This window comes from Heteronotia binoei, chromosome 14 (assembly GCF_032191835.1).
Source record: "Heteronotia binoei isolate CCM8104 ecotype False Entrance Well chromosome 14, APGP_CSIRO_Hbin_v1, whole genome shotgun sequence".
In the NCBI taxonomy this organism is placed as follows: Eukaryota; Metazoa; Chordata; class Lepidosauria; order Squamata; family Gekkonidae; genus Heteronotia; species Heteronotia binoei.
Window position 1 is genome coordinate 33,402,167 of NC_083236.1, and position 288,358 is coordinate 33,690,524.

At 44.5% G+C, this 288,358-nt stretch overlaps 1 protein-coding gene across 2 annotated transcripts; it reads right to left on the minus strand.

Moving 5' to 3' along the window:
• Nucleotides 1-3,090: 3,090 nt before the first annotated feature.
• Nucleotides 3,091-242,535, minus strand: GNAO1 (G protein subunit alpha o1). Of its 2 annotated transcripts, none has more exons than XM_060253987.1 (8): nucleotides 242,310-242,535; nucleotides 241,445-241,487; nucleotides 146,256-146,397; nucleotides 67,675-67,835; nucleotides 38,254-38,382; nucleotides 36,375-36,504; nucleotides 5,499-5,652; nucleotides 3,091-3,376 (listed from the first exon to the last, which is right to left on the minus strand). In XM_060253987.1, the coding sequence occupies exons 1-8, from the start codon at nucleotides 242,425-242,427 to the stop codon at nucleotides 3,189-3,191; spliced, it is 1,065 nt and encodes a 354-aa protein (XP_060109970.1). In that variant the 5' UTR covers nucleotides 242,428-242,535; the 3' UTR covers nucleotides 3,091-3,188. The 2 variants fall into 2 exon arrangements, with proteins under 2 accessions (XP_060109970.1, XP_060109971.1); XM_060253988.1 differs by lacking the exons at nucleotides 3,091-3,376; nucleotides 5,499-5,652 and adding exons at nucleotides 26,076-26,305; nucleotides 27,534-27,687.
• Between the last annotated feature and the right edge of the window lie 45,823 nt (nucleotides 242,536-288,358).

A 288,358-nucleotide genomic window follows, 5' to 3' on the forward strand; every position in this document is an offset into this window, starting at 1 on the left:
AAAGTGAACATTAAAGAGGAACTTATGACACTAAAATAATGGTCATCTTGAATCAGAAGGTGAGAGGCGTGGTGGTACAGACAAACATTCTCTTTATTAAGCTACACATGAATTTTCCATTAGTCAGAGAAAGAAATTGGCAGTGTCTAATAGATCACAGAAATCTCACTGATTGGTAATAGAAAGGCTTAGAAAGACCTGGCGCTTTTTAGATATATATATTATATATAATCTTTAGGTTTTTCCCCTCTTTAATCTGTTTTTTCCTTTAAATTTGAAACAGGTGTAACTGGCTTTCTCCAGCAGAGATACCCCTTAAAAGTGAAACTGTGAAGACATCTGATTACTAACCCAAGTAGAAATGTCAAAGGATTGGGTTGGTCATGAAAACTGTGGCTTTTTAAATAATGTAAACACTACATTTGATTTTGTTTTTTAAATTTTTTGGGCTTTTTTGTGTGTTTTAATTTTTTTTAAGATGGTTTTCTTTTTTTTTTCTTGTTTTTTGTTAATTTTTATTTATTTTTTTGTTTTCGCAGCACAAACATCCCCACATGAGAAAGGAGAGACAGAGAGAGAGAGAGAGAAACACCATTCACTAAAAGGACGGATAAGAGGGGGGGGGGGGGGAAGAAGCCACACAAAGAAAAGCATTCACTGGGAAGTGTGGAAAATATTTTTTTTAAAAAAAATTCAGAACAGAACAACAACAAAAAAAAATCCTGCCCTCCCAACCCAAACTAACCCATATTCCTTTTTTAAAAAATGAGACAGAAAAACAAAGCAAGCAAGCGAAAAACAAAAACAAAACCAGAAATGGGTCAGTGTTAAGAACAGAAACGGGTCTGTGATACACAGTGTCTTTCAGAGCAAAAAACCCCAAACAAGGGAATTTGGGAAATTTTGGCCACTTGGGACCAGTGACATCTGTGCTTTTTTGTTTTTTTAAAATACAAATCCAGAGAGTGAATGAGACTATTCAGACAATGAATCATTATTAAATTGGGGGTGGAGGGGGGGAAGAAGCATCCCTTTCTGGACACCTGGCCCAATCTGAAGGCAGGTTTGCTGGATTATCATTTCCACAAAGAGGTTTATGAGTGGAAAACATCTCTGGACATTCTTGGATGCTAATCTGCTAGTAGGCTATGACAGATAGGAACAACTAAAAAGTGTGTGTAGGGGAATCCACTGAAGTTTCCCACTGAGATTCCAGAACTGACCATGTTTTCCTAGCTAAACGTATGTCCCTTTTAGGTCATGGCTGAGGTGGGGTGGGATGCAAGGACAACGGAAGAATCTCACCTCCCTTCTCCCACCCCCATGGACTAAAAACAGCACCTGTAAGAGGGAAGGGGAAAACAGGGAGGCAGGACAGAGAACCCCACAAATTCCCATGTTCTGTATTCCCCATGGATGAAGGTTGTTCTGGATATTCGGCAAAGGCAAACAATCCCTCAAATTTCTTAAGTCGATTCTGGATACCTGGAAACCCTATTTGGTGGGACTTCAGGGCCCCACATTGTAATGGCCATTTGGATATTAAAGACTAACGATGGCCATTTTGTTTGCACTGAGGCCAGTTTCCCCTGCTAAGACCAAGGCATTACCCGCACCTTTGACAACTTGCTATCACAGCTGACTCGGATGGAGAAAGCCTCTCTTAGAATGGTTGCAAGCTGTTCTTGTGTGTGTGTGTGTGTGTTCGTATATATGTACTTATATGTGTGTGTTTTAAACAAAGCAGAAAGCAAATGTGAGAGATTTTTTTTAATTTGTAAGCATGAAGTATGTGTGTGGGGGAAATCTTTCAATTCCCCCACCTTTCTTAACCTCCTTTTTCATTTGTTTAGAGTCTAAACTTGGCTAAAACCAGGTTTTACAGTATTCTACAGAAATTCTCAGCCCCCATTCCAATGATTCAGGACATCATACACTGAGATGATAAGGAAGGCCATGTCTTTATACAAAGGCCCAAAGGGCATGCTATTTAGCAAAGAGAAGGCTGCCAGAAAGGTCCATGTAGAGTTGGCTAGACAGACAGACAAACAGACAGAGGAGGAAGTCTGGGTACACATATTAGGAGGAGAAAGAAAACCCCCAAATCAAGCACATTCAAGAGGAGGAAATCCCCAGACGAGAGCCAAATATTTGATCTGAGTTGTAGTTTTGTGGTGAGAGGGAAAACATTCTCCCCACCATCTCTTCTAGGAAAGAGCTTGGCACTGACAATTTTTATGGGCAAATGCCACCTTCTGGCCTCCAGGGGCACTATTGCAACTTTCAAGCCTTCTCTTTTGTGCAGTCTCCTGGGCTGGTTTAAAGACAGAACAGACAGAAGCATCCTGATTTCTGCCCTTTCACTGGGGATGCAAAACAGTTTTATTTTACATATTCAGGACAGATACCACCCCATAATCTCTTTATGGGGGGAGGGAGGGGAAAGCCCGAACCTTTTTTCTGAATTTTCATTTCCCCACAACATTTTGTTTGAGTGGTTTTCAAGCACGCAAGAGCTGAACAGAACTGAGAGGTCCTGAAAGGCCAGCTGCCATGGCGAAAGACGCAGCCTAGCTACAACTTGGATGGAAGTTTTCACAAATGGTGGTACCTTTAAAAATAATCCACAGGAATTAGGAAAAAAAAAAGATAAGATTTTTTTCCCCCTACCCTATCCCCAAAAGCACCCTATACACAAAGGATCCTTAAAAAAATAACAATACCACTTTTTTTTTTTTAAGAAAGTTGCTTCTTTTTTAAAATTCACAGGCTATCTTATGCTTCACATATGTTGGTGGAGAGTTTAAAAAATTCAGTGGTTGATTGTTCTTTTTTTCTTTTGGCATGTTCTTAAAGCCAAACATTTAAAATTAATTGTTTGTCATTAAGTGACTTTTGAAAGCACGAAGGGCTGAAAACTCGTCAGGGGGCATCAGTTCTTTCCATAGCTCTTTGAGGCAAACTTAAAAAAAAAGTGTTCTCATATATATATATATAATTTATCATTATGCCTTTTTATTTACCAACTTGCATGATTCATTAAATATTGTGTTTGTGTGTGTGTGTGTGTGTGTGTGTGAGAGACTCATATTTTGTTTTTGCCTTTTTTCAAATATTTTATTTTCCTCTCGGTGTGATTGTTTCCAAATAAGTTGCTTGCTATACAGAATGGGGAGGGGGAGGGGAGGTCAGTATAAGCCGCAGCCTCGAAGGTTGTTGGCAATGATGATGTCAGTGACGGCGTCGAATACCACCTGGATGTTGTTCGTGTCCGTCGCACAAGTCATGTGACAGTAAATCTCCTTGTTTGGCGAACGGTTTTTACTCTCAAATTGTGCTTGGATGTAGGCTGCAGCGTCTTCATATGTGTTGGGACCTATGAGTAGACAGCACCGGGGGGGGGGGGGGGGAGAGAATGGTTCCTTTCAGTGGCTGCTAATGAACACTCAACATCAACAAAGACGTAAAGGAAATTCTGGCCCCGATTCTGCACGTGTATTGCAGATGAAGTACAAAATCTGTCCAATAAATACCTCTTACAGAAATACATTCTCCTTCCAATGCAAGAGCCACTTACACTAGAGGAAGTATCCTTAGATTGAAGAAAGGCTTCAAACATGAGCCAAATCTAAAAATCATAATCTGCCCTGAGCTCATTTGGGAAAGAGCGGAATATAAATCCGCTAAATAAATAAAAAAATAAAAAAGAGTATAAATAGTTTAATTAATAAATAAACCTTACTCAGTAGAGTGGTAGTATAGGGGTAGGATCAGCCCCGCTGAAACATGTACAGAATCTTATAAGCAAAAACTATATACAATAAAACATGACCTGACACGAATTTGGGACTGTATACTGGTTTTGAATTTTCTTCAGATCAATACAAAATTCATTTTTGCAGGAAACGAAATGCTACAGGGGGTAACTGGATCTTAGTTTAGGTCCAAGATCTGAATGAATTAGAGTTGCCAGGTCCCGTAGTCACTCTGGTGGTGGTGGGATTTCAGGGGTGTTCCAGGGGTGGGTGGGGACATTTCATGACTGATGCAATGATGTCATCTGGAAGTGATGTCATCATGTCAGCAATGCCAGGGGCAACGCTCTGGTTTTGGGGTGAAACTCTATAGTAAATTTGCCCTCAAACCATAAGTTTTGCCCCCAAACCAGAGCATCCCCATGTGACATCTGCAACGTGATGACATCACTTTCATTCCCACAACTCTCAGTGTCTTGGGAATGGGTGGGATAAACATAAAAGTATGCACACACCAACTAGTATCTGTAACGTAATAGTATGAAATAGTCTGCAGTGTGAAAAAGCTGTGAAGGTTCCACCATGTGAGAAGTAGAGCTGATAAAACTGAGCCTGCTTTGGCAGGGAGGGTGGGATATAAATCGAATAAACGAAACTAAACTAAACCTTACAGCGTGCAAATTTCTACTGAAATTGAAAATGTGGTAGGCAAATCATGTCATGGCAGGTTTTCAGGGCTGTGTGGATGCTTGTCACTGAATGTGTATGTGCTCTACCACCAAGCTAAAGAAGAAGCCATAGTTCAATGGCAGAGCAGATGCTCTGAATGCAGGCGGTTCCAGGTTTCCTTTCTACTGTCTTTGGTTAAGAGAGCCTAAGGTAGGCAGAAAGGCCTGGGAAGGCCCTGCCTCTACCGGAGACATTGGGGAACCGCTTTCAATCCGAACAGCACTAGTTAGCCCAATGGTCTGACTCAATAAAAGAACTTCCTTTGTGGCACCTTAACAATAACCACTGGTCCTTCATTGCCTCCATATTTAGAGAGAGAGGTGATCAGTATTTGGGAACCGGGGCTTTTTTTGTAGCAGGAACTCATTTGCATATTAGGCCACACCCCCTGATGTAGCCAATCCTCCTGGAGCTTACATTAGGCCCTGTACTAACAGCCCTGTAAGCCCTTGGAGGATTGGCTACATCAGGGGTGTGTGGCCTAATATGCAAAGGATTTCCTGCTACAAAAAAAAAAAGCCCTGGTGGGAACTGACTTCTATGCACTGATCTCACCAGGAAGAAAGCTGGACAAGAGCTCTTTCCCTTGAGATAGTGGCTTTGTATGTCATGAATTTTTAAAAATATGGCGGAAGTGTTTCCTGCACCTGCAACCTGGAACAGAACAGCCCAATAGAAACTGTATCAAGAGACTGGTCTGATTTTTGTGTGTGCATGCTTCTCATCAACATTTCATGACCAAATATTCCTTCTCTGTGATTAGAACCCGTGAACATTCCATGATATCACAGCTGCTTGGCCAATGGCTGTGGGCACACCAGATGACAGGTAAGCAGTCAACCAGATTTTTTTCTAATTTTCAAGGGAAGATACCTCTAGAGCAGTGCTGGATAAACCTTATGCTGAACCATATCTTGGGCCTCAACATACTCTGATCCATCTGTCACTGATCCTCTTTTCTTAGGTTGCTGTGCTTCTAGGTTCTTGTTCAGTGAAGGCGAAGACATCACATACCTGTATATTCAGGGAAGCAGATAGTCAGAGGTGATTTCTTGATCTTCTCACCGAACAGGTCTTTCTTGTTGAGGAAGAGAATGATGGAGGTATCGATGAAGAATTTGTTGTTACAGATGGAGTCGAAGAGCATTAGAGACTCATGCATGCGGTTCTATGGCAGAGCACATATTGGAAAAGAAAAAAGACAGAGACAGACAAAGGACAAAAGAAAGAGGGACGGCAAGAGACAGAAAGAGAGGGAGAGAGAGAGGGAGGGAGAGAGAGAGAGAGAGAAAGAATTAGGTTTAGGGAAAGAGAATTGTTACCAAATGAGCAACTGGGAAATGGTTGAAGAACCATGGCAGCAAAAAACCCAGAATAGTTGCAGATCAATAAGGCAGATAAGATAAAAAGGTGGGTAATTTATGTTTTTCTTTAGCACAGGTCTTCACCTTTTTTCTCAAAATCACTTTATGACAATGGTTATGGGCTGCCCGTGAATATCCCTTTCCCTCAGCAGTTTGAATGTTTGTAACCATTCTGTGCCATCATAGCAGCTCAGCCACAGTTCTCTGCCCCACCTCATTCTGTAGCACATCTAGACCAGGCCTGAGGTTCTCCTAGATCCTAGCAGGCTGCCTTTCTGTTGCCCCCTAGGAAATGGATACCTTCATTGTTTGGTAGCTAGTTACCACACCATTTCTTCCCCAAAAGGTAAGGAAAGACAGACCTTTGCCACTTAAAATAGTACTGAAAATCTTTTGTTGCACGGAAGAAAACAACTGCTTTCCACTTACTCATCTTACAACTGTCCTAAAGTCAAGTCTTTTCCGTCTTTCAGGGGGATGTGGTTGTCATAAAAGGCATGTGTCTAAGTCAGGGCTGGACCCAAGAAATGGATTTGGCCTCCTGATTCTTTGCCTGGCAACTTCTTTCCTATGTCTCAATTAAACATCCCTCCATTCACTTGAAGAGCTCATTGCAGCTTCTGGTTTTTTTTCCTTTCAAATTCACTCCATTGAACACGTTGCCAAACCAGGGGGTGGGTGAAGGGGAGGGAAATGAGATTCAGTTGCTGGGAACTGGCTGCCAAGAAACTATATAACACCATTAAATGGGGCCCTTCCACTTTACTGCTTCATTTGAGTTTCATCACATTAAATGGCTGGTGATATTATGTATGAACAGTTTTACGCAAAAGCCATTAGAGGAAAACGGAACAGGGAAAGCAGTCAGGGAAAAGACACCGTACTCTGGAACCTTTCCAGCAAAAGGGACATCTCCTTTAGAAGAAGTGCATATCGTGCAGAGGATGAATGACAAATCCTAAGGGGAGTTTGCATGACCCACATTGGGGTCACTGCTGGATTAAGGCCATAAAACCATACTGTTTACCATTTGCAAGAAGGGTGTGCAGCAACACCTTTGTGATTGTCCCCAGAAGCTGGAATAACCACTGGATATGGATAGGGCTGGCCCTGCCGCTAGGCAATTGCCTAGGGCACTGGCCTTCTGAGGCCCCAAGCTGGGCGTCCCTATGTGACTTGGTGATGTTATCAATGGGGGGAGGGGCAGAAGTTAGCTTTGACTAGGGTGCCAGACAGTCTAGGGCTGGCCCTGGATATGGAGGTTCAGTTTTTGCTTGTGCCATCAAGCTTCTTCTTCTTGTTATTCATGCCAATAACTGTTGTCAAGCCTGAAAATGAACTATATGTTGTTTGGAAAATAACCTTTTTTAACAGGGCCGTACCCCCTCTGATGTAGCCAATCCTCCTGGAGCTTACAGTAGGCCCTGTATTAAGAGCCCTGTAAGCTCTTGGAGGATTGGCTACATCAGGGCTGTGGGGCCTAATATGCAAAGGAGTTCCTGCTACAAAACAAGCCTTGAATTTACTGCTTGAACAGTAAATTGTACCTGTTGCTGCCTAGGACCATTGTAAGAGCGGAGTCTTAAGAAATAAAGATAGTGGCTGTCTAGCACCCTTCCCTGGAAGTCAACTCAACGGAAATCAACAAAAGTGACTCTTATAGGGTGATAATGTTAGCATCTAAAAAGGAAGAACCCCAGGGGTTTTTTAAATTTATCGTACAGGTAAAAGCTGCTTTCCAGTAGGAAATAAGATTCCTGCAATATCTCCCTATTTGGAAAAGGAAATCCCATCTTCAAGGGTGCATGCAGGGCACCCTTTGCACAAGATTCCAATATTCAAGGGTCCGAGTTCTAATGTCACCACCTATCACTTCTTTGGCATTTTCTGATTGATGTAACCCAATTCTTCCTCTTCAAAGTACAGTTCTCCCCCTTGCTACATATTGTTCAATCACACTTCCTAAATGCTTGCAACAATCAAAAGCAGTTTTCCAAAGAAAGCATGGAACATTCATGCAAAATAAAAACACAGGCATACATTTTATGAAGTGGAATCAACTTGTTTTAGGGATGACATTTGAAGATAACAGCAAAGGTTTTGTGGTCTTGGGTTTCTTTCCCAAAGGCATCCTGCCTTCCTTCCCATGGGACCCAAAACAGTTTACATTGTTCTCCTTTCCACCCACCCATTTATCCATGGAACAACCCTGTAAGGTAGGCTACATTGAGCAAGTCTGATTGATGTAAGGTCACCTAGTAAGCTTTCATAGGAGAGTGAGGATTCAAACCTGGGTGCCCCAGCTCCTAGTATGATGCGTTAGCAGTACTGGCTGTACTAGCTCTCTGTCACCTATAGACCTGTTTTATGAATATAATGTATTTTATTGGGGGGGCGGGGCAGGGAGGAATCTATAATAATGTCCCATAGATTTGCCTTTCTTTTTTTTTTTGGCATTTGGACCAAAAAGTTTGCCTTCCCCTGCTATAAGGTAAGCCATTATCATTCTCTCCATATTTTAGGCAGGAGGCAGACAGATTCTGGCTTGCCAAGAGCCATCCTATTGAATACTGCCAGACATTCCAAAGGGTGGGAATGACAATGCACCATATTTAGAGCAACTTTCATCCGAGAGAGAAAGCAGCTCTCCAAAATGGAATTTTGTTGTTTTCTCTTGCTTCAAGGAGTCTCAAATGCATTTTGTGACATCAGCACCATTAGTCCAACCCCCATCCTCATCCCAGACTTATTTGCCTTCCTAGCAACTAATGCACCTTATGCTTTAAAAAGAAGGGAAATGCTGCCAGAGTCCACAGGCCTAGAAGAAAGGAATGAATAAGGGCACAAAGATATACATGACAACCAACGCAGCAATACATATTCCCCCCACTGGCTGAGATTTCATTTTAAAAACAGATTTGAAGGGTAATAGCCTCCACAGTGCCTAAATAATTGGTCAAACCACAAGCATAAATAAACAGATGTACAAATACCATGGATTTACAGAAATAATTCCTTTGGCGGCACCATAACTTAAAAAAAATCCATTTTGTAAGGGTCCAGATTGCACTTTCAAGCATTACAAAGCTGATGAAGCAGTAGAAAAAAAAATAATATTGACTGGGTTATTTCCCAGTGTAGTAATCCCAGAGTGTGGACAGAAGGAAGTCAACTGTCCTTTAGCGGGCATACATCTACAATGAACTCTTAATTTGGCTTCCTGCCAGTTTTGATACTAGACTCCACTATGGGAAACTGTAGTTATGTGATGGTGACTATTCTTCCAAAGCCTCTGGCACAACTCATTCCCAAACTGATTGGGAGGAATGTGTGTTTGAGAATAACACTGGTTTGGTGCTTGTAAGGCAGACATGCTCCATTATGTCTCTGTGCCAGTCACCTTTCAAAAGCCAGAAATCTAGTTTTGTATCCATCCATTTGTCTTTGCAGTGCAATAAGACTCCTTTTTGCTTTAGCTGATAAAGACAGCTGCCACTTCAAAAATTTGCAAGTTTGTGGGAAAGGAAGGCGGCAGGAAGACTGGACAAATATCCTGCTTATTTTTCTGTCTCTGACCCCAGCGTTTCTTTGACCAGCACTAATGCAGTGTATTTGGATGAACGTTCTGAGCCAGGAACAATAATTGCACAAAGTGGATTTTATGGAATACCTACCTGTACCAGCATATCAGTTGCTGCAGACATTATGCATCGAGGGCTGGTTTCAGAATTTGGGGGGCCCCAGGCAAAAATTCCCAGGTGCCTCCCGCTGCCCACACCCATGGCCATCTGCAATGCCCACTGCCCTTTCCCTGATGGCACTCGGCAGTGAGCGGTTAGGTACCTGGGAAACAGAGCGCTCACAAGTGAGCATGCAGGGAAAGGGCATTTTATGGGGGCAACAGCAGTCAGCCCTGCCCGACGACTTGGGCCTTGGAAGCTGTTGCACCTGTGAGTATGTTGATGCCAGCCCTGCACGTTGCTCTGTTTCAGTGTGCCTACGCACACCCTCTTCACATGTTCATTTGCATAGAAATGAACCCATGGAAGGAGGGGCAGGATCAGAAGTGTCCTTAAACCTGTGATCAGTAGACGTGAATGTGTTCCAATTAACACGCGGCCAAGAGGCAGATCAGCAGGAACCATCAGGTCTCCTCTGAGTTCAATTTCAACATGGGCCCATGTGCGAAAAGAGCTACTTTATTTCCTATCCATGCACACATGCAATACACACTCAAAGGCTAATTCTATCTGCTCCTGTTTTCTTTACTCTCTAACAAGTACACTTTTTTATACCAGCCACCAAATGTCTTGGCTTGAATTGAGACACGTTCTTGTGAAATCACAGCTGCGAAAAGAGAGGGCACATGTGAATATTTCTTGAACTGGCCGGTGAGCTGTCCTTCCTGTCTCTACCATATATCCATACGGATTATCCAGGAAGAAGGCCTGCTTGTTAAGACCAATAATTTAGTGTTCGCTTTAGAAGATGTCCTGGGAGAGGAAGGCCCCACAAAATTTCTCACACACTAGAAAAGAGCTGGCACTTTATTAACATTTGGTAACTAATAAATACATTACTGACAGCCAATAAATTATTACAATAAGAATTAAAAGACCTATTAAATCGACTGACAATCGTTCATACTCCATACGAAATGACAGTTAATACAGTTCAGACCCATTGGACATGCAAGGGGGAAAGTGACAAACTCCACCAGGCAGTGGCAAGGAAAAAGGAGATTTTAAAAAATGAAATTACAGTCTGTGCGTGTGTGTGCATGACTAGAGCGTGAGAAAAGAAAGGGCAGAAAGAGTGGGAGATCAATGGAAAGCAAGAGAAGGAGACAGAGGGTGTACAGTTCTGGAGAATGTGGTGCATCGTTAAACTGAGGAAAATGGATCAAGGTATATAAATGGATCAAGCTGGTGGGAGGGAGGGTATATACTTGTGCAAAAGTAGACTTCCGTGTGCATAGATCAAACTGGATAATGAGCGGGGCATGCAACAGACACTGTACATGTGGTTCCTCCTCTGATCCAGCTTTATGTATGTAGCCAGTAGACCTTTTCAGACATTACAATTGTATGAACAGGGAGACATCCAATGGCATGTATCAGAAGCATATGCCTGCCCATGATCCTCCTGGTATACACTGCCACAATGTTGTGTGAACAGGGGCAATACCTTGATACAGCCTGGGTACATGGAAATGTGACTCCTGAAAAATCGAGTAGTCATTTCACATGTGCTGGAGCTATACGCATATGGTAAATACGCCCGCTGCATCCATTCAGATATGGTGACAGCCCATAGTGGGAGGATCTATGTGTGACTGTTAGGCTCATGGTATCTGCAATTGTAATATCTGAACAGGACTAGGGTCGGAGGCAATCGAGGCCATCAGCTCTTCAGGAAAGGGAAGAAGAGGAGGCAATGAGGGCAGATTTATCCCTCTTCCTGGCTCCTTTCTCCCCACCAAATGACTGATTGGCATAACATTGACTTTCTCAGAAGGCTGCCCTGGTGTACAATTAGAACCAGGCTGTTAAGATTTAATTCTTCTCCAAAGAGCATCTCCAAGGGGTTATACCTAAAAGAGGACTGGGGAATGTGTGCTTTTTCACAAGGAACTAGTGATATATTAGTGCTAAAAATTCAGCCACTACAAACACTCTATTTGAATTATCCTGGTTCAGAGGGTTGTAGGCTGCAACCCAGGGGGCCAAAATTGAATTCTGGGTCTGGAAGGGCTGAAGACCACAAGCAGAAGAGCTGCCTGAACACAATAAACACTGCTCTGGCACACTTCACACGTAGGACCTCATGCTTCATATTGCTAATCCTCACAGTAACTGCACAAAAAGTCAATTTCTTATTCCGACTCTTGCAAGAGGGATGTGAGAGAAGGAATACTTGCTTTTCTAAGGCCACCATGGCCCTACTTTTGGGAAGTGCAGGATAGAAATCTAACAACAACAACAAAATCATAGCTGAGTTATTTGAAATGGGGACTTCACTGTTCACATTGCGCTGCTTTGTACGCAGCATCAACCTTTCAGAGGATTCTCATGATTTTTATTATATCCCATTTTCATGTTCTTTTGTCTCTGGCTCAGTAGCTTTTTGTGCTGCTTTTTTGAAAGATTTTAATGACACCATATTTGAATACCCTGGACCAGAGCCCATTGAGCCACTCTGAGCCCACTATTCTCTCCAGCAGAAGGAGACTTCCCTGATCCAAAAGTCTCAAAGGCTTCCCTCCCAACTTCTTTTGGAAGCAACAGAACAAGATCATTCCTGATGGTTCACGTGAATCAGCTCAGCGTGAAAAGGATGACGTTTATTCAGGGACTGCATCAAATCCCTGTGGTGGGAAGCGCTGTCAAGTCACAGCCAACTTATGGGAATCTGCAAAACAAGAGACATGGAGGTAGGTTGCCATGACCCACCTCTATGTAGCAACCCTGGCCTTCCTTGGGGGTCTCCCACTCAAGCACAAACCAAGGCTGACCCAACTTGGCGTCTGAGATTGGGCTAGCCTGGGTCATCTAGGTCAGGGCAGAGAATCCCTGTAAGCAGGGCTTTTTTTTGTAGCAGGAACTCCTTTGTATAATAGGCCACACACCCCTGATGTAGCTAATCCATCCAGAGCTTACAGCTGGCTCTGTACTAAGAGTCCTATAAGCTCTTGAAGGATTGGCTATATCAGGGGTGTGTGGCCTAATATGCAAAGGAGTTCCTGTTACAAATAAGCCCTGCCTGTAAGTGCCCTATTATTAGGACTGTGCCAAAATTTCTCCAATGAACTTTCCCAGGTTGAAACAGGAGGTAGTGCGTGTGACAGGGTAGACAAAAGCCTTCTTCTCTGCCCACCGATTTCAACTTTTGCACCACCTTTTTCATGGTCTGGATAGCAGTGACTCTGCTCTCTGTGGCTGTAGGGTGTCCCCCTCCCTCCCCCATTTCCTTTGATGAAAAGATGTCAGACTACAGGGAAGCAACAGGAGCTGCAATGTAGTCTGAAGTGAGATCCCCTCTGCTAGCACAAGGGGCGTGTTCTTTGGCCATCAAAAGAAAATCCCTGCTCTTATTTGTAAGCTGCAAATGGGGCAATGAGAAGGGAGGAAGATGGAGTTTGGGTCCAGCCCTAGTTATCACAGCTTGCCATTGCAAGGGATAAGCAAAACAACAATTTGGGGGGCTTCCATTCTAGAAACATGATTTGCAATACATCTCGAGTGGGCATTTTTTTAAAAAATATGTGATTTGGGACTCTTTGGAGTCAATGGTAGGGTTTCGATAAAGGCAGCAATGAATGGGATCAGAGGGCTAAACTAAACTTAAAATGGAACTAGCCATCTTTTTTTCCCTCCGAGCATGCCTGCTCCGGGTACCAGACCTACCATCCCCTTCCCCTGGACCAGAATTTTTAAATACTTCATCATCCCTTCCTTCGGAGACTTTCTGAACAACTCAGAAGCTTTTTGTGTGTATAGGTGTAAAACCTGTGGGGCTTTGGGAGTATAGAGGACAGCTTCAGGAACAGCAAACAGCAGTTAAGCCTAGAAGGGTAGGAGTCAGTCAGGGTACTGAACATAACCTTCTAACTGCCAATCTAAACCTTCCTGGCTAAAGATCTTCTCTGAATAACAATAAAGCTTTTTTGGGGGAGGCAGGAGGAGAGGGTGATGGCAGAGGAAAACAGATATTCCCAGCATATCCTCTTACTGGAGTAGTCCAAGCAGTCATGTCACCCTTTCTGCAGGAGGAGACTGGGCTGTTAGCCGTTGCCTGGCAACCCAGGGAGACTGGTGGAAACTCAACTTATGCAAATGGCAATCTTATGACACTGTGACATCACTTCCGCTGACACAGCTGGACATGACATCATGACATTGGAAGACAGCCCTTCCTCACCCCTCTTTCCCCACCGCTGCTGCCCCACTGAGTACTGACAGGGGAAAGAGGAGTACCGGGGGGGGGGGGGGATTTCTACAGTGGTGGTGGGTAAACACCAACCCCAGCTGTGAGCATGTTGGGACACACACAGGAAAATGTTCCAGTTGAGATCCCCGGATCCTTTTCCTGTGTGACTCTGCTCCACCATGGCCAGTTTCTGCTGTTCAAACACTCCTCTTGCGTGAAATATGACTTGGGCCCAGTATCCAGGTATTTCTCAAGTCAAGGTTATGCTATTAAAACATCAGCTCAGCAGAGGAAGCTAGCATAATACATTTGGCACAAGAATAAATGACCACAACACTGCTTTTTGCAGATATGGAAAAGACTTAGAATAGGCCAGCAGTCCCCAACCAGATTGAGCCTGTGGGCACCTTTGGAATTCTGACACTGCATACGTAGTAGGCGCAGCCACAAAATGCCTGTCACAGTGAAGATCCTTGTGCCAAAGGAATGTTTTTGAAATTCTGCTCAGCATTCAAATCTCCAGTGGCCTATCAGAACGCTTGCTGGGCAAAAGGCCCACCTGGCCACACACACTTTCTAAAAACACTTGGTGGGCACCAGGAAAGGAACCCCTGGCATAGGCCATGCTTCTATAAGCAGAACTTAACAAAAGAGATTGAATTTAGTTTTCTTTCTTTCTTTCTTTCTTTCTTTCTTTCTTTCTTTCTTTCTTTCTTTCTTTCTTTCTTTCTTTCTTTCTTTCTTTCTTTCTTTCTTTCTTTCTTTCTTTCTTTCTTTCTTTCTTTCTTTCCATATGATTGTGAAATACTTGAAAGCAGGGCTTTCTTTGTAGCAGGAATTCCTTTGCATATTAGACCACACACCCCTGATGTAGCCAATCCTCCTGGAGCTTACAGTAGGCTCTGTAAGAAGTGCCCTGTAAGCACTTGGAGGATTGGCTACATCAGGGGTGTGAGCCCTAATATGCAAAAGAGTTCCTGCTACAAAAAAAGCCTTGCTTGAAAGTACGTAGCCAATCCCTGTTGAACTCTCAGAAGCCAAGGAAGAGGAAGAAGAAGAATTGAATTCTTACTCTGCCATTCACTCAGAGTCTCAGAGCAGCTTACAATCTACTTCCCTTCCTTTCCCCACAACAGACACCTTGTGTGAGGTAGGTGGGGATGAGGGTTTTGAGAGAACTGTGACCGGCCCAAGGTCAGGAGTGGGGAATCAGACTTGGTTCTCTAGATAAGAGTCTGTTGCTCTTAACCACTACACCAAACAGGCTTTCTCAAAAAAGATACTGAGGTGGACCCTACCCCATGATTAGCAAAACTGGAATAAATCATGCCAAACAGTAAACAAAAAGATGTTATGCAAAATTAGATAAAGCTTGCCAATTTGTCAATCCGATAAAAAGAAACAGATGACAGAATGTTTTTTTCTTGGTACAGAATCTGCATTGTCTTGGCACATATGCATAGCCCCTGCATGGGTATCACAGGGTAGAGAAGGCCAAACATCCCATCTCAATGGTAGAGAAGGCCAAACATCCCATAACGCTATTCTTGCATAGGGACCCTGTGGACATTATTTTGGCACCGAATTGTGATTTATGGCTGCAAAAGTGAAGGAATGAGCACAGCGAAGTGAGTGATAGGTCTGCTCCTATTTCTTGTCTCACAGACTGGCAATGAAAAAAATGACTTTTGGTTGATGATTTGGCACTATATGTAGAGTCTGAAATGCACCCTTCCCGGTACAAGTGTAATAAGGTCACTTTTCTTTGCAAAAAGAACAATACACTGCTAAATTGTCATAAAGGGCAGCAGATGGAAGAAGAGAACCCTATAACTTTGCAGCTCTTTCTACACCACCTATAGAAGATAATGTAGAAGATTTACTAGGGCCTGCTGGTTCATATTGAGTTCAAGAAGATAATATTGACTTGGATCCCATCATAAGTATGCTCTGAAGAGGCAGGGAAATATCCACTCACTACTCTTGGACTCTCCAGATTACTGACATAAAAACTGCGGAGGTTCAAGATCGTCTTGTCTGTGTAAGGTACACGATTCTGTGTCATACACACAGTCAGACTTATTTGCCACTTTCACATGCATTATCTCAGTTCTCTTTAGATCATCCCTGTAAGGTCGACTGCTGTCCAGGGGAAAGTGCGGTGAGGCTGAGAGGCTTGCCAAAGGCCAGCTCACGAGTTCATTGAAGAGGTAAGATCTGAACAGAGAAATTCTGGATCTCTCAATCATTATTCTATACGCTGCACATACCCTTAGATCACTCTGCACCCTGCCCTTCTTGCAAGGTTCAGGCTGGCACACATCATTCTCCATTCCCCATTTTTTATCCTCACAACAACCCTGTGGGGTAGGTGAGGCTAAGGGAGAGGGAGTGGCCCAAGATCACCCCATGATCAGCAGCATTTGAATCCAGATCTCCCAGATCCTGATCTGATACTCTAACCACTGCACCACACTGTCTCTCTGTAATAACCACTGACCTTCCCTTCCATACAATTCACCTCAACCCGTCTCCTTCCCTGGAATGTTGACTTTTATCTCTCACACTTGCACCCACCTTCAACATGCCTCTCTTTTCCTCCTTCAATAGCTCTTTACAGCTTTCTGCACAAGAAATGCACTTTGACCTCCTATTTTTTGCACAAAGACCTAACTCCTCATATCTTTCCTCAAGGTTGCTTTTGCCATGGAGCTGTCAAATTTCCCAAGGATCCCTAACATGAGGGTCCATACTTGAGAAAATAGGACATTTCCTAAAAAGCCCATGCATTACCTTAGTCTTGGGAATGTTCATTGTTTGAAAAAAAAAGGGGTGTGTGTCTTTAAACAGGTGTTTCCAATGTTATTGATCCTCTTTCCAATTGACTACTTGACAATGGAATATCATCTTCCTGTCTATTGTGACAGCAACTTGCATTGTTCACAGATATCCTATCTAAGACTACAACGTGCAATGTTCATAGAAATGTACAGGGCTTTCCCATACCCAGTTTTTGCTGCAGCTTGGCTTCTTATCTGCATCGTTCCCCACCCCTCATAGCATTGTTGGCCAATTGTTGCTCTCCCATTTCTTCCCATTTTTCTAGTGTTTTTTTCAGACCACACAGGAAAAAAAATTGAATGAAAAGCTGAAGAGCAATGACCACCCACCAAATGATACTATGCATAAGGGAGTGGGGAAAAGAAGCAGTTTGGAAGCCAACCTGGAACAGAAACTCAAGGTGGAAAAGCCCACAAAGGTCTCCAAGTCCACCCTCTGCAAGGTGCCTGATCTAAGGCTTTGGGCAAGCGATCAAGAGGCAACATCTGCTTCCACTCAAGGACGGCTCTCTCTATGCACTTACAGCTGCTGGAAATGGACAGGCGTTCAGAGTGGCAATGCAGGATCCACACAGGAATCCCCTTGTGCCTGCCATTTCTGTCCCCTTGGTTGCTAGAGTACTTTTTTGCTGGCTTTACAAAAACCAGTAGTAGGCAGATCATTATAGTGTTATGGCAGTGGTACAATAGAGCTACTACTGATTTCTTTTTTAAAAAATATGCCAGCAAAAGTCCACCAGTGGCAGGGAGGAAATTCCAGGTGTGGAGGGAAAATGGTGCCAGATATGTGGAGAGGTCCAAAAATTTGCACATTCCCACCCACACTATGGGCATGGCTACACTGTGATGTGACATCACCCCAGAGTCGGAAACGACTGGTGCTTGCACATGGGACCACCTTTACCTTTTTACCCTGACCCTGATCTTTCCAGAAAGATTGGGCCCAAGGGAACAAAAGATCTGAATGTGCTCCCAGTGTTCTTCTTTGTAAGATTTTATATTCTCTAAATATTCAGGTTAGGACCTGGAATTGAGGACCAGGATCCAAACCCCAGTGCCCAACATCAGCACCTGATAATAGCGGACAACAAATGCTGTAGCATTTTGCTTTTTGAAAAGATGTCATACATCACAAATTCATTTAACTACATCAGGAAACAGGTGAAAAATCCATCACTAGCTGCACTGTCTAAAGCTAGATTTCAAATGCATCTCAAATGTTATATTTCAGAATAAATGTCAGAATCATGATCTAAACAGAACATGTATCGTTTCCCTCCCACAAATTTGTTTTTTTTTTTAAAGAAAACCTCCGGAATTGTTTGTAAAGTGCTACCAAGTCTGCAGCCTGCTTATGGCGACCCCCTGAGGGTTCTCAAGGCAGGAGATGATTTGCCCTTGCCTGCCTCTGCACAGCAACCCTGAACTTCCTGGGTGGTCCCCCATTCAAGTACTAACTGGAGCCAACCCCGCTTAGCTTCTGAGATTTTAGGAGCTCCATGTAGCCTGGGCCATCCAGGTCAGGGTAACCTTTGCATTAGTATACATGAAAAGTTAACACAGAATGTCACTGCACAAGTCTAAAACTAAAAAGAGCCAAATCTGAAAACTCTGCTGGATTGGAGAAAGGGTGAAGCCCTTTTTCTTTCAGGTTCTTCTCCCAAGGTCTCTAGGTTCAAGGCACCAAATAAAAAATCTCAACAATAGTTGGAACCTGAAAACCTGGGAGGTTTGGCAACAAAGTTGGGATGCTCGCACCCTACAATCAAGACTCCAAGCTTGCACAAGCTCTACTAATTTCATTATACAATATTCTAGTTTTATATCTTCTGAACGTCTGAATCTGCCTCTTGGTAGTAAAAATTCCAGATAGTTGTCAGATTTTGTGATCTCATCTTAAAACTTCAGACCTGTATACTGAAATCCACATTTTGCAATGCTGATTAGCTTTGTTTCAGGTCTTGATCCTGTCTAAAGTTCCACTCCTTTACTTCATTCTGAATTCTGTTTATTTTCTCCTCTCTTCATTTCTTACCCTTCACTCTCCCCTTCATCATTTGGATCTGTTTTGTTTATGGAGAGGAAAACAAAGCTCAAATCCCCCCCCCCCCCCCCCAGATATCTGTATAACATTGCAGTAGCGATCTGTGGATGCCTCATCTATGTATTGGCATTAAAAAAATACTGATTAATCTCAAGGTGATGAAAAACTAATCCAACTCCTACAAAACACAAATGAAAGATCTTCGTCCATGGTATAGTAACGTACCAAGGACGCACACAATTCAGAACATAACTATATTGAAAGTTACTGTAGGGACCCACCAAAGAATTGAGGGAATTGTAGTTTGCAACGGGTACTGAGAATTCTCTATTCCAGAGCCCAACTCCACAGAATTACAGCATTCACTGGGAGGAGGGACAGTTTAAATCTATAAAATGAAATTCAAGTCTAGCAGCATCTTAGAGACAACAAAATGTTTGCGTATATAGGCTTTTGTGGGCTTTCACTAATGAAGTAAGCAAATGCTTGTACCCAGGAAAACTGTGTTGGTCTATATGTGCCACTGGATTCGAATTTTGCTTTGCTGCTACAGCCACCCACATGAAATTTCAAATCTGCAGTGCAGCAAGACATGGTGAAGTCTTGTTGATTTGGGGAGCACTTCTGCTTTGATGGAACCTCCTATGTGCCTAAGTCATGTGCTATTGCCAACAAGCTACTGCAGCCTCAGCAACAGCAAGATTCCCCACTCAGCCCCCTGTGGAATGTCCTTGTGGTAAGGCATGCCAACAACCAGGACTTTTTTGCAGAAAAACCCAGTAGGGACTTATTTGCATATTAGGCCATACCCAATGACATCACCATTGTTTCACTCAGAGCTTTTTGGTAGAAAAAGCCCAGCAGGAACTCATCTGAATATTAGGCCACACCCCTGACACCAAGCCAGCCGGAACTGCATTCCTGCTCAAAAAACAACTACGTTTTGGAGCCCTAATCTCATCGACTGTCCAAACTCCCAGAAACCACTGCAAAAAGCAGTGCTGAATAAAGCTGTTTATAGTCCTGTCTAGGAGCAACCTGACTATGGCTCAGCATTTCTCCTCTATTTACCTGCCTGCCCTTGGACCTTCACCTCTCCTTAGCTGGGTTGCCTGTCCTTTGTACTTATTCTCAAGTTTTCCTGCCTTTTTCCTTCCTGGATCCAACTTTGTCTCTGCCTGGGATCAAGCCCTGCTCTGCTTCCCACTTGGATCCAATTCCATCCTAGCTTTGAACCTATCAAACCTTTTCCAGATTCGGATCTTACAGTCTCATCCTAAGCAAAGTTGTTGTTGTTGGAAAGCCCTGTCAAGCTGCAGCTAACTTATGGTGATCCCATAGGGTTTTCAAGGCAAGAGACAAACAGATGGTTTGCCTTGCCTTGTTCTGTGTAATGACCCTGGACTTCCATGGTAGTTTCCTGCCCAAGTACAAACAAGGGCTGACCTCCTTTGCTGACGAGATCATGTTAGCCTGGGCTATCCAGATCTGAGTAAGCAGAGTTATACCTTCTAACTCCACTGAAAGCTTAGATGGGTGGAACTCTGCTTAAGATGGCACAATTAAAGATGTACCATCTTGCCCATAAACTGGACTTGGTGTCACCAACATTACTGAGCAGACAAATGATGTTGGTTGTCAATAACTGCTGTTCCAAACCCAGCCATTTCCTGTTTAATTGCACACACTCCTATTCTTCTTTAAGTAACAAAACAAAACAAAAACCCAGCAACAAAGCCACACTTCAGGCACAGCCAAGTGTTGAAACACCTTTCCAAAATGTAGACCTAGCTATTTAAAAAAGGCCCTGCTATTTTGCAGAACACTGTAGTTTTTTTTTTAAGAAAAGCTACTTTCAGACAAATTTTGCCCAGTCATTTCTCTTCAAAGGCAGCAGCTGACAATCAGTGGTCTATAGAAGGCCAATGATTGCCTCACATCTCCCATAAAACATCCTTCAGAACTTGGAAGTGAACGAAATAGTTCAGCGCCTTAAGGTTCCCAACCTTCAGGTGATAGCTAGAGATCTCCCACTATTGCAACTTCATCTCCAGGTCCCAGAGATCCATTCCCCTAGAGGAAATGGCTACTTTGCAAGATAGACTCTATGGCATTATACCCCACTGAAGTCCCTCCCCTCCCCAAGCCCCATCCTCCTCAGGTTTCACCCCCAAAATCTCCATGCATTTCCCAACCTAAAGCTGGCAACCCTACAACTTTTGTTTTGGAAGCTCAATGTCTGTTCTGGGAAAAGGAGAGAGGGAAACTTTCTGGATATCTTTCTGCAAGGCAACATAGAAATTTCCTATAGTTTTTCATCCTTTCTCAAGCTGTTTATGAGGAAGTCTGTCTCCTCTGGTTTGCTTTCTGGTTTCACTTGTTTCAACTGTCTTGTTTCACTACTTGAAAACCCATGGGAGGGGAACAAGATCACCTGGTCCCCTCCCCTCCCCCCACACCGCAAGCCCAATAAGGACGGGGCCCTAGCAGCATGGTCAATTTTTTCCCTAAAATGGTGGTGGTCACAGGTCAAATATTTGACAGCAGAAACATCTTGTCTGGCCATTATACAGACTTTTATGAGGTAACATTAGATTTGTCACCAGGGTAATGAAATAGAAAACTGCAGTACTTAATGCAGTATATGAGGACAGAAGATGAATGTGGGTTTATTTTGTAAATGCATTTAAGACACATTCCAGACAACCTGCATGCATGTTATGAGTGCTTCATAATCCTTTCCAGACTTAATGTTCATGTGTTTTGGGAGCACCATGTTCCATCTGCCAATATGCAAAACCAAATTGGTGAACCATAAATCATGCATGGTAACACAATCATCTTGCAGGCTTTGTCAGTAGTTCACTTTTCTGTTTGACAAATTGAACGTGTTTGAACCAAGATAGGTTGGACTGAAATATGACCCCTGGATATCTAAATTCATTAGTTGCTTCCGAGATTCTGTAAATAGCATGATTTTAGATTTCTCGTAATTAATCTCTGAGTTCACTGCTGCAGTAAGTCATGAAAGCTTTTATTGCTCACTTTAGACCAATCTGTACGAGTGGTTTAATTTGACACATACTGAGTTGTCAGAGATTTATAATTAGTTTTAGCGGTATAGTGGGCAAACGTGTGGCATAAAGTTTGTTCCATAAACAAGCCTAGAACACAGTCCCTGTTTCAGTCCAACCTACCTTTGTTCAAATGCATTTGTCAAATGGAAAATGGAACCAACTTTGTTAGCACCAAGGAAATCTTTCACCCAACATACTCAGTATATACCAGCACTTCTGAGAGCTTACAAGATGTTTGTGTTACCATGTGTGCTTTATGGTTCACCAATTTGGTTTTCAGGTCCAGTGAAACTACACTAGAAGCTTCATACAACTTTTCCCCATAAATCCTTGCTCAATCCCAGTGTTACAGCATTTTCAGTTGTACAGCTTGAAACTGGCTTTCCAAATATCTCAACTTTATATGGAAAGCCATTGGCTCCTTTCACATTATCGTTCTAAACTGGATGTTATCCATTGTTGGTGTGATTCTGAGTAAAGCAACACAGGGATGGGAGTTTCATACAGCAAATTTCATTCCCTTAATGAGCCGTCTCTAAAGCGCTCTGGCAATTTCGAACAGTGCTGCTTCCTCCTCCTGTGCTGCAGTCTTTCTTGTGGGTTTTCAAAAGTTGTTCTAAGTTGAGCACTATAGAACTAGTCCAAAATGGCAGCTATTTTTTTAAAAAATGCAACAAAGAAAGGCTGCATAGTGGAAAAGGGTGTGGAGGGAAGTGGCACTATTAGAAGTGCTGCAGACATTTTAAGCAGCAGATTACAGAGACTCAGAAGCGCAAAGAAGAGGGGAAAACAGACGAAAGCAGTTTACTCAAAAATGGCTCAACCCCACTTTGTCAACTGGTGACTGTCCTTGGTTGGTGGTTAATTCAGTATCACATGCATTTTTCTACTGTCCAAAGTATGTTGCAACCAGGGAAAAATTCTTCATAAAGTAGCTTTCAAAATATTCAACCACTTCAGATACTCATAAATTAAGATTATTTTTAAGTAATTACAGCAAAACTTGCAGAATTGATGTAGGTAAATTCTGCTTTGTTATTTCCAGTCCCTAAATGTTCTTTGGTGTATGGCCTATCCACCTATGGTTATTAAGCCTGAATAAAGTACAAGTAATTGCAATGCACACAGCTGCAATACACACAGTTGTCTGAACAGACAACTGCATGTATTTTGCATGTGTATACAGCTTTGGTCTAAACCAGAATCATGGAAAATCCAGCAGTTAACTCTCATGCATCAAAGCTGTATATGCATGCAGTACACATTCTCCTGTTTGGACAACATGGTGACTGTATGGATCAGGCACATTGTGGGGAGTGTGCACTCCTGATATGTGGGGTTGCCAGCTCCTGGTATTATGTATATAAAGTCTGAAAAGAGCTAAAGTGAACATGCCATGGGAAATCAAAAGCTCTAGGGTCCATGATTGTACACACACAGCATACAGACTGAACACACCTTTGCCCTTTCAGAAGTTATGCCAGTGGGCCACAGCATGGCCAATGAGCACAATCCAGCTCTTCCTATATATTCATTCTCTGTATATACATGCCACATGTGTCCAGTTCAAGTGAATGCATAGTCTTCTAGGGCCCAGTTCATAAATCTTTTCCATTTGTATGTGGAGAAGCAAGAGTGTTTCTTTTCCATGCACCTAATTTGCGAATCAATCCTATTTATGTAATTCTTTGACAGGGGTTGCCTGCAAGGGCCTTAGGGCTCCCATTCCCCAGGCGGGGGATCCCCCAAATTTTGGGGCTTCTGCCCCACCCCAAACAGCGATGTCCCTGATGTGATGATGTCACATGCTTGAAGGCAATTTTACCACAGTGTTTTGCCCTCAAACCAGAGTGTCACTGCATGACATCCCTGATGTGATGATGTCACTTCCGTATAATATTGCATAAGGGACATCACAAGAGGATGTTGATGTTTGCCGGTGGAGCCCTGCCGCACTCCTGGAATGCTCCTTCCCATCCCCCACTGGCGAGTCCTGGGGACCTGGGAACCCGAATAGGCCTCTATGTAGAAGGCTTACACGTAATTTTAGCTGCATGACAGAATGCATCTTCACCATGTGACCGGACTGATGCCTGGGTAGAGGCTGAACTGGGCCTACGTACTGTATCAAGTACACAACGTGCAAATGGAGTACACATACACGCAAATGCTCCAGACAAATGAGAATTCCACATTCACCCTTTGAATAATCCAATGTGGAAATATGACATAACTTAAAACAGTACAATTTCTACCAGATCAGGAGACAAGCACTGTTGACAACAGGCAACCAAGAAAAAGAACCCCAAAAGAACTATCAGCTAACATCACTATGGAAAAGTGTGCAAAGAGTTAAAAGACAAATATGCTACATAAATCTCTCAAATAGTGATTAAACCTGTTTAAAGCTTGAGGTAAAAACTGTTATCAGTAACATAAAATGCACTGGGACAACTGTGTTTCAAACTTTTGGCCTTCATTTCTCTGAAGAGAACACAGGGAATCTCTGTGCATCAGAGAGGATTCTGGGATACATTCTAAGGCACATGGTCTGACTAGGCCTCATTATCACTGCTTGTGAACTGAGCATTCTTTAGAAAGCAGCTTTCTTTCTCCTTTACCACCCTTTCACATCTCTGTCTATGAGGGAGGGCCATTTATCCACCATTCTTGATCTTCTCATTGAGGAGCTGCTGAAAAGCTTCTAAAGAACCCAAGGGTTCCCCAGAACACAGTCTGAAAACCACTGCATCCAGTGATTCCAGAATACTTAGTAATGTCTCCTATAACCAGGCCTGACTTATTATGAGACACTGACAAGCATTAATATGACTGCTTCAGGCCTTCAGTTACTGGCCTTTAATTTTTTAAAAGTCCTCAGACCTCAAAACAAGCCATACCATTGTCAAGTATACTACCCAGTTGGCTTTGGGGTAGAAAGTAGAATGTGTCTCCAGGCTAAACATCCTTCTTGAGAAACTGAATAAAGAGGTGAGAAAAACTGAAAGCTCACCATACAGTAGAGTTGCCAGTCCCCTGCTGGGGGTGGGTGGGTGGAATTCCCCAGTCTCTCTTTCTTTTTTCTTGCCACCTCTCCAAGTGTGTAGAAGGAGAAAATGTTTTTTAAATAGACATTATGTACTTCCAAGAAAAACCTGTCATACCTCTTTAGGGATTGCTGGAATATGGTAAAACCACAGTGATTCCTAGAGATGACTGACATCATTTCTGGGGGAAAGTTGGAAATGACATCAGTCCTTGCAGGGAGCCACCCAAATGCTATGAGTTTACTATAGAGTTTCCAGAGATTCCTAGAGAGGCACTCTATGATTTCTGGTTTTTTTCTGGAAGTGATGCCACATCATTGCTAATAGCTGCCCCTATGCCCACACCAATCTTTTGCTGATTGTTGGGCTTGGTCTGGCAACCCTATCATACTCTCATCTGAGGTTTTAAAAACATAAGATTTAATAATATTGAATCATTAATTTTGGGCATCAAAATAACATCATCTTGATACTAAAAACCTTAATTAATCTAGATTTTTTAATACATATATATCTGGGGTTCAGGTTCTTTTGTGTTAGCTTCAATACAGAAATGGGATTGTAGGAAAATCATAAAAGAATTTTAGAAGCAAGGAAAAGAGAATGTGAAAATGGAGTTGAACTTTCTGTTGACAGCTAGGCAGAAAGTAATTTTGCTACTTCTTCATTTTGCCAGAACTGATAGGCAACCTACCCTCAATATATGGAGAGGTCCCCAACCCTACCAAACCCCTGGGCACTTTTGGAATGTTGAGAAAGGGTAGTGGCTACCATCACAAAATGGCTGCTGCTACAGGAAGTATGAACAACCACAGAACAGTTGTCATGGGACCAATCAGATAACATCTGCAAGTTCCAAGCCTAGTCTCCTCCTATGATGGGGCAACTATTTCTCAATGGGCACCCCCTCCACACTCAAAGGTGCTACCTCCTCAGGTCATCTGAAGTACCTCCTACTCCAATGAAGTAAAGGAAAGCCAAAACTGACTCTTTGGTCTAGGGAAGAAGCGTGTTTGGGAAGAAGTAATTGGGCATCAGGAAACACATCAGTGGGCACCCTGGTGCCCATGCTGGGAATCACAATGGTAAAACTGTCTCATGAACGCAAATCTCATGTAATAATCAATTTGCCCCCACAACACTAATTTTACCACATTAATACTGAAATTGGAACTGTAAAGCATGGCAACTTTTCTGTTTCAGCTAAAGTTGTATGAATGGGTCTAAATTTAGGAGATGGGAAATATGTCAGAGAAATAAAATAAACCCATCAACCTAAAAGTGAGGTTGCATTCCAGGAAGATGAGGAAAAGAAGAAAGGAAGAGAGGGGCTTAGTACAGTCCACATCCACGCAAATTGTTGGCAATGATAACATCAGTTACGGCATCAAAGACAAACTGAATGTTGTTGGTGTCAGTGGCGCAGGTGATGTGCGTATAGATCTCCTTGTTGGATGACTTGTTCTTGCTCTCATACTGAGACTGGATGTAAGTCACAGCTTCAGTGAAAGAACTAGGGCCTGCAAGAGAGAAACATGAAGTCAGGGAAAAGCCTGTTTTGGCACACAAAAGAAGTCCCATCCATCCAAACAGACTCCCCACAGATTTGCACCCAATCTGTAAAAGAAGATAATCAGAGTGCAGCGCTTGCAGAACCAGAGTTATGGTTTCTTCAAATTATCTGCATTGTGAGATCTCAAGCCAGCTGTGCCATGAAAAAATCCTACACTAAGACTCCTCAAAAATTTACCCACAAGGCACTTGATGGTTGTCTATATGGTCAATAATACAATGCATTTCTGGATGAATCAGTCAATAATACCAGAATTTATACAGTATAAAACAGCTGTACACACAGGGTTGGATCCAGGCAGCTCTCGCACTCAGTCTTGCCCAATTCCTCTCCTTACTACAACCTGCTTTCCACATGACTTTTGCCTGTTAGTGTCCCACAATTCCCAGCACAGTCTTTCTGGAATTGTCTAAAGGGGACCCCTCTTTCCTTTTATCACCAGCAGAAAAACTGGCTGCATTAAAACCATATTATCTCTGTAAATACTACAAAAAAGCTGTAAAAATACTAACATGCATGGATAGGAGCCTGAAGATGAGAGAGACTCACTTGCCTAGTGCTATTAGCTGAGTTTATGACTCAGGTGAGTGCTATCCTTAGCAGACTCACATCCTTCTAAGACTATTGCATCCCAGTGACCTGGGAGAATGTAATTCTGTTTAGGATTATATTGTAAGGCTTACATAGGTGAGACAATGACAGGGGACCACAGGCATCTCTTGTGAAACCTTGGTTTGCCTTAGGGATGTGCAGGCAAGGGAGGGCAGCTTAATATCTGAAACTCCACAGGGTTTTGTTATTTGCAATAAGCTCCTCTGTTCCATAATTAGCATTTTAAAAGAGAAATTATGGATTTATAAAGGACACATCTTTTCTCCTTTAAAATGCTAATACTAAGAAGAGAGGTGAGTTTCTAATAGTGAAAATGAATGAAGGCTGAAGGGTTAACTGAGGCTGCACAAAACTTAAATTTACTCGCCGTCGGTATGTTATGTATAAGAATGTCTTTTCTCTTTGGAGCACACAGCTAACTATATCAATACTTCTCCTTTGGATTAGACGAGCGTAGAAAATACATCAGTTTAGAATCAAACAGAACTCTTTAAAAATGTACACAACTTTTGAATCGTATGAAAATCTTGTAACTTTTGTATTTTAAGGATTCTCTTTTTTACCTGTGTACTCTGGAAAGCAGATTGCTAATGGTGATTTCTTTATTTTCTCCTCAAAGATATCCTTCTTGTTGAGAAAGAGGATGATAGATGTACCAGTGAACCACTTGTTGTTACAAATGCTATCAAAGAGCTTCAGTGATTCGTGCATGCGATTCTGCAACAGAAAGGAGATGGTGCATCAGGCAAGAGACAGCAACAACGTACATTTTGAACATGTAGGGATTTGTCTAAATTAACAGAACAAAAAGGAAATTGATAACAGTGAACATAATAAAAACTCAACGTGTACATACTGAAAATGTGTACGTAAAGAGATGCAGTCCTCACAGATTTGAAGTACAATTAGTAGCACTGTAAGGGTTTTTAAAAAATGATTTAACAGAGCTTTACATTTTTGCATAGCACATATTTTCTTCCCCTCCAGCTCAAGTAAATCATCATGCACCATGCATGTATGGGGGGAAACTACAGTTGCCCTTAAAGGTCAAAAATCTAAACAGAAGTGTAGATCATGCAGATTTTTCTAGAACATTCTTGTTAAAATGTCCATCATCTCACTCATTGGTGCATGTGTGTATAGGACATATATTTATTTGGATACATTAACCAAGGACTGAGAAGATCCTTGAATTAATCGAGAGTTGAAAGCAGACCAGGAGGTAACGCCTTCTTGGCAATGACCTTGCCATGACCTTTGGCTGCAGTAGTTTGTTATTTTGTTTAGTGTTGGCAGTTCAGTTGACTTCATTTAGTGCAAGTCCTTTTTGGAAGACGGTTGGATTGAAAGCAAGCATCTTGCCCAAAAATAAAATAAAAGAATTAAAAGGAGAAGAAAAAGTGAGCAATGGTAAAAGAAAACCACAGCAGAGAAGAACTGAAGCACCTATCAGGAAATTGTCTTGCTGACGTTATATTGTGCTTCAATATTAGATTTGGGTGTGCGCGTGCATAATGTCTTTTCTTTGCAAATGCCACTAGATCAGAAACAAAAATGAAGGCGAAGCAGCTTTTTTTTTTTTTGTAGGATTTCATGCAATAAATGATAAAGAAGAAAGTAAAAGAGGTCAAACCCAAAGAACCACAGTGCATTGGTTAGATGGTGGCAAGGTCTGGCATACGAAAGGAGGAAAGAGCTCGCAGCAAAATCAGCCAGTTAACGTTATGTTCCCCGGCTGCTTTCAACTCTTGGGGTATTGTTTTTTCTCAGTTCAAGAGAAGCTTCATACCTGCCAAATTTGTTGGGTCTCTCAAAATCTCATTATTTTGGCCTTTGTTTGGTAAGGTAAGGTCAGACGGCCGAGGAAAAGTGGCGGTGGAGCAGAGGCCTGGTGAAGTTTGGAGCGAGAGGGTGAAGCTGGAGCACATGGCCGGTCACGTGGCCGCCTCTCCCAGCAGGAAACGGAATAGCAGAGAGAAGCAGCCATAACGGAGATCCGAGCATACCCAAAGAACCAAAGGGGGAGTGATCAAAAGGCAAAGCAGGTTACAGACCAGAGAGATTTCTTCTTTCTCATCAGTACTGAGAGCGAGATGCCGGAGTTCCCGCCATACAAGAGCAACAGAAATTGTCATCAACAAGTTAAATAGACGAGACAGAGAACTTTGAGTTATCAGAAGTCGCTTCAGAGCAGGTAAGATGGAAAATCCCCCCAACCTGTTCTTGCAATGATCACATCATAGGACAATGCTATGGCTTCTTAAGGGCCGCCATGGCTGCTCAAACTGTGTTCCAGGGAAACACAGGAATTCTCTGTGGCTTATCAGAGATTTTTTCATGAGAAATTCAGCCACTGGCAGACAAAAGTCCCTGCAAGACAGCATAATCACCACTGTCCCTATGCAATGGATAGCTTTGGGAGATTGCCGAGGGCATTCTAGTTTCCAAGAGTAACAGTGAGTGTCAATAGGCATGGTCATTGCCATCTAAATTTGTGTACCCAACAATGTGCCCCATCATCTGTTGCAACAAGTGCTCTCTTTTCTAGCTGTTCAAGGGTTCTTAGATGGACTTCCAGGGTTCCTTGAAGAGAGAAAGTTTGAAAAGTGTTATACGCAAGGCATTTCTTTACCCTGCTGGCTCTCATGGGGTATGACTTGTTCTGTAGCCAGATCAGGGCCCACCAGACAAATTCTGCAGCAGCAGCTGAAGGTCTACTTCAGAACCACTGAACGAGACAGTGCACATATCTTAAGTGTACCCCTCTAGTGTTCCTTTTGGTCCACACATCTGCCTTTATCCAAAGACACAGTTCCCAAAGTCTTAAGGGAACTTCCGTCTTTGGAAGAGGGGGAGGAGATTTCTGCCAACTTCCCCTCCAAATGTAACGCCCCCCCTCCCACTTTCTCTTTGTTCATTAAGGTCTGTTTGACCTTCAGGAATAAAACTGGAGACGGCTTAGTGAACTTCAAAGAGAGGGAGAAATGAGAAAGTCTTCTGAAAGTGTAAGAAGCCTGTGTGTTGTAATGGCTACAACGTCAGACTGACAGACCCAGGTACAAATCTTCATACTGACACAAAGTTCACTAAGGTGACCTAAGGCCAGTCATAGTAGCCCAGTACAGATGAGCCCCTACACTAGGGTTCCCAGGTCTGTGTTGGAAAACACCTGGAGACTTTGGGGATGGATCTGGGAGAGGGCAGGGTTTGAGGAGGAGAGGGGCCTCTGCATGGGACAATGTCATAGAGTCCACCCTTCAAAGCAGCCATTTTCTCTACGGGAGCTGATCTCTGCCAGCTGGAGATCAGTTGTAAAAGCAGGAGATCTCCAGGCCCCACCTGGAGGCTGGCAACCCTACATGACTGAACACATGGGGAGGGGAAATGACCAGAAGTATGCTGGCCCTGCCCCTGCTTCTGTCCAATTGCCTTGTCATCTGCAGGGTATGACAAAGCAGAGAAAATGGCAGCATGGACACACCTGTGATCAGCAGTGTTTGGAAAGCAGCATTTCTGATCACTGTGTGTGTGTGTGTGTGCACACAGTAAACTTCTTGATACAGCATAACCCACTTCATAGGGCTGTTGTGAGGATGAAACGGAGAAGGGAAGAATGTTGTAAGCTGCTTTGGGTCCCATTAGGGAGGAAAATGGAGTATATATATATAAAGGAGGCAGAGATATTTCTTTTATTATGTATACCACACTTATTACTTGATACCTGTAAAGAAGACAACCCTGAATGTAAGACAACCTCCTTTTAAAAAGTTATACAGAAAGGTTTTTTGTTATGTCATACAACTGTGACTTGTATATGAATCAAAGGCAATCCCCTTTTCTTCTTGTTGGTGCACCTGGAAAAAAACTCTTATGCTTCCTATTTGGGTAAACACAGTATCTTCCACCTTCATGGCCCAGGACAGTTATGGGGTGTTCAGAGGCGAAATTGTCTTAAGGTCTTCAAATTGCTGCAGCTAGCCCAGAAGGCAACAGTTAATATACATTAGGAAACTGTAAATCCTTTGGCTTTGGAAGTAATCAAATGGTGCTATGTTTGCTTGTAACAAGGCATGGCAGAATCTACCTGTCTTATATGGCTCGTCCCACTTGTCACCAATTACAGAAATTCTACCTGTGCTGAAATACCAATTGTCAGTGTATTGTACACAATGTGCTAGAACTTTTGCCAGGTTCAGAAAAGTTAAATTAGAAGAAAATGGCTAAACTGGCTAATCCAACTGGCCCTTTAGAAAGGAAGGAAATGTTGGAGGGCGCACCAAAGGGAAGTTATTTATGCAATCAACATCCCTCTGAAAAGAAATATTTACTATGTCCTTATTGGGGATCAAACGTACGATTCATTGAGGTAGAGCAAGACATCTAGAACAGTTCAACCTCTTCAGACTTGCTAAATGTGGAACTCAATAGAGCTGCAAACACAGGACCATAAGTCATATGACATCACAGTCATGTGACAGGAAGAGGAAACAAAGAGCTAACTCACTGGCGTCAAGACCAGAGCTATGAGCAGCAGACCAAGAGGGGAAGGGACAGGAAACACAAGCCAAGCACCAGGACATGTACTGTAGAGAGGAACGAGCCAAGGATCACAGCCATGGCAGAAACCTCTCCACACTGAGCGACCTTGTCTTACCATTCTGCTATAGTTCTGAGAGAGTCAGGGAGTGTTGCACACATGTTCTCTATGCAGGCATACTAGCAAATTGGACCGCCCAAAGGCAGCAAAATATGGAAGCCTTATAGGATTTGCAACCCACCAAGGGTGGGGCTCTAAGACCACCTGAGGATCTCAACTGGTGGTTTAAAGACCACTGATTACTGATTTGGAACTCAAAAGCCATACATGGCTCAGGTCTCTCTGTTAATTTGGCAATGCAAATATGAAAGAAAGGGCAGAAAATGAGTGTCATAGTCTCCCATTCCACCATATTGCAAAAACATAAATACTGGGTCTATATTTACACTGATTCTGCATTTGTTCTAATCAGAAAGTATAAAGCTTTGGAAAGATCATGAGACTTACTTTTTCCCAGTTCTCATAGCTACAATTGAATAATGAAAAAGCAACCGGAATAGGTTAAATGGAGATATGAGTATGGATTATGAATATGGATTATTAGTTGTAGTATCACAGTCTGAACACATAGTTAACATAAGATGGGAATTTTGCTTTCACTCTTGAAGCCTTTTCTACTGCTTAATTTATTATAAAGCATCCCAGAACAACTGCCCAGCACCTCTGCCCTCCCTTTGGGTGCCATTTTAGAATCCCTTCCGGTTTTTAAAATTAAGAATATATTCCTGTGGCAAAATAGCCTCATTCATGCCATGGAAGCTCCCTGGGTGACCTTAGCCTAGTCACACTCTCCCAGCCTAACCCACCTTAAGGATAATATAGAGAAGAGAATGATGTAAACTGCTAAATAAACAGATCTTTAGACTACAGAGATCTGTTCCTCTGGAATCACTGACAGTGTTTGAAGGTGAACTCTATGGTACATCATAGAGTTTAGGAGCAACAAAACTCCTAGAGTGACATATATCCCTGCTGAGCTCACTCTCCTCCCCAAACTTTGCTCTGTCCAGGTACTGACTCCCAAATCTCAAGGAAAAGCCGAAGGAACTGGCAACCCTAGAGGTGGTTCCAGGTTGGGCATTTCAGTTATTCTCCTTTTCCCAGTTTCTTTTGCCTCCTTTCTTCTGCCAGCTTTTCATTATATTAAACCTCTGAGTATGCAATGCTAATAAAACTTTTGTGAAGGCCCAATTTAAGGACAAATCCCACCCTATTCTTCATCAGTGGTAACAGGCTAGGAGATGTTAGCAAGATACTGTAAACCATGGTGGTGGTGATAAATGCTGTCAGGTCACAGCAGGCCTATGGCAACCCCATAGGGTTTTCAAGGCAAGAGATGTTCAGAGGTGGTTTGCCATTGCCGGCCTCTGCGTAGCAACCCCGGTCTTCTCTTTGGTGGTCTCCCATCCAAATACTAACCATGGCCAACCCTGTTTGCTTCTTAGATCTGATATTAGGCTAGCCTAGGCCATCCAGGTCAGCGGCTGTAAACTATAATTTATTTAAAAGAAAGCAACAGGACTGATTCAGTAAATCCAAGTTTACACTTCTCTGGCTCACAATTTTAGAGGAATTAATCTTAGTGGATTTATACTTCTATATATCTGATGAAGTGAAAGTGTATGCTGGAATAAATTTTCTTATTCTTTAAGGTACCATACAACCCCTGCTTTATTTTGCTATTACAGACTAAACTGAAACAATTAACTGAGCTTGACGCACCAACATTTTCTGCTTTATTGTATCTTTTAACCATAAAATTCTTTTCCTTTGCCATTCCCCTATTCCCAGTCTTAGCCAATCACTCTCCCTTCCCTCTGTCATTTTCTCAACTCCCAATTTTGGCTTCTTCTTCTCCAATATTTTTTTTAAAAAAGCTGCCACAGTGTATAAGGTTATGAGTTCCATTGATCACACACCAGCTCTTTTAAACCAGTAAAATGTCAGGTTATAATTCAAACAAATAGAACTGATCACTTGTGGAAAGGTAGAAAGAAATCATACAAAGCCAAAAGTCAGCACTTTTTACAGCTAAAGAGTCAATGCCTCATCAAAATACAGATTAAGACCAACAAAGAGCAAGTATAAGAAAGCCAGCTGGCATAACCAAAAATACACATAGCTTAACATTGCGGGCAATGAGAATGTTGAGTAATAACCCACAATGTTTCTGCAGCCCAAATACTGATAGTTGTGGGATCTTTATTAGGAACTGGCATACATGAGGTTTCACAATAAGTTATACACACACATATACGCAATCCTGTACAATAGTGTTAATACACTGATTTAAATCAGCACATGGTTTGCACTTGTATTACTGGTCATCCATATCATTTCCCTTTCTGTAAAGGATCTCCAAGAAGTTCTTTAGATCCATTAAAAATCACTGCCTGCCGTTCCCTTCACATACTGGTTATTCTATCCTCTCATGTACTCCTCCAACAGACCTTAACTTCAAGAATTCATATTTGGTTCTGCATATTTAGCTCTGTAGCCAGAAACTGCAGGCCCCAAGACCAGTTCTGCATTAGCCTTTGTCCTGGTCTCATTCTCAGCTCTTGAGTTTGCAGGGGGCAGGGAGCAAGCAGAGAACACGCAGCCCTGCTCCAGAGATGCCAATGCAGAATCCAGGAAAAAGAGCCTCTGTGAGACGCCCCACACAAAATGGAGGCAGGTGCTAAATGCGGAATCAGTAAAAGTCATAATCCTACTGATACCAACAGGACGCATCATGGTTCAAAGTGGAAGTTACTGGAATCTTTCTGGCAACCGATCCAGTGTCCAACTGCCATTGATAGGCACACATACATAAATCCAGTTAAAAGGACCTCTATCTGAGGCCCAGAAGAGCTGCTGCCAGAGCAGACGATATTGAGCTTGGCGGAGCAATGGTTTGACCCTCTGTGAGACAGTTTCCAGGTTCCTGTCTAACTCTGACTGCCTCTCCTCCCCCACCCCAGTTGGGGGACAGCAGTTCTGAATTCTGAATTTGGCAGCTCATCCAATTAGTTTATATTATATTACTTAGAAATGAGAACAAAAGTCTTTAAAAGCTACAAATGTATTTATCTCCCCTCCCTATGTGTGTTTGTGAATGCACATCCCTTCAAGTCGCATTAGCTACTGTTTAAACAGAAACATGCGCAGAGCAATAATTCTGGGGGAATCAAAACCTCTACTTCTAGAATGCTTCTAAAAGGTACTGGAGAACTGGTCTTGGTAAATGAGAAATTCATAAAAGTGCTGCCCCCTTGACTCTTTGTAAGCAGAACACTGGAGAACTATCATTTGTTGCAAACACTGGTAGGAAATCCCCCCTCCCCGCCCAATGCATTCATTCCCAATAACCGCAGTCCACAAATAAACCATCCTATTATACAACAGAACAAAAACCTATACTATCTGCCCTCTTCTACCCAGTTTCTAAAGAGCAGCCTCAGCTGCGTACTCACTTGAATTTGAAATAAAATAGACTGGAGCTTTTGAAATGGGCTGCTATCAACCCGCAGCATCCACCGCTGGCTAAGTACAAGTTTCTGAAGCTAATTACGAGCAGGGTCAAGAACGCAAAAGCCACAACTGCCTTACCAGTGTCCACAACCCAAAGGCAAGCCGATGATTTCTCCAAATCATCAGTAAGATCCAACTGTCAGATCCAGCTGCTCCTTTAACCTTCTCCCACCTCTAGCCTTCAGGAAGGCTTTCTTCTTTTTAGATGCTGTATATCAAAATGGTTATAGCTACGAGATGAGATAATTACCCTTGTACTGCCTGAATTCCAACAAGCTCTCTACATTTGCTTTCCCAATCCCATAGTCTGCTTTTAAAAAATCCTTCTATTGCTGTAGTAATATTGCACCCTGTCCCCCACCCCCTATGGCTGGTCAAAGTGAACTTCCTCGTTGTAGACTACAGTCATGTGAATGTGTTCCCTGTTATATGAATCCATTTAGTAGAGAGTTGGTTGGTAGAAGACAGCAGAAATGTGGAAACGGATAGCTGAGCAAGCACCATTCAGTGAACAGGGTTAAGAAAGCAGATTGTGAACAGCCCGGCAAAGAATATGAGGTCGTCATTTTTGCAACAAGGAACAGCGATGCATGATTAGTAGGGCTAGAATCCCACTAAGCCAGAAATCTAGTACAACTGCCTGAACTCTGCAACCCCTGAGGAATATTAATATCTAATAACATCTCCAAAGATCTCTTGTTCAGAATTCAGCTTACGAAACAAACAAATAAAAAATGTTCTTATGAGTCTCCCCAACCTCCATATGCTGTTCATTGTAAATAAAGAGACCACAAATCCCCAGTCATCGCTTCAGCAGAGACAACCCCCCCCCCCACACACACACATGTAGGCTTTCTTAAACTTACTGCCCACTTGGGGAAGGAGGGATATGAATCTATATTACTTTTTATCAGAGCAAACAGGTGTTAATCTTATTCAACGAAATTTGGTGAAAACATGGTGAAAACAGCCTCTTCAGTACTGGGGACCTCTGGTTTAAGTTAACCAGTGAGAACAGGACACAGATTTGCAGCCAAATTCTTGAAGAACTTAATAAGAGAGCAAGGAACAGTGGTTACCTGTGCTAATGTCGAATGGAAGACTTAACATCCAACAGTTGCCTGTAGAATGGAATCTCTGTAGTATTTAAGAGTCAAAGGAAGACATGTTAAAGTAAGAAAAGGTGTAGCATCCTTTCGAGCTAAGAGCCAACGATAGATTAAGATGTGACCTCCAATTGGTACACAGAAAAACATTGACTTCTCAGGGCCTAATTTGCCCAGAGAATACTCACCGTGGTTTCATCTTCATGAAGCACCTGGTCGTACCCACTCAGTGCGACACAGAAAATAATCGCTGTGACATCCTCAAAACAGTGGATCCATTTCTTACGTTCTGACCTCTGACCTCCGACGTCAAACAGCCTGTAAAAGAAAGGGGGATAGTTCTTCATTATGGGTTGAATCCAGAGAACCTCCTGTTATAGTAGACAGTCAAGAAGAATCTTCTTCTTGTGTTGTACTCTTCCTTGCTGAGATTGGATCCACACATGGTTGTGTACTGCACACTGGTTCACTACAGCTGTAATTTGCTGCTAGATTATCTTGTCCATACAGGAAAATCCAGTTGTCAATGATGGCTGTAGTAGAATAGTACAGTACTATCTAATCATGTGTGGATACAGTCTGAGCTAGTTGCTGAGGGAAAAATAATAAATAACTTCATAAATATTATCACTAATAAAATATTAATATTAGCAAAATATCAATAAGGACTTAAGTAGTAGTAGTACTTTATTCACGGTCATCCGACCAGCTTAATACAAACAAATAAGGACTTAAACTTATTAAACTTATTATTTTTGTTCATTATATGGTAGAAAAAAGTTTCAGGGCAGCTAATGACAATAATCATAAAATAAAAATAAAATGACAATAATCATAACATCATAAATAAAATGTATTATTTTTTAAAAAATTGAATATAGTTATTGGAAATTCATAATGGCAGCACATTCCACTAAAGTCATTTGTTTGGAATATAAATATTATTTATTCAAGTGGAAGCTAGAAAAATATTGCATTCAGATCTTTTAAAGCCAAAACTGGGCAATTCTGCCCATTTTCTTGAGGGAGAAAGCTCCATGATAGCTGCCGCCACTAAAAAGGCCCTGCACCTTGAGCCAGACAACCTAACCCAACAAGTTAAAAACATAGCTCCGCCTGATGACCCAAGCATATAGGTGGTTTATCTGAAGATGATGATATTGGATTTATACCCCACCCTTCACTCGGAGTCTCAGAATGATTTAAAATCTCCTTCCCTTCTTCTCCCTACAACAGACACCCTGTGTGGCAAGTGGGGCTGAGAGCGCTCTCTCAAGAACTGCTTTTTCGAGAACAGCTCTGAGAGAACTGTGGCTTGCTCAAGGTCACTCAGCAGCTGCATGAGGAGGAGTGACTCAAATCCATTTCTCCAGATTAGAGTCCACCATGTGTGGATGGATACAGATTAAACTCTTAGCCACTACACCCAGCTGGCTCTCTGAGATCTGAAAGGAGGTGCTCTCTGAGATTTGCTAAACCCACGCCATTCAGGGCTTTAAAGGGCTTCAAACATAGTATTTTGAGATGGGTCTGGAAACAAACCTGTAGTCGAAATAGATTTACCAGTATAATGTTTTCTCCAAAGCTAATTCTTGTCAAGTAGGTGGTTGCTGCATTCTGTATCAGTTGCTGTTTCCAGACATTCTGCAAAAGCAGCTTCACATAGAGCACATTTCAGTACTTTTACACTGAATGTGCTATTTCAGGATTGTTGCCTACATGAAAACCTGGGTCCAAATCCCTCCTCAGTCCTGAAAACACACTGAATAATTCTGCCCACTCACTGGGTGCATTCACACTATACTAACTAATGCGTTTTACAGCCGGATTTTTACTGTGTAGGAATAGATGTAAAATGCATTAGTTAGTGTAGTGTGAATGCACCCACTGTCTCTCGGCCTAAGCTATCTCACAGGGTTGTTGATGAGAAAAAAGAATGTTATGCACATTGCCTCAAGTTTCTGGGAGGAAGAGCAGGATAAACAATTGATTATACAAAGAGAAAGACTGTGGTTACAAAAGACTGCACTACCTTGGCAATCAATGGTGTTTTTGCATCGTACTAACCTGAAGTGGAGATTTTTGAACGTGAAATGGGTTTCTACAATGCCAGTTGTTTTAACCCTGGTTCGAAGGATATCTTGCTCTGTGGGCTGGTAGTCCGAAGCTCCAATTCGATCTAAGCTGTCTAAGTAGCTGTGAAAATAGAAATGTTAAGAAGAACCATGAGGCACAAAGTAGATACATACTTTTCAGGGCTATTGATGCTTCAAAGAAAAACACAAACACAATTTCTTTGGATTTTCAAAAAAAAAATCAGAAGTAAACAAACACATGGAGCATGTACTACTACTGTTACAATTTAGGTTTGGCGGACTTGGGAGAATGGGATTTCCCATTCCCAACAAGTTCTCATGGTTCTCCCTTTTGTCCTATTCTATTTTTAAAACTGGAATGCAACAAGAAATGGAATTCACTTTTGCCCGGCCTTTCTCCCCACTGGGGGCCCAAAGCAGTTTACGTCATTCTCCTCTCCTCCATTTTAGCCTCACAAGAACCCTGTGAGGTAGGTTAGGCTGAGAGAAGTGACTGGCCCAGGTCCCCCAGAAAACCTTCACGGCAGAACAGGGATTTGATTATGGGTCTCCCAGATCCTAGTCTGACACTCGAACCACCACACTGGCTCATCCGCTGCTGGTGGATGGTAAAGACCTCAAAAGGACAAGAGGCCCAGTTCCCGCCACTCAAATGTCTAAAAAGCTGTGATCCCACAGAACAGGAAGCTTCACTGAAGTCAGTGGTACTGAAGCATTCTGGGTGCAGTATTGCAGATGGCTCTCTTTAATTCAGAACCCTGCACCCATTCCCACAAACTGTTGTGCTACTGAACCTCCCTATTTAATTTTTCAGAGCTGTCCCTTCCGCAGAAAAAAACCCAGCAAGCATGAACACTAAAGCAACATGTGGCACACAGCCTGCTGCTCCACATGCTATACAGGGCTGCCAGCACAAGGGGGGGGGGGGAGGAGGAGAAGGATTTATATCTCGCCCTTCACTCAGAGTGGCTTATAATCTCCTTCTCCTCCCCACAACAGACACCCTATGAGGTAGGTAGGGCTGAGAGACCTCTTTCGAGAATTTCTCTTGAGAGAACTATGACTGACCCAAGGTCACCCAGCAGCTGCATGTGGAGGAGTGGGAAATCAAACCTGGTTCTCCGGATTAGAGTCTGTTGTTCTTAACCACTTCACCAAATTGAGGAGGGAAACACCTGGAGATTTTGGGAATAGAGCCTGGGGAGGGTGGCGTTTGAGGAGAGGAGGGATTCCAGCAGAGTATAATGCCACTAAGCCCACCCTCTCAAGCAGCCATATTCTCCAGGGGAACTGATCTCTGTATCTAGAGACCAGCTGTAATTCCAGGAGATCTCCAGGCCCCACCTGAAGGTTGGCAACCCTACATGCTACAGCTAAAGTGATGTTCATTCTGCACTACAGATAGAATATGCACAGCCCTCTTTAATTTATGCAGGGCAAGCTGCTGCAAAGAAAATGAATACAGTGGGCAGAAGAAAGCCTCCAGCACAGCACAATTGTCTGTGTGTGCTTATGTGTGGGAGCATGGCTCAGTGTGTGTGACCCTTGGTGGGAGAAGAAGAGCGCTGTCGTCTGTGAAATGTTAGAGGGTACAAGGTTATATCCCAGGAAGCTTATTTTAGTCCCTTCCAATTTAAGCAGTATTTGTTGCTGGCAAGAGGAGAGGAGAAATGACAGGAAAAATTCCCTGTGGAATCCACACTGTGACTTCTCAAGATGGCAAGCAGTCCGCAATTACTCTCAAGTTTTCCGATCTCAGTTGGCAAATCCTAGTGCAGGGTGGGGGAGTTCACATCTCCAGACTCCAGTGCCTTGGGAAAAGACAGCTGAGAGGGAAAGTTGTAACTTCTGCTTGCACCCTGAATGGCCATGAATGATCCCTTGGACGGCAAGCCTAGATGTACAAAACACTTTGATCATCTGATCCCTTCATTTCCATGCAACTGTGCCCTCCTGAATCCAAATAACAAGCTCTAGGTTAGGCTAAAAACATGTTTCTTGGCTTGGTCAGAGACAGTTTTCCTCCACTTTGTTTTCATCAATTGTTTCTGGAGGCGAATTGTAAGAATGCCATCACCTGAGGAAATGAGCAAGGTCCAGGTAGACTTGTTTCTTTCATGCCCCTTGCTGAGCATTTTAAAATGCGTTGTGATGACGGAGGCTCTCTCATAGTGGTCAGGGCATCTGTGACTGGGGCTCGAAGAGTTTATTTTGGTAATCAGATTCCTTGCAGACATAACCATTCATTTCTCATTCACAAATGGCTGTTGTCTTTTATTACTGATGAGGGGAGGAGGATCTTTTTGAAAGAAGCTAAGACCCTGGCTTTTAGGGTCGCTAGTCCCCCTTGGTCACAGGCAAGGAATGGGGTGGGGGGTAGGATTGCCGGATCCAGGTTAGGAAACTCCTGGAGATTTGGGGGTGAAGCTTGGGGAGGACAGGGACTTCAGTGGGGTAGTGTGTCACACTCTCCAAAACAGTCTCCAGGGACCTGATCTCTGTGGCCAGGAGATGAGCTGTAACTCCTCAGCTCCACCTGGAGAATGGCATCCCTACCAGCCACGGTTGTGCTTCTAGACACTGCAGGGGCAGCTCCAGGGGGAAAAAACCCTCCCATTAGGCCTTTGCTAGTTGAGAATGATAGCTAAGCAGCCAAACTCCAAGGTATGCAGGAAAGGTGGATTTCCTGGAGGGTCTTGATGGAAAGGTAATACCAGGTAGCTCTTCTGGGGGAAAGGCTCCTGACATAAAAGGCAGCAGGGAAGAAAGGGTGGAATTCTAGCAGGAGCTCCTCTGCATATTAGGCCACACACCCCTGATGTAGCCAATCCTCCAAGAGCTTACAGAAAAGAGCCTTGTAAGGTCTCGGGAGGATTGGCTACATCAGGGGTGTACGGCCTAATATGCAAAGGAGCTCCTGCTAGAATTCCACCCCTGGGTGGAGCCATAAGGCTGCCAAATCCATCTGAGGAAATGCCTAGAGATTTGGGGTGGGGTGGAGGTTGAGGAGGGAAGAGAGCTCAGTACAGACAGTTTCACTCTCTGAAGCGTCCATTTCCTTGAGGGGTACTGATCTCTGGAGATCAGTTGTAGTCGCAAGAGAACTCTAGGCCCCACCTGGAGATGGGTTACTCTCTGGAGTCATGATAGAAAGCCTTTAGGGTTTCTGGGGAACTGAGAGGGTTAGAGTAGGGATGGTTCAAGGTCACAAGCAGGGTCATGGCCTCGGTTACCAGTTTCATCAATAGAAAGGAAATGTTATTTATGTATTTATTACCATATTTATAGCTCACCTTTCTCCATGGTTCAAAGACAGCTTACACATTCAAAAATAAAACAATTACCGCAAAACCTAACTAGCCCCTCTTCCCCTTAAATATTTGTGTGTGTGGCCTAAACCTCATAAAAGCCCTAGCACATAAAATGGCTTTGCAGCACCTTTGGTGGGACTTGGGGAGCCCCTGAATTACAGCTCATCTACAGACTACAAAGATCAGTTATACTGGAGAAAATGGATGCTTTGGAGGGTGGACTTTATGGCATAGTGCCCCACTGAGGTCTCTGCCCTCCCCAGGCTCCATCCCCAAATCTCCAGGATTTTCCTGACCTGGATCTGGCAACCCTTTCCCTCATCTCACACCAGGGGGATCTAAAGTATCTCCTAAACATCTTTGGGGATGGCACTCTCCTTCAACTCCTCATGAAGCCCATTCCAAAGAGAGAAGCCTATGAGGAAAAAGGAATAGGCTCTAACTGAAGCCAGGTGGGCTACCCTAAGGGGGGAACAGCCACCAGGCTGGAACCTGAGGACGGCAGTTGGTGAACAGGGGCATAAGGGGAGGGATGTACCAGAAACAGAGTGGATTGATCACCCCGCTCATGCATTTCCATGGTGTACCAGGGTGATCAGACAGCCTGAAACCCTCCACGGAAGCGCTTTGCTGGGGAAGCCACCCAAATTTGCTGGTGGCTATTTAATTTGTATGGGAGTTGTTTTAGCACAAGGTAAGGGTGAGTGGGGCATGGAAGCCAGATGTGTGATTACGTCCATTTAATCTGGTGGGAGGGATGGCTCTGGCAGGCTGAACTGCTCATCTGATTGCACCCCAGTGTGTCTCAGCCTAGCCTGGATTGTTGCGAGGTAAAAAGGAGTAAGCTGCTCTTTGGGATGCACATGAATGTAGCATAATAACAGAAAGAAGGTGAAATTTAGAAGTTGGAATGGGACCTATACAGAACCCTAATCTGTGGTATTATGTCTTTCAAGACACCCTGAAGATAAATAAAATTCCAGAGATTTGAGGTATGGGGAACCCAGACATAGTTCATTGCTAAAGGGAAAATGCTATCTCTTGGGGTATGGGAAGGAGACACATTGGTTGTAATGCAGAAGAAGATAAACCTATAAGGAACATTCTTACTGGAAATCTTGAAAAACTCCTTCTATTTCCTCCAGGTTTTTTTAAAAGGCAACAACAGCTGAAAAAGTGGCTCAAAGTAGAATAACAGAAGCGTAATAGAAAGTGGCAAATCGATACATTTCCCCCACCTTACTTTGGTGACAGAGATTAATTCACCTGGAGAAAATGGTTGCTTTGGAAGATGGACTCCATGGTGTTATAACCCACTTAAGTCCCTCCTCTCCCCTAATCCCACCCTCCTCAGGCTCCACCCCCAAAATCTTGAAGTATTTCCCAACCCAGAGCTGGCAAGCCTAACTTTACTCTCTCCTCTGATCAAACAGATTCTTGAATTACCTTTTTACATGAAGTGATCATAGGATAAGAAAATATATCAAGGACAATGAAGTCCCTCCAGCTGTTTAAAAATGTATGTTATTTGTGTCTAGCCTGCACTTCTCAATGCATGAAAGCGTGTTTGTATAACTTTATACTTATAACTTCTAGTATAATTATGCTATGAATGTATGTTCCATGCATCTGATAAAGTGAGCTCCAATTCACAAAAGCTTAGACTTGAATAAACATTGTTAGTCTTAAAAGCACCACTGGTCTGATTAATTTTGTTTGTCAGGTGCAAATTTGCCCCAATGCCAACGCAATGATCCCAGTATGAGAAAATTATGTAATATAACAATCAAATGTTCTTGACCTTCTCTTGATGGAGCTCATCCCATGACCTTGGAAAGCCAGCTGACCACCAGTCATGGCAGTGCAATTGAATCGGCAAGTGAAGAGATTTGCATTAAAGTCAGAATTTCACATCTCACTCAGGTATTTTTGGAACAGGTTGCTGGTCTTTATGACATATGAAGCTGCCTTATACTGAATCAGACCCTCGGTCCATCAAAGTCAGTACTGTCTACTCAGACTGGCAGCAGCTCTCCAGGGTCTCAAGCTGAGGTTTTTCATGCCTACTTGCTTGGACCCTTTTTAGTTGGAGATGCTGGGGATTGAACCTGGGACCTTCTGCTTACCAAGCAGATGCTCCACCACTGAGCCACCTTCCCTCCCCTTCCAAATGATGGTGAAGATTATCCTGGAAGTTATGCTGGGAAAGCACAATGAGCAAATCTGAAAAGCTGTGGGACAGATTTCCAGTAGTGGAGCCTCTCCTGGGTGCTCTCAGAATCAGGGGTGGCTCTAACTATGAAACTAACGAAGCTTAAACTTCAGGGCCCCTAATCCTGGAGGGACCTTAAAGCATTTTTTTAATGAGTGCATTTTTCAACAAAATTGGGAGTTTTAAAAAAGTGTTTGTTATTAAAATAAGGCTATTTTAGTGAGAGAATCATAAACAAATGGGCTGAAGTACTTAATATACCCGTTTTTATATGACCTCATAATGTTTTTGTAATTGGTCAAATTCCAAAAATTTCTCAGGGGCTTGCAGCACCCAAGCTCCCAGCTGTATGGGCTTGCTTAGCTTACCAAGCCCTTGTTAGATGCTGCCCTACTGTTGCTGGTTGAGAAAGGGCCCCATAACAGTTCAAGCTTCGAGGTACCAAAAATGTAGGTCCACTACTGCTCAGAATCCTCTGTGTTTCCCCAGCAGGAGTCTCTAGCAGGACTAAAAACTGGAGGAAAAAGGATTGCTTCACTTGATTCCTTCACTTTCTTGTCAGCAGATCTCAGCAGCTTAGAGGGATCTGACTTCCATCCTTCCTGGCCTGGGTTTGAGTTTCCTTTTATTACTCTCTATTCTACCTCCATGGGTGGTCCCAGAGTTGCCCACCCATGGAATCTTGAGAGTTTGTCTCACCTCTCCCACTCCTGGGACTCAGCCTCATAAGAACATAAGAGAAGCCATGTTGGATCAGGCCAATGCCCATCCAGTCCAACACTCTGTGTCACACAGTGGCCAAAAAAATTATATATATATATATATATACACACTGCGGCTAATAGCCACTGATGGACCTCTGCTCCATATTTTTATCTAACCCCCTCTTGAAGCTGGCTATGCTTGTAGCCACCACCACCTCCTGTGGCAGTGAATTCCACATGTTAATCACCCTTTGGGTGAAGAAGTACTTCCTTTTATCTGTTTTAACCTGACTGCTCAGCAATTTCATTGAATGCCCACGAGTTCTTGTATTGTGACAAAGGGAGAAAAGGACTTCTTTCTCTACTTTCTCCATCCCATGCATTATTTTGTAAACCTCTATCATGTCACCCCGCAGTCAACGTTTCTCCAAGCTAAAGAGCCCCAAGCGTTTTAACCTTTCTTCATAGGGAAAGTGTTCCAACCCTTTAATCATTCTAGTTGCCCCTTTCTGGACTTTTTCCAATGCTACAATATCCTTTTTGAGTTGTGGTGACCAGAATTGCACACAGTATTCCGAATGAGACCGCACCATCGATTTATACAGGGGCATTATGATACTGGCTGATTTGTTTTCAATTCCCTTCCTAATAATTACCAGCATGGCGTTGGTCTTTTTTATTGCAATCGCACACTGTCTTGACATTTTCAGTGAGTTATCTACCACAACCCCAAGATCTCTCTCTTGGTCAATCTCTGCTAGTTCACACCCCATCAACTTGTATTTGTAGCTGGGATTCTTGGCCCCAATGTGCATTACTTTGCACTTGGCCACATTGAACCTCATCTGCCACGTTGACGCCCACTCACCCAGCCTCAACAGATCCCTTTGAAGTGCCTCACAATCCGCTCTGGTTCTCACCACCCTGAACAATTTAGTGTCATCTGCAAACTTGGACACTTCACTGCTCACTCCCAACTCCAAATCATTTATGGACAAGTTAAAGAGCATGGGACCCAGTACTGAGCCCTGCGGCACCCCACTGCTTACCGTCCTCCACTGCGAAGACTGCCCATTTATACTCACTCTCTGCTTCCTATTAATTAGCCAGTTTTTGATGCACAAGAGGACCTGTCCTTTTACTCCATGACTCTCGAGCTTTCTAAGGAGCCGGAAGATTCTAAGGATCCCGAAAGATTCTACAAACCCTAATTTCTAAGGAGCCTTTGATGAGGAACTTTATCAAAAGCTTTCTGGAAGTCAAGGTAAACAATATCTATTGGGTCTCCTTTGTCCACATGTTTGTTCACCCCCTCAAAGAACTGTAACAGTTTAGTGAGGCAAGATCTTCCCTTACAGAACCCATGCTGAGTCTTCCGCAATAGCCTCCCTATTCTTTTCCACGCTCAAGACTTTGCAGAAGGTTCTTCTGACACTCCATCTTGTCCTTGGACTGGCAGTTGGTCAGCAGGATATACTATGGCTCCCTACTCTGATGTTCGCCATCCAACGGCTACATGGAAGACCTGTGGCCTCTGCCACACCGCGCCCCCCCCCCCCAATTGGCTCGGTCAGCCTGAGGGGCCTGCCTATTCCATCAGCTGTTGGGGCAGGCAGTAGTGGCCCAGATGTCAGCAAAGTTCTGGGTGGTCCACAGAAGGGTGGGGCCTCCAGGCCCAGCTTGGAAGTCAGCGTAGACAGTGGCAGGGGGGAAATCAAGTCCAGTGTGTCTAGACTGGAACACTGGTGAACAGACCTCATGCTAAACTGGTGTTATATTACCAAAACACCTGCTCATCAGATCAGGAAAGGAAAGACAGTTTAGGCATGATTTTGGCAACATCTCCAGGCATTTCTCACTTCCCAGCTAGTCGCTGAGGGAGAAATTTGTCCTTTCCACCTCCATCGGCAACACCTGAGATGCCATTAGAAACAAGCTTCATTGCTTACATTCTGGGACTATGCAAAACTCTCAGAAGTGATGGACCAAATTATGTTATACGAGACTATTGGGAGAGCTTAAGCCTAGTGAGAAACTCAGTCATGGTCTCAAATTAAAAAAAATATTATTGCTTCAGTGGAACCAAATGGACTTGCCATCGTTCGAAGTGGAACATTTATTTATTGCAGCTCTGCTTCACTTTTCAGTGCCCCAATGGCACTTGAAGCAGCCTACCGCAATTAAAAACAAATACAAATATTAATCAAGCTATAATTTCTGTGAACTGTGGGTCCTGGAATGATGACAGGATGCCTGGCAACCAAACTCTTTTAGCCAGGGCTTTTCTTGCAGAAAAAGCCCAGCAAGGACTCATTTTCATATTAGGCCACACCCTCTCATGCCAAGCCAGCCGGAACTGCATTCCTCTGCATTCTTGCTCAAAAAAAGCCCTGCTTTTAGCCCTGATAGCCTCACTAAAGTGCAGCTGGTAACTGGGGAGAGAGGAGCTCTCAGGCTGAACCAAATCCAGGCAGACTTCTTTTTCACCCACCACCATCAACCATCTAACTGCCGCCTGCCTAAAAACCACCAACTCTTCCTTCTTAACTCCTCACTCCATCAGACCTGTTTAAACTATACACAGGCCAATTCCCAAACTCTTGTGAAATTCCTTATCTCAAGAGTCCAGCCACCATTTTCTGGTTGCCAGGGCAACTCAAAATGGCAACCAAACTCTTGAGAATAATTACTCCTCCTTTACTACACATTACAAACCATAATGTGTATCTTTATCTTTAATTTATATGTATATCTTACTTTATTTTGTTATTTGAATATGTGCTGATAACACTAGGGTACAAATATTTCCTACCTGATAACTTCTGTATAATTTTCATACTCTATTGGTACCTTTGTATTCCCTCAGTAATTTAATTTTAAACCTATTTTGTCTTTATGTATATGTTGAAACATCTTATGAATAAACCGTTTAATTTTTTAAAAAAGAATTAGTCCTCCAGGAGTTCAGAAAAGCATAAATGGTACACGTCCTGACACACTATTTTTAAACAAAACAGGGATAGTGAAGAGATAAAGAGAGTTATCTGCTTCTACTCTTGGGTGGGAGTTCTGGCCATAGCACTAAGCACTGGGGTTGTCAACCACTAGATGGGGCCTGGAGATCTCTCAGAATTACAAGGTGACTCCATATGCCAGAGATCAGTTCCCCTGGGGAAAATGGTAGCTAGGGAGGGTGGACTATAATGTACCCCACTAAAGTTCCTCCACTCCCCAAATCCCACCCTCCCTAGGCTCCACTTCCAAATTTGCCAGCATTTCCCATCTCAGAGTTGGCAATTGTAACTAGTGATGCTGGCAAACACTTTGCATCCTCACTGCTCACATCACATTTTTATTACTAGAAATTACCAGTAAGATGTATCCAGTTAGGCCTTTTCATTCCGTTTGTGGGATGGAGCTGAAAATACAGTTTTCAGATTTAAAACTTAGTTACAAAGTTTCAGATTCGTAAACTAAAACTTCTGAAAACTTGCAATATATATATTTTTAAAAATCCAACATGTTCCATTTAGCAGAAACATTTTTGTGTGTGCAGAAAAGGGTAAACTGCGTTATGACAATGAGGAATGCTATAAGAACGTTTGCATAAAGTGGAATGCAGACAGCTTGCAGCTTTCAGCTGGACACAAGCCAGAAATTAATTTGCAAGAAGTCATAATATTCTGGCAGGAAGTCAGCGCTGCTCAGAGCTGGCCAGTGCCACCACCAGTTCATGCCCAGTGAGATCTTATGCGGTTAACCTTTCAAGTGAACCAAGATAAAAATGCTGCATGAGAGAGAATGGGGGGAGACAAGGTAAAAGGATCTTTACTAGCAGGACTGAGCTAGTAGAACTGAAGGAAAGAAGAGAGCAGTGCATTATGGCAAGTTTGGCCCACAGTGCAGCAACTGAGAGCCTGAATGAGGTGGGAAAGTGCCACAAGATGGTGGCGGCGGCAGCTTTTAGACTTTAAAAAGAATTTAATAAATGTGTAGAAGACACAGCTACTGAGGGCAATTAGCCACCATCTCAGCTTCACCATCCTGAGGCAATGCACCTCTGAGTACGGAATGCTAGAGGCAGACAGCAGGAATTGGCCCTGCTATTGGATTTCCTTAACCTTTTCGGAAACAGAGAGCCCTGGACTAGGTCGATGTGGGTCTGATTCAGCAACGCAAAATCATTATGTTCTTTGTACTCTGTGATTTACAAAGCTACAGGTAGGCTCTGCCTTTTGATAGGGAGGCCCAGCTGGCTGGCTGTCACCTCTTGCTGCTGTTTGCAATTATCCTAATCAGAACCCTGTTGTTCAGTAATGTGTTTTCTAGCAGTTGGAGGAGACTTTTCAGGTGCGTGGGGGAAAAAATTAGTGGAAATCTGATACTCCAGTCACAATGCTGGATTTGTGAGAAAGGAAATGTGAGCAGAGAATGAACTGTGGAGTGCAGGATTTTTGAGCAGGAACGCACAGGAACGCAGTTCTGGCTGGCTTGGCCAGTGCTACAGCTCAAAAATAGCCCTGGAAGGCAGCCACAGGCTCCTCCCTTTCCTGGCCCCTTTGCTTAGAGCAGCCATGAAGTGCTGTCAAGGGAGGGAAGGAGGAAGGGAAAAAATGGCTGCGTGGGTGAGCAGTGAGGATGGAGGGGAAGGTTTGCCACTTGGGGAGCTGTTGCTGGGAGCAGGTGGGGAGGCAGCAGCCACCAGAAGTTGCCACCTGCAAACGGGATCCTCCTTCTCCTCCTGCTGTAACACCAGTCCCCTACCAATGCCACTGCTCCAGCCTTGCCACCTCCTCTCATAGCTGGGCTCATGGGGCCAAGCTGCATTGCGGCGACATCTTCCTACAGGCTGGCTCACCGCTGGAGGCACTGCCAGCTCTCTGTTCCCTGGCTTCCTGTTGGGGCTGCACAGTCCCAGAACTACAGGCTGGACTGGACTGCCTGACTTGCACTGTGTGCCATGGAGGAGTTTGCCTGTGGGATGGAGCTGGAACAGCACTTTACTGCCAGGTAAGTATGGTTAATTCTGATTTCCTCCACTCTTGGCTTTAATCTTGAAAGGCTATTTACATTTCTAAAGGAAAGCACAATGCTTTTTGGGTGCTTTTCAGCTCTGGCAAGAGGCAATATCATTTTTGTATGAATGAGGCACACTACAGGGATTGCAGCGGTCCGGCAGGGAAGAACTGTATTTCTGAAGGTGACGTTTCCTACGGAATCCCTGGCAAAACACTTGCTCGCTTCTCTGTCTCCTAGCAACAGCTTGAGGATTCTTCAAGCCTGAGATGGGGTTAACCATGAGCTTTGGCAAAATGTGTCCATCTGCTGCGTAGACCTGCCCACAAGGGCTAACAGGCAAAAGAGTGCCAGTTCCCTTGCAGGCTGTTGAATGAGGGAGGGAAACCATGCTAGGCCAGGATGGTGGCCCCTCACTGACCATTGCCCAGATTGTGTAGAGGCTGAAGGCCTTGGGGCTCCATTCCCAACTGGAGCGACAGGCCCAAATGAGTTGGCTTGGGCTACTTTTTAGGGCACCCCTTCCCTTCTATTAAAGGAAGCTCCTGCTTCACCTCTGTCTTATCTTGTATCCTCTTCTGCTACCCAAAACCTTTCCTCTTGTCTTCTCTCTCTTTAGTTCCTTCTTTGTTTGCTGTCCTGTGCCTTGCATCTCTGCCTTGTATTCCCACTCTTTGTACTTCTCCTGAGCTTTTGTATGATAATAATGATAATATCTCAAGAAAGTGTAGTTGTCCAATGCCACTGTAAGGAATTGACTTACTGCATGTAAATTACCTCTGAGCATTGGTTCCAGATTATCGTATATTGATCAGAAGAAGTTATTAATCGAAACACAAAATTTTACCTGGGAATCGTGGTATCAATAGTACTCTTCAATATCTGAATCCTTCTACAGAACATTCATAGCATTATTGAATATTCTATCTATTTTTGCAAGGAGAAGTCTGCGTGTCAACACAAAACTACTTTTGAGTAGTGCATTCTTATGGACTCTTATGTGATGGACTTTTCTACCTTATACTGAATTCTTTATTGTTGTTTTGTTTATGTAAATATATTTGTTTTGTGAATATTGAAGGAATGGTTTAGTTCTCGAAGTAATTTTCACTTTATAAATAAGATTAGTGAATTTGAAAGTCTCCTTTAAGTGTTGTGATTAATTTTCAAAGAACACATTTTTCTTGGTTTGCAACTTCCTGTGTTCTTCCCTTGTGGTTTACACACCCACCTGGGGATTGGCAACTCTAAGCAGGAGGATTCTGATTCCTTCATGCTCTTCTTAGGGGGTCCCTTGTACCCCAGAGGTACATTTTGAGGGATATTTTGGCTACACCTGGAAAGGGGGAGGAAGCAAGGGCAAAACTAATTTACATTTCTTTGGGGGCATGAAGCAGAAGATGGGAGACACCACTTTGGCCTCTTTTTTTTTTTAAACCACAGTACTCAAATGGCTGAAAAGTTTTGCTGTGTTCACAGAAATCCTTTCCATTGGCAGAGATTTTTGTGTAGGATCCAACCCATTGTTTAGAACTTCACTGCACTCCAGGCCTTTTTTTGTAGCAGGAACTCTTTTGCATATTAGGCTACACTCCCCTGTAAGAAGAGCTCTGTAAGCTCTTGAAGGATTGACTACATCAGGGGGGGTGTTCCCTCTAAGCTGCAGAGTTTTGTGAGCAAAAATTCTACTTTGTGAGCTACCAGCATTAAAGTTGTGAGCTACTGGCATTAAAGTTGTGAGCTACTGCATAAGTTACTGCGCTTTGAGGTCATTCTTCCTGAGCTAAGACAAAAATGTGTGAGCTGGAGACTAAAAATCTGTGAGCTAGCTCACGCTAAACTCAGCTTAGTAGGAACACTGGGTGTAGCCTAATATGCAAAGGAGTTCCTGCTACAATAAAAGCCCCACTGCACTCTAATATATTAACAGATTCCCTCCTCCCATCCTCTATCCAGAATCAGCAAGATGAATTAGGAAGGTTGGTTGTTAATGCAGAGTTTATTTCTTTTATCTGGTTATAACACTGAAAACAATTACTGGAAATTAACACACCTGTTAATGTACAAAGATAAAATTAGTAAACACTTTGTTTGGGTTCTTAAACTGATAAGATATTTGAGGATCTCTCAGATCAATAAAGCACAGAGTTTGTTCAAAGTTAATTATATTACCTTCATAAATACAATGAAGGAGGATATTAAAAGATGGGGAATTCTTCCTGGATGGGTAGAAGTAATTAACATTAATAGTGTTCCTACACTGTTGTTGATCTTCAAACTTGCTGTTGTTTAAATTGCATCTTTGCTGCTGAATAGTTGGCAGAAACAGTAAATAAACTTTTATAGGATATATATATCCTTTAGAAGTGACTTTAGAAGTTCTACCAAAACCTTTATGATAAAGAAGATTGGAAACATCCCAGGATTGATTTTGTTCTCTGTTTTTAGTTGTCTGGAGTGTGCAACACTGGTCAGTATGAATAGAATCATAGAGTTGGAAGGGATCTCCAGAGTCATCTAGTCCAACCCCCTGCACAATGCAGGAAACTCACAAATACCTCCCCCTAAATTCACAGGATCTTCATTGCTATCAGATGGCCATCTAGCCTCTGTTTAAAGAACTCCAAGGAAGGAGAGCCCACCACCTCCCTATGCTAGGATCAAACTACACAATATATGGCTCGCTTTACCAGAAGCCACACAGGGAAGTTCAGGACTGCAATGCAGGAGAAGGAGGGGATCCTACCTCCCCCCCACACACCATGCTGTTTGCCACAAGCAGCCCCAAAGTTATACAAATGCCTCCTTGCCCCAGGGCTGTTTCAGCTGGGGGGGGGATTGTGAGAGAGGAAGGCAAGGACATCTCCTACTGCAGTTCCAGGATGAACTGGGCTCCCAGCAGTTTAAAAAATGATGTTCTCTGCAGCTGCTGTGTGACTGGGGGGAAAGAAGGTTGGGTCTGGAGAACCCTAACACCAGGGCTTTTTTTGTAGCAGGAACTCATTTGCATATTAGGCCACACACCCCTGATGTAGCCAATCCTCCAAGAGCTTAGAAGGCTCTTATTACAGGGCCTACTGTAAGCTCCACGAGGATTGACTACATCAAAGGTGTGTGTGGCCTAATATGCAAAGGAGCTCCTACTACAAAAAAAAGCCCTGCCTAACCCTAAGCCAGACCTGACTTAACAAAAAGAAAAAAATATTGTGTAATACTGCTCAGAACCTTTAAAGTTGAAATATCGAAAGTCAGGAATAAACTAGACCACAGCTGTCACCTTTCTATATCTGTCTAGATTTTATTTATTTGGAACTCACACTTTTACTATTTCTGAAATTTTACACAAAATAGATCAAATATATAATAGCAGTTAGTGAAATTCTATGCTGAGTTCAGCCTGTTGAAATCAATGGGTTTAAACCACATAGGATTGCACTGTTTTTGGTGTAATAAATTCTGATCTCTATATGCTGAGAACAAAAATCAGATAAATGAGGGGAACATAAATCCAAAATGGTTTCTCTATTTTAAAATGAAATGCTACATTGATAGAATAAACAAGATAATTCAAGCTTGGAAAAGACTAAATTTGAGATCTTGCTTACTACTCTTTGAACCTGAAAGGTATAACTTCAAACATTTATCTTATTTTGTATGAAATGGAAGATTTCCTTGGGAATATATGTAACGCAAACTAGCACATGATGTTTAAAACTCATTAAAATTTCACTTGGAAATTATATTTATACATAGCCTTGCATCTTACTGATTAAGTAAAATTTATCACCTCTTGGTATTCTGGGGATGTTCAACAGCTGATTTAATTCACGTTGGGAATGTCCTTCTATCCATAAATTCTGGAATACAGTTCTGCATGTAGCTAGAGTGATGGCCAGTTATATAATGTATGTAGATCCATTCCACATTTTACTTGCACCACTGCCCAGATAAACAGAGTGACACTCTTCTAAATCCACTGAAATCAATGGGTTTGGAGTCAAATAGGATAGATTATGGATTAATTTGGAAAGCATTAACTGCTGCAAATATGTTAATTGCTGGTGATGTTCAGAACCACTTTTGGTTTTCACTTGGGATGTCAAGGGCATGGTACCATTGTGGAGAGGCTGATCATTAAGGATCTGGTTTAGAAGCAGCATGGCATTTCTTATAAAGAACCATACTTAATTGTGTGAATACCTTTTGTTGAATTTGTAACAGTTTATTATAATACAAACAGGCAAATCTTCAGATGCTGTTATCCAAAGGTTTGAACATGGCAATATGATTGTGATTTTAATACAGGAACCCACAGCCTTGTTGAACTTTCAGATTTAAAAAACATGTAGTGGATGCCACCACAAATTGGCGGCCAGTGGAAGGTCCTCAGTCTGACTAATTACAAAATGGCTGCCATGGATGCTGGGACCAACCATACAGCTTTAGGAGGTTCCAAGCCAAATATGAGCCTAAGATGGAGGTAGCTGTTTCTGAACAGCAGGGCCTTGAAAATGCAAAGGCAATGTCTCTTAGATTCTTTTGAAGAACCTCCTTCTGCTTCAGTGAGGAGGAAGAAATCCAGGATTAACTCTTTGCTTTGAGGAAAAGATTCTTTGGGGAAGAAAGAAACATGACATGGGAAACACAATGGCAGGCACCATGCTGCCCATGGACACCATGATGGAGAATCACTGTTTCTATATGTACATTAAAAAAGAGGAAGATTGGTGTGTTCAACAGTCAAAATGTGATTGTAAAATACCTTGGGCAGGAAGTTCTGACAACTGGTATGCTTTTGACATTGATAGCATGATAGAGATAAATGAGTAATGTAGACCAGTGGTTCCCAAACTTTTTGGCACCAGGGACTGGTCTCATGGAAGACATTTTTTCCACGGACAGGTGTTTGTGTGTGGGGGGTTCTGGGGTTTTTGCCCAGTCCCTGGCCCCCTATAAATGAGGGGTAGGCGAAGGTCACTGCTGCGCTGCCCCTACTGCCCACCCAGGACCTGGGCAGATGAAAAAGGTCGCGTTTCTGAGTGAGGCTGCGCTGCCTCTTTCATTTGCCCGTGTCCTGGGCAGCTGGAAGAGGTGGTAGGGCTGATCTGCCGTGGAACGAGGCCATGCTGCCTCTTTTGTCCGCCCGGATCCCGAGTGGGTGAAAGGGGCAGTGCAGTGCCTCTGCCTAGCTCCGCGGCCCAGTTGCTAACAGATCACGGACCGGTACTGGTCCGCGACCCGGGGATTGGGGACTCCTGATGTAGACATACAACATGCTGTGCAGTTCCTATCTTATCTTTAGCAAGTGTGTGAGTTTAGTATTTCCTCTCTTTTCATCTTGCAAGATAGTGACTTGAGAGGAATGACCCCAAGTCAAGCACAGATGGCTCTTTGCTAGGCTGCACCATATTCTTTTTCCTAGCCTAATACTCTGGAAGCTTCCTTTCCTTCCAATGCATCACTTTCCGTGTCAATCCCATGTTGCTGGTGATGTCAGGGTGTGTGTGCTTTTTTCATCATTTCCATCTTCGTCTGTAGGAGCAAACTCCCCTAGCAACCAACTACCTGAAAATGACATTTGTTTCCCTTACAGCAGGCTTGGGCTCGTTAGTTGGTCTCCACTGAACAGAGTGCTTTAATAGGCCTCTGGAAATGCGAGTCAGAGGAAGGGGAAAAGACGATCAGCGAAAGAAATGGCCTCATAAGGTATTTTTGAGGTTGTAATGGTATCAGTGAGAAAACCTTGTGCAATTAATGCCAAGCAGAAGAGGCATTCTGATGTTTTGGTTTGGGAGCAGTGCAGTTTGGGAGCAGTTTATCGGAGACTAGTAGATGGCCTCGTTTAGGGAATGGCTCAGGACAGAGCATCTGCTTTGCTTGCACAAGGTCCCAGGTTCAGTTCCCAGCAGCTGCAGCTAAAAAGGACCACATAGTAAGTGATATGAAAGATCTCTCCCTGAGACTCTGGAGAGCTATGGCCAGTCAGACTCAATATAAGGCTGCATTCATGCGCTCATTGATGGGATTGAATTAGGGTTGCCAAGTCCAATTCAAGAAATATCTGGGGACTTTGGGGGGTGGATCCAGGAGACATTTGGGGCGGAGCCAGGAGCAAGGTTGTGACAAGCATAATGGAACTCCAAAGGGAGTTCCGGCTGTAACATTTAAAGGGAGCGCACAGCTCTTCCCTCCATTGGAAATAATGAAGGATAGGGGCACCTTCTTTGGGGACTCATAGAATTGGACCCCCTGGTCCTATCTTTTTAAAAATTGGAGGGTATTTTGGGGAGAGGCACTGGATGCTATGCTGAAAATTTGGTGTCACTACCTCAAGAAACAGCCCCCCCCCCAGAGCCCCAGATAGCTGCAGGTCAATTCTCCATTATACCCTATTGGAATTAGTCTTCATAGGGAATAATGAAGTGCCCAGCAGACATTTCCTCCCTCCCCCCCCCCACTTTCTGATGACCCTGAAGCGAGGGGAGAGCCTCCAAACTGGGGATCCCCTGCCTCCACCTGGGGATTGGCAACCTTAGATTGAATGAACCACTCTTCCTTAAGTACTACTGGAAGAAAAGGCTTCCATTACCAGTGAGCATTGATGAGTAGGGTCAGGAGATGGGGAAAGGTGGGAGTGCATGAGGCTGGCACAGACCTTGAAGAGGGGGTAGAAACATCCAAGAGGGGCATGGGCTGATGTTATTGGTCCACAATGGAAAAAGGCAGCATTGAAAAGGAAGTGGGTGAGCCAATGCTCCAACTCCGATTTAATTATTTTAGATGACTATTGCAGTTCAGGGTTCTGCCCAGAGGAAAGTTTCCAGGCTGAGCTGGAAAACTCTGAGAGCAGAGTTTTGCAAGAGAACTGCTCATGAACAGCAGAGCTTATTAGTGCAGAAGCAGACCATTGAAATAAATAAGGTATGCCTTATGTGTATTGATTTCCCACTTGGCATCTGGCACAGACTAAGTGCACCATTTAGAAAGACCTATGCTCTTTTATGTCAGGTCGTTCCTTTCTGTGTGTGCAGCCAGCAGCGATAAGAGGAGATGGTCTGTTCTTGCTAATTCATTCCAGTCCTGATGCTGCATCTGTGAGCACCTTGTAAACATCTGGGAATGTTCTCTTCTGACTGGTAGACTGCCAACTGGAGGCAGCCAGACAGCAGGGGCACATTATAAATCTTCAGCTGGTTCACCCCTTCTTTACTTCCCCTTCTCATTCCTTTATACTGTCCATCTGGGAGGGCCCAGGCTCTGAATCTCAGAAGGAATATCTTGATTACAATCTCCTTTATTTGCTCTTGTGGCCAAAATTGCTATCATTTTTAGAGGCATTCTCTCCCACCCAGCTGTCATGGAGGGAACAAAGTTGGCCCTTGGTGGTGGTAGTGAGGGTTTGAATTTAAGAGCAGCAGATTTTGGAGTTCAGCAACACCAGCTCCCCAACAAAGGATCCATTCATGTGAAGCATCTTCAAAACAGCATTGAGCATGGTACGTAATATGCATTGCTTGGACAAAAAATGTTTGGCCAAGAAAGCTCATGGGGAGGAATTGTAGCTCTGTGGGAGAGCACATACTTATTATGCAAAAAGGTCCAGGTTCAGGTCATGGGCTTTGCAGCTCACAGGATGCAAGCAAGGCAGTCTTTGGAAAGCTGTTGCTAGTTGCAGTAGACAGTACTGGGCAATGCAAACCAGTGTAACACCTTGGTGGATGGGATCCAGTGAGCTGCAAATGCAAGGGCCTGTCTTATGTTTCCTTCCTCACAGCAGTCCTTTTCAACCCCAGAATAATTGGTTCCTTGAGGTTGCAAGACTCACCTGGATTATTTAAAAGAAAGGGGCTAAATCTGGGGAGCCAGTTTGGTGTAGTGGTTAAGTGTGCGGACTCTTATCTGGGAGAACCAGGTTTGATTCCCCACTCCTGCACTTGCAGCTGCTGGAATGGCCTTGGGTCAGCCATAGCTTTCATAGGAGTTGTCCTTGAAAGAGCAGCTGCTGTGAGAGCCCTCTCAGCCCTGCCCATCTCACAGGATGTCTGTTGTGGGGGAGGAAGATAAAGGAGATTGTGAGCTGCTCTGAGACTCTGAAATTCGTAGTGGAGGGCAGGATATAAATCCAATATCTTCTTCTTCTGTGGTGACAGAAGAGGACTAGGTTGGTGGCAACCTGAGACAGGGCATTCTTGGCCATGACACCAAAACTATGAACTCTTTCCCAGGGACATTTGTCTGTCCCTTTCTGTCACTGTCTTCCACCGGTGAGTAAAGACTTCTTTGTTTGGTCTAGTGTTATGCCAATAAAGGTGGTTGTTGTTGTTTGGTCTAGCGTTCCATCAATGATCCCTTGGTCATTCCCTCTGTTTTAATTATTGTGCTTTACATATGTATTTCAATATTGATTTTCATTGGGTTTGTGATTTGTTTGTGTAACTTAACTGTTAGCTACCTTGGTGGCTGAGATGGGACTGAAAGCTGGGGTATAAATTCCGTAAATAAAAAACAATAACCATAAGGGGTGATTTTGACCCCTTCTTACTCCCCACTGCAGCCTCTGGACCTATATGGATATTAGTCCATGTAGGTACCATGACGCCTCAAATAAATTTTCTTGTGATTGGAAAGGTCTGCTGGTGGATGGGGAAAGCAAGACAAATCTGTCACCATCGGCATCTTCTGCTGATGGATAGCTGGACCCAACCCACTATATTGACTGCAGCTCTGACTCGCCATCATACTTTCTCCATTGCTTCTGGGCTCAGAGATGTGCATGTTAGCCCAGTTCTTCTTGCTTGGGTGGTGAACCTTGAGGAGGGACTTCCCAAACATCCTTTGCAAAGCCCCATTCCAGAGACTTAGCTCATTGCCTGAGCTCCCCTGGAGAGGAAGATGCTCACCAACACTCTCTGCAATGAACTCACCATTTGGAATCAGAAAACCATAAAGATGGAAGAAGCCATTTGGTCCCATCCTCTGCTGAAAGGCAGGCTAAACCACATCAATCTCACACATACCAACATATCCCATCTGGACCACAAGCAGCATGCAAGTGCACTGTGGAAAGCTTATCGGGGAACGAATAGCTCTGTTGGGTTCATTCACATTTCCCGTTTTCCTGCTTCTGGGGTGCAACAGCCAAGAGCCAAAGAATGCCAGAAGAAAGTACTTGATTAGAAACTGTAGCATCTGGAGGGGATTATCAAACATGTTGGTGATAGCTCAGCACCCCCTGAAGCTGAAATTGCTCACTAGATATTACAGGACCATGAAAATTGCACCCGTGGTTTCATTTGGATATCGGACTTCAGCTATTTACTAGAATTCCTCTGCTAACGGCTTGGTAGTAAACTGTTCATACCCTAGGATAATAAAGCAGCAGCCAGTACACAAACAGTGAATCAGAGCTAATGGTCTAAATGGGATTAAATAGATACTGACTGACCCATATCAGCATCTGATGTAGCGTCCCCTACAGATACTTCATTACTTTCATGCCAGTGTTAGGACTCATTATCTTTGCTCTGTTGATGCTATCTATGTACTACATAAGATTAACAAAGGAAAAAAGGAAGACCTAGCAGTCAAGAATGGTTTTTAAATTACATTGGGCAATAGCCATTGGCTATGGGGGGATTGTGCCCCGCACAACAAGGCAATCTGTAGTCTGTACCTTAACTATGCTTTAAGGACTGACTCATTACTAAGTACAAAGGCAGGGTCTAGGGTCCCTAATATGTGCAAAAGTCAGATATAAGTTGCAGGATTCCCTCAGTTCCTGCATGTGGAGTGTCAAATTTGGACTGGAATCACGGTGAGCATGGCAACAGGGCTTTAGATTTTCCCACTGCATTTGTTTCCTAGCCTGAAATGGTCCCAGGAAGGTACGATTTGTATCAATGGAGAAACCTGCATTTTCCTTGGGATATAGATGGGTTTTTCCAATAGGTCCGACGGTGGCCCTCTGTAGCCATTTCAGGTTGTGAAAACAGCATGGGGTGGACATGGATCTAGATCCTTGACCCAGATCAGGCACCCCTGTGCACAAGAATTAAGGAGAACCTGTAACACATGGCTGACTTTTATGGTTCAGAATAATGCTTTGATAAAGGATGAGGAACTGTGGGGGTGTATTACTGTGTATAACATGTAGTGTTACTTGCTGTATGTATGACCCTACTATGTAATTTCTGCATTGTTTAACCAAGCCATCCAACAGCCAAAGAGGGCAGACGGCGACAATGCTGCACCTCAAGAAGCTGCTGACCTTCCCGCCCTCTGACCCTCTCTCCTAGACAGCCAATAGGGCCAGCATTGAACTGGGGCAGGCCCCTGCTTCCCGTGCATGGTCCTGGCCTGCCCCTTCCCCCCAGGAAAAGGCTGCCCTCATTTTTACCCCTCCTTGAGGCCCTGCAAGATGGGCTCCGGTTGAATCCGGATCCTTGCTTGTTTAACACACTGTGCTAATACTCACACTTTGTTTCAGCTGTTTTCAGATGCCTGATTGGTTTCAGATGTCTGCAATCCTAATTCTATTGTGGGATGTGGAATGGTATAGTATATCCTGACCTCATCAGCTCTCGGAAGCTAAACAGGGTCAGTACTTATACAAGAGACCACCTAGGGAGACCCTGTGGAGGAAGGCAGTGGCAAACCACTTCTACTTAATCACCTGCCTTGAAAACCCTGTGGAGTTGCCAGAAATCAGCTGCGACTTGACAGCACTTTCACCACACACAATTGTAGTGTGATGCTTATTGGATGTTCCATCCTATTGACTGTACTGATTTACATTGTCTCTGTGAGAAAAGCAGACTATAAATAACGTAAGTCAATTTTAAAAATAAAATAAAAATCTAGTGTTCTCCATAATGTTTGAACGGGTTCTATATGGTTCTATATATAAATTAGAGGGAGCAATCCCAGAGTCTGCAGGGATCCAGAAAGGCATGTTAGGAGAAAAACCTGTCCTCATTGCTGGCCTGGCCATCTGCTCCAAGCTCTAACCTGCTGGCGCTAACCTGAAACTGAAGAGCTATCCGCCATGTTCCATCAAGAGAAGGGAGGTCCTATGAGAAGCTCCTTCACGGCAGCAAAAAGAGAGGCAGTGGCAGCAGAGGGATTTGCCTTTTCGTTATCCCTAAGGAGACCTTCCCTGTCTTTACTGGCTTTACTGACAGCTCTGCCTCATTTTCTCCACACAGCACATTTGGTCTAATGAGAACCTGACACAAGTTAATTTGTGTGACTCTATGATCCAGATGCTTGTGGTTTAAGAGAGGATTTACTGCTATTACAAATGCATTTATGCAATAACGAGAACAACATGAACCACAAATAATGGACAGCTTCACATCTTAGGTTCACTGACCATTTTTGCTTGATGCTCTGTCACTCATTCTTCTAGTTGCTGAAAGCTCACCACTCTAGGGTTGCCAACTCTGGGCTGGAAAATACTTGGAGATTTTTGGGGGCTGTGAGTCTGAGGAAGATGGGGTTTGGGGAAGGACGGGACCCCAGGGGGATATAATACCACAGTGTTCACCTTCTCGTGGCCATTTTCTCCAGATGAACTGATCTCTGTCACTTGGAGATCAGTTGTAATAGCAGGAAATCTCCAGCCACCACCTGGAGGTTGGCAACCCTGCCCACTCCCAACCCGGTCATGCTATAGAAGCCTAGAGCAAGATAAGATCTGGCATGAAGATTTTGTCAGACCAGTGGCAAAGGCAAGGGCAGCAATCAATTTCTCCTCCTCTTCCTCCCTTTCCTGCCCTCCCCAGTGCTATGTGATGACCCCAAGGGGGATCAGCCTTCCTTCCCTCTCCGCCTGGCCCTTTCTTGCCTCATTCCATAACAAAGCCTGCGACCATGGTGGGGTCTGGGCTGCTCGTGGGGAGGAGAGGGGACAACAGGAGTTTCGGGGTGGAAAAGGTAGAGGAGAAAGCAAAACAGATGCTAATTTGCAACCCATGCTGGCAACGGGTATGGGACTAACTGGACAGAAATGACACTTGAGGAACTTGTAAGTGCAGACACAGAAAACACTGTGCCTGGCTATCATAATCACTTTTTAAATCCAGTTCCTCTGGAAAGTGGACTATTTGTACTCCTGATTATTTAGCTCCTTCAGTGACTTTGTCTGGTTAGATTTAGAGCTTTTTTATTTTTGCCATTTAAAATATGGAATGAAATCAAAGCTTTTGGAAGAGTTTCTTTCACTAATCATTTCACTGCATTATCTTAAATGGCTGTATGACTAGTAAGGCTGACAAGCTCCCGCTGGGTTTAGGGATCCCCTGCCCTGGAGGGCCCCAACCAGCCAGCAGGGAGCAGGCTGCTGGGCAGATCCCCGCCCCTGAAGAGCCTTGTCAGCATGCGCTGTCCCCAGCACAATGACGTCACCTGGAAGTGACGTCATCTCACTGGGGATGCTCTAGGACTTGCACTAAAATCTCTATGGTACAGCAGAGTTTTACTGAGAATCCTAGAGCATTTCCAGTGCCATAGAGTTTTATCACGAGTCCTAGAGTGTTCTTGGTGCGATGTCCCCGGCATGATGACATCACTTCCAGGTGATATCATTGTGCCACATGTGCTCTGCATGTGTGAGGAACAATTCCCCTGCTGCAGCACTGGAGGGACTTGGAAACCCTAATAACTAGTTGGTTTGGGGGGTTTTTTGCCACTATTATCTTCACTGATATCAGGTGCTATGAGAAGTTTAAGGAATTTGCAAATTAATTGTTCTCATTGAAACTGGGGTGGGTCCTTTCACTCAACTAAGACATGTCTGAAACCATCCATCCACCATCTTAAGGAACCTTTGTCTAATTTTTCTTCTGCTGGAAGAAGAACCACTTAAGTTTGGTGGAAGGCTTCTTAAGTGACAGGAAGGCCTACTTGGAAGATGGTTGGATCTAACCCACTCAGTGGAAATATTATATTATGGTTTCCAAAAAGGCCTGTATATAATGATTGAAAGGGCATGGTTCAATAGGATACTGGTTAGGTCTTTTTTTCCTTTGAATTGTGTATATACCCTGATCTGGATAGCCCAAGCTTGCCCAGTCTCATTGGCTCTCAGAAACTAAGCAGGGTCAGCCCTGGTTAGTACATTGATAGGAGACCACCAAGGAAGTCCAGGGTTGCTACATAGAGTCAGGCAAGGGCAAATCATCTCTGAACAACTCTTGCCTTGGAAATCCTACTGGGTTGCCGTAAGTTGGCTGCAACTTGATGGCAAAGAATAAATTTTTAAAAACTGTGCATGTGTGTGTGCATATGTGGGTGGACGCTGCATTTTGGGGTTACAGTCCCCCTAAAATGTGTTTGATCTGTTATGGGTTCTTATGCAAATGCTTTATTAGTCATGAACATTTTGCTTCTTTATCGAAGGGTATGATTTTCTCATCCCCCCTACCTATCTTTTTAGTTCAGATTCGATCTGCTTCTCAACCTTCTTGGACTTCTCAAACAAGAAGACCTTTCTTATCAAATTTCAAGAGAAAACAAATTGTGTTACTGGTTTTAGGAATAGAACATTTCAGATAGAATACGTTTTTTAAAAAAGTTCTGTCTTAAACACAAAACTGCTTTAGAGCACACTGTCTAAATTTTGGGATGGTGATTTTGAAACCATCCTTCTCTCTTCTTTGCAAGAGTTGTCCTCATTAGCTGGAGAGTTACATCCTCTTGTTTTTCAGAGTTGTGGGAGGGAGAGGAAGAGAAGGGAAGTGGTCAAGGGCTAAAATAAATAGCAAGTGGGTCATAAGCAGCCTGGAGTGAACTGTCACTTGTGTTCTTGCCCTGCACAACTAATGCACCATGACCCATGGTGGGGGAAACCAGGAAATGCTCACAACCTTGATTTGTGACCTGCCTTCTGCTCAGGGTGTTAAAAAGCACCAGAGGAGATGCGGCAATCACAGATCTCAACATGTTATGATCAGATGATGTTTAAGCAGAATCACAGCACTTGGGAGTCGCATGACAATTCTGTGGCCATGAAGATGCCTGTGGGCAGGGGAGGGGAATGATGGTGGAGGGCTTGGCTGGGCATCAACAGTGGCAAATGTAGCAAGGCTTTATTAGTCAACAGATTGGGGTGGGAAATGTGGCATTCCAAAATGTCGTTCCCCAGCTGTAATCTGTAAACTAGTTTAAATCCAGGTTGGATTGATTTTGCTGAATGGGGAGATAAGCCCTAAGGCAAAAATGCCCAAATGTGCATGCAGACCTGCCATGTAGGGGCTACAGGCTGTTCTCTTAACAAATGCCAAGGGTTTCCAGCCCGCTAACTGGCTTGTTCTGACTTGGATAGCCCAGGCTTTCCTGAGCTCGGCAGATCTCAGAGGCTATGCAGGGTCAGCCACTGCCAGTCCTTAACAGGGCACTAAATTCAGATTTACTCCTGGGGAAGCAAAAAGTTGTGCGTGAAGTTTTACAAACTTCAGTTATTGAAGAATACTGATGCGGAGGTTTGCACTTGTATGGATATGGTCAAGGTTTCGTCAAACTGTGCTCCCTCTAGATGGTTTCCAGTTGGAAAAGTAGAGCAAGGGGGAAGGCTGAAGCCTCTTCTCAATGGTCCTCATACAAACCAGGCATCGTTCACATAGGAACTGAAGAGAACCCTATACTTAACATCTGATTGTTAGGTCCAAGATAGGATAGGGACTAGGGTTGGTATTTGGACTAAGGGGTGGTATTTGGGCAAAAACACTATGGTAGAATTGGCTTCTACCATAGAGTTTCCCCCCAAATACCAGAGCATTGCCTGGACGTTGTCAATGTGATGATATAACTTCTGGTGCATGCTGGAAGTGACATTGGCAGCAATGTAGCCTGGCCCTCCCTCTCTCTCCTGGTAAGTCCTTCTGCCATCCAGCTGCTCAGTGGTGGGGACGGGGCCTGGTGGCAGGGGACCCTGCCTCCACAGGGAGGGCTGGCAACCCTATTAGAGATCCCTGACTGAGCCTGTGTACTCCTTAATATGTTATATCTGGTACACATTACAGAGTCCTTGCGTTTGTTGGGGAACAACAGGAGGACTTTGTATCGCACATGTGATGAGAGTTTGTGCCTACCAAATGCAAGCCAGGGAGAACTGACTTTAGCTCTCCCCCACCATGCTGTTTTTGTATCCTCAAACAGTTCCAAGCAGTCACTAATGGCTCTGTAGTGAAATGTATGGGTAGCCACATAAGTAATTTTTTACAGTGGAGTCCACAGGGCAGTTTGAGAATGTGAAAACAGCAGTGGGGGTGAGGGGAGGGGAGGCTACCGCCACTTCCCTCTGCCTGCTTTGGTCCCAAACAGAGAAAAGCCAGTGTGCATGTGGGAGACACAAAACTTCCCCACCCACATCTGATGCAAAGACCTCATGATGTTCCCCTAAGAAACATGAGGACTTTGTAATATGTAGGTGGAGCCAGAACTGGGTTCCATCAAGAACTCAGATGTATTATTATTTATGGCAATCTACATGGATACATGCGGATTACATTCGCTGATCTGAAATAGGAATGATGTTAGGGGAAGAATCTCTGCCTGTCATTCCCTGGAAGGACATATGATCGACATCATTAGTAATTACCTGAGGGCATGTAATCCTGCCACTGCAACACTGATGGGTTTCTGTCCTGCTGTGATGTAGATAATAATGCCAGGAACCCTGCTGGGCTTCCTAGGAGCTTTGTTTTCATTGTACCAGAAAGACTGATGAAAATGCCATCTCTTGCAAGGAGGCAATGCTGGTCATGCCACAGACCATGAGAAGACTGACTGGGGCAGCTAAGCAGTGCAGGTACCCCCCCCCCCTCCCCAATCTCCTGTCCCAATTGCAAGGGTTAGAAGTTTGTGGGTGATTCTGGATGCCTTTGTCTTTATGGACAAGCAGTGGCCAGATCTGCTTTTTATCATCTTCTATAGGTCTGGCAGCTAGCCCTGTACCTCTCTGCGCAGGACCTTGCTACAGTCACCCAAGAAATGGTCACTTCCAGACTAGACTACTGTAACTTGCTCTACATGGGCTTACCCTTGAACGTGACCCAGAAACTCCAGCTGGTGCAGAATGCAGTAGCTCACTTACTGACTGCAGCGCCTATGTGGGCTCGCATGCAGCCACTGCTCTGCCAGCTTCACTGGCTATCAATTGAGTACCGGATCCAGTTCAAGGTTCTGGTACTGACCTTTAAAACCTTGAGTGGCCTGGGACCAGCATATATATGGGACCTCTTCTCTCTATTTACCCCCTGGAGAGTCTTGTGCTCCAGTGACCAATATCTACTTGTTATCCTTGGCCCAAAAGAGGTCCACTTAGCCTCGACCAGGGCCAGGACCTTTTCTGTCTTGGCCCCCATTTGGTGGAAAAAGCTCCCAATGGAGATCAGGGCCCTGGCAAAGGCAGCGGATAAAACATCATATGACTTCCCTGCTTCAAATGGCCCTAGCTCAGAGGTGGCCAAACTGTGGCTCAGGAGCCACATGTGGCTCTTTCACACATATTGTGAGGCTCTCGAAGCCCCCACTGCACATCAGCCAGCTTGGAAAAGGTATTTCTCTCTTTAAATCACTTCTCCAAGCCAAGTCAGCCAGCAGCTTGGAGAATACATTTAAAGCTGTTTTCTTTCCACCTCCTCTGCCCCCTCCCTCCGTCCCATCTATTTCCCTCCCTCCCTGTCTTGCGGCTCTCAAACATCTGATGTTTGTTTGATGCGGCTCTTACATTAAGCAAATTTGGCCACCCCTGCCCTAGCTTTTGGCCCGCAGAATTATTATCATGTCTTAGCCCAGTTATGGGGCCACATATAAGATGCTTTTATGTCACCATCCTGGTATTTGAATTAATTTATCAGATGTTTTGATTTATAATGATTTATGACATGTTTTTGATGTTAATTTTATATGTTGTTACCTGCCCTGAGCCCATTCTTGGGGAGGGTGGGTTATATATCAAAAATAATAAATAAATATTGTCATGTTCACTGTAAGACAACAGGGTAGGGACATGATTTGGTGACAGAGCATCTGCTTTGCTTGCAGAAGGTTGGGGCAAGCAGACTATTTTGCCATGATGTACCTATACATTTCTCTCGTATTATTATTTATTAAATTGGATTTTTAAACCACCCTCCTCTGCAAAACAGGGCTCAGGGGGATGCATAACTGTGGGATACATTCATATAATAAATACACAATTAAAACAGTTACAATTCAGTAAAAAAAAAAAAAAGCACAACCATCAGCCTAATAGATGATGCTGGAAACTTCCAGTTGTGCCACTGCCTCGTGGGGGAAGGCACAGAGTAGAATTGCCAGCCAGATAGAACTGTCAGTCCTCAACCAAACGCCTTGGGGAACATCTCTGCTTTACAGGCCCTGCAGAACTGCATTAGGTCCCACAGGGGCATGGATATTGCTCAGCAGAGTGTTCCACCAAGTTGGACCCAGGGCAGAAAATGCCCTGGCTAAGGTCAAGGACAGCTGGATATCTCTCAGGCTGGGGACCACCAATAAGTTCTTCTTTGCTGAGTGCAATGCTCTTCTGGGGTTATACTAGGAGAGAAGGTCCTGGAGATATAGACCAACACTCAGAGGCTAAGCTAAGGTACCCTACATTGTGGATCCTGCAATCTGTATATATTATTCAAGCCCAGCATCAATCTCTATTTGCATAATTTATTTTGTTTCTATGAAGCCCAGAGGAACAAGGAACTCCCTAGGACAGTGAAGCTCTTTTCTTCTCAATTGGCTTAATTCCTAGGTCTTTCTCCGTCTTGCTGATAACTGCCCAGCAAGCATTTGCCAAATGATAACGATTACTCCCTGAAAGGTACAATCTCTTACACTTTATTCCACAATGTTTTCAATATGTTATGGAAGAAGGTAAGCACATCTAGACCCACTAGTTCTGCCTGGGCTGCATCCGCACATCATTGGCTACGGCACTATCACTGTGCTACTGCAATCGTTTGCAATCAGATTTTCCTGTGCAGGGAATCCCAGAAGTGAAGGATTGCTGCAGTGCAGCAGCAAACTACAACAACTGCCTGAGAACATTTCCCACCTCTTCTGCTTCGGAATTCTTTAATGGCAAATGCCTAAAGTTGGGGACTTCAGATGCAGAATCCCACCAAGATACTCACTACTGAGCAGAGTCATTGAGTTGATATTCTCGGGACCGGTTGAAGCATTCTTGGATGCCAGAGTCTGCCCAAAGTCTCATCATTGCCGAAAGCAGTTCTGGAGAGAAGGGCTCCGTGTCCTCCATCCGACTGACGACATCGCAGACCATCTTCGCATCAGCCTAGAGAGGGACAGAAGCAGCAGAAGATCATGTTGGTGTACTCCTGGAAGCATCCTTCAAGGCCAATGTTCTCCTGGCACCTATTTATGAATGCAGATTGTGAAGACAAACCCCACTACAGCTTGGCCCCTTCTGTGACCATCTGGCAACACAGCCACATTTTGTGATCAGCTAAATCAAATTCACTATATGGGCCAAATCATGCAGGATTACTGCGTTGAATTTATTCTGCTTTCATGCTTCAAGCTACTTTAAGACTCATTCCGCAGTAGCAGTTGCTCTGCCTCTGAGCTTCTGCTTTCCCCAGATCAAGAGATCGATTCCCCACCAGCTTGACCCATGGCTCCTTCCAGTTCTCCCCGTGTCTTCCTGATCACTGAAAAAACAAGATCAGGAAGACGTGGCGGGAATTGGAGGGAGCTGTGGGTCAAAATGTGGCTATGCAGGAACTGGTGGGGAATTGATCACTTGATATGGGGAAAGGAGGAGCCTGGAGGTGGAGCAACTGCTATTGTGGAATGGGTCTGAATGGGTTGCTTGAGGCCAACAACAAACCAGCTAATATTTTCTAGTGGGCTTGGGAGATCCTTTCCCTTTTCTTCCCTGGTCACCACTGGTCCCAGTCCTCTGTCTCCTGCCAAGCATCCCAGGCCATGTTTCCTGAAGAAATTCTAGGAATTTCCTATTACTGTTGGCAGAACGCTGGTGTCATAATCCTGGGCCTAGAAAGGGATTGAGTGGTGTGCATTATGATGCACCATACAGGCCCCAAATCAATCTACTTGGAAGCACTGTATGATTTGGTGAGTCTGGGAAAGAAAATACAGTAACACCCTCCAATACAGTCTAGAATCCTTGATGCCAGCTAGCAACACTGTGCATTACACTCATTTATAAATATACACCAATGTCACATTTTTGTGTATTTTGCACCCACACCTAAATATAGTATTTTCCCAATTTTCTTTGTGCTCCTTCTCTGTTTTAACATTAATTTCCCCTCTCTTTTTCTTAATACTGTGCATTTGCAGTATCATTAAAAGGGGTAACTGGGATTTGGTAGCTGCTACATCTCTATGGGGAAAAAACTTCCAGGCAAGTAGATCAAAGGCTAGCATGGTGACTGTACATATTGGGAAGAACTCTATATTCATATTTGCCATGAACTGCAATATCTGAAAAAGGGAAGAGGGTAATTCTTTCTAGGCTATTGTAGCAAGTCCTCTTGTTCATCTGTAGCAGTAGCATATCCATACTGCAGCATCTTTCCCTCCCTCCCTCCCTCCCTCTCTCATCTTCTCTCTTTCCTTTCCTTACTGCAATCACCACCTCCCTGGTAAGAGCCAGCGCCATTCTCATTAGAATGCATGCTTTCATTTCTTAGAACTGGAGAAACACAAGAGTCAGAAGGGACTGGCCATGGTCCACTCACAGCCAGCTGGATTCACATACCTCCCTGGCCAAGCAGGGACAGTCGTATATAATTTCTTGTGGCATTACTATAATTGAGGGAAATGGCACACGGAAGAAAACACAATAAAATTGATCACACAGATGCTGCATAATGACTCTGTGGTCAGTGGCTGGCAAGCGAAAGCTTGGATCCTGCCCGTGGAGGCTTTTACCATGGAAAGATTTGCTTGTGGTGAGTCACCACGAATGGCTGTGTGGGCCAAGCCAATGCCTCAGAGATCTGGGTGGGCTGCTGATGAGTCTAAACATGCTTCAAAGGGGTCCTCTATAGATCAAAGTGCACCACCTAGAGCCCAGTATGCAAAAGAAGGGGTTTTCTTGATTTTTCATCTTCCGTTATGATGACCAGTTTTCTTTGGGCTCTGTAGACACTGCTGTGACCTGGATGGCTCAAGTTTAGGGTTGCCAGCCCTGGGTTAGGAAATACCTGGAGATTGCGCAGTTGTGGAAGCAAGAAAAAATACCAGAGAAATCGGATTGGATTGTAAAAGTTATTACATGGAGTGAAATGGACAAGCTAACAAGAACCTTAAGAGACTATGATTTAGAAGTATTTAAGATGGAGTGGAAGAAGTTCAGACGATATGTAGAAAAAGAGTGGAAAATAAAAGGATATTGGACAATTTTTGATAATGACTAAGTAAAAGAGGGAGTAGGATATGAATTTTGGTTCTTATTAATTAAGGGCACCTTTAATAGTAATGTTTTAAGTATAGTACACCGGCGGGGGTCAAGTAACGGGGGCAGGGGTAGGTAGAAAGTAACATATGGGATAGAGGAAAAAAGTAGTTATTAATGATGTAAGAAACAGAATATACTACCATATGTTACTAATAAAAATTTTTTGAAACCGGAAATACCTGGAGATTTTGGGAGTGGAGCCTGGAGAAGGTGAGGTTTTGGGGAAGCAAGGGAACTCAGCAGGATATAATGCCACAGAGAGTCTACCCTCTGAAGCGGAGGGGGAATGATCTCTGTTGCCTGGAAATCAAAAGGTGCCAGCTGGAGATCTGCAAGTGGCACCTGGAGGTTGGGAGGTTGGGCCCTCTGCCTAGGTGTCACACAGCAAAGACCAGGGAGGGACTCTACTGGCTGCCACCACTTTGGTTAGGGTCTATGTGGGAAGACCGAGAGCACCAGTCTACCCCATCTTCCTTATTAGCAAGTACCGTTTAACTGTGACCAAAGGGACATGAGGATCCAGGCAGTTTAACAATAACAACAGGTTTATTATAAGTGCTCAAAAACAATAAGTGGTTTGTAAAAATTTTAGTGCAACAGGGAATACAGAAAAACAGTAAAGGTGAGTACAAAGAAATAAAAACCCCAACACAACTATCTAAATGTTCCCTTCTCTAATCCCAAGAGACTCACTCACCCTCCTTGGATAAGGGATTCCCTCCTGCAACCTTCTCTCCAGACTGCAACCTGTCCAGAGCTTGGCCTTTTTATGCTTTCCCTCCTAGGTCCCACTCCTCTGGGCAAGTTTCCACTCCAAAACTGCTTTCACCCAATCAGAGGGACAAAAGGAATCTTGGGAGCAGGATTGGATCTAGGTGGGAACAGGGGGCAGCCACCCAGGGCACCAGAACAAGGGGGGGCACCACCAGCACCCCTTTTCCCTCCAAAAATTGGTAGATCTTCATGGTGGGGGGCACCATTTTTTAACTTTGCTCTCTCTCCAAATATAGGTACCTCTGACCATGCCTGGGAAATGTAGGCTCACCAGCAACTCCTTGGTAGGCTTCTCCAGGCCACACTAGGCCTAAGATCATGACACCAGGCTAGTCTAATCTTATCAGATATCAGAAGCTAAGCAGGTTTAGCTCTGGAAGTTCAGCCACCTGGTAAGTTCTGAATTGCTCTGCAGAAGCAGGTAATGGCAAAACACCTGTTTGGCTCTTACCTGGAAAACTCCGCTGCAACTTGATGGCCCTTTGCACACACAGCGACTGCTGGTTGTGAGGAGGCTCAAAAACATTTGAAATCAATAAAAAAATACATACAGGGCCTACAACAATACTGAATATTTTTGAAAGTATTGTACTGGTTGCTTCCCTCCCCCTTGCTTCTTATTTTAGGCTTTGTTCAAAACAAACAAACAGAAAAACCCCCCAAAGCAAAAACATCCCTTGTTACTATGTTATTGAATGTTATGGTTGGTTTATTTGATTTTATGGTAGTTTTATGCAGATTTTTATTTAGATCCTGCTTATCTCCCTCATCAGGACCCAAATTGGCTTTGTGTTTTGTTCTCTCCTCCTCTATTTTATCCTCATAAAAACAGTCCTGTGAGGTAGGCTGGGTAGAAGACTGTGATAGGCCCCGGGTCACCTAATAGGCTTTCATGGCACCCTAACCACCCCTCCATGCCAGCCCTCAATTTTATAAGGGTTCTTACAAGTCTGTGTTTTATGGTGTTTAAGTGCTGATTTTATCTTGTGCTGTTTATTACTGTTATATTGGATGCAACTTTGAAAGCCTCTGTTGATTGAGAATGCAGGGTAGACATTTATTTAATCAAATAATTGCAGCAAATGTATAAATGCTATAAACTTAATCATATAATTGCTATAAATGGTAAAAAATGGCTGGTGCCCAGAACAATCATGAAACAGCAAATCCCAGTCACCCAGAACAGGGTAGGGATTTCTAGGTACTCTGGAGACATCCTTGGCAAGCAGAAGAACAAATATGATTCTGTAAATGAATGAAAAGGGGGAAAGGACAATAAAACCAGATGGATGAGGAGGACTGAGTTATGCTCCAGGAGACATGGAATGTTAAAAGCAATTGGAAGTTACTTAAAAGGAAAAAAGACGGGGAAGAGAAATCAGTCTCTTCAAGCCCCTGAGAATTTATAAGAACACAAGAGAAGCCATGTTGGATCAGGCCAATGGCCCAACCAGTCCAGCACTCTGTCACACAGTGGCCAAAACTCAGGTTCCATCAGGATGTCCACCAGCAGGGCCTGAGGGGGCGATCTTGAGGGTGGTATCTCAACTGTACTACATCAGTTGAGTAATTCATGCTTATTAATCAAAGGGCTGTGCAACACAATCACATTTTCAAAAAAGAATTGCTGACATAGAAAATAAAGTGCCCAACCAGTGAATGGTTGCCAGGTACCGCCCGGCAACCAGTAGGACCACCATGCAACACCACCATGATACCATGTCACTTCTGGTACAAAAACTGAAAGTGACATAGGTGGCTCTAGGAATAGTTGGAAACTCTATGGTAATCATGGAGTTTCTGGTGATTCCTACAGCTACCCTATGTCACTTTTTTTTTTTTACTGCAAGTGACATAGCATGCAATGCTACGGTTTTTTTTAATTAAAAAAAATCCCACCATTGCTTATAGCAACAGGGCAATGGGACCCCCAGCTGTATGCTAGGAAGGATATTCCATAGATGGGCATGAGCACAGAAAAGCCCCATTCACAACTGGATAGTTGCCTAACCTGTGAAAGCTACAGGCAGGCATCCAGAGGTGGGTTGCCACAAAGGTCAACATAAAAATGGTGCTTTGGGTGCTCTGGTCCTAGACCATTTAGTAAATCTTAGAATCAGAACCAACACTATGAAACACAGCAGAAGTCAAATGTGGTTTAGTGAGACCGTTTGCTCAGGGAGAAATCAAGAGAAGCAGTGAGATTTTCAGCAAGGACAGCACGGTGTTAACCCCCATGGCATTAAGGACACATGTCTTGGATTCCCAGCCTTCTGCTTAATGACATCAGACCAGAAGTTCAAATAAGTGAAATTATCACTGTTTACACTTTTTTTTTTAAAAAAAAGAAACCTCTCTTTAATCGCTCTAGGGAAGGTGGCACTGCCACACAGTTATGTGTGTGATACACTTCAAATAATGCATGAAGTAAACCTCTGAGTTGCTGTTCCCCCACCAGCCATTTGGTATGTAACATTATTGCTGTTTGCATCAGTATTACTATGTGCTGTTAAATTCTACTGCTTCTCCCCCTGGGAACACAATGCCTTCCAGTATCGTCACATCATTTCTTTAGCTGCCTGTCGCTTGCATCTGATTCACACATACACAGACAGTGATAGTTTTCTCTGCCCTTGATGACGAACAGCTGAAAACTGGTCCCATTTGAGAGAATTCCACTTGAGAGGTTGGGAGGTGGGAAGACAGTTCTACCTGCCCTGTCACCTCTGGGATGGCTCGCTCATACATGCAAACTTCCGTACTTAACCCACATCAATTTGGCTTTCGTCCAGGTCATGGGACGGAGGCGGTTCTGGTTGCCCTCACAGATGACCTCCAGAGGCACCTGGATAGAGGTGGCTTGGCGATGTTGATGTTATTGAGCCTGTCGGCGGCGTTTGACACAGTTGATCATTAGCTGCTGACCCGTCGCCTCGCTGATGCTGGGATTCAGGGGTTGACCTTGAAGTGGCTCTCCTCCTTCCTCCAGGATTGGGGACAGAGGGTGGCGGTTGGGGACAAACTATCCCAACGACACCCACTCATGTGTGGTGTGCCGCAGGGAGCGGTTCTTTCCCCGATGTTGTTTAACATCTTCATGCGCTCACTCGCCCGAGTTGCTCAGAGGCATGGGCTGGGTTGTCACCACTATGCAGATGACACCCAGCTCTACCTGTTGATGGGTGGCCAGTCCGACTCCACCCCAGATGATCTGTCCACAGAGTTAGAAGCTGTGGCGGGGTGGCTCAAGCTGAGTGCACTGTAATTAAATCTGACGAAGACGGAGGTCCTGTATCTAAGCCATCGCAGTCCGGGACCAGAGGTCCGTTTACCAACCCTTGACGGAGCGCCCAAAGTTAAAAGTCTAGGGGTGTTCTTGGATCCCTCCCTAATAATGGAGGCCCAAGTAGCTGCCACTGCCAAGTCAGCTTTCTAACATCTACGGATGGTGAGGCAGTTGGTCCCCTTTCTCAAACTCGATGACTTGGCCAGGGTCCTGCATACCTTAGGGACTGCCTTTCCCTGTATATGCCCCAGCGAGCACTTCAGTCCAGGTCTCAAAACCTGTTGACAGTCCCCAGCATCAAGGAAATTAGGCTTCAGTCAACCAGAGCCAGGGCCTTTTCCGTGGCTGCACCTAGCTGGTGGAATGAGTTGCCAGAGGATGTTAGGGCCCTGTGAGAGCTTCCACAGTTCCACAGGGCCTGTAAAATGGCACTCTTCCATCTTGCTTTTCCATAAGGACAACTTACAGCAATGGATTAGGCCCATAAACCAGAATTTAACATCATTCTGGACTTCCTACCACACTATGGCGATATGGGGTCCATTGGAACATCTAAGATTGACTATACTGCTACCATCGAAACTTAATCACATCATGAATTATTGTACCAGCATCTACTGTTATATTGTTTTTATGTTTTATGTATTATGGATGTTTTCATCTTGTTTGGTCATTTTTTTACCCTAACCTGTGAGCCGCCCTGAGCCTGCCTTCGGTGGGGAGGGTGGGATACAAATAAAATAAAATAAACTATCATCTAGCTTAAGTGCGAATGTCTGAACCAGAGGTTTAGGAGTATCGAGCAATGAGAGGCAATGTGGTAGAGAGGACGGGGTATCTGGATCCAGCATCTAATACATCCAGTGGAAGAGCCTCTGCTTTGCATGCAGAAGGTCCAGTCCCAGGTTCGATTCCTGGAATGTCCAAGTTAAAAAGGACCAGGTGGTCAGTGATGTCAAAGACCTCTGTCTGAGACTCTGAAGAGCCAATGCCAGTTCTGATTCAACAGTACTGACCTTGTTGGATTGATGGTCTGATTCAGTATAAGGTGTGTGCACTGAGACCCAACTTTCCCCATGAAAGCTTGTTAAGTGACCTTGGGCCAAACACATTGTCTCTCAGCCTAACCTACTTCACAGAGTTGTTGTGAGGATTTTAAAAAAAGGAGGAGAGAATGATGGACACTGTCCTCAGCTCCTTCAAGGAGGATTAAGATAAAAATGTACCAAATAAATGCATGTACGTAAGCCCTAAATGAAGACCATTAACAGAAATAATGGATACCTTAGTCTGGAATTTGCCCCCAGTCCCATATAATAATAATAATACTTAGGGATGATCAAACATCCACCAGTTTAGATCATGTCCTGTTTGCCAGTTGCGAATAGAGACCTGATTTTTCAACTATCATTTCAACATTTTGTCGATCTGTTCACGTGTGTTCAGCAGGTTGTTTCACTGTTTTCCAACGCAGTATAGAGTAACTGAGGTTTTGCACATGTGCTTTTTCACACAGCCTGATGGAGTTCTACTACCACCCCCCCCCCCATCCTTGTCGTGAAACTCCTCTGCTCAGACTATCGTTTAAATGGAAAATCAGATTGTTAGGCTGAGAAACAGAGACTGGCAGGGATCTTTGCAAGAAAGGTTGATATGATAACTCCCATATTGCAAAGGGAAGGTAAGGATGTAGCTACAAGACAGATTGCCTTGAAGCCCCTACCTAGATAGGACAGGCAAGCCCAATCTTGTCAGATCTCGGAAGCTGAGCCGTGTTGACTCTGGCAAGTACATGGATGGGACTCCTTGGAATACCAGCAGTTGGGAGGCAGAGGCAGGCTTTATTCAGCCACCTCTCTGAATATCATCCAGGTCCCCAGTAGGGGTAGTCACCAGAGGTGGCCATGACTTCCAGATGCACATATACACACTCACACATGCACACACACACTTGCATATATAAATATAAAATAAATTTTTAAAAGACAGATTGCCTTGGCTATGGACTTATAGAAGTTCTTGTGTTGGTTGGTGGACATCATGAGGATTTTTATATCAGATGTGCAAAGGGAGCGTTGGGCCTCTCAAAAACACACTGGTCCCTTTCTCCTTGCAACTGTGGCATATGGAGAGAAGAAGCTTCATCTCTCCCTTATGCACCATTTTTGTATCCTCAAACTGCCCCTATGGAGCCATTATAGGCTCCCTTGCAGAATCACGCTACTTACATGGCTGCATGTCATTTTAGTTTATTTTTTTTGCAATACAGTCAACAGTATCTCTGTTGGGCAGTTTGAGAACACAAAATCAGCATACAGACTGTGGGGAGGATACATGTGATGCCACTTCTCCCCGCATACTGCAATCATGAGCAGAAATGAACTGGCATGCCCCAAATCCCGTTGCCAGTGTTCCTTCTAAGTTGAGTTAGTGTGAGCTAGCTCACAGATTTTTAGCTTCCACCTCTCACTTTTTTTTGTCTTAGCTCAGGAAGGATGACCCCAGAGCACACTAATTTATGCAGTAGCTCACAAATTTAATGCCAGTAGCTCACAAAGTAGTCTGATACAAAGCCCTCTTGTCTTCCACCAACAGAGATGAGGACTGTTGTGTCTTGCATTTCAGTCCCGAAATTACAACACAGCGGACGCTACGGAGGTGACCAGTGGAAGTCCACTGGTCCCCGGATGTAGCTCCGCAAATACGCTCTGCCAATCAAGATCTGTGGCGGGAAGTTTAACTGGCCAGGATTGGACCTTGCCAGCCTGAGGGTTGTTTCGGTGTATGTATATAATCAGGACCCGGCCCGCGTTGCCTTGCCTTGTGATGTACTCGCTAATAAAGCATGTTGCCTTCCACACGTCTTGTCACTCAGTACATTACAAGGACACTGTGAGATGTAGTGAGGCCCTTATGAAGGCTACTTATTGAGTTCATAAAAGAGGCAGGATTTGAACCAGGGACTTTCTGATGAGTCATATAGCCACAGTTCCTTCATGCTAATTGAAAGACCAGTCTGGTTCAGCTGCAATCATTAACTATTTGAGCCCTAAACTGAAAGTCATTTGTGCTGCTATCTTGCAGGGGTGGCCAATGGTAGCTCTCCAGATGTTTTTGCCTACAACTCCCATCAGCCCCAGCCAGCATGGCCAATGGCTGGGGCTGATGGGAGTTGTAGGCAAAAAAAACCATCTGGAGAGCTACCGTTGGCCACCCCTGTTATATAGTATCCCATTCTTGTCTGTCTCTCTCTCTCTCCCTCTCCTTTTCTTGTAGAATATTCTCTTTATGGCGGTTTCTTTATTGGCCAGACTGCAACATGCTCAGTAAGCAGTGCTGTACCTCCAAAGTAATGAAAGCAATCTTTTTTATTTCCTGGCTGCCTGCCGCCTGCAATCACATTGCCAAGCCCAAGAACCACCACGGCTGGCCCTCCCGGTAGGCAGATTAAGCAGCCGCACAGGACTGTATTTCTGCCACAGCAGCAGCAAAGGGGGGGAAACTTTCTCCTTCTGACGTCACTTCATTCGATGCGCTTCTTCTGCTCTGCAACAGCAAGAACGGAGAAAGGACAAACACCCTGAATCAATGCTGGAAGGAGGCCAGGGGTAAGAGACAGAGGAGGCAAAGGGAGAGAGCAGGGGAAGATTTTTAGCAGGCAAAAAGGGAGCAGTTAAAGCAGCTTTGGGGGCTTGTGAAGCCAAAAAATATTGAATGATGTAGGAGGGAATGGGTAAATCTGCACAGCCAGTCAGCTCACCAGGACCAATCAGAGGCCCTGTGGGTCAAGAGGCCCAACCACTTTCTAAAAACCCCCCCAAAAACTTGGTGGGTGCCAGGAAAGGTGTTGGCAAGTGCCATGGCACATTGGGGACCCCAGCCTAACACTATCACTGTGCATGGTGCTTAATAAAGTACAGAAGAAAAGTCCCAAGGCAGTGTCAAAAACAGCTTTCTGTCAGACTTTACCTCAGGGAAGCATTTTCTGTCAGTAATGGTTACCAAAAACAGCCTCCTGTCAGCTGTTGCTACAAAACATGCTCTCCTGTAACTGAGCATCCTGAGATAAAATCTGATTGAAGGCTTTCTTTGACACTATACTGGGCTGAGAAGTTTACGACCTAAAATGTGGCAGAGGGAAGACAAGGGGTTTATGTGGGTTAAAGACAGGGGCAAACGAATCTGTGTTCAGTTTCAAGTACTAAGGCTTACTACAAGGGTAGGAGAACAAGGTGCTCCTTAGGTAGCAGAGACCTGAAAGGCTAGAATGGATTGAACCAATACTCCCTCTAAGCTGTGCAGAGTGACTTGTGAGCAAAAATTCATCTTTATGAGCTACTGGCATTAATGTTGTGAGGAAACAACTAGGCTACTGCATAACTTAGTTTGTTCTTTAGCCATTTTTCTTGAGCTAAGACAAAAATGACCAAAGGCTAAAAAACTGAGCTAGCTCATACTAATGCAGCTTATAGGGAACACTAGATTGAACCATGGTACATGGTGTTGCGTAGGAGGGCTGGTGGGGTGCAGGGCTTTTTTTGTAGCAGGAACTCCTTTGCATATTAGGCCACACAACCTGATGTAGCCAGTCCTCCTGGAGCTTACAGTAGGTCCTGTACTAAGAGCCCTGTAAGCTTTTGGAGAATTGGCTACATCGGGGGGGGTGTGTGTGTGGCCTAGTATGCAAAGGAGTTCTTGCTACAAAAAAGCCCTGGTGGGGTGTAAAGGTTAGAGTGTTAGACCAGGACAAGGAACCAATCCCTTGCTCAACTATGGAAGCCCACCAGGTGACCTTGAGCCCCACACAATCTCTTAGCCTAACCTACCTTCACAAGGTTGTTGTGAGGATTGAGTGGAAGAAGGGGAGAAACCATGTGAAAAGCTAGATATGAATTAAAAACAGGTTTAGCAAGCATAAGCATTTGGAAAAGGAGGGATAACATTTTTCCAGGTTCCCCAACATTAATTATCCTTTGTAGATGGAGAAACAAGCGCAGCAAGAGAAGGGCTAAGTTGGAACTATTTTCCCTGAGGTGCTAACTGTTTATATGCAGGGAGGTGTGTGCCTAAGCTGCCATTGTTTTGAAGAAGGAACTGGAAGGATGGGAGACAGGTGGCATCATCCATGTGTCATGGGAGGTTGCGCCGCACAAAGGGGGCATCACAATAAAAAGGGAGCGATGTGAATGCATGTACAACCATGTAAAGCGCACACTTTTCTTTGTATGTGTGCTGAGGAATTCTCACGTTAAATTCAATGACTATTTAAATCCCACATTTCATTTATAAAGCGAATGCATTTGTAAAGTGGCTCTTTCTTTCCAACTATCTGATCCTGAGCTGGGGAGTGAACTGGTATGGTGTTGTGTTAAGAGTGGCGGACTCTGATCTGGAGAAGCTGGTTTGATTCCTCACTTCTCCTCCACATGAAGCCAGCTAGGTGACCTTGGGCTGATCCCAGTTCTCTCAGAACTCTCTCAGCCCCATCGACCTCACAAGTGACTGTTACAGGAAGAGGAAGAGAAGGAGATTGTAAGCTGCTTTGATTCCTTAAGGTAGAGAAAAATGGGGCATAAAAACCTACTCTTCCTTTTCTTCTTCCTTCCGCATGCCAAGCAGCTGCTGTACCACAGTGCCACACCCTTTTCTCAGGTCTGTCTAGTTCAGGGGTGTCGAACTCATGTGTTATGAGAGCCGGATCTGACATAAATGAGACCTTGTTGGGCCGAGCTATGTGTACCTATTTAATAGCCCCTGCTCTGTGGAATGCCCTCCCCCAAAACATCAGGGCCCTGTGGGACTTGCCGCAGTTCCACCGGGCCTGTAAGACCAAACTGTGGGACTTGCCACAGTTAGTTCTTGTGGCCCTTTCTTACATGCTTTTTTTTTTTTAAATTATTATTATTTAGCTTTAATTGTATTTCCAAACATACACGTAATATGTACATAAAAGAAAAGCAAAAAACAAAAACAGAACATTTCGATACAGAAAGTAAAGCAAAAGGATTAACATCATCCTGCACCACTCAATTGTTTACAAAAGGAGGTGAATTGTGGTTTAACACCCACCACCAAAAGTTTAATATCCATCAATTATCTAAAAGAATGTAACACAAACTTTAAATCATAATAAATAAAGTTCACTTTTTATCCAACCAATTATATACTTTCTCCCATTTCTGCTTCGCTTCACTTTTTGGTGTTCCTTTAACCATACTGGCTAAGATGTCCATTTCGGCTACTTGAAGAATTTTTTGAATTACCTCTTCGTTTTGTGGGACAACCTTTAACCTCCAAACTTTAGCATATAAGATTCTTGCCGCGGTCAAAATGTATACAGAAATATTTTCATCTTCACGAGGAACAATCCCTCTAACAAATGAAAGTAACATAGTTTCTGGCTTAAAAATAATATTTACTGTAAGTATTTCTTTTAACATTCTGTGAATTACTATCCAGTAACTCTTTGCTACATGACACGTCCACCATATATGATAAAAGGATCCTGTCATCCTTTCACATTTCCAACATTTGGGAGATATAGACTGACTAATCTTATTTAACTGCACCGGGGTAATATACCATCTGTGGCATAATTTGAAAAAATTCTCTCTGAAGTTGACAGGCTTTATAAACTTATAATTATTTTTCCATAGTAATTCCCATTGTTCCAACGTTATATTTCTTTTCAAATTTTTAGACCATTTAACATAGTTTCCTTTACCACTTCCTCCTCAAGCTCAATTTGCATTATATAATTATAAATCTTCTTAATATCTTTTTCCTGTCTTGTGGCTAAAATTAAATCAAAATCAAAATTCTCCTTAGTGAAGTGTTATCAAAATATAATAAAGATAGAGTATTAGGCCCTTTCTTACATGCTGATTGCTATGTAAGTTTGGCAAGGGATCCTGGAGGGTTTTGTCATCTTCTGGGCATGGAGCAAGGGTCACTGGGGACGTGTGAGTGTAGGGGGGAGAGGTACTGGTGAATTTCCTGCCTTGTGCAAGGGGGTTGGACTAGATGACCCTGGTGGTCCCTTCCAACTCTGTGATTCTATAAAATCTAGGAAGTTCTATAAACTATTTAAACTTCCCTTCAACGGTTACGGGGAGGTAGCTAATGCCCCATAGCACTGACAATCTCATTGGACGAATACAGATAATCAGATGTGCATCTTGGATTTTTATGGTTGGAAAATGTATGGAATTGTTTTTATTGTATATTCTATTTTTTAATATTCTATGTGGTTTTTAACTGTTGTTAGCTGCCCTGAGCCCGTTAGGGGAGGGTGGGATATAAATTTGATACAATAAATAAATAAAATAAAACAAATAAATTAGATAGCAGAGATATAAACTTTATAAAGGACACAAACGTAAAGATTTTTTTAAAAAAAACTTAAAATAAAGCATGCTTAAAACATTAGCACTTGCTGGTCTTAAGGGTGCTTTCTTTGTATCTCTCCCATGGGATCCAGGGAACCAGGCAAAGAAAGCTGTAACTCTTTCCTTCCTTCCCCAGGGGACCAGGAGGGGGAGGAGCCTTAGCCAATAGAAGGAAGAGAGGCTTGGCTCAGTAGCTCTGCTGTGCAATTGAGAGAGCCTGGCAACGCAAGCTCTCCCTCCCCCCTTTCCTCCCCAAGGAAGGAGCCTCAGCCAATGGAGGAAACTGAGGTTTTGCTCTGTAGTTCCTGTGTGATTGAGCAAGCCTGGCAAAGCAAGCTGTTATGCAGAAGAAGCAAGAAAGTGGGAGAAGGAAGCAGATAACAGCAGTTGCTCGGAGGCCTGATAGGAGCCCTCCGAGGGCCTGATTCGGCCTCTGGGCTGCATGTTTGACACCGCAGTCTAGTTCAACTGTTTTATGTTTCTGGCTGTCCTGTGTTCTGCCAGAAATGATCTTGTTTTTGGATTTTTCTTTCCACTCTGTGGGAAGACCTTGCTGTTTGCTTCCTTAATAAAAGGCACCTTATTCAAGAAATGCAACGTGTCACATATCTGATTTATGACACTAGGCAGGAGGAGACAAAGGAAGGACATCAATGGATGGTGATGATACAGCAGAAACTGGACCTAAATAGAGAAAACAAGGAGGGCATCTCTAGTGACAACCAGCTTCTTAGTATGGGACAGATGTTGAGTTAATGTGTCACGACAGAGAAGTAATTTGGGACCCTCTGCATCAGCAGAAACTGTGCCTCCCCTCTGCCAATTCCTCCCCCCCCCCCCAAAAAAAGTGGTGATTTGGACTTTGCTTGCTGGAAAAGTCCTTGTGCAGGAGACAGGGCCTATTACCAATTGAAGCAAATTTATTTCTGCTGTAGGCTTGGTTGCAGAATGCAGAGGCCAAATATTATGGGATGGGGAGAATGGATACCCTTCATCAGAGATCAGGCATAGCCAACCTGGGCTTCAAGGTCATGGTAAGTTGTATTTACATTCCAACAAACATTACAAATTTCTAGCCAGCCCACATAAATGAACTTGATTAGCCAGGTTTCTATCCCACTCTTGCTCCCAAGGACCTCAAGATGGCTGATATGGTTTGCCCTTCCTCAGTTTGATCCTCAACAACATCCCTGCGAGAAGGCCTATTTTTGTAGCAGGAACTCCTTTGCATATTAGGACACGCCTCCTGATGTAGCCAATCCAACATCTAGTACAGTATTAGTACAGTAGGCTCTGTACTAACAGCCCTGTAAGCTCTTGGGGGATTGGCTACATCAAGGGTATGTGGCCTAATATTCAAAGAGTTCCTGCTGCAAAAAAGGCCCTGCACTGTGAGGGAGATGAGGCTGTGGAACAGTGACTAGGCAAGGTCACCTGGTGAGCTTCATGGCAGAGTGGAGATCTGAACCTGGGTCTCATCATTCTGACACTCTTAACTACAGATGTCTTGAAGAATCAAAGGTTATATTCCATTTGCCTGGAGAGACAACTCTTCCTTTAAACCAAATATGTATTTTTAAAAAGATTTAAATAACAATAATAACATTTTCAAATGAAACCTCCGCATGGCACAAGCAACTCCAAAAGGGCACTCAGCCCAGCCTTTCAATATGTGCTTTCGTTAGCTGACTTAACAAGCAATTAGCAGTCCAAGCGGAGACGATGTCCCCCTCTCTTCTTGCACTCCAGGACACGTCTCAAACTGTGCATGACCTTCACAACTTCGTCCCCCCTCTGGGCCCAGCAGGTCAGATTTTGAAATACGGCCGGACTATTTTTCTCTTCTCTTTTCCCTCCTGGCCTGCTTCTGTCTCCTTCCTCCCCCAAAGCAGTGGGGTTCGAAATTCCTGCTGTGCTTTGCCATCTGTACTGAACTGCGCAATTAAATAAAACAAAACAGGAAAACACACATGCACACACACACATACCCTGTCCCTAGCAGTTCCCATCCTACTGGGGTTTTGTTTAATGAATACCACAGTGATATTTCAGGCAGGGGGGAGCTAAAAATACACAAGTGGGCACTCCAGGGATGGTTGGACAGAGAGGCAGAAAGAGACTGCACAATAGACCTTTCCATCTTCTCTTTTTTCCTTTTCCTTTTTTTAATTTTGCCTGCTTTTCAGCTGCTACTATCTCATGGCTCTCCAGGACTGATGAACACAAAAAAGAGCATCACGTTTATAATTATGATTTATTACTAGCAAAAGGCTCACCTGATAGCAGGAAATGCTCAGGGAGCAACAAGGCTGGCTGCTGGTTGCCTCTGTGTGCCCACATTCATTCCTATACCATGGCTTCCAGACCTGCTAAGCCTAGAAGTCAGCGCTCCCTTCAAAGTGAAAAGCTTGGTTGCTGGGCATGCACATTGGTTGGAGATGAAAGCAGGGATTGGCTGTTGATATCAGAAAGGAATGGCTGACTCCTGGAAAGTATGACTGTTGGTTCTGGACAGTCATGTTAGTCCCAAGGCAAAAGCCACATTATACCTTTTTATTAAGAGAAATTCTAATGACACAAGTTAAGTGTGTGAGCCTTTGAATTGTACAAAACTCTTCATCTGGCTGGATGTTAAAAAAAGGTAGTGGGGCAAGAGAGGAGGGAAAGATGTTTGAGGCTATGGGGTTGAGGTCTTTCATCTGTTCCTGTTCAAAGAGTCTAAGAGACTACCAGTGCAATCTTAAAGCGAGTTAAGCCCTTCAAAGAAACTGCAGTCAATGGGCTATCTGAAATATTTATTTATACCCCACTTTTCCTTTCCTTTTGCACCCTTAGAAGTTCATTGATTCATAAAACTTGAGCAGCAGAAAACACTTATTTCTTATTTTTTGATGCAAAGGCTAAAAGGACAGACAAATTTTGGGATTGCTAGAGTGATCTTAGGATCCTTATCACTAAGCAAAAGAGCCAGGGTTTCCAGACTATGGGGGGATGGTTGGTTGAATAAAGCCTTACTATAGTAATCCTTTATAATCTCAAAAAAAATCTGCATTCTAGCAGAGCATGAAAGGATGGATCAATCTTGTTAAGGCCACAAGGACAGATTCTATCAGTGTAGGGTCTATTCAAAAATCTCCCTTGCAAAACCATTGTAGGTATAATGTTCAGTCTTGCAAACAAAAAAGCTCTGCAGTAACGCTGGATGGTATATGGGGTAAAGATTTTGAGTAAGAAAGACCAAAAAATAGGAGTGAGTATACTTTGCAGGCTCTCGGGTTCAAACTACCATGGTTGATTACCCAGACTCAGTTTTTGATCAGAGAAAATGCTCTGGTTTTGCCCATCTCAAAAATCATCAATTGGCATTCCAACTTTTATCAGTTTCTCATCTAGGTTGATCTGTGGGTATCCTGATTTAAAGCAGCTAACAAACTATTTTCAGCAAAGAGCTGTTTTAATCTCATTTTGAAGGCAAAAAGTCATGCTCTTGCTTCCATGGATATCTGTCCAAATTCTGCTCATAATACTTCCCCCCCCCTCCCCTTTATAGATCTGAGCAGCAGTCAATCCCCTCTCTCTCTAGATCCCAATTACGGCAGGTTTCATTGAAGGAAAAACACTCATGGAAGCTCATTTTGAGTACAGGAACAGCAGGGAAGATAGTCAGCTGAGCTTGAAGATTTAGATCCAGAAGTTAGTTAAAAGGCGGGTGATCACAGCTTGGCTGCTAATAGCGTCCATGCGGCTCACACTTTGGAGCAACTTCAAGACCCCGTGCCAGGCCGCCACCTGTCTCTGGAGCTTAGCAGAAAGCTCCCCATTTGCGAAGACCCCTCCCTGGGGGGTCTTCCAAGGCTCCAAACTAGCTGGAGCCGCAAAAAAGCCACATGAATCAGATCATCCTGGGAAGCTCCTCGGGACGTGTCTGATGGTGCTGCACTGGAACCTGAAAGAGCCACAATGTTTGACACACAGCAGGGCATATTCAATATTTTCCTTAAGAATTGGGCTAGTGGTTGGTCAATATTATCAGAGATAGCTTTAATCTAAATAGCTGAACCATAACGAACAATGGGAACCACTTTCAAATTAAAGGCTTGTACTGCTCCAGGAATATACTCCACCCCCTTATTGTTGAAAAATCTATGGCATTTGCACAAGGTTTTGCTTTATTAAGTGCTGTTCTAAATTGGGAGTGAGGGGATCCAAGATATGCTTGCTGAGAACAGAATCCCCAAATACAAGGCTTGCTCAATATTTGAACCATTGATAGATAATAAAGATTGAAAAGCCCTTTTTAGTCCGACTCTAGTTTGGGACAAAATCACGGTATCTTCCGCATAAAGTAAAATAGGTACACCAATCGCAGCTAATTTTGGTGGATGGCAATAATAATCAAATATTGATGCTATGTCTTTTAAATATAAATTAAACAAAAAAGGTGTCAACAAGAATCACTGACAAATCCCCTTTTCCAAATTAAACGGATTTGTCAAATTCCCATAGTACCCACATCGTCCTTGGGCAGTCAGGCCCAAATATAAGCATTGAATAAGTCCTAGGAGCCTTTTGTCCATGGTAGTTTAAGTTTGTTCCACAGTCTAGGGCAATTTATTGAGTCAAGGGCCCCTTTGCGGTAAATAAAAGCCACATATAACTTCCCTCCCCTCTTAAAAGATGAATATTTCTCAGCCAAGTGACAGAGAACTAGACAATGGTCATATGTTGAGGAACCTCATCTAAATCTGTTCATGCTCTAGTATGGCTTCTGATTTCATCCAGTCCAGGAGCTTCTTTAGTAAGTAAGCAGAATATTGTTTCCCCAGAGTAGAGGGAAGGCTGATTGGTTGATAACAGGATGGGTCACTTCTGGATCCCTTTTAAAATATCAGGACAATAATAGAATGTTTTCATGAAACAGGTATTTGTCCACTAATGTTAATCTGAGTGAAACTAGGGCCAGGACTGTGGCCCACCATAATGGACCAGCCTTGAATAGCTCACTGAAGATTAGATCAGAGTCTGCAGCTTTTCTTATTTTAATCCCTTGATAAGGCAAATGACGTCCTTAATCAATATCTCAGACCAGAATGCTGTTGCATCAAGAATAATAGCAGATGTACTAGGCCCATTAGCATCAGAGAATAACCTCCTGAAATAGACTTCCCATGTCAAAGGCGCAATACAGCATGGGATTTTAGATGCTGGTTTTATAGTAGTATTGACAATAGATCAAAAGGCCTTATTTTCATTATTATTGATAGCTGATATGAGATATCCCCATTCCTTGTTAAGAGCCATCCATCTCCCTGTCTTAATCAGTTCTCTGGACATTTTCTTCAGTTCCATCAACTCTCGAAGGGCTGTTATTGTACAGTTACTTTTAAACTCATGATGCTTCTGTTGAATGTGCCTTTTCATTCTTTTACAGTCACTGCAAAACCTTGTTAACAAGGGTGTTACAAGATATGGAGCCCATTATAGTTCGAGCCTTATCATGAGTTAGAGCTCTGGCATACTCGACAGACTTTATTTTGATTTTGTGAGAGAGGAAAACTTTGTGTTGGAATAAGACAGTGTTCTAAGGATATGGCTATAGCTACGAAGACTGGGAGGTGATCAGTTCCCATGAAGTCACCAACTTTTAAGAACTTAAAATGGGGCATATATTTAGATGGGGCCAGGATATAATGTATTACACTGGCTTCTTTGGAACTCATGTAAGTAAAGTCACTGCCTCTATTAGAATAGTCATTCAGAGGGATAAAGTTTCTCTGAATCGCAAATTTAGTCAGTTCCAAATCACCTCTGTTTATTACATTATCCTTAGATTTTCTATTATGCCAAGCAGAGCTGAGAAATTCATCACTATCAAAGCCTAATACTTCAGAGAAAAGCATATAATCATCCCTGCCAATCCTTGCATTAAAGTCCCCTGCTAGTACTAAAGGGGTCTCTGGAAAATGAGCTTGCAAATCATCAACAGTTTTACCCAGGCGATCCTGTCTCTGGACCAATATACTAGGAGTGGAAGAGGAATGCAAACAGAGGAAAGGATGACTGTCACGTCATCTAACTTTAATAGGAAGGCAATAATCAAATCATCTGCCACCAAAAGATCGCAAGGTCCAATATTCAGTCTAGTTGAGATTAAACAGGCTAAACCCCCTCGTGGCCTGCCCTCCCCTACCTTGGGCCTATGGTAGCTCTCTGAAAGAAAGCAGAGTAACCAGGAAAGACAGGTTCATCCATTAGTCAAGTCCCCTGAAGGATTAGGATATCGAAGGAGGCCATAAATGCTTTAGTGTCCTTAGAACAAATTCTCAAGGCCCAGCCAGCAATATTCCAACTCAAAATTTCCACTTTTCTCCTCAGTGGGGACTCAAAATGGTTTATGATTGTTCTCCCCTCCTCTATTTTACCCTCACAACACTAACCCTATGAAAGATACATTAAGCTGAGAGAGAGAGAGAGAGAGAGAGAGAGAGAGAGAGAGAGAGAGAGAGAGAGAGAGAGACTGACTGACTGACTGGACTAGGGTCACTCAGCAAGCTTCCATGGCAGAGTAGGGGCTTGAATCCAGATCCTAGTTCAACTCTCTAGCCACTCTACTACTAGGGCTGCCAGCTCTGGAGATTTGGGGCATAAAGCCAAGGGAGGGTGGGGTTTGATGAAGGGAGGGACTTTGGCTATAATGCCACAAAGTCCACTTGCCAAAGCAGCCATTTTCTCCAGGGGAAGTGATCTTGGTAGTCTGAAGGTCAGTGGTAATATCAGGACATCTCCAGGCCCCACCTTGAGGCTGGCAGCTGGCAACCTTACGTACCACACTGGCTCAAACTTGGGAAACAATCAAGGGAAAGAAAACGCAAGGGAGAGGAAAGGGGAAAAGAAACTCTAAGCAAACAAAGCAACCCGACCTCTCCCCGCCCCCCCCCAAAAGCAAAATATATTGGATGTACTGATCTATGTGTATTTAACAGAGTAGAATTATTGTGGAATTTTAAAAAATGTAGGGGGAAGGGGGTGGGGCGGAGGAGCTGAGTGTTCTGGGAATGACAGTCTCGCCTCCCCATAGGCAGTCCAGCGCAGCCTCCAGACCGTGTCCAGGGCCTGCTGGGAGTTGACAGATCCAGTGCCTTAATTACAGAGAGGGTATTAAGTCCCCTCCTCCCAGCTCTGAGCTCTGAACAGCCAGCTAATTACTGGGTTCCAGCCACTATGTGGCATCCCAGCATGAAGAAGGAGAGTGCCCTATAAATCATCCACCCTGAGCTGTACTTAACAACAGATGCGTGAGCCTGGTTATATTTAAAGACGGGGCAGACACCACCGCTGTCCTTGCCTCCGTTGGCACTTTCTCTGGCTTACAGATACTGCCTCACTCACAAGTGCAACCCTATGCAAAGCTACATGGGTTCAAATGATCATATTATCTCAGCATCGCATTAAATAGCTTTTCTCTCTGTGTGCTGCTGGTGGTGGAAAGTACTGACAAGTCACAGCTGATTTATGGTGACCCCAATAGGGTTTTCAAGGCAAGACACTAACAGGGGTAGTTGGCATTGCTTCCTTGGTGGTCTCCCATGTACAAACCAATGGTGCATAGTTGTCTTCTGTTGCCCCAGAAGGGTGGACCAGAATCAAAAGAGTTTTCGGCTAAACATTAGGAAGGACTTCCTGATGGTTAGAGTGGTTCTTCAGTGGGACAGACTTCCATAGAGGTGGTGAGCTCTCCTTCTTTGGAGAATTTTAGACAGGCTAGATGGCCACCTGGCAGCCATGCTGATTCTTTGAATTTAGGCAGATCATGAAAGGGAAGGTAGGAAGGGTCGCATCAGTGCTTAGTTCTTGTGGCCCTTTCTTACACACCCAGGGAAATGCTAGTTGCCAATTTGGTGTTAGGCAGCAATTTTTCTCCAGGCCAGTTTGGCCAGGGATCCTGAAGGGTTTTTTTTTTGGGGGGGGGGTTGCCATCTTCTGGGTATGGAGCAGGGGCCACTGGGGGTGTGGGGGGAGGTATTTGTGAATTTCCTGCCTTGTGCAGGGGATTGGACTAGATAACCCCAGAGGTCCCTTCCAATTCTATGATTCTGTGATCCTGACCCTGTCATTAGATATGGTCGGCACTGTACTTCAAGGATAATGCTATAGTACAGACTCCCATAACCAAAATGATGCTGAATCGATTGAAAACAGAAAGCCACTGTGATGTAGGGGTTAGAATTTGGGACCAGGATTTACAGAGTTGTATTCAAATGTAAGTTTGGGAGCCAGCCATTCTCTCAGCTGAATCCATTTCAGAAGAAGTATGTGAAGATAAAATGGGGGAAGAAAAATATACACCAATTTGAGCCCCTTGAAATAAAGGTGGGAGGGAGTATAACAGATATATCCAGACTGTCCCATTTAATGAAAACTTCTATTGCTCAAAGGCCTGCACATCTGCTTCTAAAATTAAATTATATATAGTCCAGTCAGACCTTTAACATTTCAACAGCTGATTAACGCTTCAACGGTATTCTGTTCCAAGTGACAATTTTTTTCTGAGGACAAAATAACGGAATGTTGTGATTGGAAATATTGACAGAACAGTGGCCAGTAATGATTCTTTCTTTCTTTCTTTCTTCCATCTCTTAGTAAAAGAGGCTTTGATTATGTACAATTAAAGTTTCAACAGGAGATATGTTATATGCCACCCAATATTATCTGTATTTATATCTTCCAGAATAATAAACTGATTTAACAGCAATAACTTGTTTAAAGATTTTCTGTGATGTCAGAACAGCAGACTCACAAGGCTGAGTAATTTCTGAGGCATTCATTTATCCCAGTGCCACAAAACAGGTTTTAAAAGTACCTTAGAATATAACTGTGCACATTCATACTTGTATCTGCCTCTTTTACATTTTACTTATTTTTACGTCTGTTTTTCTCTCTAATAGGGATCAAAAGTGAGTTACATCAGTGTCCTCCCCTCCATTTTATCCCCACAACACTGTGAGGTACATTAGGATGAAAGCATATGACTGTTCACTCACCAAGCTTCGGTGACAGAGCTGGGATTCAAAAATGAGTGTCCTAGCTCTAGGGTTACCAGTTCTGGGTTGTGAAATCCCTGGAGAATTTGGGCTGGAGCCTGGGGGAGAACAGGGTCTGGAGAGGTGAGTGACCTCAGAGGGGTATAATTCCATACAGTCTACCTTCCAAAGTAGCCATTTACAGAGTTGTATTCAACTGTATTCAGGGGAACTGATCTTTTTTACCTGGAGACAGATGTAATTTTGGGAAATCTCCAGCCACCACCTGGAGACTGGCAACCCTATTTTGTGCAACACTAGCCCTGTTTTCAAGTTATAGTGAACACCTCTGCGTGTATGTGCCAACATCACTGAGTAAGAAAAAGCCAACGTGCATTCACTTTACAAATGAAACTGGGGACCAGTACCAGGATAAATAGGTAGTTTCAATCACACACTCAGTTGTACATGCTCTGAATGTAACATGAGAATTATTCAACACATATAGAAAAATCAAGAGTACAATGTTCATAGATTGTAGGTGTACTTACCATAACTTGTGAACAGGGCTACTCTAACCACTATAAATATAAAATAGCTGCTAGTTTTGAGGCATGGCAAGGTAGCCTTGCCCTGATCTGGATGGCCCAGGGAAGACTGATCTTGTAGAAGATATTGGATTTATATCCCGTCCTCCACTCCAAAGAGTCTCAGAGCAGCTCACAATCCTCTTTACCTTCCTTCCCCACAACAGACACCCTGTGAGGTGGGTGGGGCTGGAGAGGGCTCTCACAGCAGCTGCCCTTTCAAGGACAACCTCTGCCAGAGCTATGGCTAACCCAAGGCCATGTTAGCAGATGCAAGTGGAGGAGTGGGGAATCAAACCCAGTTCTCCCAGATAAGAGTCCGCAAACTTAACCACTACACCAAACTGGCTCTTGTGAGGCCTCGGAAGCTAAGCCGGGTTGGCCCTGGTTAGTACTTGGATGGGAGACCACCAAGAAAGTCCAGGGTTCCCATGCAGGGGGAAGGCAATGGCAAACCATCTCTGAATGTCTCTTGACTTGAAAACCCTGTGGGGGGGTTGGCTGTGACTTGACAGCACTTTCCATCACCTGTGTGGCCTTGCCCTGATCTGGATGGCCCAGGATAGCCCGAGCTCTCAGAAGCTAAATAGAGTCAGACCTGGTAGCAGGGCTTTTTTCAGTAGGAACACAAAGGAACACAGTTCCAGCTAGCTTGGTGCCAGGGGTGTGGCCTAATATGCAAATGAGTTCCTGCTGGGTTTTTCTTCAAAAAATCCCTGTGTAAAATAATGATGACATCAGGGTGTGTGGCCTAATATGCAAACAAGTTCCTGCTGGACTTTTCCTACAAAAAAGCCCTGTGTAAAACAATGGTGACATCAGGGGGTGTGGCCTAACGTACAAATGAATTCCCGCTGAGGTTTTTCTTGCCTTGAAAACCCTACAGGGTTGGCACAGGTCAGCTGCAACTTGAAAGGACTTTCCACAACCAATATGGTCTTAATATTTCATACTGCCACACCACTCTCAGCTTTTAATTAAAACGATTTTGCTTCAGGCATGCATGCTTAGTACACAAATCCATTGGAGTGATCTTCTCAGTGTATGGAACCAGTAGGTTGGACAGTCAGTACAGCTGCAGACAGCAAGGGGATAGAATTAAGAATTAATATCAGTTAAGCACAGAGTAGTTCTGTTTTGAGGAAGTAAAATACTCCAATTTTATTTCTATCTGGGATACCCAATATATGGGGTTCCAAGTCTAACTTCCATGAGGGCAGACTATGTCCTTTAAATCTGGCAGCATGAATATCTGTTCCAGCTGCTTGTAAAATGAATAGGACCAGGGCTTTTTTTTGTAGCAAAAACTCCTTTGCATATTAGGCCATAGACCCCTGATGTAGCCAATCCTCCAAGAGCTTACAGAAGGTCCTGGAATAAGAGCCCTGTAATCTTATGAAGGATTGGCTACATCAGGAGTGTATGGCCTAATATGCAAAGGAGTTCTTGCTACAAAAAAACCCTGAGTAGGACTGAGGGCGGCTGTTCTATGAAAATCTTCAGCACAATAAAAAGAACCCACCCCCTTTTGCTTGGGAGGCTCACTACAAAAGAGTTACAAAAGTATTTACTTTGGAATTCCTTGTAAACTGTGGTTCCTGATTGGCCATGATGGTCCACATGAACTGTATAGGTAGGAGATACACTGCCCTCACATGAATGGGCTTTATCTGACTTTACTGAAATGAGTAAATAGAGTAATTGGCTATATATGACATTGTGATACACTCTACTGTAGTCACTGATTAGCTGGGATCACTTCAGAGCAAATGGGGAGGGGGCAAATGCTGCCAAGGAAACCAGCAAAATCTATGAAGTGCCACAAAAGAAGGGTAAGATGAAGGAGCTTTTCAGTGGGTTTCAGTCCTCTTTTTTTCCAGCTGAAAAGCAAACACAAAAAGCAACCTTTCAACTCAGCCATAATGGTGAAAAGTGGGCTAGGATGAACAGTAGAGAAGACAGAAATAAGCCTCAGAGTTTGAAAAGTACTCCATCCAATGCTACCTGTATTTAGTTCATTGAGTGTTATTCCTGTTTTGCCATACTTTGACAATCTATTCAGTGGAATATATGTTCCCTGTTCTCTAAATGAAAATAAATAAATGGAACCAGAAGCTATGTTAGCTAAACAGAGCATCCATTTTCAGAGGCAGCTTTTTGATTGACAAAGATATTAAGAGGTAGCTCTCTGAATGTCAAATAGTCAAAAGCAGCAACAATGCCATGGTGTATTCTAATTTCTTACATGCCACTACTACTTCTAAACAGGTGTTGCAGGTTTTGGAAACACAAGAAAAATCTGCAAAACTTGTTCCACTAGATTCCTGGTAATTGGCCTAAATTGTCCATGCAAAACAAACTGTATAGGTTGGCTAAGCACTTTCATTTATGCTTTGTGGCCCCATGCAGTTCTAACATTTTGGCTGATAGTATTGTCCAGCACTGATAACCAACAGAAGACTCTTTGTGTGCGTATGTGTGTGTAGGGGACAGATATATGTAAATTACCATCACTCCCAATGGTGTGGTATCAATTCTGGCATGAAATCACATCACCATATCAGGGTGAAGCTCTAAAATTCCACTGGAACTCTATGGTTTTCTATAGCTCTCTAGTGGGAAAACCTCCTGCCTCCAGTAACTCTAAATCAAAATATTTTAAAACTAAAACCATGGCCTTCCAAATTAATCCATCAGGGGAACATTTTCAGAAAAACCACAGTTTGGAAGTTTGAACTGCTGGCCTCATTTCAGTTGCCCTCATGCTTGCACAGAACCATTAGACAAGTGCCAACAGAGGCATCCCAAGCAAATAGGACCAATTTATTCTAGCATCCTAACCAAGTCTTTCTGGTTGCAGAAGATATTTATCACAGGAGAAACTTAAAATAGGAGCAATGATAACAGTAATCTGAGGCAGGCAGCAAAAGAAAAATCCAAGAGGGGGCCCATGCCTCCTCCACCCCCACCCCTCCGTGCTACCTTTCCAACCTGAAACAGCCCTGAAGAACCAATACTTGTCCCAATGGGGAACCTGTGGCCTTGGTGGGGAAACTGTACATGTAAGTTTCCTCTATTTTTTAAAAAAATCAGATAACAGATGATGTAGAAGATTCAAACCTGAGATCCTGTAGAGTTGCTACCAACCAAATTAGACAGCAACGACCTTGATAGACCAAAATTCACAGTGGCTTACAGGAGCCATGGTTCAGTGGCAGAACATCTGCTTTGGAGGAAGAAGGCCCCATTGCTATTTCCCACCATCTTCACTTTAAAAAGATTCAGGGAGAGGGTGATGAGAAAGACTTTGATCTGAGACCCTGGAAAGTTGCTATCAGTCAGACTAGATAGGACTGATCTTGATAGACCAAAGGTCTAACATAGCAGAAGAAGGCAAGATCATGCATTGAACAGGCTCCACACAGGATCAGTTGTTGATTGCTCGTTACTATCATTACTCAGTGTGCAAAGCCAGTCAGTTCTGGGATAGAACCAAAGAGTCCTGGGAATAATTGCATGGGGTCGGGAATGCAGGCGATTGTCCCCTTCTGCCAGCCCTAAATGGCAGTCAGACTTAATAATCTCTCTCTCCCTCCCCCCCCTCTGTGTGTGTGTGTGTGTGTGTGTGTGAGAGAGAGAGAGAGAGAGAGAGAGAGAACATTCTAGGGAGTTGCAATTTCCCCTCAGACATTCTGCCAGCAATGCACAGTCAAAGGGGAGGGGGAGCACTCAACAGTCTTGATGGAGTGAATTGTGCCAGCAAAATACAGACTTGTCCCTTCCATCTCCCATGGCTACTTTCTCCATTAGTAGCAAGCCTACAGGATCTTTGTCTGGTTAATAAAAATAACATTAACAAAAAAAAGTACTCAAGGCCGGGTGCAGTGATCCCAGAGCCTGGAACCATCTACGGGGGCTTTGTTGCCAAGGCAACATCTTGTCTCCTAGCTGCAAAAGGCCACGAGAATGAAGGCAGCCTATGGAAGATTAATAGGGTGACAGCACAACAACAACAACAACAACGCACACACACACACACACACTTGAACAGATCTGCCAAGCAGAGTATGAGGGGAGGGAGGCAATTTCTTGGCCACAAACAAAATGCAAATCCAAATGCAATTACCTAAAAAAGCACACTGGCAGGCAAAGCATGCTCTCTGATTTCTATTGCAGGGTGCAAAATTCCATTGTCTTAATTGTGGGGCCAAAAAAGGTTCAGAGATCTACCTCTGGCATGGTCAACTATCAATTTATCTAATTCTCAACATGGTTTCATCCGTGGATCCAGAGAGTGGTGCCATGAATAGACATGATGGATCATTCTACAAACCTGAGAAAAGCTACAGGTTTGCAGAAACATGTGAAACCTAAAAAAATAAATAAATAATTTTAAAAAGAATCGAAGAAGCACTTGCGCCTTTAAAAAACAAATTTGTACCTAGCCCTTTCCTCAAAGAGTTCAGAACAGTGTACATGGCTCTCCCTTCCCCGTTTCTCCACATCAAACCTGTGAGGTAGGTTAGCCTGAGTAAGAGTGACTGGGCCAAGGTTACCCAGCAATCTTCATGACAGAGTTAGGATTTGAACTCAGGCTTCCTAGATCCTAGTCCAGGGGTGGCCAAACTGTGTCTTGGGAGCCACATGTGGCTCTTACACACATATTGTGTGGCCCTCGAAGCCCTCACCACTCTGTTGGCCAGCTTGGCGAAAGCATTTAAAGTTGTTTTCTTTCCACCTCTCCTTCTCTCCTCCCTCACCACCTTTCTTCCTTCCAAACATCTGATGCTCATGTCTTGCTGCTCTCAAACACCTGACTTTTATTCTGTGTGACTCTTACATTAAGCAAGTTTGGCCACCGCTGTCCTAGTCTTGATTCTTTAGTTGTGGTACTACATTTGCCCTCAACATAAATGAGGTCTTCTCCTACCTGTACCAGACAACCTCTTTCCAGAATTCCAAGCTAAAGTATCATATCTGTACTATAACATCCAGATTCTCAGTTCCTGCTGTAGCTTCACTACCAGCAACAGAGCCTTTTGGGACATTTCCTCCTTTTCCTACAGCCTTTGGTAAATATCAAAAACAAGGCAGAAGGGAGAGCACCATTCCTTGCATGAAAACTGCACTGAGGCCTGGAATACTGAAATAAGCGTATCTCTTTTAAGATAGAGCTGGAACATCTGGGATGCAGGCCAAAGTCTATCCAAACAGGCTGATTCTGTATATGGAAGAGTTCTCCAAGATACAAGATCTAGGGTGGCATAGGTTTGGTTCTTTTAGTTTTGCCATCAAGAAATGGAGCTTGGTTTAGTTTGCTTTTGCCGTTTGGTACAGGGAGGTGTTTTGAGCAGGTCGTATTGTGGCCTTGGGTAGTGGATCACCCCAAATCTGAATTTTGGATCAAATTAGCAGTCCTGCCCCCACTCTACTGACTAGCTGTTATCCACATGAGAAGTCTGCCCTCTCTCTGCTCTGCTCTCCCGTCCGATTATGTAGTTGTGTAGAGAGGACGTGAGGGGAAAATCTAAGCTGTACTTGCATATTCTTTGCAGGCAAACAAATGCCGCCTTTGTAATCAACCATAAATCATTGGTTCTGGGAGCTGGCGGGTCAGCTCTAATGTATGGTCTGCAGCCCCACAGAGAGTGGGCAAGAAGCAATTCATCTCAAAAGGTGAGCCAACAAGGCTGTCAGCCCTATCTGATTGACTGTGAGGGGCTGTAAAGCGAAGCTTGGCGTGAAATGCAAATGGCTGAGCATAGGTTGATGGTGAGAGAGCTTCATCATCTAAACAAATAGAGGTGGAAACAGGAAGAACACATTGCACAATGCAAATAAACTCTCTGCCCAGGCTTCAGTGTCTGTATACGGGGCTGTTTTGCTTGAGGAAGAAAAATGCTGCGAACAGGAAAGTTGGACCCTTGGGTGACAGCTGTCGCATGAAAGCATTTTAGTCAAGTTCCACAATTATATAGTGCTTCAGAGGATTTACCTGAAATGTAAATACATTCTGCTTTGATCCATATATTGAAATTAATATATTACAAGTGGGACCCTGCAGGTACTTGAGAGAGTCGCTTCATTTCCCCCTCTATCCTCTTCTCCACACCATTTCCTCTTCCTCTCTTTCTGGCAGCTCCCATATCCCTCCCCACTTGCCTTTTACTAGAGAGCCACAGATTCTAGTAACAGGGCTATTGATAGCAATGGCATGTCCCCTAGCTCCTGCCAACATCACGCCTGTCCCCATTCAGCACTTCCAGATGGAAGGTGCCAGTTCTGCCAAGTGCCCGCCTTACTTGCCAGAGAAAGCCTAGCTGTTCAAACAAAGGAAAGAAACCCGGGTGGTAAGTTGGACTCTTAGTTGGGGGGGGGGGGGGGCGGGGAAGAGAGATGTTCTGCTTTCAGGCTCAGCTTCATTCCTTTAGGGAAACAGCAGAGTTCAGTCGCCCACTGGTTTCTGCTCAACCCCTTTTGAAAGAGCAGGGAGCTACAAGCAGAAGAGAAAGATGATCCCTTCATTTCTGCTATGGCCTCCATTAGCTGACAGGATATTATGAAAAAAAGAATTTAGCCTGTCAGTGGCTATGACCCATTATGGCCACATAGAACATCCATGTTTGGGGACACATCTCAGCACCCAATACTAGGGATAAACATGTGAGAAGGCTAATATTAGAAACACAGAAACATAGAGCTGGAAGGGACCCCAAGGATCATCTAGTCTAGGAGTGGCCAAACTTGCTTAACATAAGAGCCATATAGATTAAACAAGATGTTTGAGAGTTGCAAGACATGGATGTCAGATGTTTGAGAGCAGGCAGGCAGGCAGGCAGGCAGGCAGGGAGGGAGGGAGGGAGGGAGGAGAAGGAAGGAAGGAAGGAAGGAAAGGAAGGAAGGAAGGAAGGAAGGAAGGAAGGAAGGAAGGAAGGAAGGAAGGAAGGAAGGAAGGAAGGAAGGAAGGAAGGAAGGAAGGAAGGAAGGAAGGAAGGAAGGAAGGAACTTTAACTCCAAGCTGGCTGATGGGGTGGTGAGGGCTTCAAAAGTCACACAATATGTGTGAAAGAGCCACATGTGAGGAATTTTCCAGTGAGAAATTCCTGATTTTGAATTCTGTTCCCACTGCCCTTTTGTGTCACCAGTGTCACATGTTCACCCACCCTCCTGCCAATTTCGGGTTGTCCCCTAAGCAATCTGTGAATTTTTAAAAGAATATTTTTTGATTGTGTTATGACATGATTTTTTTCCCATTATAATATAGCAATGCTATAACATTGGGACAAAATGGGCAGTGGGGTTTCATGTAGTCTTCTTTGAAATGGTGGCAACCATGCTGTTCCCCATGACACATCCAAGCCCCCCCATGACACATTCAAGCCCCCCTCCATGACACATTCAAGCCCCCCCCCCCACATGCTGGGATTTTATAACACCACTGTGCACAAAAAAAGGAGGTTCTGTCACTGACAAAGTATATGACGACGCATTTAGCATGCTTCATAATTACAGAATAACACTGTTATGTATTGGTATATCCAATTTGACAATTGCGAACAGAATACTATTTTCATTAGGATATTGTGGGAATCTTCACCGTCCATTTCCTTAGTTGGTGACTAAGGAGGAGCAGGGGACCTTTGAAATGGCAGCAACCATGCTGTTCCCCACGATTTTTTTTTAACAATGCTGTGATGTTATAAGGCACACAAAAAAGGAGGAGGTTCTGTCGCTGATGAAGTACATGATGACACAGCCTCACAACCCCGTTTCAAAGGAAGTGCAGAATGTATGTGGAGAGTTGGCTCAAGAAAAAGAAAACAAAATAAATGCCTTTTTGTGGAAGGGGTGCAACGAAGGGTGCATTCACACTACATTAAATAATGTGTTCTGCAACTGGATTTTTGCTATTCTTTCGCAGTAAAAATCCAGTTGCAAAATGCATTATTTAGTGTGTGTGAATGCACCCAAAGGCAGAGCATCACCTGGGGATGAAATTAAAAGACGTTTCCTCCTGGGCAGTATAATAAAAAGTAGAGATATCACCCTGCCAACAAAAGTCCATATAGTCAAAGCGATGGTATTCCCAGTAGTAATGTATGGCTGTGAGAGCTGGACCATAAGGAAGGCCGAGCACAGAAGAATAGATGCTTTTGGGATGTGGTGCTGGAGAAGAACCTTGAGAGTTCCTTGGACTGCAAGAAGATCAAATCAGTCAGTCCTAATGGAAATCAACCTAGACCGTTCCCTGGAAGGTCAGATGCTCAAGCTGAAGCTCAAATACTTCGGCCACCAAATGAGAAGGGAGCACTCCCTGAAGAAGATCCTGATGCTAGGAAAGACAGAAGGCAAAAGAAGAAGGGGACGGCAAAAGATGAGATGGTTGGACAGTGTTACTGATGTAACTAACACAAATTTGAGCAGACTTCAGAGGAAGGTGGAAAATAGGAGGGCCTGGCGTGACTTTGTCCATGGGGTCGCAAAGAGTCGGACTTGACTGTGCGACTGAACAACAACAAAGGTCAAGAACACAGGCAGCTTAGCAACTGCAAAATAGCTCTTTGGCTTCTGCAGAAACAAAACCAATTTATACCAGGATCCGACTCCATGCTTTCAACAAGCATCCCAATGGAATTTCTCCTATCTTTGATGAGATAGTGGATGGCATTAAATATTTACAGAATAAAATGTCTACCTCTTTGCTGCACCTGCAACTTTAGGAAATCTGGGAATTGCTAACATTCTTTGCACCTATAAATTTGGAAATTAATAAAACAGCATATGCATTTCCCCCCTTCCTGCCTCAAAAGCTTTCTTAGCCGAGCATATTCAGTTTATCAATGCTGTCCCCTTCACTGGTGCCATAGCAAGACTTCCTTGTTCAGCTGAGGGCGACATTTCCTCGTGAGGCTTCAGAGAAATGCATGGAATGCCAGTACTCAACTTAGTAAAGACAGGAAAAAGCCATGATTATATATTTCCGTACCATTTTTTGTTTCCCTGTACCAAAAACCCTGTTCCCAAATTACCACGAGTGTATGTACAATCCATGTACACTTGATTTTTCTACATACATGTATTGAGTAATTCTCAAGTTACATTCAATGCATGCAGGGGTCATTTTGTAGAAAAATAGGTGGTGGAGCTCATCCAGGGATTGTTATGTAGCTGCACCTACTATTCAATGGACAAGGCGGGTAGGTGGGAAGGAGGAAGGGGGCATCAGAAAGGTTCAGGAGCTGCACTCCTGTGAGCTCCTACTGACTTCAAGGTCTGAATGCATGTACAGGTGGACATGTGATTGAAACGTTCATTTGTAAAGTGAACACACGTTGGCTCCTATACACACACGTACATGCAATCACTGTAATCTGTGAACAGGGCTAGCATCTTCCTATAAAATGTATACATTTAGCAACATTGCTTGTGCACATTTAAGTCAACATTATGTATGTTATAGCAAGGGTCCCTGATCTCTTTGATCTTGTGGTCTCTTCTGGAATTTTGAGAATAGGCAGTAGGCATCAGTACAGAAATGGCTGCCATAGGGAGGAGGGGTCCAGGACCATTCACAAAATAGGCAGCTGAATCTGAATGAGTGCTCTCTGCAAACACAGAGGAGATACTTCTTCTGCAGCACCTTCTGCTGCAAGGAGATGGGGGAAAGTCAGGAGTGGCTCTTTGTGTTGGGAAAAAGAAGCAAATGGACACCAGGAAACACAAAAGTGGGCACCACATTGGCGATCATTGCATCATATTACCCATGACAGTTCTATATATATATTTGGAAGCTATGGTTCTCCCATTCCTGTATCCTTTCTAGCAATCCTTCATTCATGTTGAGATCAAAGTCTTATTTCAGCCTAGGAACAGTAATTAAAACACACAAAGTACAAACATGTGTGTGTGTGTTTTCCCCATAATAAAAGGAGGGGGGGGAGGAAACAAAATTGCTCAGGCATTTCTATCCCGTCATTATTTTAAACCTGAGCTCTTTGAACAGGTATTTCTGTAAGTCTCCCTTGCGTCTTCTTCCTTGACTAAAGTCCAATTCATAACCAATAAAAGGTGATATAATTATACAATACTAATATATGAAATCATCGAAAATATACATAAAATATGAATACAAACTTTAAGACACAGAAAATGTAAAATTAGTAACTTCCTTGACGACATTTCTTGCCCCAGAGTGGGGTGATGAATCTGATAAAGACTATGTATAGGAGAAAGTTTGTAAATATTTCCCTAGCATTAGAGATGACGTTTCTCCCCCTCTCTGCGTTGTGAGCTCGTTAAGATGACGACTTCCATACCAGCATGCCATACAAATTTAATCATAATCGGAAGCTTGTGTTGTACATAAATATGAATATGTTTTCATCAGCAAGGGATCCATTAGTGGAGAAGATGAAACTTTAAATCATTCAGAAGATTTGAACCACTCAGAATTTACAGTATGTTGGATAATGAAACTCAAACTTGGCCAAGGAAGAGGTACATGCACAATCGGAATGTTCTCCAGCATGCCAATTAAGTCTTGTTCATGTGTTATGGTGAAAATATGTACATCTAACAAGTATGTCTGTATGTCTGTACGTATATCTGTCCCATTTATTCAGGTACTGGTCCCTGAAACCAGGGACCAAAATGGGTGATTTCATGTTGGAACTGTACATGCATTGAAAGTAACATGAGAATTACTCAATGCACATATAAAGAAAAATGAAGTGGACACGGATTATAGATGTGAAATGTTCGAACAGAGCTTTAGACAATCTTATAAGTAAAAGTTTTAAGGGCACGTTCTGGTTGGCATATCTCCTGAACAACCTCTTCTGAAATGATCTTGAAATCTCCAATAATCCCACCAGTCGTTCTGCTCCCCTTTTGGGGAAGGGTCACAGATCAGTGGCTGAGCATCTGCTTTGTATGTAGAAGGCCCCACATTTATTCCCTAGCATCTCCAGTTGAAGAGCTGTGCAGTAGGAGCTGGAAAAGACTAGAGATGCAACAAAGTTTGCAAAGAGCGGGTTTGACGTTTGACTGAATCAGTCAGACATTTGCTAAGCACCAGGTTTGTTCACTTTGGTAGAAAGCAACTCAAGCCCATGATGAACAGTTTGCCCTGGGTGTTTGCAAAACTGCTCATGCATGTAAATGCTGCCTTTCCAAACAGGCTGGCAGCCATTAACATCACTAAGGGATACTTAGATGAACACCGAATGAAGAAGTACTTTTCTCCCTTTCTCACAATACAAGAACTTGTGGGCACTCAATGAAATTGTTGAGCAGTCAGATTAACACAAGGAATTCACTGCCACAGGAGGTGGTGGTGGCTACAAGCATGGCCAGCTTCAAGAGGGGATTGGATAAACATATGGAGCAAAGGTCCATCAGTGGCTATTAGCCACAGCGTATTGTTGGAACTGGATGATCATGCGTATTGTTGGAACTGGATGATCATGGAACTGGATGATCATGCTGAGGAACCTTGGGGGACATCCTAAACGTTCCAAGATTTGCCACAGGCCTTTCCTGCTAACGGTATCGAAAGCTTTGGTAAGGTCGACAAAAGTCACATATAGACCCTTGTTCTGTTCCCTGCATTTCTCTTGGAGCTGCCTGAGAACAAATACCATGTCGGTGGTGCTCTTGTTAGCTCTGAAGCCGCACTGGCTCACTGGCTCATCCGCTATCGCACTGATGGCAGCCTGTTCAACCTGAGGCGACTAAAGGCTCACTCCAAGACAATGGAAAAACTCATCCGAGAGCTACTATTTGCTGATGATGCTGCACTCGTCTCCCACTCGGTATCAGCTCTGCAGCATATGATGTCCTGCTTTGCAGAGGCTGCCAAGCTATTCGGCCTACAAGTTAGTCTGAAGAAGACAGAAGTTCTCCACCAGCCTGCACCCAGGAAGATTATCACCCTCCCTGCATCACTGTGGGTGAATCAGTTCTGAAGACAATCCAGCAGTTCAGCTACCTAGGGTGCATCATCTCCTCAGATGCCAAGATCGACAAGGAGATTGACAACAGGCTGGCAAAGGCAAATCGTGCATTTGGTCGACTGCACAAAAGAGTGTGGAGCAACAAGCATCTGAAAAAAGGCACAAAGATCAATGTTTACAAAGTGGTTGTGATGACAACCCTCATCTACGGCTCCGAATCGTGGGTTTTATACCGTCATCACCTGCGACTCCTTGAGCGCTTTCATCAGCGCTGCCTTCGCACCATCCTCAACATCCACTGGAGTGACTTTGTGACCAACACTGAAGTCCTCAAGAGGGCGGAGGTTACAAGCATCGAGGCACTGCTGTTGAAGACGCAGCTGCTCTGGGCAGGGCATATTTCTAGGATGGAAAACCACCGCCTTCCCAAGATTGCTCTGTATGGCGAACTTTCCACTGGCCATCGAAATAGAGGGGCACCAAAGAAGAGGTACAAGGACTCCTTGAAGAAATCCCTTGGCACCTGTCGCATCAACCATCACCAGTGGTCTGACCTAGCCTCAGATCGCAAAGCATGGAGGCACACCATCCACCAGGCTGTCTCTTCCTTTGAGAACGCACGCATAGCTGGTCTTGAGGACAAAAGGAGATTGAGGAAGAATCGCACTGCTACAGCACCAACCCCAAATCAGACTTTTCCCTGCAGCCACTGTGGCCGGATCTGCCTGTCCCGCATTGGTCTTGTCAGCCACCAGCGAGCCTGCAGCAGACGTGGACTACTGCACCCTTCTTAAATCTTCGTTCGCGAAGTCAAGCCGAGAGAGAGAGAGATTGTTGGAACTCTCTGTCTGGGGCAAGTGATGTTCTGTATTCTTGGTGCTTGGGAGGGGCAACAGTGTGTGGGCTTCTAGTGCTCTGGCCCCACTGATGGACCTCCTGATGGCACCTGGGTTTTTTGTCCACTGTGTGACACAGAGTATTGGACTGGATGGGCCATTGACTTGATCCAACATGGCTTCTCTTATTTTCTTATGTTCTTAAATGGTTGGGGTTTTTTATCCCCAAACACAACAATTATTTATGGCTGATTTATGTGATTTGTGACTGATTTAACTGTCTCTTCAGAGAATGGCCTCCCAAGAGGAACAGCAGTATACTTGGGTGTGGGGCAGAGTGAAACACGGTCTGTGAGAATGCACATATGTGATATGCCACTTTATTATTTATTTTATTCAATTTATAGCTCTCTCTCCCTGAAATTGGCTCAGTGCAGGTGATAACAGCTGATAAATATACAATTAAAAACTTTCTAAATACAATATATAATTACTCAAAAACAATAAAAACAGAATTAGTATTCTGTTAAATTAAACAATAAATTCTGTTTAAAACATCTGGATAGTGTAAAAATTCATATACGGGGTAGTATACAAAATGACTAAGACGGGAAGAAGGAGAGGGGACAAGAGGAGAAAGGAATATGGGGGAGGCCAGATTCTAGCTATAGGCTATCAGCTAGGGGTCTGGTACTGCCCTCAACTGTAGGCTTGGCAGAACAACTCTGTTTTAAAGGCTGTATGGAACTGTACCAGATCCTGCAGGGTCCTGATCTCTCCTGGAAGAGTATTGCACCAGGCCAGGGCCAAGGCCAAAAAGGCCCTGGCTCTGATTGAGGACAGCGAGGCGCTCTTTGGGCTGCGGACCACCAGCAGATTTGATCTCTTGCACTGTAGTACATTGTTACGAAGGAATATGGTGAGGCCAGCTGCCAAACATCCATGAAAGAGACGATGGACAGATAAATAGCCGGTTGAGAGTGAAAATGTTGGGTGTTGAAGCATCCTTTGGAAGAACCTTCACCTGCTTAAGACTCCAGAAAGCCACTGCCAATTAAAGTGCTCTCTATCTGAGCTAGAATAACCTCTGATCTGATGGTATAAGGCAGTTTTATCTGTTCATTTCCAAAGCGCCTTCAGAGGAGATGGATCCCTAACAATTCCAGCCGTGATAAAACAGATGCCAATGCACCATCCAAGAGTATGCTCAGGGAGACACAGAAGGGTTGTGTGGCCATGTTGTCAATTAGGAGCAAGGATCTTGGAGAAGGAAGAAATCAGATGGAGGGAAACAATCCGGTAGAAGAATGCCCTTCTCGGTGATGAACTGGTGTCCTGATGCACTAAGGATACACCAGAGATGTAAAGATTCTTGTAGTAGATTCATGGCCCTTGACAAATACTGGCTAAATGGAGCCTCCACAGACAGAGGCAGCACACATTTGAATACCAGATAGTGGGAAATTATAGAAGTCCCCCTCACATTCATAGTCTGTTTATGAGCTATCACCTTTGGAAACATAATGCTGAATGATCTAGATACAGTGCCCTGTCCTTACGTTCAAATATTCGGTCGCAATCCATTTTGCCTCCTGCACAGACATGCTAATACTCCCCAAACACTTTCCATTCAGAGAAGATCCTGGAAAAACCAAAATCTTGCTCAAGGGACTAGCAGAACTGATTTGCCTTTCATTAACCTCTGGGAGCAGCGAAAAGGCGTATCTGTTAGTGCTAAGTGCTAATCCATTATGCGCTGAAAGTCAGTGTCAGGCTTGATGGAGCCAAGGGGTCAAAGGGAGGCTGCACAATTTTCTTCTCCTCCTACTCCTCCAAGACGCTGCAAAGGAAAATGCTCATGATGTGCAGAAAGAGAATTTTAACCCAAGGCGGAATGTAAGGAGTCGCCACAGCAACACAAGGCAAGGAAGGAGGAAGTCCTCGAGGCTGATTCCACAGGGTCAAGTAAAGTTACTAACGGATGAAAGGAGGCAGCCCCATCCAACTATGATCCTCTGCTGTCATATTTATCTTCAGGGGTAGAATTCTAGCAGAAGCTCCTTTGCATATTAGGTCACACACCCCTGATGTAGCCAATCCTCCAAGAGCTTACCAAAAAAAGCCTTGTAAGCTCTTGGACGATTGGCTACATCAGGGGTGTGTAGCCTAATATGCAAAGGAGCCCCTGCTAGAATTCCACCCCTGTTTATCTTACACAGACCAGCCTTCTCCCCAAATGGCATATGAAAAGCATGACAGTCACTGGGACAGGGAAATCACTGGCTACAGAAGGCAGCAGAAATGATGATAGCAACAACACACTGAGATGCGTTGCCCCCCCTTCCCAAGGGGTCCCAGATCTATACACTCAAAACTGCCTCTTACAATGATAGGCATTTTGCTCATCAGTAATAGCTATAACAGCTGTCATCTAATTAAAGAAATCTTAGGCGAATACTCATCTGAGCTTTAACTGATTATTGCACTTGCATATGAGCAAAAATAACTGTTCTGAAGCAAATCCCCTCTCCTTATTTGAGAGCCAGTTTGGTGCAGTGGTCAAGTGTGTGGACTCTTATCTGGGAGAACTAGGTTAGATTCCCCACTACTGCACATGCAACTGCTAGTGTGACCATGGTTTTTCCTCTCCAAGGAAGGCTGCTAAGGTGGAAAGAGTTCCATCATGATGGCCACCATAAAGAAAGTGAAAAATAATCCACAATGTTTCTTTTTTTCACATGGACAAAATGGGTTGTCCTGTGGAAACAGGCCTAGAAAACAAGAATCCAAAATGGCAGCATCCTACTTCCAAGAGAGGTCTCAGTGAATGACAGCCTCAAGCACTACACCAAGTGCAGCGGACTCTAATCTGGAGAACCGGGTTTGATTCCCCAGTTCTCCACACGATGCCAGTTGGATGACCTTGAATCAGTTCTAGTTCTCTCAGAACACTCTCAGCCCCACTTACCTCACAAGGTGTCTGTTGTAGGGAGAGGAAGGGAAGGCGATTGTAAGCTACTCTGAGACTTTGCCTGGTAGTGAAGGAAAAGGTAAGGTCCCCTGTGCAAGCACCAGTCATTTCCGACTCTGGGAAGAGCAAGGTATAAAACAAACTCTTCTTCTTAAGTGGTTTTTCTCATCTACAGACGTTATAGTTATGAGCTGGCAACAATGAACTGCTCATTTCCCCTCCCCAAGGGGATGAGCACTGCACAAAATCATGTCAAGTTTCTCGTAGCTATTTGGTTTAAAAGAACTACTTTTCCCAGAAGTCTGTAACCTATGGCTCATGTTTGGCTCAGTACAGAACCAAATATGGCTCTTTTTTAAAAAAAAGCAAAATCAAACCTTTACGTAAAACCCAGACTAGCCTGCACTCATCAGCTCTCAGAAGCTAAGCAGGGTCAGCTTTGGATGGGAGGCCGCCAAGGAAGGGCAGGGCTGCTATGCAGCAGGGCTTTTTTGTAGCAGGAGCTTACAGTAGGCCCTGTAAGCTTTTGGAGTATTGGCTACATCAGGAGGTGGCCTAATATGCAAATGAGTTCCTGCTACAAAAAAAGCCCTGCTATGCAGAGACAGGCAATGGCAAACCAGCTCTGTTTGTCTCTTGCCTTGAAAACCCCACGGAGTTCCCAGAAGCCGGCACTTTCCACCACCAGGGAAAACATGATTTGCCTGACCTGGATGGCCCTGTTTAGCCCAATCTTGTCAGATCTCAGAAGCTAAGCAGGGTCAGCCCTGGTTAATAATTGGATGGGAGACCCCACAAGGAAGTCCAAGGTTGTTATGCAGGGGCAGGCTATGGCAAAATATCTCTGTTCATCTCTTGCTTTGAAAACTCTACAGGGTCATCGCAAGTTACCTGCAACTTGACACTTTCGACTGCCGTATCGAAACAGCAGGCGGGATGTGAGAATAACCAGGATAACCAGAAGGGAATGGCAGGAAAAGTTCTGAACAGGACTTTACTTAAAAGGCTTCTTGTTTTACAGAAAGGGAAACAATAGAGGTGAACAGATGCTAGGAATCCAAATGCAAACCATGCACAGATTTCTGCCAGTGCACTAAAACAATTTACCAGTGTGATCATGCAAATATTCGTTACTGAGACCTTGTGAGTGCCACTTCCTAATAAAGGACTTGCAACAAACAGGGTTTGTTATCAACAAGGCAGTATCAGTATTGTTAACAGGGCTTTTTTTGTAGTAAAAGCCCAGCAGGAACTCATTTGCATATTAGGCCACACCCCCTGCCACCAAGCCTGATTCGGCCCCCAGGTCGCATGTTTGACACCTCTGATCTAGCTTATTCCCAATTGTCTAAAACGAATATTCTGTACTAGGAGCATTTGAGGCAGAGATGTGACCAAGCTTTCCTTGAAAATCAGGAGAAAGGAGATTCTGACCAAGCAAAGTAAACAGGAGTCCAGTGGCACAGTTCAAGATGAACATTTATTCCAGCATAAGCCTCTTGTGAACTAGAACTCAATCAGAGGCACTCAAGTGGGCATCCTTTAGTTGCATTCCAGTGCATCTGTCTGATGAAGTGAGCTCTGACTCATGAAAACTGATGCTGAAAGAGTTTTTGTTAGTCTTCGATGGTGCTTAAATTTGCTGCAACGGACTAACAAGGCTCTCCTTAAACAAGACTGCTCCTTTCAGTTTGTTTCCCACAACTACCAAAATGCCTGTCATTATGATTGATTTTATACTCCTTTTCAACTGCAAAACAAACAAACAAAAATCTTCCAAGGCAAATCGACAGTTCAAGGAAGCATTAATACAATGAAATCCAATAAAACCCTTACTGTAAAAATGTCAAAACAACATCCTCTAAAACTATTGTATAAGAACAATCAATAGCTTATGAGCAACTGCCTCAATATTGACCATAATAACTTAATTCAAGTATCGGTTATTTCATCAGAAAGCAGAAAAGTAAAGAGGGAAGACGGGCCATCAGGAAAAGCCAGTCCTCCAACTTTGGGGTGGAAGAGAATTAGCCCCAGTCCTACCTCCTAGTAGATGTCCATCTGCCCAGGATGGAATTCAGAGAAGGGCCTTATTGACTCATCTCAAGGAGCAGAAGGAAGCATCTAATAATATAAAATATGTAACCAAGTTCATACAACGGGTATGCAGACCGATCGGCCAATCCCCATAAATACTTGTACAGGAGAAGCCCCCCCTGAAGATTTGCTGGATCCAGACTGTTCAGATCAGGACCCACAACCTGTATCTCTACAGAAAATTGATCCAGGTGTGCTACCGCGTTGGTCTGAAGGAGTAGAATAATTGGTTGTTGTAGATTTTCTGGGCTGTGTCTGTGGTCTTGGGCCATATGGCTCAGAAAATCTACAACAGCCAATGGACTCTGGCCGTGAAAGTCTTCAACAACATACAGTAGAATAATGTTTGAGTCCAGTGCCATAATTAAGATCAACATTTTATTCACAGTATAAGCTTCTGTGTGCACACACACTTCTTTGGATACAATGAAATGGAAATGGCAATAACAGTCACATAAATAGAGGGTGGGCAGTAGTTGAACATACATAATAATGAAGCTGTTTTAACAGATTAAAAGAATAATAAGCTTAGTATATATGGCTATTACTATATATGGCTACTGAGGGGGTGACAAACATAGTATAGGTAATAACCAGGGCTTTTTTGTAGCTGGAACTCCTTTGCATATTAGGCCACACCCCCTCATGTAGCCAATCCTCCAAGAGCTTACAGGGCTCTTAGTACACAGCCTACTGTAAACTCCAGGAGGACTGGCTACATCAGGGGGGCATGATCTAATATGCAATGGAGTTCCTGCTACAAAAAAAGCCCTGGTAATAAATATGTCAAAATTCTATGTTTGCCCTTCTCAGCTGAACCCAAACAGATGTTAGCCATATATACTGAGCTTATTAGTCTTTTAATCTGTTAAACACATCTTCATTATTCTGTATGATAATTTACTGGCCACCCTCTATATGTATGACTATTATTTATATTTATATTTCGTATCCAAAGAAGTGTGCATGCACATGAAAGAGCATACCTTGAATAAAACTTTGTTGCTCTTAAAGGTGCCACTGGACTCAAACTTTGTTCAAAAAGTTAAATGATAGCTTTAAGTTAAACTATATAGAGGTGCAGGTTGGATGTTGGAATAACCAACACGTGAGGGGAATGGCAGGCAAAAATTTTTATAGAACGAAAAGGATTCTTAGAGAAACTGTACAGAAGGGGAAATGATATAAGTATGCAGCTGCCAGGAATCCAAGTGTGAACCATGCACAGATTTATGCCAGGGCATTAAAACAATCATGCACACGGGTGCTCTTTACTTATTGTGAGATCTGGTTTTTGCTGCTTCCTCATTAAGGCCTCATAGTGGCCAGTGTTTTGGCTGTAGAAATGTTATTGATTATTAACCATTGTGTCAATTATCAGTAATGTTCAGCAGTATACTTTTGGTGATGCAAATAGGCTTTCTTATACTGGCTCTCTGTGGATCTCATGCTCTGAATGTTGATGTAGTCCGGCTCCTTAATTATACAAGGCTGCTGACCCCTGGTTTCAATGGACAGACCCTAAAGCTTTCCGCAAAGCTCTGGTTTTGTTATTGATTCTCTCTTTGTGCATGTTTTAATACCTGTCTGCTTAATTGCTTGCTCAGGAAATGGCTGTAAGAGGTGCTATGTACACTGCCACAGTGCGTCAGTCCTGATGCACCTTTTTGCAGTTTGGCCTGTTATTAATAGCTCTTTGAGCAGCAATGCCCAGAAACGGTGTGATAATTGATACTCTGTGACTCTTTTTGTAGACAGCCTGCATTTCAGTCAACAGAGAACATCCCAACTAGGACTTGAGCATGCAGGCACACACACACACACAAAGATGCACCAGCAGTGTCGTTTGAGGCAGTGTGGTGGAGAGACTTTAGGGCAGAAGATTCTTGATCCTGGACATAATTTATGCCAAGAATTAGCTTCAGAATCCATTTTCAGTACCGGTTCTTAACTCAGGGGTGGTAACATAATTATTTGGTTGGAGAGGTGCTATTTAACATTTTCCTATCACTAGTTAACCTCAGTGGGTAGATCTGTTTGGATCACCAGCAGGAGGGAAACCAATTTTTTTTGGGGGGGGGGAGAGGTGGGGGGGGATTATTGCTGGGCAGAACAGGGCAAGGAGAAAGAGCTAATGAGCCCCCCTCTCCCACATCAGATTCCTAATTGCAGCTAATTGGCTTATAGGAGCTCAAGATCAGATTTAAAAGCTTTCAGTCCCTGCCAGACCCTTATCTGCTGGCAGTTCCATAGGAAATGGAAAATGAAAAAACTGGGAACTTCTTCCCTTGAGAAAGAAAAGTGCCTTTGTTTCTGAGGAACATGGAATGCTTTATACACACAAGTGGGTATTTAATTTCCACCCTGCTGTGGGCAGCATGTACAGATGTGTTGGCAGGTTAGGAAGTCCCTGACGCTGTACATCTGGACGAATGAGAAAGGCTTGGAAGCTGGTTGAAATGAGGGAAGCAGGAAGAAGATGATGATATTGGATTTATATCCCGCCCTATACTCTGAATCAGAGCGGTCACAATTTTCTTTACCTTTCTCCCCCCCCCCCACCCGCCACAATAGACACCCTGTGAGGTAGGTGGGGCTGAGAGAAGTCTCCCAGAAGCTGCCCTTTCAAGGACAACTCCTGCGAGAACTATGGCTGACCCAAGGCCATTCCAGCAGCTGCAAGTGGAGGAGTGGGGAATCAAACCCGGTTCTCCCAGATAAGAGTCCGCTCATTTAACCACTACACCAATCTGTTGCTCATGGATGAACAAGTAACAAATACTAGTGTACACTATGAACTCTGCCCTGGTGTGGTGGGATACAGTGCCTAAGGTGATTTTGGTGTCTCAAGAGCACCTCTAGGCAGAAGTGATTTGCCCACTACAGAGTACACATATTCCCCTGGAGCACACATGTTCTCCTTGATTCCATACAGTCCCTCAGACCATGGCAGTGTTACAGCAAAATGGACTAGGGTTGCCAGGTTCCCTCGTCACTCCGGCAGGGGGATTTGGGGTGGAGGGGAATGTTCCGGGCATGGGCGGGGATGTCGCACAACGTCGCACAACGTGCTGATGTAACGTGTGTCAGTGACACCTGGGGCAACGCTCTGGTTTTTGAGTGAAACTCTAGTGTAAAATCACCCTCAAGCCATAGAGTTTTGCCAAAAAACTAGAGCATCTTAGTGCACCGTCCCCAACCCACTGATGCCGCTTCTGGTGATGTCCTTGTTTAGATGTGGGGTTTCCTCTACTGGCCAGCTGGTCCAGTGCAGGAAGAAGCCCCTGAAACCAGGGCATCCGCCGCTTGGACCTAGGGACTGGCAACCTTAACACGGACCCCTGAAAGATCATCATTTTCAATTGTCATCCTGTCCAGAAACTAACAAGGTTTTGCTTTGAGTGTTTCTCAAGGCAGGAAGCGTTTTTTTCAATGATGCTTTCTCATTTCTGGAACAAACTCCCCCTAGGAATTCATGCTGCACCTCGTCTTTTAAGTTCCAGGTAGCAAACAGGGTTCTTGCAAAACTGCTTTGTTAAGATCGCTCCCTAGTCAAACAAGGCCTGCTTTGAGAAGCCGCTGCCGCTTTTCAAGGTCAGCCTGCCTGCATACAACCCATGAGATTCAGCCCGCCAGGCTCTGTGGCATCATGCTGGATGTTCTGACATTCAACCCCTCCGCTGTTGGCTGCCCAAGAGATAAATTAGAAAACCATGTTGAACAAAGAGCAAGTTTGCTAATTAGCTAGCATGCCGGAAGGGAAAGAGGGTGCTTTGCAACCAGGCGCTCCCTGGAAAAAAAAAATCCTCTTGTTCTGAGACCTCCCAGTCCCCCAGGAAGGTTCATTTGGAATTCTCAAGTGACCAGATCTGCAGTGGGAAGAAGCAGAAGAGTCTCTCAACTCCCATGAGTAGATGAGAATCAGAGCTACTTGTGGAGCACTTCCTAATATGCACAGCAGAGAGAGAGAGAGAGGCCAGCTCATTATTCAAGCGATCCTTGGCAGGGAAAGGGAATCATATGGATTTGTTTATCCTTTATCTGGAGGGTAACCTGTTCCTTTTGTTGGCAGCCCATTGTTTCCATAGGGGAGGAAGAAATTTTCATTGCAGGGATGTTTGGTTTGGGAACATGCAACCTAGATCCAGGGTTTTCAGCAAGGCTGCACGGGAAACTGAAGGGCCACAATGTCCTGCCCTAACAAACCCAGACTTTCCTCTTTGATCATTTTCTAAGGTCAGAGCAACCGAGGACCTGCCGAGGTCCCTGGATTTCAAAGCATCAAGGAAGTCAAAGAGCTCAGGACTTGCAGAAAGAGGTTATTTTTAGGCACAAAGAATGAAGTTAATAAAGACATTAATACTTAAAAAAAAAAAAGACAATGTCCCAATGTTTCACATTTCCTCCACAAGTAGACTGTATGAGTCAGTTTCACAGAGCACCCTGCCTCTCCCTCCATGTCAAAGTTGTACTTGGAGAATAGGTTATTTCTGGTTGTAGCATCAGTAATACTGAGCATTAAAGGTTTCTGTGACCTGAACCACTTCAGCATGCAGGAGGGCTGTCAGGGGACACGTTTATCAGTTATAATTTGAGACCTAGTTGTTCTCTAGCTTCTCAGGTAGACCATGTTCTTTCCAAGAACTGAAAGTTCTTTCTCAGGACTTCCCCCATGGAATGGAAAAACAGAATAATTGAGCTATTCAGTTCAATTGTCTGCATGTAAGGGGTTCCCCCACCTCTCCAGCTAAAAGGATCAGGTGGTAGGTGACGTGAAAGACCTCCACCTGAGATGCTGGAGAGCCACTGCCAGTCTGAATAGACAATATTGACCTTGATGGACCAAGGGTCTGATTCAGTAGAAGGCAGCTTCATGCACTCAAAGAGTTGGGTTGTTTTCATCTGTACAGCAAATCTAAGAAAGAATAACACTTTACAGAACTCTTCATCTAAATTTCTGAATGGAAGAATCTCCAGTAACAAGAATGGATTGGACCCAGCTGCTAGCAAGTGGCAGCTTTTGGCTGTGTAAGCTGCTTTTATGAGATCCAGTGTTCAAATAATTGCATCATTGGTCAAAGACTTTTAGCAGCAGCTGAGCTGCTGTCTGTCATGGCTGCCAATATAGGCTAGAGATGGGCTACTATTATGACTTACTACAGCCGGATGCATTGCACCTTTGGGACCGGCTTTGAATAGCAATAACAAGCAATAGCAGTGCTCTTTCACCAGGGGTCAGTGTGGCACCAGCAGCAGCTTCTGACCAAGAGTCAAACCATGGAACCAGTGCACTTGGTTACATCTGCATTCCACAGGCTGAGATCAGCCAGGTTTCGCACTCTCTTCCTGGGAAGCAAAGCTAATTTCCAGATTTGTTTCACAAATGCCCAGACAACCTTCTGTTTTAGATGGAGTGATGGCTTTCTCAGCAGTGCTGGCTAACTCCAGCTCAGCTCCAGCTGACGGTGTAACGTTTACAAAGAGCAAGGTGTCTCCTTGCACAGCAGAGTGAACCCGCTGGATACTGCATGTCTGGGCCTGTTCTCTTGAGCTTTGTGTCAACAGCTGCAGAGACACTTGATTTGCTTGCGAGAACTCTCTGAAACTTAAGATCTACAGAACGGGTGCTTATTCAGCTCCTTCTACTTCAGTGGTAAGCTTGGGCAGGAAAGGCCTCCGAGTACTGAGACCTCTATGTCCAGTGTTGGCACAGAGCCCCCACTCTGCAGAACTCCTGCCATTGAGCCTGGACTTCCCAACAGTGGATCAGGCTATCCCAGGCACATCCCAGATGTCCCTGCAGCAACATGGAATGTCCAGGACTCACCTGGGAGAACCAAAGTTCCCTGGGCTGGTAGTGCAGGTGGCAACTATGATGCCAGCCCCAAAGTGGCTGCGGCCACATTGCAGCAAGGAGAGTCTGGGCTCATCATCACCTGGTGTTGCAGAAGCAGTGCCAGCCTGGAAAAGGCCCCAGGAGTGTGGCCAGCCACAAGACTGCCTGACCCAGGATGAAGACCGGGATGGTGAACTGTGGCTCTTCCCAACATATTGTGTGGATTTTGAAGCACCCACAGCACCATCAGCCAGCTTGGAGAAGGTATTTGTCTCTTTAAGTAACTTCTCCAAGCCAAGCCAGCTGGCAGCTTAGAAAATGCATTTAAAGTTAAAGTTGAACATATGAACATATGAAGCTGCCTTATACTGAATCAGACCCTTGGTCCATCAAAGTCAGTATTGTCTTCTCAGACTGGCAGCGGCTCTCCAGGGTCTCAAGCTGAGGTTTTTCACATCTATTTGCCTGGACCCTTATTTGGAGATGCCAGGGATTGAACCTGGGACCTTATGCTTCCCAAGCAGATGCTCTACCACTGAGCCACTGTCCCTCCCCAAGTTGCTTTATTTCCACCTCTCCCTCCCCATCTATTTGCCTGCCTGCCTTCCTTCCTGCCTGCCTGCCTGCCTGCAGTTCTGTTCTCAGCTCTATCTGTGGTGCTCTAAGTGTGTAGGAGGTACTGATGGGCTGGGAACAACTAACTGAGATTCGTTTGCTGAATCAAGGCTAGAGGGTGACTGTGGCTCTGCACCAGCTGTTGGCTGTGAATCTTGACAAACCTGCATCTCCTCGTGCTGGCCAACTTCTGGTCAACTGCTAGTCAAACTCATGGCTGGCTACATGGAACTCTTTTTCTCCTGAGCAGTCTTCACTATTGCTGAGTCCTGGGTGAACCCACAACAATCCGCAAGACAGCTAACTGGAGCAGGCAGAGCCTCACACTCAGCCATTCTAAACAAACATGATGCAGTTCTTAGGGAAGCACAAGAGGTTGAATGATTACAGGGCAGTGTCTTATTGTGGGTGTCCATTCCCAAGGGAGTGTTTTCCATGCTCTGCTCAATACCCCTTCACACCCATCATTCCCCAACTCCATACTGCCAGAGGGGTTTTTTTTAGAAAAAATGGTTAGTAGCTATATCTCTATAGTGTCATGTTATAACAATACAGCAACTACCCATTATTTTGAACAAGCTGGCAAAAAGCCCACTGTTGATGTGGAACAGAGGAATATGGTAGATGCATGGGGATAACAAAGGGAAATGGTGTTGATATTGGTACGGAAATCCCAAAAGCTGTGTCTTCCCACCCACTAGGTGGGCAAACCTGCTTAGACAATGCTTTTCCTCAAAAAGATCATATCAAAGTGAGTTTGGGAAAGATCACAGCAAAGCAAAGGAGTACCCAAAAGGTAGCTGATTGTACTGAAATCTTGTGCAGATGCTTAAAAATATAAACCCTCCTACAGTCTGGGAGGCAAGGCAGCGTAAAGCATGTTTCTGAAAACAGATAAGATGTCCTATTGACAGTATCATCTCATGATGGAAGTCATTGCAAAGGCTAACTTACTTTAGAGACACTGTCATCATTCTATTAGCTGCAGCTGTGTGACACCTACAGACCTGCGTTCTACATGTTCATGTATTAAATTTTTTGCACCCCTCCCCATCTTCTGATGTAGGCCAGTGTCCCATACTGTTGACAGGAATTCCTGCTACTATGCATCTCTCTGGGCAAGTCAAAAATACCTCTATGACAGGGCTACATTTGAACTCTACTTCCAAGAGTTTTGATTTGTGCTTATATACACACATTTGAATTTCAGGGCCCCTTGATCCCACGATTTGCTTATTTTTTCATATTTCAAATACAATTGCCTGCCTAGTGAGGAAATGCTACATCAGGGTCTCCTTGTTAATGGGAGCAATATTGGGTTTTTGAGAGGATGCTGTGGATGCCATCATAAAATGGCTACCACTGGAAAATAAAAATGGCTGCCACGGTGGTGTGTGTGCGCTTAGGCACAAAGTCTTGAGAGGTTCCAAATGCATTCAGTATAAACTGAACTGAATAAAAACCCCCAAAAATCTTATCTGTATTTTTCAGGTATCTCTTCAGCCAAATGCAGATTAGACAATCTGATTTGGCTACCTATATAGCTGGCCCAAATAAAAGCTGATGCTATTCGGGCCAACTATCATTGAGTCATGACGCCGCTACACAGCACAGCTTGGAGAAGGCATTCCCTTCACTGGCAGACACGTCCAATGGATCCAAATCCAAAAAAGCTGATTTTTTTTTTGTGCACAACCCTAGTTCCAAGCAAAATATCCCCGTATGATAGCTGTTTCTGCATGAGTGTTTCCTACAGACAGAAAAAAAGAGGCCTCTTGTATTCTTTTGAGGCACCCTGTGCTCTACTGAGGGGGTGAAAAGCCAAGATGGGCTTTTTGCCTTGGGAAAGAAATGCTTTGGGGAAGAAGGATGTGGTCACCTGGAATCACATCAACAGGCTCCACAGTACCCAAAGGCACCACGTTGGGGATCACTGCATCTGAAAAGTAGACACCATGGAAGTTTACACCAGCATAAAAATCTTGTTAGTCTTTAAGTTCCCACAAGACCTGTTTACTTGTCCTAAAAGAGGTTTTTAGGTTTCCCTTCCCAACCACGGATAGACTGTGTATGTCTATTTGTTTTGAAACACTGGAGAAAGTTAAGCCTTTGCTTTAAACCCTTTTAGGGCTCATCCGCAGCTGAATCAAACCACACTTGCAGACATTAATCTCTTACATCCTCTTTTCCTCAGTTGTGTTTGTCTTCCAATCCCAAGTCTAAATTTAGATCCAGGACTGTACCCTGTCTTTTTCGGAGAGTTACTCTGTGGAGGGTCATAAACACATTTCACAGCAAGCTGATTCATTAAAAGCAGCCGATTCCCTTCCACCACTACACATGTTCTGTTCTACCAGTGCAGAGGTGGTGCCATTGGTTATGGCAGCAGCCCCTACACTTTGTTAAAGCCACAGAATGTTGCTTCAGCAAGAGCAACTGGGCCAAACAATGTGACACTACAGATTTCACCCGAACTGCTGGTGGTAAGGATTCTCCTGGCTTTAGGAAACAGTTCTGCCAGTCCCTGTTGCATTTCTTTGTAAGTGATGCTGATGATATTGGATTTATATCCCGCCCTTCGCTGTGAACCTCAAAGTCTCAGAGCGGCTCACGATCTCCTTTATCTTCCCCCCACAATAGACACCTTGTGAGGTAGGTAGGACAGAGAGAGCTCTCACAGAAGCTGCCCTTTCAAAGACAGCTCTGTGAGAACTATGGCTGACCCAAGGCCATTCCAGCAGTTGCAGTTCTCCCAGGTAACAGTCCGCACACTTAACCACTACACCAAACCAAATTCATTTATATTTTTGTCTACAACTTTGAGGCTGTGCTTAGAGTTGTTCTTATTATGTATACATGTTGCATGGTGGTCTTGAGTGTGGATGGATGGATGGACAGACAGACAATTTTAACTGGGTTAGCCCTTCTTAGCACCCATAGAAAAACAAAATATCTGCAGTACAGACAGAAAAATTCCATATGGGACTTAAGCTGGTGACCTCTGGGAATAATTATACTAGAGTAGCCCTAACTAGTCCAAGCTTTTAAGAGTGTGGAAGCTAAGCAGGGTCTTAGACTACCATGGGAGACTATCAACAAAGACCGTGGTTGCTATGCAGAGGTAAGCAAGGGTAAACCACATCTGCTCAGCTCTTGCCTTGAAAACCCCATGAGGGGTTGCACCTTGAAAGCACATCATCATCAGTTGTCACAGTCAGATATTTGACTGGTAGATGGTGTTGCACAATTCAAGATCTAGCCAAGTTCTGGGAAATTTCAGAGGTATCTTTTCAGGATTCTTTGCCAGTTCCTTGGAACAACTGGATGGTGGTGGGGGTGATGATTATTTCCCAAGCTTGCAAAATAACAGAATAACACTTTAAATAAATGAGAGAAAAAGACAACACTTCAGATCCTCAACTGTCCAAAAAGTAAAATTTCATTTTGGCCTGGTTCTCACAGAGATCACTTCTACCAGAAACATATAGTTGATTTTTTTTTCTATTTCAGAGAGAGAGAGAGAGAATGAATGAATGCCTGCTCAAAGAAGAGTAGCTTGCTAGAGAAAAAGCTGGGCTAGAACCTTGTCCCCCCTACTTTATTTAGTACATTTTAAAAAATCATTTATGTACGTTTTATCCTGCCCTTCATCCAAGGAGCTTGGGGCAGCTTACAGGGGTCTCCCTGCCTCTCTTTTACGCTCACAATAACCCCATGAGTTAGGTTAGGCTGAAAGAGTGTGACTGTTCCAAAGCCCATCCAGTGAACTTCATGGCACTTGGGCGGGGGGGCGGGTTTGAACCTGGGTCGCCCTGCAAAACCAACACTTTAATAACTCCACTTACAATCTGAAGCCTGTCCTGGGATGGGCTTGAGAACTAGAACCTTGAATCATGGCTGTGTCATGCAGTACTCTAGGCTACTCTAAAGATCATGGCTGTGTCATGCAGTACTCTAGGCTACTCCATACACATACTCATCCTACCATTTAAGGGTGGATAAACTGATCTGTCCTCCATCACTGGAATCCTTTGGTGCTCTAAAAGGAAAGAAATTATCGATGCTCTGACACATCAGCAGTGGCCTCAATGGAACAACTATTATGAACTCAGAAGCCAGGCTGCTGTTTCCTAGAATTATATTTTCTTCAGAAACCACAACACATCTCAGTCGACAGCCACTGTGGTGACATTATAAGAGTTTCTCTTTCCAAGCATGCTGACTCAGTGGGTAGAAATCTCTGGCCCTTTCAAATCCTAGGAGAACAGCAGGCAAACCTGTCTCTACCCCACTGCATTTGGAGTAAACAGCCACTTCAAAGATTTCCCTCCTCCTTCTCCAGCAGCCTCGATGCCCGTCAACGTTGATGTCATTTTGCCACAAAACAGAAGTTTACAGCTGCTGTTTACAGGGCAGAGGCATTGCTGTGTGACAGATTCCCCTAGGCATGCCAATTCCAGTTGGAGAAATTCCTGGAGATTTGAGGGTAGAGGCTGCGGAGAGCAGGGTTTAGGGAAGGGGGGGGATCTCAGCAAGATATAATGCCACAGAGTTCACCTTCCAAAGCAGCCATTTTCTCCAGGGGAACTGATCTTGGTTGTCTGGATCAGTTGTCATTCCAGATCTCCAGGTCAAATTGTAATTCCAGATCTCCTGGACATTGCCCATCCAAGTTGCCACTCTCTGAATCTACAACAAGGTTTGCTGCTGGCCAAGGCAGTGAGCAGGATAGATGTAGGACCAGCACTAGAGATTTTTAGTAACTGACTTGGGAAAATAGAACTGTCGTGTTCAGTGGCCATTTCTCATCGGTACACCAGTTGGGTAACACCTGGGGGATGCTTTGGTTGGCCTCTGTGCCCCTGTTTGTGGGGCTTCCAGGGACATCTGGTTGGCCTCTCTGGGAAGGAAGCAGGGTGCAAACAAGTCTCTGGGAAGGAACAGCATGCAAACCTGTAAGCCGGTATAGTTAAAGGGTCAAACCACTCTGCCATGGAAGCTTGGTTGGTGACCTTGGGCCAGTTACATACTTTCAGTCTAATCTACCTCACTGGATTGTTATGAGAATAACTTGGAGGAGAGAAGAATGATGTAAGCTGCTTTGGGGGGGGGGGAGTGGGGTGTAAGTGAATAAACAAACAGATAAGACCTTTGATCAGATACAGACAGATTCTTGCGTTATCCTGCTTTTAAAGGCCCACACCTCCCCTTCTCTCTCCCCCTGCCCAATAATTAACATGAACAAACTTCAGTGGAGTTGTCAAGGTGGGATATAAAATCTGAGTCTACTTGGGTTTCAGGTATAACTTCCCATATGTGCTGTGAGCGGTTCTTAGTTAGGAAAAATACTTCAATACCAACCCCGCTGTTCCAGCAGAGACTCTGCAACTCTCTTGATCATTCAGCTGCTGGTGACCATCAGTGCAACCCTACATACAGTTGCGTCCTTCTAAGTCCATTGAAGTCAGTGGGCTTAGGAGGATGTAGTTCTGTTTAGGATGGCACCGTAAAGGGCTGTATAAAAATATGCACACATAACTCCACACCACCTGCAAGGAAAGACAGTCTGTCTATCCAACAGCCATGACCAGAGAGGAAGTTCAGGACAGATTTGCACATCGATACTGCTAGATGATTCGCGCGATCAAGCCAATTCACACAATGCAGAGGACAGTGTGAATGGATTGTGCAGGTTCAGATACATAATGAATTTAGTTTCATTTGTTTTAACACAAAAAACCCACAACTACCCAACCGTCTTCTAGTGGTTTTGTCCTGCCTCAACTGCTATGGCTTCAGGGTTTGGTGGGAAGACTGAATGTTTTGAAATTAAGTAAGGTGGTAGAATTTTTGTTTAGCCATCCCTCACTTCTCTTCATAAGACTGCAATTCCCAGGCTTCCCCTGCAATGGCAGAATTACTGACAAACCAGATTTAAGACTGCAGTATAGCTAGAGCCACAATCGTGCCAGTGCTTACCTCTGTTGCTGCCTTGAGAATAGCACACTTGCAAAACTGATTTTTTTTAAAAAAAAAAATGACAAACCCTCAGCTTCAACCCCCCACTTGAGCAGGAGAAAAAAATGGCTGGAAAATTACCTTGCTAGTGATACTCTAGGTAGGAATTTCTCCCTGTCTCTATGGTCTTTACCAACGAGATTAGGGGAAACCCCTAGAACAGGGGTGGGGAACTTTTTTTCTGCTAAGGGCCATTTGGAAATTTATAACATCATTCGCGGGCCATACAAAATTATCAGCTTAAAAAACAGTGTACTATGTAGGAAAATTATAATACAATATCAGTGGATGTTTTTTTTAGTATTAAGAGACATTCTCTTTTTCCCAATTTCTCCCTAATATCCAACAAGGCATTTCTTTTCCTCGTTGTAGCAATCTGGAATCTGTTTCTAAACCATTCCATTCTGGTGAAAGAGAAAGAGAGGCTGCCACATGGCTCGGTTTGGCCCAGCAGTCCCCAAGGGCCAGACCAAGTGATCTTGAGGATGGACGTTCCCCACCCCTGCTCTAGAATGTCACCTGGAAGTCACATCACATCCTTCCCAAACTCTACCTTCTCAGGTGCTGCTCTCTAAATCTCCCAGCATTTGCTGAGGCACTGCTGTAAACCCCAAGTCAAAGAGTTGACTACTGAAAGCAATACAAATGTTTCTTCAAAACCCATTCTTTCTAAGTGAAATAGGCCTTCTGAAGAATAAATGGCTATGATCTTGAGAGCCATAATTAGAATTCTCCTATTTTTAAAAAGTCTGAATATACCTATTGAGGACCATGGGTGAATGTGGGGTAACCTTCCTCCCACCAATACCATTACCTGATCTCAGTCTTTCCCCACCAACACCCTTTTATTTACCTTCCAAAGGAAAGCACAATGTTTACTATATATGGGAACATAGCATTTGAACCGAGAAAGTATAGGGGAAATATTACACACACACATCCCAACTTGAGCATTAGCCCTCTGCTGTGAATTTGGCCTCACCAAGGTTCTTTTTAAGTCTTTTTTTTATGGGCAGCTCTAACGCTAGATTTTCTGGATCACTTCCAGTTTGACCCTCAAATTTCAGTTTGTTATGTCCATGGGGAGAGCATGTCTTAAAATGGAACTGAGTTCTGGTTCACATGTACTGATGCTACAATCATGTGCATTGCCCTTTCCAGACAATATGGTGATTTTTAGGGTTGCCAACTTTAGCTGCAGAAATTCCTAAAGAGTTTGGGAGGGGAGGGAGATCAGTGAGAATGTAATTCCATTGAGTTCACCCACTGAAGCTGCCATTTCCTCCAGGAGAACTCTATAGTATGGAAGCCAGTGATCATTCCAGAACTCCAGAGCCCACCCCTTGGAGGTTGGGGAGGGACGATGGGCCAGTGGTAGAGCATCTGCTTGGTAAGCAGAAGGTCCCAGGTTCAATTCCTGGCATCTCCAACTAAAAAGGGTCCAGGCAAATAGGCATGAAAAACCTTAGCTTGAGATCCTGGAGAGCCGCTGCCAGTCTGAGTAGACAATACTGACTTTGATGGACTGAGGGTCTGATTCAGTAGAAGACAGCTTCATATGTTCACTCAGAAGGATCACAGGTAGCATCCTCTTCTGGTGCACATGGATGCCCGGCTTCTGGTATCAGTAACCATAACAACTGAAAGGAGATGTGATTTTTGAATGGCTCACAAATGTTTGCTGAATATTTGCTCTATGGTCATGATGTGTGCAGAGGTGATCCTGTAATTGAATAACAAACTGTGGCAAGTAGGTGAGCTTAAACAGCATTCTGAAGTAAGCCCCGTTTCCTAAAATGAGGGTCATCTTGGGTGAAATCTTGGTGCCCAGTGGGATCTGGGATCCTCTTACTTTCCCAGTCTCTCCTCAGAATAGTCTGAGAGTGACCGGCAAGAGCTGCAATGAACTGGTTGATCTCATTCAAGCAGTTTGTACTTAAATACACTTCCTATATTAATTGGTGCCATTTTCACCTGCATGGACAGATATTTTAAAATGGCGCTGAGTCACCCCCCACCAAGTTCTAGTACTTTTCAAGATACTTTCTTTCCCATGTCTTCAAAGGGAGTGTGCGAGGGGCATTAAGTAGGAGTTTGTTTATTCGATTAATTTGATTTATAGCCCACCTTTCCCATAGAACAGGCTCAAGGCGGGTTACATCACAGAAACAGACAATCAACAGTTAAAACTGGATTAAAATTATATAAAATCCAAAATTACAGAACTAAACATTGAAAGCTAAAAATGAGAGATGCAGCCTCACAAGCATGGCTTATTGTCCAGGTCCAGCAGGTCCTACAGTGCTAGGATGGAATGAAAGGCGGGAGGCCAATAACAGGTGGTGTCCGCTGCCTCAACTGAAAGCCTGGTGAAAGAGCTCTGTTTTACAGGCATTGTGGAGCTGGAATAGGTCCAGCAGGGCCCAGATTTGAACCAGATTTTAGCTGGGCAAAAGAGCCAGTGCAGCCTATCACACTAGGATCTAAGACAACCTAGTTTAAATCAACCCTCCACCATGGAAGCTCTCTGGGTGACCTTGTTCCAGTCATGCATTCTCAGCCTAGCAAGGCTCATTGTGGATAAAAATGGAGGAGAGGAGAGTTATGTAAGCCACTTTGGGTCCCATGGAGACCCAAATGAATAAAGATAAAATTAGTGGGCAAATAAATCTCTGAATGGGTAACCTGACCCTTCCCTGTGGATGATAATATGTCTTCTTTTTGCACTACACGGGAAGGGGAATATATAAATACCATCACAGAGATTGTGCAATGTGGCAAAAGCAACCATATTTAATGTGAAATGTAACCATTAAATTCTCATGGGTGGGAAATGTTCATTACTGAATAATCCAGGTTCGGACTGGTTCACTTGTTATTAGCTTCTCAGTAAAGGGCACATGGGCATTTGAGTCTCTTCTGGAGGGAAGGAGGGGGATTCTCCCATCTACTAGTTAGACAGAGACTGGAAGGGCTTTCAATCAGGGTTGCCAGCTCTGGGTTGAGAAATTCCTGGAGATCTGAGGGTGGAGCTTAGGGAAGGCAGGGTTGGGGGAAAAGGTGAGGCCTAAGTAGGGTATGAGTCCACCCTTCAAAAATGCCATTTTCTACAGGGTAACTAATTTCTGTAGTCCAGGAGATCTCTAAGCTTCACCTGAAGGTTGGCAGCCCAGCCCTACTTGTAGTAGAGGCAGATCTGAATTCCTCATCCCTGCAGTTTGAACCCAGGCCCTATTTTTGATTTTACTTCTTTGTCAGAATTGAAATAGCGATCATTTTCACTCCATTTCTCGGCACTGAATTCCTCCCATAAAATATATGCAATGTAAAATGTTATTTGCACGATAATAAATTAACATTATACACCATAAATCATATCTACAAATCACATACATTGCAGATATGGATGCATCCAGAGGCATGACTGTGGCGTGAGATAAAAGGCAAGAACTAAAGGGATCTTTTCTACCCCGAAGTGTCTCTTCCTGGAATCAAAAAGCCAGCCTTGGCTTTACTCCATCTCATTGGAAGAAGAGGAGATCAGAAAACCCCAGGAGATATCACTTTTGTGTCTGCCAGAATCACCCAATCAGAAACCACTGCCTCCATGGTAGGATGATGATGCCTGTCTTGCAACCTCTTAACATTCTGTGGAACCTCACAAGATGTTGTGGTTAGACCCAGCTCTCATGGAAGCCATTTTGTGATTGGTCCCTTTGCCCCATGGCAGTCATTCTGTTGTGTCACCTGGGGCCTGTTCTGAAAATTCCAAATCAGGGGTGTCAAACTCATTTGTTTGAGGGCCGGATCTGACATAAATGAGATCTCATCAGGCTGGTCCATGTGTGTCATGAAATGTAATGCCAGGTGGCAGAGATATAACTTTCCAAAGGACACAGACAAACACAAAGATGTTTAAAATGCTTAAAATAAAACATGCTTAAAACATTAGTACTCATTGGTCTTAAAGGTGCTTTCTTTGTATCTCTCCCATGGGATCCAGGGAACTGGGCAAAGGAAGCTCTGGCTCTTTTCCTCCTTTCCGAGGGGACCAGGAGATGAAGGAACCTCAGCCAATAAAAGGAAGAGAGGCTTGTGTCAGTAGCTCTGCTTTGCGATTGAGAAAGCCTGGCAAAGCAAGCTATTCCTCTCCCCTCCCTCCCCAAGGGAGGAGCCTCAACCAATGGAGAAAATAGAGGTTTTGCTCTGTAGCTCCTGTGTGATTGAGTCAGTTGCTCAGGGGCCTGATAGAAGCCCTCTAGGGGCCTGATTCGGCCCCCAGGCTACATGTTTGACACCCCTGTTCCAAAAGGTTCAACAAGATTGGGGGGTGCTGCTGTACAGCCCTTCCAAAATAACTACACCAACCAGACTTGACCTGGATCCAACTCTACAGGGAGTTTTCCCAATGATTCAGTAGGCCTAGAACCAGCCCCTTGCTATGTTCTGCTTGTTGCTCATTTTTTGTCTGCTTTGCCACACTTTCCCCCTTGACTGATGCTTTGTGCTCTTGCGCCATTATTTTCTCATGGGTGCGTCAGAAGCGGCTGCTCTTCTGGAGCATGGAACAGCGAACGCTGCAGTTCCTTCATCATTAATCCTGTGTTAGTGACACTCTCTTGTATTCTTTTGAGCCCTTTTTTCTGGCCTTACAATCTCCCTGGGGCAGCTCTGTCTTGTAATAATGCATTGCATTCATAAAAGCCATCAGCATTTCTGCAAGTGGAAATATTTGAAACTTTGAAAAAGATGAACGCATTACAGAAAAATCTTTACCAATCCATTTTGGGACAAACACAAAACTAAACCTCCCCAAGCCTATTTGAATGCCAACCGGAAGAGAGTGTAATGAATAGGGAAGATAATAAAAAATAGAACTCCGGGGCCACAATTGCCTGCTCACATCTTCAAGTATTGTGACATTGTTCTGGTGCTCGGTTTATTTAAAATATCTCTCTACCTTCTTTTCTCCCTAAGCAATAGTTGTTTTGTGTACCTGCCAACAAAAAAAGCTGATTCGCTTCCTAGCCATAAGGAATCTTGCAATGAGTGCAAACCAGAGAAAATTAAGCACCAGTTGATACAATCAAGCAGAGGCTGCTAGTGTAAAAAAAGGCCCATGCACACAGAAAGCTCAAGAGAAATGTCAGAGAGAAAACTATGCTGCACCTCTTTCCTTGACATCCTGGCTTTGAATGCACATGAAGTTGTGGGGGAGGTGTTGATCAGAGAGTGTTTAAACTTTAATTCCCATCTCCAACTTGAAACGATACAGTCCAAAGGTACTATTGTAAAGGTGGGGATGTGCGAAGAAATTTGTGGAAAGTCCACACCCTTGAGTTTCTTTCCCTCTTGGACTTTGTAAGTCCTCAGTGGCTTGGGGAATGGGCCCTGGCTCAGGTGTAGAGTATCTGTCTGGTAGGCAGAAGGACAGGTTCAGTCCTTGGCATCTTCCGTTAAAAGGTCCAGGCAGTAGGTGATGTGAAAGACCTCTGCCTGAGACCCTGGTGAGCTGCTGCCAGTCTGAGTAGACAATACTGACCTTGACAGGCCAGGGGTTGGGCTCAGAGTAAAGCAGTTTCATGTACTCATTATGTTGGGGAGAGGTTGTGGCTTAGTGGTAGAGAACCTGCCTGGAATTCAGAAAATCCCAGGTTCAGTCTCCAGCTTCTCCTGCTAAAAGGACCAAGTAGTAGGTGATGAGAAAGACCTCTGCCTGAGACCTGGAGAGCTGCTAGCAGTCAGAGTAGACAAGACTGACTCTGATGGACCAAGGGTGTGATTCAGTGTCAGGCCCGTTCTCCCTCCCACCCCACCCCAACTGACTTTTTTGTGTTTTGTAGTTTACACAATCATATTTCTGTATAACTGGGCAATCTTCTGAGTAGATAGAAACCCGTTCCTTGTCTGCAGGAGGCCTGAGTTTATGATTGGCATGGGGTTCATGCAATTTACTATTACGTAAGAGGACTTCTGAGCATGGATCTTGGCTATTAACTATGCCTCATTTCCACTTTCAGTGTAATAAGTTTAAGCCAGTGGTTCTCATGCTTATAGTGAAATCTTATGTGGAGACTAAGCCCGCTGAACTGAATGGGCTTAGAATGGAGTCATTCTATTTATGGAATGTGCCATCACTGGAGATTCTGAGACTCACCATTCAAGCTATTGTACTTTTCAGGCCCTGCTTGCAAAGTAACTCCATACCACTTTACCCCTCTCCAACACAGAATGCAAGAATCACACCTCAGCTAACATGGACAAATTTCCATGTCATAATGAATAATTTATAAATATACTGCATTGCTGAGCAGTGGACTGTATTTCGGGGCTGCTTTGCCCCTTGCATGAAGGCAACCGTGTATGCCATCATAAAAGCATTCCTGAAAGCCATCAGCATTTCTGCAAGTGGAAATATCTGAAACTTTGCCATTTGCCATTGCATTTCCCAGAGCCTACTCTACCAGCTCACTCCATTCCTCTTCCTTCCTCCTGACTTCATGACCAACTTACACAGAATCCCGACTTGCCCACATGCCAGAGAGATTGCGGTATGTGGAATAAATTCCACAACTCACTTGAAGAATGTGATCCTGACCTTCCACTTACATTCTAGAGGCTTCACAGAAGACATCATGCGGCATAGCACTACGGTCACCAGGCACTGGTTAACAACTAGTGGGAGATGCAGGGGATGAAGATGCGGGAAACAAAATGTCACTCCACTTCTGGCTCAAAACCAGAAGTGACATCATCTTGTTGGTGTGCTGCTCTAGGATCCCTCCCAAAACTCAATGGAAAAACCATTAAATTGGGGGGGGGGGGCAGGAATCCTATAGCATCATGCCAACATGGTGACATCACATTTGGTTTTGAACGGGATTTGACATTGCGCCAATGGTGCAACAATTCTTCCCTCCCATTTCTGCCCCGTTGCCCTGCTTAGAGGTAGCTGAGACATCAGCTGGAGGGAGGGATAACTCTCCTTACAGAGGGAGGCACAGACAGCCTCCAAGGCCTCAGATACCCCAAACATGATAGAGGCATCAGATCAAACAAGGCAGAGACCTATTCTGGTATACAGGCATTCTCCTTATCATGCAAGGACTTGCCCTGTTTCTGTTGATGCTTCCAGTTGCATTCTCCAAGCTGCCGGCTGGCTTGGCTAGGAAGAGTGATTTAAAGAGTTCTCTAGATAGCCCCATGGCACAGTGTTAAAGCTGCAGTACTGCAGTCCGAAGCTCTGCTCACGACCTGAGTTAGATCCCTGGCGGAAGCTGGGTTTTCAGGTAGCCGGCTCCAGGTTGATTCAGCTTTCCATCCTTCCGAGGTCAGTAAAATGAGTACCCAGCTTGCTGGGGGGAAAGTGTAGATGACTGGGGAAGGCAATGGCAAACCACCCCGTAAAAAGTCTGCCATGAAAACGTTGTGAAAGCAACGTCATCCCAGAGTTGGAAATGACTGGTGCTTGCACAGGGGACCTTTCATTTCCTTTTTCTAGATAGCCAATGGGGTGGTGGGGGCTTTGAAAGCTACACAATTGGTGCATTCACACCACACTAAAAAATGCATTTTACTTCTGGATTTTTGCTATTCTTACACAGTAAAAATCCAGATGTAAAATGCATTATTTAGTGTAGTGTGAATGCACCAAATATGTGTGAAAGAGCCATATGTGGCTCCTAAGCAATTCAACCATCCCTGGCATAATGTAACTCAGCAGTGGCCATGGTTTCATGCCCAGATTCCTGTTGGGTCTCCCTCTGTTCCGTTCCTTTGATCACATGATGTCACTTCATATGTAAAGACATCTATTGTGGTAGAACGGAGAAATCAAATGATGTCATTCCTAGTGTTCCCTCTACGCTGAGTTAGTGTGAGCTAACTCACAGTTTTTTAATTTCTAACTCACACATTTTTGTCTTAGCTCAGGAGGGATGGCCCCAGAGCACACTAAGTTATGCAGTAGCTCACAACTTTAATGCTGGTAGCTCACAAAGTAGAATTTTTGCTCACAAGACTGCAGCTTAGAGGGAGGAAAGGAAAGGTCCCCTGTGCAAGCACCAGTCATTTTTGACTCTGGGGTGACACTTTCACAACGTTTTCACGGCAGACCTTTTTACGGGGTGGTTTGTCATTACCTTCCCTGGTCATTACACTTTCCCCCCAGCAAGCTGGGTACTCATTTTACCGACCTCGGAAGAATGGAACGCTGAGTCAACCTCGAGCCAGCTACCTGAACCAACTTCCGCTGGATTCGAACTCAGGTCATGAGCAGAGGGTTCCGACTGCAATACTGTAGCTTTACCACTCTGCGCCACGGGGGGAACTTTATACATAAAGATGTCTAGTGTGGTAGAACAGAGGGGAAGCAGATTCTTCTCAACCACACTAAACAATGAAACTCATGCAGAGGAAAGAGTAATATGATGCAGAGAACAATAGTATCAGAATGGGAGGGGAAGGTGCAAATTCAGCCGCCAGGACAGTGGCGTTCCTGCCTTGCTTCACTCCTTTGCTTTCTCCTGCATTGAGTGTGCAGTTAGCAGGGAACTAATCTGCTTGAATTTTGGAAATGGGAGAGAAAAATCCACAATCATCTCTCCTCCTCCCCAAAGGACAGTGTACCAGACGCTAAGAAAAACACTGAATATGGAGTCCAGCAGCTGATGGTCACATGACTACCTCCCCATCAGTAATCCCTTGAAACGCCTTGTTCCCTGCAAATGAAAATTAAAACAATAATTTCAAATGAGGCCATCTGGATTGTTCCATCCGTCAATTATGAAGATGTGCTGGGCTAAGCTCACTGCAGATTCAGAAGGGTGGGGAATGGAGGGTTCAAACTGTTCTGGTTGATGGCTGACTGCACAGAGGGGACTGATGAACATAAGCCATGACAAGAAGGTCCCAGGTACCTAGAAGCCAAGGGCTACCCCCCACAGCGCCCTTGCCATTCCCTTAGCTGCTGAGTTGATTAAAAAGATAGTTCTGTTCCATCCAGAGAAGAAAGAAGCTGGAAAGGGGTTGCTAGGTAACAGCAATGTGCTCGCTGCTCCCCTAGACCTGACTGGCTTAGAGCCTGGCAATACACAGCAGGGAGGAACAGATCACTTAGAATCTTGACAGTTTTTCACCCATAATTATGCCTATAAATCAGTGAGGTTCTTTGGCTTTTACCACTGGGATGGCCACTCTTTCAGCCTAACCTACCTCACAGGGTTATTGTAAGCTGAAGTGGAGGAAGGGAGAATCATGCAGCACAATTGGGAAAAGAGCAGTATATTTGGAGAAAGTGCAGGATTAAAATGTGACAGACAAGCAGATAAGTCAATTAGACATTAGTGTTGTTAAGTGCTGTAAGTCATCGAGGGGCCCCTGGGTGAATGGCAAGTAAAAAAATCTAGTAAACAAATAAATAGTTAAAACTGATAGACATTGGTAAAGGTAGATAAAACATACAGATAAGATAGCTAAGACAGGTAAGACAGACAGAAAAGATATATAAGGCATATTGACAGGTAAGATAGATAACGTAGATAGATCTTATATAAGATAGATGAAACAGATAGATCAGATAAGATAGATAAGACAGGGAAGACAGATAAAGCAGACAGACAGATTAGTTACAGACAGAAAGACAGGCACTCATTGGCACACCTGCCATCCCAGGAATACCCAGGGACCGGGACCAAGCCAAAGTGGCCCAGCGGTCAAGGCTCCTTGGATTTGAAGGTGGGAAACTCAAAAGGCACCCCCTTTAGAAAATTAACACAGGCCACAATTAGGGTTGTCAGCCTCTGGTGATCTCCCAGAATTACAAATGATCTTTGGACTACAGAGATTAACTCCCCTGGAGAAAATGGCTGCTTTGGACAGTGGACTCTATGGTATTTTACTCCAATGAGGTCCCTCCCCTACCCAGATCGCACCCTCCCTAGGTTTTACTCCCAAATTTCCAGGGATTTCCCAACCCAGAGTTTGTAACTCTAGCCACAATCTACTCCAGACATTCTGTCAGGCTCCAGCAAAGTGAAGAGTTTCTTGAACAGGACTCACCCCTTTCACTGTCTTTAAGGTAACAGGCTGATGGCAGTAAGACCTGTCTCATCCTTCCTGACTCTAATTTGGCTTCATGCAACCGGGCTAACAGCAAGCGCTCCATTCTGTATTCTCACCCCAACAACAGGCAGCTCCATATTCAAAGTGAATGAAGGAAGCAGGCTTAAATGATTACTTTTAAGTGGGGATTAAAAATGCTGCCATGACAACGGGAGCAAGATGACCAAGATGTAGAACAGACTTCAAAAACACCACACTGATAGGCACTCCGATTCTGTTTGTCAGGAGAGCAGCAGCGGAGTACACACAAGCACACGTTTTCCAGGTTCCATTAAACAGTTTACTGTCCGTTCAGTACAGGAGGGAAGGTTCTCAAGACTGATGCCTCTCGATCCTATTTACAGCAGTGTAGAATTTAATTGCAAATTTAGCTCCTGCTCAATGATACCAAAGGCATATCACACAAAGAGATACAGGCTGGTTACAGACTCATGGTTTAAGCCACCCCGGGGACAGCAGGCGAGTGAATTTTAAAAGTGCGTCCAAATGTGCACATCTGCCTGCCATCCCTGTCCCATACGCACCCCATCCTGGTCCGGATGGGAGCCACCTCAGAAAGGTACCACTAATATCTGAGACAGCTCCAAGGCGCCTCCCCAGCTGTCTGGATGGCTGGGAAGTGCCTGGAGAGCATCCGGGGAGCGGCAGATGGGTGCAGAAGAGCTCTGGATGCTCCTCCAGGGCGCCTGTGGACTGTTCCTGTCCCGAGGTGGGCCGTGCACCGTCTGGAGGCTCCTGGGAATTCCTTTTCCAGCAGGCTCACTTCTGGGTTGGCTTGATGCCACCCTGAGCTGGCGGTCTGAAAGCAGCCATGGAGTTTCCTGGCTCTTCAGGGACACTGCCATAAAGTTTCCCTCAAGCATCTGATGGAGCTGCCCCCATTACTTTCATGAGATCTTTCAATATGACTGACTTCCCCTCTCCTTACCACTCTTCAGAGTATAAATTTTATTTCTCTGTCCATCCATTCTAAATAGGGTTGCCAGCTTCAGGTGGTAGCTGAAGATCTCCCAGTATTACGAGCGATCTCCAGGCAACAGAGATCAGTTCACCTGGAGAAAATGGCTGCTTTGGAAGGTGGACTCTATGGCATTGTACCCATTGAAGTCCCTCCCCTCCCCTCCCCTAACCCCACCCTCCTCAGGCTCCACCTCAAAATCTCTGGGCATTTCCAGTTACAAAGTGGAAAATACAGACCTTTTGCAAATCATGGCTGACTCCCCCCCACCCTGATTTCATGCCCACAGTGTTCTGTTATTGACTTCCCATTGGGCACCTGAGGATGGCTGGGCAGGGGCAGCAAAGGGGGTGGGAAATAATGGGCTGTAAAGGCAGGCTTTGTGAAATATTCAGGTTTTCCACATTATAATGGGCAGCATTTCTGCTCCTTGTCTCTTGATCCCTCCTGGGACATCTATATGCTGCCACCAAGCCTCTCTTCTTCCTTTAATTTCCTCCTCAAAACTCATTTGAGGGGGAAAAAAGTCCTGCTATGAATTTGCTCTAGCTCAGGGGTGTCAAACATACGGCTCAGGGGTCGTATCAGGCCCCCAGAGGGCTCCTATGAGGCCGGTGAGCAGCAAACTGTTGTCTGCTTCCTTCTCCCTTTCTCTTGCTTCCTTCTGCATCACAACTTGCTGGCTTGCTCAACTACACAGGAGGTACAGACCAAAGGTCCTCCCTTGGGGAGGAAGTGGGGGAAGGAAAGCTAGCTTTGCCAGGCTCTCTCAATTGAACAACAGAGCTACTGAGCCAAGCCTCTCTTCCTTCTGTTGGCTGAGGTTCAACAAGCCAATGAGTTTGATTAGGCTGAGCGTGTGTGTCTGTGTTCTTTATAAACTTTTTATCTTGCCTACCTAGCATTACATTTTATGACACACGTGGCCCAGCCCAACAAGGTGAAGATCTGGCCCTCATAACAAATGAGTTTGATACACCTGCTCTAGCTCTCAACATACACAAGACTGTACATGAACAAATGATGCTGCCTTATAAACGAGTCAGTCCATTGGTCCACCATGGTCAGAACTGTCTGTCTGACTGTCCTTACCTTTAGTGCTTTTCCTCCACTGAAACAAAACCTCAGTATGTATTGAATTTATTTGCCTTTTGTTCCCATCCTTCTCATTCTGATGTTCTCAATAGTAAAGATTCTGCCGAAGTTCGTATTCTTTAGGTTTTTCCTATTGTCAGTTATGTTTTTGCTGCCTCAACCCGGATGTTAGCTCTTGTCAGATCTTGGATGCTAAGAAGCGTTGGTCCTGGTTAGTACTTGGATGGGAGCCCACCAAAGAACTTCAAGGTTGCAATACAGAGGAAGGCAATAGCAAACCACCAGCGAATGTATCTTTCCTTGGAAACCCATCGGATCACCATAAACTGGGTGTGACTTGACAACCTTTCTATCTCTGACACTTTCCACCACTTTGTCCACCAAAAAGCTCTGACTAATGCATATAGCTCTACCCTCTGACACTCTGAGCTCATAACAACCCTGCAAGGTTGTTTTTCTGAAAGACAGCAACTGGCTCAGGTCATCCAGTTTGCTTCAGGACTGAACACGGGACCTGAACTAGTCAAACACAATACTACATTTGCTTTCTGGCTTCCACTTCTAGCTTTGATGGCTTGCAATCCCTGCTTCTGAGCTGTTATATGTTGCACATGAGAGTTCTTCTAGAACTTAAGGCAGTATACTGAAGGTGAAGCAGAATTACCCCTCCCTGGTTATCTAGCTATTACTATGTGGTCACTGCAGCTTTTATCACTGCTGATACAGAATTAGTACACGGATAGTCCTTTAAAATACTTTGCTTCACAAGATTAAGTTAATGTGCTGAGAATACCTATTGCATGGATTTGCAAAAGCTGAGTCATTGTGCATCTAGCATACTACTCAGCCCACATTAACCACATCCCCATAAGTCTACAAATTGTGTTAAGGATAGAGTAACCAACCTAAAGGCGGGACCTGGAGACCTCCTGGAATTACAACTGATCTCCAGACTACAGAGATCAGTTCCCCAGGAAAAAATAAGACTCTATGGCATGTATCATCTACTGAGGTCCTCCCACTCCCAAATCTCCAGCAATTTCCCAACCTGAAATGCGCTCTTGCACAAAAAGGCGGAGGAGGAGACTGGATTGATACCCCGCCATTCGCTAGCCAAAGGAGCCTCAGAGCAGCTTACAAATCTTCCTTTCCCTTCCCCTCCTCACAGACACCCTGTGAGGTAGGTGGGGCTGAGGGAGCTCTCTCAGAACAGCTTTTGTGCAGAACAGCCTTGAGAGAACTTGTGGCTGACCCAAGGTCACACCAGCAGGTGCATGTGGAGTGGGGAATCAAACCCAATTCTCCCAGCTAAGAGTCCATGCACTTCACCACCACACCAAACTGGCACACCAAACCACTCACACCAAACTGAGCAGCCTATGAACTCTATTCCATGCCTACATAGATCCAGGTGGGCAGCTGTATCAGTCTGAAGCAGCAGGACAAATTTTGAGTCCAGTGGCACTTGTAAGATCAACAAAAGTTTATTCATTTATCTGAGGAAGTGCACAAAAAAGCTCATACCTTGAATAAATGCTTGTTGGTCTTAAGGGTGCCACTGGATTCAAAATTTGTTCTGGCTTACGTATTACTTCCTTTTAGCAAGCAGTGTGTGCGTGTGTTATGGGAGGGGGATCAAAATTCTGCACTCACATCTAAATTATGCACTAATCCATTATGGAAATCCAGCTCCATATGCATATTTTCTCTTATTATGCACAAATTATTTCACCATTTTCCTTACTTTGTCAGACTGGGGGAGAGCAAGAAGCTATGCTTGACACGTATACCCCCCGCCTCCAATCACCAATTTCAAATCAATTGATGTTAATCTCCTCTCTACATTCTGAGATTTCTTCACACGTCGTCCAAGCATATCTTCACCACCAGATGGATTAGAAACTTGGAAAGGCTAGAATGAAAATCACAGTTGAGATTCTCAGGAAGGTGAATGTTGCGCCCAGTGGCACATTCCATGCTGTTTCTCCCCCCCTCCATGGAAGAGTGGCAGAAAGACACACAGAAGGCCTGTTTTGGGCCAAACAAGGCCCTCCAAAGAGCTACCAGAGTCTTGCAAAGTCACCATTTGATTGGCTAGCCCAGAAGGTCTCTCATCAATTAATACCAAAGCTCTAGCTGGCTGTGTAGATAATCCACTGTTCATTAAACATGATTGATTCTGGTATTTACTGTGCACCTGGTAGCTGACAGAACAGCTGGACGGCTGTCACTGTCGTGTCCCTAATGCCCTCTTCTTCAAAATATTTGCCACCAAAGGATTGTATGGGTTCACTGGGGAATAAACACCTTGTGCCCTCTATTTATTTTATCTGCTTCATTGATACCCTGCCTTTCTCCATAATGGAGACACAACACAGCTTCCATGGGTCTCCTCTCCTCTATTTTATCATAACAGCCCTGTGAGGTAGGCTAGGCTAAGGGCATGTGATGGGTCCAAGGTCATCTAGACAGCTTCCATGGCACAATGGGGATGTGAACCCTGTTGTCCCAGATTCTAGTCCAGCTCTCTAACTACTACACCATACTGGCTCAGTATATGAGAGCTGGCCAACCAAAGGCTGGTTTCACACTGTGAAATTGATGCAATATTATCCTGTAGGGAAAAAAACTTGCTTGAGTTTGGTCCATTTTCGGGCTATCAGATAGCAGTCGTGGTTGCCCATTCACACTGTTAGCATGGCTCAACCACGGACCAGCTGTGGAAATGGGCTGTTCTTTTTAAAAAGTCCCCTGTGTGTGTGCTCAAGCGGAGAAGCACACAAGCGCTCCTCTGAGAGGGGTTAAAGGAGGGGGGGGGGGGGAAACCTGACCGGAAACGGCTTGGCATGATCGTACAGCTCTTCTGCTTATGAGTTGCCCTGGGGCATTCAGACAGCAGCTGATTATGCCACATACATCTGATTCAGGGGGTTGCTACAGGGAAAATCCAGGTAGCTTTTTAATGTGGATAGGAGGCATCTGGAGATGGGGTGAGAATGGGTGCAGCTTGGAGGGCAGATGTGCTTGTGTGATCGCACATTTTTAATCTGAATGGGAGGCAGGGCTAGGGCGAGCCAAATCTCCTGTGTGAAACCACCCAAAGACTCAGGGCCAGGTTTGGCCCACAAATCTATCATCTCAGTTTGATAACAGCTTGGATCCACTGGAAAGAGAGGGAAAGTTTCAAACAGAAGTAGGAGACAGAAAAAACTGGGGGAGATTCATGCCCCTGACTGTTGTTTTAAGGGCTGTTATGGAATGGGTCTGCTCTGGCTTGCAGGCCCTATGCCGTCCTGCCCTCCAGGGTTTTTCTCAACTCCATGGTCAATGGTTGCCATCCAAATGGAGAGATATCTCTATGCTGCCACGGATGGAGCACCTCAAGGAAAAGACCTGCTGCAAGGAGTTTTTATCATATCTGTTTCTCCACCCACTATCTCCTTCCTGAAGACTTTCTACCATTCTAGTCCTCCAAATCTCTGTTCCTTGGTTGGGGAAAGTGGAAGATCTTGACCCACCCATTATCTTCCTTCTAGATCTATTAGCATTTGTATGAAAATGGGCTGAGGTACATCTGAAAAACAATTGCACTGATTTCTCCTCATTCCTTCCTCCCTTTGTATGTTCTCTGCCTAGAGAAAAAAAAAATTAAACACACTGTGCAGGTTTTGCTCAGCTTAAACTTCCCAGGGAAAAATACATTTCTTCTCAAGGGCTTTGAAAGTGCCCTAGGAGTGTGCACTGCAATAATTGTTTCGATTCCAGATCATAATGTTTTTTGGAGTATAAGTTTTTGAGTCATTTGACTCTCAAAAACATATACCCTCCAAATTTGGTTGGTCTCTTAAAATGTTGCTGGACTCGAATCTAGTTCTTCTGCAGACCAAGATGGATGCCCTCCTGAAACTATTTCCAACATGGAAAATCGATATCTGTGAAAGCTAACAGCAAAAGAGGCAGGATCGTTTTATCTACCATTTGGATTCGGTAGAGTTATATATTTGTTTTCAGTGTCCCCAGACTGTTTAGGAACCTGAGAGGCAATCCCACTCTGGAAAAGAGGGAAATATTATTTATGATATACAGAAAACATGAAAATCAGGGATGCAAACACAAGGAGGGATAAGCACTGGCCTTGCTTCTGCTCTCCATGTAGGTCTTCTGAACACAGTATGTATGTATACAGAACTGTACACAAATAGTCTTAGCACAACCTATTCTCTGTATTTTCTCACTTCTGCTTTCCATGGCTGATCCCATACCACCCTGTTTGAAAGGAGGAATCATATGGGTAAGACTGATCATGTGGATCCTACCTCTCTCAGTGTCAGGAGGGTGGTGTGGATATGGCTAAGACCTACACAAGAGCAGCTCTGCCCTCATGGAGCATCATGCGATCCAGTCATGGGGAAAGGGCTACCACTCCATACTGGCACTGTGAGGGATTGCCAGAACTGAAGCAAGAATAGGAGTTGAGTTGAACCTTTAAGACCAACTTAGTTTTATTCAGAACATAAACTTTTGTGTGCTCTAAGCACACTTCATCAGATAAGGAATCCAATACAGTGAGTACAGCCACACATAGCTGGTAGGCAGTGGCTCAGAATGTGTGTGGCTCTGCTCACTGTACTGGATTCCTCGTCTGATGAAATGTGCTTAGAGCACACAAAAGCTTACGTTCTGAATAAAACTAAGTTGGTCTTGAAGGTGCAACTTGACTCCTATTTTGTTCTACTACTTCATACCAACATGGCTGCCCACTTGGATGAAGCAAGAGTGTCACTGTACATCCACACCTTGTACCAAAGCCTATAACAAGGGTGGCCAACTGTGGCTTGGGAGCCACATGTTGCTCTTTCACACATATTGTGTAGCTCTCAAAGCCCCCACTGCCCTGTCAGCTGGCTTGGAGAAGGCATTTCTCTCTTTAAATCACTTCTCCTAGCCAAGCCAGCCAGTAGCTTGGACAATGCATTTAAAATTAAAGTTGTTTTATTTCCACCTTTCTCCATCCATCCATCTATCTGTCTATCTATCCGTCTGTCTGTCTCCCTCCCTCCACAACTTGTGGCTCTCAAACATCTGATGTTTATTCCATGTGGCTCTTACATTAAGCTAGTTTAACCACTCCTGGCCTATAAGCTGCCACGGATGTGTTCTGATCACTTTTCACAGGAACAAAGGGGAATATGTAGATATTTCTTTAAGCGTCATCTTTAAGCGTCATCCTTTAAGCGTCATTTTTGTTACCCATTTGAGTTCTGGATCTTGTTTCCAAGCCTCCTAGTCATTTGCAACATTCAAGTTTTCTAATTTTTTAACAACAAATCTGAATTTTGTACAGTGTGGCACATGTCCTATTGACTGCATTTTTCAGTTCCTTCATTTCTTTCACACCTTTCACCCATAGATTAGCAATATGTACAGTTCAGTGACAGAATGCTGCAAAATAGAAAGTTTGCTGTATTCATAACCAAAATGCATTATGTATGATGTTTTTACTGATGTATATGTAATTATGAGTATAGATCAAAACTTTCCAAAAGAACTCTCAATATAATTATATGATCAGTTCTGTTGAGACTTGTTTCGTATATTTCACCAATCAGAAAATGCACATGTATGCATCAGGAAGATAATGCACCAAAAATATCTTAATGTAGTCATGTATCGGATTGCATCAAGATTGCTTTCTTGCAATGATTTAGCAGTGCACACATATGAATCAAGAAAGTAGCGGGGGGGAAGCAAGTCGATGGATGGTACAATGTGGCAAGACTGTGCTTGGTTAAACTGGATTTTCAAGGGAAGTAGAACACATAGCAGACCAAGTGCATGGAACAAATAAGCAACCATACAGGTGTTGGTGGTGCAGAATCTGCTCATCCCTACAATTAGGGTTGCTAGCATTCTCTTGGCAAATGCTGGAAGATTTTGAGAGCAATTCTGAGGAAGGGAGGATGTGACATTAATTCTGGGTGACATTCTAGGAATTTCCCCTAATCTCTATGGTAATGACCACAGACACAGGGAAAAATTCCTTAAATATAACTGTGGTCAGTTTTCTCCCCCTCTCCTCAGTTTCTTGAGGGTGGGGGACTGGAACTGAGGGCAGGGTTCACTCACTACGAGTGGACAAATAGCAGGGTTACCTCCAACACAGCAGTGGGCTTGGGGCTTGTGCTCATTTGTCCTGAAAACAAGGTAGCGTTGCGTGTATTCTAAAATATCTTTTCCTTCATTTCATCCTTTTCCTTTTGCATGTAGGAAACTAAAAATAATAATAATTTTAAAAGTCAGTGCTTTCTGTTCCCTCCCTCCCTACCAGAGGCAAGTCATCTGCACTTTCAGGGCTTTAAAAGCACTTGTTTAAGCAGTCGGCTCAGAGGCACTCAGAGGAGTCAAAGGTCCCTTGGACACCACATTTGAATGTGTATCAACAGATTAGACGGCAGCTGCTCCCATCATTTGGTCAACAACCTACATTTTTTAAAAAAAAAAAAACCTAACCACTAGTGGCATTGTGCATATTTATGTAGCTTGTATTGGAAAGACTTGTGGGTTTATTTGGGTGTTTGTACACACTGAGCCAACCCCTGCAAGGAGGGGTAAGTTTTTACCCTTCCTCCCAGGGTTGTTTCCATGAGAATGAAGAGAAGCTGGCTGCTTTGGATAGATTCCAGAGCCTTTCTATAAATTTCTAGTAGAAAGAAAGAAAGAAAGAAAGAAAGAAAGAAAGAAAGAAAGAAAGAAAGAAAGAAAGAAAGAAAGAAAGAAAGAAAGAAAGAAAGAAAGAAAGCTCTCTCACCCTTTTACTTGCAGGGAGAAAGGGGAGGAAAAGGTATCAGTTTGACCTAATTGCAGAGGAAGAAGTCAGCTTAGCCTCTCCTTCCAGTGTGCTAGTCCAAAGACAGCAACCCCAACCTTCCTTGGTGGTCTTCCATCCAAGCACTAATTGTAGCTGGCACTCAGCTTTCAAGTTCCAATGAGCACAGGCTAAGTTGCACTATTCAGGCTGCTCAAACCACAACACACAGGAATATCCATGACTGATGCTAACAAACCTCTCCTCCTAACATCGTCAAAGTATTATAAGAGTGTGAAAAAAGCTGACAGAAACCCAAGTTAAAAGAAAGGGAAAAATTTAACTGAGCAATACATATTAAAGCTTGAAAAAAGTACTTTCTGAGGAGAAAGGATCTGAGAAAGAAGAGTGATTGTGAAGTGAAAGAGTGTGACAACTTAGCCAGGGGCCATTAACATCCACAATTTTATTGACTGAAGAAATTAGTTGCCAAACATCCTGAAACCAATATGCTTCCTGTACAGGTAAAGCTTTATTTTGTTTCATTAAAATCTGGAGTCATATGTTAGCAAAATATAAGAGTCTCATCCTCAGGACCACATAGCCCAACAAAGGAGGTTTAGAGCTTGGGCACAATACTGTGGGAAAGGTTAATTAATTGGATTGGAATTAAATTCCTGGTGGCAGTGTTACACACCCAGAGAGAGAAATTAGGAAGTTAAAAAGACACCATATCTAACCACATGATTAAAAGAGAGTAATCGTGACAGTTTGCGAAGATCAGTACACAAGACAAATGGACATGGAGATATCACAACTGGGAACATGGAAAATAGTGCTGTTTAGACTAAGGCTATCAAGCCACCTATCTGCTATGGGAAGAGCTGAGGCAGCACCAATGGCTGTCACTGCAAGGCAATACCAAGGGGTATTGGCTGTCTGCTCTGGCACTTCAATGTGGGTACAACGCAAATCTGCTAACTAGTGGCCACTGTCGTTCTCGGGCTACAGTTGTCTGCTGCTTGAAGAACTAAATGATGGAGAGGCGGGATGTCAGTCTTTGAAATAAACAGTTCAAGTCAACCAATCAAAGGCAATGGAAACCACATTTTAAAAAAGGGAACTGCAGAGGTACAAAACAAACAGTTAGCCAGAGAGTCAGCAGGGAACACCCCATTACAAAAAACAGGAGTGGAATTCTAGCAGGAGCTCCTTTGCATATTAGGCCACACACCCCTGATGTAGCCAATCCTCCAAGAGCTTACAAGGCTCTTTTTTGTAAGCTCTTGGAGGATTGGCTACATCAGGGGTGTGTGGCCTAAAATGCAAAGCAGCTCCTGCTAGAATTCCACCCCTGACAAAAAACCTTCTCAGTCTTGGGGGGGGGGGGGGTAGTTGCAGAAGTCATGACTGGCCCAGCAGTGCCCCTGAAATGAAAAAGAACAGCAACAATACTGCCTTCTCCATTGTCAATTATGTGTTTAGTTCTGGAACTGACATACATGGACCACAATGAGCGTGATGGCAATGCAAAAGCATTACCCAGCATTCTCAATTCCCATTTAGAAATAGCTGAAAATCAATTTTCTGACTGTACATCCTCCGCTCTAAAGACCTGCATGCTCTCTTGTTCCCTTTTTTATACTAAAAAAAATTGAGAGCCTAGCCTTGGAACTCAGGTTTTGCTAAAGAGCTACAATAATCCATTTCATGATGACAAGGAATGCCAAAGGAACTTTTTCCTGACCTATTTGCATTTGAGGATGCATAGACTTTCCCCCCTTTCTTTTTATGTCACAGAACCTGTCTTGAATTGGATTTCATGCCTGCTAATCTTTTTGGAATGGCAACAGAAATTCAGAACAAACATATCTGCCTGCCTGCCGGGGCTTTCCTCCTCCTCCAGTTACATCTAATTATTCCCCCACTCCATGCAGGCTAACTTGTAACAGGAGCATCAATAGTAATGGGCCAATGGATGCACCATAAGCACAAAGACCTTGTTAGAAACTGTTCACCGAAAGGGATGCAGGAGGGCAGGATAGAATAAGCAGGTCCAGCCAATCTCCTTCCTCCTTGCCGCTCCCCCTTTTGTTCTTTTACCCCCACATTTCTTTGGGGTTTTTCCTCTTGCTCTTTCATGCTATAAAACTGCTCTATACAGAATCAGACCTTTGGTCTATCACAGTCAGTATTGTCTACTCTACCTGGATTGGTGGTAGCTCTCCAGGGTCTCGGATAGAGGTCTTCCACATTACCTGCTACTAGATCCTTTAACTGGAGGGGTCAGGGGTTGGATTTATGACCTGCTGCATGCCAAGCAGTTGCTGGACCACTAAACCACAGCCCCTCCTGCCCTCCAAAGGTGAATGATATAATGCCAAACCAATGAAAATAATACCAAAGGAAGAAACGAAAGAAAATGTCTGAAGTCACAGAAAACACTGACCACCTTTTTTAAACCTCCAGTAGATTCCTGAAAGATCTTTCTGAACTCCCCTACTGAATCTCAAGTACATTTCTTCTCAAGTACAATCAATTTATTTATTTAATTCAGTTTTTAGCCTGCCCTTCCCATAGAACAGGCTCAATTTCTCTTTTATTTTTATATTATAAAATTCCATATGTTCCCAAACATGAACATTCCATTTCAGAACTTTTCCTTTCCTTATGTTTTGCATACTTCAATATACCCACTCCTAATGACCTATGACGTTCCACCTTAGAAGGCCAAACGTCATCTATCTTGTTTAGATTTTTTTTAAAATGTTCAGAAATGCTATCTATTCCATTTCTACAAATCCTTTAGTTTCCCTTTTTCTGATGAGCCTATTTTGCCCCCTCCAATATAACATAAACAAAAAAATATATTAAAAAATCAGTCTTGCTGCCATAAGGCATTTAATGCAAAATCCCCAAACCTCCTCCATACTAATGAGGCATAGTTAAGTAGTAATGCTTCTAGCAAAGATGGATAAGTCAGGGCTTTTTTTGGTTGCAGGAACTCCTTTGCATATTAGGCCACACATCCCTGATGTAGCCAATCCTCCAAGAGCTTACAGGGCTCTTAGTACAGGGCGTACTTCAGGAAGATTGGCTACATCAGGGGTGTGTGGCCTAATATGCAAAGGAGTTCCTGCTACAAAACAAAGCCCTGGATAAGGTTTTCCTATCTCTATAGAGATTGTTTTAGATACCATACCCAAACTATATAATATGCAACAGTGGAGCCTTTCTGAACTGGTTCCCTCAACCACGGCCCCCTGAACAGCTGCAAGCATCAAGCAAGAGTTTGCACACATCAACAGACCATGAGATCTAATGTCACAGAAGGAGCATTCATGCCCAGCTCTGACACAATACTTTTCAACAGAACCAATTCACACATTCAGCCATGAGTCCTTGCAAAGTGCTGAGTTATCACTGTTGTATGAATGAATCAAACCTTAGTTGGGAGTTTAGGCTGCCAGCACTGAACTCGAATGCTACAGACACACTGCAGGGAAAAAGTGATTCTCTTGCAGCACAAAAACTGCAGTGGTAGAACAACACAGAACCAACTGGCAAGAGAAAGATAATCGGTCGGCTTCTCCGGGAACACATTCTCTCTAGAGAATAACCTCCCGTAATGAAGGGGAGCATTTGCAGGGGGAGTCATCAAACAACAGAGTCAGAAATATTGAAAGGATGTCCAGGCTCACCAGAACAGGAATGATGAACTGTGCAGGCTCAGGTTCCTTGCAGAGGAACGCCAATATTTGGAATTTCAGCAAATTCTCTTTTCCTTTGGCTCTCTTACAAGAGATGGTGCAATCGAAGAGGCACAGGGAATCGAGCAGGATCAGGGATCTCCCAGCTCAATTCCCACCTCTGCCAGGAACACAACCAAGGTGAAGAAGAATAAGACCGTAGATTTATACCCCGCCCTTCTCTCTGAATCAGAGACTCAGAGCGGCTTACAATCTTCTTCCCCCACAATGGACACCCTGTGAGATGGGTGGGGCTGAGAGGGCTCTCACAGAAGCTGCCCTTTCAAGGACAACTCTGTGAGAGTTATGGCTGACCCAAGGCCATTCCAGCAGCTGCAAGTGGAGGAGTGGGGAATCAAACCCGGTTCTCCCAGATAAGAGTCCACACATTTAACCACTACACTAAACTGCTCTCTCGCCAAACTGGTGGCCTTAAGGATGCCTCTCAGAGGCCATAGGTACAACACAGGGATGTTATAATGTAAATCTGCCTTATGGGGCTGTTGTACAGATTACAACCAGATGCCACTGGGGAACACTGGAAATGCAACAGAAATGCAAACCCAATCGTTAAGGCCAAAAGGCACAGGTACACAATACCATTCATGGTCTATCTCTCTACAGGAGCTTAAAGAGGTGACCAGGAAAAGGTCAGGGCCTCCCCTTCTTAAACTGGAGAAGCATCAAGATTCGCAGAAATGTGACAGCATTAACACAGTACAATTGGAAAACAGCTGCTTTTCCCCAGGAAACAGTATGCTTTCATAAGAACGCTCACAGGTCAATTTTACTAGAGGTACTGTAGTCTAAGCCTAGACCTGATTTCAGCTTGAGGATTTGGGCAAAGGATTGCAGTCAGTTTCTGAAAGTCATTGGGATGATGGACATGGAAAAAACACAATGCTTTTATCCTTATCAGATTGTGACTGTTGTGCCCTGGTCAGCAACCAACTGTGCTAGAGGGCTACCTTGGCAAAAGGAGGGAATTCAGATGTCCTCTCTGCAAAATGGCTTGTGGCCAAGTCCCAGAGCTGCTCTTCCATAACCCTCTTGCACTGCTGAAGCTGGGAATGAGAACGGGCTCCAGAGCACCACTCAGGAGGCTGCCCCCTCAGATGCTACTTCTCACTGCTACAGCATCAAAAGATTTCAAGCTGCACAGGCCACCCTTTAGGCCCAGGGGCCCTTCTCTTTTTGGAATTCAAAGCCATATTGGTAGCCCAAGTAGATTCTCCTGTGTGAGCAATGTTCTGCTCAAGCTTCAATTAGTACAAATCAAAGAATGTTTCTACAGATAATCCTGTTAGAGTCTGACATCACCTAGGCTGTCCCATTTCAATCTGCAGGTGAGAGAGGGAATGGGTGCGTTCACACACACTAAATAATGCACTTTGCAATTGGATTTTTACTGTGTAAGAATAGCAAAATCCAGTTGCAAACAGTTGCTGTGTGAAAGCACCCAATGTCTCAATGCTCCTCGTAATGAACATAATGTGTCTGCTCAGGGGTAGAATTTTAACAGGAGCTCCTTTGCATTTTAGGCCACACCTCCCTGATATAGCCACTCCTCCAAGAGCTTACAAAGCTCTCTTTTGTAAGCTCTTGGAGGACTGGCTACATCAGGTGTGTGTGGCCAAATATGCAAAGGAGTTCCTGCTAGAATTTCACCCCTGTGTCTGTGCTTACAGAAGACTAGCACTTCATGGAGACGTCTCCCATCTTATCCTTTCCCTGACAAGCTAGTCTTCTGCAGGCAGGGATATTGTTTCCTGATATTGAAGAAATATTCAGATTTGCACCATGTGATTCTATGACATGGAATGCTCCTTCCATTGTCTCCACCCTGCACTTTCCTATGAACACTGAGTTTTTAAGCCATCTGAAAACAACACTTACCTTGCATAGTTTATTTAGATAGCACGCTCTTTTACAGTGTCACGCAAGGCATCAGAGGTATACCTATTTGTGGGCAGGTAACTGCACGACAGCATATACAACTGATGTAATAATTTGTGGCTTATCATAAGCCCTGCTTATCATAAGCCCTGCTTATGATATGAATATTCAAACTAAAGTGTGTCCCCCACCCACCCTGTTCTGCATTAGCCATTTTCAAAGCATTTGTTCACTGGTGTCTCCTGCAACCTTGACTTACCCTTCTCTCCTTGTCTCCGTACTCAATGCCCAAGGTGTCCATTGCACGAACGATGGCTGCCAGCGACTGAATGGTGTTGCTATAGACCACAGGCTTGTACTGCTTCACGTCTTCTCCAGAAAAGCCATCTTCATGGATGATCCTTTCCAAGAAAAAAAGAGAGAAAGAAATGCCTGTAAAGTCTGACAAAGAAAAGCTTGTTGCCAGATCTCCCCTTTTGAGAGCGGCTACAGGCTTGACCACACCCAACTTAACTTGTATGAGCATTGCCAAGTTGGGCTGTCATGGCTGAAAATTCATAAGTCTCTCTCGAGACAAGCAGAGAAAGCCCCAGGGGATTGTGGAGCCTCTGGCCATCCTTCTCCATCTGTTGTTTATCTCTGCTTATCTCGTATCTCCTTCGCTTCTAATTATCCCTGCTCCTCCCCCTCCCAGCCCCAAGGGAAAATTAGTTAAAGGAGAGATCAGGTAAGCATCCATAAACAGCAGAGGCAGCCAGCTGTGCCAGATCCCCTCCAGCTTTCTCTCCCTGTCTCTGGGGGTAGGGGGTGGGGGAGGAGTCCTTAGCTCACATGCAGCTACTTTGCACAGGATAATTTATTTATTTTGGTATTTCTACCCCAGCAGGCATCCTAAAATGGCTTACATTGATCTTCCTTCTTCCATGTTTATCGGCACAATAACCAGGGGTGGAATTCTAGCAGGAGCTCCTTTGCATATTAGGCCACACATCCCTGATGTAGCCAATCCTCCTACAAAAAAGAGCCTTGTAAGCTCTTGGAGGATTGGCTACATCAGGGGTGTGTGGCCTAATATGCAAAGGAGCTCCTGCTAGAATTCCACTCCTGTGGTTCTCTTAGGTTCCCTTGGATAGTAGCCACTGATCTGTCCTCCGTCAATGTCTAATTCCCTTTTAAAACCATCTACACTAGTGATCATGGTTACATCTACAGGCAGCAAATTCCACAGTTTAATTACTCCTTGAGTGAAAAAGTTTGTCCTCAAGTTCTAGTGTTGCGAGAGAGGGAGAAAAAAGTTCTCTCCCTTCATCATGGCTTCATGAGTAATTTTAAAAAAACTCTATCATCCTTTTTTTCTAAAAAGAAAGACTCCAGGCACTTCAGCCATTCCTCCTATGAGAGGCACTCCAACCCCTTAATCATCTTGGCTGCTCTCCTTGGTAAGCATGCTTAGGAGGACCACAGTCATAATTTCACACAAGGAAAGCCTCGCTTGGCTTTTGTGATGAGTGCATTTAGCATTCTGAAGGCCCCTTCTTGCAATTACGTTTGAGGCTGTAGTCAGAGCAACCGTTTGCCACACTTGAGAATCTTGCACACACAAAAAACAACCCTTTAAAATTTGTGGAATAGTTGCTTTCATTTGAAGAATGAGATTTCAGTTTCAGGGGTAAGAGCGTTCTGCCAAAAAAGATCTCCCCCCTCTCCCATGCAAGTCTCTGTGTTCAAATCTCCACCTGTGTGACCACCCCAGATCTGCAAAGAGTGGCTTTCTTTCAAGATGACCATCATCTTTCACATTTTTTTTTAAAAAAATCCCTTTCTAACTCCTCTGACTGTAAGCATAGAAGTTGCTTAATGGAAGTAGGGGGCTGCTTAAAGAAACAATCTGTTTAAATCACATCACATAAAAACATCTGGCCCTAAATCATTCTTTTATGTTTCTGATGCTAACAGATCATAGGTGGTAAAAAGTGCTGTCAAGTCACAAACAACTTATGGTGACCTTGTGGGATTTTCAAGGCAGGAGATGAACAGAGGCGGTTTTGCTATTGCCCGGCTCTGTGGAGGAACTTTCTTAGCTGTCTTCTGCCAAAGTGCTAACTGGGGCTGACCCTGCTTAGCTTCTGGCCTGAAAAGATCCAGCTAGTCTGGGACAACTGTTCATAGACACTAAACTTGGGATTGGCTAAAAGATTATAGGTTGCTCATGAGGAAATCACTGATGCTTTGTGGATGTCTTTGAAGCCCTATCTGGAAAGGTATCTGCCACACTTAGCACATGAAGTTGCCTTATACAGAGTTAGAACTTAATTGATCAAGAACAGTATTGTCTACTTTGACTGGTAGCAACTTTCCAGGGACTTTTATATAGAAGTATCACCTATTACCTGACCCTTTCAGCCGAAGATATCAGGGATTGAATCTGGGACCTTCTGCATGCAAAGGAGATGTTCTATAGCTAAACCATAATTCTTATCCTCACATGAAGTTGCCTTATAACCAACTCAGACCCTTGGTCTATCAAGGTCAGAAGTGTCTATTCCAACAGTCTGTAGCTCTCCAGGGTCTAAAGCTAAGGTCTTTCATATCACCTGCTACAGGGGTGGCTAAACTGTGGCCAGGAACCACGTGTGGCTCTTTCACACATTTAAAGTTAAAGTTGCTTTCTTTCCACCTCTACCTCTCCTCCCTCGCCCATCTACTTGCCTTCCTTCCTTCTTGCTCTCAAACATCTGATGTTCATGTCTTGTGGCTCTCAAACATCTGACATTTATTCTATGTAGCTCTTACATTGAGCAAGTTTGGCCACCCCTGACCTGCTACTTAACTGGAGATGTCAAGGACTGAACCAAGGATGAGCCACAGCCCCCTCCCCTAATGAGGGCAGACTATGACCCTGCTTCTACCATTGTCCATGTGGGTGTTGTGGGTGTTGCTGCACCTCCTTTCTGACCCAGCAAGGTAATGGGAGAAGTCTTGAGGCATATTATGGGAGGAAAGACCTCCCAAAACTGGCATGGGCTGTTCTCAGGCTTTCTCACATAATCCTGGAAGGAAAGAAACTACCGTAGTGCTGCCAAATGACAACTTCAGTCCCGCCTGTCTCTTTCTTTCTACTTGGAAATCAAGTACAGGCACTTGTCAGGTGAGACTGGTGCTGGATATCTGCCACTATTGTGTTTTTTTTAAATATATAGATATATATTATTTTCCAACAATAACAATATTGACAAGCTGCCACTATTGTTCATGCTCTCCTTGTAGGTACAGAAACATGGCTGGAAACTGGTTTGGCATCCTTAGGCAGCTGATGTGGTCTCAGGTCCTGAGGAAAGTCCACCAGTGTGAAGCAGCTGGCCCATTCCAGCCTATTCTTTCTGGATGGTGACACTGATAGCACTGAACCCCCTGAGGACTGAGTTCATCACACTCTCCTTTTCTTTTGGCATGCAGGCCACAGCCACAGGTAGAAGGAGTGGCTCCCTTCTTTGCCCTCCCTTTCGAGACTGTCAGAGTGTGGACACTGCCTGATGTTGACCATGGTGCATGTTGTCCTCTAACTTAGGTGTAAGTCCTGGATGGCCCAGGCTGGCCGTATCTCATCAGATCCCAGAAGCTAAGCAGAGGCAGCCCTGGACAGTACTTGAAGGGGGGGCCATCAAGGAAACCCAGGGTTGTTAAGCAGAGCCAGACAATGGCAAACACACACACACACCTCTGTTTGTCTTTTGCCTTGAAGTTAGATGGCACACATCCCGCTGCCTGAATGGGGAAAGACAACACAAACCCCGGAAGAGCAGTCGCACTGCTCATGCCTTTGACCTTTAAAAATACTTTGACCTTTGCCCATGCACTTGACCACCACTTCCTGGGTGCTCCCCAGCTGTTCCGATGGCTAGGAAAGGTGTCCCAGAAGCACCTTGCCAATTTGCTACCACTTTGTATGTGAAAGCTTTTTGAAGTGGCAGGATGATGGGTAAGGATGGCGCAAGGGTGGGAGCGGGGTGGGATCCAGATATGAGCGTTTGAACGCACTTTTTTGGTCCAGTCCTGGGGCATCCCTGAGGCAGCTTATACTGGCCACCTGGACCCAGCCATATTCTGGTGTCTGCTCCTTCATCCCTTACACACACAAATCAACAGGTTTTGCTTGGGCAAAGCACAGCCTGACTATGGGGAATAGGTGTGTGCCATGAAATCAACAGTAATGATGAACAGCCACACCAGAACTCATCACCAATTTTCATTTCTGGGAATAAGCAAACATATCACAGAAGGCATGTTGGTACAAACAGCAGGTGATGCAAAACAAATGTATTGTTGTAAAAGGTGTGGTGTGAACCATCTCCACACACACACACACCCCACACACACACATAGGCTCAAAGAGATACACATTCTCTGTACCTGGACAGCAGATTTCTACTAACTACATCCTTTGGGATCCCCCAGTTCCTTGGGTAATGGTTCTACTTTGTGAAATGGTGCTTAATAAATGTGTGTTGTTGCATGAAAGCCTGACCTTTTCAGAATGTCGGGGAGGGGAGCATTACCACCAGATGTCACTGAATGTCTTTAGTAATGGGCCATCCATGAATTCACTGGAATTACCTGTCAGTTTACCTAACTGTGTCCCAGTATGTCCACTGGCAGAGCACATCTAGGGAAAGACTGCAGGTGTCTCAATTTGAAGACTCTGCACAGTTGCCCTCATGGCTGGCCTGAGGCTGCAAAGACTTACTGAGCTCACAGGCTAGCATTGCCAACTCTGGGTTGGGAAATTCTTGAAGATTTGGGGTTGGGGCCTGGGGAGAGAAGGGGAAGCATGGGTTAGGGAGAGCAAGGACCTCCGTGGGGTCTAATTCTGTCGGCTCCACCCTTCAAAGTAGCCATTTTCTTCAGGAGAACTGACCTCTGTCACTCAGAGATCTGTTGGGATTCCAAGAGATATCCAGGCCCCACCTGGAGGATGGCAACTCTGCCTCATACATCCACATTTAAACCTGTGGTTCTTGTCAATTGTTCTTCATAATTAGTTGCCTACTTCTTACAAGGGTGGATTTGACAATTTACTTAACTGTGACTCAGTTACAGTTCAAGTCTATGGACTTGAATAGATGGCACTGGAAGTTTCATGAACTCAGCTAGCAGTGTTTCCCCCCCTCCAAACAGCAGATACATAGGGGATTAGTTTGAGCTGGGATCACAGCATGAGGAGCAGGGAGTCAAGCCTTCCCCATGGTGCCATTTTTGTGACCTAATATGGTTCCAGGAAACCTTTAGCAGGTCTGACAGTAGGGGTGCTATCACACTGAGAAATTGGCACAATATTATCTCGGCTCCAAAAAAAGCTGCTTGAGTTTGGTCTGTTTCTGGGCTATCAGACAGCTGCCATTGAAGCAGCAGGATCACGACAGTGATCTATGGTTGACCACTCACACTGCTAGCATGCCTCAGCCACTGTGGGAAGGGTTTTTTTCTTTAAAAAAAAGTCCCCCAATGTGTGTGCACTCAAGCAGAGAAGTGCACAAGCTCTCTTGGATAGGAGGTGTCTGGGGATGGGGTGAAAATGAGTGGGGGCTGGAGGGCAGATGTGCTCGTGTGATCATGGACATTTATTCCAAATGGGAGGCATGGCTAGTTCAGGCCAAATCTCTTGTGTGAAACCCCCCCAGCTCTCTGAAGCTGTTTTCCAGGACAGTAAAACAGAACAGGGGGGAAATTTGCCCTACATGCCTGTAGTATAGAGGGGGGAGGAAAGACTGGGAACTCCACCCAATGTGTGGTGTGGTAGTTTGAGTGTCAGACTAGGATCTGCCCCCACTCTGCCATGGAAGCTTGCTGGGTGACCTTGGGCCAGTCACACACTCTTGGCCTAACCTAGCTTCAGTTGTTATGAGGTTAAAATGTTAGATAGGCGAATGACATCAACCACTTTGGGTTCCCATCAGGGGAAAAAGTGGGATATAAATGAAATAAATAAGCAAATGAAATTGCCTGTCTCATCTCTGTTTGAGCCCTGACTGAGATATTTGGATAGAGTTGCCAGGTCTGTGTTGGAAAATACCTGGAGACTTTAGGGGTGGATCTGGGAGAGGGTGAGGTTTGGGGAGGGGAGGGGAGGGGAGGGGCCTCAGCATGGGACAATGCCATAGAGCCCACCCTCCAAAGCAACCATTTTCTCCAGGGGAGCTGATCTCTGCCAGCTGGAGATCAAAGCAAGAGATCTCCAGGCCTCATCTGGAGGCTGGACACCCTGTTTTGGACAGCACAAAATAGGCAAACAAATCAGCTAAAAACTGACTGTCTTTTGTTTGCGAGTCCCTCCTAACCTCTAGCTACAACCTCTGTAACTTCACGGAATGTTCACAAGCATTGCCACCGTTCTGAAGAAGGGTTGGTTATATAATGCTGATTCATGGTGTAACCAATGTAAGCAAAAGGGAAAATTCATTTGGCACAGAGCAAAGTTTCACAGAGGATCAAGGTTGATAATAGGGTTAATTCCAAATACTGCAGGCAGGGTTTATTTTTAAACAGCCGGTTTCAATTTAATGCAAATATTAAACCATCCATCTGCTAGGCACATCTTCGCAGTGTTTCAATGGAGTGGACCTCACAGCAAGGACTGTATATACCTTCATTTGCACTTCACTGGTACGCTCTCCCTTCCCCCGGCCTCCTTCAAGTCCTAGCTACAGTTTGTACCAAGCCCTGCTTATCATTTTGCTGGTTGATGCTGCAGAATACTTGCAGTGCAGGGTGTGGGGCACCAGCTGTATCCCATTGTCTCTCAGTGCGCATAATTCAGAGTCATGATCAGCTCCTGTACTGATCAGAGAGCCTTTGTTAATTACTGAGATATAAATGGAAAAAAAGAGGGGAGCCAGCTGTCTTTGCAGAGCCCAAAGGGTTGACCCCCTTCGAAAGATCATCTCGGAGTTTTGAAAACGATTCAAATTTAGAGCTGATTCATCACACCCAGAAACAAGTCTTTTGTAATGTGCTGCCATGAAAGGACCAGAGAGCTGATCAGCAAAAGCACAGTGAAATGTCAAACAGTATTGGAAGAAAAAAAATGGATTTTTTCCTGAGCAATCACCAGACATTGTGCACCTAGATTTAGCCCATGTCCCTCCACGTGTACCTTTCTGTACAGGGTAGAAGGGCCTCTTTTCCCTCTTAGGCAATCGCAGGGGATGAGTGGACAAAGATGACATCAGACAGAAAGAGGGCTTTTTCGGTGGTGGCACTTTGCTTGTGGAAGGCCCTTCCCCTTGAGGCTCATCCTTGAGGCTCATATGTTTTAGGTGCCAAGTTAAAACATGTCTGTTTACCCAGGCTTTTAATTAAGGGGCTGATCTTTTAAAACTCATTCTAGCCTGAGAAGTGTTTTATGAGTCTTTTTTTTTTTAAGTGTTATTTGTTTTAGTCAGTTTGTATGCCCTTGCCGCATTTTTAATGCTGGAATTTCAATAGTTTATTAACTGCCACAATTTTTAAGGTGTCCATGTTCTTAATTATGTTTTACTTCATATGCTGCCTCCAGCAGGTTCTATCTAAAATAAAGAAATCAAAACATAATGAATTCTATTGGATCAACTTGCAGCAAATTAGTCCTGAGAATCCACTCCACATGCAGGGTTCATTCATGTTCAAACCATGTTGAATCTCAATTCTGATCTTCTCTTCTGTCCTACCTCTCTTAATGCCATAGGCTGAGTGGCTCTGATGTCACAGAGAGCTGATGCTACCCTTGCATATTTACTGCTGTACTGCAACCAGAGGAACTAGGTTGTGAACATTTTTTGTCCGCTGAAGGAGATGTGGTCTAAGCTTCTGTTCCGTTTGTGTTTTCAGGTATTTAAGGGGAGTGACCAGAGCCAGGGCGTTTTTTGGCTCTAGCCCCTGCCAGGTGGAATCAGCTCTCTATGGAGATCTGAGCCCTACTTGAGCTACTGCCGTTTCGTAGGGCCTGTAAGACGGAGCTGTTCCGCCGGGCTTTTGGTTGAGGCAACGGGCGTCCTATTCCACTAACTATTCCATTAGTCAGCCTCCCTTGTTGTGACATCATGCTTTACAGCCTTATTGTGGTGCTGAATCTGATTATTAACACCATCACTTGTACTTTGTGAAATGTGCCCTTTCTGCTGGTGACGCACCTTGTTTTGTTTTATTGTTCTACTGTTTTGGTTTTATTGTATTGTTTTAAATTTGAATTGTAGGCTTTTATTGTCCAATTTATGTTGTCATCTGCCCTGAGCCCATTATGGGAAAGGGCGGAATATAAGCCTACTAAATAAATAAATAAAATAGAAGCCAAAGGGTAAAACTGCAAATACTCTTGGCTGTGGCTCATTGCCTGTAGGCTGGAATTAGTTGAAATAATGAAACCAGCACCAACCCAGGATGCTGAAATACCAAATTGTATTTGCTTCTGTTTGTGCTGTATTTTTGTAATTAATTTTAGCTGCTTTGAGTCCCTAGATAGGAAGAAAAGATGAGGGTGCATCTAAATAAAGAAACAAACCAAAACTTCCAAACCTGATGAGGGTCTAATAATGTGTTAATACTTCCTAAAGCTGCCATTGGTTCAATGACACTGATGCCGCAGAAGGATAAGCATGATTTTCCCTGTACAAATTGCACACTTGCAGAAAGTTTCATGACCACTTCATTGGTGTTCTTCTAGCTAAACAATTACAGAAACCACACAAACTGCTTGCACCCCAGGAAAGGCATGACTGTTTGCACAAGTGGAAAATGTTTTGTGTGAACTAGTTCTGACAGTGAATCTCGTCATGCTCAACAGTCAGTTAGACCCATTGATTTGAAAAAGGAAGCTTCTAGCAGAAACACATTTCATGTGACAGATGCCATCTATGGATGGTTTTAACTTTCTCATACCAGTGGTTTAGATTTCAAAAATCCCCATTTCGTTCTCCTATGTACAAATTGAACCTATTAGTCTTTATTTTTGTGGCCTTCTGTATCATCATAGTGATTCCCCCACAAAAAAAAATCAACTTATTTTCTAGTAATACTTGTGTGATAAAAATATCAATGTTATATATTATACGCATAAAAGTGGGAGGACCACAAGGACTCATGGGAGGTTGGTCACCCCATTCTTATTGTCCCACTTGCTTTTCCTCTTTACCTCCCCTGGTAATAGCTGTATCTTTCCCTCTTTCCTTTTCTCCAACCACTCATCCCAGCTTATAGAAAAATATTTTGTTTCTGTGCATGACCCCACTGTGCAGGTATTTTTGACCCACACTCTTACATCATTTTTCAGAATCAAATAAAACATAAATGATGTACAGTGCACATATAAACTGTGGTTTCAAAACACATACAGATGAGTTGCTAAAACCAAGACAGAAAAGCAAACAGAAGAAGAAGAAGAAAAGGAGGAGGAGGAAACTGGATTTATACCCTGCCCTTCACTCAGAGTCTCAGAATGGTTTACAATCTCCTTCCCTTCCTCTCCTCACAACAGACACCCTGTGAGGTACATGGAGCTGAGAGAGCTCTTTTGACAACAGTTCTAAAAGAACTGTGACTGGCCCACTCTTTTGCATATATTATTGTAAACACAACCATGGTGGGTGATACAGTTTGCTATTTAACATGCAACCTTCTTTGTCTTGGACCATCAGAGCAGGAGGACAGGGTAGCTTTTGAAAGCGTCCCCTTTGCCACCAATCCTGTAATGTTACATCAGTCTTCTGATGCAACAGCAACAGGCAAAGCTGTTTTGAATACTGAACCCGCTTTCCACCTCCAGCCACAGCAGCCTCAGCTGCTCCTGTTTCAAAATTGCCCTCTTAGATCAAAGTTGATCAGAGTCTTGGACTCTCCAGTGGCCGAGGAAGCCTCGAGCAAAAACGTGCTTTCCAATGCAGCAAGGTGCACAGAATGTTGAACATTCTGAACAAGCCCTCAGCCCAATCCTGTCTCGCTTATTTGTGCAATGCATTCTGGATTCAGCTTTCCAAGAAACAAGTGGGGACCCACAAGGAATTGCAGGGGACCTGCATGTCCCCCCCCCCCGCCCCCGCTTTCTCCTTACTGTTGCTTGCCTGCCACCTGCCACCTGCCACTGCACAACATCGACTCCATTCTCCCTCCCTGTACTGGCCCTCACTGCCTGCAACCTTCCTATTCATTTGCCTCCACACTGGCTTGATCAAATTTCCCTCCCCTCCCTCACTCCTATCTGCCTGACCAATCACTTTTCCAACCCCCTGCTGGGTGGCAAAAGGTGGGGTGAGAAGCAGGCAGATTGAGGAGTTAAGCCAGAGCCAGGCAAGCAAAGAAGCAAGCCAGAACAAGCTTTACCCTGCTCATCTGCTCAAAATGGCCATCTCTGCAGTCGCTTGTCTTAGCTACAGCTTAAACAGGAACTGCACAATCCAGGGCCTTTCAAATCAAACTGTATTTGGCAGCTGGATTTGTGACTGGACCCTAAAAATACAGTCAAAGTCACTTCCTGGCAATAGCATTGTCCTCTGGGAAGGTGACCACCCCAAATATAATTCAGCAGACTGGCACATTTTGACAAGGTGCCTGCCCAAGCATTAAGTGGTCAAAGGGTGTGCCCTTGGAAAGACACCACCCTCAGCACTAATCAATAAGAATACTGTAGCTCCATGTCAGAAGTGCAAGGGAGGTAAAGTGATACCTCTTCTTGGGTAAAATTAGGGCCTTGAGATCAAGTGTGGGATCAGCAGAGCAATTCTTAGACCTTTACAGATCTGAGATGCCCTAAGTCTCTCTATACCAAGATCTTCTGCATTTAAAAAATATTAGTAGCTCTGTACACATGGCCTATGTAGGGACAAGTCAATGAGCCTGGAGAGGAAGCCAGCATGTTCGTCTTGCCTCTTCCTTGTGATGTAGCATGCTGGCCTCACTCCCTGCAGACGTGGGCACAGCACCTACATATGTATGAGCATACATGTCCATGTATATGTAGGCTCTGTCCTCTGTGACTGGGAATGACGCTTTCCAGATGACCCATGTTTGCCCACAGGAGGAGGCTGGGCTACTACACTTGATTATTAGTGGGGCAGGCACCTGCAGCACTTGCACCTGTGCTCAACTTGTACGTGCATGGACTCTGCTCATGTCATATGAACACATGATGACCCTCTTCAACCTGTATCGGTCCCTTTTTCAACTCTCATTGGTTTCCACACTGCCAGTTTTTGTGTACAATTTTTGGGTTGCTAGAGCAAATCCCAAATACTACCCAAACCCTGGTGGTTTGCTTTTTTGCAATGTCTGCAGGTTCTTCTTTTAAACAAAGATAGAATTCTGCTTCACAGTCATTTTAGTCCTATTGTGTTGATGTAGCTATCCACAATTTAATGTTAGGTCTTACAATGCCATGGTCATGTGCCAACAATTTAATGTTAGGTCTTGCAATGCCATGGTCCCTGCCACCAATCACCTGGCTGGCAGGGGGAGGCCTACTATGACATTGCAGTCCTGTCACCAGCCATACGGCTATGTCATTTCTGGTGTGCACGAGAAGTGACATCATTGTGTCACTGGCAATGTGGCAATGCTCTGGCATTCAGGCAATAGAGTTTTTGCCCAAACACCAGAGTGTTGCCACAATGCCAGCAACACAATGCCATTGCTTCTGGTGTTCATTGGAAGTGATATTGCCAGGTCGCTGGTGATATGGCTGAAATGTTGTTGTAGGCACCCCCACAAACTGCCGGTAAGTCCCTCCACCCTTTGCAGATTGCCAAGGGATACCTCACAACACATGAAGGCTAACCTGTATCTGTCCCTTTTTCAGCTCTCATAGGCCTCTGGTTTCCACACAGTCAGTTTTTATGTACCATTTTTGGGTTGCTAGAGCAAACCTCAAATACTACCCAAACCCTGGTGGTTTGCTTTTTTGCCCAAACAACAGAGTGTTGCCACAATGCCAGCAACACAATGCCATCACTTCCGGTGTTCATTGGAAGTGATGTTGCCAGGTCGCCAGTGATATGGCTGAAATGTTGTCGTAGGCACCCCCACAAACTGCTGGTAAGTCCCTCCACACTTTGCAGGTTGCCAAGGGATATCTCACATGAAGACCCTCCTTAACCAAGGGATACCTCACAACCATGGCCACAGCAGTTTCAAACTCTGTGTCTAGAAATGAATCTGATAAAATAAAGCCAACATTCTGCCATAAGGGAACTAGGCAGCATCAGCCAGTGGTTCCCTAAAAGGCCAAACAAAGGCCAATGAATAATTGCAAAATAGATTTTAATCAACTATCTTGGATTATCCTCCTCTATCACTTTTTTCCTAGATAGCCGTTAGTGTCTAGCTAATGCCCAGCACCATTTGCTCTTATCCTTCAGATGAACTGTGCTATTTGAATCAGAACAACAGTTTTGGATCAAGGATGGACAGCAAACCAGAGTCCATCCCATGGGGATTTCGTTTTCATTAGCAGACAAACCGCATTTGAGCAAAAACAGCAATTTTGAAATGAACCATCATGTCAAGGTGAGCTTCCCAGTGCTGAGAATGCATGTGGGACATTTTCTGTTCTGTATTTGGATGGATTTGGATAACAGCCCTGAAATACCTATTAGAATTCAGGATTATTTCTTCTTATGGATCACCAAGGGGTAAGATACCGATTGGCTGTTGAGTGAATCATTTGTTCACTCTGAATTTTTGTGAATGAGCTCAGCCTTTCAGCTGCCATCTTGCATTGCCTGTCTAATGTCATGCAGAAAAGTGCAGATTGCCCATGGGAGACGTGGCTTTCATACCAAATATGATTGGCTAGAAGTGTTTGTATGAGAAGCATAGCCCTTCCAGGTATCAAGAGCTCTGAATAATAAAGACCTGAGACCCAGAGAGGGGCAGTGGTCAGAGTGCTAGACTAGGATCTAGTGACTTGGGTTCAAATCCCCATTCTGCTCTAGAAACATACTTGGTGACCCTAGGCCAGCTATATAGCCTCAGTTGAACTCACATCATGGGGTTGTTGTGAAGATAAAAGAGAGGACAGGGCCCCCAGAAAATGGGGTATAAATGAGCATCTGAGATGTAGCTCAGGAGCGTCAGGGGTGAGATTAGTGATGCTGTGATCCTTGCACATAATATGCTCAATGGCTGAACTCCCCTCCTTGCAGTTCTCACTTTCTCTTGAGTCAAGCCCACAATATGCTCATATTGCTGATTTGTTCACAGTTTTTACAAAGTCTGCAGTTTTAGCAGACTAGTGGCCAACACTCAGAACTGACTGGATTGTTGGAATCAATATGAATTCTAGGGTGTTTTTCTCTCTCTCTCTTGGACTTCCACTTCAATTTGGGCTGTGAAATCTACAGTTCCTATTAACCTCAGCAGGAAGTTAGATACAGCAAGTCTGGAGACATCACTTTACGGGAAATGTAGGTCCCAATCAGGCTTCTCGTTTCAAGTCATTCCAGGCAGCAAGTTCCTCACTCCAAGCCAGAAAGGTCAATTTTATGCCATGTGGCTGGGGGACTTGGCAGGAAAAGGAGCAGGTATCTATTTGTGTGTACACATGTGCATTTTGAGTGTTTCCAAGTGTTTGACATGTTCTTAAGTGTTTCACATTGAGAAAAGGGGTGTTTACCCACAACTACTTGGAACTGTGTGCTTAGGTTGCTGAATCCTTTTCTAGCACAAGAAAAGAACAGAAATGTGCAATACAGATGGTGACAGTTTTAAAGAACAACAGGATTTAAACATAATCTGTTTCACAACCTTAGGCTGAATCTAACAACTGTGAGAACAGCTTTGCTCACAAAACAGATCTTTCCTGCTTGACTCCCTTGCTGCAGCCTCAGCCTCACAAAAAGCCATTCCTGAGAGTGCTAGAGCCTTCATAACAGCGCAGTGCATGGTACAGGAGACAAAAGCAAAAAGGGAAAGCCCACAGAACTTGTGGACCACTTCCCCCATCCCGTACATACCATATACAGCTGGCTTGGATACTGCTATGCATTACGTACACATTACCTTTCAAATGAGTCTACCATGGGGCCTTGCAGCCATACTGCAGTGGAACGTTCTCAGTAGCTGCTCTGTTCAGAAGCACTGCAGGGACCTGATTCAGATCGGACTACCGCATCAAGGGAGGAGGGGCCCTACCACTCTCTGCATCACTTCCCTAAGCCAAATGGCTCAGTGGGTGTTATTTACCCCATTACATCGATGTGTGTACAAGAACTCTGTGTACACACAGCTCCACAAATGAGGCAAATAATGTTTCCAGGGGATGTTTCGGTTCATGAAAACAGTGTGGGGAAAAGGCAGGCAGCTATGATCCCAACCTAAATTGGACCCTTGTGGTGCTTCTGGATGAAAGGGCAGTATGCAGAGTGGCTGCAATACCTGGAGCAAACTTGTGTAAAAAGGAACATGCAATTTGATCTTAAGGAAGCTTCTGGGTTCTGTAGGTTCAATATAGGTGCCATGAACATTTCCTTGCATTCCCCCATTGGTCGAAAGAGTGGCCTCTGCCTTGTGGACTTTCAAGGTTTCAATTTAAACTCCTATCCCACCTCAGACCCCTCCCCCCCCAATGACTGTTGACTCAAATTCTGATGAACAAAAATAGTCATTGGCTGAATACAGATGGCAGATTTGGACCAATGCAGGAATGGCCCATGTCCAGATTTAAATGGCACATTCAAACGCACACATCTGAGTCCCACCTTGCTTCTGCCCTTATCTCATCCTCTGCCATTGCTTTGCCACTTCAAAAAAGCTACCAGGTAGGGATAGCAAATTGCTGAAGCGCTTCCGGGATGCCTTTCCCAGCCCTCTGAATGGCCAGGAAGCACCAGGGAAGCATCACTAATGTGCATGAGCAGAGTGACCACTCCTCTGGGGCATGCAGAGCCTGCCCCTATTCCGGCAGTGGGCTGCATGCTGTCTGACCACCCTCAGGGTGCTTTCCACTAAATGGGCTTTCTTCTGAGATGGGAGGCTGCCTCCCCAAGCTGCTCATTTGTACACAGCCATTATCTATCTATGATGCAGTGTCTGTGTTAGATTATTTTTTTTTTACAAAGTTTGAGTTCCATGGCAACTTTAAGACCAACCAAGTTTAATTCTGGGTATAAGTTTTTTTGTGCATGCACACTTCTTCAGATACATGCATGAACATGCTTATACCCAGAATTAAACTTTGTCTTAACTGTGCCGCTGGACTCAAATTTTGTTCTTTTTTTTTTTTCAGACCAACATTTCTACCCAACTGAATCTAACTATTTACAGTTTAATTACTGTATGTTAAAATCATTTACAAATTACATTTAAATCATTTACAATACAATTATGTTTAAATCATTTACAATTTTGCTTTGTACTAAAAGCTCCAGGCAGCTAACAACATGCAGACAACACAAAACGTTACATTTCAGTTGAAACACAAATGACAATCACTTCAAAATGTCCCAGTGGAATCTGAGGAGGGAGGGGTTTGGGAAAGGGAGGGACTTCAGCAGGATATAATGGCACAGAATCCATCCTCCAAAGCAGCCATTTTCCCCAGGGGGACTGATCTTGATCTTCTCGACAGAGATCAGTTGTAACCTTGGGAGATCTCCAGGTGCCACCTGCAAGTTGCCAACCCTAGAAAGAGACCATGTTTGTTTTCAACTGCCAAAGAAAGGGGAAGGTCCACCCTTTGTGGGGCCACATGGCAGGGCCACCAGTCCGAGAGACACAGGAAAGTCTGTCTATGGCCAAGCTGAGGCTCATGGATATGACACAGAAACCTGAGATCAGAGGTTGCTGGTCAGTCAGGTGGCAAAGAATGACCCAAACTGTTTTTTAATGCTGCATTCCAGATCCTATTCATTTAATCCCCAACCTTCAAGTAGAATTGTCAAGTCTCCTCTGGTAACTGGCTGGGGATGGGTTTTTTTTTTTTAAGGCTGCCAAATCCACGTTAAGAAACTCCTGGAGATTTGGGATAGGGTCTGGAGATGACAGAGTATTCGGTGTATTGCACACTTTGAAGTATGGAGATAAGCTGTAATTCCAGGGGAGTTGGCATCCCTAATTGACTCAAGAAGGAGGTGGGCTACAGAGAACACACTGGTAGGCACCATGGAGCTATTATAAACCTCTCTGATATTGGGTGATACCCTACCACAGGATGGAGGAAGATCCTCTGGCTTAAGGGGACATCTTCCAACTGAAGTTGCTCTTCTACCTAGGCTGGAAGAAGTTATCCAACTTTGCTGAGTCAAATGGTATGATACAGGGCCCCAGGAGGTGTATTTTGCCTGTGCAAATTGTTTTGTACTAGAAGAGGTCAACAGATACTTCTCAAGGCTCTCTGGAACAATCTAAATGCCTCGTAGCAATAAGAGAGCTGCTTGGGAAACTTATCTTACCTTTTTAAAAACTCCCTTCTCAATTAACTTGCAATCTTAGCCTTCCTCGGTGCTGGAAACAGTTATTCAGTTAATATACCTGATCCCTTTTCATGAAGAATTACATAAAAAGAGTAATATTATACACTACACAACCATTTAGTACTTGTCAGGGTGACTTTGATTTATTCTCCTGATGCCATCTGTTTCCCATCCTTCACCAATGTTTTCAAACTCTCTTATGATATGAGCAAAAGATTATGTATCTCAGCTTGAATTTAACTAAACTAATCCATCCTGCATATCTGACTTGACAGTTCCATACTTATAGTGGATACTGTGGATTACAAAAACATGCCTGGGCTTCCGGGTTATGTCACCTTGAGCTCAGTGGGGGTCCGCGGAGCTTGTCTCTAGCGGCCCCCCTGAATCAGACGGTTGGAGAGGTGCCATCTCCAGGGAGACCCTGAAGGGGTTTCCTTTCGGCATGGGGCTTTGCAAGAAGCCAGGGGCATAGCAGCGGCTGTTCCTGTTCTTCTTGTATGCCCCAAAGCTCCGCCGCCATGATCGCCATTACAGCAGTAAGAGGTGAACACCTGACCACTTGCTCTTTTTTTCTTAACAAGCTTCTGATACATTGCTTTCCTACCTCAAGCACAGTAATTCTACTAGGCAAGTAAGTTTGTTTTCAATACCACTGGCTAATGGGTCGCTTTACATAACAACAAACGGCACAGTTCAAAGGAAGGGAAAGAGGTGGATTCCCCCCCACTTTCCCGTGAATGAGGCTTCGAAAAGACAAAGAACAACTTTGAGCATTGGCAACAATTTGAATTAGACTGAATATAGATACTGAATAATGCTCCTGTATAAATCGATGGTGCGGTCTCATTTGGAGTACTGTGTGCAGTTCTGGTCGCCGCACCTCAAAAAGGATATTATAGCATTGGAGAAAGTCCAGAGAAGGGCAACTAGAATGATTAAAGGGCTGGAGCACTTTCCCTATGAAGAAAGGTTGAAACGCTTGGGACTCTTTAGCTTGGAGAAACGTCGACTGCGGGGTGACATGATAGAAGTTTACAAGATAATGCATGGGATGGAGAAAGTAGAGAAAGAAGTACTTTTCTCCCTTTCTCACAATACAAGAACTCGTGGGCATTCGATGAAATTGCTGAGCAGAAAGGTTAAAACGGATAAAAGGAAGTACTTCTTCACCCAAAGGGTGATTAACATGTGGAATTCACTGCCACTGGAGGTGGTGGCGGCCACAAGTATAGCCACCTTCAAGAGGGGTTTAGATAAAAATATGGAGCACAGGTCCATCAGTGGCTATTAGCCACAGTGTATGTGTGTATATAAAATTTTTTGCCACTGTGTGACACAGAGTGTTGGACTTGATGGGCCGTTGGCCTGATCCAACATGGCTTCTCTTATGTTCTTATGTTCTTACTCAAATTGACCCGGATTATAATTGAATATGTGTTAATGAGACTATTATCTGGCTATAATATGGTCTGAACAAAAACGAGATATATTTTAGAGAGATTTGTCTTTGCCGCCTGAAATGGCAACAATAAAAACACACGGCTGGAGGAGATTTGGAGAGACAGACTAACTGGGTCTCTGAGTTACTTTTCAACTTGGACTAACAGATTGAGTTATTTGGTAGGGAAAAATGGCATTACCAAGTGAAATGTTTTATAATGATTACCATAACTTCTCTAAAGCAAGATCTTGGTTCATTAACAGAGTTGATAAAAAAAGCAAATGGGAGCTTTTATGTTGAAAGCTAGCAAAATTTCAAATCCACAAGAGCAGAGTGTTAAAGAGCTCTCGGTGACGTCTGTGGAATTGGAAATGGAGAGTGATCCACTGGGAAACAAACAGAAGAAAACCAAAATGGAACCTTATTGCGCAGCAAAAAAGAAGGACCAGAAATCAAGACTGACTGAAGTTTTTTCGAGAAGAACAAGTGGCGTGGGATCCTTACTATTTTTACCAAGAGGGATGACTGCACTAAGGAGAGAGAAGGTACATCTCAGCAAAAAAATCAAGACATGGAAAACTTTCAGGAAGAAGGGTCTTTGAACTGTTTCTCTCTCTGTGGGTAATTGGATATGGAATTCTCAACAAGAACTGATATGCAATTTTAAAAGGTTAAGTGAGATTTTTGGGTCATATTAAATTGTTCCTCCTAGAGCAATATGGATATAAGAGTTAAAGGATTGAAACGTTTTGAAAAAGAATTTTATATAAATAAACAGTTAACTTGGATCAATTTTTAAGAAGGCAGACAACACAATTATTCTGTAATCTGGTAGATCTGCTCTTAATATGTTTGTTTGGAGAAATTGTTTATACTGAGACAGATAAATTACTATTTTTTTCCTGCTTATTACTTTCTCTCTCTCTCTACGTTTTATGATATTTTAAATCTGATTTTTTCCCTTTCCATTTGAAATAAGTACGTTAGAAGGATAAAGATATTTAAAGACAACTAGATCGAGGCGGGTCAGCAGTGCTGTTGTTGTTGGACCTGTTGCTGGTCCACAGCCTCGCCAATACGGGGATTCAGGGGTTAGCCTTACAATGGCTTTCCTCCTTTCTCTGTGATCGGGGACAAAGGGTGGTGATCGGGGGACGATAATCCCAGAGGCATCTGCTTAACTGTGGGGTGCTTCAGGGGGCAGTGCTTTCCCCGCTGTTGTTTAATATCTATATGCACCCCCTTGTCCAGATTGTCAAGAGATTCGGGCTGGGTTGCCATCAGTATGCAGATGACACCCAGCTTTATCTGCTGATGGATAGCCGGCCTGCCTCCGCCCCAGAAAAATTGGCTCCGGCGCTACAAGCCATGGCAGGGTGGCTCAGGCTGAGTTGTCTGAAGCTGAACCCAACAAAGACAGAAGTTCTTTGTCTGAGTTGCGGTGGTCTGGGAAGGGAAATCACTTTAGCAGCCTTTGATGGGGTGCCACTGATATCGGTGCCTAAAGTCAAGAGCTTGGGGGTGCTACTGGAGCCCACATTGGCTATGGAGGCCCAGATAGCAGCCACTGAGAGATCCGCCTTTTTCCATCTTAGGCGGGCACAACAGCTGGCACCCTTCCTAGAGCACAGCGACTTAGCAACAGTGATTCATGCTACGGTCACCTCGAAACTAGACTAATGCCCAAGTCTCGAATCCGGAAGCTGCAGCTGGTGCAGAATGTTGCAGCCAGGCTGTTACTGGGTCTCTCTATCCGGGATCATGTGCAGCTGGGGCTGCAGGGACTGCATTGGCTGCCAATAGCATTCCGGATTCACTACAAGGTCCTGGTTATTACCTTTAAAGCCCTATATGGCCGAGGTCCTGTTTACCTTAGGGACCGTCTCTCCCCATATATTCCCCAGAGGGTACTGAGATCTGGATCACAAAATCCAAATCTATTAGAAATCCTTGGGCCAAGGGAGGCGAGATTGAAGGCTACCAGAGAACGAGTCTTCTCTATTGCGGCCCCCCACTGGTGGAACCAACTCCCTGATGATGTTAGAGCTTTGTGGGACCTTGCCCAATTCCGCAAGGCTTGTAAAACAACACTTTTTCGAATGGCCTTCAACTAAAGTATAAAGTTGTTTAACATCATGGTATGGAACTTAGCACCAAAATTGTTTACAAATTGTTTAATATTTAAAGTGCAATTGTTAATTTTAATTGATCTTACTGTAATTGTTTTTAGTGTTTTATTGTTTTATTGTGGATATTTAATGTTGTTAGCCACCCTGAGCCTGCTTCGGCGGGGAGGGCGGGATATAAATGCGAAAATAAATAAATAAATATTTGTTTCTTATGCTCATTTTAATGATGACATTGTTAAAATAACAAGTTAGGCTGTATTTTTAATATGGTTCAGCTTAACCAGTTAGTACTGTGTTGAGACTTCTCTGACTTTTTTATACTTTTATGTGCTGAAGAAGAATAGTTTAGACTTTTATTTTAAGTAATAGTTTAGCAAAAAAGTGTATAATGAAAGATAAAGATGGTAAAATATAAGGGGAAAATTTAATAGTTGCAGGTAGAAAGAATTGGGTATTTCATTTGCAGGTAGAAATGTAACTGATATATTTGCATTTTTCTTTGTTTCTGGTCTTCCACTCTGTATCCACCCCTCTCCCTCTTTAATGCTTCTGTATCTATGCTTATGCTTTTTCTTTTTATAGTTAAAATCAATACAAATTATTAAGAAAAAAAGAAAAACATGCCTGGAAGTGGGGGGCGGGGGGGATAAACTTTGCTCACTAACAACATCTAAACACATTTATTATGATTAACTTGTTTTAATTCAGGGGTGTCAAATGTACAGCGCGAGGGCCAGATCAGACCTCCAGAGGGTTCCTATCAGGCTACAGAGCAAAGTCTCTATTTTCTCCATTGGCTGAGGCTGCTCCCTTGGGGAGTTAGGGGAGGAGGGAGAGCATGCTTTGCCAGGCTGTCTCAATTGCACAGCAAAGTTACTGAGCCAAGTCTCTTTTCCTTCAGTTGGCTGAGGCTCCACCCCCTCCTCTATCCCCTATGGAGGGATGGAAAGAGCCAGAGCTTCCTTTGCCCAGTTCCCTCAATTGTGTTTGTTTATGTCCTTTATAAAGTTTGTATCTCCACTACTGGCATTATATTTTATGACACATATGGCCTGGCCTGACAAGGTCTCATTTATGTCAGATCTGGCTCTCATAACAAATGAGTTTGACACCCCTGTTTTAATTCATTAGAGAGCAAGCCTAAACAGGTCTACTCCAAATTATACTCAAGTCTGTTTAATGGCGCTTACTCCTAGCAAAGCATCCATAGGACTGTGCTTTAAATAACCTGCATTATAGGATGATGGACTTGCTTTGTTCTTGCAAGGTCTGCAATAGTTTGTTTCTTATTCCTTTCATTTGCTTTGTAATTGCATTGCAAACATTTGTCATCAAAAAATTTTAAAGGCAATTTCTCATTCTTTAGTAAATTGCTCCATTTCAGACTGCAAGGGTTTGTTTGTCCCTGAGCATCACTAAATGTGCCACCGAGATATGTGGGAGAAGGCTAGGACAGCACCCCTGTTTTGGAACTGAGGATAATCCCTCCACCCATGTGGGAATCATTTTATCTCTCCACTGTGCCCTGAAGTGGTACAGTCCAAGGACAGTTGCATTTTATGAGTGGTTTGGATTCTTTCTCTCTTTTTAAGCCAAAGCAACACTAAATGAAGAGACAGTTGTGTTTTGTCTTTTTACTATCTTATGATTTGGGGCAAGAAAGATGCCAGCCTTTCAAGTCGGGCGCCTGACCCTAATTTCAACTGACAAATCTGTTTTGCAACAGGCACATGGTCCTCTGCTAGGAGGCGTGGCCCCAAGAAGCAATTTGTCATTGGAGAAAGGTGAAAGATGAACTGCAAGACAGCAATGAGCAGAGAAAAGTCAACAAGACTGAGGAGTCAAGAGGAGTCAAAGGCCACCAAAATCCTTTGAACTTGTTGTTTCTTCCTGGGCTAAAAGAACCAGGCAATGGGCCATAGCAGCAGCTGACACAGCTTAGTATTTACCACCAATAGAACACTAAGTACTGTACAGAAGGCAATGTGCTTCTCTTCCCCCACCCCAAATCTAGGTTTTCCAGGTCCGATTCAGGAAATATCTGGGGATTTTGGGGGTGGAGCCAGGAGACTTTGGGAATGGAGCTAGGAGCAAGGTTAAGAGAAGCATGACTGAACTCTGAAGGAAGTTCTGGCCATTACATTTAAAGTGACTGTGCTCCTTTTACATGTCTTCTAACATTGGAAATAATGGAGGATGGGGGCACCTTCTTCGGGGCTAATAGAATTGGACTCCCTGGTTCAATCTTTTTGAAACTTGGGACAGGGAGTTTAGGAGAGGCATCAGATGCTATGCTGGAAATCTGGTACTTCTACCTCAAAAAACAGCCCCCTCAAAGCCTCAACCTATGGATCGATTCTCCATTATACCCTACCAAGTACACATGGCAGATCTGGCTGTGCTGCATGATTATGCAATACTGAGCCAAAGTTACTATCTATGCTTAACCACTGAAGAAGGCCAGTGGCCGAAATGTGTCAGGTCACATTGTGTTTCATTTGTGTATACTGTAAGATAGAGGTGTCAAATGTCCGTCCCGTGGGCCAGAACTGGCCCATTCAGAGCTTTAATCAGGCCTGCATGGCTCTTTTCTCCCCCCCTCCCTCCTGTCCTCACCCTTTGAAACTCTGAGGGTGACAAAGTAACCTGCTTTTTCTGCCCTGACTTTGCTGGCTGCAGCAAGAAGCAAAGCTTCAAGGAATACATGGAATGGATTTTCCATTAAGGTCTCAGTGCTTAGATAGATAGGGCTCAACTACCTTAATGGAAAATCCATTCCACGTTTTCCTTGTAACTTTGTGCTGCAATGTATTTCAATATAGTGGAGATCAGTTTCACTTTCAGCGTTCCTATAGCCAGCTCATGCTTCCTGGAGTTGTGGCCTTGCAAATACCTTTATTTGATGCTTTGAGCCAGCTTGTCTCTGCTGAATGGACCTGACCTAGTGAGTACTCTAACCTAGGAACCCACAACCAAAGGGGGATATTACACTGGAGAACCATTGGGAGGAGGAAGCTTGCAATGCCATTTCATTGTTTTCCCAGGCTCAGAGCATTTTATATTTTTAGTTTTTGCTGTGATCCTTGCACTTTTTCTTGATGTTTTATTTTAAAAATTGCATTGCCAAATCCTACTATTTCCCCACCTTTCCGTTTAAAATGAAGTATTGTAAGAGTTTTAAGCATATTTGTATTTTACGTTTAAAAATATTATCTTTTGTGTTTTTCTGTGTTCTTTATAAAGTTTATATCTCCGCTACCTCATATTACATTTTATAACACACATGGCCTGGCCCCACAAAGTCCCATTTGTATCAGATCCAGTCCTTCTAACAAATGAGTTTGACACCCCTGCTTGTAAGATGTTATCTTGCAATGAAGCTATAGTTGGGCCCATAACTGTTATTAAATTATCATGTAATAAATGCATGTATTTTTGATAATTTTCATTATTTTCATGTTTATGTTTTACATTTATTGTTTTTAGGAACTGGCCCTCAAATTTGTATTTTCTTAACCTTCCTGGTTCTTAATTGTGCTGTTATTATGCCAGATCTCCTGCTATGACAGGAGACATTCTGCTAGCAATCTGCTGCAGTGGCAGGTGAAAACATAACAAAAAAACCCCCACTGGACTGATGATGTGATGTCACTTCCAAGAAAAACATGGAGGTGATGTCAGTGCTCTTTGGAAATTATATGGCAGGACCATAGAGTTTCCAGCAATTCCCAGAGAGCACTCACATCACTTCCAGGTTATGATGCTACTTCCGGGTTTTCTCCATGAGTGATGTCATGCTGTCACTAGCAGCACCTTCCATGTATCCCCCTCCCACTCCTGCTAGTATATTATGTTGTAGATAAGGTTTGTGGATTGATTGTCTTTTGTGCTTTATTTATTTGCGACCTGCTGTTGCCTTATTAGCCAATCTTGAGTGTTTTCCAGACACCATGGCAACCACTGATGTGCTTCCTGGCACCCGTTTCCTCTTTCCCATAGCATCTCTTCCCAAAATGCAAAGAGACAATCCTGGTTTCGGTCTACTTCATTAGAAAAGGAGATGTTTCAGAAGATCCCATGTGGCACTATTATGTCTGCAGGGGGCAACCATTTAGAAACAGCTGTCTCTCAACATCTTGTGACTGAACTCATGGCAGTCATTTTGTCATGGTGCCCACTACCTATTCTCCATACCCCAAAAGTGCCCATGGGCTCCAAAGGGTCTAAGAGATGAGGCACAACTTGGAGGCTTATGTATTTAAAATAGAATAAAAATGTTGAGGTTCAATCTACGCATCACAGCATTAGACTTATTTGTTTAATCCAGATCTGGCCCAATGTATAAAAGAGGCAAGAAAGGATGGCTTTTAGGTCAAAAGAAGCCCATGTGCTCCCCTTCCCTCCACTTTCCCCCTTGTTGCTCTTTACTGCCTGCAGCCTTCGCCCCACACACAATGTTTTCTTCCGAGGTTTAATGTGGGAAATAAGCCCAGCTGGGAGCAAAAGTGCTTTGGGGAGAGGTTTGAAATGACTTTCCCCAAAGAATTACAGATCTTAGCATCCTACAATTAGACTTACAATTATTAGGCCAGAGATCTCTAGGGAGACTGAGACCCACTGTCAAACCAGTTTATATCTGCATATAGCAGAGACATGCCCGAAAAGAAGCTTGAAACTCATTTGAATGTGGCATAGCTGCATTCCCTCTGCCGGGGACTCACATGGTGGCCCACAGCACCAGCCAGCCTTGGTGGGGGAGAGACAGAAGTCAAGCCTGTGGTTTTTGACTGACAGAAGCAACGAGTCTCCATCCCTGTGTGCACCCTACTCACCAAATGATACACCAAAAGTCAGAACTCTTGTTAGGTCTCCGCCAGTGTTACGTAATGCCATTCCGATGAATTACACTTGTTCCGTTAATCCTCTTAAGGGCTCCTGACGAGATGTGGCGGGCGGGGGGGGGGGGGAAACCACAGATGATGCCCTCCCCTTTGACTTTCTCACTTCACTTCCAACTCTCAGATTCAGGATGGCGGGTTAAAACCTAATGGTTTATTTTAGGGGGGGGGGGGGAGGGTGGTTTAGCCAGCCTGAAAACCACTGTTGAAAAGCAGCTTTGCCTTTTCTCCTTTGCAACAATCTCACCTCCTTATACACACCCATAAGCTGTCATTAGCCACCATAAAAGCCCCAGAGTGCAAGAGAAATGGGATCAGTGTTTATTTGACTGTTTCAGGCCTACTGGTAACATGTATATTTTTTCATTCCTGGAATGGACAGGGTATGAAACAGTTCTGAGACAGAACAGTTCTGAAACAGTTCTGAGGTGTACAAAAGAGCAAGAGTCCAGTAGCCCTTAAAGACTAACAAAATTGGTGACATCTGAAGAAACAAGCAGTGACTCACAAAAGCTCATCTCCTGCCACCAACTTTGTTAGTCTTTAAGGTGCTACTGGACTCTTGCTCTTCTACTGCTACACAAAAACTCACACGGCTACCTATCCAGTTCTGAGATGTGGATTTCTTTTCAAAGACTAGGCTCCAGGCCATAATTGGCATCTCTTAGGCAGCGTTGCCTTGACCTGGATGCTCCCGACTTGCCAAACTCATCAGCTCTCGGAAGATAAACAGGGCTGGCCATGGTGAGCATTTTGATGGCGATCACCAAGGAAGTCCATGGTTGCTACCCAGAGGCAGGCAATGACAATCCACCTCTGATGGTCTCTTGTTTTGAAAACACTACAGGGGTCACCATATGTTGGCCGCAACTTGACGGTACTTTCCACCACCAGCAAAGAACACTGTCCTCAAGTACCTCATAAGAAGCCTTTAAAAATGGGGGAGAGGAGGCACACTGGCATTTGACAGAAGGAAAATCCTTGTTTGTGGTGATAAAGTGCCTAGAGCAGGGGTGTCGAACTCATTTGTTATGGTGGCTGGATCTGACATAAATGAGACCTTGTTGGGCAAAACCATGTCGGGCCAGGCTGTGTGTGTATCTACTTAAGATTAAGTAGCAGATATATAAACTTTATAAAGGACACAAACATGAAGATTTTTTTTTAAATGAAAATCATGCTTAAAACATTAGCATTTGTTGGTCTTAAAGGTGCTTTCTTTGTATTTTCCCCATGGGATCCAGGGAACTGTGCAAAGGAAGCTCTGGCTCTTTTCTTCCTTCTCCAGGGGGCCAGGAGGGGGAGGAGCCTCAGCCAATAGAAGGAAGAGAGGCTTGGCTTAGTAGCTTTGCTGTACAATTGAGAGACCCTGGCAAAGCAAGCTCCCCTTCCTCCCTTCCTCCCCAAGGGAGGAGCCTCAGCCAATGGAGAAAATAGAGACTTGGCTCTTTAGCTCTGTGCAATTCAGCAAGCTGTTATGCAGAAGGAAGAAAGAGAGAAGGAGAAGGAGGTAGATGACAGCCAGTTGCTCGGGGGCCTGTTAGGAGTCCTCCGGGGACCTGATTCAGTCCATGGGCTGCATGTTTGACACCCTTGGCCTAGAGGATTCGATTTGGAGCTGAGAGGCCCAGGTCTGAATCCCCACTCAGCCATGGTAGTAGTGCTCTGGATGAGCGTGAATCACTCATTGGCTCTCAGGGGTTGTTATGAGGATATGAATGAAAGGGGGGGGGGGGAGAATGATACTGTAAGCTACTTTGCATCCCCATTTGAAAGAAATGTGGGGTAGAAATAGCTCAATCAATCGATGAATGAATAACAAATCTTGCAATAAGGCAGCGAGACAGACAGTATTTCTAAAAGGTTAGCAAAATTAATTGATCCTGTACGAAAGGGGAAAAAAGCAGGTTCTTCCAAACCAGCAGGGAGCAGCAGAGAAGCTCCATGAAGGTGCCTGCAAAGCTATGATAACACTGGCACTGCCTCTAGCAAATAGGTTTAGTTGGAGTACATGAGTGCTAAGGGGAATGGTTGACTTAATGTTGGGGCCAGAGCAGTTGAAGGAATGCCTCCTCCTACATTGTCCAGCCTGCCAGTTAAGATTTTCTTCACAGGTCTTGTTCTCTGGGCCTCCACCTTCACAGGTGAGGTGGGAGGCAACCACAGACGGGCTTTTTCCATTGTGGCACCTCGCTTCTGAAATGTTTTCCCTCCAAGGCTTGTCTGACACCTACATTACTTTGTTTTAGGGACCCGGCCAAACTGTTTCTGTTCACCAAGGCTTTTAATTAAGGGGTTGATTTGTTTACACTCGTTTAGTCTGGAAACTGTTCTTTGAAGCGGTCTGTAGTCTGTTTTATATTGGGCTGTTTGTTTGGTTTTTTAAAAAAATGTCTATATGCCATCCTCAGCTCCTTAGTGAAAGACAGATGTCAGTATAAGGCATAAAGGAGACTTGGTGCTGTTTGGATAATTGGTTTTTATTTAGTACTTTTTTATCCCACTCCTCCTCCAAGTCACTCAAGGCAAAATATATTGTTATGCTCACTCTCCTCCCTTTTATATTCACAACAATCCTGTGAGGTAGGTTAGGCTGAGAGAAAGAGGGAAAGAAAGAGAGAAACAGAGAGTAGATCAAGTCACCCAGCAAGCTTCATGGCAGAGGAGAGATCTAAACATCCAGACACACATTACTACTTTACTGCACTGTCACACACACATGATAGTATTTATATTTTTATCAACTGGCAGGCTCCAAGGTAGCTAGACCAGGGCTGGATCTGGAAATTTCCTGTCTTGGTTTCTCTAATAAATCTTGAAATGTGACAACAATGTCTCCTTTTGAACAAAACTGGGGGCCAAAACATGTTTGGAAAACCTCCCAGAGAGGTTCTGTCTTTTCATAGTAAACTTATGTTACATGTTTACAGCTATACATAATGCTTTGTGGATGCATAGCTGGTCCAGCACTTGCTGTAGAAAGCTGCCATATCACAGTGAGGTCTGCTTGCGTGGCAAAACTGCATCCAGACTCCCCACTGCTGATTATAGGGAGCCAGCGTGATGTAGTGGTTAAAGTGTCAGATTAGGGATATGAGACAGCCCAGGTTCAAATCCCCCCTCTGCCATGGAAGCCTGCTGGGTACCCTTGGGAGTCACACAGTCTTTCAGACTAACCTAATCACAAGGTTGTCATAGGGTTGCCAGCTCCAGGTTGGAAAATACCTGGAGATTTGGCAGGGGGGGGGGGAGCCTGCAGAGGGCAGGGTTGGGGAGGGGGGACTTCAAAGGGGTACAATGCCATAGAGTCCAAAGAGACCATTTTCTCCAGGTGAACGGATCTCTGTCACCTGAAGATCAGTTGTTAATAGCAGGAGATCTCCAGCCACCACCTGAAGGTTAGTAACCCCAGGTTTCTGGGAGGGTAAAACTTGAGGACAGAAGAATTATGTAAGCTGTTTTGAGTTCCCACTGAATGAGAAAGGTGGGGTATCGATGAAATGAAGAAAAATATATACAATGAGAGAACTGTTGGTTTTTGAAAAGACAGACATTGGGCGAGGCCAGGTGCAAAACCAAGATGTGCTACCATTTAAATTTTCTCCATGGATCGACCTGCGGTTGATAATAATCTGCAAATAATGTCTTTAAATATCAACTGCAGCAGGGTCCATCCTAACCCATAGACAGATCTACAAACTTTGGAAGGGGAACCTCCTCCCATTATCCCCTGGATAAATCTAGGCCAGAGGCACCATGACATCATCCCAGTCAAGCTCTTCTAATTAAGTTCTCCTTAATTAATGAAAGGGAACTCCAAGAACAGGGTGTCCACAGTTTCTGGGGTTTTTACATGCTGGATGTCTTATGTAACCAAGAACCTGACTGAAGATAGCTTTCTGATAGAGACTAGGGATGTGCATTCGGCTCGGCCGAGCCATATTTACAGCCGAACCAGTGTTGATTCGGCCGCATACGGAATAGCCTGCAGCCGACTTCCATAAGCGCCCATTACACGGCAGCCGAATAGGCTCATTGTGTAGTTACGAATAGCTATTCATAAGCAAACAGCTGTCAATTCAAAACAAAAGGCGGCAATTAGCTTCTGGAGCTTCAAAGGAGCTCCTTTGGCACCTTCCCGCCTCTGCCTTAACATCCCTGGGATCAGGGAGGGGGGAAGGGGAAGAGGAGCCCCAACAGCCAATCCAAAGCATGCATTTGTAAAATACATTGGAAATGCATGCTTTGAAGGGCTTTCTAAGGAGTCTTCACTTCCTGGCTGACTCCTCCATGCTGTGTGTAAGAGATTGCTTAAGCTGCTGCAGCTCTCTCACTCAGACTTCCCTGGAAGACAAGGTAAAACACTCTTTGGGTTCTCTTTTTTTATTTATTGTTGGTAAAAGGACTTTTTTTAAAGACTTAGAGTCCCTTTACTTATCCAGATTTGGGTGGTGGTGGGGTAGCTTATTTGGGGTTTCTGCTTGGGGAGGGGGCCTGGGGTGGGGGGGTTTGCCAATCTGCCCATATCTTAATTTAGTGAGAGGACTTTTAAAAGTGCAGTGTCCTTTTACTTCTCCTGATTTGGGTGGCTTTAATTTCTTGGGGTTAGGGTGAAGGGTTTTTTGGGGGGGAGGGGGTGGCAAAGTTCCTGTATTGTTAAAAGTTAATTTTTTACTGTTTTAAAAGTATTCAGTGTTTGATTTGTTGCTGTGCTGTGTTGTGCTGCTGCTGTTACTCTTTTCTTTGGGTTCTTGGGGCGGGTGCTGTTTGGCCTAATTTCCATTGTTTAAAAGGCCACTTTTGTCCCCCTTTTCTTGTTGGTGAAAAGGCCACTTTTTTTAACACTTGGCCTTTTGTGATTCTGCTGGTTTTGTTTTGGTTTTTTAAATTGCCTCTGGTTGGTGTGGGGGTTGGTGAGGGTGTGTGTGGGCTGGGTCACTTTCTTGTTTTTATAGAGTAGGTTGTGTGTTCTGTGGCAGGGAAGCTGGCACCTGGGTGAGAGACCCAGAACCAGCGGGCTTTTTGTGGTTTGCCAGCTCTCCCCTTGTTATTTGGGGCAGGGCTGGAGAGCTGGCATCTGTAGATTGTGTGTTCTGTGGCAGGGAAGCTGGCACCTGGGTGAGAGACCCAGAACCAGCAGGCTTTTTGTGGTTGACAAGCTCTCCCCGTGTTATTTGGGGCAGGGCTGGAGAGCTGGCATCTGTAGATTGTGTGTTCTGTGGCAGGGAAGCTGGCACCTGGGTGAGAGACCCAGAACCAGCAGGCTTTTTGTGGTTGACAAGCTCTCCCCGTGTTATTTGGGGCAGGGCTGGAGAGCTGGCATCTGTAGATTGTGTGTTCTGTGGCAGGGAAGCTGGCACCTGGGTGAGAGACCCAGAACCAGCAGGCTTTTTGTGGTTGACAAGCTCTCCCCGTGTTGTTTGGGGCAGGGCTGGAGAGCTGGCATCTGGGTTTGCTGCAAGCAGGTCTGCAGAGCAGACCTTGAGCAGATTGTGTTTTGTGTGGCAGTGAGGTTGGCAACTGGGTTTATGTTGGTGCCAGGCCTGCAGGCCCAGGGTTCATAGATTAGATAGAGGGATGTAGTGCATTTGGGGCCTATAGAGATTCTCTGGTGTGAAGTTAGGTTTGGCTTTGGGTGCCCCAGGAATTGGACCCCATGGTCCAATTTTTTTGGGACTTGGGGGGGTTGGAGGGGAGAGTCCCCTTCAGGTCTCCTGCAAATTTGGGGGCTCTCCCTCAAACCCCCTCCCCTCCAGGCGGCTTCAATTATATCCTATTTGCCATTGATTTTAATGGCCCATAGGGTATAATGATGGAATAGGGGCACCCTCTTTGGGTGCCCCTGGAATGGGATCCCCTGGCCCAATCTTTTTGGGACTTGGGGGGGTTGGAGGGGAGAGTCCCCTTCAGGTTCCCTGCAAATTTGGGGGCTCTCCCTCAACCCCCCCCCCCTCCAGGCGGCTTCAAATATACCCTATTTGCCATTGATTTCAATGGCCCATAGGGTATAATAGGGCCGTATATTCGGTAATAGCCGTGCATCTACCGTATATGCGGCTATTCCGAATACGGTATTCAGTAGTGCATGGGGAATCCGAAATTTTTTTCCCTGTGCACTTCCGAATCCGTGTAATTCCTTTTTTTTTTTTTTTGCACATCCCTAATAGAGACTTGCTCAGCCGGTGAGAGATGCTGTTGTCATAGAGATTCTACAGCAGAATCCTAGACTGGTTGGAAAGGGGAGGCCATTGCAGGGACTGCCCAATGGAAGAAGCAATGATGGTGGAAAGTGCCATCATATCACAGTCTGGAGGGTAAAGTTCAGTTCCTCCAGCTCCTTCCCTTCCTGAGAGGTCACTTCCTCCCACCCAAATTCAATTTTTACATTAAAATTCCCCACCTTATATCATTCATTTCCACCTTCTTCTCCCACCTTACATCCTCTCTAGACTTCTATATGTAATTGTATGTGTTCTCTGTGGCGTATTTACCCTTTGAGCCTACATATCTGGTATAAATGGCTACTATCCAGTTATATTTTACTTTAAAAGAAAAGAAAAACCTCTCAAACTACAGAAGCGTTCCTTCAAGGGAGATGCAATCCCATCCAGAATAAGTGACATCTTAAGCCTGTGTCATACCTTCCACTCACCAGCACTGACCTTGATGGGCCAGTGTTATGAGCTAGTGTTGCCAGCCTCCAGGTGGAGCCTGGAGAACTCCCACTTTTATGACTGATCTCCAGCTGGCAGGGATCAGCTCCCCTGGAGAAAATGGCTGCTTTGAAGGGTAAACTCTATGGCATTGGACCATGCTGAGGCCTCTCCCCTCCCCATACCCCACCCTTTTCCAGATCCATCTCCAAAGTTTCCAGGTATTTTCCAAGACGGAAAAATGGAGAAAATGGCTACTTTGGAGGGTGGACTCTGGCACTGTACCCTGCTGAGGTCCCCCTCCTCCCCAAACCCTGCCCTCTTCTGGATCCACCCCCAAAGTCTCCAGGTATTTTCCAGCACAGACCTGGCAACCCTTGGTATGACTTGGTATCAAGCTGCTTCATTTCTTTACTGCCAGAACTCAGACTGCAGAACCAGGACCTCACCCCAAATGTGGAAAGAACTACTTATGGCATTCTTCCCATAACCTTTAGGGTACCAAGCAGCCCCAAAGCTCTTTTTTGCAGCCCCAGCCCCTGTTAGAATTTTGGGACTTCTTAAATTTCTAGATTTTCTGATATGACATGAAAAGTGTGACAGTAAATCTGAAAGCGTGTTGCTCTGAGCACTGTGACCGGCCAATGCGCTAAGGCTGACCATGCCAAAGCACTCACCACCTTGTACTTCCAAGGACAGCCTGGAATAGGATTGCCAGGCTCCAGGCAGGGCCTGGCGATCTCTCAGAATTACAACAGATACCCAGACATCAGAGATCAGTTCCCCTGGAGAAAATGGCTGCTTTGGAAGGTGGATACTATGGCATTATATCCCATTGAAGTCCCTCCCCTCCCCTAACCCCACCCTCCCTGGGCTCCAGCCCCAAAATCTCCAGGTATTTCCCAATCTGGAGCTGGTAACGCTACTCCACCCCCCAATATCCAAGAATTTTTTTTGCCAGGAGTTGGCAGCATGGCCATCCCTGCCACTAGGCAAACTAGGGGATTACCAAATTGGGCATCCCCCATGTGACTTGGTGACATTATCAGTGCGGGGGGGGGGGGCACCAGAAGTTAGCCTTGCCAAGGGTGCCAGATAGTCTAGAAGAAGAAGAAGAATTGCAGATATATACCCTGCCCTTCTCTCTGAATCAAAGACTCTGAGCGGCTTACAATCTCCCACGTCTTCTCCCCCCACAACAGACACCCTGTGAGGTGGATGGAGCTGAGAGGGCTCTCACAGCAGCTGCCCTTTCAAGGACAACCTCTGCCAGAGCTATGGCTGACCCAAGGCCATTCCAGCAGGTGCAAGAGGAGGAGTGGGGAATCAAACCAGGTTCTCCCAGATAAGCGTCCACACACTTAACCACTACACTAAACTGGCTGGTTGGCAGCCCTAACTTGGATGTATGCACAGTGCAAGAACTGAATTATAAAACTGTGCCTGAAGATAACAATGGAAAGCGGATGTTCCTTTGTCACCAGCTCATGCTGGGGTTGCCGGAGAACTAAAGCGGCCGCTGCCACAAGTGCACAAGCTGCCAAAAGGCTAGAAATAATTGCTTCCACCAGATAGGAGGGGGCTGTCATTGCCTGATTCTAAAGCGCTTTGCATTGTGCAAAGAAATCTGTACCAGCAGCTGGTTGGCTTGCAGGTGGCGCATCGTGCACAGGAAAGACAAGGCATCAGGCCTCTGGAAACGCAAAGCATCGTTGCCCCTCCCCACTTTCTCCCAAGCCTTTCCCTTTGCCTCGCTGGACGCACACAACTGGAGCACAACCAGTGCTTTTCAAGGGAGAATAACAAACAAGTTTGTTTTCCTCCAGCACAGCCCATCGCCTGATAACTAGGGGCTGGCCAACGGGGATGCATTGCAAAAAGAGCACTTAAAGGGGAGAAGGAGGAGAGAGAGAGTAATTTTCAAATTCCCACAAGGCACACTGAGTGGTGTGTACTTCTCGCATCTACAATTGCATCAGGTGCTTGCTGCCTTTGGCATAGAGTTCAGCAGCTGAGGTCTCCTGATTACATCCTTCCAAATTAATTTTTAAACTGGAGGGTTTTCTTTCCTCCTGACATGTCAGTTCTACAAGAAGCCTTGATTTTGCACTATTCTAGATGAACACATAGATGTGAACACCTGCAAAAAAAAGTTGTTAAAACTGCTGCGAAGCCAGCTGTCAGTTAAACTAAACTAGGTTCTCTGAATGCTGGCAATGTTAGTGCCTACATTTGAGTCCTGTTCCCTGCTGGCTGATGTGAGGCAGAGCTCATGCAATGGGCCCTGCCTGCTGGTACTTGTATTGAGATGTTTACCCCAGTGCTGTGTGGGATTGCCAGCCCTCCAACGGTAACCCCTGGAAGCACTGGGGAACAGAGAAATTAGCATTGTACAACACTGTGATGTCACTTCCAATCATGTAACTGAAAATGATATCATAATGTTAGGCAATGCTCTAGGAATTTCCCAAATCTCTATGATTTATTTTTACCATAGAGATATGAGGGATTCCTAGAGTGTCACCTGGCATCATGACATCCCTGGAAGTGATGCTTTCCATCCATTTCAAAACACCCACAAAGCTGTATGATCCCTTCCTTTTTTACAGAGTGGAAGAGCCTCTGCTTTGCTCACAGAAGATCTGTTCTCTTGCATCTCTGGTTAAAAGGACCACATGAATTGAAAGGCCTTTACTTGAGACCCTGGACAGCTACTGCCAGTCTTAATAGTCAATACTGATGGACCACAGCCTGATTCAGTATAAGGAAGTCTCATGTGTTATTCTTAAATCACAGAAGCTGAATGAGTCAGGGAGCTGAAAGGCTCTGGGGCATTCTGAACAGGAGAGGCTGTGAATTTAATACTTTTCTACAACCCCACTGATGAAAAGACAAAAAATCTCACATATTGGCAGAGAATGTTGCCCCAAAGCCTTGATACTGTAAACCTTACTTCTTTGCCAGCTTAAATTCCCAAGCATCTTTCTCTTCCTTTTTTTTATCACAATGATTTTAGATTTTCCCTCCACAGTTTGCCTGGCTCTTAACAGGGGCCAGAGGGAAACAAAATGTGTCACTGACATTTTGAGTGAGAGATGGATGTCAGCCATATCGGTCCAAACACCTGGAGGTCAGCCGAAGGCAGCTCTATGGTGCAAGTCAGCTGCATCCAGTTGGGAACAAGCCGGTGGCTGAGGCAGAGATGAGCAGCTGACCTACACTCATTGCGACTCTGGTAATTCCTGCTTGGTAATGTTCAGGGACCCACTGGATGACAAGACTTGGAGGGCTGAGATGCTACTTGACCTTTTTGCATTACAAGTGCGGGGAACAAAACCAAATCGATCTTCTTTCCCTTAGATTTGCTTGTGTGTGTGCAAGGTTTGGTGTTTTTTTTTTTTAATAGGGGAATATGAATATGCCCTTCCCCATTTCTTTGTTGGCTTTGGATGTATCAGTTAGGACTATTTTCCTTACAGCTGGTGTGTCTTTTGTAAGTTTCTCCGATGCTTCTTTTTAGGCCTGCTTTATACCATTTAGGTGCAAAGGCTTTGGGCAGTATGAACAAGAGAGGCAGTAAGTTTAATACTTTGCTCTAACTCCATCGACAAAAATAATCTCTCACATACTGGCAGAGAACAATACCCCAAAGCCTTGTTATGGTAGGTCCTACTTCTCTGCCATCTTAAATTCCCAGGCATTTCTCTCTCACTTCCTCTGTCTGCTTTTATTGCAGTGATATCACACTCTTCCCTCCAGTTCTCCTGGAACAGTGCCACTGACACAAGTATGCAAATGCATCCATTTTACAACACAAGGAAACAGAAAATGGTGTAATAAGGAAGAGAATGGAGAAGCAGCTTTTGCTCCAAGCTCAGATACTGTTCCTTGGTTCAGTCTTGGCTTTGAACAGGCATGGCTGGCTCCTGTGCTAAGCATCCTGGGCAGTTACCATTTTGCTGCTGTGTGCTCATCACTACTCTCCCTGGCATGCGGGAAATGGCATAGATACGATACAACCATGTAGATGTACAGCAAACACACCGTTTCTTGTATGCAATAATATTTGCCATTTCTTCTTTTGTCTCTACCTCCCCAGACCATCTTTGCTACCCCTTTCTCATAATACAAGAACTTGTGTGCACTCAATGAAATTGCTGAGCAGTCAGGTTAGAATGGATAAAAGAAAGTACTTCTTCACCCAAAGGGTGATTAACATATGGAATTCAGTGCCACAGGAGGTGGCGGTGGCTACAAGCATAGATGGCTCCAAGAGGGGACTGGATAAACATATGGAGCAGAGGTCCATCAGTGGCTATTAGCCACAGGGTATAGATCAGGTGTGGGGAACCTTTTTTCTGCCAAGGGCCATATGGATATTTATAACATCATTTGTGGGCTATAAAATATTATCAACTTAAAAAACAGTGCTCCGCCGAGGGAGAATGATTCAGGCCAGCAAAATTAATGCAAATAATTGTTTTTTCTATTTGAAGTCATGTGGGGAGAGCCTAATCTGGTGTGCATGCACACCCACACCCCCGGCCCACCGCCCTAGGCAAATGGTCCAGGGTTTTTTTTTTATAGAAAAAGCACAGCAGGAACTCAGTAGCATATTAGACCACATCCCATAATATTAGCATATTAGGTCACACACTCATTGGCATATTAGGCCACACCATCTGGGATAATCAAGTGCAAATTGAACTGTGACAGTAACTTTTCCAGACCCTGCAACAATTCTGGCCTGCCAGCCAGGCCCCAGGGAGGCTGCCGCACAGTACATCTGGGCCCTGTGATCCTTACATCTGGACCCTGTGATCCCTGCCAGGCCACAGGGAGGCTGCCACATGGCTTGGTTCAGTCCAGCAATCCCTTAGGGCCACACCAAGATTACCACAGGACATCTATGACAGAGTGGGAATTCAAACCCAGGTCTTCCTGGCCTGGTGCCCAGATCCTGACTCTTATTTTCTTCCTCAAATCAACTGAGCTGGTTCCATCATTCACAGAATGGCCTCCCCTTCTGCTTCATTCAGAATCTCAAGCTGATGTATTCATTAATCTTTGTTTCATATTATATTTCATGAGTGAGCTCTCCACTCAATTCTTTTGACTCTGCTACAAACTCATTAAAAGAAAAGAGGGACACCAGAGTTAACTATAATTTAGTAACAGCTTGGATTTAAAACCCATGGAACAGATCAGTTTCCATTAATTAGCCTTTCCAATACCAAGGGGTAGCCAACTGCAGCTGTTTGAGAACAGCTGGATTGGGCCAGCATTTGAAGACAGAAAAAAGGGCATTTAATATTCTGAACACTATCTTAATTTGGGATTTCAGGTATACAGTGCACCTAAGTACAATGAGTGCTAGATTTGGACAGCACTCAGAGATATCTCTGTCTCTCTCACACACACCCCCCATGCACCACATATCTCTAACTGTCTCTGAATAATAATTTGCATATTTTTACCTTAGAGGAACATTAGGCCAAGCAGTAAAGAGAAGAAAGGAATCTACAAATTATATGCAAAATTTACCTATCCATACAGCTATCTTCTGTCCCTCCCTGCACACACATGCAAGGTAACATCACACCATCCCCATTGAATTGGCTTCTCTTCCAGAGGCCTTTCTGAATACTCTCTCTCCTCTCTGGAGTATCTACGGGGAGAGATCAGGATAGGAGCTCTGGCCTGCATATTCTCTCCTCCACCCTCCTCATGTCATCCAGAATGGGAGATCCCATGGATATTTGCACATGGACATATCTCTTAACTTGGGCACTTAAACCCCCAGGGGATTTAATTTTCAAAGGTCAGGGGAAATCCTGCATTTACAGACCTGCTGAAATTCTGTTGCAATATCGGAACATCCCCTGCTGAGTATGAAGAATGTAATGGCCTTTTGTCAACATCTGCTGGAAAATGTTCTGAAATGCTTGAAAAGTTCTTTAAAAAAACAACTGGAATCTTCTGACACTTTCTTAGTCCACAAGGTAAGAAGAAAGGGGAAGAAACAGCAGTAGAAAGAAGCAATCCTGAAATCCATCCCAGATATATTCCTAGCCACACAGTTCTCCTTCTGGGACGCTCCCCCAGAAGTGGGCAGCAATGGCTGAGAGCAGGGCTTTTTTTTTGTAGAAAAAGTCCAGCAGGAACTCATTTGCATATCAGGCCACATCTCCAATGCCAAGCCTGCCAGAACTGCGTTCCTGCTCAAAAAAAGGCCTGGCTGAGAGGCAAGTTAAAAAGGTGTACAGAAAGTAGATGTTTTCAGCAACCTCTGCACTTATTCCAACAAGCGAGAAATGGATCCCGCTTACGTCCAAAACAATTGCCCTCCCTCGTCTCCCTTTTCTAATCTGTACCAAGCCTGTCAGTTTCATCATCTCTATCTCAGTCCCTCATTTCCATCAAATTTCTGGGTTTTGGAGACATCTGGCATTTAAATAAATAAATCTGGTTTTAAATAAATTCGCCATCATGTTGCTATCTTAATTTTTGCTGACAGTCAAATCAGCATTGCATACTTCGACATCTTCTTCAACTGATCATACAAAGCTGCCTTAGATGCAGTCAGACAGCTGGACCATTAAGGCCAGCAATGTCTGCTCTGACTGGCAGCAACTCTCAAGGGTGGGACTGAGAAGGCCTTTTCTCATTACCACCTTCCTGACATCCTTTTAAAGTGAAAGCGACAGGAATTAAATGTGGGACATTCAGCATGAAACCATGCATTTTTTTGTAGCAGGAACTCCTTTGCATATTAGGCCACACACCCCTGATGCAGCCAATCCCCCAAGAGCTTACAGGGCTCTTCTTACAGGGCCTACTGCAAGCTCTTGGAAAATTGGCTACATCAGGGGGTGTGACCTAATATGCAAAGGAGTTCCTGCTACAAAAAAAGCCCTTTCAAGCACCAAACTATAGTCCATGCAATGGTCACTTCCATGTTAGATTACTCTAACTTGCTCTACGCAGGGCTGCCCTTGAACCTGAACCCAGAAATTGCACCTAGGGCAAAACACAGTGGCATGCCTATTGACTGTAACATCTGTGCGGGCACACATTGAGTACTGGATCCGGTTCAAGGTTATGGTAATGACCTTCAAAGCCCTACACAGCCAGGGACCAACATACCTACAGGGCTGACTCTCCCTATATGTGCCCCAAAGAGTACGCTCAGCCAGCCAACACCTTCTGGTAGTCCCTGACCCAAAAAGCATCAGTTTAGCCTCAATAGGGGTTTTTCTGCCTTGGCCCCAGTCTGGTGGAACATGCTTCTATTGGAAATTAGGGCCCTGTGGAACTTATGACAGTTCTGCAGGGCATGTAAAATGGAGCTGTTCCACCAGGCCTTGGGCTGAGGCAGCAGACATCTCAGCCTCCTCTGCTCGCACTGCTCACGTGGTTTGTACTGTTACAGTACTATAGTGCCCTTTCTGACTTGCCCTGTGTAAGAGAGCAACAAATATTACCAGCCAACAAGTAGCTCTTTTATGATCATCTTAATTAGCTTCCTTCAGGAAGTACGTGATCTCCCAGAACAGCTGCCATCTTTGGTCTGACTAGTAATTTTATTGTTAGCTATTAACTGTTGTTTGTTTTAATGTGTTAATTGTTCTATGTATTTATACATGACTTGCTGTGACCCACCCTGAGTCCACTTGCAGGGGAAGGCGGGATATAAATAAAATAAAATAAATAATAGTCCTACCTGGAGGGCTTTATAAATGTATGAAGTCCTCTTATATTGTATCAGAACACTGATTTATCTAGATCAGTATTATCTGTTCTGATTGGCAGCACTTCTTCCACAGTCTTGGGAGAGAAGGGAATGTCGTCTGAGATGCTTTCAATGAACTTCAAGGACTAAACCTCATACTACAGTGCACAAAGCAGGTGCTCTATTCATGAGCCATAATCCCTGCCACAATTTCTTCTAACAATGCAAACACAAGGGTCTGGTTAGGACTGTCAACTGACCAGAAAATGCCTGGCTACTTTTTCTTTTTCGGGCCAGACAGCAAGAGGGAAAGCCTACTTTTCCTGCTCCATTGCTCCACTGTATTTCTAACTGTACTCCGTAGGTGAGTTTCAGACTGGTTTGAACCAATCCAATACAATTTGCCTTCTCCAAACTATAAAACCCCCTGACCAATACTCCTTCTAAGCTGTGGAGTCTTGTGAATAAAAATTCTACTTCATGAGCTGCTGGCATTAAAGTTGTGAACTACTGCATGTTAGTTTGCTCTGGAGCCATTTTTGCTGAGCTAAGACAAAAATGTGTGTGCCAGAGGCTAAAAAGCTGTGAGCTAGCTCACACTAACTCAACTTAGAGAGAATACTGCCCCGACCCAGAAGGTTCTGACCTCAGTATTTTCCACAGACACAAAACATTTTTTTAAAAAAATTAGGAGTTGTCAGTAAACTATGTTTACTTTATTTCTACTCACTTTTCTCACCAACAAGGACTCCAAGCAGCTTACAATATTCTCCCTTCTCCCATTTTATCCACACAATAACACCATGAGGTAGGCTGAGAATGTATGACTGGACCAAGATTATGCAGCAAGCTTCCATGAAAGATTGGTTGCTCTCCCCAGTCCAGCAATGCAACCTTAGTTCACTCTGTATTTTTGCATTTTCGTAAATAAAAAGTTGTTGGGGGGGGGGGGGAGGGAACCCTGCAACCAATATCCCATAATTGTTCTGATTATCTTTATTATGATCTCCCATGGACTTTTATCATTGTGATGTCATCATGGAAGCATGAAATCAACTTTTCAGGGAAAATAGCCTCTTATATTTAGAGGTGAATTTGGAGAAGAATTAGGGGCATTCCTAAGAAGGTTACTAAGAAGGAAGTCCCACATTATTCAATGGGACTCGCTTCCAGGAAAGTGTGTACTGTAGGGTTGCCAGGACCCCCTTGGCCATCAGCAGAGGAGGTAGGGTTGACAGATCCAGGTTAGGAAACTCCTGGAGACTTGAGGATGGAGCCGGAGAAGGACAAGGGACTCAGTGGGGAACAATACCATAGGTACCACCTTCCTAAGTATCCATTTTCTTCAGGGGAACAGATCTCTGGAGATGAGCTGTAATTAATCTAGGGGATTCCCAGGTCCCACCTGGAGGCTGGAATCCCTAGTGCATCGAACTGCAGACTTTCTCTCGTTTTCAGGCTATAGATGGGGAGGGTGCAGGACAGGAAACAGGATTCAGTAAAAACTGTGGGAGAGTAGCACCGTGGCCAAGTTACGCAGCATGCTGATGGGTCAGCAAGGGTTCTGTCAGCATTTATCAGCTATCTGTCCAATGTCCACCTTGCCTCTAATACTGGGTGCTTCCACACAGATATTTAGTTTTGTCTTCCCCCACCCCACCCTCAGCTTCCACATGACATCATTGTCCAATTGTGCACCACCTCAGTTTTTCTCCGCCTCACTGTTTCCCCCTTCCCCCAAACCTGGTTCAGTACAATCTTTCCAGAAAGTTCACTCTCAAAGTAGGTTTCATTGCCAGATAGGGGGGGGGGGGGGGGTAACATGGTTTATGGTGGTCACCTGAGAGAGTGGCTTCTGATCTCCCCACCCCTTACATTGCTTTAACTCCTCTACGTCACCTACATTTCCCATTTTACAATGGATAAAACCAACCCGACAAGGATGAAACCGATAATGACAGCCCAATCGGTAGCTACCTACTTTCCAGCAGGAGAAAGCCAGAGAGACTCTACCCGTGACGGTGGCAACTCCACTAAGATGGCGGCCACATGGGAGAGAAGGTGTGAATTTCTAGGTGCCCACACTGGCACCATTTTCCTACCATATCCCTTCACTTCAGCCGTCCCCTATCCACCACCAGGGGGCTTTTAGCTTTTGTTAACCAGAAGGTTTTTAAAAATACCAGTCCCAGTATTTTCTTTAAAAAGTCAAAAGGCCTGCTGCTGGTGGTGATGGTAGGAATAGGAGGTATGGCATGGAGGAAAACAAGGATAATCCCCAAATGTGTAGGTTTGCAGCAGCAATAAATGCATAAGGGGGGGGGGGGGAATCTTCTCCATGGGGAAGAAGCCATTGCCTCCCAGCATTCGTGGACACAAATCTTGCTCTCAAATTAGCAGCAGCAGATTGTTGCTCCTTTCTGCTGTACTGGCAGCTTTAAAGAAAAACAAGAGAGACTCTGGGGGCTCATCTGGCAAGCTGGAATAAGGAAGCAAAAGGTTCAAACTGGAGACCCTTGAGCAGAAATGGAGACTCCAGCCTCAGCCACATTCTGAAGAACATTCCATCTTGTTTTTGCAACGAGATTTAATCCTGGTTCTTGAGGCAGCTCCCCTACAATTGTCTGAGGAAGGAGAGGGGCCGGCTTCCAAGTACAATAATTCTCCCTGAAGGATATTATTAAAATGTCCTAGTGTATTTTGGCAGTTCCAAAGTACAAGCATTTGCTTACAACCCCCCTCCCCAAAGAATTAAAAAAGAAATCCCTTTGCAGCTCAAGTCTACAACGTTATTCAACTGCTCAGCAAAAGCTCATTCACTAGTATCAAAAAATTAGGGCAATTAACTATTTTGCTCTATTTTAGAACCCATTCAAAACAAGGCAAGTTTGCAAGTTCAATTCAAAATCCTTTGAGATAAAGGTTGCAATTCTTTTACAGCTCCCTAGCCATGACTTAATTTGCACCCCAGTTTACCCAGTTACAACCTTACTAGAATCTGTTTAAAACAGAACACACAGTTGGTGTCCTAATGCCCATCAACACAATCACTTTAGGCCTCTCCCAACTGAAACGTATAGTATATACCTACGGTTGCCACAAGCTAAACTGGGAGATCTCTGAAACATACAAGAATTCAATTACAGCAGTATTTCCCAACCTGTGGTTCCTACTCTGAAAATGGATCATGAACCCAGTGGGTCCCAGGCTATTGCAGTTTTACTGATTTGTTTGGTTTTTAAGTGGTCACCTTACCAAGTAGGGTAGCCATTATCCTGCTTGGGGCAGAGGATTGCACATTCCCAGTGGGTGCTTCCTGCTACCTCTCAGCTGAGTGGTAGGAGAAAAATGGGGTGAATTAGGGAGAGATTGCCAGTGTCCTCCTGGTGCGCTGCTATCTGACCCACATAACCCTGCGTGTTGTCAGCCCATCCTCAGTGATGCTGTAGCATTTGGTCAGCATTCTATTGTTAAATCATAGAATTCTGAACCATAGAATTTTGGCTGAATGCTTTAACTTTGCCAGTGACAGACTGACATCATTTCTGGTTGCAGAGGAAGTGACATCAGTGTGTCACTGGTGACCTCATTTCATAGCTAGCAAGGGCTCCCCCTCCTGCCAGTTGCCAGCCTGGAGTTGTCAGTCCTAATACCAAGTACATTTGGAAATGTTGGTCACCATCACACCCAAAAGGTTGGGAACCACTGGCTGACAGAACTTAGTGCCACAGAAAAGCAGCTAGGCTGAATAGTTTCAAAACAGGATTAGATGCATTCATAAAGGATAGCCCCATCAGCAGCTATTACCCACAAGGGCTAAATGGACCCTGCGTATACTAAGGCAGGATACTTCTTACATCTGGTGCTGAGAAGCAAGAATGGGGGGAGAAGGAGGGAGTGAGGAGGAGACTGGATTTATAGCATGCTCTTCACCTGTAGTCTCAGAGCAGCTTACAATCTCCTTCTCTTCCTCTCCCCACAACCATCATCCTGTGAAGTAGGTGATGAGAAAGTTCTGAGAGAACAGCTCTTGAGAGAACAGATCTGAGAGAACTGTGACTGACCCAAGGTCACCCAGCAGGCTGCATGTGGAGGAGTGGGGAATTAAACTCCATTTTCCATATTAGAGTCTGCTGCTCTTAACCACTACACCAAACTGGAGGGGAAGGCTGTGGTCTCTGTGTTCTGCTTTTAGGCCTTTCATGGGCATCTGGTTGGTCACTGTGTGAAAGAGGTTATTGCAATAATTCAGGGGTCCCTGACCTTTTTGAACCTGCAAGCAATTTTGGAATTCTGACATAGTTGGGTGGGTACAACCATAAAATGGCTTCTTGCAGGAGGCAGAGCTAACCACAAGTATCAGGGAGTGAGGTTATGCATAACTCTAATGATAAGTCTTCAACATTTCAGGCACAAACTCTGCTTAATAGGATAGCTTTTAAAATGAACAAACTATTTAAAAATATTGATTTGCATATACAAAGCATACCTTCCGTCACACAGTGATGATCCTTCTGCTGTGTGGACACATGCTGTCAAAGCAATTTTTAAAATTTGCACAGCCAATCAAGTCTCTGAGATAATTTGCAAGGGGGCTCCTGAGATTTTGACTGCCTAGGGGCCTCCACAGGGTTTAATCTGGCACTGGTATCAGGATGTTGTCAGCTGGAGTCATGGTACCCAGGGGTACTGGGTTGGGAACCCCTGCAATAGGCAAATGACTGCAACAGGCCTCCTGTTCTGTTCTTAAGAGTGAGTCACCCAAATCCAGTTGCATTCATACGAACAGGTCCAAATGCACCTTGAAACGCTGCTGTCATCCACCTGTACTGCATTCAGAATTGCATCTCCATTCATATTCTTCATAACTGCAGCCTTGGGGCTGAGGCCTTGCCACAAAGCGCTAGTAGGCAAGGCATCTGCCTGTGCAGTCTGTCAAGGCAGGACATGCTGGTCTGGGTGCCTAGGCAACAGAGATACACTCCCTTCCCACCCACAAGCAGCAGCTAATCTGGGGAACAACGGCTGCAAATAGCATTAAAAAACACAAAAGATCAGAAGGGAACATTTTTGCGGAAGATTTTGAAACCCTCCCAAGCAGCCACCAGCAGTGTTGAATCAAGACACAAGCCTCAACAATAGGGATGGCAGACCCCCTGGCAGGAGTGGGGGTCCCCCGCTTCCAGGCTCCACTTCTCCATCACCAGCCAGTTGGCCAGTGGGAAGGAATCACCTTCCCAACAGGAAAGAACACAGGAATTAAACACAATGTGCCTAGGTGACACAGACACATTTGGAATGATGGGGAGGGGGGGACGACACTGGTTTTTGGACAACACTCTTCAGTAGATGCTAATTTTACCATAGAGTTTTGCCCAAAAATCACAACATTACCCCCGACATCCCTGACATGCCTACATCATTTCCAGGACACATAGGCATGTCATGTTTATTTTCAGCATTCCTTTCCTCTCCACTCCCAGTACGTTCACCCCCATCCCCCGCCAGCAGATCCAAGGGACCTGGCAACCCTACTCAACAGTGCTGTGGTACATGATTAAGCAAATAACGTGGAGCAGAACTGTATTTTAAAAATGGCAACATTGGCTGCATTGCTTCCAGGAAAACCTGGAAGTGACACAAGGTAGATATAAGTAGAGTTTTTCCATAGAGTTTTTGGTGATTCCTAGAACTACCCCACTCAGAAGGGCTGCAGGCAAAAAAGGCTGCCAGTAGAAGGCCTCCCACCATAGTGAGAGGCCTGGCAGCCCTATCCACAAGTGAGGCTTACTTACTGCTATCATCCAAACCCAGGGCCCAAGGTGGATAGCAACAACAGAAAAACCAATACAAAATAATCTTATGCAAATATTTGAAAACCCAGAAAAACAAATAAAAAATGTATGCTCCAACCAGCAAGGTATTTCTCCTCTGCCTAGGCTCAGAGTATTATTCATTTAGCAATTATATTCCCATATATTCTATAAAATGTGGAATAATATAGCATAGTCTGGACTCATCGGATCTCAAACTCTAAGCTAGGTCAGAGCTTCAGTGGGAGACCACCAAGGAAGATTTTGCAGAGGAAGGCCATGGCAAACCACCTCTGCTTAATCACATGCCTTGAAAGCCTCTTGCTGGGGTCACCGTAAATCAGCTGCAACCTGATGGCACTTCACAGGCACACATAGCCAAATGGCTATTTAAAACAGCCTCTACTGACACTGTTTGCTCCTCAGAACCCTACTTCAGGGAGTGCTACTGAATACAATGATTGCCCGTTGCAATCTAAAGCCAAGACATGCTGTTCCTCATCTTGAGTAGGGAGTAGGATTTGAGGATGGCTGGATGGAAATATACAGTGCAAGAAAGCTGTTTGCATACTATGCTGCAGGGGATGCTAGAAACTCACCACGGGTTCCTCTGAGAATCTGATAATGCCCCCTGCTCTGGCCCATGCGATGGATGCCCACTATCATCTCTCATGGAGAGAAGGCAACTCCCAATAAGCCTGTGCCCTGTGAGTACTGAGCATGCACCAAAGACCCACCACAGCATGCAGAAGAGCGTCAGCAAAGAGGTGGCACGTGTCCTATAGGGCACAAACTTGGGGGTAAGCAGGGCTTGTTTTGAGCAGGAATGCACAGGAATGCAGTTCTGGTTGGCTTGGTGTCAGAGGGTGTTCCTGCTGGGCTTTTCCCACAAAAAAGCCCTGTGTGAAACAATGATGACATCAAGGGGTGTGTCCTAATATGCAAATGAATTCCTGCTGAACTTTTTCTACAAAAAGGCCCTGAGGGTAAGTAAGCCACGGAACATAAGGCGGAAAGGCGGGAAAGAAGAGAGACATGAACTGCCAATGCGACTGCAAAATGGAAGCGGCTAAGATTGTTACTAACAGTCACAATGGCAAGAACCATGCTGCTGCTGTTTATACCGTATTTTTCACTCCATAAGACGCACCTGAGCATAAGACGCACCTAGTTTTTACAGCTGTTTGTGTGAATTTAGAGGCATTTGTGTGAATTTTTTGCAGTATTCACTCCTTAAGACGCACACACTTTTCCCTCCACTTTTTTGGGGGGGAAAAGTGAGTCTTATGGTGCAAAAAATACGGTAATTATTATTGTTGTTGTTGCTGCTGCTGTTATTGTTATTTTTTAGATCTTAGTATCCTGCTCAGAACAGGACCCACAAGGCAGTTTACAAGATCAAAAGGCATTTAAAACTGGTCTGAAGTCCCAAGAAAAGCTAACATTAAAACAAATCAGTCCTAACTTAAAAACACCGGCTCACTGACCTGTTGCGTATAAATTGGTGCAAGCTCCTGGCAAGGAAACTTGACTAGCTGCCGCTCACTTGAATGCCCCACTATCTCCTTCGCCACTTACACAAGCATCTACTGACCCACTGCCTGCTGAGAAGATGCTTCAGCTGAGATCCAGCTACCTATCAGTCTATAATCATTGGGAACGGGGGAAGCCAGTGCTGTTCTGACCAGGTGGCCGACATAATCAACCACTTGGGCTGCTCTCGTTTTGAGAGTACGAGTCAAAAGCCATTGCGGGATCGTAGCATTCTTAGGACAAGCTGCCGCAATGGTATTATGCAATTCTCTTGTAATGTTCCCTCTGGATCCCTGCAGCCCCTTCTGTAGAATCCAGAGGGCTTTGTGGCACTCTGAAGCATATCCTTCCAGAACAAGCATTTTCTCTCCTTTTTTCCTAGTAGCTGAAGAAACATTGCTGGGAATCAGAACCTCTTTCACCGTTACACATTGCAGGGGGAATCCCAGGAAAGCTCTGCTTGCCACCTGCCTGTGCTCAGCCGAAGATCCCATTCCCGCTGCTCCCATCCCCCGTTGCAAACTGAAGACCGTCGGAAGATCGCTCCTTAATCTTGCTTGCCTTAACCAACGCAAAGGCCGAACAAGAAGGTCACCAGCCTTAGCGCCGGCGCAGCCAAGCTTTAAATGTCCTCGATTAACCGAGTTAAGCCATTCTCAAGAGTAAACCCTTTGGCGATGTGCTGATGTAACCGAGCCAGGGTTCTTCTGAAGGTTTACGATACATACGTTTATGGCAGCTTTTCTCCCCAGATGTTTTGCAGCTAGAAGCTTCTGGAACAGGGGGTGTCAATGTGATGACTGTGGGCACCGATGTCACCCATTGAAACATTTCTTGGTGCCCACCAAGTTCTTTTAGAAAGTGGGCAGAGCCAGGTGGGGCTCTGCTCCAGAAGGTTTCTGATTGGCCAATGGAGATTTGATTGGCTGGGCAGATTTTTAAGGAGACCACAGAAAGGATGCATTATCACAAGAGATAAAAATAAGCAAAAGGGCCGATGGTGCAAATGAAGAAGAATATTTATTGCTTGGGTTAAAAATTTGCTGCGTGATTCACAATAAAACTTATTCAGAGGAATCACCTGGTCCTCCAGTGTTTTTTAGGGTTGCCAACTCTGGACTGAGAAATACCTGGAGATTTGGGGGTGGGGGCCTGGGCAGGAAGGTAGTTAGGGAGGGGTGGGGGCCTCAGTGGGGAATAATGCTGTAGAGTCCACTTTTCAAAGCAGCCATCTTCTACAGGGGAACCAGCGGCTGCCACCTGGATCAGTTTTAATTCCAGGAGATCTCTAGGCCCCACCTGGAGATTGGCAACCCAAGTTTTACAGTGTGAATACAAGGTCAGTTGTTCTGAATAATCCAATATCAAACTGAAAGGGGAAAAAAAGATGTTTTAGCAGTGGAACAAGATCAACCTTTTATGAATTCCAAATGGAAAGAAGTTCTATAGCTGTGAAACAGCCACAAAAAAATGCCTCTTTACATTTTGCACATGGGTACTAAAGGCATTTCCCATACTGCAGCTGCCTTCCAGACTTTCATCTATGTTGCGGTAGTTCCGATGACTGCACTATTGGTGCAATCGTTACACCCTTACATGTTTTCTTCATTCCCCCTCCCCCATCAGTATTCCATCTGTTCACATTCACATTGTGGATTGGTTTTCCACTTTTTTGTGGGAGGGGTGTACATGAACTGAAACACTGCAGCACTTCAGCAACCTCATGGAGGGGGGCTAAGAAATTGCCTTATGAGTACATTTTCCACCCACCATACCATACCTGAGAGCTGTACCTTGTATATATATCTCACCCCTTATTGGCTGCCTCTTTCCCCACATTTCAGCTTTCTCATCAGCTCCCCCCACTCCAATTCTAAATTCCTTCACCCCACTTGCATCAAGTATACAGCTCACAACAGTTTGTTTCCTTCGATTGCATGTTTTAAGGCTAGTCGCATGCAGTACAAAATGTATTTGAAAATAGCGCCCAGGGACGTGCCAGAATTTGATTCATTAAATAAATAAATAAATTACCAGTCCTCCATATCCTCCAAGGAGTGCAGCTGCTGTGAAAAAACCCTTCCTTTTGAATGAAGGCAGCCAGTATCAAACCCTGCCTTGCAATGGCCCCACCCGCTTTCTGAAAAGTCTGGCGGGTGTCATGGTGCCCACAGATGCCCGTGTTGGAGAACCCTGATCTAGACTGCACTCTCAGATTATTTTAAACAGGAGGAGGTTGTCTCTGAGGATAGCCGCAATCCATTCAGACCATTACAGCTTATTATAACAGCACTTTGAGTTGGCTAGATGGTGCTGGAATGCCTGCACTGAAAGCATCCATGTACAACATTTAATCTATGCTACGCAGGTAGCTGATGCATTTGTGGACCAAATGGTAACTTGAAACACTGGTTTCAGTTCTCATCGGCAACATTTCCTCTTCTAGGAGAAGCCAGCGCCGACACAAGTCACGTGAAAAAAAACACACCAAGTGATTCCTCTCTGTTCCTTCTCCAGTGTTTTGTGGTAAGTTGCCAGGAGCAGACATAAAGCAAATAGTAGACAATGCTGCAATTAATGTCCTTGATTTGTATAATTATCAAGCCATTTCCATAATATGCAAACGAGGCTGTCCAGCGTGCGAGGAGCTGGAATAGGATGCTCCAACCCACCTGCAGTAGGAAAAAATAGAGCTCCCAGCAAATCCATCCCAGGGAGTTTCTACTGAGTTTTATTGCACCTCATTCACATGTTACAAAGTCCTAGTGTCTGTCAGCCAGCGGAATGAGGACTTTGAGTCATGCAGGCAATTGTGCCTCCTGCATGTACATCGACTCTTTTCTGTTTGCAACCAGAGCACAAAGGGAGAAGGGCCTTTAGCGCATTCATGTACATACTTACATACCATACACACAATTTTCACATAGGCAAACTGCCCCATGGAGCTGCTACTGGCTGGCAGTTTGAGGATATGAAAACAGCAGGCACGGAGGAGGCCACAGCCAGAGTGCCTGCACGCTGTGGACACAAACACAACGGATCCAGCAAGTGCCTGGGAACTACAAAACACCCATTGCACCTGTGAAACAAAGCCCCCCCAGTATTGTTCCCCAAGAAACATGTGGTGCATCGTAAGCCAGTGTTTTGCAGTTGTTAGAGGATTCCTAGTTTCCCCTGGATGCTTGTGGAGTGGCCAGTCACATACTCTCAGACTAACCTAATTTGCATGGTTGAAGTTGTGATGATAAAATAGAGGAAAGGACAATGTTGCATCCCAGCTGAGGAGAAGAATGAGGTGAAAGGGAAGTAAAGTAAAAGGGTAAACATGAGGACTTTTTAATGTGTAGATGGAGCCTAGGCTGGGTAACAAATCTGGCCACTTTACTGAACCCAACTGAAGTAAGGTATCACTGAAAGTCATTAAAGCTTCCACATACAGGGAAAGCTGTAGGTGTGAAGTCACTCCTTGTCTAAAACTGTCACTACCTGAGCATGGAAGTAATAAAAACCACACACATCCCAGTCTCCATGTTGAGAAGATTTCAGGGAAGAAACTGAGTGCGCTGTCTTGAAGCACCACAACATGAGGCATAAGGAAATGCAAAGAGATGCAACTTCCCAAAGGAAAGGAAATGAACACAGCCACTTTTTAATTCCTAAATTCTTACGCTAATGTGCCAATATTTCTTTTATTTACTGTCATTTATATTCCGCTTTTTCTCCTCAATGGGGATCCAGACATTGTTCTTCTCTCCTTCATACTCTCCTCACAACTGTCCTGAGTGTGGCTGGCAGTCATCCAGCAAGCTTCTGTGGCAAAGGAATTTAGGGATGCCAACCTCCAGGTGGGGCCTTGAGTTGTCCCAGAATTACAGACAACAGATCTCCAGACAACAGTTCCCCTGCAGGAAATGGCAATTTGGAGGGTGGAGTCTATTGTATCACATCCCTGATGAGATCTCCCAACCTTTCATAAGCTCCACCGCCCCATCTCCATAAATTTCAAAAATCATGTGGTCCAAGACCCATGACTACACAGGTATGAAGAGGTGACAACAGAGTTGTCAGACTTGTCCTGGCAACTAGTGGGGGGAGGGGATAGGGGAAGACCTGCAACGTTGTCTGCCCTTCTATATCACCTTCATGGAAAACCCAGAAGTGGCATAGGGTACCTCAAGGAATTGTGGGAAATTCTGTGGTTAACACAGAGTTTCTGAAGATTCCTAGAGCTAACTTACACCATTTCTGGGTTTTCTACAGAAGTAACACAGATGATGCCAGGTTACTTTTTTTTCCCTCCCAGCTTTCTTTCTTTCTTTCTTTCTTTCTTTCTTTCTTTCTTTCTTTCTTTCTTTCTTTCTTTCTTTCTTTCTTTCTTTCTTTCTTTCTTTCTTTCTTTCTTTCATTGCAAAGATATAAAGAGAAAGGCATAACTCTAAAATGAAAGGGGCCAGATACATTTTTTTAAAAAAGGTAAGAATTCAGAGAATTTGATACATGCATTGTTATAAGGTGCTACTGGCCTCTTGCTATTTCTGCTGTTATAAACTATAATGTTTCAACTGATAAAGATCTAGTGGCCTTGGGGTGGGGGGTGGTTATTGCTGAGGGACTGAAATGCTGGGTGGAAATTGCCATGTGGAAGCCCAGTTGTTGCTCAGCAGCCATAGAAACCACACAAACCCATCCCTATACGGAAAACACCCAAGTCTCAAATCCCACAAAGGCCGTTTGGTCTCCCAGCTTAGCGTTTGCTACTCTTAGGACTATTTGTTCGCATTGTGTGTTCTTTCTGTCCTCAGTGACGGACATACCCTTCAAAGAGATCTATGAATCCTCTTTCAATGGCTCCACACATATGAGAGCCAACTCCATCTTCAGGACAGTCCCGTGCAAAGAAAACAAATGTTTCTTGCCCTCCTAATCTTTGAGGAAACACAGGCCAAAAGACTCCCCGCCTATCTGCCTCATGCCAGAGACCTATCCTCCTTTAAGACACAGGGCCTCCAAAGGATGCAATGCTCTTTCGGACATGCAGTTTATAGAACCTTATAAATAGTTCAGTGTTGGAGAACTCTGTGTAAACCATCTGCAGAGAATCTAAATATTTAAAGTGTTAACTGGATGACACCCTAACACATTTTCAAAATCTATTATGCATCAACCACTGAGGCTTGTGTCAGCTTGTATAAATAATGCGAGGAAGAAGAAAAGGGATGGGGACTGGAAGCTCCAGATACAAAAGATGGTTGACACCCCCCCCCCCCAACCATCAAGCCTAGGCTGTCAGATCTCCGTGAATGGACAAACCACAGATTCAAGACTATCGGGGCAATCCAGTTCAGTTACTCCCATCTAAACCTTAGGAGGATGAAACTGGAAGTAACTCTGTACAAAACTGCATTGTAAGTGTACTTCCATTAACGAAAACAACAGACCAAACCTAATTTTTGCAACGAGGAGCTGGAGGCTGCAGCCTTCATAGTTCATCATGGGTCAGATTTGTTTTGCACAATTCTATCTGTGTGTTCAAATGTGTTTCAATTTATGCTCATGAGGAGGGGCAACAATCTGGAAACTCAACTCTCTAACCTGGTGGTCCCCAAACCTAGTTGAACCTATGACACTTCTGGGATTTTAAGAACAGGTAGGGGAAGCCAACACAAAATGGCTGCCACAAGAAAAACAAAATGGCTTCCAATAACAAAACATTGGGAAGTTCCAAGCTAGGCACTCTCCTATGAGGAAGGCAGCTATTTCCAAATGGATGTACCATGCAGATGGGTATACCATGAAGACACAAGGTAATGCCTCCTGAACTTTTCTGAAGTAACTCCTGCTACACGGAGGGAGAGAACTGGCTCTTGGCATTGGGGGAGAAGAGGACACCAGGTAACACATTAGTGTGTGCCATGATATCCATGTGTATGCCGTTGTATCCACTCCCACTGTGGATCACTACTCTAACCTCTGAGGATTTTATGAAGCAATTCTACTGATGTTCCATTAGACAGATTCCACACTAGGGGCCAAAAGTAAATTCAGCAGTTCTATTAACTTGGGAGAATTGTAGGCTTTTCAAGTGCCCCTTCCAGTAGGTGATTCCCTGCTGCCATGCTCTCATTCCTACGACTGCTGATGTTCACAGTGAGAGAAAAAAGAGAGGATGGTATCTAACTCTGAAGTGATGTATCTTGGGGGTTACACTCTAGGAATCCCCTAATCTTTATGGTTTTTACCCACAGACATCTGAAGGAAATCCTAGAATGGCATCTGGAAATGGCATTGCTTCTGAGTCAGGTGTGTCCCTCCCCAAGGAAGGATCCTCCTGGGGATTGCAGACAGAGGCCTGGAAACCCTAAAGCCTTGGTAAAAGCACCCTGCAGGGACCTCTCCCACAACCTGGAAGAGGCACAGTGTAAAGAGTACAGTTGGGGCAGTGAGTCCTTTGCCATTTCCACCATCCACCTCGGCAGGATGCCCCTTATAGGACCCCTCTGGGGGCCTGATTTGGCCCTCGGGCCACACGCCTGATACCCCCAAACTAGATGCTGTTCGATGTTTTTATGGCCCCTGAAGTTCCCTCTGCTTTGATGAATTTGAAGATGTTTGCTTTTTCACCGATGAGTTCAGTGTTGAGTTGTTATATATTTTAAATTGCATTTGTCAACTGCCTTGAGGACCTAACCGGGTGGAAAGGTAACGTAAGCATTCTAAACACAGTCAAATTGGTAACAGTCATGTCTTTTATTTGCTTATTTTCTTTTAACATTCTTGTCTGCATGTTTGTACTGACCAAGGATTCCAGGGATAAAAGCCACAAGGCGTTCCAGCCACTGAATATCATTCCACACGTATTTACATGAATATATATTTCTCCATTGAGTAGAAAAGCAGGGATTAAATATCTACATAAACAATCGTTTAGCGCACAACACTGTTTTTGCAAAAACAAATTATCTTGGAATTAGCACCGGTTGTCATTCAAATAAGGCAATGCTTTGAATATAGGACGGCAATACTCAGGAGCCACATATGGTTCTTCAACGTCCCACCTATTGCTCCTCTCAGCACTGTTCCCTAATATGGCATCTTTCAGGAAAGCAGGCAAGGCTGTTGTCTGGTGAGGCCTGAGGGTATTAGGTTGCTCCAAAACTAAAAAGAGCCACCACTGGGGGAAGGGGAAGCCATTAAGCCCGGTGATTTGTGGGGCTTTTGGTAGAGTGGAAGTTTATTTATTCATTCGTACACCATCTTCCTCCTCAACAGGGATCCAAAGCCCCTTATGCTGTTCTTCTCACCTCCATTTTATCCTCACAATAACCCTATGAGGTGAGGCTGAGGGTGTGTGACTGGCCTGAAGTCAGCCAGTGAGCTTCCATGGCACAAGTGGGGATTCAAATCTGGCTTTCCCAGACTATGCTAGTTCGACAGTCTTAACCACTACACCACACTGGCTCTCATTGGGCCTGTCCTTTCCAACCACACTTCACCTTTTTTCTGAAGCCTCAGTGCTCTTCTCCTAGTACCCAGGAAGCTGTCAGGAGGAGAGCAAGCTAGCCACAGAGAAGAGAGAAAGTAAAAGCACTGCAATGCAAGCCAACCAGGAAAAGGGTCAGTGGGCCACAGGGGGCCACTTGCCCTAACTAGCTTACGGTCCTCCGGGTATGTTGGCAATCTCACTCACTTACCTAAACTGCTGTGCCTCTCACTGAGGTGAGGGTGAAAAGGCAGAGAGGGGAAAATAAAAAGCCCAAAGAATCCATGGTGATGGGAAGAGGTAGCCCCACGTTTTCAGAGGTACTCTGGTAATTAAAGCACTTGCTATGACATATTTAATATTAATAATTATATCTCCTGTTATTCCATATGCGTGTTTGGTACAGTGGCACACTGGGCATACAGTCCCATGTGGCTGTTTTGAGACTGATGGTAGTTGTGAATGTAGAGTTGTGGAATTGTGAGATGTGGAGTAAGAACCACAGATATGTGACCAAATCTGAATGGTCAAATGTTCTTCAGCTTGACAAAAGTCCCATCATAGTGATGTTCACTGACTACTAGATCACTAGGGGGAAAATAAATCAGAATGTTCAAACCAGCGCAGAAGACAACTTTTGTTTAATTCCTGTGTGTTTCAAGCAGGGAAATGTACAACTTCTCAAGGAAGTGGCAAAACAACAGTATTAACTTGCTCCAAAAAGGAGCCATTGTTGTTAATTAATTTTTGCAATTATCTGCAAATAATGTTAATTTCACATATATACTGATAGGGTCTGAGTTGGCAGTAACAGACCAAGAAAAGGCCTTTGGGGTTGTTGTGGAGAAAAAGGCAAATTCCACACTGGAAATCATTAAGAAAGAGATAGAGAACAAATCTGCCAGTAAAGTCACGCTTTTATACAAGTCCTCAGTGAGGCCTCATTTAGAATTTTGTGTACTGTTCTGGTTACTGTTTCTCAAAAAGGATATTTTAAAAATGGGAAAGGTGCACAAAAGATTATCTATGCATTATAAGGCAGAAATGCCAGCCCTACAAGGGAAGGCTAAAGCATTTGGGGCTTTTTCATTTAGAAAAAAACAGCAACTGAGGCTGGCACCCTGAGGCTGGTGGGCAGGAACACTGGGGGCACTGTCACACTAACAGCGTGACATCATTTCTGAGGCAAACCCAAAAGTGACATTGTGCTGTTCTAGGATTCAGTGAATCTTCTATGGTAAAACCACAGAGTTTCCACAGAATCCTAGAGCAGTATGACATCACCTTTGGGTTCACCCCCAAAATGACATCTCACCATTCATATGACAACATTTTTTGCCTTATTCCTCCCTGCCAGTCTACTGAACAGAGGCTGATCTGGCAACCCGAATGAGGGGTAAAGTGGGAGTTGTCTTCTAATTTTGGAAGGAAGGATTTATCTCACTCTCCTTTAACACTAGGGGCTACCCTATGAAATTTATGGGTGATTGACTGAAGGCAGACAAATGGAGGAGGAGAATTATTTATACTTCACCATTCACTCTGAGTCTCAGAGCATCTTTCAGCCTTCTTTCCCTTCCCCTCCCCACAACAGACACCCTGTCAAGTAGGTGGGGCTAAGAGAGCTCTCTCTTGAGAACAGCTCTGAGAGAACTTATGATTGACCCAAGGCCACACCTGGTTCTCCCAGATTAGAGTCAGCGCTCTTAACCACTACACCAAACTGGCTCATTGTCTTTGATAGTCCTCTGAGAGCAAAAGCTTTGTTTTGATAATATAATAAAGTACTTCATCACACAGCTTGACTCCTGGAACACATTGCCACAAGTTGATGGTGGCCACCAGCTCAGTGGGATTTAGAAGGAGATTAATAGGTTTATGGGAAATACCTTTATTTTTGCCTAGTAACCATGACAGTAAGTCAGGGCTTCTCAGTTCAGAGACCAAATGCTTATTATTGTCAGATGCTAGGGAGCAGTTGTCTGTATAGGGCTTCTGTCTGCAGGCCCTGTTTATGGGTTCTCTGAGATGTCTGGTCACTGTTGGGGTGAAGCTGCATTTGTGAGAGAGGGAGCAATGCCTCTCTCTGCACACTGCCTCCACACCAGGCATAGATGTAAGTAATGTAGGAAACTCTCTTCAAGGTAAAGCATGCTAAGACAATAAATAAAGCAGGTAAGTACACAAATACGGGAGACAACATATCACATTTTCAAAATTGAACTGGGACACAGTTTATTACCTCTTACTCATAATGACTTATTTGTATCATTGTGGGACAAATTACTGGACTTAAAGTTATCCACTTTAAACTTGCAATAGACACGATAATGAGACTACCTACCAATGAGGTATATAAATTAATACAGGACCATATTACGGAATTGGACTACAGCAGCACTTATTTACGTGCTTGATGAGTCTGTTCTCCCATTACATTTGGACTGTCCTTCCATCAGGAAATAACACCATATTTTTAGGAGCTGAAGGTTCCAAAGTGAGCCTTTATGTTGGCACGTATGGACTCCTTACCTTCCACAGTGTTAAACGGGAGATACTCATGGACACCTTATTCAGATAGAATCTGCCACTGTTCCACAAGTAGGATTGAGACTTTCGCTCACATGGTCTTTGATTACCCTCCAAGAGCAGAAACAAATTCCTCTTGCCCCCTTTTAAATCTATTTCTAATGCTTGTGTAATTGTTGAATCTAAGATTATCCGAATTTTTAAAGATTTCAATTCTGATGTTATTTTTCGAGTGGTGAGCAACTTTATTTTGATAATATAAGTTTGTTTGCTCTGTTTCAGCCCATGTTGTTTTTTAACAGAAGAAAGGAAATGAAAGTTAACAGCTTTAGAATCATAGAGCTGGAAAGAAACTTCAGGATCATCTAGTCCAACCCCCCACACAATGCAGGAAATTCACAAATACCTCCCCCTAAATTCACAAGATCCACATTGCTGTCAGATGGCCATCTAGCCTCTGTTTAAAAACCTGCAAGGAAGGAGAGCCCACCACCTCCTGAGGAAGCCTGTTCCACTGAGGAAACGCTCTGTCAGGAAATTCTTCCTAATGTTGAGCCGGAAACTCTTCTGATTTAATTTCAACCCATTAGTTCTGGTCCTACCGTCTGGAGCCACAGAAAACAATTCCACACCATCCTCAATATTGTTGAAGACAGCCTGTATTGTAAGCCACCTTGAAGCATGAGAAAAGGTGGAGTAAAAGTGTTTTAATAAATAAATTTCTTTGGCTGACATTTGCAGGACTTTTTATTATTTGCTCAGGCCAACCATGGGAAGGAAGGCGGCAAGGTATAGCCCAGTGGTCTCCAAGCTTTTTGAGCCTGTGGGCACCTTTGGAATTCTGACACAGTGTGGACACAACCCCAAAATGGACACAATCCCAAAATGACTGCTCAGGAGGCAGAGCCACACACACACACATAGGAAACATAAGTGCAGAGGAAAAGAGGAGTCACTAAAATATACTGGAAAAGAAGGGTGAAAGAGAGTATAAAAAATAAAACACTGTGGTGGTGGCTGCCAGACATTTCGTTCTCAATTTTTGTCTGGAAGGAAAACTTTCTCCAGTAGAACACGGCACTTGAGCCCGAAAGATTCTACAAACCCTAATGTTGTTACCAGCCGTGAAAACCTGAAATCTTTGAAACAATATTATTTTGACCAACATAGCCAATCAGATCATCAGTGGTAAATCAGAAGCCGTGCTGGGCAGGAAGTCCATCTGGCCTCATCTGCTTTCTTAAAACACTTGGTGAGAACCAAGAGAGGTGTCAGCAGTTGCCATGGCAGCCACAGGCACCATTTGGAGACCTCTGCTTTTGTTCAGATCTTAGATCTTAGAAATTGAACAGGGTTGGTTCTTGGATGGGAGAGCACCAAGGAGGATTCTACAGAGGATGGCCCTGGCAAACCACCTCTGCTTCTCAATTGCCTTTGAAAGCCCCTTGCTGAGGTAACTTTTAAGTCGGTTGTTATTTGACGGCAGTTACATCAACACAAGCCTGTCATATGGTTCTTGTCCACATAGGAAATATTTTCATTGGACCCCACAAAAGCTGATTTATTATTTTGAGAGCAGTGACACTTAGCTAAGGCTGAACTAAAGCCACACACAGTCTCTCTGGAGCATATTGGTCCCAGTCAAATGCACATCTGTTCTTTGCAACCACTTTTCAACCCTGTTATGAAAATGTTCCCCTCTTTATCTACATAATTCGCCCTCTCCCCTCCCAACCTCAACTGACTTCATTTGCCCTCAGAGCAGAGCCCTCCAACTGGCTACAGACATGCGGCCATCCCTTTTTGCTAATTGAGTAGAGTCAGTCATGTTAGTAAAGAAGGATGGAGAATGCTACAATAACTGGGGGGCAGGTGGGTGGAAGAGCGCTGAAGTGGCAGGAGCCAGAGGGAAGCAACGACACCAAACAAGAGAGACTATCTGCACACAGCCCTTCTTAGGAAAGATTTCTACTCTCCCTCCCTCCCCTCATCCCTATTTTTGGCCTAAAAATTAAAGCCAAAGAATATTCAGTGCAGCCCTAAATATATCCATGAAAACAGCCTTTTCAATCTTTCAATCTCATAGAGGAAGGCAGCTGGACATTGTTTGTTCATTTGGAAAAATTTCTCCTCTCTCCTATAATTCCATCTTGAGTTTTCAGATTTTTTTAGAGCCTAACTGCACATTACAGTTCTACCTTGGTGCTTCTCAGGTACTAGAAATCTACAGGTGCATTTCTGTTCTCTGCTGCAAATTCAATTCCCAGGCAAATGAGGCTTGATTCAGACTGGGCCTGTGGTATATGAGAAGATGCTTCACCTCCACCCCCACCTCCATTTCCCCAGCATGGAAGTATTTGCCCTATTGAGGTTCCATGCGTGCTGACAGGATACATAACAGATACACAAACAGTGCTTCCTGGGACCATTTTAGGTTGGGGAAAAGTCAAGAAAGATGATATAAGGAGCCTTTCCTCAAGAACCCACTCCCCAAATTGAGTCCTACCTTCTGATGAGAGGGAAGCTAAAGTTCTGGAACCACCTTAGAAGGGAGCATCCAAGACACCTCCTGGAGCCCTCTTTGATGCCTAGCAGGGGGCCCAGAAGACCCCAGGGTCAGCAGCAACCCCTAAAGCTCTTTCCTAACTGACTGCTCGAGTCTCACAAGGACAAGAAACATGGGAGACATGAAGTTGCATTAAACTGAGTAAGCCCATTGGTCTATCAACTACTCTGTCTGGCAGCAACTATCCAGGTAGAGGACTTTCCCATCATCTACCATTTGATCTGTTTAACTGAAAATACTGGAAATTGAAATTGGAACCTTCTGCATGCCAAGCAGATGCTCTGCTACTGAGACATTTCAGTCCTGCTGGACCACCAACTGCCGTAACTAGGCATGGCACCTTTAAGAGGTAGTAGCCTGTTACTAGAGAGGCAGAGCTTGCATCTCCACCTTCTTGCAGGGATATGTTAAGTGTTAGTCCAGGGGTGGCCAAACTTGCTTAATGTAAGAGCCACAAAAAATAAACGTCAGGTATTTGAGAGCCACAATACATGAACGAATAACACACACTCTTTACATGCTCACTTTTCTCCCTTGGTTCTTGCACTCTTTCCCCCTGCACTAGGTGCTGGGTGACCTCTGTGGTGGTGAAGAAGAGCTTGCAAGCATGCCTATCCCCCCCCCCCTCCACTTTCCCTGCTTCACACATGGTAGACACAGTTGCCTACCTATGGGTCCCAATGCTATGCACCTTACTCAAGAGTAAGCCTAAACCTCTGCACAAGATGTGCGAATGAGCCACAGTTTGGCCACCCTTGCCTTAATCCAACATCAGCCTTTGCTGGACTATCTTAGCTCCACATTCTGTTGAGGCCTGCCAATTCAAGACTTCAGTCTTGCGCAGTTCACTGATGGATCCAACACACATTAAAAATGGACTGGCTGATTCATAATAGAGATTTTGACAGCCAAGCAATTAATACATCAACTTTTGCTGTTACAAAGCCAGTTTTCCAGTTGCTGAATGTGATTGTTTGCATTGATTGCAAGAACAGGAAGTGTCTCCACTCTGATCTGAGTAAGACAGGAATGCTGAATGGTCTGGCCAAATGTCCCTTGCTGGTGAAAGGAGAGTCTCCTAATGAGAACCCCACTGCCTAATGAGTCACTTTCTCCCACCATTAATCCACTGGAAAATAACACTGCTGAAGCATAAATGTCTCTCTGATTATCACAACAAGCCCCCCCTGCCTCCAGCTGCATCTTGGCTTTTTATTTCCAACCTACCAGCAGGGGATCACAGTCCTGTCACATCAAACCATCTTGCCCATTAAAATAGCCTCTTATTTATATTTCATGCTTAACATTCAATGCCAAATGGTCTTCCTCCCATCTCTGCATTAACAAAAGCCTGTGATTCTAGACCACTGCACATATTTTCCATATTTAAAGCTAATGCTGGCATTAGGGACCCTTGGATACAGATATGGATTTCCAGGGCTTTTATTGAGCAGGAACACACAAGAACGCAGTTCCAGCTGGCTTGGCATCAGGGGTGTGTGGCCTAATATGCAAATGAGTTCCTGCTGGGCTTTTTCTGCAAATAAACTCAGTGTGAAACAATGGTGATGTCAGGGGTGTGGCCTAATATGCAAATGAGTTCCTGCTGGCTTTTTCTACAAAAATGCCCTGTGGACTTCCAATTCTTCAGCTCTTGTGGAACCTGGTTAATAAAGGGGTAGAACGCCAAAAAGGCAGAATGGACTGCAGGGGGTGGATTTCAGTTTTTAAATCTACATATTTTTCAAAAAACCTCCCTGTAAGCAGACAACTAGCACTGCATGCAGAAAAATTCTACTCTCTCTTTACTTACACTGCTGTTTTTTCTGTTTCCAGGCAGTTTTGAACATAGGGGAGGATTCCACAATAGACGCTTCTTTAATCCTCCCTTGCCTTTTGGTGGTAGTTCTATCCATTTGATCACCTCCACACTCTGCCCTCTCATTCTCCTCCAGGCATGAATGTGATTGGTGGAGTCTTTCACCCTCTGGCACAAAAAGATCACTTTAATTACATACCAAGCCTTGCTTTTCACAATGCAAGTTCTTCAAAACAAGTTAGCCAGCAAGTAAATGTCATCCACTGTTTCCACGGGGTCTGTTCTCTTCTGATTCTCATCACCCTCAGACATTCCATGAGCAGTGTTGACAGGGTTGCCAATCTCCAGTGGGGGCTGGAGACCTTCTGGAATGACAACTGATCTCCAGATGACATAAGTCACATTTAAGTAATTTATTTAAAACAAAAATTGCTCCAATTTTCCAGGAGAAAATGGCTGCTCTGGAAGGCGGACTGCATGGCATTATACCTCACCAAGATCCCTTTCCTCCCTAAACTCTACTCTCCCACAATCAACTCTCAGATCCCTAGGTATTTCCACATCCAGAGCTGGAAACCCTAACTGTAACGAGTGAAAATTGTAGTAATTTCTACTAATTTTGTACTCCTCGCTGAATTTACAGTTATTCTGCTTGGCTATTTACACCAACATGCAGACATTTCTGGACCCATTTACTCCTGACATGTAACTCCTTACCATCATCGTTTTGTAACCTAAACCCAACTGCTGTACACAGAAGAGAAGTTACCAGACATTCTGTAATACCTCTTAATTCGCATGGACACATGACATTTCTTTGTACTGAATCAGACCATTGGTCCCTTAGTGCTGTCTACAAACAATGGCTCTCTACAGCTGTGGTCAGAAGGGAAGTTTGGCCAAATATAGCTGCTGTTCAGTTATGGATTAAATGGGCTTGTTCACACAGCCACATCTGGCACCTGTTCCCCAGTCATACTCACCTGGTCATATGACGAGTTGGATGCAGAGTAAACAGCCACCGGAGAAAGTCTGATGCTTACGGATGTCTGCACATTCATCTTGCATTTCAGGATGTCCAAACTCCCCTAGTACATGCTCAAATCAGTTCAGAAGTGTGAACCTTTAATTCCGTTTTTGCCATTCTAGTTTTTTAAACTGTTAGTGCACATGCATACCCCCCAAAAAGCCAACGTGTTTTTTTTTTTAAAAAAAATCCAGACCGCGTACTCCGTGGTTGATGCACACCAATAATCTGAACAGTCAGTCGTGGAAGAAGTGCATGGAAGTCCGATTGAAAATCTCCATCACAAAATGTGGCTAATTAGCAGCTCACCCAAACTGTACCAACCTTCCAGTCTGACCACAGCCTAGGTCCTGGGCAAAGGTCTTTCAACACACCAACTACCTGGAGGTCCTGAGGGCTGAGCTTAGGACCTTCTGCATGCCAAATATGTTCTTCCATTGAGTCATGATGGCTCCTTTCCACACAGCTGCTACATCTTTATCATAGTCCTGATTATACTGAAGGGACAGATCACATTTTTATCAGAGTGGTAAACCTGCCGGAATGTAGACTGGCAAGCTGGCAGATTTTAGGCAAAATTTTCTCTTTTCAGCCCCGTTCAGAGATGAAAACAGGGAGCTGAAGTGACAGACAGAGTGGGTCCCATTAATTAGAAAAACTGTCATAATAAGACTGCTGCATGTTCTGTGGTTTATTTACTCAAGGGTAAACAAAAGTCAGAACTGCCCTTTGCACCTTCTCTAGGCTGATCTCCAGGAAAGGAAGAAAAAAAATGCTTGCTTATGTCAGTTGGATAAACAGTCACGTCTAACAAAAACCCTTAAATACAATATGTGTACTTCCTGTTTCACACATTCCTTTCCATTTATTTCAATTCCAGTTTTCTTATTCATTCCTTCAGTCTTCATTTTTACATCCTACCCACCCTCCTAAGTGCTCAGTAGTCAGGGATGTCAAACTCATTTGTTATGCGGGTCATATCTGACATAAATGAGACCTTGTTGGGCCAAGCCCTGCCAGGCCGGGCCGTATGTGTACTTATTTAAGATTAGGTAGCAGAGACATAAACTTTATAAAGGACACAGACAAACACAATTAAAGATTTTTTTATTTTTTTTTTAAACCCACCTTAAAATAAAACATGCTTAAAACATTAGCACTCATTGGTCTTGAAGGTGCTTTCTTTGTATCTCTCCCAAGGGATCCAGGGAACTGGGCAAGGGAGGCTCTGGCTCTTTCCTTCCCCAAGGGGTCAGGAGGAGGAGGAACCTCAGCCAATAGAAAGAAGAGAGGCTTAGGTCAATAGCTCTGCCATGCAACTGAGAGAGCATGGCAAAGCAAGCTCTCCCTCCCACCTTCCTCCCCAAGGTAGGAGCCTCAGCCAATTGAGAACATAAAGACTTTGCTCTGTAGCTCCTGTGTAATTGAGCAAGCCTTGCAAAGCAAGCTGTTATGCAGAAGGAAGTAAGAGGGAGAAGGACGCGGATGACAGTCAGTTGCTTGGGGGGCTGAAAGGAGCCCTCTGAGGGCCTGATTTGGCTTCCAGGCTGCATGTTTGACACCCCGGGTGTACATGCTTGTGAGTGATCCTTTTTTTTTTAAACAAGAGCCTTGCCTGCCTCATGTTGGGGAAAAATTTGGAATGTTGGGATGGAGCCTGAAGACGGTGGAATTTGGGGAGCGGAGGGACCTCAGTCAGAGAGTCCACCTTCCAAAGCAGCCATTTTCTCCAAGTCAACTGACCTCTGTTTCCTGGAGATCAGTTGTAAACCAAAGAGCTCTCCATCTACCACCTGGAAGTTGGCAACCATAGTTAAGCTGCTCTGTGTTATGGTAACTTTCCCACCCTCCTTCTTATGTTCCTTCCCTGGAACATAATGGCTGATTACAGACCGGCACTTTGGGTCGACTTTGGCCTCTGAAGTCAACCCAAAAAACCCCCATCCAGACGACAACATCTGCTGCCCACCCCTGTCCTGCACTTACTCCGTCCTCGAGGACGCTCCAACTGCCTCAAAAAGGCACTACTTGGAAAGTGGTCCCTTTTCGCTGGGGCAGCTCCATCTGGAAGGCTGGAGGGTGCCTTACAAGTGCCCGTGGAACTACGAGCGGGACACGTGAGTGTTCCAGACGCTCCCTGGCCTGCCCCTTCTTCCAGCGCCGCCCAGAAGCTCTGGGGCGCTCTTCTTCCAGCTGGCTTTCTTTGGGGCTCTTCTTCCAGCTGGCTTTCTTTGGGGCGGCTTGCAACCGAACAACTGGATTCAGCCAATGAGAATCAAAATGTGTGTGTAAGAGGAGAGAATGGAACAAAAGCCCCAAGCCCACCCTTCCATGAGCAGAAGTGCCGACCCAAGCCAATAGGCAGCTCTAGATCTTAATCAGCAACTACCCTGTTCACATGTTGCAATGAACACTCATACATCTTGCCTGTAGGTGTGTACATGCTTGTATGAAAGAGTTAATGAGAGTTCTCTTTTTAGGAATGAAACTGGGGACCAGTACCTAGATAAATGTGGAGTTTGTATCACATGTTTATCTGTAAATACACTGAGTGCAACATGAGAATGAAACAATAAACATACAAAGAACAATCAAATGTACACTGTGCATAGACTGTATTTGCATTTACTGTAACTCATGGACAGGGTTTCACCTAAAGTGTGAATTTTGTGAAGTACCCTTTCTGAATTGACTTGTCTAGTTCATTTGACATGGCCTCTTATGAGTCAAGCAGGGGCATTTATATAGTCTCACTTGCCACGCTGGATGTTATTTGTATATGCCTAGGCAGGATCCAACAAAGGCCCTGCTTTATTTTTAACAATAAAGTATCCAACCCTGCTTGTACCAGGTCTTTGGTGGAACTAGCACAGCCACATTTTGCTCCACACGTATCCAAGATCATTGCTTGGGGCCATCATCCACCTTCATGCAACCACACAGGAGCTCATTTGCTAAAACAGCAGCCTCTTGACAGCCAATCCCGGTGGCAGAGCTTTGAAAATGCTGACCCAAGAACATTAGTCTGGTAATTTATCCATTTGCTTCTCTTGTAATATTTATCATCTCCTGCCACCATTTGACCGTCTAATTTACAAACCATTACCTGGAAGGGAAAGCGGCAGTACGGTAACGATGTGCATTCATCATCTCTTTAAATTGCTCTGAGGGTTTTTTTCCTGCAGTGTAATCTCCAAAGAATTCCCCTTTTCTCCTGTTCGCATCTCCCTCCCCAAATTCCCACTTGGGTTTCAAAACTGTGGGATCAATTTGTAAGCCACAGACAATGCTGAAGTTCAGAAATTCTGGAGGAAGGAAACAACAGACTGTGGGGAGGGAAACTGTGAATGACATCGGCACTTCTTAAAACCAACTGTCTTCCTGTTCTTAACAGCCCGAGATGCAGAAATTAGCATCACTGGAAGCCACCAGCCACAATGGTATGTTCTCATCACAAGAAAAAGTTGCATCCTTTTTTTTTGGTGGGGGGGGATGGCGATTTCCTGAATGACAATTGATCTCCAGACTACATAAATTGCTAATTTTTATTTATTTATTTGAAACATTTATTCCACCTTTCCTGGAGAAAATGACTGCTTTGGAAGGTGGACTCCATGGCATCATGCCCTACCAAAGTTATCCCCAAACCACACTCTCCCAGGCCCCAGCCCCAAATCACCAGGCAAGAACACAAAAAAAGCCATGTTGGATCAGGCCAATGACCCATCCAGTCCGATACTCTGTGTCACACAGTGGCCAAAAAAACAGGTGCCATCAGGGGGTCCATCAGTGAGGCCAGGACACTAGAAGCCCTCCCACTGTTAGCCGGCCGAACCTGGAGTATTTCCGAACCTGGAGTTGGCTACCCTAATTTTAACCCACCATTTCTTTCTTTTTAAATGGAAGGAGTTTCAAAAATCTCAAAACATTTTTATCAGAACACTACATATTACACATAAAGCTGCTTTATACTGAATCAGACCATACTGTCATCAAGATCCTTGCTGTCTACTGAGATTGGCCATGGCTCTCCAAAATCTCAGAGATCTTTCACATCACCCACTATATGGTCCTTTTAACTGAAGGTACCTGGGAACTTCTGCATGCCAAGCAGATGCTCTACTACTGAGCCACATCCCTGGCACTAGAGCAGAAGTAATGCTTCTGAATGTTAAAAGAGCTTCACATCCATTATCACTGTAACCTTACAACAACTTAGCAAGCCAGGCTAGTATTATTACCCTTGATTTTGGAGGGAAGTAGTAGAGTGGTAACTTACAGCCCCCTCATGAGTTCCTGGCAGAAGAAAGATACAAGGCAGGGTGGGGATTTTTTCCTGATTCATACTTCAGTTACTTAGCTGCTATGTGATGTTACAAAGCGATTGTATGATACTTACTGGACTGAGCCAAAGATTTCAGGTTTCAAACTAGATAAAGAAAACTTGGCCAATCTAGAATATGTATCAAAATATCCCTTAACTGCTTGGGACTGTCCTGGTTAAATTTGCCAGGCTGTAGCCTTGATTAAAAGAAATCTCTCCCATTCCATTCCAAGCCCATCGTTCATCTTTTATTTAAAAACTGTGAAACTGTAAACTGCAGAAAGACATTGTAAGATGGGTCCAAAGAAGCAAAGTCATCAAAGTAAGCCTCCTGCCCAAATGAAACCATTTGTTTTGTGATATTAATTTGCAGCACTCACACACCCCAGTGAACTCGGGTCGGCATTTATGAGATTCTCCTTATCCATGCAGTCACCCTGCAAGGTTGGTGAGAAGAAACGTACGCGGTTGGACCAACGTCATGCTGTGAGCTTGGAGGCTGTGCAGAAGGGATTTGAACCCAGGTCTTCTCCTTTATGATACACTCCCCTACCAGCTCTGCAAGCATTTTAGCAGCTTATGCAACCTAAATCAGAACTGGCTGTCTTTCAAAACAAACTTTCTCTATGTGATGCATGTATTTTTTTAAGGCAATGTCCCCAGATGCTTGCAAACCATTCTGCTTTTTGGCAATATAATGAGGAACAGCAGAATAAACATTTAAATAAATGAATAAATAAATGAGAGCAGACATAAACTGCAACCCTATGCAGAATTACTCCAGCCTAAGCCCAATGAAATCAGTGGGCTGAGACTGGAGTTAACTCTGTACAGGGTTGCACTGAACTACTTACATGACATTTTACCCAGTTAGATCATTTGCTCCATCTAGCTCAGTACCGTGTCCCCAGGGTCTTAGGCAAAGAAAGGTTTTTCCCAACACCTACTAATGGATTATTTAATTGGAGATGACAGAAATTGAGTCTGGGGCCTTCCTTGTGCAAACAGGATTGCCAGCTCTGGCTTGGGAATTTCCTGGAGTGGTGGTGGTGGTGTTTTGGGAGAATTTGGGGAGGGGAGGAAGCTAAGGGGGAATATGTTACTCTAGGATATCTATCAATCCTGGACTCTATGGTATACCAAAGATTCTATCATCTGAAGCTCCCATTTCCTGAAGGACTGATCTCTGTAATCTGAAGACCAGTTGTAATTCTGGGAGAACTCCTGGCCCTCCCTTGAGGTTGGGAGCCCAAAATGTGAAGGTGCTCTGCCACTGAATAACTGACCCAAGGTGAGCTTTGTGACTGAGTAATGCATCAGATGTGAATTATTTTACTCCTAGTCCAACACATTAGTCACTGTACCTATCAGACTGTGTCTCTGCCCCACTGGATGAAAGTGCCCTACTGACTTTCTTCTAGGGTTTCCAGATACCTCCTGGCAACCAGCAGAAGATGAGGGAGACTCACCAGGAGCAGCAGGGAGACCCATCTGATGTGCAGCAACATGTCTGCATCACTGACCCTGTGACCCAGAAGTGACATAATCACCTCTGAGACCCAGTGATGATGCTCTGGTATTTCAACAAAAACTCTATGGTAAATTTAGCTTCTACCATAGAGTTTTTGCCCAAATACCACAGCATCACCCCAACATGGTGACATCACTTCTGGGCCACAGAAGTGGGCAGTGACATAGACACATCATTGCACATCAGATGGATCTCCCTCTTTTAGAGGATAAATCCCCCCACCGGCCAGCTGATCAGTGGTGGGGAAGTGGGGCCTGGCAGTGGGGGACCCCACTTTAACTGTGGGGTCTGGCAACCCTACTTTCTCCCCCAAATGGCACTGCTACTAATGTTTAACTGCAACGAGGACCTAGAGAGAAGAAATGACAGCCTCTGAACTTCCTGTCAGTGCAGTATAGTGATTAGAGTGTCAGACCAGAATTGGGGAGACTCAGGTTCAAAATATCACTCTGCTGTGGAAACTTGTTGAGTGGCCTTGAGTCAGCCACTCTCTCTTAGCCTAGCCTACCTCACAGGGTTGTTAGATTTGCTATTGTGAAGATAAGATGGAGAAGAGGAGAACAGCATCTTGAGCTGCTTTGGATCCCCACGAGGAAGAAAAAGCTGGCTATAAACATCTCAACACAATAAACAAAATGGCTTCAATTAAACAGACATGAGCGACAAAGCAGGGTTAGCAAAAAAATCTCTCTGTGAAAAGCTCATCCATAAAAAATCTGATGGCTGAATCTCCTTTCCCCACACTGAAAGACTGATTCTTCTCCCTTTGAAAAACAAACTGGTTGCTGCAGAGACAGAAACAGCATGTTCTTCATTTGCTTTGGAAAAGAGACACACGTCGCATCTCACTATCAGACAAACCAACCCCGTGCCAGCCAGAGACAGGCCCGAAGTCTGTTTTGCCATGCAACTGTACTGGTAACTCTCAGTCCTCAAATCCAACCCCACCTGCCCACCCCCACCACCAGTAGGACTACGAGGGGAGAAAAGTAACAACAAATGCAGGTATCATTGCTTAAAAATGCCAGCCAATTATTTAGCAAATGATTTGTCATCAAAGGAATAATGATCTTTCTCCTTTTCTATGCTTTCTTTTCTGCCTGAGGCATGAGCAAACTGGTCTACAGGAAGTGCATGGCGCTCTGCTCTACTGGAAGACCAGCTCTATGGTACAACTGGCATCATTCAACAGAATATTGTAAAGCATTACAATATATCTGTGCAGTGTTTTATAACATTCTCAGTCTATATCTGGTATATATACTTATGGGACTGCCAATTTGCAGATAACCCAGTCCATTTTCAAGGGGAGGGAGGTTTACTACCAGCAAATGGGCTTTCTCATATACATATTATTTCACAGAGTTAGAAGGGGCCATACAGGCCATCTTGTCCAACCCCCTGATCAATGCAGGTTCGTCCTAGAAAGAGCATCCCTGACAAGTGTTTGTCCAGTTGCTGCTCCAAGTCTGCCAGTGAGGGGGAGCTCACCACCTCCCTAGGTAGTTGATTCCACTGTTGGAACAACTCTTCCTGTAAAAAGGTTTTTCCTAATATCCAGCTACTACCTTCCTGCCCTTAATTTAAACCCATATTGTGAGTCCTATCCTCTGCTGCCAACAGGAACAGCTCCCTGCCTTCCTCTAGATGAAAGCCCTTCAAATACTTCAAGAGAGCAGTTATGTCCCCCCTCAACCTCCTCTTCTCCAGACTGAACATTCCCAAGTCCCTCAGCCTTTCCTCATAAGGCTTGGTCTCCAGGCCCCTGATCATCCTTGTCACTCTCCTCTGTACCTACCCCATTGTGTCCACATCCTTTTTGGAGTGAGGCCTCCAGAACTGCACACAGTACTCCAGGTGCAGCCTGACCAGTGCAGTGCACAGTGGGACTATGATATCTTGCAATTTGGATGTTATGCCTCTGTTGATACACTCCAAGATGACACTAGCCTTTTTTTGTCATCAGCAGGGTTTTTACATGTGCCTGCACAAAACCAGCTTCCTCCCTGCCTCCTCAAATGCATGTCAGATTCAGGGGTAGAAAACTAGCAGTGCAATCCTAAACTGACTTACAGCCTCCTAAATCTACCAAAATCAGTGGGCTTGGAAGGATGTAACTCTACTTGGGGCTGCAATAGAGGGTGTTGTGGTTCAGCTACTAAGGATGTGTTGGAGGACAAATGCGAACTTGGAGGAAACTGGGTTGCATTTCACTGCTTCTGCAGTTCCAGAGACAGCATCTCCCCCTACATTCTGCTTCTGCTCTCTATATACCACCTTCCATTCAAGGTCTGTTGTCACTCTCAGTTCTTTCCACAGTCGATGGTAGCCTTGGGCAGAGAGTCACTGCTGGCTTGGACTTATTTCCACGCTTCCTGTTTAATTGCATTTCCCTGTGCATCTCTGTAACTGCTTTTCCTCCACTTTCTTTTCTGTTCACCCAGGCATCATTCAGTTGATTCTGGAGAGCAACAGCCAATGACATTATGAGGTCTTCTTGGGCACCTTCTACATTTAGAAAACCACCAAGCCAACACCACTGATTGCTCCATGAGGCTTTAAGACTGATCCTTAAGGAAATCTTGTTTTAAGTCTCAGATTTTTAGCTTCCAGCTCACACTTTTTTGTCTTAGCTTGGGAAGGATGACCACAGAACACACTAATTTATGCAGTAGCTCACAACTTTAATGTCAGTAGCTCACAAAGTAAAATTATTGCTCACAAGACTTTGCAGCTTAGAGGGAACATTGGTAGTCTCTATCTTGACTAGCAGTAGCCCTGTTCACATTACAGTGAATTCACTTACAGTTCATTTACAGTGGGTTTTTCTTTATACCAGTATTGAGTAATTTGCATGTTACATTCCACACATGTACAGCTGAACACGTGATTGAAGCCACAGGGGGCCCTGAACATCTCCTAGAATTGCAATTGATCTCCAGGTGATAAGAGATCATTTCTCCTGGAGAAAATGGCTGCCTTGGAGTGTAAACTCTATGTCATTATTCCCAGCTGAGGTCCCTTCCTTCCGTAAACCCTGCCCATGGTTGGTTCCATCCCTAAATAAAACCCCAGGAATGTCCCCACTCAGAATTGACAAGCATGACAGGTACGGTCCCTGGTTTCATATGTGAAGTGAACACATGTTGGTGCTTTCTTACAAACAGATGTGGGCACGTACAGGCAGGATGTACATGCATTCACGGTGACATGTGAATGGGGCTACTGACCCTCCAGAGACTTAAGCAGAAGTCTGTCACTTCACTCACTACTGGATCTTTCAAACTGAACGTGATGATGATCAAACCATAGGCAAAGAGATGCTCTACGGCTGGCCAAAGAGATGCTCTACCAGTGTGTCATGGCCCTACCTGTCAAAAGCAGGCAGAACATGGATTTCCTAATGCTATACACATTACAGGTCTTACAGATGACTCACCAGTTATTATTTTCTGAGAATACATGAGCTTTGTTTAGCCAGATTCACCTTGACAAGGACTCTCTCTAGAAATGGAACTGTACAAACTAACAGATCAGGGGCAGTCTTGCCGTCCAGCACGGCAAGGTAGTCCATATCATTCCTGCTTGCTACAGAGTTATTTTTCAGAGGGAGCTGCCAACATGTGCATCTGCGGGGTGGGAATGACAACCCTGCCACCTGAGTGTAAACAGCTTGCACTCATACAGCTGGATCTTTGGAGTTTAATATCAAGATGCACAAGACAGGCTGGCCAACCTGCCAGTGGGGCCTTCAGGCCTCCCAGAATTTTCATTCATCTCCAGGCGACAGAAATCAGTTCCCTGGAGAAAGTGGTTGCTCTGGAGAGTGTTGTACTCCATCGAGGTCCCTCCCCTCTCCAAACCCCACCACCCCTGGGATTTACCCCCAAATCTAACAAACCAAAGGGGGGAAAGGAGGGGGGGACTTAAACAGGTGGGTGGGTACTCAGAGGTTGAATTTAGCAACCACTTAAACCTAACCACTTAAGCAGGTGGGTACTCAAAGGCTGAGTTTAGCAATTTAAAAGTATTACAGGTATTTATTACACTCTATGACAATTGAAAATATAGAACATTCATTTAAAAATGCAATTGCTCAACAGTAATATAAGCTCATCAGGACTCAGCTACAGACCAAAAGGATTTTGTACATGAAGCTAACAGGACAGTCAATACATCAGGATATAGTTACAGACCAAAAGGATTTTGTACATAAAACCAACAAGATTTGCCCCCAAATCTCCAGGAATTTCCTACCCCCAAGAGTTAGTGACCCTAGTACAAATGCTGTGTGCTTTTTTAACAGAAAAGTTGCAAAAAGTGAAAGTAAGAACAAATCTCAAACAACAGAGAAAGGCTTCCTGGGGCAGGAGGGGGGTGAAGGAGCCCCGCTGTTGTCTACCACTGTGTTTCATTTGTAAACAGCTACACAATCCTTTGCGCATCTGCGTGGGCAGAGGTAAATCTTTACAGATTTTCAAAATTGCATCTTATTAAACAATTGCAGAGAGCCATTTCTCAGCATCCAGTTTGTTTTAGCGCAGGCCTATCAAAACGGCAAAAGGCATAAAATGATACATCACCCAGTAGGAAGGCATCAATTATGAATCTACCACAATAATAAGAGAAAGAAGTGAAGAACACAGAGCCTCCCCTATTTCCTTCGTCATCCATCCCCCTTCAGTGATGTGCCTTAAATCTGAACTCTCTCAGCATAATTTACCACACAGGGTTGTTCTTTTAAGAATAACATAACGTAGTTGTAAGCTACTTTGGATCCCTACTGAACAGAAAGGGAGGGTATACATTTTTAAAAATATATATATAATTGTATAATGAAGCCAAGGAAAAGGATGATATCTCTGCTACTGGGGGCAAGGGGAAATGTCTGCAAATAAATTAGAGTAAATGCTGTATTCATGTCTTGCAAGAGAAGCATGAAAAGGCTTTTTAAAATCTGGATTCAGATTTGAAAGCTGGGACAACTAAACAATCCCTATTAAGTCATTCCTGGAGAAATATTTCAAAGGACTCAGAAGATTAAACACAACTGAACAAAACCCCACCAATCAGGGCGAGTTTATACAATCCACAGAACAGAACCATAAAATATACTGGGGCTACCAGTCGTTACAGCAGTGGAGGGTTGCATGTTTGAATGTTATTCCATCAGATAAACCCTCCCCTCCCCACCACCACCACACATACACACACACAGTAAAACTAGCATGGCAAGACGAAAATTTCAGATGAGCCCTCTAAGCAATATGTTGTTCTTTCCATGTAGGAAGATGATCTATTTTTGCACAGAAGTATTCAAGTCTGCTACCCTGCACAACCACCACAACTTCTCTCTGTAGCACAATATGAAGTATGGATCACCATTTTGAATCTGCTGATTGTATAAATGGACTTAGATAAAGCTCCCCTTCCCATAGTGCACCAGATTCCAGAGCTATGTCAATAATATCAGTTCCAAGTTTGTGTCTCTCTAGCGAAGGCTGGTGAGGGGGGGGGGGGGAAGCAGGGTATAAATACTTTGACAAACAAACAACAAATAAAACTTGGTGCAGAAAGTCACACTACCTAATTAAATCGGTTTAACAATCATGCCTTCTTCCAAGGGTCACCTTAGAAAATGTAATTCTGTGAGGAAAGGGAGGAAGCTCAGGCCAAGAATTCCCAGCATGCTTCACCAAATACAATTACCTGCATTCTTTGGAGAGTTAAACTAAGATAAAACAAACAGAAGTTTGTGGCGTGCAGATAAAGCCATTAAATGGCAATTCGTATTACAGCACACAGCATTGCCAAATTACTTTAATTTAAGAACAGCCTTGATCAAACATTTGCCCGATAATACTCCAGAGAACAACCTTCCATTTAAATCTTTTATGCTCTAGAGAAGAATCTTGATGATCCAGAAGAAATGTACCTCAGATCTTACTAATCTTCTGAGATTCCCATATCATCCCCCCAAAGAGTAGGTGACTGCTGGGATACCACTGTGAGGAGAACTGGCTGTTTCTACACTTGACAGAAGATCGTCTCTCAGTGCACATTTAAAATATTCGTCTACATTGCATACCGCCATCACTACTGTCTTGCTTTGCATTATCTTAAGTCATCTAAACTCATTTTCTTGAATTGGCACCGAAAGCGGTTCCACCCCAAAGTTGCTCCTCACTTTACAAGAGTTTTGAACAGGAGTTTTCTACAGGCGGATTCAATGCTCATAAAATCAGAATCAACCCTGAGTGTAGAAACAGCCTCTGATGCAACACAAGGATCTAGCTCACTCCCAGTCACAGCCCAGGAAGTAACTGAAACCCTCGACCCCCAGTGCCGTAGGCCAGATCCAAGCCAAGCCCCTGCAATGTACTTTCCTTAGGGTGACAAAACAGGCCTAAAAAGGAGTAACAGATTCCAGTTTGTTGACCCCAAATGGGATTTTCCTCATTGAATTTCAATTTTAATTCTCCCAAGGCTAAAGATGCTTCCTTTCAGAATTCACTATTCCCAACTTAACAGTGTTACAATGTTCTGAATCTTGATCCATTTCAGAGAAGTCTTCACAATAAGAAGGCTCTGTATCTGATAAAACCAGAGAGGCTAGGGGGAGGTATATTTCTGGTGAAAGCCAGAAATGTTACCGGGCATCCATTATTCAGTGGGTCTACCAGATTAAGATGTTTCCCTTCCTCTTTTTCACACACTGACACCTAAAATGCTTTGGGGGCCAGATTCACACAGATAAGTCAGCTGTTTTTCTATTCCACATGGCCTCTCCTGAATGTCCCAAAATGTGTGGAAATGTAACATGTGAACCACTGCATCACTTGCTGTAGAATCTATCACAATACTTCACAACAGTTGAAACTGAAGAAAAAGAGAGGGCAACTGGTTCAAAACAGCTGGCTTTCCTTTGATATTCTTCCAACCACACAATCCCTTACCTAGAGATATCAGGAGAAGAAAAAGTGGCTGGTTTGTACGTGTGAATTTGGTCCAAGGAATTTTAGAACAGGAAAGGAAGTGTTCTTAAATCTGATAGAAAAGACCCCTTGAATTATTAATAGCCAGCAACACTGCTGTTTTTCACCTGGCTACAAAAATACACCTCTTTTGTAGGTTTTACCAAATGCAAGCCTCCATAGTTGTCTTGGATTACGATGACTCGTCTGAAACAACCCAAGAAGAAGAAATGAGAAAGCTAAATTCTTAACACGGCAAGCCTTGGAACAAACAAAAGCACACTGTGAAATATACATGTGACTTTTTCACCATCTGAAGGCCTAACAATGTTTTGATTGACTCACCTTTCTTTGCAGATTAATGGGTAGACAGTATCACGGTTATAGCATTGCTATGAGAAGATTTACCTCCTGATTTCTGCAGGTTGAGCTAATATTAATAGGCACAGGATCGGACTGGGTATATCAGACAATCTAAGAAGGCACCTGGCTTGCCATTCTTGTTTGTTTATTATTATAGTGGTCCTTAACAAACCTACAGAACTTTCAAGGGTGCCGTTGACTTTCCATCCCCTGACTTTTTTGTTGCTGTACTTCTATGACTTGTGGAAGGGTATATCTACAAGTCCATTTCAACCCTGTTTGAATTCAGAAATATTATAAAGAATGCAATAGAAACAGAGAAGCAATGAAGGGGAGACCGAATCAAATGCCTTAAGCAAGTGAATCCTTATGAAAGAAAAAACATAAATACATGTATGGGTAGCTGGATACATGTATGTTATAAATATATAAATGAATGAATGGAGGGGGAAATACCAGCATTAGGCACCTTCCATGGAAATTTGTACGCAAATGCAATAGCAATTTTTTTTAAAATGATCTGTGGAAGTCATTGTCATAGAATTGTCACTATATATATAATTTTTTTTACAAATATGCAGAGGGTTATTCATTCGCACAGTCGAGTCTAACTCTTCGCAAACCCACGGACCACATCCTGCCAGGGTAGGTTTATTTAAAGTGACTTTTAGCATGTTTAGCCAACAAAGACACTTCTGGTTGGCTATAAAGTGTTCCTTTGACCACCAGAGCTGGTCATTATGAACAGGAAATTCTACTCCCACCATGCCCTGCTTGTCAATTTCTTTTTTGCTTGGCCGCTATAGAGGAAAGGGATGCTTAGCCAGATGGGACTAATGTTTAAAAAGTTTAATATGTCAACTTGGGCAATCAATGTTATCAAGGCTTTTTTTTCTGGAAAAAGAGGTACCGGAACTCTCAAGAGGAAAATGAAGGGGAAACACATGGGTATCCATAAAGAACTTTTAAGCATTTGTTGAGAATTTTGTTTCCACAAAGAGGCTGCATAACTCCATTCCACCACATTCCTCCTGAAAAAGAGCCCTTAACGTTATCCATTTTTGGTGGGTCAAACCTCTTTTCTGAAGCAGACAAATCATGATTACATGCCTGTGTTGGGGGCAGCGGGTCAGTGCCTGAACTTCCCAGCTCATCCATAACAAGCCATTGTTCCTGCATTTAATAAGTCACAACTGATAATCATCAAGGAGAAGTTGACATGCTTGCCAGGTAACTAAGGCAACCCTGTGCACAGTGCTTTCTTGCTAGCTGCAAGATAAACACCATTCACATGAGCTGCTTTGCCATCTTCACCCAAGGAGGAAGTGCAGGTGCGTGTAGAACTCAACTGCCAGGGCTTTTTTTTAAGCAGGAACGCACAGGAATGCAGTTCCAGCTGGCTTGGTGTCAGGGGGTGTGACCTAATATGCAAAATAATTCCTGATGGGCTTTTTTATACAAAAAGTCGTGTATTAAACAATGGTGATTCAGAGGGTGTGGCCTAATATGCAAACAAGTTCCTGCTGGGCTTTTTCTACAATAAAACCCTCGCCGACTGCCATGGATCATGTCCATGCAGCTGTCCCTTCTTAGCATCTGCCACTTCTGGGTCTCATTAAAAGTTCCATAATTCCAGTATGCTGCTTTTCCAACACTTGCTATTAATACTCTCCAAAGAAAGATTCTAGCCCAGAAAACTTTCCTGCCATCTGGCTCTAGAATCCCTGTAGTCCACACGACAATTAATTGTTTAGATCAGCCAGATGAACAGGGAAAGAAGGTAAAGGAAAGAGAGCTAGGTGCTGATCCAAACAGCTTACAGTACTTGCCATAATGGCATAATTCAAAGGGTTCCAGAGGGTACGTTAGAGAGACCATTTTGGTGATTTTGAGAAAGGTTAGTGGATGCCGCAACAAAATGGTTGCCATGGGAGATGGAGGGATAATCAGAGAGTGGCTGCCATGGGAAGGCAACTACAGAATGTGGGAAGTCCCAAGTCAAATGTTCTCCTGTTTCTAAATGGGCACTTCCTTCAGATCCAAAGGTGATGCCTTCTGTTTTCTATGGAATCCTGAATAAAAAGTTCACCAACAGTCATATCTTCTCCATTTGCTTTTGCTGATGGGTAGTGCCATCAAATTGCAGACAACTCATGGCAACAACAACATACGGCAGGGGTGTCTGTAATCTTTGGGAGTCTGCAAGCACCTTTGGAATTGTAACACAAAAATGGCAGCCACAGGAGGCTGAGCCAACCACAAAATGGCTGCCGCAGCTTACCTTCAATCATATAGTGAAGATGAACACCGTTGTTCTGTGGTGGTAGCTGGTGCCAAAGCAACATTTAAAAAAATCTGCATGGTCAGTCCAATCTTTAGCGGCCAGTCAAAAGCCTTGCTGGACGAAAGCTCTACCTGGCTCCACACACTTTCTAAAAAAAATTTGGTGGGCACCTGGAAAGGTGTTGGCAGCTGTGGCAATGTTTTCAAGGCAATATATGAATGAAGATGGTTTGCTATTGTCTCCCTCTGCATAGCAACCCTCAACTTCCTTGGTGGTCTCCCATCCAAGAACTAACCCTGCTTAGCTTTTGAGTTGGGATGAGTTTTGACTAGGCCGGGCCAATGGCTGCCAGCTCTGGGTTGGGAAATATGTGAAGATTTTGGGAGTGGAGCCTGGGAAGGGTGGGGTTTGGGCATAACACCATAGAATCCACCTTCCAAATTGGTCATTGTCTCTAGGTGAACTGTCCTCTGTCACGGGGAGATCAATTGTAATAGCAGCATCACCTGGAGGATGGCAATCCTATGGGACATGCATGTCAGGACACCATTTACCAGCACTAATTCTATGTGCACTGTTTTGAATGTATTCTACCTAGGTAACTTCAAAAAGGGCAGGAACATGCTTCTCATGGATGGTTTGTGCACTCCACAACCAGTGTTCCTTCTAAACAGAGTTAGCATGAGCTAGCTCACAGATTTTTAGCCTCCAGCTCGCACATTTTTGTCTGAGCTCAGGAAGAATGACCCCAAAGCACAATAATGTATGCAGTAGCTCACAACTTTCATGCCAATAGCTCACAGCTTTCATGCCAGTAGCTCACAAAGCGGAACAGTTGTTCACATGACTCTGTAGCTTAGAGGGAACATTGCCCACAACGTGTGTCATAATCTTCTGCTGAAGAAACAAATAGCCACACCAGAAGGCAGGACAAAATGAAGGGAAAAAGCAAGTGCAAGATGAAAGTATTTATTCAAGCTTTATAGATCCCTACGTGTTTCACTGTTGAGCTTCTTCAGGAGATCTTCTATGTGGTTTTTCAAAATTCACCTCATTGGTCAAGGTGGATTTTGAAAAACCTTGTAGAAGACCCCTTGAATCTATAAAGGAATCTATAAAGCTTTTATAAAGGAATCTATAAAGTGCAGGAATCTATAAAACTTCAATAAATATTTTCACCTTGCACCTGCTTCCCCCCCCCCCCTTTCATAATCTTCTACAACACACTGGGTTTCATGTCAGATGTCCAGGGGTCCCTCAGCTGATACACTGATGTTGGGAAGGGTTCCCTAAAGTTAGAACATATGCAACCAATGGGTATTGACGATAATAGTATTTGAGATGTGGCCTCCCATTTATACCCTGCGCACAAGCACCTGAAATAATGCCCAAGGTTTGTCAACTTGAATGCCCGATTCAGTCCAAATACATTATAAATCTACACGCTTAGCAGAATTGAGATTCCCATTTAAAAACTGGCCAGGCAGCAGCTACCTTGAAATTACCAAGTTGATACAGCACTTTGGGTTTTCTGCTGAGCTGGAAAACAGGAAGTTATAAATTTACCTTGTACCTAACTTGGGGAGGGGTGGCAGGGTTCTGCTACCCTAGGAGCCCTCTACTTCATTAAGTCAAAGTTTTTCATTTGAGCAGAGGGATCTCTTAAGTCTGGCCCCATAATCAATCAGAAAGGAGCTGCAATCAAATGCAGGTGACTCGGGGAAATGTTCACATACTGCTTCAGCATCTTTTTTTCTGTCTGGCCCATTGCCCCAGCGCTAAAGGTCTTATAACCTATGGATCTTACTAGCTTAATTGGATCAAGAGTGAACAGTTCACTTCCAACTGAAAACAGGAAACAAGTCATTGCTTGAGATGTTAACTTTTTTTTTTCAAAATCCCGAGAAGTAAAAAAAAAAATGACAACAAATGGAAGCTCGGATTCTTTCTGTTGTTTAAAATAAATCAGAGTCCCCAACCTTTTTGAGCCTGCAGGTGATTTTGGAATTCTGAAACAGGATGGTGGGCACAATCTCCAAATGGATGCCAAAGGAGGCGGAGCCATGTACAAACATACATGCACAGAGGCAGCCTGTGTACAGGGAAGAAGAGGGGGTGATTTAAAATGATATACTTGGAAAGAGAATGAAGCCAAGATTGTGGAGGTGGCAGCTGCTGCTGAAGCAATGTTATTTTAATCTACACAGCCAATCAGTCCTCCAAAGGTGAAATATTTGGGTCCCGAATGAGGGGTTCTTAATCCAATAGTCACACTAAGGCAGTTCTCCCAGATAGGACTTTGCACACTTAACCACTATGCCAATTTTAGTATATGTGCTGTCGAAGCGAGCACACCACTATACCAAACTGGCTCTCTGTTGCATGTATGTATGGTGACTTCTGGTGACTCCTAGTGAGGCTAGAACATATCAGAGAGGTGATTTTCTGATACCTTCCTTTGTATTCCAGCCCTGATATTCCTTGCAGCAGACCTACATGGCCTCTGAAAATACCTCCTTACCATTACTGTCACAATTATTTGGTTGACCCTCCAGGAGCCCATGGTGCAGAATGATAAAGCTGTAGTACTGCAGTCCAATTTCTCTGCTCATGACCTGAGTTTGATCCTAGTGGAAGCTGGGTTCAGGTAGCCAGCTTAAGGTTGACTCGGCCTTCCATCCTTCTGAGGTTGGTAAAATGAGTACTGGGGGGGAGTAGATGAATGGGGAAGGCAATGGCAAACCACCCCATAAAAAGTCTGCTGTGCAAACATCATGATGTGACATCACCCCAGAGTCGGAAACGACTGATGCTTGCACAGGGAACTACCTTTACCTTTTTTTTTAATCAGGACAACTGGCTGGCCACTGTTTGAAACAGGATGTATGACTAGATGGACCACTGGCTTGACCTGGCAGGGCACCTCTGATGTTCTTATGTTATGAACTCTCTCTTGTTTGCATGGGTTTTGCAAGAGGATGTCTGGCATTGGGTTGCTGCTGAAGCAAGGTAGGTCGCTACACTGACCGTAACAGTCTCTTGTTTCAAAAATGAAGACGGCTGAGTAGGATGTTTAATCTCACAACAGATCTGGTTACACTTATTATAGAGCTGCTGTAACTCAAAACACATGCAGTGACAATGTCAGAGGGAGAGAGAAGAGAATATAATGCACGGCATGGGGGGGGGGGGGCTATGTGCAGTCCTTTATGTGCATGTACCTTAGAGTTAAGAACCATCTGCTCCCCTCCCCCATTTGGAGATTTAGCTTCTCACGGGGTCTGAAATCTAAGGAACTGTTCTATACATGTGTTGTTTATATGAGCAATATTTTAAAAAGGCATATGCAAAATCTTCCTCCAAAAGGCAAAACAGGAACAGTAATTTGCCAGGGACAATAAAGAGAGACTTTATATATGAATGAACTGTTGACTTCTATGTTAATGTATCTGAGGAAGTATGCCTGAACACGAAAGCTCACGCCTTGAATAAAGCTCTGTTGGTTTTAAAGATGCCTCTAGATTCTAACTTATCTCACTTAGTGATTAGCACTGATGGTGAAATATTTGGGTCCCGAATGTGTGTTTCTTAATCCAATAGTCATGCTAAGGCAGTGAAGAATTTCTAAGACAACTTTACTGTGCCATGGCCAAAGATTCTTTCCTAATTATAACAGTTACATCAGCATTCTTCTAACTTCTCTTCCATCATACCTTACATTTATATTTCCGTTTACATCACCTTTACATCATTTCCATTCTACCAGTCACATTGCATGGCAACTCAATACAGCCAATCATCTGCAGATGCCTGCTGGAGTAGCTAGTGGTGTATTGTGAATGCTTAAGAATATTTTCCCACATTCTTGGGGTCTTTATCTACTGATAAGAGCTGGCTGAAATTGCTTTGGAAGTTTCCAGCTATTCTGCCAGCTCTTAGGGTACAGGAGTTCATTTCCTAAGAAAGCAGAGCAAGCAGCATTATAAAATGGTGTTAGTCATGCTAAAGGATCCCCCCCCCAAAAAAATTATTCCCTGCTTTTGTTCATGAAAAATGAACACCATTCAGTGGCAAGGCTATATATCCATCTGTATCCCATCCATCCCTTTCCCTGCCTTCTGATCTCATTACCTTCTGCATCAGCGTCAAACTAGGGTCTGTGAGGACGAGGTTTGAACTCCTTCACCTCCCCCCCACACATGGAAGCTTGCTGAGTGAACCTGGCCCAAGCTCTCATTTTAACTTACCTCACAGGGAGGTGAAGGAGAGAGGTTTGGAGAGAGGAGAGAGGTTGTTAACTGCTTTGGGTCCCCACTGGGGAGAAAAATGGAGTATAAATAAACAAAACAAAAATGAAAACTCACATTTTGAAAACAGTATGTGAGTATGTTGTCTCCTCCACCTATGTGCAATGGTCAGCTCACAATAGAGTTAGTTCCAGATTGGGAAATACCTGGAGATTTTGGAGGTAGAGCCAGGAGGGTGGGGTTTGGGGAGAGGAGGGACTTCAATGTATAATGCCATAGAATCCACCTTCCAAAGTGGCCATTTTGTCCTTGCGAACTGATCTCCATTGCCTGGAGATCAGTTGAAATCCCAGGAGATCTCCAGCCACCAGCTGGAGGTTGGCAACCCTAACTCATAAGTATAGCCTCTGCAGGCACAGGCTCCCTCCCTGTGAATGGGAATGCTGCTTTTCTGAATGATCGACATCAGGCCTCTTTTTGAGCAGGAATGCAGTTCTAGCTGGCTTGGTGTCGGGGTGTGTGGCCTAATATGCAAATGAGTTCCTGCTGGACTTTTTCTACAAAAAACCTCCTGATCTGCTTCTGGGCAAGGAGCCTATGCAGCTATGCTTCCCATACATGTAGGCTCCATGCTCACAAGCCAGTGAACATCCATTGGTGCCCACTGCCCCTCAACAAGAATTGATTTCAACACACCTCATAACAGTTGCAGACAGCTACTGACTCTAGTATATAGGGAAACGAGTAGAATAAGCATTTCGTTATAATTTTATTTGAAGGATTTTTGCTGATGTAGATTCAGCTGTGGGTCTGGCACCACAAGTACTAGCCAGAGAAAACCCTGAAGTGAATCTATGCTATCTCTCCTTCCTCATGCATTACAAGCGAATTAGTTATTTCCTGTGGCAAACTTGCAGAAGGTCCCTGGCATCTACTGTTAAAAGACTTCAGGAAGCAGGAAAGATCTTGTCCTGCATGAGACCCCAAGAAGTTGACAGGGTGGAGCCAGAAAGCCTGAAGTACTGATCCTGCTTGAAGCAGTTTCCTGTATTCCCGCTGGTTTGGCAAAACCCAGGAGAGGAACTACATCAGTCCAGGAAGGCTATTTACACCAATGAGTCAGGTGACATTTCGGGATCCTTATGGGAAATTCAGGATTGCTCACTGAGTCAAGCAGCTAGAAGACTGGCTTTTGATGGTGATAGGCTTCTATTTCCACTGTTTTTGTTGCACTCTTAATTCTTCAGGAACCTGATCTGTAATATCCCCACTGGACCCTGTATTTGACAAACATTCTCCCCTCTCAAATCTTCTCATAAACTGAGTCAAAACAACCACAACTGTGTTTCACACATGCATAAATCACCTTCTTACAGCAAATTCTTGCTAGCCGCATGCAGAACACAAATGCTCAAATGCCCCAACTCATCCAGCCTTACAGATGCTTCACAAAAAGGGAAAGGATAAGAGGTAAATAGTGGGCAAAAATCCAAGTATGAACCATGCACAGATGTTTGCCAGCGTGCTAAAACAATGGTCCTGTGTATCTTTATTACTTTTTGTGAGACGTGCATGCCATTTCCTAATAAAGGACTCACAACAATCAAGAGTTTGGGCTACAGAAATGTCAAATACCTATATTGGTATATTTTGCATTAAGCAAATAGGTTTTGGTTTCAAAAAAAGAAATCCTGCTGGCTCTTTGTTGATGTCTTACTCTGAATTTTGGATCTTTAATTGTAAAAGCCTAGTCAGGCTAGTCAGATCTTGGAAGCTAAGCAGGGTTGGCCCTGGCTAATGCTTGGATGGGAGACCGCCAAAGAACTCCAGGATTGCTATGCAGAGGCAGGCAATGGCAAACCACCTAAGAACATCTCTTGCCTTGAAAACCCTACAGGGCTGCAACTTGAGGGCACTTTCCACCACCACATTCAAAAAGGTTGGAGATCCCTGATCTATGGGGCATTTGTGTATGCCAGCCATAAAGACAGGGGAAACCCATCTGATCTACCAAACCCTAACTCTAGACCTCACCAGTCTCTTTATCTAGCAGGGTAATATGAATTTAAAGCAGCTACCAACTAGAGATGCCAGCCTCCAGGTGGGACCTGGGGATCTCTTGGAATTACAACTCATCTCCAGACTATAGAGATCAGTTCCCCTACAGAAAATGGATGGTTCGGAGGGTGGACTCTATGACATTGTAACCCACTGAGGTCCCTGTCCTCCCCAAGTTCCATCCCCAAATCTCCAGGAGTTTCCTAACCTAGAGCTGGTAACCATATCCTCCACCCTGTTCTGGTGGCCAGGGAGGACCTGGCCACTCTACCACTAAGCACTAACACATTTAAAAGACACATTTCATCAAGACTGTCCATGAAAAACAACTCAAGCACACAGCATAGATGCACATATCTATCTATCTATCTATCATCTATCTATCTATCATCTATCTATCTATCATCTATCTATCTATCTATCTATCTATCTATCTATCTATCTATCTATCTATCTATCTATCTATCTATCTATCCATCCATCCATCCATCCATCCATCCATCCATCCATCCATCCATCCATCCATCCATCCATCGCTCCTTTTGAGCAGGAACGTACAGAAATGCAGTTCTGGCTGGTGTCAGGGGTGTGGCCTAATATGCAAATTAGTTTCTATTGGGCTTTTTCTACAAAAAACCCTGTGTGGAACAATGGTGACATCAAAGGTGTGGCCTTATATGCAAATTAGTTCCTGCTGGGCTTTTTCTACAAAAAAAGTCCTTTGTGTGTGTGTGATGGGTATAGTTATATTTTTTTCTGAACAAAATCACATCCATTGTCTCTCTAAGCTAGCAGAAGACAGCAAAGCAGCATTTGGGAAAGTGAGAAATTGAGGCTCACCCCTTCCCCCTTCTTGCTTCCTCACTTCCATGGGTGCTGGCAATTATCTTCCAGAAGGCACCCACTGAACAGTGAACACTAAAGGTCAACCCGCTTCCCTCTCCAGTGACAGCTTCTTTTCATCTCCTACTAGCTGGCCACACAGCAACAATCTCGCAGCCTGCAATTTCAGACCAGATTGCTTTCCCCTTTAGCAAACGAGCTCTGTATGGATTCATTAGCAGCCCACTTCACGTTGTCTGCAGCTGAACCCTGGTACCTTTTTTTTTTTAATGGAGGCAAGGAAAACCATGGCTCAGGAGACAATTCAAAGAAACCCTTGCACAGGATTGTTTTTTGTCAACGGGTTGTAAGCATTTAGACTGCACATGCCCTAGGAAACAAAAGCCTGCGGTTGTAGCAAGGGTGACATTCGGGGAGGGCAGAGGCCCGTTGCAAATCACGTGCAATGACTCCTGTGCCGGGCCCACTCACTGGACAGCTATTGTTAGAAGCAATTAGAAAGGGCCCACATGCCAGGTAGTCCTGCCAAAGGCACAATCCCTTTGATACAAAACAGAGGGTCATTTTCTTCAGTGCCCGTAGCTGCTGCAAGAGCCGGCAAGGCTGACAGCGTGACTGTATGCAGAATTACTGCAGGGAAAACTCATTGGAATCAATGCAGAGTTAACTGTGCACACTCAAGATTGCCTTTCCAGCAAATGCATTTTCTTAAATCCATGCTAGTAGCCAGTCTGTCAAGTTCAGTGGAGCTGACACATTTCCAAGTGGGGCCTTAAAGAAATAAATTTGGGGGAGGGGATCTTTTCTATCCTGTTTGCTGAGCACATGCATCTGCCTCGATGCATTCAAGCACTGCTGAACTGTTAGCTGGATAACAACAGGCATTTGTTTATATTCTCAGAATTTTGCCAAGTTATAATGAACGCCTCCCTTAAATAAACACAAACTCCCTTGAAATTCCCTCTTATCTCTTGGAAGCACGTTGCCTTGCCTGCATTCTTCATAGCTAAAAGCATCATTTTTTTCCTGGCTAACATATGGACAATGTATGTGAAATCCCTGAGAAGGGAGGGGATACTACAGGGACACAGAACAAGCCAGACTGCTGGAGTTTTGAGTGTCATCATTTTGGGAGGCCTTCAGCCTCTGCACTTCCCTTTTAAACCAGAATTGTTCCTGTCTGTAAGCACCCACAATTTTTATGACAAGCAGTGACTGTCATCAAAAAGTAGGGTGGCCAGGCTGGCAACCAGTAGGAATTGGGGGGAGGTATGGTTTGGTGCTGTCGGCCTATCAGGGACAAAGAGGAAATGATGTCACACTGCTCTAGGAATTGCCAGACTATATGTTTTTTTCATAGTTTCTTTAAAAAAAAACTTCATTAAGATTTAACACTGCAATATAGTCCTGTGCAAGCACCAGTCATTTTCGACTCTGGGGTGATGCCGCTTTCACAACGTTTTCACGGCAGACCTTTTTATGGGGTGGTTTGCCATTGCCTTCCCTGGTCATTACACTTTATAGTAGGTATCCACAAAAAAATCCTTAGCATAAATAAATCATTCCTTCCAACCATCAGATTATTAAAAATGTCCATTACAAATTTAATACAGTGTCATTTGGTTGCTATTTTAAAATAACTTTGACTTCATAAACTCAACACAAAGCTAATCTAAATCAAAATGATGATGATCTGCATAGTGGTGTTTATTGGTAAGAAGAGTCCCATCAGGTTTCCAGAGATCCCTACAGCAGAGTGATGTCACATAATGAGAGATAGTTGCTTGTTTAAAGGCACCTACAGAGGTAGGGTTGCCAGGTCTCTCCTGGCAACTGGAAGGAGATGGGGGGGGGGGGCAGGTAGGGTTGCCAGAACCAGTTGGGAAACCCCCGGAGATTTGGGAAGAAAAAGATATTGGATTTATGCCCTGCCCTTCACTACGAATCTCAGAGCCTCATAGCAGCTTATAATCTCCTTTACCTTCCTCCCCCACAACAGACACCCTTTGAGGTGGGTGGGGCTGAGAGAGCTCTCACAGCAGCTGCCCTTACAAGGACAACTCTTGCAAGAGCTATGGTTAACCCAAGGCCATTCCAGCAGCTGCAAGTGGAGGGGTGTGGAATCAAACCCGGTTCTACCAGATTAGAGTCCACACACTTAACCACTACAACAAACTGGGAATGCAGCCAGAGGAGGGCAGGGATCTCAGTGAGTACAATGCCACAGAGTCCATCCTCTAAAGCATCCATTTGCTCCAGGGGAACTGACCTCTAGCCTGGAGATAAGCTGTAATTCCAGGGGATACCCAGATCCCACCTGGAGGCTGGCACCCCTATCAACAGAGGCCAAGGTAGATGTGAGATCTGAATCAGAGACTTCCTGTTTCACAGTCAGAGGACCACAGCTGTCAAATCACCAGCATCCATCATAAATTTAATTCTGGCAACCAGAAGAGAAAGCACCTCCCAATAGACATTTTTGTCCACCTGAATGCCAAAATACATGAAGATACCTTCTCGTGAGTCAGACCACTGGTCTACTAAGACAACAGCTCTAAGAAAGACTGTCCTGACTAGCAGCAGCTCTCCAGGGTCTCAAGCGGAGGTCCTTCACATCACTTACTCCCTGATGCTTTTAACTGGAGATGCTGAGGACTGAATCCAGAACTTTCTGCATGCAAAGCAGAGGCTCTTCCACTGAGCCATGTTCCCCCACAACATGTATCTGTGATGATGTCACTGTGCCAAAGCATTGAGGGATGAGGCCCTGGGAGACACTTAGCCTGGGGAGCAAGGGAAGTCTATCAAAATGGCGTCAACTTGTGTCTTAGGCCAGGATGCAGCATCAGTGTCATAGGACTGTGGAGAAAAGGCCTACTATAAACACACACACACCTTGGTTATACCTGTTTCACCATCTTAACTGCCCTCTGTGGACATCTTAAAAAATACCTTAAAATTGCCTTGCTTTTCTTCCTCAAATTCTCACATACATAAAAATGGACGATTCTGTCTAACATTAGGCCTCCTCCTATTTATTCATCAGGGTTAGGGAACCGCCATCCCCCAGTCTCAATTTCCAAGGAACTGAAGAGCAAGGTAAAAAAATGGTCTCTGCACAGCAATGCTGAAAGAATTTCCCCAGTCTCCATAAAGACCATAGAGACATTTTGCCCAGGTAATGTTGGGAACCTTAGTCTGATGGAACTCCACTCAGTTCACAAAACAAACATGTTTTGCCAAGTCTAAATAAACCTGAGAACAGTAGGCTACATTGCTATGACCAAAACTATTTACATTTTGTTGACTATTTACACTTTTTCCAGTTCTTCCTTGAACAACCTCAGCAAGGACTACATATAGTTCCTAAGAGGCCTTCCATTCACTCAGTTTACTGGACTAGACCTACTTCGTTTCAGCATGAGATCTGAGTCATACGCCTTTAAACCATTTTCTGAGCGAACAAAATGAAACAGCATTGAATGGTCACATTTCCTATTGGTATTACAACACATAAAGAGCACTGTAGGACATATCTGTCCAAAATGGATGCCAGCACATGGAATTAACCTTAAATAGATTTAAATATACTGAAATGCCTGAAACATCCCTGCCTGTTCGTTTTTTTTTTTAAGTCATACTTTCTGCTCTGGTCTTAACAAAATTCTACTTGTTGTGTCCTCTTTGGTCACAGATCTACTACAGGTTTTGCCACTTTCACTCACATAGGAGACCTAATCACATAGGAGATCTATGTAGGACTTGACACATCTCCATAGTCTCACGGATAACACCCAGGTCCTATTTTCAGCCCTTGAGCATGACTGGTGAAGAATGTGTTTCCTAATACAAACTGAGCATAGATTCATGAGGAGAGCAGCTGACTAGCAGTGCAACTGTAGTAACACTTTCTGGAGTTTTAGTCCCACTGAACAGACCTGAGTAGGACTGTGAATACACCTGCTTCAGGTAGCAATCTTAGTCTGTGACAGCACTGAGAGTTTTCCTTTTTTTGTAACATCAACTTTCACATTTTAATAGGCATACAACTTAAGATATTAAATAAAGAGAGGGAATATATTGTCAGTGAGGTTTGAATTAAGTGTCACGAAAAAGCCAAGAAGATGGTAAACCTGCATTCTCAAACTTCAAAAGGAGGCTCTCACTATGAAAAAATTTCCATACAAAATGTCTTCCCTTATGTTGAAACCTAGCATGTCAGAAACAAGGTACAGTCAGAACCCTTCTTATCAGCATCTATCTGAAGACCAATTTTGGTCCAGAGGAACATCATGAGAACCTACTAGCAGCAGTACAAGTCAGACACAGCCACCTCCTCTGTGCTAGGTGATAGAATGCTACAATAGCAGGAACAGTAACTAAGGGAGCCCAAACCAAACTGTCTCCATACTGGTAGCTGTGATTCTAAAAATGAACCACAGTTCTCATGGAGACTCTGAGAAATGCTGCCCAATTCGTTAAGCCCAGTTCTTCACCCAGCATCTATTCACCTGAATTCTCCTTACGCAAAGAGTAGCACTAATTACAATAATAATTTCCTATTGAGACAATTTGTACATCTCTAGCAAAAGAAGCACAGCAGCGCTAAGAGCCAAGGCTAGCCACATCTCATCAGAGCTTAGAAGCTAAGCATGGTTGGAACTTGAATGGGAGACCACAAAGGAAGACTCGAGGGGGTGGGGAGGAAACAGCAAATCACCTCTGCTCAACTCTTGCCTCAAAAACACCATGAGGTGGCAGTTTATGAAGTCACCTGCAACTTGACAGCACACTATACCTAGAGATAAATACTAAAGGGAAACCACAGTCTTTAAAGTTGCAGTAGCAAAACAAGCAAAAGAATATGGAGCCTATTAGAAATGAGCAGTGGCTACATATGCATTGAGGAAAAGCTTACTCCGTTGTGAATTTTTTCATCAGGGAGAATACAGATGTTTATTTATTTATTTATTTAATATCCCACCCTCCCTGCCGAAGCAGACTCAGAGCGGCTTACATTTGGAACAGAGCTCTGGAAAAAGAAAACTCTGCCTCAAAATGATTGTTGGGCTTGTGGTCCTTGCTCTGGCTCTTCTGGATATTATGTCTCCTGGTCTGTTGTAGTCTTGGGGTACCAAAAAGAAATACTGTAAGAAGACTGTAGTGAGTACCTAGGATTTTATGAAGACCTGCCTTTGATGACCTACCTCTGATGGTTGGAATGGACACTATGGGAGATTTTTTATTATTGGACTGTGAATGTCTTTGTTATATTGACTACAGGACTAGTATTGTATGGGTTCCATAACTTTCTGTATAATATTGTTCAAAACTTTGTATTGACTTTTGCTAGCAGCCTTAATTACATTTACTCTGATTTATTTAGCACACTATACATTTACTCTGATTTATTTAGCACACTATTTAGAACCAGCTTTGCCTGAAGAAAATCTCAAATTCAAGGATCTCACTATACCATGCAGAAAATAGTATTAAAACAGTTCTGTCTCCCAAAAAGGCAGCAAAGATGATAAACAGCTTCCCGGGCGTTCAGCTACTTTACTTTCCATCCCTGGGTTCTTCCACTGTAGTCAAGATAAAGCTCATCCCAAACCAATGGGTGGATATAACTGAGGAATGCCAACACTCTAGCATTCCACAAGGGAGGGAGGGGCTGTGGTTCAGTGGGAATGGGATGGGGCTGTGGCTCAGTGGAAGTCACTGCTTTGCATGCAGAAGGTCCTTGGTTCAACCCTCAGCAGTTAATATCTCCAGCATACCTTCAGGACTGCCTCTCCCTGTATGAGCCCTGTAGGTCTTTACGACCAGCAACCCAACACCTTTTGGTGATACCCAGCCCCAGAGACGTCCAACTGGCCTCAACAAGGGCCAGGGCCTTTTTGGCCCTGGCCCCCGCCTGGTGGAGTGAGCTTCCCCCTGGAGATCCAGGCCCTGTGGGATCTACTTCAGTTATGCAGGGACTGTAAAATAGCTTTCACCAGGCTTTCAGCTGAGGCAGCAGACATCACTTGTTATTCACCTGCCCCCTTTCATTCCATCCCAGTGCTGTAGGACCTGCTGGATCTGGACAATAGGCCATGTTTGTGAGGCAGAATTTGTCATTTTAGTCTTCACTGCTTTCTGTAATTTTATATTTTAATTGGTTATAACTGCTGATTGTCTTTTTATGATGTAACCTGCCCTGAGCCTGTTCTATGGGAAGGGTGGGCTAAAAAATGGAATAAAATAAAATAAAGAAATAAAAAATAAAGGACTAGGCAGTGAGTGATGACAAAGATCTCTGCCCGAGACCCAGCAGAGCTGCTGCCAGTCAGAGAAGAAAATACGGACTTTGATGGACCAATACAAGGCAACATCACGTGATTCACCAGGATTATTCTGTTGGAGAGGGGCTGTAGCTCAGTGGTAGGGCATCAGCTTGTGTTCAATGCCAAGAGTATCAAGCCATGACTTTAATATGTGCAGCAGAAGTCCAGTCATGTGCAACCACTGGCTACTTCTGAGGATGAGCATAAGACCAATGCATCAAGGGCCCAGAATTGTATCTGAGTGCATCAGTGCATCATGATGCTCAGTGGCATGGCTGCCTGCTTCTATATGAATCTCCCTTGTTGTTAAATTGTTTTTATCCATTTCAACTTAAAAAGAAATAGCTGCAAGTCGCTTGGAGTACTAGTTCAGGTGGGCTAGAAAGGACCTATGGAAAGCCTTGCAAATATTTTTCCTTCTGGGACTTTTCTGAATCATATTATACTGGGCATTTGTACATCTCAAAACCAGGGAGGGCATAGTACAAAACACTTTGCCTAGCAGATTATTTATAGACCAATCAAGACTCAGGGTTTTCCAATGTGTGACTCAGAGCTCCACTGGGATTAGGGAACAGCATAAGCGGCAATCACAAGTCCCTGACTGCTGCAGGGTCCAATTTACTGTCAGCTGCAGATGGAAGGGGGGCTTTTTCAAACTGGGAGGGGGGATTCATAGGAACATTTGAAGCTGCCTTGTATCAGCCCATCAGTCAACTGACTGGCAGTGGCTGTCCAGGGTCTCAGATAGGAAATGGTCTTTCTGAGATCCTTTAATTAGAAATGCCAAGATGGAAGTTGGGACCTTCCACATACAAAGGCACGTGCCCTACCTGCTGAGCCCCAGCCAAGGTAAAAGGGGCAAGTTTTTAAAAAGACTGTTCAAAATGCTTTATCTGAAGAAGCAAGCACTGACATAAAAGCTCATGCTGGAATAAAATGTCTTTAAATGTGCTGCCGGACTTGTTTTATTTCGCTTTTGGATACAAGGAAATTAAACTGCAAACAGGAGAAAAAAAGTGTCCTCTTATGAGAGATTTCCTAGAAAATAAACATAGCTATGATGTCAGCACACATCAAATAGTCACCCTGTTTGTTTTGCATTTTCAAAGACGAGGAGGCTGTGTGTCTTCAGGGCCAATGCCTGGTACGTCTGCCCATTTGTAACAATAGTCACTCTGTGTGTGTACAACTGATGTGCGGGCTAGACGCAGGGATGTTCCTAAGAAACCATCACATGTGGCCTGAGACCTATTCGCTCTCTGAGTCCTGGATGCAGCACAGGGGTGTATGAGTTTGTAGATCTGGGCAGAGGGATAAAATACCAACAAAGATGACCGGGGGGGGGGGGGGCATTACCGATGCAATTCTGAGCAGAGTTACACCCTTTGATGCCCATTGACTTCTATAGACTTGGAAGGGCACAACCTTTTATAGGATTACATCGCAGCTCCCAGACCTTGTCAGCTCAGTTCAGCGGTTGAGAACCAGCTTTGCCTGAAGAAAATCTCAAATTCAAGGCTCTCAAGTACCAGGAGATAATGAAACACCTTTGAGAGCTAACACCAGTCAGAGGAGACAATGCTTTAACTAGATGGGTCAGTGGCCTGACTTGCTAAAGAGGCAGTGCAGTGTGGAGGTTAGAGGGTCAGATGAGGAGCTGGGAGATCTAAACTGGAATCCCCACTCTGCCACGGATGCTCCCTGGCTGGCCTGGGCCAGACCCCTTCTCTTAGGATCCCCTACCTTGCAGGACTGTTGTTGTAAGGAGAAGAATGGCGGAGGGAAGAATGACGTTGTAAGCCATTTTGGATCCCCATTGAGGAGAAAAGCAGGATATAGAGAAATAAATGACTGTCACATGTGTTCCTACCTTTTAAGATACAAAATTCTTTAAAATATATTTTTTCTCCCTAAAAATAGGTACAGCAACTATTTCTCTTTAGGTGTCTTCTCATCTTAGTACTAACTGAGGATTTCTTAATGCTTCTGTAATAAAACGATCTATCACTCTGAGTTGTTGTTAGGGCAGAGTATCCTGTGCATTTAAAAATAAGCAATTTTAAATTATTGATCATGTAATGTATGCTTTAAATTACATGCGCTTTACTGGCTTATGTGGAAACACTGTAAAAAATTCAGTATACAATCACCGTATACAAACATTGTGATTGCAATGTTAAAATTATTTATTTTTAAATAGGTTCCCCCAGAATTCAAGATGGATGTAGATTTATAATTTATTCTACCCTCGCAACACCCCCTATGGGGTAGGGTAAGCTGAAACTGGATGTTGTTGAAAGGCTAAGGAAATGTGCTTCATCTATAAACAAATGAACATTTGGAGCTTTGGCCCCGCTTGCAATATGGATTACCCTCCATCCTGCCATATGTGAATGCATTTTTAAAAATGTGCATAGGTTGAAGAAGGAATAATCAAGATTGCAGACTGGGGCCGAGCCTTTCCGGTTCTTGCCGAAGCTTCCAGCTTTCCGAAGGGAAAGCCTCCGAAGACGAGACGAGCCCCGCATCCGACAACAGCCGAGCCGAGCTTTGCCGATCTCCCCAAGAGCCAATCGCTTCTTCCGCGTCTCTGCTGGGCGCTGTCCACCACTTGCAGCGCCTGAAACCAACCTGTACCTACCACCTTTAACGAAGTGGAGGGGGCGTCAATCACACACACACCGAATCTGATCCCTGCAAGGAGGGAGGGCAGAGACGAGGCTTCTGGGGCGTTGGCATTTTGCAAATTATCATTCCCTCCCTTCCCCGAAAACATCAGTGTCCCGCTCTCCCTTGACAACAGGCGAGCCATCCTCTCTCTCTCTCTCTCTTTTTTTGCAGTGCCAGAATAACAGCAAGCCTCTGTAGCCTTTTTTGCAAATCAAAGCCGGTCCCGATTCCTTACACGCGCACCGGCTCATCTGGGACAGCTCCTCTCTCAATCAAAGGCAGGGCACGCCCTGGGATATTCCAGCCTCCTCCCCCCCACTCCCCCCCCCCGCTGTTTGAACCCCTGCGCTACAAAAGCACAAGCTCGACAAATAGCCTCTTGCTGGTCACATCCTTTCCCCGGGGGCTGCAACCCGCCCGGCTTTCGAGGCCAGGTAATAACCAGCACGGACCGCTTGTTTATTCGCACGGCAACTCCCTTTCAGCCGGTGCGCCCGCGCGCGCGCCCCCGCGTGTTTATACGGAACACCTGTGCGTCGCCAGCTGCCCCACACAGTTCTATCTCTCCCCCCCCCCTCACCCCTTTTGCACACACCTCAGGAGATTCCCCCTCCCCATCAACAACAGCGAGCATTTACAGAAACGGTGGATCAGAGCGCCTAGGAAGGGGGGGGGGGGGAATGGCTCCGGAATGGAGAGGAGCAACGCCTCTGGCTGCGCCTTGAAACTGACACGGTTCCGGCGGGTCGTGCGTAAACTGCACACGGGAAGAAACGCAGCCACACGCCTGACTCTAAGCCGCCTTCTGCAGCCCGCTCCACCTTTATCCCCGCCAACACAGCCAGCTTAATTCGCAACAGGCGACCCGAAGCGAAATGCCATCGTCCTGAATCCGAAAGGGGAGCCCCTCGAATCTTAAGAGGAGGGGAGGCGAGGACTGAAAGGCAGCCTCGTCTGATCAAATCTGGACTGCAGACAGATCCCACCGCCGCAGATAAACGGGGCAGCGCCCGCCAGCCGAGCCCAACCAGGCCCTGCCGAGAGATCAAACGCCGGGAACGGCGGGGGAGGGGCGCCAGGAGAGCGCCAGACGGCAGCCCGCTGGAGGATCAATTCCTGACGTTCAACTGCACCCACAGCGGCTCGGTGTCCCCGCTGGGCCCTGCTTGCACTGGGATCCTTGCAGGATCCCCCCCACCTCCCCTCCGCTTCCTTGGGGGAGGAAAAGAGGCCTCAGAGAGCCGCTTCAGCACCACAGCCGTGAACAGCACACACCTGGCCCATCGGTGGTTAGCAGACGTGTGTGATGGGGGAGAAGAGGTGTTCTCCACCCCCTCCAGTCCCCTCCCTGCGCCCCAGCCGTCTTCCCGACCTTTGGCAATCTCTGCTCCAGATGTTGGCTCACCCCACCCCCCGTGGATCTATGCAAGGTGGCTCAGGGAACGCACCCCCCCCCCTTAACACCAGATCTTCCCACTTCAAACATGGCGGACGCCCATTCATGCCACGGAAAAGCGGCTTCGCCTCACCCCTCCTTCCCCCTCCCTGCCTGTTTCCCACCCCAAAAAGACATGGGCGGGGGAGACGCCAAAAAGAGGGACCCCGAATCTCCCCTCCCAACAACACACCCTGCTCTCCCCCCACCTCCAACGTCAATCAACATTATTCTCATACCACGCTGGCAGGGATAATAATTAATAATAATAATAATCAAACTGATCTATAACTGAGATCAGATTGTGCCGAGGAGAAAACCCCAAGAGACTCACTTCATCTGCTTCACAATGGTGCTTTTCCCGGATTCCCCAGCCCCTGTTGGGACAAAAAGAAAAAGAAAAAAAGGAGAAGCAAACGTTAAAAAACAATTCCCAGTCAAGCAAAATCTTGTGAGTGTGAGAATATAAGAAGATAAAGTGGATTATATAGGGAAGGAGCAGCTGTACTAATGGGGGGGGGGGGGGAGAGATCATGCTTGTGCAACTGAGTTTGCAGTGCAAACCGAGGAGAGGGATGCAAGAGTAGTTTTCAGCGCACAACGGCTAGTGGGAGAGGCAGAGAGCGAGAGGCCCGGGGACCCCTCCTTTTTCAGCCCCCCGAGCGCGATTTTCTTCCTCCAGAGGAGTGAATGGGATTACTAGAATCACGCCTGTAACGGGCGGGGGGGGATCTGGCGGTGGGGGCAGGTGGTGGAAGGAGGGATTCCGCTTGTGCAGTACAGCAAATGGGTGGCCAGAAGATGGAGGAAGGGGAGAGCACACCTAGCTGGTGGAAGGGAATTGATTTTTTTTGAGGGAGGCGGGGTGGGGTGTGGGAACCTTTTAATTCGATTCGATTTGCCGTCGGTTTCTTTGCACGCAGGCTGGAAACGAAAGCCCCCCCCCCCTCCAAAAGGCCAGGAATGAACTGAAACCGCAAAGGGAAAAGGAGAAGCCCGATTATTTTGCATTGCTTGGGAAAGCGGGGGGGGGGGGGGGGAGGGAGGAATGCAAATGGATGGCCAGCGAGGAATGGGAGCAGAGGCATTGGAAGCGGTGTGTGTGTGTGGGGGGGGGGGGTCAGATCATCTCTCGGGCGCCAGGAGGGGGCTTCGGGGAGGGATGGCGGAGGGGGGGGGCGCAGGCAGCCGGGGCTTACCTAGCAAGAGCAGTTTCACGTCTTTGGCGGCGCTGATGCCATCTTCCTTCAAGTTCTTCTCGATGGCTTTGCTTCTCTCCAAGGCGGCTCTCTCCTCCGCGCTCAGTGTACATCCCATGGTGGTGGCCCCCCAAAATTATCCTGGCTGGTGGACGCGGCTCTTCCCCCCCACCTCTTCTCAGACACTCCAAGCGGGGGGAATAAACGGAGGGGGGGGGAGAGAGACACTCCCAGGCACACAAAAGCAGGGAGGGGAAGGGAAAAAAAAAAACCACTGTATATCTCTGTTCCGATTTGTCGTTGCTGTTAAGGGGGGGGGGGGAGGCTTTTTTGTAAAAAAAAAAAAAAAAAAAAAAGCAAGCCCCAGGTGGGGAAAACAGATGTTGGTGGTCTCCCCCCTTCAAATAATAACAACAATAAAAAAATCTTTCCCCTTCCCTCCTTCTTGGCGACTCTGCGTCTCTTTCGCCCCAGCAAATCAATGCATCCAAACGAGATCCGAGCAGAGCCTTGAGGACGTGGGGGGGGGGGCCCTGCAGGCGCTGGGAAAAAAAGGGGGGGGCTGCAAACAGCGGAGCACGGAGATCTGTTGCAAAAGGGGAGGTGGAAATCTGAAAAGAGATCTGTCGCTTTCTCTAGCTCTTCTTCTTGCAGGAGGAACGGGGGGGATCTTGCTGTTGGCTTCCTTGGCTTTTGCAGGATTTGTGCAGGATCGTTACCTTCGGGATTTCTCGCCTTGAGGGGTTTTTTTTTTCTCCCTTCCCTTTCCTCCCCCCTCCCCCTAACGTGGGGGTCTCTAATGGGCGGCGGCGGCGGCGGCGATGGCTGCGAGCGATCGCATCGTTCAGCCGATCCTAATGGAGAGAAACGCAGCAAGGGGGGGGAACGAGGAAGAGCGCGAGCGCCAGGCAGGGAGGGAGGGAGGGAAAGTGCGCCAGCGCCGCGCGCTCCACTTCCCAGGCGGGCGAGCCAGCGAGGCGGGCGGGAGGGCTTTGCCTGCCTCGATGACGTCTGCGGCCGACGCCCGCGCATGCTCTCTGGCCACCCCTGGGCGCTAGCTCTCTGCTGTGCCTTTGCAAGGGAAAAAATAATAAAAAGGGGGGGGGGGGGTAGTGCTGAGAAGCCGCCAATGAAATTGCTCTCAGGCAACCCCCCACCCCACCCCGAATTGCTGTTGCTAGAATGTGGCTCAGCTACCACTTTCTGGGACTGGCGAGGTAGGCAAGACGGAGGTGGGGGGGGGGGGGAATTGAAGGGGGGCTTCGCTCCAGCCTGGAGCGCTCCACCGCCCCCCTCCGCGGGTATTTCGTGATTCCCTGCATTTCTCGCTGCCTGAAAGAGGGGCATTGGCCCAGAGGAGGTCTCACAGGCACAGGCAGACTTGGGTGCCTTCAGGCTGCGGGGGAGGGGGGCACACCTGAGGCCTTGCTGCCATGTGGGCTGGTCCTAGACTGTCTGGTACCCTAGGCAAGGCTAACTTCAGGCGCTCCTCCCCCACACTGATAAGGTCACCGAGTCACATGGGGTGCCCAGTTTGGCACCCCGGGAAGGCTGGCGCCCTAGGCAATTGCCTAGTTTGCCTAATGGCAGGGTCGGCCCTGCGCCATGTTCTGTGCCTTCCCTAGGTCATGGGTAGTGGCTTTGTGGCGGAGAATCTGCTTGGCATCCCCTGGTTCAGTTCTAGGTTTGCCAACCTCCCAAGTGGTGGATGGAGATACGCCTGAGACTGCAACTGATCTCCAGGTGACAGAGATCGGTTCTCCTGGAGAAAATGGCCTCTTTGGAAGGGAGACTTTATGGTGTGAGTGATGCCCTCTTGCAGTCCCTCTCCACAAACCCTGTCTTCTTCAGGCTCCCCCCCAAAAAAACTCCCAAGTATTTCCCAACTTGGTACTGACAACCCCAGGGCTTTTTTGGCAACAGGAACTGCTTTGCATATTAGGCCACACCTCTCTAATGAACCAATCTTTCAAGAGCTTACAGGCCTCATATTATAGGGCCTACTGTAAGCTCTTGGAGGATTGGCTAAATCAGGGATGTGTGTCCTAATATGTAAAGGAGTTCCTGCTACAATAAAGCCCTGATCAGTCCTCAGAATCTCTGGTGATGGGATCTGGTAGGAAGTGATGCAGAAGAGCTGGAACTCAGACCCTGAAGAACCCCCTGCCAGCCAGAGCAGAGAAGAGTGGCCTTGATAGGTGAAAGGTCTGGATCAGTATAAGGCAATTGTGTGAACTCAAAACTCTTTGAGGAGGGGACTGTGGCTCAGTGGTAGAGCATCTTCTTGGCATGCAGGGAAGGAACTCCTTCCCATTCCTCAGGAAAAAAAGATCTGGCCGTGGGTGACGTGAAAGCCAGTTCTGCCCAAGATCCTGAAGATCTGCCAGTCTGAGCAGACAAGACCAACTTTGATAGACCAATGGATTGACTTGGTCTAAGATAACATCATCAGAGGTTTTGATTCTAAAAATCTGGGAAGTGGGTGCTGTTTTGAGAGTAGAACTGGGAGGGGCAGAGCCTGATGGGTTTTCATGGGGCTTAGGATGGGGGTCTAGTGGTTGCTGAGACAGGCCCTGGCCGGTGGGAGGGGAGATCAGGAGAGAAAGCTTGTGATGTTCTTTCTCCTTCGTCTCCTCCCTCCTCCAACAGCCAGTGTAGCCTAGTGGTTAGAGCAGGGGTATCAAACATGTGGCCTGGGGTTCAAATCAGGCCCCCAAGCAACAGGCTATCATTTGTTTCCTTCTCCCTCTCTCTTGCTTCATTCTGCATCACAGCTTGCTTTACCAAGCTTGCTCATTCACACAGGAGCTACAGAGCAAAGCCTCTATTTTCTCCATTGACTGAGGTTCCTCCCTTGCAGAGGAGAGTGGGGAGGGAAATCTTGCTTTGCCAGGCTCTCTCAATCACACAGCAGAGTTACTGACACAGGCCTCTCTTCATTCTATTGACTGAAGCTCCTCCCCCTCCTGGTCCCCCAGGGAAGGAAGGAAAGAGGCAGAGCTTCCTTTGCCCAGTTCCCTGGATTGCGCCGGAGAGATACAAAGAAAGCACCTCTAAGATGGATGAGTGCTAATGTTTTAAGTTTTAAAAAAAATTAATTGTGTTTGTGACCTTTATAACGTTTATATCTCTGCTACCTGCCATTACATATTATGACACACATGGCCCGGCCCAAGAAGGTTTCATTTATGTCAGCTCTGGCTCTCATAATGAATTAATTCAACTCCTCTGGGTTAGAGTGTCAGATTAGGATCCAGGAGACCCTGGTTTGGATCCTGTTCTGCCATGGTACCTTGCTGGGTGACCCTGGACCAGTCACACACTCAGCCTAATCTACTTTACAGCGTTGTTCTGAGAATAAAAATGGAGGAGAGGAGACAGCCCTTCAAGTACTTGAAGATGGTGATCATATCACCTCTCAGCCGCCTCCTTTCCAGGATCCTTGAGGGTTCCCCCCCCCCTTCCTTGGGCATAGAACAAGGGTCACTGGAGGATTGGTGTGGGGGGATGTTAACTGTGAATGTCCTGCATTCGGGGCCAGATCTAGGGGGGAGCAGAGGGAGTGCGTGCCCCAGGTGTTTGGCCTGGCTAACAGTTCTGGCGGTGCGCTGTGAGGCAGCGAAAAAGTTTTCTGAAATGTGATGGGAAATGCCACGTTCCCTAGGCTCAGAGACGAAGCCAGCTGTACCTTCTCCACCTAACCTACCTCACAGGGTGGTTGTGAAGATAAAAACAGAGGGAGAGAACAAGCATGCAGGCTGCTTTGGGTTTCTATTTGGGAGAAAGCCGTGGGTACAAATAAAGAAAATAGGAAGTGCCAGGGCTTTTTTTTGCAGCAGGAGCTCCTTTGCCCCTCTGATGTAGCCAGGGGGCTGATGTAGCTTACAGTGTTCTTAGTACAGGGTCTATTGTAAGCTCTTGGGGGAGTGGCCTAATGTGTAAAGGAGTTTCTGCTACGAAAAAAGCCCTGGGAAGTGTCCTAGCTGCGGCACCAACCAAAATTTGTGGCAGCTGGCGCTGGCAGACCTCAGGAAGGCCATGCCTTTGCTCCCCCGCCCCACAGCGCCCCATTCAAATATGTCTGCCATGCTGTTATGAATGGATAATAATGGGCCTATCCGGGGCTTTTTTTTGTAGCAGGAACTTTGCATGTTGGGCCGCACACCCCTGATGTGGCCAATCCTCCTGGAGCTTACAGAAGGCCCTGTATTAAGACCCCATAAGCTCCAGGAGGATTGGCTGCCTTGGGGGTGTGTGGCCTAATATGCAAAGAAGCTTCTGCTACAAAAAGCCCTGATATTTAGGACATGCACCCCCTGATGTAGCCAATCCTCCAAGAGTTTATAGAAGGCCCTGTAAGAAGTACACCCCTGATGTAGCCAATCCTCCAAGAGCTTACAGGGCCTACTGTGGGCTCTTGGAGGATTGGCTACTTCAGGGGAGTGTGGCCTAATATGCAGAGGAGTTCCTGCTACGAAAAAGCCCTGGCCTGTCAACTTCTCATACCTGTGGGACGGAGAGAGGGAGAGCTCCTCCCACCGCTGAGTGTGTTGATATGAGCCTTGGGGGAAAAGATTGGTTGGATTTTGGAGCGCCTGGTGTATTTTTTTTTTTTTAAATAACAGCGTGAGAACTGCACGCACTTCAAACCCTGAATAAGGCCATCTTAATTCCTGTTGGCACATAATTATGGGGGCATTTCAGTGGAATCTCTTGGTAAACAGGATACAGAGCTCACCTGAGCTAAGGAAGGATGTGTGAGTGTAGTCTAACGTACGGCCCTAAAACTCCCCAGTTTACAGCTGGGTGAAGGTCAGTAGCTTGCTGGCTAGTTTTAGGGAAGCTCTGGTCCCTTAGCTGCATCCATGCCGTGTGCAGTCTTGCTTCTGGCTTGCCCGCAGTGATGTTGCATGAATTACCGAGACAATAATGAAAGGGTGGTGCTTTCAGCAGTAGAAATGCTAAGAAGTACTCCCGATATGCATGCACTTCGGACCTCTCTTCCCGATAGGGTTGCCAGGTCCAATTCAAGAAATATCTGGGGACTTTGGAAATAATGGAGGATAGGGGCACCTTCATTTGGGGTATTTTGGAGAGAGGCACCGGATGCTGCCTCTACCTTAAAAAGCAGCCTCCCCAGAGCCCCAGATACCTGCAGTTTGGTGTAGTGGTGAAGTGTGCAGACTCTTATCTGGGAGAACCGGGTTTGATTCCCCACTCCTCCACTTGCACCTGCTGGAATGGCACTGGGTCAGCCGTAGCTCTCGCAGGAGTTGTCCTTGAAAGGGCAGCTTCTGTCAGAGCTCTCTCAGCCCCACCCACCTCATAAGATAAAAATATGGAGCAGAGGTCCATCAGTGGCTATTAGCCACAGTGTGTGTGTGTGTGTGTGTGTATAAATTTTTTGCCACTGTGTGACACAGAGTGTTGGACTGGATGGGCCATTGGCCTGATCTAACATGGCTTCTCTTATGTTCTTATGTTCTTAAGGTTGTAAGCTGTTTTGGGTCCCTCTTGGAGAGGAAGGTGGGGGCATGAATGAAATAGAGAGAGAGAGATGCACCACGGTATTTACTTAATAGCCTGTTTCTTCTAGTATCTGTCCCTGGCAAAATATCTTCCCTATTTTGACCTTATTTTTGGAAATGTGCATATGTACCCCAGATTTCCTTCCATCCCCACCCTCCTAACTCCCTAGGCCGTCATGTTGCTGAATGTGTGTGTTACAGATATTCTGTGATGATAAGTGCAAGTTGATCCACTGTGAGATCAAAGCTTTCTAAAGAACAGAATCCTTCTGGTCAGTTGACCATCATGCCTGTTTCAGCTGGCGGGGAAGGCTACAGCAAGATAAATAAATGCAGCAAGCATTAGTGAGCCTTGGGTGATGATGGTCAACTGACCAGAAGGATTCTGTTCTTCTTTAGAAAGCTTTGATCTCACAGTGGATCTACTTGCACTTATCATCGCAGAATATCTATAACTCACACACATTCAGCAACATGACTGTCTAGAGAGTTAGGAGGGTGCGGATGGAAGGAAATAAGGAAAATGTTTTGCCAGGGACAGATACTAGAAGAAACAGGCTATTAAGTGAATACTGTGGTGCATCTCTCTCTCTCTACTTCATTTATGCCCCCACCTTCCTCTCCAAGAGGGACCCAAAACAGCTTAAATTGTGCTGCCTGCCATCTTTATTCAGGGCAGGAATACAAACAGCCATGTTGCATCTGATTTTACCATTCCTTGGCACCTCTGACAGTTATCCACAGGGGTCATTTTGTAGAAAAAGAGGTGCCAGAGCTTATTAGCACAACTCATTTGCATATGCCACACACCACTGACATCACCAGAAGGTGTACTATATTATCTCAGCATCTACCATAAAATACTTATTGAATTATAATTGTCATAATAAAACCTTACTTCATCATACTTTTAAAATTACTTTTTCCTGTGTGGCCACAGTGGCATGATGAAGATTTCCATCTGTCTGCTTTATACGTTTTGGTTACTTTCCCATTTTTTGTGGGGGGAAATATTAGGAAAATATTAGAAAGCTTGTCAAATCTTAGAGTTCAGCAATATCCTCACAGGGGGTTTGAACAATGGAGCCCAGAAGCAAGTATTTGGAAGGGGGGCGGGGTCAGTAAGAAGAAGACTGCAGATTTATACCCTATCCTTCTCTCTGAATCAGTCTCAGAGTGGCTTACAATCTCTTTATCTTCTTCCCCCCAAAAAGACACCCTGTGAGGTGGGTGGGGCTGAGAGAGCTCTCACAGCAGCTTTCAAGGACAACTCTTGCAAGAGCTGTGGCTGACCCAAGGCCATGCTAGCAGGTGCAAGTGGAGGAATGGGGAATCAAACCTGGTTCTCCCAGATATGAGTCCACACACTTAACCACTGCACCAAACTGTGTAAAGAGCACAATAAAATTTAGAGGTTCTGGAGCTCTTCTCCTGTGAGCTCCTGCCCAAAATGAGGCTAGTTATCTGGTCCTCTGTTCTTTGCACCAAGCCTAAGAAGTCCTACATTGGCTGTTGACCAGCAGCCACAGCCCTCTCTGTCTCTGTTCCCTAGAGCTCTCAAGTGAATCCTCCCACCTCAGTCCCAACCCAAACCAAGTGCGTCCTGTCTGGGCTACACCCTCAGGTGTCAAGTCTCCCTAGCTTTAAGGGGCTGAGGTGGCTGAGGTTTCCTGCCTCTGGGCTGCCTCGTTGAGCTCCTCAACTGGCTTCAGTGGGGGCATCTGAGGTGTTGACCAGTGGAAATGGAACCACAGCTAGTAGGTGGTTGGGGCAGCAATGTGGGGCTTGGCATTTGGGAGCCCTGGCCAGCTAGTCTTCCAGGTAGCTATGCATGCAGGCACAGATCCCAGTAAAGTCCATAATTAACACAAACATCTAACATAATCACTAAAAAGTATCAAGACATCAAGCGTTAACAGCAGTTAAAAGCTATTAAGATCAGTGTCCTGTATACATTGACAGATTTTTTTAAAAAAAAAATTCAAATCTATAGTTAAACAAGAACATTTTACCCCAGCAACTGAAACTAAGTACTTGCACCAAGCAAACAGCTGTATAGAGGGATTTTTCCAGCCTACGTGCCACCACAGAAAAGACCCCGTCTTGCCTTACCATCCATCACAGCTGTGAAGGTGGGGCTACCCTGAAAAAGGGCCTCCATAGAAAATCTTAGTTCTCAGTCTCACATGGGAAACGTTGGAGAATATGTTATTAAGCACAATACCTGGTACTGAATCAAAGTTAAAAATAAAAAATGAGCAGATGAAACACCAGATGGTTGGCAATGCTGGTGTTTTGTTTCCCCCCCAGCTTTCTCCTTATCTTACCTCTTCCCTTAGAGTAAGGATTAAAGTGTCAAACTAAAGTAAGGGGTCATATGAGCAGACTAAAAGCCCCTAGTTATTTTGGAGAAACTGTTGTGGGTTTTTTGTTGTTATTGTTGCAGAAACTGGATAACTGGTAGGCATTGCAGAATAACCAGGCACAAGGACTCTTTCATATACAAACGGTAGAGGAAATGAAAGATAATTGTACAATAAATGTATTGCAATCGCATCCTGTGTTGACAAACTCTTCCTATGTGCAGCTAAGAGCAGCTTTGTGGGTGGAAAGGAACACAAAATGCAGCCAGCCCATCTCAAATATCTGAACTTCTTCCTAGCACATTATTGTTGAGGCCAGCCAAAGTTCCTATACCTAATGGCAAGGTTCATGTAAGGGTTGCCAGCTTCCAGGTGGGGCCTGGAGATCTCCTGCTTTTACAACTGATCCCCAGCTGGCACAGATCAGCTCCCCTGGAGAAAATGGTTACTTTGAAGGGTGGACTCTATGGCACTGTACCATGGTGAGGCCCCTCCCCTCTTCAAACCTCACTCTCTCCTGGCTCCACCTCCAAAGTCTGCAGGTATTTTCCAGCACAGACCTGGCAACCCTAGCTCATGTCAAAACACAAGTGCAGAATTGTATATTTGATGTAACTTTCAGCATCCCAGGAATCTTGGTTTCCATCAGGGCTTTTTTTTGTAGCAGGAACTCCTTTGCAAATTAGGAGGATACACACCCCTGATGCAACCAGTCCTCCTGGAGCTTACAGTAGCCCCTGAACGAAGAGCCCTGCAAGCTCTTGGAGGATTGGCTACATCAGGGGTGTGTGGCCTAACATGCAAAGCTGTTGCTGCTACCAAAAAAAAAAAATGCCCTTGTTTCCATTATGTTTTTAAAAGAAAGTTGCCGGTCTGTTGAAAGTAGCTCAGCATGACCAAGCCTTTGCAGGTTTGAATAAGTTCTGCTTATCCTCTTTCATACTGCATCTAATGTGATTAAATTTAATTATATGGAATTCCTGCTCTGTCCATCTTCACTAGTTAGGAGCAGTGGGGGAATTGGACATTTGGTCATCTGGAAAAGCACCGGTGAATGATGGCCTTGGGTGGGAGTGCTGCTCTTGCCCAAATTAGTCCCTATGTCAAGCCTGTCATGTGCTGAACACATGAAGAACTGGAACACAAGTCCCAGGACAAAAAGGTATCATTTGAGTCTGTTGTATAAACAGGTCCCAGTATGACACAATAAATCTTTAAGGAGGAAAAGTTGGAAGGGAAGCAGGTACCTAGCCAGCAAGTGACTTTATTATCCTTTTGAGATACAGAGTAGAACAAGGGGAATCAAGATAGAAATAAAAGCCTGCAAAATGGCACTGTTTAATTGGAATTCTCTTGCAGCAGTTTACATGTGGCAGCTGAATTTAAAAAAAAAAAAAAAACACCACTTGCACAAGTCTAGTGTGCAGTTGCATCACTTTTAGCCAAATATCCAAATTAAATTATTCCAAATTGTGTTCCCGCTACATGGCTTTTTCAGAGCAATAGGACAAGCAGCTCCTACTTGAAATTGCAGTAGTTTAAAAATCCAGCATTACTGTAGTTCTTATATATGGGACATTTCTGTATTGGACTGCATGAAATCTCTCCTTTTTACCAGATTTTTGCCTGGGTTTCAGCACAGAATGTCGTCCCAATTGTAGAAATAGTGGGGCAAATTCTAGTGTGGAGGGCACAAAGAGTGGTGGTTGCCAAAAAGAGACCAGAAATGCTGTGGGATAAATGGGAAAGGAATTTCAAATAGGAAGAAAGGAGCTTCTAACTAGATAAGAGATGCAGTGGGGAAGGAATGGCTGGCATTAAGGCAGGTGGCCAGGAACTGGAGATGGAGGAGCTAAGGAGCAAGGAACAGGAATCTCAGCGGTTGAGCAGAAGCTCCATTGGTCAAGGGATAGGATTTGACATCTGCTGTGGAACAGGGATGCTGTGAATTTCACCACAAACATGTCTGACTGTCAAACTTACCATGTTTAAAGAGCCAGTTTGGTTAGGGGCAGCAGACTCTAATCTGAAGAAACTGGTCTGACTCCTTCACATGTAGCCAGTTGAGTGACCTTGGGTCAATCACAGTTCTCTCAGAGTTGTTCTCTCAAGAGCAGTTCTTGGAGAGCTCTCTCAGCCCCACCTACCTCATAGGGTGTCTGTTGTGGGGAGAGGAAGGGAAGGAGATTGTAAGCCACTCTGAGATTCCAAGTGAAGGGTGAGCTATAAATCCTTCTCCTCTTCTTCTTCTCTGATCATCCACCTTTTTTGCTTTATGCCAAACTTCTACAAACTCACTCCTAAGAATTTTGCGCTGGAGTTTTGCAAGACTGACTATGTGCAAATATACTGCTAGTTCTATTGGAATCCCTAGGGACTACTTAGATGAACTCCAAAAGACAGGATTTATTAAGACACAGCATTTATTTATGACTGATTTATATGATTGGTGTCTGGCTTAATTGTTAATTTAAAAAATTGCCTGCTGTGCAAAGCGGATACAGAACAAGGGTGGAGGGGCAATTGGGTTGAGTAAGAATGCACATGCATGAAAAGCCAGTTACACTGTACAGCATGGTGAGGAAGGAATACCATTTTTAGCATTGTGCTGAACAGCCACAAATGGGTCAAGGAATAGTCAACCCAATCTTCAACCCCCCCCCCCAAAAAAAACACAAGACCAGCAACCTGGCAGGTGTTCAAGCATCCCTGATGTGGATGAGAATTTTTACTTGCTTTTTAAAAGTTTCTAGTACTCATTGGCTAAACAAACCACATATATTGTATTTTCATTTGCTGTTTCTCCAAGGAACCCAGTGTGGCATACATTGTCTCCTCATCCTTCCCTCCTCATTTTTATCTTCAGAACCAAACTGTGAAGTACCTTAGGCTGAAAGGCAGAGCTTTCCTTTTGTGTAGAAAAAGCCCAGCAGGAACTCATTTGCATATTAGGCCACACCCTGATGTCACCATTGTTCAATACAGGGCTTTTTTGTAGAAAAGGCCCAGCAGGAACTTATTTACATATTAAGCCACACCCCTGGTGCCAAGCCAGCTGGAACTTCCTTCCTGTGCGTTCCTGCTAAAAAAAAAAGCCCCGCTGAAAGGTATCCTGAAGGGATCCACAGCACCATTCTAAAAGTGGCCACTTTGGGAACTTCAGCGTAGGACCACTCAATGGTGGCAAGGGTCAGAGAGAGAGAAACAGGACTGGGGCTATATACCGTAAGTCTTCTAACAACTAGGTTCCTTGCTTCTTGAAATGTATAAGGAACCAGCTCTATAGTGTCTGCTTCCTGGACTTGATCTTTTTTGGCTGCTAACAGACGGGTGGTTGGGAGGCGTCCCAAATTGGGCCAGCTGGAAAAGAGCCATCCCGAAGCCTCCGCACACTCCCCAGCGAAGTGCCTTCATCCCTTCCGTGAGGGCGGCCATGTGCCTCCAGACATGGAGGTGCCTCAGAAGCCAGACTGCTCTTTTCCCACCCCAACAAGTTAAGCGCTCATGCGCTCAAGCACTCCGGCAGTTTTTAAGAAAAAGAAAAGCCAGAAGCGGCTTGGGGCAGCTTGGTGGTTTCACAGGCCAGAAGGAGAGGAGGTGACCGGCGTACAGCTTAAAAAATTGCTACCACTTCCAAAGTGGTAGCTTTTTGAGCCACTCTTTGGAGACTGGAGGATGGGGTGAGGATGGGATGGGGACGGGCGGCAGATGTTGCCATTTGGAAGGATTTTTTGGGTTGATTTCAGAGGCATCTCTTGAGTCAGCCCAAAGTTCCGGTCTGTAATCACCCTTTCTTTCTTTGGCCCTTCAAATGGTTTGTTGGGAGCAGCCTCCTGTTTGCTGCTTGCCCCCAAGCTTAGCCATTCCAGCTTCCTGCTGAAGGTATCATAGAGTTATAACCTCCCAATTGGCTAGAGCGTCTGGGGAAACCATAGAGTTTTCCTGGAAACACCTAGAGTGGCCAGTGTGGGCACCGCCATTTTGATGATGTCATTTCTGGGTGACACGATTTCATTGCGTACGTGCAAAGTGCACACACAAAAGTCTTCCACCTGGACTTGAAGAGCACTTGGCAAACCTATCTTATTATGGTGGAAAGCCTTCCACTGGCAAGCCCCTTTATCTGCCACCACTCTGTGTGGGAGGAAAAAAAACAGCCATATCACTATATCACTTCCAGGTAAAAGAAGTGAGGAACACAGGGTAGCTCTAGGAATCAGAGCTTTATGGTTTCACCCTAGAGTTTCTGTTGATTCCAAGAGATACCCTTTGACATTTCTGAGATTCACCTAGAAGAGTTGACAAAGGGTATTGATGTTGCCAGCATCACGTGCACACACATGCCCCTCATGTCCCTGCCCTTGCCCTCCTGCCAGTTACCAGGCTCGACTTGAGATCCAAATCGAGTTTTAAAGGAAAAAATTGAATACAAGCCAGTGCTTCTACTCTGTATTTGAATCCCAGGGGTATGCAAAACTAAACTAAATATGAATTGGAGTAATTCTTGGCAGTTAAATAATGTAACAATAAACCAGCAAAAATGGTTTTTGAAACAGAAATGTTCTCCTGCCATGTTAACCACTAAGTCTCTGTTGCTAAGTTTCCCCTTCCTTTTTAAATAGTGTGAAAGAAGTAAGAAATAGGAGGTTTACAGGAGTGTAACAAAGTGGCCTATTTTCATAGACTAGGTTGTGAAGGTGGAGCAAAGCACTCAGGTGGGGAAATGCATCAGTCCCTATTTAAATAATTCACTATGAAACAAACAGTTCTTTTTCAAGAGAAATATTTAACTCAGCAGCCTTAGCTATTTCCACACTGTTCATACCCTCAGTGTGTTTTGCATATAACTCTACCCTAATACTAAAAATATATCACATTTATACTGTGCTTTTGTGTGTTCACCTTTACAATGCCTGGTAAAGACATCCAATATGAATTAAGCCCAGACTGCAAAATGAGAGACTGGTGCATCTGCTAAAAACATTTTCACTATTTTATGTACTAATTCGCTGCCCACTCTTTATATATGTAGGACTGCTAATTCCATCCTATACTATTGTTTGATGAAGTGTATTTTTAGTGCACAAAAGCTTACATTCTCAATAAAACGTTATTGGTCTTAAAGGTTCTACTGGACTCCAACTTTATTTTGGTGCAAAGAGAGAACAGCCTGGTTAAGACCACACAGTGAACTTGTGATGGAACAGCGATCTGAACAAGGGACTTCTTTTTGTGAGTGACTTCTAAACCATTTTGGGTTTGGAAAGCAGACATGGTCTACATCCACACATACTGCAAGCCTAGGTAACGTTAGCTGTAGGACGCATTCAGACAACTGGCTTCCCCAGGACCTCAAATGTAATCACAGTGCACTTTAGAAAGAAGCAAAACTCTTGCTTGCCTGATTCCTGCTAATGTTACTCTCCTAGGTATCACATTAATACTTTGCAAGAGAGCAGATTTTGATTGTATAACTAATACAGAGGGTTAGATCCAGCCATCTTTCCCATTCAGTCTCGCCCAATTCCCTTCCCTCCAACAGCCCTCCTTCCACATGGTTTTTGTCCAATCAGGCCCCATGATACCTTGCATAGGCTTGGGGGCGGTCAAAGGGGACTCCCTCTTCCCTTTTTCATCAAGAGAAAATCTGGCTGGATTCAACCCATGGGGCTGCTGACTCTCGGATATTTAACCTTTCTACTCTTTATCTTTCATTTGGTGTTAAATAAATCAGATAATTGTAAAAGGGTAAAGTGAACCATCAAGTTGCAACCCCATCATGGGGTTTTCAAGACAAGATATAGCCAGAGCTGGTTTGCTGTTGCTTGTTTCCGCCTACCAACCTTCGCCTTCCTTGGTGGTCTCCCATCCAAGAACTAACCATGGCCAACCCTGCTTAGCTTCCAGGGTTTTGATGCAATCAGGCTAACCTGGGCTATCCAGGGTGCTACTGGGGGATTTAAAAAAATCTACTGATTGCAGTTCCAAACCTACCAGACTGCACACTTGACCACCTCCCCCCCCCCACAAAGACCTGATGGAAGTCACCTGACAAAAACTGAATGGGCTCCACCCATCTGGTGAGTCAAAACCCATCACTAGTGCTTCCCACGGACAGAATATATTTAAAACCACAAATTATCAACCCTATTGATAAAGCTCTGCCAAGACAACAAAGTGAGACACAGAGGCTCAGGGAAAACACGTCCTGGCAGACGAATTGATTTTTGTTTTGTTTTTGTTTGTTCTTGGAACTTGGGAAACAGAATCTTGAGGATTTAGGAACACACAAAACGGTTCCAAGCAGTGTCCTTAGAGCAAGAAGCAGAGCAGATGAAATTGCTAAGAAATGCAGGCGATCCTGCCTTATCTTGACATGCTGAGGACATATGCTGTCTACCATGCAAAATCAACGTTGACGCAGGAGAATGGAGTGGGAGGATTCTGTGTTAGCCAGCTCCTTGTAAATAGAAATACATGAAGCTGCCTTATACTATCAAAGCAGGCAAGGTGATTGAGAGAGCAGTGGCAGACCAACTCTAGGTCTTCTTGGATAACTCATCTACTCTGGGCTTAGGGTTCCCATCCTCCCACTAAGGGCAAAGGGTCCCTCAATTTTGGGGCCTCTAATCCACCAACACAGGATTGGCCGGCAGGGGAGCCTGCCTCTGAAGAGCTCCACTGGCGCCCCATGTGCCTGGAGCAATGACATCACCCGGAAGTGATGTCACCTGGCAACCCTATCTGGGCTAAATCTGAAGAAGTGAGCAATGACTCAAAAAGTTCATAAAAGGTAAAGGTAGTCCCCTGTGTAAGCAGCGAGCTGTTACTGACCCATGGGGTGACGTTACATCACAACATTTTCTTGGCAGACTTTTTTGTTATGGGGTGGTTTGTCATTGCCTTCCCCAGTCATCTACTCTTTACCCACAGCAAGCTGGGTACTCATTTTACCGACCTCAGAAGAATGGAAGGCTGAGTCAACTTTGAGCCGGCTACCTGAACCCAGCTTCCACCAGGATCAAACTAAGGTCATGAGACCTTGGACTGCAATACTGCAGCTTATCACTCTGTGCCACAGGGCTCCTAAAAGTTCTTACCCTGTGACAAATTTTTGTTAGTCTTTAAGGTGCTACTGGACTCTGCTCTTTTCTCATCTACTCTGGATTTTTCAGCCTGGATTCAAGCTAGGCTATGTGTCACAAGCAGGGGACTAGGTAGGGTTTTCTACTGGCTGCTACCACTCTGGTAAGGGTTTGTCTGGGAGGGCCCAGAGTATTATCCAACCTCTGTCTTTCTTCTCAGCAAGCACCTTTTATTTATGACCAGAGGGATGCAGACCCAGGTAGTATAACAACAAAAAGTATATTGTAAATGCTTAAAACCAAGGGTTGTTTTAGTAGAAAAATAGGTGGAGGAGCTCATTAGCATCTCCCCCCCCCATCAGCCAAAAGCAACCTAATGCAAGAAAGGAGAGCCCCAGGTGAGCAAGACCTGCTTGGGCTGACTAGAAATCCAGCCAGCCCAAGCAGGCCTCGCTCACCTGGGGCTCTCCTTGGCCACCCCACACCCCAGTCAAAAGGCCAGCAAGCCATCCGCCACCCAAAATCGCATAAGAAGTGGAGAAAAGATGGTGTGGACTTCTCCAGGGGTTAATGAGGACTGCTGGGGGTGTGGCAAAGCTCCTGGTGGCTGGCTGGCTGGCTGCCCACTCTCCTAATCCAGGGATTGTTATGCAGCTGCACCTACTATTCAATGGACAAGGTAGGTGAGAAGGAAGAGGGGGGGCATCAGAAATGTTCAGGAACTGTGCTCTTGTGAGCTCCTGCTGAATCTGAGGCCTGCTTAAAATGGCACTCACCAGTGTGATATCCTGCAACCCACTTGCTTCTTCATCCAAAGCATCTCTTCTTCAAAATAAACAGCAAATCCTGATTTTCTTCTACTTCATTGGGATACGAAATGATTCAGCTGAGCCCAGGAGGCATCACCTCAGTGTCTGCAGGGAACGTTCTTTCAGAAATATCTATCCCTATCAGAAGAGGCTGGTAGGCTTAGAACCTCCCGACATTTTGTGGCATCTCCCAGGGCTTTGTAATTGGACACCACCTTTATGCCCTCCAGTTTTTGATTGGCCCTTCCTCCCACGGCAGCCATGTTGTGACTCCCCCTACTTGGGACTTGTCCTAGCGATTCCAAAAACGCTTGCAGGTTGATGAATCCATGCTCAAGGACATCAACTCTGTCCTTGCATGAGATCAGGAAGGGCAGTCTTCAAAAAGGCTTTTAGAAGAGAGTTTATTCACATGCTTCATGTTGAAGATGCGTGGCAGGACATCCCTTCTCCTCGACCCGAAAAAAAGTCCACCAAGTCTCTTTGCCAAGTCGGGGGAGGGGAAGGAACGATCAGTTTCAGAGACATCTTGAGAATGAAGCACTGATGCACTCGCTGTGCCAGCTTGCCAGCGTCAGAGATAGAAGCATTTCTAACATTCTGGCTGCTGTGAAATCCTTAAGAGCTTCGGAGTGTCCCATGAGGAAAAAGGCCCCTATGTCAGAAGGTGAGGGAAAGAAAGCATCAAGACAAAGAGCAGAGAACAAAGGAAAGAGAAAGGATGGAGAAGTCTCATCCTTCTCTTTCTATTGATCTTCCTTCTGCCCTGTTTTTCTTACCTTAGGTCAGGTGATGGTGACACAATTGCGGATTGAAACTCACTAGGCCAGACCAATAACCTTCAATATCTTATGCACCCCACCAAACAAACAAACAACAAACCCACAACCCCATATTGTTCATCAGTGGTATGGAATGGATGGAGAACAGCAAACGACAGAGGAGGGCAAGAGGGCACCAAATATTGTCCTTTTCTGGCAGAAACCAATAATTTCATAAGTGTAGACATTCTCCTCCTTATGTCTTTTAAAATCCTGTTTGGTACCAATGGTTCCTTTGCCGGCTACTGCTGGGAGCTGTTGTTAGTCAGCCTGCCTTTTCCTCTGTGCTGATTCAGCCTATCAGAGGATCCTATCCAATCAGGGATCCCCCACTGAGAACTAGATGATGTCATGACTCTTTATCAGATCTGATGTCACCAGATGCCAGCCGTTAAAATCACAGCCCCCTCTGAGGGCCAATGACAACAACTGAGAGCAAGGGCAATCTAAGCAAAGAAAAGGACTGGAGCGAGATTGTTGAAAAGTTTTAGACAGAGGAAAATCTTTAAAACAAATTGTAGGCTAGCTGGACAGCTCTTGGGCTAATCAGTATATAGATTCATGACATTGGTGTTAGCATATGGATTCTGCACCATTGCCTGTGCATTGCACACAACGAAAGATAGATCATCTTGAAAGTTCTCCTGAGAGAAGTAGCTGATCTCCAAGTTTTGCTGCTGAGATCCAGTGACAACCCCTGGAATGTATGCAGTCCATGTGAGAAATTATGCAAGTCTTACTTAGGGATAAAATTGCTTTTTAAATCATCCCAGAATTATTATCTGCCTAGCGTTCCACTCCTCCTAACATTTTGCTTACCTGGGAGAATTTCTAAAATCAATTCCAAAATCAAAGCAAAGGTGATTTGCCACACCTTCCAAAGGTTATTTTGTTAGAGGTTTCTGCTTGGAAATTCAATTTTATATCCCAAACAGTTCAATGGATTGTTGAATCAAAATGAGATTGAGAGCCATTTAGTATAAAAGCAAAACATAACTTTATTTCTACAGGGATGGGGAACTGGGATGGAAAAACAATAAAGCACTAAGAGCTACATCCTACCACTATGAAAGGCACATGGCTAAGAGTCAGGATACTTCCTCTTTCTTCTTGACCTCTACCTACCTAAACAAAGAAGTCACCTGACTAACTGACCAATTAACACAAACAAACAAACAAACAGCCTTTTCCCAGGCTTTCTCTTGATTGGCAGGGAGCCAAGATCCTCTTCCTAGGTCAGGCAGACAACAGAGAAACAGGTAAACAGTATTAACCCTATAATGACTAGAACGTAAAACATTGCAAATTCCAGCTTATTTAACCCCTCCTTTCAGCAACCATGTAGATTGTTAATGATGCAAACATCTTTGCTGGAGTTGCATGTAGGATGGCATCAAGGTTCTTTGTGCATGGATGTTTAGTGATGCACACCTATCCTCTTCTGTTTTAGTAAACACCACACAAAACCCATCTTCAGTCACTCACACACAGTCCCACTGGGTTTGCCTTTTTGCAGCATTGGATTAGAGCACATGGATGTGTCAGTAACATTGAGAAGGGGAAATGACTTGGGAGGGCCTGGCAAGCTGTACATGCAAAATGATCTCTGGAATATTTGGAAACAAACAACAAAGAAAAATTATAGATAACTCAAAATCTAGGGAGAAATTTGGATGTGGTTCAAAAGCATCTTATTAAAAACTTTTGCATTTCCTGAAAATTCCTTAGGGAATTGTTTCAGCTTTGTTTTAGGTGAGATTTCAGTGCAAAGATAAAAGTCAGGGCCTGCCTACATTATGTCCCTAACAAGCAGAAGGAAATCTTGGCTTTGTCCTCAGCATGAATTCTATTGAGTTGATAGGGTTTTCAGGAAGAATGAGTTTAAAACTGGCCCATGTGCTTTTTTTTTTGCTAAAGGTAAGAAGGGACTGAGCTGCTATTCGCCGTCAGATAACCAGGGGTCGTTTTGTAGAAAAATAGGTGGCGGAGCTCATCCAGGATTGTTATGCAGCTGCACCTACTATTCAGTGGACAAGGTGGGAAGGAGGAGGTGGAACTCTCAGAAAGGTTCAGAATCTGAGACACTTCTTAAGAAAAAAACCCAATCAAACTAAAGGCATGCTTTCTCTGCTTTACAAAATTTTGCTTAAGGTCTCTGGAGGAACTCTGCTTCCTTATCAGAAACTATGGAATAGAGATTGCAATCGTACAATTACTGAACAAGAATGGGATAATATTTGGTTGTCTCATTGTCTGACCTCTCCAATATTCAATATTAAATTTCAATCCCCAAAACTTATGTTAAGATGGTACTCTAATGCTAAATTTGATAGCAATATTGACATCTTATGTAAAAAACAGTGTGGTGAAAGAGCCAATTATATCCACTGTTGGTGGAATTGCAAGCTTATTCGCAATTTTGGACACAAGTCATACACTATATTAAACATGTAACAAATGTAGAAATTCCAATCCAGCCATCAATTGGCTTAATTATCTTACTTGTTTAAAGGCAAATAATTCTACAAAAGCACTAATTTCAGCTCTACTTTCCTCAGCCGGAGCTACTATTGCAGCTAAATGGTTGGATGTTCACCCTCCCACTATCTCACAATGGCTGGATAGATGCAGGGATCACTTCATTTTAAATAAGATAACTTACAATTCACTAGAGATGTAGCCTAAGTCTTGTGAATCCAAATTTGTGGATGTCTGGTCCCTTTTCTTAACATTTATGGCGGAAAATGACATATTCCCAGTTAACCCTTTGTATAGAAAGATGGTATATTTTAAGAAAGGAGAGAGATAAAAAGTCTGAATGGTGATTGTAATTTTTATGATGCTTTATCTATGTTGTTATCTTTAATTGTATATTTATGCCTTGAATATATATGCAGTATCTGTTTTTTATGTCTTTTTGTTCATTCTGGTTTCTTATTTTGCTCCTATTTACAAGCCTTACTGTCATATGCTCTATATTGTAAATTTTTGAAGTTTTTAAATAAAGCTTTTGTTTATTTTTAAAAAAGAAAAGAAAAGAAAGGTTCAGAAGCTGTGCTCCTGTGATCTCCCGCTGAATCCGAGGCCTGCAGATAACCATCTAAGAGTCTAGCAGGGTCAGGAATTTGACTGCAAGCTATCAATCCACTACTTTCTACTAGGTACAGTTCTGATCTGCAGTCTTAAGAAGCTGAAACAGTAATCTTAAGTATATTTACTGTAAGCTAAGTCTACAGCAGAACTACATTTTCCCTTTGAACAAACCTTCACTGGCCTTTGCTGGCTACTGTACTTGCATAATAATTTTGTCATGAGTAACCTAATCACAAGAGCCCCGTGACTCAGAGTGGTAAAGCTGCAGTACTGTAGTCCTAAGCTCTGCTCACGACCTGAGTTTGATCCTGGCAGAAGCTGGGTTCAGGTAGCTGGCTCCAGGTTGACTCAGCCTTCCATCCTTCTGAAATCGGTAAAATGAGTACCCAGCTTGCTGTGTGTGGGGGGGGGGGAAGTGTAGATGACTGGGGAAGACAATAGCAAACCACCCCGTAAAAAAGTCTGCCATGAAAACGTTGTGAAAGCAACGTCACCCCAGAGTCGGAAACGACTGGTGCTTGCACAGGGGACTACCTTTACCTTTTTTTAACCTGATCACAGCAGTGCTAAAAAGATCTTCTATAGCTACATTCATGCCATGGAGATCCTCTGTTCTGCATTCATTGCCCACTGAGAATGCAGAGATGCGCATACAGGCAATGGGACACAGGCAATTGATGAGCACTTTCCTCCATCAGCTGCCATTTACTTGCATTTTTGCCACCTGGCCACTAGAGGGATTTCAATTAATTAATTATTTTGTTTGTTTGCATCCCGCTTTTCTCCCCATTCAGGACTCACAGGATCTGGGCTTTTTTTTGTAGCAGAAACTCCATTGCATATTAGGCCACACACCCCTGATGTAGTCAGTCGTCCAAGAGCTTACAGGGCTCTTCTTATATGGCCTACTGTAAGCTCCAGGAGGATTGGCTAAATCAGGGGTATGTGGCCTAATATGCAAAGAAGTTCCTGCTACAAAAAAGAGCCTGCCCAGGAGCTTACAGCATTGTTCTCTCCACAAGAGGTTGATGGGTGGGAAATGGTGCTGATGTTAGTGGGACCTCTGAAAATGTGCAGCTTCCCATCTAGGACAGGTGATACGTGGATTGTATTCTAGCTGCATCCTGTTTCCAGCCGCCATCAGCTCAATGCTTCCATGAAAACAATGGCCCTACCCTCCTGTTGGCCTCCTTGCCGACAGAGGCGTAAAGCCATTTAAGGCCGGATTCACTTGCTGCTGAATAATGTGCTACTGTAGCATCATTTATTTAGAAAATCCATATGCCTTCCCCTCCAGAACCTACTTGAGGCTGCTCACAACTAAAACAATCAGGAGGAGGAGGAGCTGTCAAGTTGCAACCAACTTACAATGGGATGTTACAGGGAAGAGACAAACAGAGGTGGTTTGTCATTGCCTGTCTCTGGGTAGCAACCTTAGTTTTCCTTGATGGCTTCCCATACAAGTAGTAGTAGTAGTAGAAGAAGAAGACTGCGGATTTATACCCTGCCCTTCTCTCTGAATCAGAGACTCAGAGCAGCTTACAATCTCCTATATCTTCTCCCCCCACAACAAACACCCTGTGAGGTGGGTGGGGCTGAGAGGGCTCTCACAGCAGCTGCCCTTTCAAGGAAAACCTCTGCAGTAGCTATGGTTAACCCAAGGTCATTCCAGCAGGTGCAAGTGGAGGAGTGGGGAATCAAACCCAGTTCTCCCAGATAAGAGTCCATGCACCTAACCACTACACCAAACTGGTTAGTAACTGTAACCAGCCCTGCAAAGCTCTCAGGACCCAACAAGCTCAGGCTAAGCTGATCTACTTGGCCTGCTCAATAAAACAATACCAACAAGCAGGGCTTCTTTTTGAGCAGGAACGCACAGGAGCACAGTTCTGGCTGGCTTGGCACCAGAGGGGGGTGGCCTAATATGCAAATGAGTTCCTGCTGGGCTTTTTTTCTACAAAAAAGCCTTGTGTGAAACAATGGTGATGTCAGGGGGCATGGCCTAACATGCAAATGAGTTCCTGCTGGGCTTTCTCCACAAAAAGCATTGTGTGAAACAATGGTGATGTCATGGGGTGTGGCCTAATATGCAAATGAGTTCCTGCTGGGCTTTTTTCTACTAAAAAGCCCTGCCAACAAGAAAAACTGAAGCCAATAGAAAAGCAATACAAAAGCAAGTCAAACCAATAAGCCCCTCCCCCCACCATCTTAATGATTTCTCTCTTAGATCTTCCTGGACAAGACAACCTGGAAGTGAATTATTACAAAAATGCAACAATAGCACAGTATCCAGCCATGTGTTGCTCCAGCTTAAGTTAATGGCCGACATGTCGTGGCTGTAAATCTGTTAGGGGAGTTTTCAAAACTCTAGTACATCCCCTCTCCCCCACCCTAGTTCATTCTGGGAGAGAAAAGATCCATTCAAGGCTTTTTTGCTAACAAAGCAGGTAATTTTATTAAGAATGATCATTCTGATGTGAGCTCATCTGAGTGCCCAAGACTCACTAACAAGCCAGCATCCAGAACAGATACAAAATTCCTTTTTTGCGGAGGAGTATTTTTGTATTTATATGTGCATGTGTGCAGGTACGTGTGTGCATGTGTGAGGGTGTGTGCACCTTTAAGTCATGGTGCTCTCTGCTGGCTGTGGGGTCTGGAGGATTTTCAGGGAAGTGGCTGAATAAAGCCTGCCCCTGCCTCCTAACTCCTGTTATTCCAAGGAGGTCTCCCATCCAAATACTTGCCCGAGTTGTCCCTGCTTAGCTTCTGAGATCTGATGAGACTGGGCTTGCCTGGCTATCCAGGTCAGGGCAATGTTCCTTTTTTATAGGATAAAACTAAAGAAAGAGTCTGGTATTGAGGCAGGAGCGGGGAGGGGAGTGTCAGCCATTCTGTTCTCAAGCATAATTCACTCTACCCTCTGTTTAGAGCAGGGGTGGCCAAACTTGCTTAATGTAAGAGCCACATAGAAGAAACATCAGATGTTTGAGAGCCGCAAGACATGAATGTCAGATGTTTGAGAGCCGTAAAGAAGGCAAATAGATGTGGGAGGAGGGAGAGAGAGAGAGGTAGAAAGAAAGCAACTTTAAATGCATTCTCCAAGCTACTGGCTGGCTTGGCTTGGAAAAGTGATTTAAAGAGAGAAATGCCTTCTCCAAGCCAGCCAATGGGGTCATGGGGGCTTCAAGAGCCACACAATATGTGTGAAAGAGCCACATGTGGCTCCTGAGCCTCAGTTTGGCCACCCCTGGTTTAGAGTATATTTCACATTCTTAAGGGGGACATAAGGAAAACAAATCTTATACAAGTTTCCCTAAAAGATAAGGATGGCACTAACCCTTGACTGATATAATTGCCTAGAGATCAGGAGGTCAAAGAACAGATTTTGGGTAAGAGTGAAAGTATGGGCCGGAACATCCTAAAATACAACAAATCAATTCATATGATAACAGACTAATCTTCAGGCTTACTTAATCAAAGTTATTGCAAAGATTTTAATTCTTTGCTAAATTCTTAATGGTGAAATAAAATACTTCAACACTTCTGCCCTTTCAACCGCAGGTAAATAATACATTGTTTGAAGAAAAACTTTATTTATTTAGGGTTTTTGTTTACCCCACTTTTCTTCCAAACGTCAGGACTCAAGACAGGTAACAATACTGAATATGATACAAAACAAGTAACCTGTTACAAATGCTGGACATCATTATTTTAAAAAAAGGTAAAGGTAGTCACCAGCTGTTTTCGACTCTGGGGTGACATTGCTTTCACAACGTTTTCATGGCAGACTTTTTATGGGGTGGTTTGCCATTGCCTTCCCCAGTCATCTACACTTTTACCCCAGCAAGCTGGGTACTCATTTTACCGATCTCGGAAGGATGGAAGGCTGAGTCAACCTGGAGCCGGCTACCTGAACCAGCTTCCGCTGGGATCGAACTCAGGTCGTGAGCAGAGGGCTCCGACTGCAGCTTTACCACTCTGCACCATGGGGCTCATTATTAAAACGGATACATTAAAATTGATTTTATGAACCTAGCCATCCACTCCGGTCATCTTTGGAAGCCCCGCTTTAGATGCTCCCATCATCTGAGACTAGACATGTGGCAACCTGGGAAAGAGTTGGGCCAAACATTTAATCATTGGACCAAAAGAGTTGGGCCAAAAATTTAGAACAGCCACCCCACAGAGATTTGTCTTGCTGCCCTCTATCATTCTGCCAGCAGGTGAAGACTTTTTTTGTTTGGTTTGGTGTTCCCCTGCTGTTATTGGCCCTTCTCTCTCTTTTTCATCATTTTCAATGAATCCCTTCCCCAGTTCTACTGATGGTTCAAGGTGGTGGAAAATCTCTGTCCATTGAGAGTGAAGGCAGGAAGCATTGGCCTCAGGGCTTTTTTTGTAGCAGGAACTCCTTTACATATTAGGCCAACACCCCTGATGTAGCCAATCCTCCAAGAGCTTGCAGAAGGCCCTAAAATAAGAGCCCTGTAAGCTCTTGGAGGATTGGCTACATAAGAAGAGTGTGACTGAATATGCAAAGGAGTTCCTGCTACAAAACCAAAAAAGCCCTGAATGGCTTCATTCTGATTTGCTTTATGATATCAACACTTAGACAGATCTTACTGGCTAATGTGTGCTAGGACTAAATAGTGGGAATTGCTCTGGTAGGGATGCCAGCCTCCAGGTGGGACCTGGGGATCCCCTGGAATTACAGCTCATCTCCAGACTACAAAGGTTAGTGCCAGTTTCCCACTTGCCTTACGCCGCTCTCATGCTCCTCTTCTCAGCAGGGCTTCCATCTGATTTCACACTATCTGCCCCAGGGCTGCAACTCGCTCCACCTTTTTTGCATGGCAGAAACCTCTAAAAACAAGTTTCTGTTCGCTGTGCAAAAAAGGCAAAGCTAATTGCAGCCCTGGGGGCAGATGGTGTGAAATCGGATGGAAGCCCTGCTGAGAAGAGGAGAGTGAGAATGGCATAAGGCAAGTGGGAAACTGGTCTAGTTCTCTTGGAGATAATGGATGCTTTAGAGGAGGGGGCTCTGTGGCATTGCACCCCACTGAAGTCCCTGTCCTCCCTAAGCTCTGCTCCCAAATCTCCAGGAGTTTCCAAACCTTCTGACAACTTTACCCTCCCACCCCCTGCTGATGGCTGGAGGGCCCTGGCAACTCTGTGCTCTGGTGATGTGTCCAACTACTTCCCCCTCCCAACTGCTTTGTACACTCAGGCCGTTTTCGCACTAGCGTTTACTCCGGCGTAGCACCCCATTTACCTCCGGATCTTTTCCTGGTTTTCGCACCTGTTGCTCCGGCGCTGCGTCTTGCTCCGGTGCTGCAGGGGTTTCACGCTGGAGTATCTAGATCCACCTCCTTCCGGAGTTTTTGAAAACCTCCGGATCCACTCCTCGGAGTTTGCTGTGGGAAATCCATCCACGCCGGATCGACTGCTTTGTGGGCGTCACCCTCTCCCTTTCCGTCCTCCCACCCCATCCACCCCCTTGGCCAATCATCAGCCGTTCGCGGCGCTTCCCAAAAGTGCCCGCACGGCCATTTTTTTTTTAAACTTCATCTTTCTTGCGTAATAGCGATATTTCGAAATTAACAAATAGAAAAAAAAAAACCCTCCTGAAGCGGCGGGTATGTGAGGTTGCTTTCCCGCTGTTGCGTTATTTCGCAACTTCGAAATTGCATTATATATTATACATTGTTGGGGGGGGAAATCTAGTGCCGGCGTGGGGCAAAGCGTTCATGTGTGTGTGTTTTAAAAAGGCAATGCCTCCCTCGGCTGTGCCACCAGCATTTCTGGACCTGCACAAAATCGCCATGTATAAAATGGGAAGTTGGAGTCCTGCATTCTCCTCCCTGGCTACATTCCGCTCGGTTAGAAAACAGACGCGAGCTCGCTCTTCACACGCGCCACAGAAGGGGAAGGAGAGAATGGAGCGGGGGGGGGGAGCTCTGGCAGCAGGAGTCAGTCAGGTCCCCGTTGCAGCTGCAAGCGCCAGCCGGGGAGGGGGAAGAGCGCGGAGGAAATGCCAGCTTCACCACCCGGGAGGGAGCGAGGCTGGGAAAGGAAGAAGCTGCCACATACACACACACACACACACACACGCAACTCTGGAATTTGTGTTGGGGGGGGGGGAATCTAGTGCTGGGATTCTCCACTGTGAATGCTTCTGTTAATACATAAAGGGCTGTGGAGGATACTACAGCTGCAGCCACTCCATAAGCAGAAGCGGCACACGTGATGCGGTTTACGTTGTTACGTTGTTACGCAATTAGACTTGCGTTTAAAAAAAAAAAGATTGACAGGGCATCGAACTCAAGTCGATGCTAGTGCAAAAACGATTTGAGCCGGGGCTTCATGGAAAGCAACTCCACTAAAGAGGCAATGTGCGAAAACGAGGAAAATGATCCGGACATAATTGCGCCGAGGAATAAGGGGAGCAAACGCTAAGTGCGAAAACGACCTCAGTTTCCAACCTGCAAAAGGTCCCATACAGCTACATAACAGAGGATGGGATGAGATGCGGATGAACAGCCTGGGGAAGGACCAGGAGGTGGTAAGAGGGAGAAATTCTGCCTGTTTTACTTCCTTGGTGATTTCAAGTTATGGCATTCATTTCAAGGTTGCTGGCAACCAGCTTTCCCTGCTTGTTATAAAGCTGACAATGGCAGAGGGGTCCAGACAGACCTGCCCATGCTCCAGCCTATGTACAAACACACTCACAAATGGCCAAATGAAGTTAGTGCAAATTCCAATGGAGCATTTTATTGGTAACCAGTCATTTTCCACCCTGCCTCCCATTTGAGCCAATTTGTGCTACAGCTGAAGATGGTTTGCATGCAATCAGTGTTTCTATGATTACTGTGCATTTGAGCATTTGTTGCTATTTACCTTTTAAAGCACCCCTTTGCGGCATTATGTATAGAGCTGCCATCTGTTTTGGGGCTCTTTCAGAGATGCTTCTCTCTTTGCAGGCTCCCTGATGCATGATCTATACGTACAGCATGAAGAACAACTGCACATAGTGGGGTAGATACAGACAAGCCATCAGCCTGCACGTGGACAGGTACCTCACTGTACACATGCAGGCTGGTTGTTTGTATCTGTTTCATACATGACAGTTGCCAAGATGCATTTTGGATTGTTCAGGATTTAATAGTTATTAAAATCACTTGCATAGTGCTTTCCCCTTTTGGCTCAAAGCGGTTTGCAATAAAATGAAATACCAATGCCATAAATGTGTGAGTTGTTCCCCTCAATTCCTATGGTGCAATACCCTGTTAGATCTCTGGACCATGTGAAGAAAGGGCTTCAGACTTCCCTCCTCTCTCCCCATGCCATTTTCTGTGTCCAAGTGGAGGCTACTGGGCCTGTTAAATGATCTGGGCCTGGCTACTGATCAGGAAAGCACAGGAACGCAGTTCCACATGGCTTGGTGTCAGGGGGTGTGGCCTAGTACACAAATAAATTCTGCTGGGCTTTTTTTTTTTTTTAACAAAAAAAGCCCTGGGGAGGAGGCTGAAACCACGGCACTTGCAGGGATGGAGGAGAATCACAACTGACGTGTGATGGTCAGGGGGAGCCCCAGATCTAACCTGTGTAATGTGAGACACGCATTTGCAGAGCATCAGTTGGATTTGCAGAAACACAAGAACACAACCAGAACGTAGCCTACACGGAAGACCCAGTTAAGTTCACTAGTGGCTGTGCGGTGCTGAATCATTTAATTAGCCCTGCAAATTTCCCTGAAATGTGTGTGTGTGCGTGCGCGCGTGCGCTGAAATCATGACTCAAGCAAGGAGAAGGCAGCTCTGAAAAGAGCTTTTCACAACATGAAGAACAGACATAGGACACTACTTGCTTCTGAGTAGTCAGTTTATGACTGGCCTGTAGTGACGTACATTGGCTGCTCTCCTGCTCTCAGTTCCATGGCTTCAGTCTCATTGATTTTTGACTCTTTGTAAGGAGATTTGAATGGGAGGGGGGGAGTGTTTGCAGGGAGATGTTCAGCAAAATTTCCAAGGCCTCATGATTTTTTGGGAGCAAACTGCAAACAAAGCTGTGCATTTTATGACCATTGCTTTAGGTTTTCTTTTTTAGTCTGTGAAGTTTTTGTGAAGTTCAAAGCATCTGATTCCATGGGTTTTTTTGCAGCCAGGGCTTCCAACCTGCTTGAGTCTGTGTGGGTGGAATGTGACATAGGGTGGTGAGCACAACCACAAAATGGCTGTCCAAGGAGATGGAATCACACACACACTAAAGAAACTCAAATGCTGGGGAAATTAGGGTTTTTTTAAAAAAAAAAATGCTGGGGGACTCCTGGTTGTATATTCTACACAGGGCTTTTTTGTAGAAAAAACCTAGCTGAAACTTATTTGCATGTTAGGCCACCCCCCGACGCCAAGCCAGCCGGAACTGTGCTCCGGTGTTTTCCTGCTCAAAAAAGCCCTGATTCTACACTGTTTGGAGTACATTCTTCTTACTTTTAAAATCTGCTTTCATTGCATTGTTTATTGGATGTCTTCTATGGTACCTGTGCATTGCTTTAATGGCTTCATACTATCCTTATTGCCCTGAACTGGATAGTCCAGGCTATCTCGATCTCACCAGACCTTGGAAACTAAGCAAGGGTGGCTTTGGCTAGTATTTGGATGGGAGACCTCCAAGGAAGACCAGCAATGGCAAGCCACCTCTGAATGTCTCTTGCCTTGAAAACCCTATGTTGGGGGTACCAAAAGTCAGCTGTGACTTGAGGGCCAAAAAATAACAGCCACAAAACCCTTTATTTATTGCATTTTTTTTAGTGGTTGCTTTGAGGCTTAGTATAGAAGCCAGACTGTAAATAAATATCTCCTTTCCCTAGGCCGCCATGGTCCTTGTTTGTTGAATATCTGCTTCCACGACCCAAGGAAAACCTTGCTCAGCCTCTGGCTTAGCTCCAGGATTTGATCCAGGAGAAATGTCACCTCTTTCCTGAGTGAGAGAGGGCATTGGGCCTCCTCATGGGCCTAGCAGAACCTCCTCACTCCCGTCACACCAAAACTCCCAGAATAGACCTGCGTGCCTCTGGAACTACTGGCAGTCAGAGTGGATTCCTTCTTCTAATACAGCAATGTGATGACAAGACCGGAGATTGTGGGATTTCCACACGCAAGACTAATCTCCTAAAACTGACGTGTGTGTCCTTTTTGCCAGAGACTCTGTGTTGGCAGTGGGGTGGGCGGGGGGGAGAGGAGGACATAGAGAGCTCTGACCGTGTCACTCACATTAATATAGCAAATGACTTGGGTAAGCTGACTTAGAGAAATGATGTGGTTGGCAGAAAAAGGGAGCTGGCGGTTGCTTATTCCACACCTCCCCCCCCCGCCCCGGCCACAATCTGGAGGCAAAGCGCTCTGAAAGCAGCCAGCCAGATCCAGCAGTTCCCACACCCCACCCACACTAGATAAGCCACCCCCCCTCCTCAGGTTCCCACCTTTTGTAGCAAGGAAAGACTCTTGGCTGACTCTCCCCATTCACAGGCCTGTGTAGCCAAACCCCATTCAGAAATCGCAGCAGCCGTGTGCCTTCAAAAAAACCAACAACAATCTGATCAATAAGAGATGCAGCTACTTGGGTTCTAATGGAATGTTTTTTGGCAGTCGAGGGAAATTAGAGGAATTGCCTTTTTGCTTCTTGCAAAAAAGTGAGGTCAAGATTTTCATGCAAGCAGAGGAGAAGCGGGTTGTTCTTTGGGTTGCCAACCTCCAGGTGGGGCTCAAAGATCTCCTGCAATTTCCATTGATCTCCAGATGACAGAAATGAGTTCCCCTGGGAAAATGGCTGCTTCGGAGGGTGGTCTCTATGGCATTATGCCCTAATGAGGTCCCTCACTGAATGACTGGCTTTACCTGAGTCCTGGTAAACTGGAAAATGCCAGAGAAGCTATGGGAAGTTCTCAACTGCTGCCCAGCCCAACAGGGCCAGCCCTGCCATTAGGCAAACTAGGTGATTGCCTAGGGTGCTGGCCTTCTGGGGGCACCAAACTGGGCACCCCCTCATGTAGCTATCAGTGCAGAGGGTGCCAGAAGTTGGCCTTGCTTAGGCTGGCCCTGCAGCCCAACAGTCTGCTGGTCAGCAGGCATGGATAAAAGGCAGTTGGCTCCAGCAGCATAGGCAGGGCTGGGCCTATGCTTCAAGAGCCATATTTCCTCAAGCTGCAGTTTCAGGCCCATCTGCAAGAGTGCTGGCAGGGAAGGCCTTGCCAGGGCATGAGTAGGCAGCCTGGGAGAAGGCAGAAGTGATGGGCCACTGTCATAACATCATTCCTCTCCCTCTCCCACTGGCTGCCAGCCTTAATCCAGTGCCTACCATGAACCAGTTGTCTACCTAGCAGGAGGAAAGGTTTTTGCTAAACTGGACCTCGCTCAAACCTATCAGCAACTGATAGTGGATGACAAGGCTGCAGATTCCCAAACCATTATTACATACAGATGGGCTTCTTGTGTGAAACGCCTTTAATTTGGAATCTCAGTGGTACCAGGAATCTTTCAGCACTTCATGGAAACTGTATTGGCAGGTATTTGATGATGTATGGCCTCCTCTAAGGAGCAACTCATCAATCGTGAAACCAAAAGGTTCTGCAGAGGTTTGATCTTTCAGGCATCACAATTAAAAAAGAGAAATGCCAGCTGTGAGTTCCCAGTATCACATTTCTGGGATACCTAACCGGATTGATGCAGTTGGTATCCACCACAGGGTAAGGTAAAGGCACTATATATGGTGTCCCTAGACCAAAATGCAAGGAAGATCTTCAAGCATTTCTGGGACTCCTAAATTTTCACCATATTTTCTTAAAAAAACAAAGCCAGTATAACAGAAGAACCCCTTAATTGCCTGTTAGATAAAGGTGTTCAATGGAAGTGGACTCACAGATATGAAGTTTTTCTAGCCATAAAGAAGTTGTCGACCTCTGACTCTGTACTCACTCACTATGATTAACAGAGACCACTGTCCATTACAGGTGATGGTTCCAGGGGTGGAATTCTAGCAGGAGCTCCTTTGCATATTAGGCCACACACCCCTGATGTAGCCAATCCTCCAAGAGCTTACAGGGCTCTCAGTACAGGGCCCTACCGTAAGCTCTTGGAGGACTGGCTACATCAGGAAGATGTGGCTTAATATGCAAAGGGGCTCCTGTTAGAATTCCACCCCTGCCTCACCATTTGGAGTTTGGGATATCCTCAGTCACATATTACCAGATAATACAGAAGTACCATTTGCTTTTTATTCTAGGACAATTACTTCAACTGAAAGGAACTATGCTCAGATTGTTAAGAGGCATTGGCTGTTGTGGCAGGAGTTAAAATGTTTTATAATTATGTATATGGTTGTCCTTTTGAAATCCGAACAGATCACAAGCCACTTCTTCAAATTTTCACCGAAGACGAGCCAATGCCTCCTGTTTTACCTCCCTGTATGTAATGTTGGAGCGTTATGCTGAATGCTTATGATTATAATCCTACTTGTAGGCCAGGGAAAGAAACTGCAAATGAGGATTCTAAGTCATCTATCTCTGTAGATACCTGGCTGAGCCATTCCTCCACCTTACCCTGGAATCCATGCCAGAACCCCCTCTTCAGGCTGCACAGATTGCTAGAACGACAATGACAACAAAAGAGTCCATCTTGGTATGTTTTCTCAACTGGGTATAGAGGGGTTGGCCTGGCTGAAGTATTCAGGCTATCTTCATCCCAACAGTATGAACTGTCAGTTCATAAAGGTTGTCTATTATGGGAAAACAAGGTGGTCATTCTAGAAGCAGGATGCTGAATCATGCTACAAACTCTACATGCAGCACACCCAGATATGATGCAACTGAAGGCACTGGCCAAAAGTGGTGGCCTGGACAAGATGCTGACATCGAAAGAATCATGAGTGAATGCAACATATATCAAGCTACCCACCACAATCCACCAAAAACTCCAGTTTTCCCTTGGAAAGTGACAAAGAAGCCTTGATCTTGTCTCCACATAAACTTTGTCAGCTCCTTCCAGGACAAAACCTTCCTAATTATTGTGGATTCATTTTCAAAATGGCTTGAAGTAGCCATGGTGCCAGCTGTAAACTTGAATGCTGCCATCACAGTTCTCCATCAACTTTTTGCAACTCACCGAGTACCAGACACAGTCGTTTCAGACAATGGTACTGCTTTCACCTCTGCGATTTCCCAAGACAAATCTCATTAGGGCAATCACAGTGGCACCAAGCAGACCTCAGGCAAGTGAATTGTTTAGACTAAAAAAGATGCGCTGAAAAGGATAATTTTTGGGGACTGGGCAATCAGATTGGCAAGATTCCTGTTGACGTAATATGTTACACCCTTCCATTTAACTGGGTCCTGCCCAGCTGAGTTGCTTATAGGACATCATCTCAGGACATGCCTAGATCATGTCCACCCTGATATTACAAGCAACATGCAGCCTAAAAAAACCCCAGGAGCTGTATTTTGCTTTGACATCTAGGAATCTGTGTTCTTCCTCTCCATAGGAACCAGTATGGACTCAGTTTCTGGGTTCAATTCAATGTGCTGGTTATTGCCTATAAAGCCCTTCATGGACTAGGACTTGCATTTCTGCTGCACCACCTCCTCTGATATGCTGTACTGCGGCAACTACCTGCTCACCTGAGCAAAGCCTTCCGAAAGTGCTATCCTACAAAGGGTTAAAAAGAGCAGCTGGCTATAAATGAGCATTCCCCTGTCAGAATGTCCAGATGGAAGACTCGCACACTACTATCATTCCATAGAATGAGTGAAACAGAACCTGGGCTTTTTTTGTAGCAGGAACGCCTTTGCATATTCGGCCACACATCCCTGATGTAGCCAATCCACCTGGAGCTTACAGGGCTCTTATATACTGTAAGATCTTGGAGTATTGACTACATCCTGTGAGTGTGGTCTAAAATACAAAGGAGTCCCTGCTACAAAAAAACAAAAAAAGCCCTGAACAGAAATGTTCAGAAAGGCCATGTTAGGCTGAGAATTTTGTGTTATTTCAACGTTTGTGGAAATAGCTAAGTTGGCTCTTAGTAGATTGTGGCGGAACCGGCCCGATTCTGCCTTCAGACCCGGTCCCGTCAACTCCCTATTGAGTCGCCAACTCCTGGAGGGAGCTATTTCTCCTCCTGCCCCTTGGGCTCGCTGCCACCACCTGCTCAGTCTAGGGGTTCAGATTGAGAGGAACAGGACTCCCAATCCCCCTCTCCAGCTACGAGGCCAGGCCTCAAGGTCCTCTGCCACCCTGTACTTGGGTATCACAGAGACCTCAGCATTTCTTTGGGGAACCCCTGGAGGATTGGCACCTTATCCAACGGCATGCCTTCCCCCTTCCCCGGGGCCCCCTTCTTAAAACAGCGTGGTCTAAGGCGGTTGGGGATCTATGTGGTACAGAGATGGACTGCCAGCATTTAAAACAGTAAAAATATTTAATTAAAAGAGAAAAAGAAAAGAAAAAAAGAACAAAACAAAAACAGTTGCTTGTAAATGGTTAGCACAGCACAGCACCCGCACAGCAAACAGCATGACAAAGGAAAGGTGTTATAAACGCATCCTACTGTCCCTGGTCTAAACTTGCCCCGCCTTGGGGATGACTTACTTGGTCTGACTGCCTGGGGACCTCATTTTCCTGAGCAGGCCTACCCCACCGGCAGGAGCCCACAGGCAGGCAACCTCTCTTCCTGAGCGCCAGCTGCAAACTGCCTTCTCTTCCTGCTAACTCCAATCCCAAGAACAAAAGAACTTCCTGCCTCTCTAGGAGACTTTCCCCCTAGCGTTGTTGGTTTGGCTCTGGAAGGGAGGGGGGAGTGAGGGGGAAGGCTAGGCCAAAGCCTGCTTAGGAGTTTCATGTTTTCCCTCCCAATGAAGCACCAACATTGACTAAAATGGCGTTTCTCCACATAGATTTTTATCATCTTTATTGTAGCAGCCCAAATAGCCCAGTCTTGCCTGAGCTATACTTGGAAACTAAGCAAAGTTGGTCCTGGTTAGTGATTAGATGGGAGACCACCAAGGAAGACCGAGGCTGCTGTGCAGGGGCACACAATGGAAAACCACCTTGGCTTATCTCCTGCCTTGAAAACTCCATGAGGGGTTGCCAGGACTACAACTTGAGGGCACTTAATTGTAAATTTTATTGTATATACAGTTATATTTTCCGTGTATCAGGTACAATATATTTCCAAGGCATTCAAGGGACCTGAATTCAGTGTTGTATATATGATGAGGAATTATGATTCACAGTAATGAGAGATCTCAGCAGATGAGGTGGCATCTCTGCTTTTCGACAGTATTTGGAGGGAGAAATTAAAGACTGTAGAAAATAGACCTGCTATAGCATTTCTGGGAACTGTTAAATATGGGGAAATAATTGCCCTATAAAAACAGAATTCAAAGTACGGAGATATTTCAGATGCATGGGGACCCTATGTCAGGCATTTAAGGGATTTCTCTGGATTTTTTGTTTGCAAGCCATTTTGAACATTCTGTTCGTCATTATTGTGTGTCTCTAACTCAGTCTAACTGATGAATTTTCACACCCAATTTAGGACCAACAAAGGGAAGTATATCTTTACTCAACGAATAATTAAATTATGGATTTTGCTGCCAGTGGATGTAGCAATGGTCACAAGCACAGATGGCTTTCAAAGGGGGTGAGTGAGGTCTGTGAAGAAAATGTCCATCAATGGCTCCTAGTCATGGTGTCCAAGGAGAACCTCCATATTCACAGACAGTAAACCTCTGAATACAAGTGCCAAGGGAAAGTTTCGGCCCTAATTTGTCAACATTTGAAAAAGGATGCTGGACTAGGTGGACCACTGGGTTGATCCAAACAGGGCTGATCTTTGCTACGCCTCTGAGTCAGAATCTAAGGAACAGCTTGTTTGTGCAATATTCACACACACAGAAAATCACAACTCCTTAGAGATTCTGTTAATTACTATTGAACTTTTCCATATAGGTTGTTAACAGGCATAGTGGCAAACATCATTACCAAAAGAAACTGCAGTAAAGAAGGGGGGGGGGGAGAAAATAGAAAATAGCAGAGGTGCAAAGCTCTTGTGGAAGAGAGGGGCTGATGAATGTGATTTTCTAGTTTTTAAATAATAATGAAGAACATATGGATCTAATAGCCTCATATACAAGTCACAGAGCCAATCCACATTGAAGAGGGTTTGATAAATTCTTATATTTTTGGAAGCGTATTATACAAATCACCCAACACTTTGTGTAGAACAACAGATTTAGCTTTACTGGAGAACTATCTTACAGAATGATAACTAATATACTGCATGGTACAGCATATAACAAAAGAAGCAGCGCAGTTGGCTCACAACTGAAACAGAATGTTCAGAGATGCAAATTAGCACCCTCAAACTAGCCAATGAACAAACAGTACTTCACCTTCACTATACCTGATGTGCTGTCAACTTGTAAATCCTAACAGAGGCTGGCTCTATCCTTGCTCGTCATGACTGTTTGCCCCATCTGGGCACTGCCAGTGTCTCAGGGATTTGCCATGGACCTGGCTGGACCCAACTGGTGGCTGTGCCACTCTGGGTGGCAATAGAGGGCATAAACCAAGCTCATTGCCTTTTCCTTAACCACTGCCAATGCCTTGGTTGCTTGGGCTGCTTCTGGATGCAGACACATGCACCATCTGTGGCTTGCCTATCTGTTCTGGAAGCAGTGCTCACATATCCAGTAGGTGATGGGGTAGGGTTGCCAGCTCTGGATGGGGAAATTCTTGGAGGTTATGGAAATGGAATTTGAGGATGGTGAGATTGGGAGGGGAGAGAGTTCACCATGGTATAATACCATAGAGCAGGAGTGGCCAAACTGTGGCTTGGGAGTCACATGTGGCTCTTTCAGATATATTATGTGGCTGTTGAAGCCCCCACTGCCCCATTGGCTGGCTTAGAAAAGGCATTTAAATAATTTCTCCAAACCAAGCCAGCCAGTGGCTTGGAGAATGCATTTAAAGTTGATTTATTTCCCCTTCCCTCCCCCTCCTCCCCTCTATTTGCCTTCCTTCCTTCCTATCTTGTGGCTCTCATGGCCACAAGATGTTCATGTATTGCAGCTCTCAAACATCTGATGTTTATTCTGTGTGGCTCTTACAGTAAGCAAGTTTGGCCACCCCTGCCATAGAGATGCTCCCTCTAAGCTGTGGAGACTTGTGAGCAAAAATTCTACTTTGTGAGCTACTGGCATTAAAGTTGTGAGCTACTGCATAAATTAGTTTGCTCTGGGGCCATTTTTCTTGAGCTAAGACAAAAAATGTGTGAGCTGGAGACTAAGAAACTGTGAGCTAGCTCACACTAACTCAGCTTAGAGGGAACACTGGAGTCCAGCCTCCACAGTGGCCATTTTCTCCACCAGAACTGATCTCTGTCTTTGGAGACTAGTTATAATTTCGGGAACTCTCCAGGCCACACCTGCAGGTTGGCAGTCTTAAAGTGCTTCTAAGCTGGAGATGGGCAATGCATTTGCTTCCCCTACATGTGTGGGTTCTGCAGACTGAGATGTTGTCTGCACAGGGATAAAGAGATGTATTCATTCAGAAAGGACATATCTGGTTCCTCCCTGTTTCTTGCACTTGTCATGCAGAAACTCTTGCCTTTCAGGCTATACAACTTTTTCCCACTAGAAACCACTGTCGTGGATACTGATCCATGTTTTTCATGTGACCCTTAGCTACGTGTAGCTTATAGAGAGGTGACAATATTCCAAACAGCCTTCAGAGGCAAAATCATTTCCTGGTCCTCCATTCCGTACAATGGTTTTGCTACTCCCCAAGGGTTATTTTGTAGAAAAATAGGTGTGAAGCTCATCCAGGGATTGTTATGCAGCTGCACATACTATTCAATGGACAAGGAGGTGGAACTCTCAGAAGGAGGAGGTGGAACTCTCAGAAAGGTTCAGGAGCTGTGCTCCTGTGAGCTCCCACTGAATCCGAGGCCTACTCAGAGTTTAACGGAAAATCTCTTTCCCTCTTGTGGGACCTTAAAGACTGGTGAATGTGTTATGGCAGACACTTTCATAAGGAAGAACCCATCTCTGCCATACAATAGCTAATGTGGTGTCGTGGTTAAAACATTGGACTAGGATCTAGGAGACTCAGGCTCAAATCCCTGCTCTGCCATGGAAGCTTGCTGAGTGACCTTGGGCAAGTCACACACTTTCAGCCTAACCTATTTTACAGGGCTGTTCTAAAGATAAACCAGAGGAAAGGAAAACAATGTAAGCCACGGGGTCTCCACTGGGTAAAAAGGCAGGATATAAATTCATAAGACAGGCAGGCAGACAGATAAATGTTGCACACATTATCTTTCCGCAGCATTTCATGCATCTGTTGAAGTGAGATTTATTGATTTCAGTGGAGCAACCTCACATAGGATTGCACTGGAAATGTGCTGGTCTTTCAGATGACACAACATTCTTTGTTGCTTGGGGCTGCAGTGGAACAACATGGCCACTCCTTTGCAATTTTTCTCCTTTCTTCTTATAAGTCTAGATCTTCAGGGAAGATCTCCAGCTTGCACAAATCAACACCAGAGACTAAACCCAGTACTGACTGATGAATATGGCTTTGCACACAGATCTGAGCTGGTGGAAAAAAGACTTCAGTGCTTTCTTTTTCTTATTTTTTAGTTGGAGGGGAGGAGTATTCAACAGCTCAGCCGTCCTGGATGGTAACTCTGATGCAAAAAAGAACAGATGCAACATAAATTGCTTTCTTTCTCCAGCTGCCCATTTCTGTGGTTATTAATAGCCATTTAACCTTGGGCAGGGGCTAGAGATGATTAATTTGATGCTGTTAAACAAAAAAGGTTCACAGAAGGGGAAATTTCATTAGGACTCCTTCTGATTCTCCTGCTACAAAATTGTCATTTAAGCCTTATCATGTTTCTCTTCCTTACAAGGAACCTCGGCATTCCAGTTAGTTCCAGGGAACATCTAGTTAACTGCCGGTTTTTATATTGGCAAAAGGAGTGACCACTGTTGTTGGGTGGTGGTGGCAGTTCTTTTGACTTCTGTCCCTTCAGTCATTGGTGTATCCTGAAACCTGTTCTGCAAACGACACCGTCTGATACAATGACCCCTGCATCCATAATTTTCCATTTTGGAAGCCATAAGATGCAGGGCCCACCCCAATGAGCTGAAACCCTTTGTGGTGCAATGTGACGCCTCCGATGTAGCCGTCGGAGCCATATTAATGCAGAAAGATGAGGCGGCTTTCTTATTCAGCTTGATGAAGAGTTCCTGGGAAAATGAAAGCTCACACACTGTCTCCGTTGACATCTTTCTTGGTTCTCATCAAAAGGTATCACATGACTCTCGTTTAAGAAATGGAAATTCAAAAAAAGCTAATGTGGTGTTTACAGGGGTCAGAGTGATTTATTTCTTCATTATTGGAAAGATTTATATCACAGACTCTTCAGAATGTGCCCCAGACATCTATCAAGATGATACAATGCAATATAAAGTAAAAATAACAACAAGAAGAAAGTAAGATGAGCTAAAAACAGCAACAATTAAAAATCCATCATCAGGGTTTATAACCTATACTGGACTCAAATCTAGTTGTTCTACTGCACACCAACACAGCTGTCCTCTGAAACAAGCTTATGGAAGCAGTTGCCTATCCAATTCTATCTGCTGCCACTCTGGGTGCATTCACACGACACTAAATAATGTGTTTTGCAACTGGATTTTTGCCATTCTTACACAGTAAAAATCCAGCTTCAAAATGCATTATTTAGTGTCCTGTGAACACACCCTGTTTCCTTTATAAAAATGCTCTCTTGAACAATTCCATTTTGCATTTCTGTCCAGTGCTAGAAGTGAGAGGCATTGCATTGCAAAATAGATAAGCCCATTTTATCCAAAGACCTGTTACCACTTGTGCAAGGCAGAGTGCTGGCATAACAATGTTGGTCTACATTTTTATGAGCGTGCATGTGTATATAGATTTTTAACAATGCAAGTCAAAGAAGGGCATTTTAAGCAGGAAGTGGTAAGTGCTCCCAACTGCACAAAGATCCTGTCGTGTTCAGAGCTCCTGTTTGCGCTGTGATCCTTGCAGAACTGGATGAGCTCTGCTGATGTTTTGCTAGATGCATGTTACTTGTTCCATTTGTGCCAGGAATATATCTTTGACACCCACAGGGTACCAGAAGTGGTCAGGGTTAGCCCTGTGGGCCAGCTCATCCATGAAAGCTTTGCTTGTTTGCTCCATGTGATTGTGATTGAGCAACGAAGCTAAGAGTGTCATATAATTCATCTTTCAGTGCACTGTTACCAGGGATTGTTTTGTAGAAAAAATAGGCGGCAGAGCTTATTAGCATAACTCATTAACATATGCCACCCCCCACCAGCCAAAAGCTACCCTATGCAAGAAAGGAGAGCCCCAGATGAGTGAGGCCTGCTTGGGCTGGCTAGAGAAGTAGGGAAGTAGGGAAAGGGTGGAGTGAGCTTCTCTGGGGATTAATGAGGGCTGCTGGGGGCATGATAAAGCTCCTGGTGGCTGACTGGCTGCCCAGTCTCCTAATCCAGGGATTGTTATGCAGCTGCACCTACTATTCAGTGGACAAGGTAGGTGAGGAGGAAGAGGTGGAACCCTCAAAAAGATTCAGGAACTGTGCTCCTGTGAGCTGCTGCTGAATTCAAGGCCTGATTGTTACCTTATGAAAAAAGGAACCCTGACCCAGAGGCCTAGTAAGTCAGGAAGAAGAGCACTGCCTTCCTCCTCTCCTTGATAGTATGATAGCCAGCTGGCTATTTTCTGAATGCAATTGTAAGTATCAGAAGGATTACAGCACATAGAGCATGAAATATACTAGAATTGCTGTAATAACACTACAATAAAAAGGTTCTCACAATGATGTATATGTATGTGAGTATAATTTTCCTGTTTCATAATAGTGTCTTATAAACACAAACATACCATTCTACAAGGCATACAAACATCACAATTCTACACAGTCTTCACAATAAAGTCAAATACAGAGTCCAAATTCCACAGTAAAATTAAGTGCAAAATCCAAAGCCCACATGGGATTTCTAGATAATAAACCTGTTCCAAAAACTTCTTCCTCAGTGAACTAAAAAAAGGGCAAAACATGGTGTAAGCTACACAATTGTATAAATTTATCTTACCCCTCAGGGATATAGGCATCTTCAATGGAATGCCCACAAAAGTTAAGTTCATCTGTAAAAATAAAAAGAATTCACTACTGAAACTCCACCAATTAATTTAATTTCGTAAGTTCATCTCCAATATGGTAAGAACTTACCTCAATTATTTTCTGAATGCAGCAGACAGGGCCAGCCCTAGACTCTCTGGCACCCTAGGCAAGGCTAACTTCTGGCACCCCCCGCACTGATAACATCACTGAGTCACATGGTGGGTGCCCACTTCAGTACCCCCTGAAGGCCAGCAACCTAGGCAGTCACCTAGTTTGTCTAGGGACAGGGCTGGCCCTGGTGGCAGAAGTAGTTTCAATAGAAAGCGAAGTTGTGCACGTCGTCTGATCCAATTCAGTGACCACCCAAGAGTTGAAGGTACAGTCTTGATGTGAAAATGACACATTTTACAAAAGGGAAGAGAAGTGTTGGACAGAGTCAGTCCAATCATTAGGTAAACCTAGGGCACCGGATTTGGAGAGGTGCCAGATGAGAGAGAAGAGCCTCCTCTACTGGCTTAAAGGGAAATTTTGTGTTAACTGGCTTCTTCTCCATATCCTTTGACTCTGGTCTTCTATAGCTGCCATGGAGGGCTTTTGAAGAGCTTATCTATGTGTATTTGTACATTGTTCATTTTGAATGCTCAGGAAGATGTTAATTCTAGACTTCTCACTTTGCTTTCTACTGAACCGGGGAACACAAAAGTCATCTTTTGTCTATGGTACCACAAAACTTTGGGTTGATCTTGGGATATCCCTGCCAGCTGCACACCATCTCAGCTGTATTTCTGTCTCCTTTCTGTTTGCAGATATAAAGTCTGGATGTGCCAAAAGATGTAAGCCAAAGGGCTCTTAGTTCTTGACTGCTGCTCCTTTGCCTGCAGCCTGTAGCCCAGGGGTCCTCAATGCGCTACTTGTGGGCACCACGGTGCCTGCTAACATCTCTTCTGGTGTCCATTAAGACATTTTTAAAAGCAGGTGGGGCCAAATGGGACTCCTGCTGGCAGGATTGTCCTTTGGAATCTTTGGAAATCTATACAGATTAAAAGAACTTTTTTTTTCCCAGCAGAAGCTGCCACTACAGCTTTCGCTTTGGCCTGTCTGCAACTCTTCTTTATCAGTATATTTTTTAAAAGCCTCCACACTTGGGCTTTCAGGGTGTATCTCTCCACCACCTGCTGTGGCCGTTTTGTATGTTGTCTCCATCTCTGCCTCTTGTGGTGGCCATTTTGTGGTTGTGCCCACTGCCCTTGGTTACTGTGTCAGAATTCCAAAGGTGTCCACAGTTTCAAAAAGGTTGGGAGCCCCTTGTTGGAATCACTGACTGAGCCGCCCACTGGATGTTGAACCCACGGGGGAGATGAGTTGGCATTTCTTTCCTTTCTTTATTAATTGTACTTTTGCATGCTGAAATGGTTTGATTAAATTAGATGTTTCTGTGAGCCACATTGGGTTCCTGCCAAAGAGAAAAGTGGGCTGATAAATGACCAATATAAAGAAGCACATTTATTTCCAGGCCTTTTTTAATGGGTTATGTCTCAATCAAAATCAGCCTACGTAAGGAAAACCAGAAATTGCTTATGATTAAGATGTTGTGCATCCTATTTATATGTTTGATATTAAAGCAGCCACACAATCGGCCCTAGATATCCTAGATGTTCTTAGCGTCATCTGCCAAATGTCTTCCACATTCTCGCATCCCTTGCCGTGGCAGTCTTCGTTCACCATTGCACATTTCAGTCTGTTTGCAACAAGGACAAACTATGAACAGATTGAAATTTCAGTATCTTGTGCCCATGACATTTTGCCATCCTAAACAGAGTTACACTCCTCTGAGCCCACTGACTTCAATAGATGTAGAAGGGTTCAACTGTGCTAAGGATCCAACTGTATATGATCAGAAGAAGGTGCCTTTTCACATACAGCTTTCTTTATACACACACAAGAAGATTTTGTGGCAGGATTTATGAGAAGCTGCTTCCAAAGCATTGAGGTTATGCGGTATCCTTTCCTACTTCCCATTTGCCATTTCTCTCATTAGGTATGCTTATTCACAAAATGGTAATGTGCCCAAGCGTGGCATCTTCATGACTTAGAGGAACAGGATCAGCGTACTTTTCTTTGGCGGAGGAAAGACAGAAATGTTGCCAAAATTCAGAAATGCAAATTACAAAATGTATCATGCTTGAATAGATGATGAAGTGAACTCTTCTTTTCCCTGGAGAAGTTTTTCCCTGGCTTTGAACATCAAACAAACATTTGCACATACACAGAACATAGTTTCTGTTTAAATCTATTTTTCCAAGTTCTGCAAAATATCTTTCTTCCTTATAACTAATCTATTTAGAATTCTAAAAAAAAAATCCTTGAGCCCCTCCCCCCTCCAATATTCTCTAATAATACTTGCAATACTTGCAATTACTTGCAAACTGAAAGCCAGTTTGGTGTAGTAGTTAAATGCATGGACTCAGAACTGGGTTTGATTCTCCACTCCTCCAAATGCAGCTGTTGGTGTGATCTTGGGTCAGCCACAAGTTCTCAGCAGAGCTGTTCTATCAAGAGCAGTTCTCTGAGGGCGTTTTCGCACTGACCTTAATCAGCAGCGACGCCCCTCTTCACCGCGCAGGATCGGCGCGGATTTCGCACTAATTGCCGCGGAGCACCCGGAAGAGCCGGAAAGTCCGGCGGCTTTTGCGGCGCAAATGGAAACTGGTTTTTGGCGGTTTCCGTTTGTGCCGCAAAAGCCGCGGGACTTTCCGGCTCTTCCGGGTGCTCCGTGGCAATTAGTGCGAAATCCGCGCCGATTCTGCGCGGTGAAGAGGGGCGTCGCTGCTGATTAAGGTCAGTGTGAAAACAGCCTATGAGTTCTCTCAGCCCCACCTATCTCACAGGTGTCTGTTGTGGGGAGAGGAAGGGAAAGGAGATTGTAAACTGCTCTGAGACTTTGAGTGAAGAGTGAGGTATAAATCCAATCTCTTTTTCTTCATCATCTTAACAGTTTTTTTTAGCACAAGCCCAAGAACACTGTCATGGGAGTAAGACCCAATGAGTAGACCTGATGATACCGACCTGCTTAAAATTACTGTCTTTGCAGTTCAGCCTAGACAATAATATTGGTGCAGATATGCAAATATATCTTTTTAAAATTCTCCTCTTGTCCATGTAATTGCACTGATATGTTTTTGGAGATGAACATAATTGAATTTTGCACCCATAAATAGCACACAGCCAGTGATTCATTTGTTCATTGGCTTCTCTCCAGCTAGCCACACCTCTTCATCGGTCATCATACTGCAAAAAGCTGCATTATTTGCTAGTGAAGTTAATTATTAGGATTTTTATAATGCTGGCTGCTGCAGCGAGGGACCATCCACCACTGAAAACCAGTGAGAAGATTCTATCTGATATGATTCTACAGAATGTTCCATTAAATAAAAGAATTATGAGATGGTCATTGATTTTCTGTTGCGAAAGAGCTCCAGATGAACTTATATTTGGTAAAATAATATAATAGGCTGCAATCCTAAGAGCACTTTTGAAGGAGTAATCCCCATTGTCCCTGACCTGGATGGCCCAGGCTTGCCCAGTCTTCTCAGATTGTAGCTCCTAAGAAGCATTAGCGCTGGTTGTAGTATTTAGATGGGAGACCACCAAGGGACACTAAAGTCGCACCATGGAGTCAGGCAATGGCACCTCTTGCCATGAAAGCCCTACAAGGGTGCCATAACTTGGCTGGGACTTGACAGCACTTTCCACTGCTACCACCAAGCCCCACTGAGCAAAATGAGACTTTTGAGCAGATGGGTTTAGGATTGCTCCCATAATTGTAGCATTTTCCATCCATCTTTGTTCCCTCTAAGCCATAGAATCATGTGAGCAAAAATTCTACTTTGTGACCTACTGGCATTAAAGTTGTGAGCTACTGCATAAATTAGTTTGTTCTGGGGCCATTTTTCATAAGCTAAGTAAAAAATGTGTGAGCTGGAGGCTTAAAAACTGTGAGCTAGCTCACACTAACTTAGCTTAGAGGGAACAGTGCTTTTGACCCATCTGATTTTTGCTTTAGTCCCTACACAAAGGTCGTTTTCCCACTGACCTTACTCCGGAGCGATGCCCCTCTTCACCGCGCAGCGTCTGCGCGGATTTCGCACCAACTGCTCCGCAGAACCCGGAAGAGCCGCAAAGTCTTGCGGCTTTTGCGTCGCAAATGTAAACTTTGGTGGTTTTTGGCGGTTTGGCAAATGTAAACTTTGGTTTTTGGCGGTTTACATTTGCAACGCAAAAGCTGCGAGACTTTGCGGCTCTTCCGGATTCTGCGGAGCAGTTGGTGCGAAATCCGCGCAGATGCTGCGTGGTGAACAGGGACGTCACTCCAGAGTAAGGTCAGTGCGAAAACACCCAAAGATAGATTTTGGAAGATTCATCTTTCATTGAAGCCTTTGTAGCATTTTCTGCTGGATAGGAACATAATTCTAATTATTATAGAAAGAAAGATTATACTTACATTGATTCATGAGCAAAATCATTTATCATTAATTAAAATTTAGCTTACAGATCATTAAATCAGATGTCCACACACTGGAACAGAGAAAGCCAGACATTCAGACCGATCAGATTTTGAATTGCAATAAAAGGTAATTTGACCATTTTAAGCAGATGTTGGTCGATCCATTAAATGGGACAAACTATTTTTCCCAATGCCACACACAGATCAAGTACACTGCTGTGACAGGAAATAGAAAAACAAATTCTTGAAATCCTTTTAGTACCACTGAAACATAATTTAACAATAATGTTTCCAGATTTCAGGGGACTTTATGACCAATTGCAAATAAGTAGACATGTTTTCACTATTTACTACAAGACAAAAACTCTAGCTTCTCCACATTTTCATAACTGATGGAATTCTTCACAAAGACGGACAGGCAGCAAATTGTGCTCTAAGCTCTTAAAATTAGAGGTGAAGTGGGATTTTACACGACTGCCTCTGGGGCACAGTGGTTAGCATATTGGACTGGGATATGGGAGACCCAGATTCTAATCCCAGCTCTGCCAGGGAGGCTTGGTGGGACACCTTGCCATGTCTAAACTACAGAGTTGTTGTGAAAATAAAATAGAGAAGATAGAATGACTTAAGCTATTATCCAAGTGGGGTAGCTGTGTTGGGCTGAAGCCATGTGACAAAACTAGAGTCCAATAGCGCCTTTTAGACAAACAAAATTTTATTCAGGCTGTGAGTTTTTGTGCGTGCAGGCACACTTCGTCAAACAGGATGGGATTGAATCTAAATTATAATGACCTTATGAACTCAGCTTGTTATTTCTGTTTGTATCTGTTGAAAGATTTCATTATATTGTACGCTTGTATGCTAATTTGCTGTTCAACTTCTGCCTTATAATAGTCTGATTTCATACTGTTTGACAAAGCGTGCCTGCGCATGAAAGCTCACAGCCTGAGTAAAACTTTGTTGGTCTTAAAGGCATTATTGGACTCTAACTTTGTCACATAAGCTGCCCCTATGGAGGAGAAAGACATGGGGCGTTTTCGCACTGACCTTCAAGTGGTGCGACCACCCTCCTCACGCCGGCGGATCTGCAGGGATTTCGCACCAGAAGCGCCGGCGCACCCAAAAGAGCCGGCGACTTCCGTCGCGAAACCAGCTCAAACGGAAACCGCCAAGAAGCAGGAAAACGTTTGAGCTGGTTTCGCGACGGAAGTCGCCGGCTCTTTTGGGTGCGCCGGCGCTTCTGGTGCGAAATCCCTGCAGATCCGCTGGCGTGAGGAAGGTGGTCGCACCACTTGAAGGTGAGTGCGAAAACGCCCATGGTGTCAACCATGGCTTTTTTTGTAGCAGGAACTCCTTTTCATATTAGGCCACACACCCCTGATGTAGCCAATCCTCCAAGAGTTTACAGAGCTCTTAGTACAGGGCCTACTGTAAGCTCCAGGAGGTTTAGATGTATGGAGGCTGGTTCCTTTGATTTTTTGCTTCTTCAGACTAGAGAAGAGTACATAAATCGCTTAACAGGCACCACATGGCATGTTTGCCTCATACATTACCTTAGGTGCACAAAGAATTGGGGGAGGGGCTGGCACACACATACGCTGCCCCCCCCCCCCCATC

What these genes read in the sequence shown, in the direction of transcription:
- GNAO1 (XM_060253987.1), bottom strand. Translation starts at nt 242,427, where the DNA reads ATGGGATGTACACTGAGCGCGGAGGAGAGAGCCGCCTTGGAGAGAAGC. An exon ending in CGTGAAACTGCTCTTGCTAG is followed by an intron (nt 241,488 to 242,309) that starts GTAAGCCCCGGC and finishes TTGTCCCAACAG; the next exon opens with GGGCTGGGGAATCCGGGAAA. An exon ending in CTCAATGACTCTGCTCAGTA is followed by an intron (nt 38,383 to 67,674) that starts GTGAGTATCTTG and finishes CTATTTTCACAG; the next exon opens with CTACTTAGACAGCTTAGATC.